This window comes from Plectrocnemia conspersa, unplaced genomic scaffold (genome assembly GCF_051122295.1).
Source record: "Plectrocnemia conspersa isolate PC_06_02 unplaced genomic scaffold, ASM5112229v1 ptg000003l, whole genome shotgun sequence".
Taxonomy (NCBI): Eukaryota; Metazoa; Arthropoda; class Insecta; order Trichoptera; family Polycentropodidae; genus Plectrocnemia; species Plectrocnemia conspersa.
In genome coordinates this window covers 14,602,077-14,869,438 of record NW_028277167.1, presented here as the reverse complement: position 1 = coordinate 14,869,438, position 267,362 = coordinate 14,602,077, and the positions used below count along the sequence as shown (strand labels likewise).

Genomic DNA, 267,362 nt, shown 5'->3' with positions numbered 1-267,362 from the left:
AAATGTCTTTAAGAGTTAACGTTTAGGTTTAGCTTAGATGCAAGAAAATTTAATCCTTGTTTAAGATGCAATTTTTTTTTTAAATTCTATTGAAATTTGGTAAGAATTCTTGGAAGAATGTAGTGAGATACATTTAAGGTTTAACTAGCATTTTTAATTGAATGCAACAAAACGTATAATTTTGACTAGAAATAATATGAAGCAAAATTTACCTTTTAAAAGAGAACCACATTATAATTCCTATATAATGGAATCTAAATTGGTTTAAAAAAAGCAATTAAGATTAATTAATAATTCTTGTGTATTACCCCTAGGCATCAACGTAAAAAATGAGAAGCTTCAAGATGTAAACATTTTGGGAATGAATGGCGTACCAATGAAGATTCGTACTAGGTATTATATGTACATCTGTTCAAGATACCAATATAGATTTCCTGGAAATATGTAAATAAATTATGTGACATAGATAAAAACACTAATATTTGTTATGAATTAATATATATATATATATATATATATATATATATATATATATATATATATATATATATATATATATATATATATATATATATATATATATATATATATATATATATATATATATATATATATATATTATTTTAGTCTTAAATAAAAGCTTGCTACGGTAATTAAAAATATTAAACATGATCAAGTCATATTATCATCTTGGTTTTATTAACTCCAATATAAAAAACATAATCATGTAAGCTAGGTGCAAAAGATTACTTTTTACTACAAAAGTATAGTGAGACATTTCGTAAGTTGAGCAGCAAAGCGAGACATTATAAAATTTCAATGCTAATTATTTCAGTAATTAATTAAAATATTTATAAATATACTTATACAAAACTCATTAAAGAGTTTAAAATAACAAGATAAATTTGCTTTATTATTTACCATTAAGTTTATTTTGTGGGTGACGATAATCTTCGTTTCACGACGTTTATCAGTTAAAAACGGGAGACGAGGTCGAAACTTTTTCCGTTCATCTACGTTCACATGTTGTAAATACTTATTATTTAGATTTGAGTCACTTCAACACAATCAACCGATCTTTTAACTTAAGTAGTTATATAGCAGAGGTGGCCAAATTTCATGCCAGTACGAGCCACATGCAATAATCTTAAAGACTTGAGAGCCGCAATAATTTTTTTCGAGGGAAGCAAAAATAATGATTGTAAAAATTGTTTATTGTAAATTCTATTTACATAAATATATTTTGTATATATGTATCATATTTTTAACAACAAACGAACAAATAATAAATTTGATTGTGAAGGCATTTATTTATTTATTATGGCCAAAACTATTCAGTAGCACAGGCGTGATGGCGGCGGAGAGCAGCGCATTTTTTGGCGGAACGCGATGGGATTTTGACGACCGGCGGCGCCTCATCCGCCGATTCAGAAAAATTGAGAAATCGGAAATTCATAGCTGATCAAGTTTATTTCAAATGGATTAATCAAAAATGAGATAGTATAATCTTAATTCTTCAGATTTTCAAATTTAATTACTGAAATCTGCCAATAATTATTTTAACGTCGCTCGATAGTCATAAAGTTTTTCATTTTTGCTCTCAATCGATCTTCATCGATTAGACTTCAAGTAGTAAATTAACCAATTTTTTTATTTTTATTACTCATGAAAAATATAGTTTATTTTAGATAGGCATAATCAAATAGGACGCGTAAAACTTTATTGAATTCTATAAAGTCAGATAGTATGATATTATAAATAGACTATCATCAATATTTTGTATAAAGCCTTGAAAATATTAAGGGTATGCTTAACTAGGAGTTTTTTTAATTTCAAATTAATGTTTTTTAAACTTTAAAGAGTAGCATAGTAAAGTTGCGATTTCAGATTACATACCTACATACAAAATAGTACATTGAACAAAAATTAAGAAACCATCTCCTATTTCACCACCACTTGAAAACCATATATTGACGTTGACTAGAGCCATGCGTTTGTTCCTAAATATCAAATACTTGAGACTAACTTAAATCTGACTGAAATCGATGCCGCAAATCAGATTTTAAAATCATTAGTAAAATATTTATTTTTCACTCGTAACTAATTTTATGGGTTACACAGATGTATCATTTATATAAATATTAATTTATAAATAAGTGCTTTTTAACATATTTAACATACTAATATGAAATATGAATGCCATTTTTACAGTTTGTTTTTAATAATTTGTGATAAAATATTTTAATTTTAATAATAAATGCAACTATATAAAGGCTTTCTGAACTTTTTTGGATTCATCAATAGCAATAAAGAGAATAAATAAAACACATTTTTTTCAAATTGCAAATACCTAATTTACCGTGTTATTGGGGGGTCTACTGAACACTAAAAATACATCATCTTCCGAATTGATATTGTAGTAAATAAATACGATTTTTAGACATAAATGAACCTAGCTATTTATATATTATAAAAATATAATATAGATACTTTTGCTAAATGTTTATTACTAGAATCACTTTTATAATCTTATTCTTAAAAATTAAGTTAAATAAATAAAAATGTCTAATCACTGCAATTATTTTTACTCAAATTTTCATTATATGTTGTTAATTTGGCTGTTTTTTTATACATATTCATTTTTAACTACAGGTGTGTTGATCATGAAATAAGTACGTGAAAAAATAAATTAAAAATGTAACACTAAAGATCAAATTAAATTTAAATAATAAAAACATATTTATTCTAAAACAAAAAGCAATAAAAATTACTTTTTATGAAATGTCAATAATAAAGAAAAGCTTACTAAATCTCATTAATATATCACACATTAAGCCAAAATCTATATTAAAAAACACATTATGCTTAAAATTTAATTTTTTTAAGCTTTTTTATTTTTATGGTATTACTGCTGAAAAAAGCATTCATTTTACTATCCATAGTACAAGATCAACACAATATATTTTATATAAATCTGATTTTTAATGGAATTAATAAATAAAATAAGCACTTAGCTGTTTTAAATCGGTCCAATCGATTATGACGTATTAATCTAATCATAATTTATAAAAACAGATTTTCATAATATACAAATACTAGTAGAACGATATTTTTTAAATTACATATTCTGTGTTGAATTTTTAATGGGTACGGTAACAGTATGTTTATATAACTACTTCAGTATTCATTAAAATTATTATATGATCATCATAAAATATGCACTTAAATGTGTAATTTTAATGGGATTTAGCATTAAAATACGTATTTTGGGTCACCCTAATTATTGATTTACTTTAAGATATAGTTCAATGGACTCTAAAAAATATATTTTATTTATATTTAGAATACAATTTGTAATCAAAATGAGCCTATTAATAATAAATCATTACATAGTGTTGGTTGTAATATATTTAATAACATAAAATCCTATAACTTTTTAATCGAGTCACATAAATGCATTAACTTTCGAACAACCCGCTTGGTAATTGTTTGTGAAAAGTCAATAATAAGCAGTCGATTGTACATAACATGTGGGAGTGAGTGTTGAACTAATCGAGATTTTGGAAAATTCTTGACCTTCGTCCATCCGAAACCGACTGGAAAAGTTTTGACTCTGTGCGTGATAATGGCAGTGGCCCCGAGGACAATTGAAATTGATTATGAGTGCACACCTACGTGCCACCAGCAGGGGAGACCAATCTGCGTCGCGGCGGGGGGCGCAACACAAAAGGTTACTAAATTAATAAGCCCTGCCGACGTCACACCCACACAACTATAAAACAATGACACGGAATATTAAAAGCAAGATTTACACACCTTTCGTCTAGCACGCCGAAAAGGTTTCGCCAAAGATTTTCGGTGCTTTGTGGGTAGCTGGTAAGCATGAATGGAAGAAATTGTAACGGCAATGGTGTAATGGAGAATGGAGAAAGATCAGAAAATAAGGGGGTGACTGTTTTACAATATAGTCAAATTTGGAGAATGAAAAACAGAGCGTGTCATAAATCATGATTTTGTAATCTAAATTTATCGATTGTATCAATAGAAATGTATGGAATGAATAGATATTTTACATAAAAATGTGTAGAAAAGTAGAAAAATATATAACACAGAAAAACAAAAGCAGTAGTTAATTTTATAACACATACATATACTATAATTTACTTATATCGATCGATTTTCATTAGTAGCAGTGTGTGAATAATTTTTTTATCGAATTAGATGACGAATCATTATGTTTATTGTGTGATGACTTTATGTCTGTACTAAAAGAACACAATATACATTGTCAATACCAGACTAAGCACTCTACACGATATTTTAAAAATTTAGAAAATTTAAGATGGAATTTTTCATTACATCGATTTTTTTCGCGAAAATAAAAAATAAAAATGATCTAAGTTAGATCACGTGTAGCTCATTTACTAATTATTAGAGTAAAGACATTTATCGATATTGAGTTAAATGAGTCATGTTTGATTGTTACAGCCGTAGAAATGTGACTGGGGAAATAGATTTATTTAAATGTTGCTAGAAGGGTCGAGCACACTGTGAGTAACATCAATAGGCAATTGAGTAGTATTTTTTTACTCTCACCTAGTGGTTTCCAAATCATTTTGTCTCTCAGCACCCTTGCAGAAACTAGGTTTTCTTAAGAAGCCCTATATAAAATTTATAACAAGTGCATTTTGCGAAATAGCGAATATTTTGTATACTTTAAGGACTAGGTAGAAACAGTAACAGCAAGTAGCAATTTTTAAAGTCTTCTGCTAACAGTTAGTTACTAAGTGACTTATTGGTTCGAACCATATTATTCGAGGAGTCAATGATATGTTTAAGGTGACTGAAAAACTAGCTTTCATGAATAGTCTGCATGGATAAACTACAAACGAAAATATTTTTAATAAAAATGTGTCTGATGGTGGTAAAAATATACGCGGAATAATTTAAGGCCTAGTTGAAAAAAATATGAGGCTTGTGAAAAGGCAGGTGCTCAAAGCCTCCGATTAATAATTAAAAAATTCACCAGGAGGTACTTTTGTGGGAATCATCTCAATGTATCATGTGTTATTGAACCAGTTATAATGTGTTATTCGCTCTCGTGAACTTAACCGTCGTTAGTTCCATAACTTTTTTTAATCATAAATGAAAGCCAAATATTCTGGGTTGCTCTAGCATACAGCAGTTTGATAGCTTAGTCATGGTATGGTTTTATTGATATTTTTTTAACTCGGAAGAGCGATTAAAATTTTTTTTCAACGAAAACTCGCTCTACAGACCAGATTCATAGTTATTAATGTTGATACAGGGTAACCATGTTTTATATCTATTAAGTATCATTAATTATGATTTTAAATATATTAGCTGGTGCTGATAAAATAATCGACACAGGTCAATAATGTTCTATTATAAATTCGTTTTATTTTTATTTATTTATCTTTCACTTTCGTAATTTTCATATATAATGGGAAATATTGGTTTTCTACGAAAGGTTGAATGTGTGATAATATCTTGCATTTATTTTAGGCATAATAATAATATTAGAAAAGAGATCGAAATTTTTACCAAGAATATCAGGCGTTTGTGACCATAGCGTAACTAGATATTCTAGAAGTCAAAGGCTCTGCCTGTGAAATGTGACAAGCCATTGTGCATGTGAGCTAAGTTATAATTTGCTTTGTAAACCAATGGTTATTGTGTGTGCAATATGATATTAAAAAGAGCATACTTTAAACGTGATAGGTTGAGCCATTAATTGATTAAATAAGAAACCTTTATTTTTCCGATTAGTCCTGTAGCTTTCTAATTTGACTTTAATGAAATTACTTAATGATAAGTGTGAACTTATATAAAATAAGTGTTAAACATAATATTAAATGTATTTTAACATAATTTGGATGTAAGCATATATGTTTTAATTCGTAAATCAGATCAACTTATTACGTAAAATGTATTATATTTGAAGTAACCATCTGTTTCATATGTAGATTTATGGCTAGTGTTAATACTATATATTAGTTAATAATATTTAACAATCAATATTTCTTTTAACATCTGGAATTCACATTTCGATATAAAATATTTACGATTCATTTTTTTTTACTAAATGAACAATTTATACAAAATTATATTTTAGATGAATTTCTTTAAAAAATGCATTCAATTTTGTAATTATTTTAATAAAATATTTTTATTAAAGTGAGCATCATAAATTAGACGTATTAATTTATATTTTATATATTATTAATACAATCTTAATAAAAAAATACACATTCAAGGAATAATTTGGTTTTAAAATGAAATAAGAGAGGTATATACAATAGAACTGATTAGCATCTTTGGTAGTGTGCACCACTATAATAACAATTCCAAAAAATAATTCGCTTAATATTTATTAGCTCAGATATTAACTTTGACACGCATTTTTAAAACGCTGGTGTATGACTAAACTAGAAAAATGTATTTTTTTACAATTTTATATTGAAAAGTTTTCAGAAAAAAAGTCTATTTTGCTATGTAAATAAATTATAAATAGAATTAATTTTGAGATATTTTTATGATTATAAATAGTTTTGTAATATGCTCATATTTTCGTACGTAACTAGTATGCTTATAACATAAGTTAAATTTTAACTATGTACTCTAAACATGCGATGTGATTGCTACTTTAGAAATAAGATCTTGTAAGGAAAAAACATGCATTCCGTTATAAATTGCTAGTTTGCGGATATAAAGCATTTTGACTAACCATAAAAATATCTGACACACATCTGAAACTGGAACGCTCGAATTTTGCAAAAACTACGGTTATTTTGGCTCCGCAGACAAAAATAAAACACTATTCTTATAATATACTCACATCAAATTTTGATGATTAATAAAATATATGTGATTATATAAAATAAAATAAATTATCAGATGTGTGTCAAGATTCGAAAATGTCAAATTTATATAAGAAAATGTCAGACTTGAAACCATTTTGATTAATAACTATGATATAAATGCACACTTATGAAAATGTAATTGTTATTTCATATTTTTCGCAAGTGATGTGATAATATTAAATTTCATTATAGATATAATAATGTTAAAAATAGACTAGCTTAATGGCTTCATTAGGTTAATTAAAATCCTTCGCGTCTGGAAGGTTGTCTGGAGTAAGATTTTGCTATATAGAAGTGTACATACATACATATATATTGTATAAGCAAATGTACAGGCTGTTACAAAAAATATCTCATGAATAGTTAAATTGAAATAATAATTTTAATACAAGTTTATTTTAATCTCTTTCTACATGTAGTAGTAGTTTTAAGGTTATTCTAAAATAAGCACAATTATATTTAATGGTTCTGTCTTAAACATTTTCATAATTTTTTTATATTTTCACCGTGATATTACCAGAACATAAGATATTTTTGGTTGCATCGTACTTATTAAAACAAAATTCAAATCAAAAATAAATCTTAACGTACAAATAATTAAAAAGATCAGTTAACCTATATAGTTTGAGAAACTGGCTCTACCGAAATATGTTTGTATTGAATAATGCATATGTATATGCTCTAGCTCAATATGTATATTATTTAAGTGTTAAGAGTGACATCATTGCGATTCAGTTTTGAAATTAAAGCACCAGTGGCAAATATTGTAACGAATATTTCTTGACGCGATTATCAAATAGTGAAACATGAAACAACTATACACTTGCTATCAAGTGTAATTACATATTTTTTAATGTACTTAATAATACTTTAAATGTTTTATTATACACTATATTATTTTATTTTTATTTTAACATAAAAATTAATACTGTTTGAAAAACTGCTGAATGCGCTTGCTTTGACGCAATGTTTTAATGCACGCCGGTTAAAAATACTAAAAAGCTAATGTGATTTGTTGCTACTAATAAAATATTAAGAAAAAAAAATTAAATCAGCAGATCTGATACGTGTATTCAGGACTACAACTTGCCACCATTTTGCCACATGAAAATAATAATTATAATTATATTTAATTATGAATTGTTTGCTTCAATTAAATAGATCTTGATACTATACTATTAGAAGACAATACATTATGAAATGGTTTGAGTCACAATATATTTTCGAGAAAGCTTAAAAAAGTAAGACTTTCAGGATATATATAATAAACTATGCAAACTTTGATATTCACACACAAATATAGAAAATATGTGTGTGTGTGCACTGTCTGTGCTCGGTCAAAACAAATTTCAGTTTACACAGCTTAGTTAAAGTTAGTGACATAGGATTGGCATACAGTCAGTCGGTAGCCGTCCAGGCGTGTTCCATTAGAAAGTACCAGCTTGTCATTTCGTATAACTTTGGCCTCTCAATTATTCATCGATGTACCCTGCCGGCCGTGATACCATACAAATTGACAAAGAAGACTTTACGTCGATACTCGTGTTGAGGATGACCGCGACGCGACCGAAAACATGTCGTCTGATTTTCACTCTGTACTATTTTCGTTCAATCATCGTGTAAATATTTACGACATATAAGATAAAGGGAACTTTGAACGTTTAGAATGCTAATCGAAGAAGCTGAAACAGAGATGCTATCATTACTTATTCAAAGCCATACTAAGAATTAATTAGTCAGATACACGTTCAATGAAACTTGAAACAATTTATCTGTTAAGTAGTGTTTAATTAAAAAAAGTTGTACTTTTTATATTCCTTTAGACATCACGTTGTTGCGTTAAAGTAGTATCTAGTACAATTTGTATGTAGTAATTTTATAAAATACATTATTATTCAAGGGAACAGATTTTTTGACGCGGCTTGCAAACTATTGTTGACTTTATTGCTTTCTAACCGTTAAAAAATATTAGACATGAGAGAAAATATTCAACGAATGTAAATTAGTAGCAGTAAATTTAGGTATTCGATCTGAAAATTCAGATCGATGCTCACTATATGTATTATATATTTCGCTATACTGATCACCATAGATAAAATAATTTTTCGTCTCAGCGTGAATCATGGACCTAGATTACATAATATACCCATCATGTAATATACCGAATCAAACTCGTTGAATATTAATTTGCATGTTTTCAGTCATCATCGAGCAAGATTTTTTAATGGCGGCGAGTTTACGCGTCATTGGTTCGAGGGGCGAATCGGGTTCAAAATGGCCACCGGGGCTCGAAGTGATTTTTCACATGAAAAGGAAATTTAGCTCGGTGCAACCGCCATTGTTCCGCTGTTACATGTTCCGTTAAAAATAATTAGCGAAAAGGAAACGGGCCGAGCCCATTGTCTTTGTGGGGGTTAATTGAGACCGACGATTGGTAGCCATATTAGACGGCGAGAACAAAAATGGCCGATCGGCCAACTTTAATCGACACTGATTGACGTTTGAATAATTAAATGGAGCAATGTCGGTAAATTGGATCGATGTGTTAATGTTGTATTTATGTAGGACGTGTGTGTTTAATGTGCAAGGTGCGGTGCGGAGTAGAGGCAGTAAATACAATACATGAATCCATATGTAATTAAGAAATTTGTAGGTAATCATTCTTATACAGAATATAATATTTTTTATTTTTTATGTCTACTTATCGAATAATAAAACATTGGGTTTATAAGGGATATATATGTATTGTTTTTTTATAAATATAGAATCATAGAAAGATAATAATTTAATAATATTAAATTTCATAAGAAGCTAGTCCATATCATAAAAAATATATACTCTGTATTGAATTTATGAATATTATATAATACAGGGTGGGCCAATCAGAAAATATATAGTATAATACTATTGCGTGTATTTTTATTTAATAATACATATTTATTTTTGAATTTGTACAGCTAGCTATGATTAAAATATTTTTATTCTCTGTCCATAGCACTTACCATAATTAGATCCTAAGTTTCAAGTTGTCCTTGAGATGTTGGATTGTGATTGACTCGTTCACTTATACTGAATTTTTAATTAACCACCACAAGAAGTCGGGTATTTTTAAATCCGGTAAAAATAAATTATTTCGCTACAGCAAAATTACGCCAGTGTGTTAAGGCAGTATTTTTATTTACTTTCTGAAAAATAAAAAAACAGACATTAAAGTTTTTATGTGAAGGGTAACTTAATTTAATTTCTTATTTCTTAATTTACTTTACTTAATTTCTTTTTTTAATATTTGAAGACGAATCACGAATTATAAGTTTGAAGCTAAAAATATTTATTGTCCTTTTATTATTTTATATCGTATTAACACTTGTGCATAAAACAGAAAAATACAAATAAGAGTCCCTTTTAAACATTTTAAAAATTAAGAATCATTAAAAAACAAAAACATGTTATTATATTTTAAAATTAGAATTTTGTATACAACATTTAACCATTGGTTCAAAATATATGTAACGATTAATAATTACTAAATTTGTATTTATAAAATTGTAACAAAACGATATTAAAGATACACAAAATCTTTTATAGAAGTTAATCTTAGTTAATTTATATATTCAATGTATTATTTTTGGGTAAATAACTTAAATTTTCTTTTAAAAATTCTCGTTAAACTAATTTACAAAATTTTTATTCTATGAATTTAATCATCATTTTATTTTTAAACGCGTAGCACATTAATTCCGCTGTACAATCTTTTGTATTTTTTGCCAAAAAGATAAGATATTTAAATTGACAAATACGCTAACTAAAATAGGGTCAGAATATTATATATCGATTAATAACATTTTTTAATTGTAAATTAAATTTTGATGTACTAAACAATAATGAGTTTATTTAAGGTTTTAAAATTTAGATGTTTTAATTTTTGTATAAAAAATAATTTACAGCATAAAATAACAATAATTTAGTCCCCATTCTTTTCCCAATTAAAATAACTTGATCATAACTATATATTAATACATAAAATAGAAAAAGGTCATTTTTGGTATAAAATGCGATTACCAATAATTAATCGTTATTTCTTCTCAAAATAATTGATTTTATTCACAAAAATATCAAAAATGATTAAAGGTTTTTTTGTAATTAAATATACTTATTGGTATTTTAAGTGTTAAAATAAAGATTTTAGAACAAAAAATTGTGATATATGATTTTTAAAGACTTGTATTTGGTTAGTATCATCTTTTGGGCAGTATATAAAGTTAAATGGTCAACATTAATATAAAATGGTCAGTATTTGTATTACTTGATCGTTACACATCGGTCAGTATTAAAGCTGTGAGTATAAATAATGAATGGTCAGTATTTATAAAGAATATTTATATTAAGTGATTTATATTTTAACATTATGTCAAACATGGGCATTATTAAAGTGTTTTAGGGCCAACATTTAATATAAAATGGTCGGCATTTAATATATGATGATTGATAATAACAACATATGGTTGGTATATAAATTAAATGATGCTCAAAACTACTATTTAAATGTAGTTATATTTGTAAAAAACAGTTGCGAAACGTTCATTTGCTGTTCAAACCCAAACCTAACCAAATTAAAATTATAAAACTAATTATGGTTTTTTTTACTACCATTAAATTTTTTTTTTTTTCTAAATTATAAATGTTTATATTGAGCAAACGCAATATTTATACTAACCAATCTATGTATACGAAACAAAAACATATTTGTACTGATACATTCATTATTTATACTGACCATTTGCCTATTAAAATACTGACCAATAAAATATAAGTATTTTTTAAACTCAATTACAATTATTAATTTATAAAATAAAAAGATGGTTTTCACAGTATGTATAATAAATACATATTACAGCGATAATAAATAAATAAATCCTGATAATTATTTTGCCATGCACCTGATTTATTAAATAATAGATTAATAAATAGCAACTTGTATATTTATGGAAGCGTCTTCTAATTAATTATCAGCAAAGTAGAGAATTATCGAGGAGGGTTTTATTAATTCTATATAGGACAATTAAGACATTACAATGGGTCGAATAATTCGTCACAATCAATCCGTCGCTAGTTTAATACTCCACCATAATACCCCCTGACCAATTGACACGGTTATATATGTATTACAATACAATACCATACACACATATTATACGTGCATAGTTACGCATATGCCATTCGTACCCTCAGGTTTTGTCAACCGTCGGACAATGGTCATTATTGGTACCAAATTGATTTCCGTTGTTCCACTGCTCAAATGCCATATGGCTTGTTAAACGCCATGTTTACAACCATAATTATTATACGACCGTCGGATGGTGGGTGTTTTCCGCAAAAGATTTTCACTTAAACCTTTTCCAGATATAAATGTATATAACATAATGCGTGCGGTAGCGTTAAATGACTATGAGGGTTGCGGTCGTCATTAACGGCATGGTTAGACGAGACGAAAAACAATAATTATGTGTATTACTTATATTAATATGATATATAGAGCGTGCCATAAAAATACGTACAAGCTTTAATAGTTTATTAATATTGCTCGATTGACATAGGTACGCATTTTGTATACAATTAATTTCGATATACTTTGACCTCGTTTGTCATTTTAATAAATATATTTTTTTTATAAAATATAAAGTAATATATAATAAACTGATTATAACGAAACTATACGTTAGTCCAACTCCTATTATAAGCATTTAATTAAAGATGGCGATACGGCGAGTCTATAGTAATATATGTGTGGACGCATGTGTGTTTTATGAAACCGAATTCCACAAGGCAAGAAATGATTTTCTCAAAATAAAATCTAGATAACATCAACGATTCGTTTATACAGAGTGGCGCAAAGTTAACTTAGTAACTGCGATCGCTGTGCGATATTGAATGTTTCTTTCAACAACAAAAATAATGATGTAATGTAATACACCAAATTTGCTTTATTTATTTGTACAAAATTCTTTGATTATTTTTAGAATAAGTTATAAAAACATGTTTTTAAAACGTTACGATGAATGCGTTAATATCATTTACTATATAATTCGATAAATGTGCGAATTATGAATACAAAATTATTTAATGGAGACAAAACATTAATCTGATACATGTAACAAATTGGAACTATGATGTCTGCATTTATAATATCATTTAGTCAACATAAGCAACATAAATTGTAATATTACATTTAAAATAATCGAAAATGTATGTATCTAGCGTAAACTTTTCGATCCTAAATATAGTTCTCAATTCTTACTTCTCGAATTTTGATAAATAAAAAAATATATGAATATAATAATACAGAATATTTTTGTAAAAATCTTTACATTATTGATAAACAGATACTGGATGATCTGTTAAAGATAATAAAAAAATCAATCGGATGATGATTTACTTTAATAGTCACTGTATAAACAATCTACTTCGATTGTTTATAGAGCGCTGAGCTACGAAGGAATTTTGTACTTCACAGAGAAAATTGTCAACATAACAGGTCTTACTTATTTTATACTTAGAAAAAGATAAAGATAAAAACCTGTATGGATTATTGAAACAATGAGATTTAGGTTCGTGCATAACTCTGTAAAAAGCCCCCATACATTTTTGCAATCTGTCAATTCCCACGCAGAGCAGTTTTTTATATTAGACAAAAACACATATTCTGTTTCCTCATTGGTCAGACGATTAAGAACTAAAAGGGACATGGACTCCTAATACTTCTACTCGGAATATAGATACATCCAATTTGGATTCGTACCATGATAAGCTACAAAACAAAACATAGAAACAACGTCCATGAAGACATTGTAAAAATGCGACTATCACGACTACCTTGCAATGTTCGCATTCTGGAAAAAATCACACAAAGATCTAAAGCCACAGAAATTTAAATCTTAGTCTGAAAATGATTGGCATAAAACATATGCTCGAATAATATTTATTAAATCTGATTGATTGATTATAAAACAACGTAATCTAAATTTCAATATTTGTCAAACTTTCTTCGTAATGTAACAGTGTGAAAATTTCAAACAAATTGGCTTGATATTGACCTACAGATATTTTTAGATTCACGAGGGTTTAATATCTAGGATAAGATTTCCGATACTTTCACCTTTCACCTCACATCCAATAAGTACATAAACGTATATTTGTATATATATATATTTATTCTTGTTTGTATTCGTCGTGCGTTAATTTATCATTACTCCAGAAAGCACGGGAGAGCACACTCGTCTGTTAATTCCCGCGAAAAAATATTTCCGCTCATGTCTTTATAATTTGTACGAGATTTGCAGATAGGGTGCGTAACTAGGAGAGCCGGTGCGTGAGTCAGGGGTGGCGCTGTGGGGGCTAGGGGTAGTCTCCGGGGGTGGGTTTCCAACTCATGGGTTGGGTTACCAAGGGGAGGTCATTACACGTTGGAGTGCGGCTCTAGGGCTTAAAGTACACCGTTGCACTGGGGATCGTATTCTTGTTACGGGACACATTTGTGTGTGGGCTCTCTCCTCGTGTCCTGTCAATATTCAATCAATAATTTAAAACACACAAATCGACCACGCCCTTGGCCCTACCAATATAGGTGGCCCACCTGCCCTCGTCTGCCTGTCAACGCGGAACTCGCTCGCGACCGAAGCATTAATTATTAAATTTAATTTATCAAAAAAAATATTTAAGGGCGCATGTGTTTGTTCCGGGGCGGTATGTGATAATTGATTTTGATATCGTTGGTGCTTCTTGGAATGATATGTACATTAATATGTGATTAATTTGTATTGTAATTAATTTGCGCGTTAAGAAGATATGTTATTTCTTGGAAGAAATAAAATCACCTTGAATATGGTTTAAATCGTCTTTGAGAAGATCATATTATCAAAAAAATAATTATTAATAAACGATCCCTCGAACGGTAAAGAAATATTTTAATGTAATTAAAAATATATGTATATATATATATAAAAAAAACAAGAATAATCATAAAAAGAAAACAACACATGCAATGCGAAAGCTCAAGATGTGAGGTGTCTTTTAAGAATCAAAGTTACTAGAACTTGCTGTAACCATAAATCTTGTATCAATTAAATAAATGTTTTAACGAAAGTCTAGGAAGATATCAGGGGATCGCAATAATAAAGAGCCTAGAAGCAAGACTATTTCATACATTCGATATAATTTTAAAGAGTTTTTCTGCACTGATCAATGGAGGGAAAACAACATTAAAATGTAACGTTTTGCGCCTAAATGAATTTTTAGAAATATTTTATTTTTTATTGGACTTTCATATATTTTCTTAATACCAAATTGATTAATTAACGTGAAATTCTGTATAATAATTAAAGTATTGCACGATATACCTGTGTTATAACTCGGTTTCTAATATCTGAACGATCTAATCTCATAGATAAATATTGTAAGGAATAATTAAAATAAAATTGAGATCATATATAATCACATATATTGTTTGTTAGCTGTAGTAATGGTTTTTCATTATTACAATTTATGTCACCGATTTACACAGTTTGATTAACTATTTATTTAGTAGTTGTTGATTGTGTTTACTTCGTTGTAACGCATCGATATAATATATATTTCTGTCAATAAAAAAATATTGATACTTTTTAAAAATAAAATGTTTTATATTATAGATGGTAGTCCTTAAATTAGTTACCAAAAATCAAAATTCCTGACCATAGAAATATAACATAGAACTGAGGATACATTTTATTTACAGAACGTATTTTTTAATAAATTTAAATTATAATAAAATAATAATTCTCATTTTATATTTCAAGTACTTAAGAAAATTACATATATACAAATAAATAACCGTAATTTTATTAGTGGCAATAAAATCACGTCTACTTTAACGCTCTTTAAATTTTGATAACAATTTTTTTTTTTACATGTTTGTAGAGAAAAAGCTGAGCTTTTGTATTTAAAATTACGCTTTTCGCCATTTAGTTGAAAAATAATTTAGTTTCTACGAAATATATAGCTTATGATACTAACACCACATTTTATCATGTTTTATTAATCTAGAAGTGTTATGAACGATGTAATTAATAATATTAAAATTCTCCCGAAACCATTTTAATATTCATAAAACAGATAATTTAGAGAAGCTCACAATTGACGATGTACCAGGAAAAGGATACGTTGAACGACCAAATAAAATATATGAGAGAATATTATTCTCAACACATTTTAGAATCTCGGAATTCGAGATTTTTACATCGAAATCTCAGGTTTAAAGAATTTAATAATTAAAAAAAAGATTCCTAATATTTTTTTACATTATACTAAAAATAAATGCGCTTACCACAATTATTTATCTGATTTGCATTACTATATAATTCCTCTGATATTTTTAATCACACTCTGAAAATTTTTATTTATAGTAAAAAAATCCTATTGCTTAATATTAGCAATTATTTAGAGCATCAGATTTTCTACAATTTCATCAAAGCTACAATTTTTTTTTACAAAGTTACAGATTTTCTAACAATTTCATCAAAGTAAAATTTTATTTGGTTTTTAACTAAGACATACATCAGATATTATAATCTGTATTAATTCCCCCATTATTGTGATTTTATAAATTTCTGAAAACTAGAGCTTATGCTGTTCTTATCGTAATGAGAATAGACACTTCCTATAATATGTTGGCATTTTTGAATTGCTTTTTATCAATATAGTTCCCTTGTGTTAGTTTGATATTTAAAGTGCACAAATATATGATGTTTGAATAGCAGTTATTAAAACAATAAAGTGAAGTGTTTCAATAATTTTGATTTAATCCTCATAAATCGTTGCAAGATCAACGTGTCTATTACATCAAAGTTTGCAAGGATTGCTGCGACGAAAAGAAAAAGCGTTTCATTCGATTCAGCATATGAAGATGATCGTCACATCGCGATTGGAAGCGTTTGTGCAAAAAAATAATGGCCGCAGAGAAATTGTATTATTAATTGAATTAAATTGTAATATTGACCTTATCTCAGCCGCCGCAGACTCCTGAGCTGCGTTGTCTTTGATTCGATCTTGTGTTTTATTATTTTCCGTTTGTTTGTTTGTTACTAAGGAAACAACAAGTGCATTCATTTTCGGATTGGTTTGTTTAAATTAATTTATATATGTATGAATTTATTTCTTCTCTATAATTTTTTAAAATTGAGTTTTTAATTTTCCCTAAAGTTTTAGTTGTATCAAAGTTTAGACGATGATTTTCATTGAAAGTGTGGTTTTACAAAGTTGCTTTTTCATTAAAGCATTTTATCGCGATTCTATGTTTTATCTTTCTTTTTGAAATCTAACGGTTTGTCTGATAAATGTAAATTTTATTACAATCGATAGAAGAAATTTGGTATACTTCTTCTGATTCGTTATCATTTTTGCCTTTTCCATTGGGTAGAATAGTTCCTATTTTATTTTGAGATTTAAAAATTGTCCTAACACCTCCTTTGGAAAGTACTCGTCCTATATTTTCTGAAATACCTGGAACAAATGATAAATGTGAAATATTATTAAATTTTTCATTTCTATCTACTTTATTATTATTATTAATTTTATTTCTATCTCGAATATAATTGCAGCCATTTAATTTTATTGCTTCTTTGACATTTGTAAATTCCTTAATTTTACGTTTACTATCTGAAAGTTTGTCTGGTCTATGAAATAGGCAGGATACTGTAGAGTTTAGTTGTGAAGGCAAGGAAAGCGATTTGTATGTGTTTTTTTTCCTGTAAATCCAAAAGTTGTGTGTCCAAAAGTTTTATCATTTTATCATGTATCAATAAGGCAAAAACTGTTTTGTTTGATTTTCATGCTAAATTTAATTTTCTCACGTTGATTCAGAAAAATTTTCAATTGTTCAAATCCATGTGACCATATGACAAATATACCTTCTACACATCGGAGCCAAATTTTCCATGAAAATGTTTGCAATAATTGGTGATCCCATGGATGCTCCTTAAATTTGTTTGTAAAATTGGTTATTATGAATGAAATAGTTTGACATTAACATCACTCAATATGGGCTAGTTTCACCACCACCCCTTCGGATAGACCAACCACCGCCCCTATCTCCATACAACGCGCATAATTCACCGGCCATCGTCTTGCACCGCGTGAATGTTTCATGCGTGGCAGGACCACTCGCCACACCGTCCCATCTAGCTTCATGGTGACACCGCATACAAACACAGGCACACACCAGGCTAGGGTGTACATACGCGCGCACAAAAGCGGCCGCCTTGAATGGGTCGCTTTCCACCTGATATCGCTTTTGCTTCTCGCACCCCCGCCACTGGCGCATACTCCCGTCTCCCGTGTCATTAACCGTCTCCCGAAGGGGTTCGCGAGGCTTTTACGCATTTTTTTTAGTCACGGTGTGCGTGTGTGCGGTGCGTACGTCCATGGTAGATGCACGGGTTGACATACGTCGAATTGAAATGTTTTAAACGTAATCAGTCTGTAGAAAGTTTGATTCAAGTACGAATCGATAGATGCATTTAAACCAGTCTAGACAAATTTCGTAATAATACTATGGATCGATTTTTTGTAATGTTTATTAGCGCTCTCCCCTAATCGGGAAAAGGCAACTGGGCTACCTATTAAAGACATTCAGGTTGAATGGTGTGAAACCATAATCACATCTTAGAATGTCAGGAGAAAATAAGACAAGCAAAATAAATTAATGGTGACTTTAATTGAGTGATACAAGCGAAGTTATATGTTATTTTACAAAGCCGCAACAAATATATACACTTAAACTTTAATAATAAATTAAGTAGAATAGAACCTTTATTATGAAAATAACACTAAATGTATGTTTATTAATTATATCTATTATAGTTGATAATAAAAATATAAGAATAATTGTAGATAAAAAATTAAATTTTAAGAAACACTCTAATTCTAAAAAAATATGTATATTATCTAGGTATCTAGGATGAGATATTAAACATAAATACAAATAAAATTTACAATAGTATTATATTGCCTCACTTCAATTATTGTGCAACAGTGTTATATATGCTTAATAAATTATATAAAACGATGTTGCAAAAATTAAAGAATAAGGCAAGGAGAGTAGTTTTAAATTAAAAAGATTTACTAGTTGTAAAATTAGGATTGATAGATTGGAATGGCTGGATATTTAAGAAATATTGAAGATTAATGTTTTGGTATTTATATATAAGTTAGTTAAATTATATGTTATCAAAGTATTTAATAAGAAATAATAATGTATATAGATTGAATACTAGATAGATAATTTAAGGATAGTTAGGAATAAGAAAACTAGTAAGACCAGAGGAATATTGTACGGAGGTGTGAATTTGTATGAAAATATTCCTAGGACAATCCGCAAAAGCTAAAATGTATCGGATTTCCTCAAAGGATTAAAGGAACACCTTCGTGCAATAGAAAATACTTTTCTGTTTATATTTTGATTAAATTTGTTTAGAGTATTAAAAATTTGTTATATTAGCTAAATAAATTATTAAATAATATAGTTTCGCCAATTATTTTGGTTATTTTACTAGCATATAGGATTTTTATGAGACATTTGTCTTGGAAAATAATAAGTACTAAATAGTTTATATAATTAAATAAAGACTACTTTTTCATTGAACATCAGAGTGGCTACACAAAATATCTATGCTTCATTTGCAATTTTTTTCTCTTGAATAAGATATTCTCTATGAGCTAAAATAGCTCATTATTCGAGAATTTTCGATACCTAATACGTACGACATAATTTTAAAAAATCATCATGATAATCATCCATGATAATAAGAAAATCTATATTAACCTAATCTATGATGATCGATCGGAATTTTAATTATGTATATATTGTTATATACACAGTTTTAATTCCGATCGATCATTATAGATTAGGTTAACATGGATTTTCCTAATTTTATGGATTAATTAAAATTTCGTCGTAATAATTAATTCCAATCTCAAAATATGATAGAAATTAAAAAAAATAATATGGTCCATATAGAGTCTATGTCTTTCAGGAAATAGTCAGTAACTTATATTACTCATCTATCGTGTAGACTTATTTTTATATCAGAGCTTAACTCGAGAAGAAACAGCAGTGGAAAGAACACCTTTGAGATTGAAAAATCATCCGGCTAACATTACATATTAAATTTGTCCTTAAGTTTTAGTCCCTAGAGGCTTTAAAAAATATATGATTCCTGAGTTAAAAAATAGAGTTTTTAAATTTTATGAACAACATTAAATTATGTGTTTTATTAACATAAAACTTTCATATAACACATTTTAGCTGCAATATGAGTTCATTTAGATCGCACTCCTATTAATATTGGTAATTTAAATAAAGAACAACAAAAAATTTGCCATTAAAAGAGTAAGCAAAAATGAGAGAATATTCATACACTAACAGAATTATTTTAACGTCTTTTGCAAGACTTTTCTATATTAAAAAAAGTTAAAAAATATTTTTTTTTTGTAAATTTTGCATTTTAATTATGCACATATAGTTAAAAAAATGATAAAGACAATTTCCAGTGATTTTTATAAGGGTGGATGTGTAATATCTTAAAAACAATCTTTAAAAGTCATTTAAATCAGCAAATCAAGTTAAGGTCAAACTTTTTAGGCACCAAAAGAGTTAAAATTTTAAATGAATATTTTTAAAATAAATATTATTTTATTTTATATATATTTTTGTAACAACTATTAGGACATAAGTGTGAAATGATACAATTTAGTCATAGAGATTAAGAATAATTGTTTATTAAAACATTTAAAATATAATAAGCAAACCCAAAATTAAGAGTTTAATAACTATAGTTAGTCTTAGAACTTTTATTATGTCAGGTTGGTTTGGTTAGATCGTTTAAGTTATTTTTCAGCTAAATTATATTTTCAATTGTAGAAATATTTATCTACCGGTAAAAATATATTTGAATATGATTTTCATAAACGCCAGTAAAAATGTAACTTCACTGTAATATTACACATTTACTGTAACACATCGATTAATTAAAAAAAAAACTTGAATATAATCGATATCGAAGCAAAATTTGGTCGATACTGATTTTTTTTAATTAATATAAATTTACACATTTTATTATATATAAATATGAATGAAATATAGTTTTGGTAAGACTTTGCAAATCTGTTTGCTTATTTATTTATTGAACAAAAAGGTTTAATCTTCAAATTAGTACTTGTGACTCAAGAATTTTGCTAGTATATCAAAACATGTCAATTAGTGACTTCTTAGAACTTTAAACTATGGCTCTATAACGAACGATACATTAAATTATATCATAATAATATATCACTATGTACGTAAAAGACTTTATTTTATTTTTAAGACGAAAATGGTGAAAATTGAGATTAAAATAGGGTATTATATATCTAAAAAAAAGAGTTCTTAAATATAGAAAGTAGTGTATTATATATAAGAAAAGTATCTGAAAGAGTAGTTACTTTATGGTAAGAAAATATATTTTACGTTATTTAAAAAAAGAGATGTAAAAATCATACTATACTGATAAACATATATTTATATCGTAAGAAAAGGGCTAGGTGAAGCCGCTAAAGTAAAAAAATCCAATATCCGCCTATCATTCTAGCACATGTGTACGTATGTAGCTCAATAAATAAATAAAAAAGTATCAAAGAAAATAAAATTGTATATATTCGACATTTGACTAACATTTTCTATTTTGACACCTTTTTTCTGTACACGCAGTAAATATTTGGCTATAATTTTAGTTTAAAGTAATAAAATATATATGATAACATTTAATTTAGTTATGTGTTTTAACAGTTATTTATTGCTTTATAACATTATAGATTATTATTTATAAATATTTTAATTACTGCATTAGAACAAAAAAATAAATTGTGAGCCACTTGCTATTTTAATTTTTAATTTAAAAAAATACTGCTATTTTTGCAATTGGTATTATCCAATTTTTACAGTATTTTAACAAATTTTGTTAGGTTTCTAGCAAAAGTTTAACTATATGTGTAATATAAATTAATTAACTATACTTATTCACTGTTATGTTTTGAAATTCGTTATCTGCATATTTACTTTGATAAACTATTTCTATCGAATTGACTGCGCAAATTAAAAATAAGGCTATATTTATGTAAGCAAATACTATGATTTAATTGCATATAATAGTTATATTTTATTAAATAATGTTTATTAATTGCATTGATTTAGTTGTGAGTTAAGAAATCGATGCAAATATTATTGATCACTGTTTTAATTATTTTTTTATGAATTTAATTATTTTTTTAATCAATATCAATTAAAGAAATTATCGACATTGCGCAGCAAAGAATCTCGTGATTTTTACAGCCGAGGTAGAAACAATAATATTACAATAATTAGCTGCAAATTTAACTAAATACTCAATAAAGTTATAAAATGGTTGTAAAGACTCTGCCTCATAAAACAATGTAAATTTTAGTCTACAAGTCAAAAAAAATCTCATAAGAATTTCGCTAATATTACTATTAAAACAATAACAAAAATTATTCGCTTTGTTTGGTTATGGTTATTTAGTTTTTCCATTAAAAAAGTTTAAATCAAATAATAAACTAAAAATATATTATATATTAACAGTTTACATCCCGGGTTGTTTTTGCTGAACTTTGCTTGGTGGCCGGGTGATTTTGCAGAATAATGCCAAACAATTATCTTTCTTAGTAAATTCCCTAAAACTTTATTGAAATTTAATATGTAGCTTCCTTATGATTTTTCACATAAATATATCTTTTGAAAATTAATTTATTAGAGTATATGACGCACCTTGAATTCGGTAATTTCACACAGATAAAAAAATGCATTTTATAATCAAAAGAATGCAGTACATTTAGTCTCTTCTGAATTATCGACCGAGACGTATCGCGAAAATTGCTCTTCTCTCAGTGATCTTTAGTGATTGTGATTTTAATTTAAAAAAATATTTTCAATCACCCCAAAATGGACGAAGAAGATGAAACCTTTTTGTAAAAAATTTAAGACAGAATGTCAAAAATATAAAATTAAGGCCCCTACAGATGAAACATGGCAGAAAAGGTAAAAGTCTTATCCAAATTTGGAAAACAAATAAAAAAAGAGGTAACAAAATTATATCTACTTTTCATAACAGCCAGATGAGACACGGGAAAAAGCCAGAACGACCGGCTTACAATATATAAGCTTCAATCTATAATGGACTTTAATAAATATACGAAGTGTTGATCAATACATAGTTACCTAATATTAAAAAAAAAACAACGGAATAAACAAACAAATGTTGTTTTTTCATTTATTACAATGCGCATTGTTTTATTCGTTTAGTGTCTATCAAAAGTTGAATCGTAATAGCAAAATTAAATTCAAAGATTTTATTTTGAGTAAGGCTAAAGGATGGATGCAGAATTCAGTGGAGTCTATCGATTCTGAAGACGTTTCACCAGTTTCTACCACATCCTATCGTACTTGTGCTGTCGATCATTCAGAAAGGCTTTCGGATAAACTGAAAAACCATCTGCCAATAAAAATAAAAAGTGCGGAGATATATGTGAGAAGAAAATCTTGTGTTAATTCTGCACGTGGAATAAAGAAAGATACAGCATACATGTGCAGAAGTTGTGAAATTTCTCTTCATATTGATGAATGTTTTTCTACGTATCAAAAAATGTGAAGTGTAAATAAAAAAAATAATATAAATAGTGATATAGTGTGGTTCATAAGTGTAATGATGAAAATAAATGTGTGTGACAGTTGTAAGCAGAAAAAGGTCGCCGAAAAATTTGGTGAGTGCATTTTATATTATATTATATTACAAACGGATATTTTTTATCAATCGTTTATACGAAAATTTATAGAAGCATTTAAACATACATATAATTAAATTATAAATGACCATTGCAACTATTTTCAATTTACATAAAATATAAGGAATGAAAAATACATATTTATTCATTCATGACTCTTTTAAGTGCAATAATATTTTTCTTAAATTATTTTACAATAAGCAAATACGGCGATTATTTATCCGAATTGTAGCTTTTTCTGCTGATTTTTTAATTTATGAATCATTGCGGTTTTTCAAATGGTGAGGAAATTTCAAAATAACGAACACCGGGAAAAATGTTCGTAAATTAATGAATGATATTTTTTTAAAGTTCTTTGATTATTGTGTTATCCAATTTATCTACATATAGCGTAACGATTTTACTTTTTAATTATACAATAATATACAGAATTATAGATTGAAAAACTTTGTTAATTGATGTACTATTAACTGAGATGTTTCGATTTTATGTTTACCTACCCAGAAATTTTACCCTGAAATTTATTTCTGTTAAAAGTGTATCATAAAATATTATTTTTTATATGAAATAAATAATTATTGTTAATATATAGCATAATTAAATTCACGTGCCTCAAAAAGGCGACGTTTCATTGCATTCCATTGCAATGGGATAAGACAAAAATTGAAGTAAAATATATTTTTTTTGATAGTACGTAGAAATAGTATACTAGCATCTTTGATTATTATATATAGACAAACTTGGTAGTATCCCAGTATTTTTTTAATGAAAAAAAGCGCATGACGCAGGACTCATGCTTGAGTTCAATGTTCTTTCAAGACTCGTATACGAGTCCGCGGACGTTAAGCTGTTAATAAATTAGATAAATCTTTTTATAATTTATAATTTATTTAAAAATTAACTTTATCATACAATACTAAAAATAAACACGAAAAAATAATAAGGAACTAAAACTTTTTAATAGATGATTTTTACTTACACGAAAAAGTCGTGTCACAATTATGTTTTACCCCAAAATTACCCCAAACTTTATGATACTTCGATTAAAAGACCTTGAAATGTACTTTATGTATTTTTTATTGATTTTTCACACATACATATTGTATATTAATAGCATAAACCATAATTGGCAACTTCACAAGAAAGACAAACGACCGAATAGCTTAATTTATATTCACCTTAAAATAATATTTTATTATTCACGTGTATATTATATATACTAGTACTTTATAAATATAATTAACCTTATATGGAGATTGCAAAAAAAAATCTTTAGTTAGTATATTATTCCAGACAAAACTAGGGAGTTAATTTGTTGTATACATTTTATTCCAGTTATTACCAATATTTTTAATAGCTTTATAAGTGTCATACTCTTCACAGAATTGCGTTAACGATTTGACGTTCCGTCTATTAATAGCTCTTACTGACTAGGTAATACTTTTAAAATAAATGTATTACACCTTAATCTATTGGTTTAATAATGGAGGTATATATTTGAAAGAATGTACATTCAGTTTATGTTTGTATAAATTTATGAAGAAACTAGTCTTTAAAAAATCATAAGTAGTTCATGCACTTTGCTTATATTTCCATATAAGAGGTAGCAATGTTTTAGAATTATTATTCATTGCCCATATGTTTTTGCTGTGTTAAATTAAAAATATAAAAGTTAGATTTTGCAATCAGCATTTTAACAAAGAAGTATCAGCTTATCTTTATGTTCGATATTTTTTTCTGTGATTATTTTTTATGAAATCCAAGCTCTTCTATCGTGTTAAGAACTTTTAATATGTACTATTTTATGGATTTTTCGTTTATGATTTCTTAATCGCATAATTAAAAATAAAATAACATTAAAACTCTTCTATGATCTGATTTTTAAGCGTTTTAACACATACGCATATATCTATGTGTGCGTAAATATACACACATATATACTCAGTTCATTATAAATGCATAGGTACCCAAGTGGCACACCATCCTGTATAAACGTAATTTAGTAATGTGTGAGTGTGCTCTCATAGTGCACACCGTAGTACGTTTTTTTACCACCTATGAAGTTTTACGTTTTACGTAGTCATACGCACGTACCGTATACTACACACGAGTACCTGTGCAAACCTGTGTATGGCGAATGTACATACATACATTCATGCATGTACATCCTGTTAAACACTTCTACACCCACGCAATTTTACATCGCGAACTCAACCCTTCATACAACACGATACGCGTTGTGTAAGGTTAGGCTTGTGTGTTTCACGTGCTTATTTTTTCACGTAAAATTTTGCTCTCGACGAGCGATTGCGATATATGGAAAAGTTTTCAAGTGAATGGATGTAATTATCACCATGCCCTTCCATAAATATCGAAAAAGTGAGAGGTAATAAATAACCACGTAGCACTTTTACGTGTATCATATTTAAATATAAGGGTACTTTGAATTTAATGTTTATTTAGACATTGTGTGTTTGTTTTGTCAATGGTCTCATTATTGATAATTCAAAAATAATATATTATTTACTAGTTATATAAGGCTCTCAGTAATACACAAAATGAAGATTAGCAGACTGGTATAATTTTATAATACTCTTAACAACCCAAATATCCAATTTTAATATTGTTATTCGAAGAATAACGACGATGAGGTATTTTAATACATGTTAACTGTCCCTATCTACCAAAATATAATATACAATACAATGAAAACCATTTGAAAAATAATTTTTCTGTCGGAAAACGCTTCTAGATAACTCATGTTGTCAATTCTAAATGATATATTATTTACGCAACAAATTTATCGTTCAGTTTTTTTAACGATAAACGATTAGTAATGTTATTAATGTAGGTCAGTTATGAATTACAAATGGGCAGTAAATAATTAAAAACGGGCAATAATTAAACTTTTCGATTTATGATCAATAAGGAGATTTTAAACAGTCAGCTTAGTATATTAAATCTATATTATTAAATAAAATGTACTTATGTATGTATCAAAATTGAATTATTATATTAAAAATTAAAAAAACACTATTAATAATTATTATAAAAATTATTTCACTTCAACCAGTTGTATGGTTTTAATGTCATTAACAATTACCATCCCTAAAATTTATATCAACTGATGATTAAATTTTCTTGATATCACTTTTTCTCATGTTCAATTCTTTATTATAAATTATAAATTTAAGAGTTCCGCTGCTTATTCAATTTGGCCCTCGAGAAAAGTTTAAATTCTACATTTTTAAGTTCGCGCCATCGTGTTAGAAAGTTTCAAATATGATCGTATGTGGTGCTCCTATTGCTTTGCATTCCACTGTAGTGTTACGCAGTTATAACTTAACAGTGTATTCCGTGTCTATAACAATATTTCGCTCTCATTTTAAAACCAGTGGATATTTATTATGTCAATGTTAAATCTAGTTAAGCAAGAAAAGACAGACTAGTGGACTAAATATGTGGTGATTTTTAAGCAGAGTGGTGTGTGAATTTGCTATCAAATTATATGGCAAATTATGTATATAATAAGTTAAATTACCAGAGTAAGCACTCGACTATATATTCACAATTCGCAGTAAAGCAACGATCAGAAAAGTTAAAAAGTTTCAGACGAAGTTCCGCGAAAATAAAAAAGGAAAATGGGGCTATATTTAAAGTCAGTTCACGTGTAATTTATCAAATTCAGGCCTAAGATTTATAACAAACTAGTAACATTAAATTAATTTATAATAATATATTTTGTGGCATCAAATTTTTTTAGTAAACTTTATTTTATATTACATGTTTAATACATTTAAATATTATTCTTAAAAACACACTTTTATTGTACATAAATATTTTTTTATATAGTAGTGATGTAGATAATCCACTGCTGTTTTTAGAGTTTTTGTTGATAGTGCATCATTGGTTTTTTGAAAGCTACGTGTGATTACAGTTATTATTTTTTTTATAAGAATTCACAAATTTTATGTCACAAAAAATAATATTTTTATATAAATACCGTGCTTAAAAATCTAGATGAAGTTCAATCTTAGTAAAATAATGCATACATCTATTCGAATCCGTAAATATATAAAAAAATATTTAACAAAAATATGCACTATAAACTATTTGCGATAACATATTCAGTTTAAGAGCTATCCATTTCATCATTATTCATAATTGAGAAAGAGATGATATGTATATCGAACGTATAACCGTATCGTGTGCTTTAGAGATAATAAGGGCGTAAGCTCAAACTTGCCATCTCTTTCTCAATTACGAATAATGATGAAATGGATAACTCTCAAGCTGACTGTGTTAACGCAAATAGAGTATAAATGAACTTGGAAATATATCACTACTATTATAAAAATTCTGACCAGTTCATTATTATATTATAATCTTTAGTAATTAATTATCAAAATGAGAAAGTCTTACGAACTTTCAAAAATATAAAAATGATAAATATGCTTAAAAAAAGAACAATATAGAAAAAAATAAGATAGGTTTAAAAGTTTTATATTTTAGTTTGTATTTTTATATACGAAGTCATTTTTATCAAAAGTTAGTTAAATATGAGTAATATCCAAAAAATATTTTTAATTAAGTTTAATTAAGGAAATCAATAATTATTAAAAAATTGACGTCAATGTTCAGTTTTGATGCATTAAAAGTACATATTTTTTGTTTAAATGTCTACATATAGTATATTTGCTCAGTAATTTAATTAAACGATCGGCAGTTCTATTAAATGATAATAACTTCAGTAGTTAAACGATTGTTTTTAAATGGGCAGAAATTATTAATGGGTTAGGTAGAAGTAATTAAGAAATAAACCTATTGTGAAGAGACTTAATTAATTTATGTAAAAATATAACCCTTTTTGTTTAACACACCAACTTCAGTAGTAAGTTATTTGTTTATTAATATCATGTCGACATGAAACTTGTTCTAAAAAATATCTCAGCTATCTTGTTTCAGAATATCAGCTATATAAAAAATTAAACAAAAATGTAGAGAAATAAGTTAAGCGATTTTGTAAAAAATATTATAGTAAAATTAAAATTGAATACCTTTTTTATAAAATACATATACATATATGTGCAAAAATGTATCAAATTCTTGCGCCTTTGCTTAATGGATTTTCTTGAAATTAAATGGTTGATTATATAATAGCTTACCTGAATGTTGCTATTTTTACAGATAATAGTTACATTTGTTGCTAGACATGAAATTAAATGCATTACATAAAATATCGTTATACAGTAATAATATTACTGATAGTTTTATTTACAACTAACTGATAATTAGCTTTGTTGCCTTATTTGAAAGTTTTTCGTGACTTATTAATAATCGTCTAAAATTTTCTATGTATTTTTTTGTATTTTTGTAAGAGTCATCCTAAGTTTTAAGTAATTTAAATTATCATACATATTGAAATTTGTGGTTAAAATATGACACGAAAAAAATATACATCATGTTAAATCGCAGTATCGCGTCGTAATACAATTATAATTCAAGTAAAAAGTTGATATTAAAAAAAATTATTAGTGTTAGTTTGTTGAAAACAAAAATTAAAAAATCAATTTAAAACAAAAACTCAAAAAATAAGGATTTTCCCTTGTGAGACTTAATTTCCATAAAATTTTACTTAGTCTCCCTTAATATTCAGCCGTCCACGTAGCTTATGAAATTTAACATATTTTTATTTATAAGATTGTGTGTATGTTTTTTTTCTTTTATTTGTATGTGAGTGGCTCTCATTTATCGAGTCAATTTATAAGCCTACTCTTAATAATTCAAGAGCTCAAAACGTCGTCTTTGTCAAAGTTCTGTTTCTCCAAGTACAAATTAATTTCGGACAGCGTCACTCTAAATAATATATAATTACACGATTCGATCGATGTGTAATTTTATTCTGTTTTTGGAACAAATAAAAAATCGATCGACACTCATACAGCCTCGTTCCACTTTCTTAGATTTTTTTCCTGGCTCAGCACATAAAAGTGTGTGATGTGCGCATATAAGGGTGGTTGTTGACACTGGGGTGATCCTTACTTACGCAACAGTGTATTAGAATGAGACCGTTTTTAATACATAGACAGAATTTTATATAAAATATATTGTATGGCACTTGATTAACCATGCCATAAATAGGTAGAACTAGTATTTAGTACATTCTATTATGTATTTTATACGATAAAGTTTTTATTTAATCAATCACGTAACAGACTAAAACTTAAAATCCAATATATTAACTTTTTGCGATTTAATTTTATATTTAATAGTATTACATAAAAATTATATAAATTCGCGTCGCAATATTTTTTTTATATATTATATAATGAAAAGCCTTTAAAAATAGTATTTCTGATTTTTTTGTATACAAATATTGATATTGGTTCAGTTTTGTTTATGTAACCATTCATTTAAGTCAATGATGAATGTACATTTTTGACCATTATATATTTTATAAACCATATACGTATTATTATATTATCAATTATTACACAAACTGAATTAAGACTGATAGAAAACTGTGGATTTAATACCCCAGCGCTTAGTGTTGAATTTATAGTCAATATATGTATGTTCCACACAAATAAAGAAAAACGTCGATATCCAATAGTGTTCAAAATCAGGTCAATTTTAATTATAGGCTAAGTACAGGTGTAATAAAAACAGACTATTCAACACATGAAGGCGATAACTGAACTGAATTTACATACTTGATTAGCCAAAATCAAACAACTCTTTTCCTCTCCCTCTGCCTAAAGAATAAAAACACAGCTAAAATTAATATTTATTTCTTAATACATCTGAATTTTCAATAATAATTGTGAATAAAATAAAATTTGATTTATTATACATTATTTGACATTTTCTTATGTCAATATTTTCTTAAATTATATTACGATTTTATAAAAATCTAAAATATACAGTCGCACTCGTTTTGATGTAAAATAGCTTATCTAATCGGTTGCATTATTTAATTTGTGATAATAAAAGGTTCGTATAAATCAAATTTAAGCTGTCGAGGGCAAAGGGTTAATTAGCGAATAATTTCTATTGTGCGCGCGGATTAAATTTCATTTTATTATATGCGAAAAAATGCAAAGTTCATATCGTTAAAGGCTGATGGCACGCAGAAAGGAAGTGTCGGGTCCCTCCATTTGACGTAATAACTCATTAGGTATCCACAGAAATCCGAGTGAAGCTTTACAGGAGCTTTCACGCATATAGAAATGGTGAACAACTCCACAAGAGGACTTGAAGGTATGCTACTGCACGCACTATGTAGGTGAAGTCAAAATTTATCAAAAACATTTTCGAATTGAAAGTTATATAGATTATATAAAACATATTTATAATAATGGGTAAATAATATAGAATTATATTCAAGACTTATCAATAAATATAATTCTAAATAATGTTTTTTTAATGAAATATAATTAAAAATATGACATTATATATATATTATATTTTTCATAGTTTCTAATTAATTTTGTAAATTTTTTTATGTTTTCAATATTCCGTGCCTACATTTTAACTGCACCTCTCTCCCGCCGTGGCCGTGGTGTGATTTTTCACACCCCATATTTTTAATTACAATCCCTTATTTTTCCCTTTACCCATTTGTCTTTATAGGGAACAACAACAAAAGCAGATCTGGCGATATCATGACTGCAGGGGACAAATTGTAAAGATTCAATCCACACATTGCCAGATTGGCACAGAAAAGTGCATATGTGTGTGTGAGAAATGCATATGTGCATCTCGCACACGAATGCAAAAAACGCATATGCAGTTGTGCATTTATAAAATTTAATTATAATTTTACAGAGAAAATTCTCCGTCAAAGAAATTAAAAATAAATAAAAAAATCAAAGCTTCATTCCAATTCCATGTACAAACTCGTACATATATGTAATTATTTTTTATATTGGAAGTTCTTGAAAAGCAATGGTTTTTTTAATTAGAAAATATTAGATACATGGAATTTTATTACATTAAAAAATCTGTGTAAATAAATTAAATACGAAAAAATAATAATATTATGCAATATAAGTGCATATACAATAAAATACAACTAGAGTCATTTAATAGATATATGAAGTATATTATAAAAAATAAATATACAAAATCTTAACAAATATTACTTAAATATTTTATTTTTAAATTGAAAAAAAACATTTATTAAGCACCCTATTATTATTATTTTATTTTATTACCGTGAACTTAATTGAATTTAATGAGCACAGGAACGAGTTTTTTATTACAACGTCATAAAGTTATGGTCCTTCTCTCTTTATTCGGCACCCAACACGCGCATAAATCCCAATAGCTTAATCAAATGTCAAGGGTTATACTGCCTTAGTTATTACACAGTTATTATATATTTGCAAAATAATGTAATTTTTAAGTATTTATTTATTTAATTGAATACATTGTGTATTATTATTTATTATAAAATATCAATATATGTCTCTATAAATGATTTATTCCGATTTTTAATTTTTAATTATTCATCATGATATTCATCCGTGAAATTAGAAAAATTTAAGAAACCCCAATCTGTGATGATCGATCGGAATTAAAAATATATAATAAAAATATTTCTCATCTAATCTCTTAATCACGATTTAAATTTAAAATAGTCTATATTCAGGTATTATTAACCACTGATTTATAATAGCCGTCTATCTTTCTGGTATATAATGATGTTCCTTGTTACAGTTTTTGAAGATATATACATTTATATATTTAAAAACTTGACAGGTTTTTTTAATATATAAATGTATAGAAAAATAAATGATGTTTATTAATAAATGGAGAAAAAAACCTTGTATGTTTAATTTTATTTTGTTCTTTTGAAGATATAATCTTCTCCAACAATTCGATCAATTTTTTGACTTTGATGAAAAATATTCCGATAGCCCCCTTTTCTCATCGATTGAAATAAACGCTAGTTAAAAGGAGAAAGGTTTGTAGAATAATGTGGATGAAATAACATTTTCCAGAAATGTTTCATGATTTTATCGAGAGTCAATTTCGTCAAATGGGGACGCACATTGTCGTGTTGTAGAACTCGTACCTATTGTTATTTATCCAATAAATTATATTACGATGTTAAAAAATTTATAAAGTGCCATTTTTGTCATGGGGCCCGGAATCATTCCTTTCCCAGGGCCCGGGCTCGCTCTTAGCTGCCCTGGGAATAATACAAACGTTTCAAAAAGAGCTTTGAAGACGTTTAAGATGACATGATAGGTTTAATCATCAACTTTCAACATAGTGTTTATTAATCGGTTTCGGATTCAAATGAAATCGAGTGTCTATGCTCAGGTGATAAAGTGCTGACGGAAACAAGTTCCAAATGGAAGTGTTGTTTTATGCGTTACGTTTGATGCGTTTTTTATTGGTTAGAGAACGTCATGAGGCCCAGAATCATTGTTTTTCAAGGGCACGGGTTCGCTTTAGGTGGCCCTGCTCATCGATACAAAAAAGAAAGAGCAATGGACGCAGATTAAATCCCTGGGGTACTCCAAAGCGAGCGAAATACGCGTCGGAGTGACTAGTGCCATAGCTCACATGCTTTTTTTTTTATATTAACGTCACTTATTAACAAAAAAATATATTTAGCATGTAAAAATTGCGATTGAAAATTTTGTAATTGTATTGAAACATTAATTTGCGAAGCATAATTGCAATTTTGTTTTACTGAGACTCAATCAATACTTATTAAAATGACATTTTCATTTTCATAGCATTAACATATTTTAAATTAAATTATGCATATTAATATTTAAAGCAATTTTACTATCGTGATACATACTTATGTTGTACCATTTGAAACATAATTAGTATTTTACATGTATAAATTTAACGAGTCGCTCTGATAAAAATAGAAAATATAAAAAATCGTACATATTAAATAAATATTCACTGTAAAAAATCATAAAGTAAATCATTAATTAATCGTAAGCCCCAACAAAATTATTATTATCATCTCATTAAGGTAAATAATAATAATAAGACACATTAAACATCTTTTGTGACATCTCAGAATTGAAGACAGATTGAAAGCGATACAAAGGGAATAACAGCTATATCCACATTAATATCATAACATAATAAAAAATAATAATACAACATGATATTCACGAAGCAAATCTTTTCCCATTCATCTTCGCAGACTACCGACCGTGTTTGAAATCGAGACTTGGTTGTGTTGGAGAAGAAAGCGAGGGAATTGGGAAGGGTTTTTCGCAGGATGTGGCGTGAAGGATATCATAGCCTTTAAACTCAGTGTAGTATTTGTATTATTATTCTCTCATTGGAACAAAAAAGGATTGACCGCCATTATAGAGTGCGAGTTCTATTTCTCATGGGGGCGCATTGAATGCGAGGCGACAGCGTCTGAACCCCATTCATCGGAGCCGTAAAGCATTGTCTTAACCAAAGACCTTACACCTTCTTATTTCTCTTATATTCCGCCGGTTCGTTAACCTTTAACACTCTTGTGGATTAAAATATTAAATGGTATTTAGTACAGCGCCGTTTCAGTGCATACTACAGCTATCGTATGTCTTTTACACTTATTTTAATATTTTAGTAAATCTTAATTTTTCTATTTATTGTAAAAAAATATCTTACGCTCAATGAGATCGCCAAAATTAAATATAAAAAAATTGTATCGAGAAAGTTATGTCCATGAAAAGACCGGATATGAGGGAGTTTCTTTCAATTCGCAAAACATTTGTGAAATATATTTTTAGGTAAAATATTTAGCTAACTTAGTAACTTTTATTTTTTATCGCCTATATGGACACAAAATAATATTCTTTTATTATATTTTGCTATTTTAGAAGTCGCAGAGAAGCATATCTAGTAAATACGCCATCATGACAGTGTCATTTTTGGCTAAAAAATCACATGAGGTTGTGCATTTTCGTAGTGTAAAATCCAAGAATTGTTTCTTTTAATTGTCGTAATGCAAGGTCTTTATCGACACAGCGACCTGCTGTTAAGAATTTTAAGTAGATCATACCGAGATAATCAAGGAAAACAGTAAAGGGAACCGTGACATTTGATCGAATTCGACATGCTTTTTTTAGTCTCAGTTTTTCTGGGTGCCTTGATTACAACGATAAGACATTTGTTTTAATGTCATAACCATGTATCCACTATTATGTAAAAGTATTTTTTTGTTAAGAAGAAGCACATTAATTTTAAAGTGGCATTATTCACTCGGGTATACTGAGGAAGAATACGTTTACTTGCGTTGCACAACCTAACTAGTTATTTCGGTCTTTAACTAACTGCATTTAAGCTACATAAATATATACAAAACCTGTATAAATATTTTATTAAACGGAAAAGTAGCAAGGAGAGAGAAAACTAAAACCATAATTTATACAACTCTCACATAACCCTTGTCTGTAGCTTTTAAAAGAGTATACATCTGGCTTCAAAACATGAATTTACAAAATATATTGCTTAGCTCTGGTCCATTACGGTTTTAAAAACGATATTTAACAAAAAAAAGCGCATTAACAAATAAAAAATAATATTTTGCACGCAATTATATACGCTTGCTAGGTGTAAGTAACACATGTAGCTAATATTTTCTTTTATTTAAATTATCTTATTATTAAAACTCTTATTTTATTTTTTAAATTTCCCCTTAACAACTAAAAAATATTTTAATATTTTAAAGTATGTATTTTTATGTCTTAATTTTATAACGAGCGTTTATAAAAAATAAATGAAAATTATTTCATATTTATAATTAATAAATCGCTGAGCGTGCCAAATTTCGTAATCAATACTTGACTGTCAAACACAAACTATGCGTCTAATTTGGCTGATAATTGACATAGTTTTTTGTCCATACTGTAAAGTTATTTTAGTAATTGTAGGGAATTATAATTATATATTTTTTAATAAAAACATAAATTTATTGTTACTCAGTAGATGGTAAAAAACTTAATTCAATATAAAAAAATACAAAATTACATTCGTAATAGCAAATTTTTCTTGAATTTATCTATTATACAATTATCCTTCGATTAACGCAGTAATTGTTGTTTTTTTAAAAATATTTTAAATCAAACATATTTGATTTCACACGTGTAAAGCGGTGTAAATACACGACAATACGTTCACGAACATAACGCTCACGACATAATGTATGCGACAGAACGTTCTCAGACAGAATATTCACGCGACAGAACGTTCACGCAACAGAATGTTCACCCACAAAACCTTCAATAAACTATTTTTTTGTACAAAACAACAAATATTTTTTTTATGGATAAACATCGTGTCGCGTGAACGTTCTGTCGTGTGAACGTTTTATTAATGAACTTACTGTAGCGTTGTCCTTCTGTCGTGTACATTATGTTAGTGCGCGTTTTTTCTGTGAATGTTTTGTCGTATGAGTTACTAGCTTACTTCCACTTCTTGCTCTTGACCTACATCTGGAGCATCTCCCACTGCCCATGCAGTGTGTCCTGAGTTCACGCGTGTCGCTGAAGATTTTACTTGTTTACTTTATAATTTTAAGAAACGTTAAAAAGTACATGTACTATTCGATCGTTTTATTACAAATTTCATTTTGTACCTCAATTTACACGATATTTCCTGAAACAATAAAAAAGTTAAACAATGGGAATGTATAGGATCTCAAAAAATAAGCATTGTCATAAATATTGTATATCACGAATTTTTTTTCTTTTAATAAAAAAAATACTACTTTTCCTCTACTTCGAAACACTATAAAACAGAACTTCACAATAAATTAAATACGTGTATTTTGATTTTAATCAAATTTTAAAGTCAGGAGATTGATTTTAAAAATAAATGGCGCTTAAGAAAGATTATTAACCTAATTAATAATATATAATGCAAAATTAAATATCGAAATAAACGTATTATATATTATAAATACATATGTATATTTAAAAATCAATAAATATTACAATGACGTAGAAAAAGTATTTAATTATAAAACATCTTAGTCGTGGAAGATAAATAATTAATTTAATAAATGAAAAGGGAAATTAAGTTTGGCACAATATAAATTACCCTTTACTCTGATACTATTAAATATAAAAATGCCTATTTTTATTTAAAAGCAAATATTGTTTGTATTAAAAATATAATCTGATTTTTTTATATAAAAATATAAATTGCGTGGAATACTTTTATTTTTTTATATTAATTAATAAAATTCATATTATCAAAGCTGTATATTTTAACTAAAAAGTAAAAGTTTCGCTTTAAGGATTATAACTTTTTATTAAAAAAATAATAGAACAAGTATTTGACTTGTATATTTAAAAATCTCATTTAATACAACTTAATTGATATTTTAAACCTTCACAAATATTTTATTATATAATGGTTATTAAAAATACATATAAAGCGATGTAGAAGTTTATTTTATTTTAATATAATTGCTTCGTTGCTATCATTATTAATTTTTAAATTTCAATTGTGAAAATATATTCTCGCTTAATTCTATTTTATACTTAATTTGATGCTCTTCAGAGTTGCCACCCCGATGTCGCCGCACCACTTGCATATACTAGAAACTACCCTATATACACATACATATATATACTCCCATAATTTTAACAAGTTTAGAGGTAGAATATAAAATTTCCTTCATACGACGTTGGATTTTTGACTAAAGTAAACATCTCTAATGGCTTCGAAAAGCTTATTTGTTTGCAGAGCATCGAATGTCGTCCGTTTTATAACCTTGGTGATTTTTTAGCCTAAACCAACATATAATATAGCATATACACATACAATATTATATGGGAATATTTTCATTCAAAGCACAAGGTCGGTTATTTTTTTATTCAATCACCCGGTTCTGTATTTATTTGATTATTGCTGAAATTGTAATTTCTGGCTTATGCCGAAGTCAACGCATGGTTTGGTTTTAATCACCGCTTAACCAGTTTCGCCATCTTATCTTATAATTCAATATCTTACCCCGTCTCTCTCCCAGGAGACGGTGCCTCCAACCCTTGCGTTATGCTTAACTTTGACCTGATCCTATTAGGGCTTTGAACGAGATTACATTTTTTGTATGTACGTGTACGTATAGAAAATACGCCGATCCGTTTTAAAACCCAGCATAGTATATTATATAATACATTAATATTTGCTTTCTGCCATTTCGCTTCTCAGAATATAGCTGAAAGCACTGAATTAGTAATGAGCGTAATTGATATCGTTTTTATTTTTGTTACGGAAGCAACGTAGAGGAATATTACAATGCGCTTATATAATAATTAAGTTACTGCTTCTCCTACCTTCTCTGTCAACTTTAAAACATTTTGATAGGTATATATTTTTAAATATCGACTGCTGCCTTCTGTAATGAATATTTAAAATTAATCTCTCTATATCTATCTGGCACACTCGTAGCAGTAAACGTCAATTTTAATTGTCCATCTCGAGAAGTTGAAAATTACAATAATTCAGAATAATATAGATTATATTAAAATAACATTAACAAATTATTTTGAATGAAAATTTATTTATACCATAAAATGATAAAACAATATAAAAAAATATAAAATAAATAAAGGAAAATAAAAAAGTAATTATATAAACTATTTACTTAACTGAGGACTAAATATTAAATTTATGCGTGTTTAGTTATTTTATGTTTGTGGAAGGGTTGTAAAATCGGAGGCGGAGTCGGAGTCGTAAAAAATCGAGCAACTCCGATTCCTTTTAATTATTTTCTACAATCTTAATAAATGTGTATATATTTTATCAAATATGTATTTTTTTAATGTATATTTTTTAAGTTTATTGCTTAATGCAGTTTTCAAGATAATAAAAACAGATATCCCTATTTTTTGTGTATTGTAATAATCTCAAAATCTTTGGACTAACACAGACACTTATTTTTTTTTTGATACATTTTAACTGGCCTAGTAAAATTATATTCATACTATTTAAAATATAACTTTACTATAACAGTTGCAAAACGTCCATTTGCTGTTCAAATCTAAACCTACGTTTTTTAACGGCATATAATTTAAATTTATCAAAATATGTCTTAATTTTAAATAATAATTTCAATAGCGTTTATTTGTGGCGGTAAATTGCTGCTGATAAATTGCTTGCGGTGCATTGCAGTGCGATAAATTTTCTTGGACCATTATATATATCCCCGTTTTCTTCGGTCTAGTCTTTCGTTGCAACATGACAAGCGTAAACCTCATTATTTTTAATTTTTTATATTAGTATTTTTTTCTCCTGTAGTTATTTGCAAATGTTCGAATTATCTAATTTTTTTGGTAAGGGAATAAATGTTGAACGCAACAAGTCTTGGAGTATTTTTCTAAAAAAGTACATTTTATTGAACAATTTTGTGAAAATTTTCTCGTTCATATTTAAAAAAAACTTTACTGGCTTAGAAACAGGTCCAGTTTATTTTTTAGAATTTTTATGGCATATTCTACCACAGACTTGAAAACAATAATAACCTGTTTCAAGTTGCTTATTATTTGTTATGGCTTTTCTATTGTTTCTAAATAATGATTTTAAATAATATATTTAGTCTATTTAATTTTCACTACAGATATTTAGGTTCCAGCACAAAAGCTCTACTGAATTTTTTATTTGATTGGCTTACTTATGCTTAGTAATTTGCGAAAGTCACTCCTCGTCTTATTAAATAATCATTTTAAATATGTTTTTTGTGGAAAATATGTCATTGGACCAAATGGTGTGACATTTGGTGGAACATTTGTTTCGTGTAGCTTTATCGGCTAGAACTTTTGTCGTGGACGCTTTGTCGTTGAACCATAAGTCCGTGTAGCTTTTGTCGTGAAACGAGCTTTTAATAATATTTTTATTTTGCTGCTATGTTAATTTTCATATATTAAATCTGAGTGATTTAATTATAATTAAAGCTACAATAGATGCATTTGCTCATATAATAAATAAACTATGTATAAATTGCTATATGCTGAAAATAATAAAAAAGAAAGAATTAAAATATCACAGTGAAAAGTTACTGTATTTTTAATACTAAAAGCTACTTCAATCACGCTAAATATCTTTATATTATCTAGCACAATCAATTCTGAACATGTTTTTTATTGTAAATCTACTAATTGACTCGAATATTTCTAACAATATATCTTCGGTAAAAATTTACTTTCTATGTATACCCATATTGTATTAGTATACATATTCTCGTATATATGTGTTTATAGTTAAAACGTTCAATAAAGATGGATGGATGCAATATAAAAATAAATCAAAACAATTTTAAATTGCATTTATATGTTTTTTCTTACATTTTTCTTTCATTCACTGTCATTTTATCGTACGTTCGCATGAAATATTCATTTTCGTACTGCGACATGTTGTCTACGTCGAGACGAACGTCCACTTCGTATATAAATAATTCAGCGGTTTAAAGCCTAATAGCGCTATTATACTATTAAAAAAATTATAGAAAATCGCAACATGCATATTATACTAGGATCATGCGATAATATTGAGAATCATAAATGACTCGATGGCCTATTAAACGGTCATGGATCATACATGATTACAATTATTACTTATTCGTGTGTATAATACTTAGCACATATAATTATTTCTATTTGGTATGTAGGTATACTTTATAAATTATTTTTAATGCGAATATTTATGTCGAATAATAGCCATGCCTATTTTGAAAATTGTGTCACATGTAAAATATTCACAACTAAATTTAAAGTGATTTATTTTAAAGCTAAATGCGACATATAGAGCGTACAAAGTTGAAGCTAGTACGTGCATTTGCGATCGATTCCTCGTCTAGGAAATGCATTAAACATTCATGCAAAAATCACAGATCCACATTTAGATTCGTGTACGTGTATGTATATGTTTTATGTATTAAATCATTTTATAAAATTAGCTATAACTTACCATATGTAAGCACAGTAATTAAAAAAGTATTTAAAATACATACTATAAAAATTTTATTTGATTATACAACGTAGATATAATATAATTCTTTGTAATTAGATAGACCTATAATATTTCCAGTTATTGTAATATGCTCATGATCTAAAAATTAAATTGCTATACTTCATGTTTATGTAATATTAAATAATGTAACATAAGTCGATTTTAGTAAAAGTAAAAACGTTATTTTTTACTCAAGCTAATTACCATTATTAAGATTTCCGAGAAATTGGTCCCATTTGTAATTGCTTTTCTGATGATTTCCATTTAGGGTTAAGAGTAATACAATATATATATATATATATAAGATCTATAAGTAAAGCTAAAATTAACCAACCTATTCAAATATAGCTAGAATTTGAGCGATATTAATGTTATTATTATTTTATATATATTTTATATATATACACATTTGTATGGATTCAGACTTATGTCAAATTGCTACATCATGCAAAAGGATCGATATCAACATTTAAAGAACATTAAATATGTATTACACACGCACAAGTAAGACAAATTTTTATTTATATATCTATTGTAAATCTTCCATTGAAACATAACTGGAGTTAGCCATATTTGTTACTAACCATTAACCACGCCAGCGACTCACCGGTGCGTCATTTGCTTATTATTTTATTTTATAAATTATATTATTTAAACCAGTAAATGAATTATTTACAAATAATATTTTTTTAATTATTAAAGATTATTGTATTAGCTTTATTTATCATTAAGCCAAGTATTTTATATTTATTTTTAGAAAGAGATACTAAAGAAATAACAGGTGACTCACTAAATATTTGCTGGCGTTTAGAGGGTTAAGCGAGTTATTATTCATAATAAACTATTATTACGGCTAAAAATCAATATGTCACTAAGTACGACAAAGTGCAATTTTATTTTAATTATTCATCTGTGATTTTAGGAAAATCTAGGAAAACGTATCTGTGGTGATCGACCGAAATTATAAATATATAATAATCAATTCTTCTGATCTCACATACGATAGCAATCGAAAAATACTATGTCTCATATATTACTTAAACTAGAGACTCCAAATCTAATATTCAAATATTTAAAAACCGAATCTAGTTATTATAATATTTTTCCAACAATTCATATTAATATTATATTATTTTTATTTTTTTATCTCTTAGTTGCAGTTTGATTTAGCTCTAAAAATACAGAGCAACAACGCGAATTATGTAATTTTTCTCCAATGTATCGACAATCAAACAGTGGCATACAAATATTTAACTCCCGAAATTACTTACAATTCCAGGTTAGTTTTATGTCGCTGGGGACTTCCACAATCGTTGTATTAAATCTCTTTAAAGCATTACGAATAATTCATTTTTTTATACGATTGCTTTTAGACTAACCATGTCTGTCATGAAAACTTAAAGATAAGAAATATTTTCACAAAATAAAAAATGCACAAATTTTACAGCAGTACATTGAGGAAAAAAGTTTAAATTTTCAATACAAATTATATTTAATTTTAAGTATGTTTAAAATAATCTAGTATGATAATATTTTTTTGGACATACCTTGTTCTAGTTGCTACAACCTATTTCTAACAATAAATCACACATCAACAGAAATTAAATGAGTCTTTTCAGCAGTAGATATAAATAATTGTAAATATTATTTTTTAAATTTAAATAATGTTATTAATTATTTTTTATTGTTAACATGCCAAAATGTATATATGAATCTGTACTTATGATTCAAACTAGATTTTACGAATACATTTAATATTCGAATAGTTGAAAATAACGAACATTTGGAAACTCTAATTCGAACCTAGAGCTTTCTGGTATTAGTCACCAATCTATACCACTGATATTTCCAGTTGGTAATATATGAAAGAGTTGTGTTTTTTTTAAGCGCTATAATATATTTTAAATTAGGCTGTTATAAAAGCTCTTAACATTAGTTTATTTTATAATGGAGATATATTTCCTTCAGATTTTAAGCCATGGACTTCAAAAGTTCTAAATGTATTGTCTTGAATAGTTGTTACATTATGATGTGACTCTTAGCTTCATTGTGTTTTCAGCGTCTAGAAATTTTAGTAAAAATACGTTTGTTAAATAAAGTATTTTAAAACTAACACACATTTCTTTATGTTAAAATATATAATAATGTAGAAATTTTTGCTGTGAGGCCAAATAAGCTGCGCATTATTCTTAAATTTATTAGTGGTATCATTGAAAGATAAAAATTTAGATAGTGGTGGACATTTCTAATTTTAATGTTGTAGAAAGTGTATAAATAATATTAAAAATAGCACATCTTGCTAAAAATATGTTGTAGAATTTTTTTGCTTACATTTCATATATTCTATGAGTCATCAAATCACAACTGTAATTACACTTTAGACAATTTTAAGATATCGTTGATACATTAATTTCATGATTCATATTATTATAAAATTTATTATTTTTGTGTTTACATGTAGGTACATATTGAGCCGGATTATTTTCGACCTACTTGTACTTAAATGTCCGTATTATACTTATGTATTATATATAGCTCAAATTAGGCACAAGCATTCGGAAGTATGAATCGATTTCTTTAATGTGCAATTTCCTTTCAGAGCCGGGGTTTTTCTCGATGAAGCCGCAAATTTTTCTTCGCCGATTTTAAAAGCTTCCTACGGGGACATTAATGCATTGTTCCGTTTTGCTCCGTTTGTCACCGTCGACAAAGGGCCTAAGAAAATTTTTGCCCATTATCCCATTTTGTTTTCTACCGGAGATATACATGTTATATACTTATGTATACGTACATATTTTTTTTGTTAAACAATCCTAACGATATTGTAAATTTAGCTCGGGTTTTCTGCGATGCGACGGATTATTCGGTCGTCCATCAAACGGGGCAATCTACCCCATGTGCCATTATCGATCAGATCATTGCTTCATAAATCATCTGTTATTGGTGGTAGCCGCGGGGGTGAGAAGCTTTCATGTCAAAGGTACTCGGGTTTTTGTCTCGGGATTTCCTTTTTGACGGTAAAGTATTTTCGAACGAGCTTTCTCTCTCTCTCTCTCTCTCTCTCTTCAATCGACTGTTATATGGCTATGGTGCCGATGGCGCGAACAAAACTCGGTACACATCAATTATGAAATTCGGTTTTAATAAACTCAGCCGAAACAATATACAAAAGTTTCTTGAAATTTCGCAATCGCATTGAACGCCGTTACGCTAATTGCGTCTCAAATGCGAAATATTATTACTCAAATAATTATGACGTCAACGACTAGGCTACGATAAAATCTCAAACAATTATTGTGCTTAATGTACGTATTAAAAATTTATTGCTAATATCATGCAAAAATATTTTATCAAATAGATTATTGTTTTAAATCCTATTTTCATATAAGAGATATGAATGCTTGTTATTAAATATTATATCTTACATACACTTTTATACATTTTCATTGTAATATATAATATCACTATTTACATGAAAATATTAGTACGCAATCTCAATTTTATCTTTGTTTATTTGTACGTATTTTGATACAAATGTAATTGATAAATAAAATCGTAGATAATGAAAAAATGTAATTATGAGTTTAAATACTGCTACATATGTATGAATCAGGTGATTTTTATCTTTGTAGATAAAAATGTTATTAATTTGTCTGCGAGATAATGCATCTACGCGTCATACTTAGGCGTCATATATCAAATGTATGTATAATTAAAAAAAATTGGAAAGGTTGCTGCTAGAATATGTTATTTTATATTGCATACATAAATTATAGATTCAGAGTGAAAACCCTGAGTGGATGGAAAATATTCCAAGACTTTAGACAGGGTGTGATTTTACAATTAGTATACGTATATAATCGTCGGAAGGGTTAGACGTCTGCCACGGTCTAAAAATCCCGAACAGCTGGTCCAAAGCCAAAACGCTTGATGGTAAAAGGTCACTCCTGCATGCCTACGGTCTGCACGCACGGACGTAGTAAATTCCTAGACGGTACGAGGGTCATTCTAATAGCTTATAAAAGTCATTTTTCAACTATACGAAGTATAATCTAATTTAATAAAAATAATTTGTTATCTTAGACGATTATACAACTTACACAAAGATACCATAAGCATGTCGGTTTGGATATATTCGATCACCTGTTCGTATTATATTAACAATGTAAGGAATAACAGAGAAGTGACATAAAAAATATAAACAAGAGTTAGCGCTTAAATTGAATAATCATCAATCAGGATATACTAGACAAAAGTGGGATCATAGAAAGGCCCTCGTTATGACTAGTAATAATTTGAGTTTCCCATAAATAGCACGCAAGGATTCTCCGAAACGGTCACGAGAAACAATATATCACCATTGCACAATTCAACCTCTGAGATGTCCATCAAGCAAATGTTCGTTGATCTAAGAATCGAGTCAAACGATTTGCTGGATGATCATTGCATACTTGTGAATGGTCGGCAAACTTTGCAACCCTGAATACTTGAGGCTCGTCTCCAATGAGGAGAAGGCAGATAATCGAAGAGTTTAGTAGATTTGGCCCGCCCGCGGACAACATACGATCATGGTGGCTCAGATTCTGAATGCGACTCCAGAGGAACCTTTGCTATACTGTCGCTGCCACACCAATCAGAACTCTAAGGATTTTCAACGGACATCATCCCTGCGCCAGCTTCCTTACCACCGCTCGGTGAATAAACATCTCGCCCATTATAGTCTGTCGCAATGTGTAATATAATCTAATCAAATTCTCACTAGTTTCAATTTGCGTCTTACTGGCTGCGAAGTCACTTCCCTAAGGGTTACCTTAAAATTCTAAAAATATTTTTTCTTTGGTACAGTCAACTCACTTGTTTTTAGAGACAAACTAAACATTTGGTTTTAGTTTCAAAATATATGATCAAAACTGAAACGACACAACTGTTATTTATTTATATTAATACACAGTGTCTCGATACGTCACTGGAAACGATTTCTGGGTATTCCAGATTTCTTCTGTCCTGAAACCCGATTTTTTTTATTTTGAGTCTTATGTATTTTATAGTATAATTCATAAATAAATCAAAACTATTTTTTTCTAATTCCAGACATAAGCAGGTATTAAAAAAAACTTATGCTCTCACAATAATGCTAGTAAATGATCATCTGACTATAATACTAGATTACCACAGAAAAGATTTATTTTGAACCTTAACAACATCATTCAAAATCCTTTGAACAATGAATAGATTTTTTCAGTAGATTTCTTTAGAAAAATACATATTTTTACTTATATAGATGATTTAAATTAAATTTTATTCATTATCTAGTTGAAAAAGCATTTGGTTTCAACTTTGGTTAAGTTAACAGTTGTTTATTTAAGTTGACTAAATCAAGGAATATTTTAAAGATAAAAATTTAGCGTATAATATTATGGGGACCACCCGGTCAGTTAGAAAGTCCTTATTGCGAAGACGCATTGATCGTGAGAGAAGGACAAATATGCTATTAATATTTACGATTTGCCGACAAGTGAAATTATTATGGTTATTAGTCCATCGGTATGCATATCCAAATGCATTAACAACGGTCGTTCGGTAACTTTATTACTAACACAAAAGGATGTATGGCATTGACAATTGCTGACTTCCGACGGCTATGGAATTTGCTGCAGTATTCCCGAATCTTTACTTGGCTTGCACTTTTGATTTGTTAATTATTTTCAAAGTCTCTATTAAAACAATAAAAAACTTAATTACATCCACAAATAAAGCAAAAAAACTCTGAACAAATGGCGCGTAACTAACACATAAATTCAGAATTCACTTCCGACAGAAACCTTATTTATGAACTTTCATTATTACTCCCAACATGGTACCCACAAAAATTTACATGAATTTGAGCCAAGTGGAGCATCGCTGACCGAGAAAGCAGCCGCTTCTCTCTTCACGTTAACCTTGATTCAATACGTCCGAAATCCAAAATTACGCCCAATCATCAGAGAATCTAGATACTACAGATGTAGTCAAAGCTACTAGAACATTATATATTTATTGTAATTACACAAAAAATACATGATCCTAAAAATGCTAACCGATTTTATTTATTAAATGTACGGTTTCATTGAAGTTTCTGTTTCGGTTTTGACTGAAACTGCAATACAATATTTTTTAATTAATTGGTTTTGGTTTAGGTATATAAAGAACAGTTTCTGTTGATCTCTAAATATTTTAATTAAACTTATTATTATTATATGTAGATATAAGAGTTATAAAATATTTCTTAAATTTTCAAATCACAACTTGACTAAAATCACTGATGAAAGCAAATTTTCCAGTTGATCGAAGGATGTCATTTAATTTTGTCCCTTTGGTACTTTCAGAGCGTCCCTTGGCAGATGATCGTTTTATTGGCACGTGGAATGTGTACGTGTCCGTGTGCAATTGTGTAGTACATTTTTGCCAGTCGGACAATGCAGCCGTGTATTTCGGTACCTTCCAGACTCTGAACCTGAGGTCGTGTAGCAATTAAACGCTAGCCCAAACGTCTGGGACGCTCCTATTTCTGGATTATGGATTGACTCGTTACTTGTCTGTCACAAGGCAATCTTGTTATTACTATTGTCTCTCAATATAAACTTATTCTTGGCAGAAACGTTGTCGTTCGCTTTCTCTGGGCCAGCAAATATAATACGTATTTTTATATACGATATAAAATGAAAATAATGTATGTTATATTACAAAATTCACGGAAAAATCATTGGTTAAGTATTTTCCAAAGCAATAGTGTACTTTTTTATTTATTTGTTGTTAATAGTAGGATGAATTTTATGCAGCTGTATAAAAAATAAAGCTGTTGTAAAACATTTAAAAATATTCGTACAAATTAATTTTTTAATAAAAAAGGGCATCTAATTTCTCGAGACATGAGATGCCCTTTCGATTTGGCATTGATCTCAAAAAATTCTCGAGAAGAAACACTTCATACATACATACATCCATATCTGATTATTTATAGTTATTATATAATGTAGTGAAATAGAAGATGTTGCAGTTGCTATTAATTATTTCAATACTCTTTTACTATAAATTGGTAAACGTATGTTTCTTAGATTTCCCATTAACCGTGAGCAATATCATGTAGCCGTATCGACGTATCTTAATTATAGACATTAATTATTTTTGCTTAATTTTGTCACAGACCGTATTGAATGTCAAGAGTAAATATTCCCACAGGTAGACAGAGGTAAAATAAAAACTCCTTTATCTTATTATGTGTTATTCGGTCTCTTAGAAATGCCTTCAAAATATAATATTCGCCTGAGCTGATAATTCTTATTATTATTGAATACATAATTATACGAATTAAGAGCGAACGGTTCAATGTATATATATAGCTAAATGTAAAATATAAATTTTGGCAAAAAATATGTATTTAATTAGATATAATCACATAATTTGATATTCGTATTATATTTGATATTCATTCTAAAATTACGATAATGCATATTTCTATAAATCATTAAGATAACTTTGTTATATTAGGGTGACATTATCTATAAGAAGATATTTGACTAATTAATTTGTGACAGATAGAGAAAGAGATACAAAGCAGAAAGTATACTAAAATAAAAAGATATGATCAAATCTCATCAAATTTATTTCAACTAGCTTAGGGATTAATACAATGATAAAATTATTAGTGAATAACATACATTGTTACAAGATGTTTATGTGTCAATAGGTGTATATTAAAATTTTATGCAGAGAACATTAATTATGGTTATTCACAATTAGTTCATAAATAACAACAATCTATATTTTTCTAAAATGGCAATTTAAATATTTTTGTCTTTGGATTTTCTTCTGTATTTAAAAAAATACTAATTAGCTGCAAACTATTAATAATTATAATTAAATAAAAGATGGGTATTTAAGTCGCTGATTTATCGAATTGCTCGTTTCAATGAGATAAATTTATATTATATTGAATTTAAGATAGAGTATAAATATATTTTCTGATACGATAAATTTAAGTGTTTACTCCAGATATGGGTATGTTTTATATACATAATATGTATTGAATATTGATATCTTTTCGGTTCAGGGTTACCACACGTAGTGTGCAATTAATTTGCATGCAAATATGCCCAACACCGAATACCACAGTTTTATTGCTAAATTCTCCGTTTCTTGCTCATTCATATTCACAATTAAACGCAAGGCATTGTCCGAATTGAGTATTGTTTATGACAGCGTCTATTGTAACTATACGTCAATAAAAATTACTCATTTTAGGCGAACGTTGGACAATTCGTATTCGCCTCGGGCGCCTGGGTCATTTCCTAAAAAATTGATGACAATTTATATGTGAGTGCACGGAAAAAGAATAACAACCGATGCATGGTTGTCGGAAATTTTATGAATAAAATTAACAACAAAAAAATATGATGGAAAAAGAAGGAATAGCGTATAGTTTAATTTTGAAGTATGGACTGCGCCAATATCAATACATGAATAATATTAGAATATTTACATTTTTGTTTGAAGCTTTCTCTATTTGTTTTGCATATTGTTTATTTACTTATTTATAAAATAAACTGGTTCATTTTATTTTTATATTTTATTAATAAATTGTTCAAAGCCCCTCTGGGTTTATGTATAAATTGGGTTTATATATATATATATATATATATATATATATATATATATATATATATATATATATATATATATATATTTATATCTTACACTTCTCATCTTATCGTGCTGGTATAGATATAATGTATATATTTATACATGCACCATATATCAGTGGTTTAGATCAATGCCTAGTACCTGAAAGAGCTGCTTTTGAATTCCATATTGACCCTAGCATTTTTTTCAATGTCTATCGCGTCTAGATGATTGGAGATTTATATATTTATTATATAATTATGATTCCGATTGATCATCACAGATTATATTTTTCTATATTTTTTTAAGCTCACCTATAATTACTGTGTTAAATAATTAAAATATAATCGAAAATCGTTCATAGCTTTACATATTAATTGTAAGCTGTAATAATAGTTTATAACTGGTATTGCAGCGTAAGTAGAAATAAAAACAGCACACAATCTTATTTTCGTGCGACGTATACGACTTTCTTCTTGTGATGTGTAAAAAATTGGAAGCCGTGGCGTACGCTGCTGTTGTGTTAACTTCGCTGTAATGCATTGGGGTACTTCCTGTCATGTAGAAATTAAAGACGTATAATAAATATATAAGTAACAATTAGGATTACATATAATATTCGTGTCATTCTAATACTATTAAAAAATTGATTATATTTTTAAAACATAAAATATTTTTATCTAGTAAAAGTGCGAGATTCTTGATCATAAAAATATAATTTGTTACTGTAATTTACGCTAATCATTTAAAGAAAATCTTATGAAATACTTAAAGAATAATCAATATATATTCTATATATTTAAATGTTTTTTAACAGTACGTTTATTCTTGGTAATATAATTAAAAATTGCACCTGCTCGAATTAAAAATTGCTTAATGTACAATCTTTAAGATTACATTTTTTCAATATTTTTTACGACATTAATTTTGGCAAGAATATAGCTGGTATCATATTGTGCTTAACATTCCTTTTAAGCAAGCCACTAAAACGGCGTTTTTATACAAGTAAAAGAGACAAGAGATAAATTAGTTTTGATGATTATTTTAATAGCAAACTAAATATGTCCATAGCAGTATAATTTATACATTAAATTAAAAAAATAAACTAAAATTCAATGTTTAATATGTAAAATATTTTAACAATAAGAGTTACACAAAAGTTATTTAAAATGGTATTTGAGAATATTTGCAAAAAAAAGGAGTTATAAAACTTTTTTTTCGAATTTTAATGTAAAAATTAATTAATTAATATTCATAGCAGTAAAGTACTGTTGTATAATATAAATTTCCACGTTGTTTCATACTAAATATTTTTTTACTCATTATTTTAATATGAATACACTGTTCTAAATATACTACATATTATTATGTTGAACCATTTCTGGTGGTAGCTAAATTTAGAAGTACAATCTTACATATACATATATATATATATGCATGTTGGTAAAAAGTAAATTTATGCCACGTTAATTTATTTTATTTTCATGTTGTATTTATAACTCTAGCACCAGATATAATTAGTCATATATTTATAGAAAGTGTTCAAAACAGCGCAAATGAAAACTTTAGTTTAAAATAAATAAATATTTAATAGGTTAGTATGTAGTAGTTAAATATTTACTGTAGTTACATTATATCTATTTCTGTATTAATTGACAAAATCATTAATTATTAGTCAATTCTAAATTATTTACGACAAATTTAAACTGTTCAATTATAATTTTACTTTACATCATTGTGGGAGTGTCGCAACACGATACAATTGTAACTATCAAATTTTGAATAGATAACATACTTTGATATCTATTGACATTAAGAATTATATACAATTCAAGTAAAAATCGCACGTCATCCACTAAAATAAAGTTTACGTTGACACTTTTATCAAACAATAAACATAATCGTTAAAACATGATTTAACAGGAATATAAATTTTGTGTAATAGATTTTTTTCAGTTCTAATGCCCTGTATAATGGAATAATACAGAAGAAAAATATTCAAGCGAACATTTCCATATTTTTTTCTTTTTCCGCCATTAAAAAACGGATATGGTTAGTTTTTTCGGCACGCCTAGTGTGTATATATAATGCGTAAATTTAACTAATCGAGTGTATTAGCATAAATTATCAAGTCGCGAAAAAATTCCAAAAAGTGGTTATTTAACTAATAACCTGCAAATGTGCACTCGTTTCGCCTTAGTAATTTAGGAAAAGCGCGGAACAGAAGACTAAATTAGCTCAATGTGTAAATTTAAGCCTAAAAAATAGACTAATAGCATGAAAATAATTTATTCTTAGTTTTATTTATATGTTTTTTAATATTTCAAATTATTGCTTAATCGCTTTAAATTTAATATAAATATTTATAAGAGTATTATATATTTTTTAAAATACACATTCTGCTTTTTTGTTAATTAATTTCTATTATAATAAATCATCGTTTTAATTTATTGTATGTTTTTAATTCATGATATTTTATGGTACACAACATAAAGATTTTTCTATTAACCCTAACTCTATATCTTCACAATTACAAAATCTTTTAATTGTGTTCTCTATAAATGCGTGCAAAAATTTTTTCACAAATATTGTTCTTCAGCTTAAGTGATGGACAAACTAACAATCCGTCTATCAACTATCAAAAGCACAGTTCAGTGATTATTGCAGAAATAAAAATTGTTAAAACATTAAAACTATGGGTACGAAAACTGCGAACCAAAAAATTCAAAAAGTGGATATTGATAAAATATATTAATATAAAATAATGCACAATAAAACTAATTATTTTTATTTTAATAAGGTGTATGACAATGTCCTTTTACAATTAGATAATAAATTTACAATTACAATTAGATAATAAATAAGAAAGCATAAAAATGTAATATAAAAAATACTATATGTTAACTTAAAAAATAGATATTTTAATTTTAGTCTTTCATAATTCTTATTTTTCAATTCTAAGTGGTCCGATTCTACATCTGCTAGTGTAAATACGAATTAAAATTAATATGCAGAATTTTTGAGTCCGCAATTATCAATGTGCGGAATTTTCTGGTACGCAGTTTACGTGTCCGCAATTTTGTATTTAAAAAAAATTATCTAATGTTTTTATTACTGTTGCTTTTTACCGTTTATTTTTTTTCCAAACTGGATATAAACTAGCAACTTATACTTTATTTTAATGTATGTATCTTCCTTAAAATCATCGTTGAAATTTAATAAAATTTTATTTCGAAAAATTTGTCTTTTTATCTATATTTATTATCCATTTGCTAAGAATTGGCCGACAAATAGTTTAAAATCGTATATCTAGAAAGCAATAAAAGCGGCAGTCTTTATATTTGCCGAAAGTCACTCCTATTTCCGCTGTAAATTTGCTTTTGACATTCTCGGAAATTCATCCCTGATCAAAAATTATGTAAAATAATAAATTAAGTATTCTTCTATTGACACCCTCACTGATCAGTAATTCGCACAGTATTGTGTTATTCATATTTTATAAAATTCCAAAAATATAACGATTATGAAATTAATTAATTATTAATGCAAATAATTATGATTAACCAAAAATATATTAGTAAAAATAAATTAGTTTATTTTTTGCACTAATTGGTTAAATAAATTAATATCGATAAAAAAACGAATATATTCAAATATTTTAATACTAAATCCATTTATTAATTAATATTAAAAAGTTGAAAATATGTGGCAAAATATGTTGATAAACCTAATCGTGACATATCAGCTAAATTTCAATAAATAAATTTTGCTGATAACACAAGAGGTTTAAAGTACACAGACATCTATCTTCGTCCAGTTAGATGTTCAAGTACTTAAAAAAAATTATGTTTTGAAATTTAGACCACCTTTAGGCATAAATGGATGACCCTATAACTACAGTTAGCTGACTTTTGTAAAATGGTTGTTCCAGATTTATTTTGGTGATCTCATCAAACACACTAATACTTTTCCAGTTGCAGTTTAACTTACATATCGCTTTTAAAACCACTTAATGTCGATCAACTTCACCTCCAATAGCTATGTTTCCACTGAAACCCATCACACATATTAACAGGCATAAGCATGGGGGAAAATCGTTCAAAGTTCATAGCCACGAATCCCTACATTGCCGTCTTCTTCACATCTCGAGTGACACTCTCTTCTGGCGACGCCGATTGTCTGATACGCCATTTTGGTTACTTTATTGCCGTTGCGTGTTCCTTCCGCGAAGCGGCTCGGATGCGTGATAATTCGCCTTGTAACTTAATAAGTTATCCAACAGGGCGGGATAATTTTCACGGAATATTGAATTTTAAAGATGGCGCACGTAAAATCCGCCTTTGATCCGAGACGTGAGAACCAACGGTTGCACAATATGAACAGTTTGCAACGACACGCACATTCGAAAAGGCGAAGCTTGCACCGGCGCCATAAGCCATAAGATGATGGTTCAGCCAAAATGGCCGCCGCGAAAACTCTGTGCGATTTTCCCCAGCGGGAGTTGTATGTGCGGTAGCTTTGGTAACACAAGACGTTCATTATATGGCAGTTTGACGTTTGTGGACCAAAGAAATGAATAAAAGCAAAAAACGATTCTAGTGGAAATATGAGATTTATAAAATTCCCTATGCACGCTCTCGTCGTCAAACCGGCGTAAATTTTATACGTCGTTTATTTACTTTAAGAATTGATGTACCGTTTCCTAATTCATTTGACTCAGAGATGGTTATCGGTTATGTCGCGGTGATATGTAAACGATAAGGATTGACGCAAAGGCGACAAAGACGTCAATGGTGTCAATTTTTGTTCAACGGGTGTAGTAACCAGAATAGACAATCACGTGTTTTCTAAAATAATATTGATAAAATTTAATAACACTACAAAAGTATAACACAAAAAAGTTGTAATATACAACTCTCACATTTTACTACGCTTGATAATTGAACTTTTTCAATGAAACGAAATGTATGCTGATCATATTTTAAGAAGACAGTCATAAAACTTATATAGTCAAGCAGTGTTAAGCCAAAATCCCTGTCCCTTTTTTAACTAATATCAATATAAAAAACTATTATATGTTAATTATATTGTATAAGTTATAAATAAAAATACTTAGGAAAGCAAGAATGTATTTATTGTTTAAGTAGTAAAGTGACATTTGATCCAACTGTACAACGGATGTTCGAAAAGTAAACAACTACAAAGTAAATAATATATTCTTAAAGAATTATATTTTTAGATTATGTATGATTTAGAACACTCCTTTATTTATTTTTCAACTATGTCACTTAGTGTATTTTATGAGCCTGAGAACCTATTCTATTATTTCCGTTTCACAAAAAACTGTTTTGCACAATTTTTGACATTGGTAACAAAGTTTATCGATAGTTAAGCACCCATTGCAATGTTTTTTTTCTATTATTTATTCTTCCTCTAATTTTTAATATCTGCTTTATTTGCTGCACATGATTTTTTGAAGAGTTTATATCTTAATTAGTGACATACATCACTTGGTTGCCAATAAATTTCTGCAGCAATTTATCTTTTCAGATTCACTTACCTATACAAGCATAACTTTGCTTCGAAAAAATATTATTTTATATAGAAATATCCTTTTATTTTATACTTCAAAATTCTTTGAATATCCCAATTTAACGTTATTTTAACTTTAAAATTCTAAACTATGCGTCAAAATTAGTCTTATTTAGTTACAATCGATTTTATGTTTGCGGTACTAAAAATATTTATAGCAAAACATTAAGCCTACAGTATAATCTAAGATAGTTAAACCTTGTATTAACGTTAAAATAGTTCACAATAATTTTCTTTTAACTGCGAACTACTTAATATTTCCTGTTTGCGATTGAATTATATAAAAAATAAAAACGTCAAAGAGAAAATAACAATATTATTATTAGGCTTATTTTAACTTGCACAGTTCAAGTGCTTGTTATATAACTTGTATTTATGTTTTCTACCTTTGTGGTTATTTATATCCATTTAGAATTCATGTTCTTTTCATTTAATAACTTATATAAAATCTACGTGTCCATGTCACGTTGAAATACATATAATTATAAAACAGCCTTTTCTTTTATAAAATAAAATAATAACAAAATGACTACTGTAATAACAAAGAAGGATGAAATGATTTCTTAGATGAATATTTAGATAAGAAGAATAAAAAGGTGAAAAAGGAGAAGAAAAACATATTAATTTTTTTTATATAAATAATATGCAATTAAAATGAAAATAGATGGAAGTTAATATTTTCAGTCTAAGAATTATAAGTAAGTGCCAATTAAATGATTGTATTTTCTGGTAAAACCCAAGATAGAATAAGTACATCAAAATTAGGAAAAATGCTCATATATTTAAATATAATTTGAGAAGACTTGGGGTAAATGTATAATGATTCTTCTCTTTTTTTTTATACGTATATATAAAGCTTATAGTATCTTCTCTCTGTAGCTAAATTAATAAGTTTAATATGATTTACTTTCTAGGAAATTAAGTTTCTATTCTGTTTGCCTGTATTATTTGATTTTGAACCAGCTTTCTCTATTGCTAATTTTTGTATATACCTCTGAATGTGTGTAACAGTTTATCACATCAAAATGTAAGTAGGACTCAAAATTATTCACAGCTTTGGCGCATTATACAAATTATTCAGATAATATTTGATTAACGCATAAATATTTTTTTTAAATATACTAACTGTGATTGATAATTACAGGAAAATAGCATGTATTAAATGTTCTTAAGAAATACATATTTGTATTAACTAAAAGTAGCAGAAAGTAGGTGATATGTTAAGGGTATACGCATACATAAACTTGGCCTGTAAAGATAGTTTTAAAATATCGAACGCTTTCTATGGCATAGTTTTTTATTTATTCAAATACTATTCAATATTAACACTGAAAGCTCTAAGCATTGAGCCTTTGACGTACACACGTCCAACAAAAGGAATACATTAAAATAATTACAGTCCAACACATCATGACCTCCGTATGTATTATTTATAACCATTCGTAGAAAACATACCTGCAAAAAATTAATCGTAAGGTTACTCATACACTTAATTCATAATATATGGATAGTGTATTAGAAAAAAATATGTACATATATTTATTTTACCCGACTCATTTTTTTCTGGATAAATTTAGTTGTGTTTGCCTTGGCCGGTTTCGTGTAAAGTTTGCATGACCGTCCCGGACAGCATCCACTTGGGTGGATAGTAAATGGACCATGTCCTAATATTGCAGCCTCTTATGTGCGAAACAACATTCTTGTATGTCAACTCTTATAAATATAATTTTTATAACAATGTTTTAAAAGGCCGTTTTTAATGTATTTATCCTCTCGGGGCGTTATAACAAAATCAGACCGCGAAAAAAAAATCTCGAGTTTGTAAGTGCCAATAATATTTATCTCACCGCAATAAATCGATACGTAACGTGTGTGCGGTGTTGTCGAAATTATAATTTATGGGTAAGTCTTCATAAAGCATTAAATACAGGATGGGCGAAAAAAATATGGCGTATAAAAAATATATTAATGTAATTGATTAATGCGAAAAACCATATGGAATCGATTATATAATAATATAAAGAGCAAATATAATATATACTATTATTTATTTTACTTAAAAATATATAATCTTTTTATTAACATATAGTGTAAATTTCGTGAATTAAGTGTTAATAGCGATCATTGAACCAGCTGTTGCACTCTCTTCTTAGAACAACAAAATATGTATACGCCTTTAGAAAGTGACATTTGTTTGATGGACATCTCTGAGGCGAATTGTGCAACGGGAATGTTGTGTCCTTATGATGCTTTTTGCCTTCCAGTGATATATTTTTTCCAGTGACGGCTTCATAATAAAGAAATATTCATTCAATGCACCAGAAAATTCTTGCGTGTTATTTATGTGAAACCCTTTTTTTCTAGTTGTAACGAGGGCTTTATGTAGTCCCACTATTGTTTAGTTTATCCTTATTGATGAATGATCATTTATGGTCCCAGATTTTAATGCGAATTTCAAGAATAGAATCCTAACTCACAAATTCTTTCTAATTTCAAGTTACAAAGTTTAATTTTAATGCTCTTTCTTATACTTTTTTATTTAAATTAATAGTCTTTTTCTATTTCGATATTCAAATAGTTGAAAATAAGGATACTTTGAAACTAAATAATTACGTTACTTACAATTTAATTATACTTCTGACCAATTGTTGATTGTTCACTTAAATCAAATAAAATTACTGACTCAATAAAAACAGGTTTTTATTTCAATTAAATCATTAGTTTTATTTTGACTGAATAATATGTTCATACAAAAATTACATTTAATCATTTGACTAGTATTGTAAGTATGTATGTTATAACGGGTTATTAACCGCAATCTTTACATAAAAAAATACTGATCGCTTATAATAAACTTACTGACCATCATTATATTATTAGTGCAATTAATTGCTTAATTTATAGGTTATTAATAACTTATTTTTATAACCTTACTTTTTTCTATCTGTAAAATTGAACATCTATTGATTATCTATTTATCAAAGAGCTTTACTTTATTAAAAAAATATATAAAATACACATAAAATTGATCAATGAATAAAAGTTTTTTTACTAAAGTTTGAAGGCGTCATTTCAGTATAACTACATATTATACAATATATACTTACTTATACGTAATACGTATGTGAGTACCTGCTTATGCTGACTGATGAGGCTTGGTTCGAATTGTTATCGTATTGCATCATACTATCACATCGATGACGTATATTTGGAATTTTTCAACATCCCTAATAAAATATCGTTTAAACATTACACAGTGGAGTGAGATGAATCAAAATTGGTTTAAAGCTATTCGAGTTATTAACTAAATTATATCGCTTTATCTTCTTTGTACACCAATATATTAATATACGTAGAAGATAATATGTAAACCAACCGACCATAAATGTTTCAGAGAAATTAAATAATAAATAAGTTGCTTCACGGCTAATTTCTTAGTAAATATTTAATTTGATTATAGAACCATTTTATCACACAGTAAAATAGTTGCACAGTTAAATGTTACCTTATTATTTTATTTATGTGTCACTGATAAATTCGCAGCATGTTTCATACCGATAATACCGATTTTTTAATAAATAAGAAAATAAATTTAATAATGTTGATAAACAATAATTTTAATAAATAGTTCAGGCTTGCCATTGTAATATTTAATATTACAAATACGTTATATTTTGTATATTTATATCTACAGATTACATGTTTATCAGTCTTTTAATGAAATGCATTTTATCAAAACATATTGCGTCAATCAGCACGTTCACCAGTAACCAAAACTGTGTAAATATAATATATTAATACAATCCTGATGTTTAATTGATTATATAGTGAACAAGATGCAGCACAGTTAATCGAGGTATGCGCCTTAACTATCGACATATTTTTGTCATTTTAACGGTAGCTTGCTTATGCTGGCAGCGAAGAAGCCTGGAGCTGTTTTCAACACCTTATTTAGAATTAAATATCTTTCCTTGCAATAAGTGGTCTTGTAGTTTAGATAGTGTTGTTTGTGTGACATCTGAACGATGTTATACTGCAATATAATTAATATATTTTAAAATTACATTATTTCGTCGAATTTTCTGTAATCGGCTTATCCAACCATTGTGCCAATCGATTGCAATTGTGGAATATAATCCATTTTTTATCAATCGTAAAAATATAATTTATAAATGACACAAAAATTGATGCTTGTTTTAATCATGCGGCACCCATCTATCCAGCTTCTTTGCGTTGACAAATAGGTGCACATTATTTAAATCATACCTTCACGGTTAGTTTGAGCGATATCTGATATCATATTTTCAAGATTAAAATCGCAAGAAAATAACTTCGACGTACTGTGTGTTTACTAGCTTAATTCTCATAAAATATGTCATCGACATTTCAAGCAGCAAGCTTAACAAAATTTGATCTGTAAAAACAATTCGATAGGTAATCAAAAAACCAAAACATATTTGGAGTGAGTAATGATGTATATTAACTATAATAAAAAAACAAGAATTAGTAAAGAAAATTGTCAGAAATTTCGACTCTAAAACTTGAAACTTAAACATAATACTATTAATATAAAAATTACATTTAAAGTATTTCAATAACATGTGTGATACATTGTTTTTTTTATTATAATATATGATTGAGTATAATATATTGATAAAATTATTTATCACTGATAAATTCCCTGTATGGAAAAAATAATTTATAAAAATAATATATAAAGTATATCTAAATGTTCATATGATAATGACATGAGTCAACAATATTACATACTGATAGTGCCTTTAAAATTTTTCAAAACAATTTATAGTTATATCAGCTATTAAATTATTTTTATTTATAATACAAAGTAGCTAAATAATTGATTTAATTAGTCATATATAAAAATGTTTTGTTATTGATATGCTTTAAGATTAAAAATATTGCGTTTTTAATAATATGACATGTTTCATTATAGTGACGTTACAATTATAAACATATTATACATGTTTCATATAAAACTTTATTAACCATTCTCGTGAAAATACATACATCTCGTAATGAATACAAGTGGTTGCAATGATATTTGAAAAGAAATTTCCGCGTATATAATTAACCATCGTCAAAAAAATAAATAAAAGGAGCACGCTTGAAAATTTAGTTGAAAAAAATAATAATAGTACTCACATTGTTCGTGATATGTGAAAAGACTTGATTTTCTTTTGAGTTGTAAGCTATTTTTTTCTATAATTAACCTCGAAAGTCTGTTGTGTCTGTCGAGATCTGTGAATCCGGAACAAACTAAGAGACAAAAGTAAATATGAGCAAAAGAAACAGAGAACTGTTTAAAATTCTCACGAAAATAATATTTTAAGACTAAGATATGTTTACAATAATCAATCTCTTATGAATATTGATACAATATAATCTTAGACCATTGTTTAAGAATTTATAATGAAACAAAAATATTTTCAACACTCTCAAAACAGGTTATTGATAGTATTGATTGTGCGAGATTCGTGCGTCATTAAAGCCAATACTATTCAAGCAGTGTTAAAATTAAAATAAAGCAACATAACTGTTCTTATTCAAAGCCTTAAAAGAAATAGTCTTGTCATGAATGGCGATTCATCAAAGCGTTGATTCTTCGAATGTGTATATACGTGTCAGTTTCAACATAGGATTTTCCTGAATAGGTTAACCGCATTCGAGCTCGAGACTCGCATACACAAATTAAGTAAAACTTGAGCTAATATTGAAGTATGTGATTCATTGCGATGAGCAACCGTTTTTACACTTCATTACTATCAAGAAGACATCATATCAAATTTGCAGATTTAAACGCAAGACTTAACCACCTCAAACATTAGGTTACCGTGCCGGTCAACTACACACATCAGGTGTCATGTCTGCTCAGACACATGTGAATGTCCGTGTGGTAGTAGTACTCGAGTCTGACTGTTAAATCCATAACAATCCATCAAGTGATCCTGCACAAAGGAGATAAACCGGATCGTTACTAAACAACGTATATAATCTCAGCAACAATGCAACAGACTTGATTTAAAATAAAATTCTTCGACCAAGGAGTTGGTATAAAAAACATTAAGCAGTTAATAACCAAAATTATATGTGTATCTGTCATTATATTATAGTAACAGACAATATAGTATTTCCTAATTGATACTCATTCAAATGTAATATTTTCTATATTCATAAAACATTGCATAAAATATAATGTTTTTTATTTCTTAGTTCTTCAGTTATATATGTAAATATATAACTAACTAGGGACCTCAAAACAGTGAAAGATCGATCGCCGTACATGTACGGCGATACCGCTCAAGAGGTTATTGTAGTTCTTAGATCACCGAAGCAAAGACAAGGCCGATTAGAGTAGTTGAGAAAATCTTATTTTTGTATTATTCAAAAACTTCCGACGTCTAATAAAAGCTTATATGATAGCATGCATATTTTGAAACATCTGGCACGAACCCACATTTTTTGGAGATCTTTGGTGTATTTACGAAAACCCTAGTTCAGCTCAATATCAAGAACCCGCTTTAAACTGTCTTCACAATTTTTTTGCACTAACATCAATTATAAACAAAAATAATATCTATTACATAAAATATAATTTAAAATGACTTTCTTTGCATTTTTCATAATAAATATATCTGTTATTATTTTTTACGTTTTTTTTAAATAAAATATGGTCATTAAATCATTAATTCAATATTATTTTAATGTAAACAGCTAGTTGTCCAAAAACATCCATGTCATATTTAGAATGTTATGTGGAATTACCTAATATAATGAAAGTTTTATATTAAAGTATTTTAGAACTAGTTATATAGAATCTCTTAAGATAAAACTATAAACATATTTTTTATAAACATAATAAATTCTTTTTCAATGATTTTTTCATCTTAAAAACACTTACATATAAAATATAAAAATTATTTTATTTTAAAAATGAATAAAATATTTTTTATTACGTTCGAGTCCTGATATTTCCTTTTAGAAAAAATGTATTCGCCGTGTCTATAATTTCGGATGAATAAAAAAATCCGCAATCTGTTTCTCACAGGATTTGCATAATATTTTATTACATAAAAAAAGTTAAAGGATAAAAGACCGTAAATGTAATAAACAGGTAGTCCAAGTAACACAACCTTTTTGGTTTTTAGAATCACAATGATATAAATAAATGATTTTAATATGAAATATCTATTTTTATGTTGCAAATATATAAACTTTAACGAAGATAACAGCGACAACAGGATGTGGATTTAGGTAGTAAGTAAACAGACCGATCTAATTCGTCCCTGCAAACATTAGAATCGAAGACACTCGAAATGCTCAAGTATCCAGAAACCCATCTAGACGATTCCAAAAAAAGTTTCATGCAAGATTCCGAGATATACGATCTTTCCCAAAATCCGAAGGATATTCGTGTCGCCAGGTTGCATCCTCCAGGATGTTTTGCATATGGAATATATGAGGTTTACGGGGCTAGGTCGCGAACGTTTTACGGTTTACGTTTACGACTTTTGTGGTTTCGGGCTCAAAAAAGGCACTCATTAACAGTTTCGGAACGTCAAAAGCGACACACGCTTAATAAAGAGTTGCGCGCCTACGAATCACAAAAGCAAACAAAAGGAAACCGCAAAATGGTGAGAAATACCTCGAGTTTAGCGCTTCTACACTAATTGATGACTAAATTTGACTTTTAACGATTTCGCGAAGACCTCCCGTTCGCGGTCCACGAACTAGATTGACCCCTTGCGCTCGGAGACCAATTTTATTTATTTTTTATTTATTTGATACCCAGTTTAACTGTAGTGTTGAATGATTTTTTTAAAGGCTCATGGGTTGCAATAAGCCTCTAAAAAAACGCTTATATTATAGACCTACTGTATCGCATAATATTTCAACAGTGTCACATATAATAATATTTCCGACGAATTTATATTTAAATCTTTACGAGATAAAAATTATGAAATATAGACGAAGCGAAAAACATCTGTAGCTTTTGTATAAATACATACATTTTTTGATGAACTTTGAACTCTTGTTAAATCATATGTATAGGTGTATAACTCAATTTTATAATAAGCTTCTTGATCCAGAATTATAGCCAGTTTCATATTATTTTGACAATCGTAACTAAATGTAATCAGCTATCTATCTTGAGTTTATGCACTTATAGTTAAAATAAATATTTTTATTTTAAAGCAAGCTTTCAATTTACTTTTCCAGTAAATTACAGACATGTGATAGAACACATTAGTAACTGTACCAATATAATTGCGTATGGGGATGTGCGATAAAAATACATATTCACAAAACTTTTGAAAGCAAATTAGAGCGCATGCGCCAGGGCGAAAGCTGCGTCGGTTATAGCATATGTTTGCTAAAGCATTGATATTGTTAATTGCTGTTAGCAACACGAGACAACTGCGTAGAACTCAATTATCTGACATCGTTCATTGAGTCATCATTTTCATAATAAGCTTCCATTTATGCGATGATTAATCAACGTTATATTATTTTGTAATCTTATCGGAAACACTACAGCGGAGATTATTTAAAAAAGATTGTCCCAGCATCCTCAGGAGTTTTCACATTTTTTTTATAGTACACTTTTTTTTACTTCGCGCAGGGAAGGATTTTTTATTCGCACTATTTTTTTGGTTTTAATGGTAAAAACACGTTTTTTAGTTTGAATATTATTACACCCTCACTGCTCCGCGGATAGGTGCATGCTCCTATCCGCGGAGCAGTGAGTTACTGTTACCGTATGTAGACAGGATGGATATATTTTTTTTAATTTTTGATTTTTTTGTATAATTTATAATAATCTCATCAAAATCTAATAGTTCAATACGTAATCTAATCGTCGATTAGAAAGATAAGGGATGATAAAATGGATAGACAATCTTGCGATTGACTCATTTGTTAGCGAAACGCTGAAACGCGTCATTGCGTCGTAGCCCCAGGATGCTGAGTGACCTGCGGTAGTGCTGACTCTATGTCCTGCTGCCTTTCTCGCTTCGCACCGTTCTTGGTGCTTTTCGCCTTGTTACTGTTGGACGTGATCGTCGCTAAAAATGGAAAGCCCTCTAAACTCTACTGGAACATCTCTAGTAGCATCTTCAACAACAACAACATGGACCGTGTCATTGAAATCAACGAGGGCAACTCCCAGTTCTACTACGATCAGGTCGACATAATATGCCCTGTCTACGCTACCGACACCCACGATGAAAACCAAGAAATGTATATAATCTACCTTGTCTCCAAGAATGAATATGATACGTGCCGCGTCAACAACTCCGACATTCACATCATCGCCATATGCGACAAGCCTCAGAAACCCATATACGTCACCATCACGTTTAGGCTCTTCTCTCCCCAGCCGAATGGGTTGGAGTTCCTCCCTGGCAACGACTACTATTTCATCAGTACGTCGAGCAAAGACGATCTACACCAGCAATTTGGTGGGTGGTGCTCGTCGCACAACATGAAGCTGGTGCTCCGAGTGTGCTGCCTGCCTGAAGAACAGAAGCCTAACATTAATACAGAGCAGACGTATGACAAAGCGCCCGACGAAGTCGTCAAAAGCGTAGAGCTGTCTGCATCAATCAAGAACAGCCTCTCAAGAATCTATTGGTTCATCTACTTTGCTATCGCGCTGCTGTGGTACACTGTTTGTGATATGTAATTTTCCATTGCGATTTTAAATACTATTTTTCCATAATTAACGTAAAACTCGAGATTTGTGATTTTTCAGAGATAAAAATAAATGTTGAATTTTTAATAAGCCATATCAAATGTTCAAATTGAATTGCGTCACTTGAGTTATAGTACCGATCAACAAGCTATACATCAAATAACACATGTCCGTGTGGACGTAGTACTCGAGTTTGCCTGTTGAATCCATAACAATTCATCCCCACCATTTGCAAATCACAAAAATCCATCTGATTAAAAACGCATTAATCTAAAGTTACTATCGTACCGATAAATTATTATCATGCTAAAATATATATTAAAAATATATATCTTATGGTTTTTATGGAAAGAAAAATCAGTAACAAACAGTTTCACAACACATCTGCATCGCATAATTGTGTTGATTTCAATATGAAAAGAATACGGGCCGTTAAAAAATATATGTAAAAAAAGCCTTCGATACAGTGTAAATCCTCGGTTTAATTTACAAATTATACAAATGCGTAAAGGTATCAAAAAACTTGTAGATCAATGATGCTCACTTGCCATTATGTCATTGTTAAGTTTGTCAATCTCTTGAAAATATAATATACGTCTAATTCGACTATTACCTTTTTATTTCGGCATGTGAGGCATTCAGTGCGCAACTCTCCTTATATTCCACAAAATAGCCCCGAATTTATAAATAAACGCGGCTAAAAAAATGACTTAAGTCTCGCATGGGGCAAAGGACTATGCCTTGTATCTGATTACAATTCACTCATCTGAAGTATTTCATCTAGTTTTATATATATGAATATATAAAACTAGATGAAATACTTCAGATACCAAAATTATTAAAGTATCAGATACTACTTACGTTAAAAATAACCTCAGATAAAATAAAAGCACTTTTTAGTTTAGTGCAGATGTAGTCAGACGTCCATTATTATATGTGTGGCTACCACATGTCCGCCACTAGCTTGGTCCTCCACAAAAAAACTACAGCAATGCTGTAGGCTCGCCGCCAGGGCTTCGCCCTTCGGCGATCGGGCAACAACAAAATACTACAACTAAGATACTGCAGCCTCTATAGCTACGTCATCAACCTATCCCCCTCCCTCAGCCGCAATTTGTTGCTAACGTCCCTCAGACACTACGAATAGCTTTATGATACTAATAATGTTTTTCATATGTATTAAAAGATGTAAAGAACTATAATATAATTGTTGAATCTAAAAATTGCGTCTCATTCGGCACACTACACATTAGACTCTAAAATATATATAAATATCAAAAATGTATAAATTTAATAATAATAAATACAAGAAGCAGTATTTTTAAATAAATTAGGTAAATTTAATGAATTGTTTGCATTTGATGTGTAAATTGCAACTTTTTTATTGTTATCAAATTCGTCTTTTAGTTTGAAACTGGATTTTAGTATGTTCTGATTATAAAAATCTACTAATTATAAATTGTTGGTGAGCACCGTTATCAGTTAAAAATGAAGTACATTCTAAATATAAAATGGTTCCTGATTTAGTACTCCAAGCTAGTTGCAAAAAATGGATATCATTAATGGATATGTAATAATTAATATAATGAGCCTATTATAAAAATAATAATATTAATTATTCACAGATTTTATATTGTATAAACGATGTTCTTTTTCTTTATAATTGATATTTGTGCATTCAATTTATTTACGTTCATGCAAATTTTTATAATACGCAAAGTTCTCTTTTCCGTGTCTGTGTCAAAGAGATTCAGTCGTTTGAAAAGCGGATTGAACTCTGGATTCTGGACGTCTGGACGCTAGATTAAGGTTGACGTAAAGAGGGAAGCGGCTGCTTTCTCGATCTTGTCTATTGATGATCGGTGGTTCCTCTTGGTTCCAGTTCGTATAAACCTTCATGTGTCCAAATTGGAGAACTCAATTGGATGTTATCAGTGTGTTGCCGGAATGAGAGTAGTAAAAAAAAGTGAATGAAATGAAACATTTTAATAAAGATGAAAATTGTAAATATATTAAATTTTCTCTGTGCACCAACAAAACCCTCTTGCGGATTATCAGAGTTCCACGGGCCATCGGTTGGAGACCACTTATCTAGTATATATACTTCTCCATTTAAGAAGTCTTAGAACTTGACTGATTTAAAAAAAGTTAATTACTAAAAAGTTTCTTAACTTGAATTTGTTTATAAATTACATTTTTTTTATTTATTAAAAGAAAACAATAATATTTTTAAAATCTTAATGATAACAAAGTCGTCTTTTTTATAAAGCATTATACCATACAGAAATAACAACAAATATAAAGTAAATTCCTCTTACATATATCATCTATTTTCTATTCTAAAAAAAAACTCATCGAACAAAATAATATTAGTTACCACAATAGATCAAATAAATATATAAATTATGTTTTTAAAACAAAACTAAAGCACGGCTAATTATTTGAAAGTATTCTAAATTTAAACTATTTTTCGTATATTTTTTTCAATAATAATTTAAAAATTTTAATTAAAGCAGCACTATACTTGGAATAAACATAAATCGTGAGCCTAAAGTATTTACAAATAAGTGGAACACAAAGAAAGCATGACCAAAAATTTGTGCAATACAAAGCGCATAAAAAGGTATATATACATATGTATGTAATATGTATATACCTAGCTAGAACTGGACTTCAATAACCAATACACCCGGTCAAATGAACAATAGACCTAAAAATATAAAATATATTTTACATTGGTTTAATTTTTTTTTTTTATTTTTTTTTTTATTTTTCGTCCTAGCCAATATATTTTTCATATATTTTTCTACTAATTTTTTTTTTTGATTATGTAATTACAATGTTCCAAAAAATTCAATTTTTATTTAAAATTACTACTAAATATTTATATTTTTAACTATTTCTCTAAAATAATCTATAACTAGATTTTTATAATTACCAAATATATTTTTATAATTCATAATCATACGTTTAGTTTCTTTCTCATTTAAAATAAGTTCATTATTTTTTAACATCTTTCTCTTATTAAGTATAAGAGAAAGATGGTTAAAATTGCATGCAATATTAACTAAAGGTGATCAACTTCAGAGTTCGATATTTTTTTTAAATAAATCACAAATTTAATGATATATTTGGCTTGTTTTATTAATCGACCATTTCTCGGCTATAACTTGGCGGGTGATGGATTTTAAGTGCTCAAACGTTTTGGGCTTGTCGGCGTAGACACGACCCTTAGCGTAACCTAACAAAAAAATACATCGCCGGTAAAGCGCATGATCTTGGCAACCATAGCGTAAAAAATACGATATGTAAACTTTTCAAGCAAAATATTCAACGTTGCACCCGATGTGTGGCAAGTTGGAACCACGTGTCTCACATCAATATCTTCAATTTCATATTAAAAAGTGATCGGTTATCATGCGCCTATAGCGCTCACCATTGACTGTCCGACTTTCATAATTTTCAATAAAGTAAAGCACAATGACGCCACCTGACCATAATGACACCAAACAATCACTTTTTGGGCATGTAACGGTCTCTCGTGAATCACGTCAGGATTTTCCTCGCCCGATATGCTGTAATTTTGCTTATTAACATACCCAGAGAGGTGGAAGTGCGCCTTATTAGAAAAGAAGATTTTCCTTTCCTTTTTCTAAATTAAAAATTAGGTTGTAAATTTCTTCTAAAGATACTGATTCAAATTCTCTAAATTTGACATTAAATGTTTCATTATAGTTAATGCACTGGGGATACGATATCAATTATACAGAAAAGAGTCACAATTTTATTTATGTATATTGCCTGTAGTATCTATCATAACAGCGCATGCGCGTTATATTCATAAGAATATACATAATATTTTGGTCCTAACAATGCGACTTATCGACCATCGTCTGTGTTTTTGCTATACATATATTTTTGTAAATTTCAAATAAATGGTAGATTTGACATTAAAGCTATTTTTATTGGTCTTTGTTGTAGTTGTATTAAACAGCTTTATGCATCATATTTTGCGTATTTTTCGTAACTGCGCATGCGCGTGATATTTTACAATATACAATTTTGGCCTTAGCAGCGCGTCGTAGCGTCCAGTAAGAATCTTAGTGGAATGTTTTTATTTTATTTATTTTTAAATGTTTAATTAAATGGAAAAAGTAATTTTTACTGTTTTATATAATAATTGCATTGATTTTGAGTAATCGTTTCAGTTATCGGAGAGATAAGGAGCGTTACTTTTTTAAAAAACGGCGCGGCGGCCTGCGAACCTGCTCATTCGAGCAGCGGCCATAGTGGCGAGCGGCGAGCGGCGTGCGTTTTGAAAAATCTGGGTTCGCGCACGGACGCGACGCGGACGCGGAATCGAAGCGAGCGAGACGGAGCTAGCGGCGGTGGCGCTGGCATCGCGGATTCTTTCGGTTCGCCGCTCGGCCGCGGCGCTGCGATCGCGCCAGTCGGCTAGTCTCGCAGCCCGGCCGCCAGCACAAAGGGCCGCCGCCCGTCGTTCGCGGTGAGGTGCGACGCGTCGTTGCGCGCGGCGTTGCGACGCAGCCCCCGGAGCGCCGTCGCCCCGGGATGTTGAGCGGCTTGCGAGAGCGCTGACGCCATGTCCGGCCGCCGCGGCCCTCCGCCGTCCGCGCCGCTCCTGGCGCTGCTCGTCTCGCTGCTCCTGGACGTGGCCTTCGCCAACCACGGCAAGACGTTCTACATACACTGGAACACCACCAACAGCATTTTCCGCATCGACAACACGGATCACGTCTTCGACCTCAACAAGGGCAACTCCCAGTTCGACTACGATCAGGTCAACATCGTGTGTCCCGTCTACGCCACCGACGCCTACGACGAGAACCAAGAGAAGTACATCATATACAACGTGTCCAAGGAGGAGTACGACACGTGCCGCATCACCAACCCCAACCCGCGCATCATCGCCATCTGCGACAAGCCTCAGAAACTCATGTTCTTCACCATCACGTTCAGGCCCTTCTCTCCGCAGCCGGGCGGGCTGGAGTTTTTCCCCGGCAAGGACTATTACTTCATTAGCACGTCGAGCAGGGACGACCTGCACCGGAGGATCGGGGGGTGGTGCTCGTCGCACAACATGAAGCTAGTGTTCCGGGTGTGCTGCCGGCCCGAGGAGCCCCCCACGAGCCCGCCGCCGCCGGCGATAACGCCCCCGGCGCCTCCGCCCCCTCCTCCTCCGGCTCCGGCGCCTCCCCGGCCGCCCGCCACGCAGAAACCCACCGTCAAGAAGACGCACAAGTACGACAAGGCGCCCAACGAGGTGGTCAAGAGCGCCGAGCTCTCCGCGTCCGTCAAGAGCGGCCTCTCCGGCGTCTGCTGGGCCGTCTTCTTCCTCGTCGCGCTGCTGCGGTGAACCTATTCCAGTATTACGTGTGTGTAAATACGAACGTGTACATAGTGCGGCGTTAATTTATCATAGGCGAATTCTAGATACGATGATCGATGTGCCGATAGTAGTTTTAAAGACTAATGCGGGGACGCGTCGGTTGCGACTCCTCGCGCGCACTCTTTATCTCTCTTACTATGCTGTGATTTCTGTTTTTATTTATTCGACATTCGGTTCGATCGACGTTCTTATTCCGATGGTTGTGTATTTATGTATTTTGTATAGACGTGTACATATTCAGTATTGCGCATTCGTGGATCTTTCGTCCGATACACTGTACATATTAATTAAGAATTTGTATTTATCGTATGCTTATCGTTTATATCGGAACACAAAACTGCCTAATTTTTATACAAGATCACTCCGACTAAGCAGACTACTTAGCCCTTTATGCATTATGTAATTTAATTTGACATCTTCGCTAGTCGCCGTTACTGTGCAAATAAATTGCCTAATTTTTCCAAAATTTATTTTTATATCAAATTGGCTAATTTACAACAAAAACTTTCAGGTCATCTGGGTTTTTTGCCAGGTTAGTTAATTTTTTTATTTTAAATGTTAATATCTTGCCTCGTACCAAAAAAGTTTCTTACAACACTCATTTAAAAAAAAAAATTAAGTTAATTCCTGTTATCAAAGATCAAATTTATTCTAATAAAATTGTTATTAATTTTATTTATTTATATACAATTATAAATTACATTTTTAAGTAGACTCGTTGCGGAGAGTTATTTATGGAGTATTCACTGTTAAAATTTAAAAAAAAAAACGAGCGGCACTGAATGAGCGTTAATGAGAACAGTGAACACCCCATGAATAGCTCCTCAATGAATATACTTCAAAAATGTCATTTATAATTTTATTTAACACTAGGCTTACGGCACCTGTCAAATTGCCTGGTTTCAAATTTGATTTGTATCAAACTTTTTATGTTTGAACAATGCAAATATATGAACACTGGACACTATATACCTATTTTTGATGGCACCCATCAAATCGACTGGGTTATGCCCATAAACCTAATGTTAAATAAATAAAACGTGTAAACACATGAATAAATATTTATTTTTTTAAATTTAACCCATAACAGGAAAGTACTGTCAAATTACATTTGAGTCCTACAAAAGTAAGTGTTCGGAGAACATTTTTTGCTACTCCCATTATTAAATTATGCTCATTCTAAAATTATAGAGATTTTTTTTTATTGTTTTACCAATAAACTTAAATATTCTTTTAAAAAATAGTGGATATTGCATAATATGAACTCTCAAGTATTTTATATTAGAATATTTTTTATATAACAATAATATATTACCAACTGCACAATATAAATAAAATTTCATTAATAAGCAGTATATCTTAAAACAAATATTCAAATTAAATTAGTTTATTATTGCTAGTGCAATTTGGAGAATATCTAGAACTGATTCTGATATTATTGTTTTGTTTTTATGAGCAATATATAAAACAATTATTCCATAAATCAAATTGTGCATTACTATTGGACAGATTAGCATTGATCAGAATGTGAACACCTTATTACTGAATTAATTTTCGAAGAAAAAATCCGAAGATTTACCTTACATAAATGCACAAACAGCTCGTTTTATGAAACCAAGTATTTTTAATGCATATGTCTCAAAATAATTCCCTGTTTAAATAGCACCTTAAAAAACTGCAACAGTATTTTTTTTTATCAAAATTTATGCAATTTTAGATTTTTTGAAATAAAACGATGGATTAGCCATGATCGAAGTGCAAGAAATGTCTTTTGAAAAAAATAATCAGAATACTATTGTGTGCAATTATGTTAATATGTTCATTGATTTTTTTATGATATTTTACATGCTTAATTCAATTTTAATAAAAAAGGGCAGATAACGAATTTTGCTTTTGAACGACTCGTTTAAAGTTTACACAAATTGTAGAGCAGCGAAGGTTAAGGTGTGTTTTATAGTAGCCACACCTGAGCCCCAAATCTTTAGCCTATTTTCAAACCTTTATTTACATTATGGCCTAATCGTTTCGCCACATCGCATTCCATACGCCCTTTTTTAATATTAAGATTTTGCTCTCGCAGTGCTGATTTCAGATCTTAAAACTGTCACATGTCATCGTTTTACTACAATGACATCGTATACAACCTATTTATAACGTCCAGTCGCACCAGTCTTGTTTGTGTGCCGACGCATCTGTCCACCGGATGCGTGAAAATAAATAAGAGGCGCGTAAATAGCTCCATGTCCATCCATCGGGACATGCCGCGTTTTGATGCCGAGCGTGAATGATTCATTACGGCCGGAGATGTAAAACTTTCGACCCCCAGTAACTAGTCTCGAACCGCACTGTAGTTTTATTTCGATCCTGCGCCGGCTAGGGGTGGATGGTGTGGGTAATGGATTTGCTTTAAACTAATCAACTCAATATCAGACAGACGAAGGACTGTGTTCTCCGTTTTTTTTCTTCATTTTTTTTGTTTGTTTTCCGCGACGTTTCCCCGTTGAGATCAATCGGAGCGACTGATATCAAAAATTGATATGTCCGCCTTTATAAATTATCAGAATAATATTTATAAAAGTCTGTTTTAGTGTGTTTTTAGTACTCAGTTTTTTTATTCACCGTCGTTTTATTGAAACATATAAAAAATGCAACTTATGTGAGATAGAAGCTATTCTACCATCTAGTATCAAAAAGCGTATCTACGATAGAGTCAAAAGTATCTAGGTATTTTGAATCAATACTTTTATAGTTACACTCTTCTGATTCTAAATCCTCGGAAGAGTTAGTTTAGATTTTATAGCATATTTTTGATGGATTAAAAAATGCATTCTCGAGTCTGATACGAATGTACATATTTACTAATATCTCAAATTTAAAATTGTTCCTTTAACATTTAGCGATCCATCGGTGGGTTTTTGGTATCATCGAACTCTCGGAATATGAATCTAATCACTGTAGTGTCTGCACGCAGTCCCCAAAAGGATTTGATCCGCTCGATTTAATTGATACGGGCGTTCTCGGAAACGGCAGGAATTCGAAGCCGAGTGGCATTTTCCTTTTTTACGACTTACGCATAGTTTCGTTCGATTTCGCGTGTGCTCTCCGCCTTTTTTTGCGCCTCCCCTTTCCTTCTTTCTTCTGCGCCGACAGAGCTTTTTCGCCCGTAGCGAAATTCCGCGGAAATTTTTCGAAAATTTTCGGACTCGGTCAGTGTGCGCGGTACGTATTCGCCTCGGTGCGGCGGTCGCGGCAAAAACCAGAGGTCCGCCGTACGTTTTTGCTCGGGGGTCCGAGAGCGTTTTCTTTCTTTGTGCAATCCTCCCTTTCCGGCGCTCCGTTTGTCCGCCGGACTACCGGCCCCCGGTCTTGAATTGTTCCGGTTTAGAACTCGACGGCGAATTAGTCACGAAATCGCGTCAGTTTGGCGACCGCGGCAGCGAAGCGGTTAATCCGAGATATTTTCGGTAAAAGTCTAACGACAACGCGATTAACTCTCGGCCAATTGAGTCTAGAAAGTTTTTTATACGGTACCATCTCAGGGACGCAAAAAATGTCATTGGTACTCTCACAATCAGCCAATATTAATCATATGGTTGCCGAGTCCGCATATCTTCTTCAATTCAAAAAATTCTTAAATTTTCGTAAAATTTAAAAACATATATAAAATTTCGACAAGCAAAGGGTTAAAACTATTTTTTCAAAGGGTTAAAATTATTTTTTATTTTACTCAAACGTTGAATGTAATATATATGCCGTATATCTCCGCTTCGTATACATATGTGAGCTTTCATATTTGAACATTGCTTTATTTCGTCTATTCATAGAAGTTTATTCGCGTCAGACGTGGCTTATGCGACTTTATCACTGAAAACTTTGTCTGTTTACCCTTTTATTTATGTAAATACGTATATGTATGCAAAAGCGTCTAACTTTGATATCATTTTTTATGATTAATATTTACAGCGTTTCATACGTACAAACTTTTATAAAATGCCGCTTAACAGACGAACTGCAGAATATACAGTAAAATCGATGATGATGGAAGAAGATCAGCTATTTTTTTAACATAAATAAATTGAAAGATGCTGGAAATATTAGTTAATCTTGAAACAATTTATAGCACGGGAAATGACGAAAAATAAACTTAGTAGTAAAATTCAGTTAGTTATACTTAATTGCATACTTTTTAATTAATATTTTAACAGGCAATCGCTTTTGATAGATTTGATTTAAACTAAACACTCGTTTCGATTTAACCGAGTTTTACTGTATTATGCGCTTGTTAATCGATTGACCGTTGCCAAATTGTGCAATGCTCGTTTGCGAGTTAAACGCTCGGTTAAGTGCGACTTTTTTATGCATACGTATGTATATGATTTTTTCTCTTTTATTATTCGTTTCAATTCAATTCATAAATTGCAACAGATTTCGATCGCAGCTAGATTGGCCGGCCGGTTTCGCAATTGAAAGTACATTGTGAAGAAGTAGAGAAAAAATATGGCACTACTACCTACATAAGTAGCTAACAATGGACGGTGCATGTGGTCAGGCGAAATTGCACTTCATTTTTCGAGTGTGTCCATTCCGCGATTAAATAATAGATATATGGTGTTCATAAAGATTTGACCCCTGCAGTAGTAGCCCACTCAGACGGCGGTCGGTGGTTATATGGCTCTCTACAATTTATATATGGCGCGTATTCCCCATAAATACGCGACAGACTAAGGGGGGCAGCTCTGCAAATCGACGACCATTGTTGTATTATGTTTGTAGTTTATAAATAGTTTGCGTATGTGTGTAATATTATTTCAGCGTGTACTCTCTTTTTTTTCGGTTTGTTTGTTGTAATCCATTACTTTTTTTCAACTTTGGCGACGTCTTGTTTCGGGGCGAAACCTCCCCATAAATCGACTCGCTCGCTCGTAGTTGTAATCAATACTTGCGGCCGTATTCCGTTTAAAGCCGGTTAATTGGATTTTAGTGAGAGAATTTAATCAATTTCTCTATCGAAAGACAATTTGCTCAATTATGAGCCGATTTCTTGGAGGGGATGGGGCGAAACTGCGGTTTTGGCGTTTGACGATCGCGCCACTCTTGCTCTTTGGCGTTAAAAGTTACTGTAGAAAGTAGTATCTTTACAGTGGGCCTCAATTTAAAAAAAATATTTCAATACTGGTTATGATTTAACAATATCTTAAACTTGTAGAGCTTGCAATTGCATATTTTCCGGCTGCGCGGCTTGGTTAACAATAGCAATTTTACTATTTTTTTTTTAAAGAATATCGTATACATAGGGATTACATTTATAGCTACGTTACTGATATTTAAATTCAACGCAGGGATAACCAACGTTTTGCATTACATGTGTCAATTTCTTCTCGGACTAGTTCAAGTGCGTCTGTTCCCAGTCAAAAAATGTTGTTAACCCTTTAACTGCTATGACGTTTATCAAATTTAAATAGATAAAAAAATGACTTTTACCACTATCGCAGTAACAATTTCTCTACTGGCTCGTAAGAATTTATTTGCAAAATATTCCCCAGTTAACCCTTTAGACGCGTAATCAAAAATAAATATTAAATTGTTTTTTGTAGAATGCAAATTTTACTTTGTTACTATGTTTAAAAGTTCTGATTTTTATTTATTTAAAATTCATTTTTTTTTACTGATTTTTTCCTAAAGAGATAAAAAAATCAATCATTTGACTTTGGTCGATTTACGCGTTCAAAGGGTTAAGCTTTTCGTCAAAGTTGTCGATCATTCGTTGAAATTATGCATAATAAATGTTAGTGTTGGGTATCATCTAAATAATTATAATTTTTCATTTATAAATGTTGTTAATCGCTTTTCGAACGGTGTTTCGAGAGTGGTCAGTCGAAAAAAATATCTATACGTACATCCACATAGTACAACAATGAAAACTAATTAAATGCTAATTTATCTCGGCTCGCGATCTGATGCTGAGATAAATGCGGATTGCTCGCCTAGAAGATGGGCATAAGCCAGTGTATGTGTGTACTCTTTTTTTCTTCTCCAAACACAAGCCCGGCCGCCACCGTTTCGTTTTGATGGATTTGAAGTATTCCCTTTTCCCGGGTCCGCTGCTGCGGTATCCCGGCTTTTCGGGAACGCTTTTGTGTGCGGCTCACCTCCCCACGGTCTCTGATCTCTTGCCATTTTAATTGACGCCGGTTTGTTCTTTGATCTAACCAAAATAGATCTTGTGATCTTCATCGCCGCACACAGCAGCAGCACGCCTTCCGCGTCACCCGGTTATAAATTTTTACATCGAAAACAGCTGTCACCAGTGTGCGTGTGTACGTTGAAATAGACCATGTCTAGAAAATGTCTTTTCGTGAGATTGGAACGGATTGAGACGTCCTCATCGACGCGTTGTTCGCAACCGATCAATCTTTCTTTTTTTTTGCTTTGCTCTCCTCGCCCAAGAACTTAAGGCGCGTTTATTGCCCTCCAGAACGTCCAATCTTGTGCATGTACAATGTAAGCATACAGTCGAACTCTGTTATGGCGTTTTCTAGTTTCGCGTAATCGTTTTTTTTTATGTTTGTCTTGTATGTGCTCAGATTGGACGCATGCTTGGATACTGTTTCTTTTTTATGATAATGATTGCTCACTTTTGCAATTCTTTCAATTGTTTCCCTTACGCAACGCTAAATTATGTTGCGAGTCAGTGATACGTGTGAGCAGCGTTTCAAGTTTCTTATGACGGAATTGATAGAAAAAATATGTATATAAAACGTAAAGCTTGATTTCACTTATTTTACATTGATCCAACGGGCGTTAGTTTTTAACTGTATGCATATGTTACAGGTAAAGTGTTGAATTTCGATAAAATATGCACTTATTATGAGTTTTAGTTAAGCTTACAATGCTACATTTCATGTATGCTTTAACTAGTGAGTGTGTGAACTCTGACGTGACACGTCACCGTACAATATTTGACGGACGAGCGTGTTTGACAAGTTAGATCAAAAAATGAACACCCCATGAATCTATTTATAATTTAAATATATAAATTGGCAAAAAGATTTATCTTACATAAATGGTTTAAAATACCTATTAAATATATAAATTATTTAATTTAGAATACTTTGACAGACACCTAAAAGTGAGAACATATAATAACTAGTTGCATTGTTTATAAATTCTATAAGTTATTTGATTTGCTATGTGATATATTTATTTTCCAAATTCACACTTTACCTGTAACGATTTTCCGGACAAAAAAATATTTCAAATTTAATACTTAAAAAAATTAAGGTAAAACATTTGTATTGTTGAATTTGTGCATTGTTATTCACCGACATTCATTCGCATATTTCCGAATGACTGTCTGTGAATAACAATGCACAAATCAGAGTGAAACAATTCAGCCTGCATTAAATCTGTATACACAGCAATTTTTATTTGTTGATCACAACCTAATTAATCCATTAGTTTTCATAGAAGCAATCGTTAAAGTCCTAATCAATCTTTATTTTACATTTAATTGTCTGTTTTTATAGATGGAAACTAGTTAAAAATGTTAAAAAAAATAATTAGAATACCAACAACAGATATTTTGAAAAACTTAAAAAAATTTCATTCATTGGGTTCTCTTCAAATTGGTTGCTACATTGAACTCGGTAGTTAAATATTCAACAATCCAAATTTTAAACCCTAATTTTCTTTAATTTTATATTGAAAATATTCTTTTGGCCGGAAAAATCCGAGCACTGCCTGTAACATACACTTGCACAGCGAGTTACCGTTTTAGAAAAAGCAACCCTCTAGCATACATTCGGCGTTTAACGGCCGTTAAATTCTTCTTTACGCGACGATGATATCCAACATGTGTTTTAAGCTGTCAGACCATGCTGATGATGATGACGCTTTCGACGCCCTGCGTCTTCTTTTTATTTTATCGTCATCAGGGTTCGTCGTCCCCCGAACTAGAGAGCATACACACATAAATATTTCGGCGCGGATTCGCGAGAATTATCTCCGAGCCGCGTGCCCTCCGACCCGATAACTTAAAATTTCCAAAGTGTACGTCTGCATGGATGTATGTATGTAGGTACGTTACGGTATACGTCTTCGTGACGCGCGCCGGTCGACAACAACTGGTTTTAGAGACAATGCCGACGAGAGCGGTGGAGTGGCGAGGAGAGAAGATATGATGAAACTCCTCTTGGTTCGATTTCTGGAATTTCGTACTGGACATCTTGCATTTTTGTCGGCAGCTCAACTCCTTGATATATCGAGCGCCTTCGTATCTCCCAAGGAACTGCAGAATCATTATCTGTCTATGTATAAAACATTATCGAATTAGTTGCTCGTTAGTTATGTTTCCGATAACCAGCGTCAGTGATTGTCAAAGACGGAGATTATCTCGCGCTTCCGTAACGCGGGTGCCAAAATTTCAAAACCGTGGAATGCTTTTAGCGACGACTCGGGTCGCTCGCGTCTCTGTCCCTCTCTCGCATTTCTTCTTCCTCTTATCTTTACGACTGTTTAATTCGTGACACCTCCGGCTCGGCCCGCGCGGCCATTGTGTGTGCGTACAGGCCGTTTCGAATCCGACGCCCCCGTGCCGCGGGGTCGAAGACGGTTTTGATTCGCACCGTCTGTCTATACGCGCTTTTGGTCATGAGAACTCTTGTCTCAATGTTCCGATTCTCGGTACGGCTCCGTACCCCTGGATATAAATTTATAGTGTTCTTTGAATTTAAAGCACGCGTTTAATTGTTGGATCTAATATGTAATATAAGTCGAAACAACTATGGTTATAATAAACAGACGCCTTATAAAGATAGTGCATTTCATCAGCTAATCGATTCTGACAGCCAGTGTGTCGATACAAGTAGATAAATTTTAAGTTTGTATACCATGTACATGTATATGGAAAGCGATGTTTCGTTCCGTTTTATACTGCACGACTCATATGAACACATTCGTCTGGTTACGCGTGTCACCATTTCTGCCATTACAGTATTAAAGCATTTCACAAACGCCGTCCAATTTAATTTCATATAATCCACTGTCAGAGCTTTTCTATGACACGTTTCCGATTTCAGGACCTCGATAATATAAATAAAACAATAACACACTTTACAGATTCCAAAATCGACGTTTTTGACGCGGGTACATCTGTGGTGGTATTTTTTACCCCCCGTCGAGCGTATTCTCTCCTAAACGCTGATTCATCGACGATCGCAGTGCCGAAATATTCACACGCTCACATCTATAATGCCTTGACCATTCAAAGGAGAGCTCTCTCTCACTTTCGCCAATCCCCGAGCGTATCCATTACCGCCTATTAAACGCGTTTCTTGTTGCTCGCTGGCCGCGGGCCGCGCCCGTAGCGCCCCTGGCCCCCGTAGTGATACCACGGCACCTTTTTTGTTTCCCCGATGAGAAATATCGATTCCATTAACACCTATATATCACTGTCGCGTCTATATTGTTGCGGCCACCAAAATCTTTTTTCGGCCCCGGTGGAACAAAGGCCATCTTTGGGATACTCACAATGATGTTAACACACCTTGAAAATGCTCTTTGGCACCAACCTACGTGTGCGCGTGTATCGATGTGTGTAGTGTATCGCTTTTCCGCGCGACATTTAAGGAACTTCCCTAATCGGCTTATTGTGGAATTATCCCCGATCGGTGATATCGATACCTATTAAGTTTTTTTTTGTTTTTTTTTTCAATAAAATTTTATATCGATTTGAACTTATTTCGTGTCATGCCAAGCACTTTTATAAATCTGTGATATTTTACGGGGAAAACTTACAATTTACAAAACAATAATGGAATCTTCTGAATTCCAGTTGCTTCCTCAGATCCGAGTTGATTAGATGGTTGGCTGACGTTTTCTCCCTTGATTTAGTTATGAGCCTATACCAATTATCTGCATTACTTAGTTTCTAGAGAGTTGAAGCATCTGTCATTTTTAGTGCTCTATTTCAGCGTTGAAGTGTTTATTAACCCTTTTGGTGCCAAGCGAAATTATTCTGTGTATATGCAAAAGACGCCAAGCATTTTTTTTTTGTAAATATATTTTAAAAACATATTTCTGAAAATTTGTCTGAACTACTATTTATTATAGAAACGACATAAAATACAATTTAAACGAGCGAGTACACAAAAAGCATAGAAAAATATTAAATTAGGAGCATACGCCCGCGTCCTAGCAGCACTCATGTCGTCGTTCATTCAATCGGTTAAATAAGTCATAATGATGAATTCCTGCACTCTTTCGAGATGCTGCAGTAGATGCCTGCATAGTCAGTTTTTATTTATTTTCAGTCCATATGTTTGCTTCTTTCATTTGTATTAACGATTCGATAAACTCTCAGCGTTTTATTGAATTACTAAATTACAATTATTATTCAGAGGTCGAGAATTAATTATCAGATCTTGATTTTAGAGATCGTTAACGTTTTTTTGTAGGTTTTGAAAATCGGTCACACCCCCTTTTCCCATGGAGTTTAACCCACGCAGGCATCTCGATCTAGGGATTCTCGTGCGGAATGGCGAGAGGTAAAAATCTGATTATTATTGGGTGGTAATTGACGTTTGGTCCAGTAATGGGTCCATATGCGCCATTGAACGGCCGCAAATTATCGTTTCCTACCCACTGAGCCGAAATGATAAGACGGTGCTTCATTTACCGCATATACACACCTAAGGTATAGGTAGATAGATAGCTAGAGCGAGAGAGAGGGGTCAAGCCGCGCAAGGCTGTGTGGTCCCACTTTCGGCTAGACGCGGGATCTTATCTTAAGAGCTTAGGAATTCGTGAACGAAATTAATTTATAGTAATGCCGATTGCCGGTCCGTTCGTCCTCTTTGCCTCTTTTTTCCTCGTATCCGAGGGTAATGCACTCGCGGTGTTGCGTACCCTTCGGTTCGCACCGCTCGAAAGTCACAGCATCATCCCCAACATCATTATTCATTTACCCACAATTAGTGAAGATCTCTCACTCTCTCGCTCTTTCGACAGAGTCTATCCGGAGATCCCGGGGCAAAAGTCGCCATTTGTATCCGCATCGTACAATGTGTCTGTACAGTACACATCTTTTTTTTTATCTCCTCCAATGCCGACTATATAAGAACCAATTTACCGAACACAATAGGACAATAATAATCGTAATTTTTAAACGGTTCTATTTTTATTTATTATTTCACGTCCAGGCGCGCGCGTCCTACGCGCGTTTTTTTATTATCACTTTATTATTATCTCGCTGACTTTTGTGTGTGGTGTATGGCGGCTATAATAGATAGCGTCGGATGAATCACCTCTCACACTTTGTGCTTAGTTAAAAAAATACACCTAAAAATGTGCACAAAACATCATCGATGCTATCTGACTATTGATCTCTCGAGAGTTTTTAGATTTTATTTTTATTCCATCCATAAGCCCGGTTCACACGATTACATGTTTTTCGATCGCTATAAAAACTTGTGTATATATTATTGATCTGTATTAAACCGATTTTGCGAGATGACATCGAAATTTATTATTATTTTCATGCAATGAGCATAGACTGGGCTTTATTTAAATAATATTTTTATTTAATATAAAATTCATTAAATTATATTACAATCAGTACTTATGGCTTTGTTCCTGAATATGTTTATTTTGCAATATATCAGCTTTGATTTTTTATTATTAATTTATACCCATATTTTAGTCATTGTGATTAGTTGATAAGTAGCTTGATTTCTCTATACGTATGTTATAAGCCTACTGAATGATATTATTTTATGTATATGTGGATAATAACGTCGATCGATTCATGATTCAATTGCTGCCATAACGAATAGTAAATTTTTTTAACTGTTCGTTGATCAAATGTGTATTTATGTTTGCTTGTGATTTTATTGTATTGAATTGTCCTATCGCAAACTATTGATTTATATTATAATTTTTGACATTTTCGAGGCGATTTTTCGCCAGCGTATATTTAATATTAAATAAATTTATTTTAATTTTACATACATGTATCTGTATATATATACTTATTAAACATACATAAAACACAAAATTGTGATAATATAAATGATATTATATGTATATTCGGTCTAATTGAACGAAGCGTCTGCACACTAAATATCAAATTGATTGTAACACTATTTATTGATTTTAATAATGGCCTAATGTCGTCCATAAACGTTAATTTTTCAATATATATGTATATTCTATTTTGTATCGATATTTTTGTATATGTATGAATTGTAAATTATTATTGAACAAAAAAGTGAAAGACAAAAACTACTATTTGTACGCTTGATTATTCGGCGAATGTTAATTGATGGTTGAATTTTGGCAATAATCGTCAATTAACTATTCTCTATCGATTCCTCGTTGATTTACCTCTTTGAATGACATCTTTTGTATTGTATCGTAATTTTTATTTATTATCAATTTTATACGTATTACGGCTTATAATGACAATTGATTAAAAGCGATTAGTTTCGTAGATTTATTTACTAAACGTCATATTATAATTTTGAAATGTGATATTGATGATATTGTTGTCTCGTGACATTTTTTTGTTAGATGCGACAAGTAGCGTTTAAACAGTGGTGTGTTGCGTTGGCAACGAAGAGTGCGTTTCTCCGTCGGTTTTATGTTTAGTCCCATTGATCCGTAACCGGTGTTTATTTGCAACTTTCAAGAGTCACGTACAATATCCGTAATGCGTTGTTTGTATGTGTGCTGACAGATGTTAACTAATCAACTGTAAATTAACTTATTACGGATAGTGTTTCTAATAATTATTACATAACAATTTTAGCATAAATTGTACAATAAGCAATAGCGTCTAATGTAGTATTTGTACTAAAATGTTCATATTTATATATGCGCATTGTTTTTAATTGTAACCAAATGGCACAATTGAATTTTGTAAATTTTGTATATTTTCGTTTCATCTGTCAAAATTGTAGGTGTGTGTCTACGTACTATTCACCAAATTAAATAAATTATAATATAAAAAAAACATTTGTAACATTTGGTTATGGATTATAAATCAATGTTTTGTTCTGCATTTTAGTTACTTTTAAGGAAACTTAAAAATCATGGTCCACAAAGTAATCTCCTTTAAAAGGTGATCATATAAAAAATATATATATATATATATAACTATATATAAACTTATGGGTGTATGTGTGTTTGTAAGGTGCAACGAAAACATTAACATTGAACTTTAGGTGATTGTATTCTGTGTATTGTATGTGACACAAGTATTATTCTTATATAATTTACATTAAATTTTGTTGTGTAAAAACAATGCCATTTAATATATATATGTGAAAGTGTATTTTTTTCTACGTTAATATACAGTGCCGACGATGCTAAATGCCATATAACCGTAATTACACATGTAAATATACGTATCACTTAAATGTGCTGAACACTTACACTTTTGACGGACTTTTTTTGTTGTATAAATTATTTGGAAATGTGTCGAGTCTTTTCACATTGAAAGTCTTTTATGAGCTACACCTATGATTGACTTGAACGCGGTCATATTTATGGAAAACGTGTCACCTTTTGATATAAATTATATGAATAAATAAATATTTTTAATAAATAAATGTTTACATTAACTGTTCAGTGGATATTATGAAGGTGATCTGTTATGATGTAGTTAAAAAAGACAAAATTTATTTTTATTTAACGTCTTGTCCTATTTGCATTTATCCTTTCTTTCACGTATGTACATATGTGCGTGATCGTTTCGAGGAAACCCCGTTTATCTCTACTGATTTTCAATGACAATATTTGTGTCTACAATCACTGTGTCTTATGTAGAATGGAGGCACTAATTTAGGGTAATTTATATGTATGAATGTGTATGTATCTATATTATATACATATATTTATGTACACATGTGTATGTATATAAATGCCATAGAATTATCTCTTATATACTGCAATGTATGTAAAAATATATATTAAAATTTACAATTAAGACATGAACACTACAATGATTATATTATATATAATTTTAATTATAAACGAAAAATGATGAATGAATGATTAATAAAAAAAGATAACAAATTTACTGGTTTATTTTTTATCTCATCCATCCTGTATTTTATGTTATTTTAATGGATATTGTATGTATGTTGTCAACATTATCAATAAGTGAAGCTAAAGTATGCATATTATGTATTATTTTAAAAATTATCTACAAATGCCATTATGTTAATGTATACAACTATTATTTATCTATTATTTAAAAACAATAACGAACGTTGATTGTTTCTACTAAAAATATCATTTTAAATGAAGAATTTCGTTTATGAAAGTACTATACGATAACATTTTATTTTTAGCAACGATTAATTTAACTTTATGATTACTCTTGTGTTGATCTGAAGGCTTGAAATGTGACACTAATCCAACATCGTCTAAGAAAGTATGTTTAAGGAGACACTGAAATATTTATATACACATTCCGCAATCTGAGCACAGGATGTATTCTCAGAATCCGGTGAATAAATTAAGAGAGCTTTTTCAGTGCATTTTGCGAGTGCTTACAAATAGACATGCAATTAACTACAACATTGCGATAGTTTTATTGCAATTCACACTAACCTTTCATGTTGACCATTTTATTTGAGTAAAACTGGGCGTTTAGAGGCATGAAGAGATTTATCTATTGTATAATGAGACATCATTACTTATTCGAATTTATTTTTATTTTCCAGCTAATCAACCTAATGGCGTATTCTTAAAAAGTACAAATTTTGTGATCTGTGGCATCGTGGCTGAGTTGCGTCAGTAGCAGCGTGTTGCCTTACTCTTCCTTCCAGTGCTACTCCGCTGCCGTTCAGATAGCTGTCTTCGCAACCAGCTGATGACAAAGCCAATGAACATTTTTTTTAATCTCGTCACAACTTCATTCATAAAACTCACATAGTATTTACTATCCCATGCTTGCAATTGCTGCTTTTTACCCTTATATACTGCAATAAGTATGACCTCCCAGAAATGATGAGGTCCTCTCAAATATCTAATGATTAGTTGATTGTCAATACAGTTTCGAATTTGATACTTCAAAAAAAGATGAACTAACTTTTAAGTGGCAGTCGAAATAACAGCTCATTTGCTAAACTAGAGCATCTGAACTGAAGCTATCTATTAGCATATATTAGAGAAGAAGAATCCTTCATGGAAGTTTCTCTCTTTTCGATATATCTTGTCAACTTCTAATATGGTTCGCTATATCTCAACCTGACGTCACCTTGTCCAAACATCTTAGTTTCAATATGACTCGTAAATATCAATATTTTGCCATGTTCAAATCCATTCATGTTTATATACAATATATATGTAGTTTATTGCTGTGTCTTGTCCTCCACATATCCCCTTTATTATCACTGTTTTGTTAATGTGTAGGTCTGACACATAAGTGAATTATTCCTGTACGATGTACATTTAATTCGTTTTATCGTGAGTTAAGGCCAAATTAACACTGGATAGTGAACTTGATTCTTCTATTAATCTTGTTGCTCATGTCATCATCTTTCATTACAATTCCAGATAGGTAAAACCATGGATATTCACCGATACAATAGATTGATTAACAGTCAATCAAATAGTGATTTTGATAGTCATATAAAGTGCAAATTTATACCTCAATAAAGAACGGATATAAAGTGTATTAAATTGAGAATATTTGAAATCAATAAAAAATCTACTTACACTTCACTAAAAATAGCTATGGAGCAATGCAGGTTAGTTGATATAATAAAAGTTATCTATTCTTATAAAATACCGTATTTTTATTCGTTATTGTAGTGAAATGTAATGTGTTAATGTGTCGGTAAAACAATAATATAGAGATAGTAGAAAAGTAAATTTCTATAGACTTTTGTGACTTGCAGCCAGTTGGACGCCAGAAGAGCTATTTATTGTACAAAACATATTCAAATGAGGAAGAGTCGTAGAGCCTTGTAGTTGTGAAAATCGTACGGCTCTTCCGTCAGTTGAGTCAAATTGGTGAGTCTTAGAAGTCCGAGAGTGAGCGTCTTCCGTGGTGATTAGCGAAGATTTTAAAAGAACGGTTTCAAAATTTTTTGCTTACAAAAGTCTATGTGGTTATTGTGCAATTCTCAGATGTTCTTAAATGCCGATTTTATTTACCCTTTGAGTAGTATCTCCGTACTTGTATGGTAGTCGATCTTTCACTGTTTTGTAGTACCCCAGATAGTTATATATTTACATATACAAATGAATAAATAAATAAAAAACATTATATTTATGTTTTTTTATTTGATTTAATGTAAATGATTTTTATAGAAAATAATACCAATAAATTAAAGAGTACGAAATAAATGAATTTTATAAAAAATATTGAATCTCTAAATTGATATAAAAAAATTCCACAAAAGCGGGAATAATATATAAAAAATATGTAAAATAAATAAACGAAATTTAATAATAGAAAAATGTTAAAATAAATTATTAAAATATAATAATACAAAAGAGTAAAAGAAATGAAAGCAATAAAACGTTGAGAATCACAGAGTTTTTCTATAATATATTATAAATGCAATTTAAAATAATAATAAATAAATAAGAACAGAAATAATTGTGGAAAAATACATAAAATTAACTCGTTCCCAGGTGTATACTAACAAATTGAGAAATTATAAATTTACTCACTACTCAAAGGGTTAATGTGTTAAGCCAAACTTTTGTAATTTGCTGCTATCTAAATGCTGTTATTAACACTAGGTTTACAGGTATAAACCCGTCAATTTGACGGGTGTCATTAAAAATAGGTACACAGTGACCAGATTTTCAAAAATAAGAAGTTTACGAAGTCGTAAAAAACCCAGACAAAATACTGTTTGATACAAATCAGAAACCTGTCAATTTGACGGGTGCTATAAATAGTGTTAAAAACAAGAAAATCTTTGTTTCATTGAGAATTGGGGCCAGGGCTTCAAACCATTATTCTTTTTTATATCAGTTTTCGTTCCGGAAAAAATAAAGTTTTTTCTGTTTTCGGTTCTCAGTTCAACTCCAAGTGAAGTGATTTTTTTTATTTGTATTAAAAATTTAATTTCTACCATAATTTAGAACATTTTATTCATTATATTTTGTAATAAACATACTACATGAATTGATACAATAATATAAATAATAATAATTAATTAAAGGTATAATAATTAGAACTGTGAGTATATAATATATGATAATAAAATAATTTATTAAACGAAACAAATTCATAGTTATCTCAAATTATTAAAATATCTTCCTATCAGGAGCAGGCGGTGAAATACTTTCCCTTTCGATCGCTCGCGTGCTAAGTGAAGAGAGAATATGAGAGATAAGGGCATGCTGACCACATGCTTTTATCTCTCACTCACTCTCGTCACTTAACACGCGAACGAACGAGAAGGAAAGTATCTCACAGCCCACGCCTTCTTCCGATGTATTTTTATATAAACCATTCTTATTGTCTTGTAGAATTAACTTTATACTTATACCATAGAAGGCCCTTTAAACACTAGCTTGTGTTGCTGGAGCCATCATTGCAATTTTGTATAAATGAGAATATGCATTTTAATTTCTCCCAAAATTCCAAACCGAACTGAAATAAACCAATATTTTTTTAGTTCAGTTCTGGTTTCTGTTCCATCAAACAGTTTTTCCAGTATTCCGTTTCTCCGGTTTGAGGGCCTGCTTAGAGCTAAAAGCATATCATTAAGAATCAATGATATTCTAGGAATAAACATGTATTTGTCTTCATAATAGTCAATCACCTTAATCACATATCTTTGATATCTTTACAATTCGTTCCATCAGACAGTTTTGTTGACTCCATATTCTTCGGCAGCATAATAGGGCTACAATCTTGAGGATTAGTTTGTGTTGTGTATTTCCTGAACTGCCCTTCTAGTAACTTTTTTCATCCATTATTTTTAGTATAATAAACTAACAACTGGCATAATTTCTTAAATAAAAAAAAAACATTTGCTCGATTTTTACATTGTTTGGAACATACATTGCCCGTTTTTGAAGTTGTATATTTTTGGGGACTTCATAATTATTTAAATTATTTTTCTTAACACAATGATCAAAAACAAGAATGTAACAAATTTGTTTTTGAATAGTCCGTTACTTAATATATACTACATTGTATCGGACGGATAAGATATGGATCTAAACACTAACACGATTGTCTCTAAATTAGCCTTTACTCCCATTCATCCAATCTTCCTCGAACTACCACAAAGCTCGCACACCAATCACTTAGTGAACTTACTCTTGGACTCGCCCAACAACTGATTGACTTTTAAGACTCGCTAATTTGAATGTGGAAACATCACTTCTAACATATTTCCTAATTTATTATATAAAAATTTAATAAATATTAGTAAACTAATTTGATTAAGTTAACATAAATATAGAAAATGACTGATTTTTATGTATATTAATTACCAGTTCTCACAGTCAATCTGATTTGCTAGCTAATAATGCGCAAAAATTGTTTTGCCTCATATCTTAGAAGTGGGGCTTGTGGGGTGTAGCTGTCGTTACTCCCATATGTAATAATAACTACCGAATATCACTGTTTTATGTTTCTATGGAATTTCTTTAGGGCTACGATATTTTACAACTCACGCACTACCTTTATAATATTATTTTAAAATTAGTTGCATTGACCTAGAAATTAACAGAAAATTTTCTGTAAAAGTTTCATAACACTAGTGTCCCATTCATTAGTTTTCAGTCAAAGAAACAAAATGACAAACTTTGATAATTATTGCGTAAAGAAATGAAATTTTTAGTGGTATGTATCAAATACAGTTCAAGGGTTAAATTCATTTATATTGTTTTCTAATAAAAGTAAAACATCATATTACATATAAACAATATTTATTTTATAATTTTTAAACTAGAGCACATCAGTGATAACCAAATATATATATATTGTCACATACTGCTTTGAAATAAAAATAAATCTTTAAACATCATGTACATAAGAATCCATTAAGATAAAATGAAAACAAATTTACTAAAAGTAGAAAGGAATGTAAGTTATACTGACATTTTTGTTTTATTAAATTAAATTTAAAAAAATTAAATTGTGAACGTAATCAAATATTTTTTACGAATTTTAAATAAAGAATATTAATAATACATAAAATGTTTATTATCCGATTCACTTATAAAATCACTCTGATCATTTCAACAGCGACCACTTCAGTTGCTCCTTCGCTGACAATATAACCTAGAACGTATCAATTTATCATTAATTGCATATTAATACATTAAGTAGTGAAGGAGATTTCATTATATTTACCTGAGCAACAGTCTGTTCTCCGAGTGGTACATCATCGTTTCTTAACGCTACTCTACTGACGACAGACATTGGATCAGCATCCAGGATTATGCTGCAAATTTCGATAAGACATTTAATAATCGAATATATATAGTATGTAATATTTATAACTCACCCTCCATCGCAGATCTCATCCATCGCCAGCATAACAGTGTCCAAACTGTCCAAAACTGCTCGTTTTTCAACGCCTCTCCGTAAGATCTGACTCACTGATTCGTATAAGGCATTTAATACTGACATTAAGATCAACTGAAATGTTTATAATGTTAATAAGTAGTTGGAATTTAATAAATTGAAATGTCTTGTGTTATAAAAAAATACCTCGTTTTCATGCGAGCTTCCGATAACGTAGAAGAACAAATCTACATTTGTTTTATAAACACACGTGAGACCATCCAACATGATTATTTCAACATTGGCTCTGTAAATAATCAAATTGTATAAAAATTAAAAAAGTTATATGATATATATATATATATATATATATATATATATATATATATATATATATATATATATATATATAAATATATGTATAAACATAAATAAAATTAATATAAAAATGTCACGTTCATTTGTAATCAAGGGCCAAAACATGGTATGGCATCGCAACGACAATACATATGGTACAATGCGTGATGCCTCTTAGTACCTTATAGAAATGTTTAGTTACATACATATTTCAACAGGAGCAGTGAATCATATTCGAGTGCATACAATAACTATTCTGAATTCTCAATTGCCGCATGTAGATAAATAAATAAAGGAGAGAACCTAAATCAATAATAAGTTACAAATCGAGATAGAAAAAAACGAATAAAATTAGAAATGACTTCCTTTACCACTTCATCATAGTTGGAAAAGCACTATGACGCAAAGAGTAATGTCATAGTTATACGGGGGATGCTCTAAGACTTCCCACTTGAATTTTACCAACGTCTCTTTCATTCTAATGGCTGTATGAGGATGCACATTATGCTTGATATTGGTTCTCTATAATAACTAGTTCCGACAATGAAGCTATAGATCTGAAGTAATTTAGAATACTTATTCACTTAAGCATAATCTTAAATTAACTTTATAAGTTTTAATTTGATGTAATATATTGCAATTATATATGTATAATCGAGTTAAAAATATTATTTAAGATTTGTTACACTTTACCGATGCGTTTTTGTAAACAAATTCTTCTCAAACACCTTCTGTTCCTTTGGCGTCGGGAATATAACTTTGTCGTAGTACTTGGCCAATATTCTGTTTCCGTCGTTATCCAATATTCCCATACCCTTCACTGTGTACAACGTCGGCTCCTGCATCAATTAAATCACACATTACTTTAGTGAAAAAGCCAACATTATATTGTTTAACATATGTAAAACACTGCCATTATCACTTTTAACGGTAAGGGTAACGCTAAATATAGTTTATGACGAACTGATAATAAATTTTATGTATAAAATTGAATTGTTGAACAATAACTAAATTTAGGTTATGATCTACGAGCGTTCGATACAAATGTTCTAGATAAATGGATTACGTTATCGCTGTATAAATATTGATAGACTATACGTCATAGATTACATACAAGAAGGCTTCCGTCCATGGTGACAGATGACAGTTCGACGTGTCCGCCGGCCACTTGCGTCAACATTGTCAAAGCAGTTGGTAGCCCTGCGCGTACCATAGACAACTCAACGTTCTCTTTGTTTTAAGAATAGCGATTTAATGCAATGTTTCAAATCAATAAATAAATGCAAATAATAATAGTTTTTACAGTATTTTAAAATAATTTTTTTTTGTAATATAAAATAAATTAATATTTTGAATTTGAGACTCCGAATTTGAGGTATAATACAGGTAAATATTTTATTCATAAATTATTTTTATTAATATATATTTACATATAAATACTTAAACACATATCCTAAAATATCTGTTAAAGTTCAATATCGTTTAAAGACATTAGCGGGTGTACATTAGTAGGTGTACTAGACCAAGGGTCTCCAACAGTTTTGATCGGCGAGCTGGATTAATATTTTTTCGAAGAACGGTGGGCCATAACTCGATATAAATAAAATTTAAAAAACAATTACGTAAATGTAAATTATATAATGCATATATATTTTTTAAATTGTTTTATTAATATCTTTTGCATTTTGTTTTCAAAATGTTGATGCATTGATGAGAAAACTTGGGCGGGCACTCACTAACACATTATTTTTCATGCATGCGATAGCAGAAAATAAAAATAAACAGCGAATGTAGAGCATTTTAAAAACAATGAAGACTTAAATATTTCATGATAGCTGCTGGAAATAAGGCAATCCGTTTAATTTGCAAAGAAACAATAGCTGTCTTCAAAAAATATAACGTGTAACGTCACTACTACGACACGAAACATTCGAAGAATGATTCAATATTTATTGGAACCACTCGGTTAGGAAAATATGAGTCATTGAAACGCGCTGGCTTAACTTCCAGCAACTGATTTGCAATCAATTTAATTCTGGGCAAGAAGTAGCAACTCGAGCTAGTTATCATGTAGGGCATTTAATAGCTAAATCTGTAGAGCCATTCACTGATGGAGAAATAATCAAACAATGCACGATGAGGTAACGGGTGGCAAATAGACGCAAATTGAGCCACTGCAGTAGTGTTTTTATTGAATATTAAAGAGTTACATGTTCGATTATACAATAAACAGAGTGTGGGCCCGCAACGGCGGCGTGCGAGCCCGTCAGCGTCGACAAGAGAAGAGAAAAACCGGTCCTCCAGTGTTACCAGAGTACTGCCAAGTTTTGGCCATGAAGAAATCTAAGTAAATATATATATAAACATAAATATAACCCTTACACCATCCCCTCCCCCTAGCAACTTACAAATGCGAAATTCAACTAGGAGGAAAGAAGGGAGGCCTTGGCGTTGCTGCTTTACACGCGGTGAGGTCGGGGGAACATCGTTTCGGTGGTCCGCCAGCTCGAGTCTGGATTCAGGAAAGCTCCGGCGGGATGGCGGCAAGCGACTCTGCAGCGACTCGGCTTTGTGGTTTTTTCGACTGCAGCGAGGTCTATGTCGGCCATTTTGTACTTACTCCATTGTGTTCGTTATTACGCCGGCGCTCAACAGTTTGGCGACGGGAGGTGACGGGTGGCAATTAGACACAGATTGAGCCGCTGCGGTAGTGTTTTTACTGAATATTGAAGAGTTACATGTTATAATATACAATGAACGGGATCCGGGCCCGCATTGGCGGCGTGCAAGCCCGTCGGCGTCTATAATAGAAGAGAAAACCCGCTACGCCAGTTTTACCAGAGTACCGCCAAGTTTTGTCCTTCAGGAAATTAGTTTTTTTGGGAACTTCTCCTTGGAAGTTCTCCTTACCTTTGGATGAATATGCAGATATTTTCGATATCTCTTAAATGTTGTTATTTATTGAGGAGTTGCTAAAACTATTAAGTTTATAAGTAATTACTTGATGTTCATAGCATGCACGAAACAATTACAAGAGAGGATATTTTTAAATGTGTACAAAAAAATATTCAGCAAAACGACTTGCAAGAGGATAAATTTAACTGTGTCATAACTGATAGAAACACGTGTGGCCAAAAAGAAGGCCTAGTTAATCATTTAATTAAGGCTGTACAAAACTTCAATTGCCCACAACCACTCAATTTATATTGTATCATTCATTAACAAGCTTTATGTGGGAAATATCTGGATTTGTCAATTGTCTTGAAGCCTGTCGTAAGAGAATGGGTTAATTATTCTCAATAAACGCGATTTTTATTAAGCATGTGTATATTTTTGCTAACTAAACAGTTTATTGTCAGTGATAATAACTTATTATTTTAAATTTTTTAAATGTTTTAATAGTGGATTTAAACTGAATGAAATTTAGAAAAATTGTGTTATTATAAGAGAAAATAAATAATAAAGTATATAAAAAAATTGATTGAAATTTTAAAGGTTTTATCAAAGAAAATTGAGAAAATGTATTATATTGTTGGAATATTAAAGGATTAAGAAATGCAGCACGTTGAAACAAAAAAACTTGGTATTTTAGTAGGTTTGCCGAAAAATACAAATTAGTATTTCTAAATTTAAATATAAAATTAATTAAAAGGGCGAAGCCCCGGCGTCAAGCCTAAGAGTATTAGCCTGCTCTAAGTGGTCGAATGTTTCAACAGACAAAATAATGAATAATACACCTAACAATGATGGCAAAGTGTAGAATCTAAAATCTCTGTTTGTCGATGGAATACAAACATATTAAAGAGAGATAAAAAATAATACAATTTTATTAAAAAATTGCCTGGGGATTATTAAACATAACATGGCTATTGAATAGTATATTAAATTTAACATAAATGCAACTGTATTGACATTTTTAAAAATTACACAAATAAGAAAAATCATACTTATACATGATTTTCTATTATTAAAGAAGAATTATGTTTAAAGGTATATACTATTGACTGAATATACTTTGTTACTTATGTTATTATATTTTTTTCATTATGAATAGATAAAGTGATGTAAATTTTAAGTATCAAAGAGTGACGATTATAATGAAAAAAAATGTGGAGTGCTATCTATTGTTACTGATATTCTTATTCAAAAAAGAAGCAAAAGCTTGGTTTGATAAGCATTCACCGTTTTAATGTACATTTTTGAGATGTATTCAAGAACCGTTTTTAATGAAACGTTTATATATATTAATCTATAGGAAACTCTTAGTGCATTAAGTGCAAAAAATAAAAAAAGTCAAGAGAACTTATCACGTTGAAATAAATAAAATCACCAAATGCATTTATGTTAATAGTGAACATTTTGAAAAATGTATAAGACTTGTTATATAAATTGATCGCAATATAAAATATTGTAAAAATATTTTCTGGACTTTGTATATTTAATTTCAGAATTTATTATATATTCTGTATGCTTAGAATTAATAATATTAATACGATATACACACGCTGAATCAACATCAATACCCGTTAATAAAAAACATATTTATATTTTTTTTTTTTAAATAAATTATCAAAATTTAATATAACGTATAAGTCATTAAAAAACCAACGAGGTTAAATGCTCGGCCCAGAACGGTCTCTGTCTCAAATAATTCAGAAATCGATTTTAGTGAATACGATGTTTTCCAAGAAAATCCTTTTATAGTAAGCGTTTATAATATTGGTACATATGTTGTTTTTTTACGAAGCAATTTCAATATATTTTTAGAACAATAATTTTATATTTTAGTTGTTTTATATATTATATTTTAAGAGTATTAACAAAATAATAAATAATACTCCCTCATTAATTTTTAGTTATAAATAATTGTATTATTAAATATTGTTTATTTAATTAAAACCTTTTATATAATACAATGTTTATAATTGATGTGTTATCAACTTCCACGCGTATGAAACGGATGCTGTCGTGGCAATATTGACTACAAATTCTTATCGCTCGTATTAACCCGCTTACGAATAAATTTTATTCACATCGTTTCATTATTGCAAAAAAATATGGAACATAAAATTGATCAATCAGCATATCAAGAAAAATTATTGTTAACTATTTATTAATTACTATTTGACTGTTTTTTAGTTATAATCTGATGACATAAATAAAATGTTCATTATGGCTATTTTTATTTTAACTTGAGTATGAATAATCAATATCATAAACGATGTGGATATTAGAAGGCGATGTTTCTTATTAGATATTAACAAACTCTTTCATTGAGTCTGCTATAAAAAATTATATTTTTATTTATTATAAAAAATGAAAACAAGTTTAGGGTTAAGATAAAAAGCTTATTGGTTGTGAAGTAAACAGGTACATTCTCAATACAACTTTTACGACACGACAGCCGGCGGTAATTCTCACATTTTACCACGATGTAAGTGTATATTAAAATCAATTGATAGTCTAATGGTTGTAGATAGCTATTGATTAAAATTTTAACGATATTTCAGTCAACGCACAATAGTCAGTGTTTGAGCATTTTAGAAATGTCCGGAGACACGGCTGAAGCATTCAATGAAATGGGTAGTGATATTCCAAATCCAAGTGATGGAATGCCCATGGAAGACCAGCCGTTCAAGATGCCTACCAGGGACGAACTCTTAGCTGCGTTGGATTCTATGGGTTTAGGGGACAATGAAAAAGAAGAACTGAGAAAAGCCCTCATGGACGATGGTAGCTCACCAATGCCAATTGCTCAATCGTGGACCTCTCAAGGCGTCATTTTGATCTGTTTCATTGTGCTCATGGCTTCATTTTTCGGTAAGTACTTAATAGTCAATATATAGGGGAGTCAATTGAGTGTTTATAAAACTGAGCCCGCATATGTGATACAATATTACTCTGATTATTTATTATCTTTTTTGTTATCGGAAATAATCTGTGCGGTATGATTTTGATTAGTTAGTGTTTTTATCTGTTAAAATCTGTTCTTTTTTTCAGCATTTCTGTTCCATCGCTTATATAAATCGCAGACCGATAAAGAAAGGAAGAGGGAAGAAAAACGACAATTGAAAATGTCGAAGAAAAAGAAGAAGTGATTTATTTATTATTATTTTTTTAATTTTGTTGTGTTTGTTACATAATTATTGTTAAATAAAAACAAGTTATCGATATATTTTATTTAAATGATATTTTTAAATCATTTTGTTATCCATTTAACGGTGGCTCAAAAACATTAAATAATAATAAACTAAATGGATCTACTTCCATAAATTACAGTAAGACAGACAACCCTAGATATTTAGAATATCTGGTGTTTATATAAATACTCATTTCATACAAAAATAATTTATTTTCTAATATTTTTTTTTCATTTATATGTATATGTATTGCTTCAGACCGTCCCAACTAAATATTATTGCAAATTTACAATCGCGTGAGGTATGATGCTTTGTTTATCAATTTGCGATAATTTGTTCTGCTAATTATTGCTTAACCTGTTTATTTCGTGTCTTGCGAGCAATATTACAATAATATTATTAGAGAAAATTTCTCAGTATTCTTAATTATTCATTTTATATTGTATTAATAATACTGCTTTTTGATAAAAGAGAAAGAAGCAACTTTTTGTTGGTCAGTAATCATTGCTCACTAACAATAAATAATAGTAGAAATAAGAGAATTTTCTATCAGCAAATTAAAGTTTTTTAAAAATTAAATGATCTGTAACCTTTAAATAAAACAGTTAGTAATAATATTTTTACTTAAATGAATGTTATTATTCGAAGAATTATATGTGATTCAAGTATATTACGGCCAGAATAACTACTAGATGGTCAGAATTTATATTAAATGGTTAGAATTTGAATTGGACTGGTCAGAATTTACATTAAATTGTAAGAATTATTTTGATAGCTAGTCAGAATATTATTTTTCAGTTGACAATAGTGTTGAAAATATTAAAAAAATTACCACTGACTGGCCAACTTTTGCTCCCCTACCCCCTGATAAAAGATGAAATGACGTCCCTGATTCTGAAACTCTCGGGTTATTCATTAAAGAAAACCTAAAAAACGGTCTCGAATCTATCCCGAAAATAATTTTTAAAACATGTTATTTCAATGAAATTAAATCGGAATACCATGATTCAAAAAATAGTTTTTTCATATATTTTTCCCTGAGCGTAGTTACTGACTTTAAATCAATTTTCTAATTATACAATTTAATCTTATGCATTGTGAAGGACATGTCATGATATTTTAATTACTGCGAAAATACTGATAATAATAAATAATAATAATGATATAAAAATCATTTTTGCATATAATTACATCTATCAAGTGCTTGGAATCGATTCAGTAGGAAAACAAATATATTATCTGGCCTTGACAACGATAGATAGAACCATTTATTTTAGTAGAAAAGAGTGGTATTGTATATATTATATACACATTACATTTAGCATTAGAAATTCTTGTAAGATACATACATTTATTTGCGGACAATACAAAGATATACTATATGAGTGAGGATATTATTAATTCAACAAATGAAAAATTGAGAAACATTGAAAAGTGTATAAAAGGTAATACATTTCAACAAACGTAATGCATATAAACTATGAATTCGTAATTGATAAAATATTGCAATCTAAATATTGCTAATCAAATAAGTTTTAAATACTTTTGTGAGTATAAAGTATATAATAAATATGGTAACTATTGCTAATTAGTTCCAAGTCTTACTATTTTTAAAATAAAAGGCTGCATTATAAAAACTTTAAAAAAAATAAATCCAACCATTTTTCCATCAGTCCATCTAGTATTTTTAAGATTCTAGTATATTTTTTTCTTCTAATTTTACCATTTGTATGATTTTTACGAAAAAAAGTTAACTACAAATATAATTACTCTTAAAAAAAGACTGCAGCAGCTACAACTTATGAGATTATAAAGTGGAAATCTTTTATTTAAATTCCCTGACTAAATAGCAATAATAGCATTTTCGCTGTTAACGTTTTTTGATCAGTGTTTCAAGATAAATACAATTATTATTCTTAATCTGAGATTGTCACAGTCTTTAAAATGTTGTCACTAATTGTCATAATTTATCAATTGATTTTCATATTGGAGAAGCATGTTTAATTAATTTAAATAAGTAGTGATAATCATTAGAGATGGTAAGTCAGCCATTTTAAAATTCAAGTACGGTTCTTCAATAATATTTACTTCGTTATCAATATCTCTAATAAATGTAGCAAGTTGGATCACGCTTGTAGCATCAATGGTTTCACTTAAAGCAAGGGTGCTAGATTCCGCCCAGATTGAAACGCATTTACTTGAACAACACCAAATATTAAGATATGCAAAGGGTAATTTTTGTTCATTAAAAAAAATAATTTAATTTAAAAAAATTCAAGCTAGATTTTGAACAAATCTTTCCATGACGACCATTTAACCGTGGATGACAACTATACATGCCATAAAAAAAAACAATTTTTTAGCTCTCTGGAAATATTTCCCAAATGCCCTTTGTTTTTTTAGAGTTCGGGCAGTGCAAATTTTTTGGGCTTAACCTGAAAGTACGGGAGATATTGTGTCGATTCAACAATATGTTTTTTTAAATCTATATTAAATAATTATTAACTGTGTTCTACGTTATTAAGTAACTGAGTAGCTAAGCGTAAGTTGAACATTTTGACTAAGCCATGTACGTTGATATTCAAATGATAGCTGTCCCGGTTTAGAGTTTCAAGTCTATATTTAAACATTTTCGCATTTTCATGCTCGTCCACTCAGCAAGTGTAATACTAAATTGCTGGCTTTCCTTCAACTTATTTTTTAATAATTATCAATTAAGTGTTAATTGTTTCATTAACATTATTAATTAAATTCATAATATAGCTTTTATATTTGGGCGGCTTATAATCTAAGTTTGTGAAAATTTCTTAAAAAATGCTAGATTTTGTAATCGCTCTAATCGATATACAATCAAATCCAAAAAATCGACAATATGCGTTGATATGCATACGTTCTTTTTTCGTTTGCTTTTAATTCTTCGAAATAATGTTTTAGAAACTCATATGGATGTTTAAATATTTCGTCGGTTCGTATTAGAAAATTCTTATATGAAAAATAAGACTAAGATCTGTCGAGTTTTTCACCGAGTATTTTTATCCAAAAACGTATTTTTTGCTACTCGGACCTAATAATACCCCACACAGAATGTCCTTTAAAATAAATACGACTTAAACACAACACTTTCTTTTTTGGTTAGCTTTTATTTTGTTAGAGAGCAAAATTAGGCCCTGGCGCTTATTGTTCAAATAAAATTTTCGAAATTTTTCCACTTTTAAAAATGATGTATTTTCATTTTCATTTTAAGGTAATGTAGAAGCTAAAGTAAATAAATAATGATAAATTTTAAATCAATATTAATGATTATAAGAAGTGGGTTGTATGTATATAAATATTAGCAAAATAAATTGACGAGTGCCTAATCATTTAATTACTGAAATGAAATAATTTAGTCTCAAAGTCCAACTTTCTTAAAATCGTAAAAACTGGAATAAAATATTTATTTTGCATATTATATTTGTATTCAGCAAAACTATAAAATATGTATTTTTTATATTGAATGTTTACCAAGATATAATTTATTATTTATTGTAATAGCAAAATAAAAAAATAATTTTATACTTTTTTAATTTAATAATTAAATCTGTTTGATGTCTAATATTAATTGTAACATTTTTAGTATTGTGTCAAAATCGATCGAAAACACATGCATTTTTAATTATCTACTAAACTAATATTAAATCGATCATGGCCGTTACATTCTCTGGTGTCTTTTTAATGTATAATTTCGGTTTAAAAGATAAATTATAGAAGGACCGCCCATTGGCGTACGTTTTCGAACGCTGTGAGACATATTGCGCTATCCGTTGCGTCGAGGCGGCCATGTTGCACGACGTCGAGCGCGCAAACATGGCGTCCGTACGCGTAGGCGAATAGGTTATCCGTCAGTCTGCGTCTGGCGTTCGCGCCTGTCGGAAAGGTGTCGCGCGCGGTAGCTGCACCTGTCTGAGCGTTGTTTGGGGTCGGCGACGCGGCGGAGCGGCTCTCACGCGACAGCCGTCGCTGATTCCCGCCAAGGTCCGTTTTAGCGTCGGAGCCCCTCGACGATGGACTCCGCCCTCTGACGAGGTTCGTCAATAGACCTCCCTTGACGTGTCATCGCGGTTTCGCTCACCAGCGCGAAAAATAAATGTACGCAGAAGCGACGCGTTATCTGCCGCCCTTTTGGCCATAATCGAACGCTTATCGAGCGTCACCCGTACATAACCTCACTTTTTTGACAGATTTGCTACGTCGTTTTTGTCACTTTTTGACTCGCGCGATCGATTGCGTCGCACGTATTGTACTGAATAATCGATCAAGGACAAAGATTTGTTCATTACGTATGAGAAGATGTACCTAAAATGATATTTCTATAAATGCACAGTAATAGTAAGAAAACTCACATATGCCTATATCATGGACACATCGTTATATTTCATGCATAATGTATTGAGTAATGTGTATTGTGTGTTGATATTGAGGCAAACTAAACAGTGGTTAATCAGAATATTTACAATCTGTCTCTTTATACTAGACAGCCTAAACACTTCATATTTAGGATGCTATTATGGAACATCACACCTAATTTTCGTTATTACCAGTAACGGGCCATCCATATATTCCAGAGCGTTATAATCCTTCTAATTTCTATGAAATTGATCCTATAAACTCAGCCTGTACATGAGGGGCAGCTTATTTTCGTTACGAATGCTGTTCAACACAGCATTCACAATTGGTCATAAAAGTTAATTTATTATCATTAACAAATATATAAAACAAAATTATATAAGAAGTTATTTATTAATCATTTTAAAATTACAAATGGGAGCCGAGTTAAAATGTTTTTCGCGTCATATTCAGTATAATAATTTAAATTCAGACAGTTCAATCAGAACATTGTTAATTTTATTATTTTTTAAAAAACTTTGTAGTGTTGGAATTAATTTAATGAGGATATAGAGATTACCTTATAAATATGAATATTTAAGTTAATTCTTTCTACTATTTAGCAAAATAGGGGAATGATTGTTTTTAAAGTGTGCAATTTAACAGAGAATTATATTAAGAGATATGTGCATTTAAATAAATTAAAACGAATGTTTGTGCATTTATGTAAAGTAAATCTACGGATTTTTTTCTTCAGAAAAGGATTCGTTGCAGAGAGTTATTCGTGGGGTGTTCACTGTTTTTCCCAATGCTCGCTTGCACCTAATTTGTCCAATAGTTCGTTATATGAAAAGATAATTTAATTTATTGCTCATGTAAATTGTCTTCGTTTTTAAATACTTTATTTTACACAATGAAAAGGGGAATGTCTGTTAATATTAAAGAGATATTTAATTGAATACAGATATGTTTTAAAAAATAATAATTGCATTTACTTAATATTTAAAAAATAAAAAGTTAATATTCAAGTAATATAAGGTTTATTATCCTTGCTGCCTTTTGAATTAATATTTATTATATATACACTCAAATTTTCATAATTTTATTTTATTTATCAACATTATTTCAATTTAATTTAATTTTTTTAAATTTTAATTTGAATTTTACAATTGCACATAACAATCAAGTTACACATTTTCTACAACAGTTGTTCGATTTTCTCAAATAATATTTTTCTTGGTACTTGTTGGTTAGCACCGTGCCACGCTCAAAAATCGTCAGTTGTTACTTCCCATTACATTCCCAGAACTGTTCAAACCCACAGCTAACCTAAACAAATTTACTATCATACCATTATTATATTTGTTTAGGTCGAATTTGGGTCTAAACAGCGAATGGTCGTTTTGCAACTCTAATTTGAGTGTGGCGCCATCTTAACCAACAAGCATCATTTTCTTTAATAAATATTTAAATTTATATGTTTTCAAAGTTTCAACGGAGAATAATAAGTTGTAAGGATCATTCTTTTTTGAAATCAATTTCAACACAATGAAGCAGCTATATTTTGATAGTAGTTTTCATTGTTTCTCAATTTAATTATTGCAATATACTTGCTCATTAAATGTTTTTTTATTGGTATTTAAGTTTTAATTTGTCACTTGTTTTGATCATAAGAATAATTATTATATTACTAACGTGGTCCACTGCTTTCGGCTATTGCTCAAAGGTAGGCAAATTTTGCACAAATTTATAATTTGCACCGGTGTTTACTTTTTTATTCATATAAATAACACAATTTTTTATTGACGTCTTCAAATAACTAATTAAAATAAAAAAATAAATGTATTAAATGCAATACACTTATAAATTTAGAAGTGAAGCCAATTAATAAACTTCCCACTGGTATTGAGTTAATAATCAAAATTTAATTTGCACAATTGACTACCCGGTGGTGATTTACCTTGCTTTTTGCTTAAAAGCAAATAACAAAATACTGCTACTCCCATTGTAGTAGTAAGGACAAACAAGTATAAATTAAAAAAATCGATTTTTGATTACTAAATCCGTATATCTGCATATTCTTATTGAGTCTCAATATTTGGTTAACAGGATGCTTGTTATATCTTACCCACTAAATATGAGATTTGCCGTAATTTTAATATCAATTTCCGGTGAAAGCGTTTATAGTACTTATGAAAATTTTGTCACAGTCTATTCAATTTTTAAATTTTTTCGTTTTGAAAATAATAAGTGATTAAAACAGTTAATTTATCAAATCACTAAATAAATAATACATAAATATGTAGTAAGAGTTTTGTATTGATAAATCGTTTTATTATTTAATTTGTATTAGATACATATTATTAATCTGCAGTGTATACAAAAGTATTGGGTCAATAACGCAATCATGCTTTAAGATAAACATATAAAAGAAACTTTAGTTTATCTTATACTCAACTATGTTTAATATTGAATGTGTTTACTATTTGCTTTTATTACGCACCTTATCTCAAATTTGTATGTTAGGATTCTGCAGTCTAATCTTTATATTTTTGCATAACTTTTTATTGTTTTTCTGTTGAAGTAAGTTTTAGCCACAACTCACCCATTTAATCACGTTTTAATTAGGAGCCTTTGTACAGTTAAATGGTAAACTTTTGTCAATTGTGTAGGGCGAAGGTCTTCAGCTAACTGACAAAAACTTCTTACTGTTTCTTCGAATTTTTAAGAACTTATGCGCACCATAATAATTTTCAATGCCCCTTTTGTAAAAAAATTGTGGCTTTGAGATAAAATATTGGATAAGGTGACTTTCAACATCGTTCACATTTTGGAATTTTTGCTCCATAGATCGAAAAATATGATAGTCAGTCGAATAAGGCGATTGTGGTATAACTTCCCAGTTCAGCTCTTGGATTTTTTCGCAGGTCATTCTTAGTGTATGAGGGCATGTGTTGTCTTGTTGCAGTACTACTCCTTCGCGCGGCATCCAAATACCCATTCTATTCACTTTTAGGGTGGGTCCGTACAATAAGTTTTTAAGTCATTTTTAAAAACGTACTGTGACCAGGAAGTAGATAAAATTTAAAATTACAATAGTTTTAAATAGTATTTTTGAAACAAAAAATAAATAAAAATCATTTAATTATTGGATACAATTTTTAATGAAGTGGTTGATATGTTAGTCTACTCGATGTGTAGTCGTTTCCATAAGACGTTTAACTGATAATTTTTCAACATCACTCTTTTACTTGGGAGCAAGTTTCTGTTGCCGTAAGCATTCTAATTTCTTTACTTGAAATTACTTTATGCTGATCCCGTTGTTTTGATGTAATTTTAGGACTTTATCACAATTTAGTCCTGAATTCTTAAATATTTGAATAGCTTCCTGCACTGTGGTATTAGAAATATTTAATTTTTAAGCAATATATCGCCGAGTTTTGTTATCCTGGTAAGGAGTGACAATTACAGCTCATTTTTCTGCCATCAAATTATTTTTCTAATGATTTTTATTTTTAACGCCCGCAAAACCAACGCATGTAAATGAAAAAAAACAGTCCAATAAGACGAAACTATGTAAATGAAAAAAGGAACAGGGCGAGTCTAAAAATACATATGCAGTAATATTATTATGGCAAATACAGAAAATAGTCTATTATTTAATTGGGAAATAATATTTTTTTAATAGTTAACGCTTTTAGCAGTGTCGCCATACATGTACGGTAGTCGATTTACAACACTTATTCAATGTGAGGCCATTAGTATTCATTAGATGATCTTATATGAAGCTTTTAATAAAAGGGCTTAAAGATTTTTTGCTTACAAAAGTCTATGTGGCTATTGTGCAATTCTCACATGTTCTTAAATGCAGATTTTATTTACCCTTTGAGTAGTATCTCCATACGTGTACAGTGGTCGATGTTTCACTGTTTTGTGGTACCCCAGATAGCTATATATTTACATATATAATTGAAGAAATAATAAAATACATTATATTTATATGATGTTTTTTTACAAAATAAATGAACACAAAAAATATATTTCATATGATTTTTATAAAAATATTGAGAGCCTCTGAAATGATAAAAAAACCACAAAAACCAAATAATATATAAAAAATATGTAAAATAAATAAACGAAATTTAATAATAGAAAAGTTAAAACATAATCATACAAAGAGATAGTAAAATAAATCAAAGCAATAGAACGTTGAGAATCAGATTTTTTTATAATTTACTATAAATGAAATATAAAATAATAATAAATAAATAACAACAGATATAATTATAGAAAAGTACATCAAATTAATTCACCACTCAAAGGGTTAAAAAATATATGGATGGATTCCTGAATATGAATATGTTGCATGTTTTTGTCTTAAATTTTTGACCACTAATGCATACATATATATAAAAGTATTAAAAAAAAATTTCTACCATGGGTTTAGTGTTTTGGATGTAAATATGAGACATGTGTTGACGTAGCTGTCTTATATTTCGAAATTTGATCTTCGATGAGCAAAATGAGGACGATTTATAATTTATTTATACATACACAATTTTTTATATATGCTGTCTCATGTGTCGAAAAACGTCATCAATTTATATAAGTATGCTTATTCGTTATTTTAATATTTCAGAATCACTTTAAATCACAATGACTCTCATATTGTGTTTGGAGGACAGTGCAGGGAACGATATTAATCTTGAAGTTAAGCCTTCTGATGATTTTTCAGCATTTTTACAAAGGGCCAAGTATGTATACATTCTTATTAATGCACATTATTGCATCGTAATTAAAAATATATTTTTTTAGGGCCAGGTTGGGATATGTGCCTAAATTAACTGATATTACTGAAGGGAAGCAAGTATCTTTAAAAGATAACATATATAAGTTTTTAATAAATGCGGAATTGAATAAAGATGCAGAGGAGAACAGGGATGTGCAGTCAGATGAAGTCGACGAAGATGACGAGTATGGTGAGGTTGAATATCTCACCGAAAATGAGGAAGTTTCGCAGGAACCGATTACTGAGGATGCTTCAGTGGACAACGGAGATGAAGATTTACCCGGCAGCGATATGGAGGAATATTCTCAGATGGAATTCTTAGACGACGATAGCGAAGAGTCCGAAGTTAGGGACATCGAGGTGCTGGACTCTTCGCTCGAAGAAGACTTTGACGAATTGGGATCCGATAATGATTTAGAAAATCATAACAGAAAATTGACCGAGTTCGAAGTAGAACTGGGCGATTTTAAGAATGCTCTATCTGATTTGTTGTGCGGGGATGTTCCCGAGGTTGTCGAAAATGAAAAAAAGCAACTGTATACCAAAGAAGACCTTTTAGATATGTTGATAAGTTCACCAGAACGACCGGATGATGACGGAGAGAAGGAAAAAGATGTCATAGTTCGAGAGACACGACGAAAACGTCGCTTAAGTGAAAAATTTAACCCGAGAAACAAGGAAAAAGATCAGCCTTATAAGAAGCTTAAAACGAACAATCTTAGCGGTAAAATATTGAGTTCGTTTGATATCGCAATGTTGAAGCGGACCGTGAGACAACCTACAGTGTCATTGATGATGATTTCGGATGAAACAATAGAGATGTGCGTTTCATCGCCGGAAGAACTTAGAAAGTTCATGTTAAAACACGACAAAACGAAATCAGGTGTTTCAATGAAGAAAGTATTTTTGGACGATTCCAAATATTTACCTTCCAATTATGAAGATATTGATAATGAAGGTATATATGATTATGGTTTAGATGATGAATTAAATATTCAGATAGATATGAACGATTTGCTCATGGTTCGGAAAGATAAAAAACCAACTAAAAGGGATAATGAAGAAGTAGTAAAAGCCATCGGCGGACTCAATAAAATGATGAGAATCGACAAGAAGTTTACTTCGCCGTTCCCTGGAAAACGGCCTCGGGGAAGACCTCGTAAACATGATAAAGTCGTGCTCGCAGCACCCGTTAAGAAAGAGTCGATTGAGTTAGATAGTCACACCACTTATTTGGATGCCGTTGTTAAAACAGAACCGATAGACGACGATGACGATTACATACCAGGACAAAATATCGATTGGTTGAAAAACAAAAAGAAGAAAAAGTTCATTTGCAGGTATAATTTAGCTATTTAATAGATTATTTTTATTTGTTATTATTTGACTTATTGATTATTTTTATTTTTAGAATGTGCGGTCATGCTTTTCCAAAGCTGGATTTACCACAGACTTTTGCACATGCTCTTACTCATCGAGTTCCAGGAAAACCGGTGTTTCCGTGTATATTTTGCGCTTACGGTTACACTACGTATACTGAATTACAAAAACATATAAAGGAAGAACACAAGAAGGGTTCACCGAAGAAAATTAAGCTCAATACTCCTCTTACGACAATTTCGGGTAGACCGAGAGGTAGGCCCGGTAGGAAACCAAAAAATTCGCTTTATAATGGCTTAAAGATGGAAATGATCGACCATGAGGAAGTGTGCGATATTGAAGTATTGGAGGAATGGTTGGAGGACGATGAAGAGGAATTGCTATTGCAGAATGTAAATAATAATAATGTACCGTCCCAAAAACAAGAGATACTTCAAGAAGAGACATATATTGAAGAAACCCTTGAAGAACTTATCGAAGATGATGATATGAGTACGATCATTAATAATTTAAATACTTTCGTGTTCAATATTTCTGATGTATTGTGTTGTGTTTTCAGAACAGATTAATAAATCAGAGGAGAATGATTTTGACCCATCAGGTGATGAAGAATGGCTATTGGAAGAAAATGAGGAGCAAATTTATTCCGACGACAGCGATACTAAAAAGGAATCGCGCGGTATATTTAAAAAACGACCGCGAGCTTCAAAATTATGGAAGCATAAATGCACAGTTTGCTCGTATGTCTGATTTGATATAAAACATTTGAGTTTATAATTTTAATTATTAATACTTATTTTTATTATGAAGGCATTCCTTTTCAACTGAAGATCTGTTAGTGAATCATAAATGTAGCGGTCCAAAGTCTAAAGTGCGAAGCTCTAAAGGCATACATCGTTGCGCTCTGTGCGGTCAGTCTTTTATGACTCGACGAAGACTAGACTATCATCAGTAAGGATGATTTTTTTTGTTTACATCGTATTTTTAAATCCGTCGTTTAATTCTGTGTATTTTTAGGTCTTTCCATCAGGTTGAGCTTTTGGAAATGAAGCAAGTTTGCAGCAAATGTCCGGATAAAATATTCAATACCGAAGCTGAGCTGTTCGATCATATCAACAATGAACACAATATAGATTTTGTGTGTCAGCACCAAGGATGCAACAAAAAGTTCCACCTCAGATCGGCACTCAGAGCTCACTCTCGAATTCACGGCAATAAGTGCCATCAGTGCAACGTATGCGGCAAGCAGTTTTACGACGTTCATAATCTGAGGGAGCATAACATAACGCATCTATCTGTGGGTTTATATACTATGTGATTAATATCTTTCTGAGCGCATAATGAAAATGTTTGCTTTGTAAATTGTAGATAAAACCATTCCAATGCCATATTTGTCACAAGTTTTTGAACAGAAGATCGCGTCTTCGTATGCATTTACTTTCGCACGAGTCATGTCCAGTGGAAAACAATGTCTTGGGATGTAAGCATTGCAAGATGGCCTTCAAAGATGTTACTGATGCAGAGGTAAAGTATTATAATGAACTAGATCACTTAAAAAAAATATAACCTCATTGAATCAATGCTAAATTATACTTACATAACAATTTTACTGCAAAGATAAAACAATTTCATAGGAATCAAACAAAATTCTCACTTCACTCTCAATCTAGAATAAATTACTGCACTTCCTGGTTGTGGTTGAAAGCATACAAGAATTATTCATTGCTCTTAACTGATGTTCCTCATTCTTAAAGTTCTTCTTTAATCTGTGTAGCATCTGACTATTACTCAAATTTATTGTATCTTTTCAATTGTCCATGATTTTTCAAAAAAAATTTAAGCAAATTCTCAGGTCAAAACTACTCAATACAATCTCAATAGTTTAACTGCGATTAAAGGTTTGTATGTTCAAGCAAGCAAAATAATCACAAAGGCTTTAGTAGGGTTATAGGATTCAATGCTGTGCTAATCTCGATCTCAGGCTACAACTGTTTCTGTTGGATATTTTTTGATCATAATATTTGCTATATATTTATGTTTTTTTTTTCTTCCCTATTTTCAGAAACATGTCTTGGAGTCGGTGGAGTGCAGTAGTAATATCATGTCGAATATTGACGGCACCGAATTACTCGACGTTCTCGAAAAGTTTGATGTCAAAGATGACATAGCAGAAATGCATCCTTTGTCAGAAAACGTCGAACAAAGCAAAGAATCTTCCGTTGACGACATTGTAAATGAGACTCTAGCTAAAACGGGCATCGTAGACGTGCCGCTAAACGTTTTGTCCAATTTGGAAATTGTCAACGGCGATATGATGACTCTGAGCGATGAAGTGGTAGGAGTGAAAATGTTGACCGAAGAAGACGTTAAGGATATGGTCGACGAACAGTTTCAAAGAGACGCCGCCGCACTTTCTAATAAAGATACCACCGATAACATTATCGATAATGCCATATCGTCTAAAAGCAATTGCAAATTGATGCAGGACATCGGGACAGTGAAAGATTTGCTAGATCAAGTCGGCGTAGACATGCAGACGTTAAACGAGAGCGAGCTCTCCAAAAACATGAACCCCGATGAGGGCGCTTGCGTGAACTATTTTATCGATAGCTCCATGACTATCATAGAGGAGCATGATCAAGATCCAGACGTTACCATTGCAGGTGAATTCACTCAACAGGATTCAACCCAAAACGTTACAAATAAGAAGCTTGTGAGTGAGGCAGAACTTTTGGGGCAACTCAAAGATCAGACAAAAGCGTTTATAAGTGTGATTAAAACCAAAATGGTTTTGCGCTGTGAATACTGCGAGAAGTAAGTAATGAATAAAAATTTATAATGAAACTGATTAAGTGTTATTAATTTTTGTGCTTTTATTTTAGAACTTATCATACAAAGGAAGCTCTCAATATTCATAGAAAGTGTCATGATGGACTAAGGAATCCCTTTATTTGTAACATTTGCAATGTTGCATTTTCAACGTACGCTAGGTCAGTTGAATCTATTGTTTGATTATTACAACCTTATTAGATTAAATTAATTTTGATCAATAACTGCTTGTATTTAGATGCACTTCTCATAAGACTACGCACGGATTTTATAAATTCAATATTGACGGAGATAAAGAGAAAGGTTCACAAGATATCGGCGGCTTTGAATCTTTCCCTGTGGTGAAATATTTCCTGTGCCAGGTCAGTTGCTATATTTTAAAAATCTATATTTGTATTTTATTTTGATATTAAAAATGTGTATGAATTATTCTAGCATTGCAACAAGACATTCTTACATTGGACATATCTACAAGTGCACAAGAGGCATAAGCACGGTCACACCACGTATTATTTTAATTGCAAAATTTGTAGTGAAAAGTTCACCGATAGGTATTGATTTTTTATTGTAGTTTTATATGTTTTTATAATTAATTAATGATTAACGATCAATTTTCAGTTGGGCACTAAATTCGCATCGTCGTAAAGCACACGCGGACACAATCAATGTTAAAAAGAACACAAAGTAAGTTTCTAAGTCACTATATAATTATTATGACAGTGGAAGCTCGATTTTTCGTTTATGAACTTGATGTTCGATAAGACGATATTTTGGACCCAAAATGTTTTTACGCACATATCTCATACATGCATAATTTTAGTCATTCATCGGAAAATGCTGCCATCTATGGAGAACAATTCGATTCATTGAATGGTGTAATATATCATGACACATTAGTAATAAGTTTACCAAAACGTTATAAGAATCTAATTCATATTTGTATATAGTATATAGTTTGTTTTACCTCACCATTTCAATGCTATTGTCTTTAAGACTGACACAACTTTGTTAAACCAAAGCACACTTTTACCCTTTTTCGAATATAGAAATGATAAATCGATATTTCACTGTAACAAAATTTGATTATATTGTTATGATGTAAATGTGACTTAGAATATCTTTAATCAAAATTTAACTAAAATACATAAAAATCAAGAAATCTGGGACCAAATTCAAGAAATCGTCAAAAGAAGATCTATATAAAATGTTTTATAGTGTAACAGTGATTATTTATTAAATGGAAATATATTTTGTATATAAATTTTGGCATCACCTAAAATAATTATATTGTAAATAGAATTGTCCATTGTATGAATAAATTGTAGTGAAATATTTGATTATTGATTTTATTAAAACCGTTAATGTGGTGATGGTCGTAGTTTTATTTTAATATTATAATTACGTTATTACATCTATCCGTAATTTTTAGTACCAGTTATCGATGCGCTGATTGTGGGGAAGGATTTAATAAACGGATAATGCTAGCCAAGCATCGGCAGGACCAACACGGAGACTCGTCCATGATCCAGATGAGAAATCGACCCGGTAATGAGTCGGTTCATTTAATGTTGTCAATTATTACGGAATACTTATTTTATTTATAATTGATTTTAAAGGTCCTTTTGCTTGTACGTCGTGCGATAAAATGTATCAAACTAAAGTCGGTCTGGATGGTCATATGAGGTTCGAATTGATCTATTTGCCGTTATATATTTAGTAATGATTGTTATTAATGTGAGATTATTTCAGATCTCATAACGGTGGTGTATATCTTTGCGATCTTTGCGGAAACGGTTTTGCTCATCGAGCTGGTCTTGAGACGCATCACAGGCGAGTGCATTTGCGTGAGATCAAGTATACGTGTCGGGAGTGCGGACAGAATTTCTTCACTCCAGGTGATCTGGGATCTCATAAAAGATGCCACACAGGAGAGAAGCCTTTCCCGTGCGATTACTGCTCGATGTCGTTCAGAACCAAAGGCAGGAGGAACGAGCATCACAGGTTTGATATTCGTACGTTTGTTTATTGTGAACAGTTAGTCATGTTTGTTTTGTTGTTGCAGAACTCATACGGGTGAAAGGCCGTATCCGTGCGATATTTGCGGACTCGCATTCCGAAGATCGAACGCGATGAAGAATCACCGCGTGACGCACACTGGTGAACGTAGATTTGTGTGCTCGTATTGTCCAAAGTTGTTCCATGTGCAGTCCAATTTAAAGTCACATATTAAACTTAAGGTATAATTAAATAATGAATCTGATCAAAGACAAGTTTCTAAATTATATTTTTAATATTTGTAGCATCCTGATCAATACGTTGTATTGGAAGTTAAAGGAGGAGGTACGGACGTTAGAGCTGCTTTGGAAGCTTCGATTAAAATGATAACAGATAACGAACAAGAATCAAAGGATGGACAATCTGAAATCATTTCAACCGGGGACGGAAGTCAGATGTTAGTTTTGGAAGACGTAATTATCGAAGATGAAAGCGGAGGCGCTCTTCGACAAGAGAGCGGTGTCAACATAATGGAGTATGCTTATTCAACTGATGATATCAACACTAGTGTTGGGTAAGTTTAAAAACTTATAAATGTAAATCTTATTTTTGGTTCGTTATCTATGTTTGTGACTTTATTTAGAGCAAGTCTTTTAACCACTTCCCAGTCACAGAATTTTTTTTTAAATGACACAAAAATTTCTAGTACGGATCCATCCTTTATTATGCAACGGTATAAGAATATACAGCCGTTGTAAAACATTTAAAAATATTTGTACAAATTTAATTTTTAACAAAAAAAAGCCATGTTTATTTTCTCGAAAAATTTGCTGATTTTTGAGTAGAGAATTAATTCGGGCATGATGAGGAATGGGTTAATATATTTATAGGAGCGTTATCATTAAATTTTATTTAGGTTAACGTGCAAAAAAGTAATCATGTTTTGTATAATATTAAAATTTGTAGTATCACCAAAGCCTCAACCTATTTATTGCACTCATTTTGACATTTTTTGAATAGAGTCTCAACTGATGATTGATTATAACCGACAGACTATCAGTTATAATATTTGTCTTGTTGATAATTGACGAATATATAATATATCCTATTTTTAGTGATACTAAATTGTGGATATTGTAATTTTTATTAATAATTTCATTATGAAAGCTGGTAATCGATTGGCTAGGTAACCAACCACTCAAAAATAATCAAGACATACCCTTAAATGAGTGACAAAAAATTCTGAAAAATCTAACCAAAGATTACGTGTATATCTTTTAATTCTTATGGTTGCTTTTTTTGCTCTTTATTATATATAAATCAGGGTTGTGGAGTCGGAGTCGGAATTGGAGTCGTGGTGTTTTGGCGGGAGTTGGAGTCGGAGTCGGAGTCGTGAAAAATGAGCGACCCCGAACATTTATTTATATAAAATGCATTTTTTTAAATTATGATATTTATGAAATTTTAATTGCGTAATAATGACTGTGTATAGCGTATGCATATAAAACGTGTAGTAGAACATCAAAAATAGCTGATAAAATTAAACTTTTTTGAGTCGGAGTCGGAGTGAAGTCGTGTTATTGGTAAATATCGGAATCGGAGTCGGAGTCGGAGTCGTGTTTTTTTTTAACGACTCCACAGCCCTGATATAAATAAAAAAAGTATTATTGTACATAAATATTCATAAATTTATATTTAATTTTAGTCATGGAATTAACGAGGACTTCAATCAAGATGAAGACAATAAAGGGGAAGCAAAAATTCAGATCCAGTTAGTGGACGAAGTTGATAATGGACACAGTTTGTTGTATACTGTTGAAGACGGTTCTGTGGTAGATAACGAGATACGTTTAATCGGAGGAGGAGTGCGATACGAGTTAGTCGACGATGTCGGAGAAGATCAGAAGCATCCTCAATTTACAATTATAGATGGAGATCAATTTATCAAAGACGACGATGGACAGAATCAAGTATATTATTCGTAATAGATATCTATAATATGTATAGTATAATTTTAGTTACATGTAAATAGTGTTTATTATTATTTTTTTTAATTTTCTTTTTAGCATGATGTATATGTGATGAATTTTAATCTTGTACCCGAGTATATAATTTAAAAAAATGTTATAATTGTGTAATTATATACTAATGTATAAGAATATTAAAATATTTAAATATAATTTTTGTAAAAAATTATTTCAAAACATTGTAAAATAAAACACATAAGTCAATGTAAAATAAATATATTTTTCTATATTAACATTAAATTAGAGATCACGTGATTTTTGAATCGTCTATTCTAAAGTGTTCGGTTATCTATGCGTTAGATATGAATATAAATAAATAAACACTAAACTACGTTACTATATTATAGGTATATTTGTATTGTTAATATTTTGGCAGCGATAAATGTTAAAAAGTAACTAGTTTTATCTCCATATAATATGTTTTATCCATGGACTTGTAACCAAAACATTGTGGTATATTCCCGGTTGATGATCGATTCCACATCCGAACCCAGCGCTTGTTATTCCCACCAAATAATAACGACTGTCTTTTGATATCACTAAAGGACCACCGGAATCACCTGTAAAAATATATTTATGTGTTTAACTACAAATGTTATAAAATACAATAAAATTTTCGAGCACTTGTGAGTTAAATTATAAATAAAATCATTTTAAGATTACTATAATAGTTTAAATAGTATATTACCTAAACATGCATCTTGATGGCCGTCAGAGTGTCCGGCACATATCATCTCAGAATGTATCTCCACTGATATTTGCTTGCTTCTATGCCACATAATACATTCTTCAGTACCTAAATCACAAACAGAATTACAACTTATTGCAGATATTTAAACTGGGTATTCATTAGTTCTGCATTTTTTACAATTAGATATCAATTTGGATTAGAGAAGTAGTGTTATATATGGTGATATATCTCGATTACTCTAGTAAGTACAAGTGAACTAAAAAGTTCTGAAATAGCGGGAGTTCTGCAGCACTTTTCTTGACTGGGTAAGGCGCATCTCAGTGACACAAGAGTCCATTGTAGCAGTTGAAGGCATCGTGAATCGTTGAGTAATTGTGAAGGAAATAGCTTCACTTCTGGAGATGAACCATGAATTAGCACACTGCATTGTCTATGATGTTCTGTAGTTTCATGATGTGAATATTGATGAAACCTGAGTTCACTACCAATAGCCAGAAACCAAGATGGTTAGTCAGGTAAGAGATTCCACACACAATCTTCTGCGGAAAAGATTATGATGACTTTTGCGATAAATACAAAGAAATTCTGGAGTACTACATGCCCAGAGAGAGCACTGTTATCATTATGACATACACATCTCAAGAATCAGCTTGGACTTGCAATCAAATCACAACGATGTGGACTTGTAAGTACAGGTGTGATTCAATATGACAATTTTCTATTCAACAGCTGCAGCAATCTAAGATATGTACTTCGAATATCGTTAGTATCTGCTGTGATTTTCACATCTTTGGATTGCTTAGAGGTTCAGGTCTGATAAAGATGTGTTGTAGGCACTGCACGAGTGACAAAGGACTCTAAAGCCAATTTTTTTTATAGAGGTACATATCTTAGAGATAAAAAATTGTATTGAACGTCAAAGAAACTAGAAAAATTGTCTTAAATGTATATTTTTCGTTTAATAAATTACGAGATAAAAAATATTTACTGTAGCGGAGTTCTTAAATTCCCCGAATCAAAGTTGATTAACACAACATAAACTAATCCTTATATACTGCCAGGTACAAAAAATAGTTAAAACATTAATTAAATAAGGCTTCTCACTAAGAATAGGAACTATTGCTGATCTCAACCGGTGTGTGCCTCTGGGTGCCGTTCCATGACCGGTGCTTCCCCAGCCTGCCACCAGTGCGGTCCTCCCAGCTAGTGGGCCGTTGAAGCTCCAATCATCAGATTTTTCCTTAAAATTATATATAAATATGTAATATTATAATTTGTTAATGTAGAAATTCATGGGTTGTTTTTATTTAATACCTGTGATTTGTTGTAATCGAAGTTTTTCCATGACGAGTTTGGTAGACACACGGGTAGGACGTGTGTCCCTAAACCAGCTGGTCTAGTGAGTAACAACAAAGCGAGATCATAACGGTCTGGTTGAGTAATTCTGTATCTAAATAGTGGATGGACAATTTTTTGACTGACCCTGTAAATTAAAAAAATAATTTCATAGTAAAATTTATTGTATTATATTTAAATTTATATAGCAACAGAAGCGTTCACCAATGTTTCTCAAATTTTTAGTATCTATAATATTACTTTTAAGTACATGTTTCATAGTGATTAGAATAGTTTTCTGTTGCTTTTTCCGATAGGTAGATATTAACTATAAATAAATTGTTATTTTTATATATTATTTTTTAAGTAATATATAAAAATAATTATTATTATTGTAAAATATGCTGTGCGAATTATTGATCAGTGAGGGCATCAAAAGGAAAATGCTTAATTTATTATTATATACTTTTTGATCAGTGACGTCATTTCAGCTTTTTCAAGTCACTAGAATTAAGATCAGCTGTGTTTGAATTAATTCAGTAAAATTGGTGGAACATTGCTAATACATAATTTTATCAACTTTTTTTGTACAAACAATAACTAAGAATAATTGAAAAGAATTTGATATACATTAAGATGAGATCTGTATTGGCGTTTATTTGTGTAGATTTACATATAAATTAAATATTTAAAATTAATTAACTGCGATCGAATTATTAAATCGTCTGAAATAAAATTTTTGCGTCTTGAAACAACAAATACAAAAATATTACACGAACTTCACAAAAAATTGCGTCGCACACCTGTTTTTGAGATAAGCGTTAAACCATAATAAAGGTGGGTCTTTCTAACATATTGTTTCGTTCATTAACCAATAATTATTTTTTTAATAAATAATATTTCAGGCAATTATTTTTTTTGCACTAATTGGGTAAATAAAAAAATATCGGTAAAAACCGAGAACAAATTACGAATTTATACAAATATTCAAATACTTCATCTATTTTTATTCAATATTCAAATAGTTGAAAACTAAGAATAATTGAGAACCCTAACCAGTGGTATTATCAGTGACTAATACCTTGAACACATGGGTTCGAGTCCCATATAAAATCTAGTGTTTTTCTATCGTGTCTGGGAGATCAGAATTAGTGATTATTATATAAATTAAAATCCGATCGATCATCACAGATTATGTTTTCTAGATTTTTCCAATCTCACGGATGAATATCGTGATAGATAGTAAGGTAATTGAGCTATATAGTGCATAGTTAAATCGTCGCAACCGTTGAACTGGTAATATAGAGCCAATTATTAATAAACTAGCACGAGACTAGTGGTCAGTGACTAATATCCAAAAGACCTGGGTTCGGATCCCACAAGGAACTTAGTTTTTTCAATTTCTATCATGTCTGGAAGGTCGGAATTAGTGACTATAAAGTAACTATAATTCTGACTGATCATTACAGATTAGCTTTTTCTAGATTTTTCTGAATGAATAATTAAAATGTGTCATATATTAATTTTGAGCTGTAATTTAAAAAAAAAACTATATTTTCAACACAAACAAAAAATGTAGTTTTACTTTTTTTATTGTGAAATGTAGACAATTTTTGTAGTAGTATCTAAATAAATTAAATAGCTATATACGTTAGGTAGAAACATGTATGTATTGTTATTATTATTTTAAGAAAACCCGTTACAATTTATTAGTACTTACATTAAATTGCTTTGAGCTCTGAACTTGCGATAGTGAAATTTTATAGATATACCTAAAACTTTTCCTCATTAAGCAAAAAGTTTCATCACCTATAAAACGAACGTTGAATTTAAATTGATAAGATCATTTCAAATTGGGGAAAGTTGGCTTCAAGTATTCAAGCTGCTATTTCAATGTATACTGATTGCATTTAATGAACCTATTGATTTTAGAAAATGTACACAATTCCCTTCAGTGAAGCTGATTATATTGCAACCAGATCTTTGAGAATGATACACACAAGTGCACAGTTTGAAACCGGTCTTGGAATTTCAGTCTTTTACAGAGGCGTACACTTTGGAGATATTTCACTATAAATACATCTATAACACACCTGTGCTTCTCTGCCGGTGGTGCCTGTGCTCTAGTATCCAATGCTCCGAGCCATACTGCAATCTCTTTTGGTCTTGCTCGCTGGACACAATGAGCTGCAGTTGCCACGAACCAGCGAGAAACTGTATCAAGAAACATATCAGATATATACAGTATATATTATATAGAGAAGATTTAATAGAATTCTTAGGTCCAAAACTTTACAGCCTAAGTAGGAGAGAGATATGATATGATTATAAGTCAAGTATATTTCTATATTTCCTATAGTCTAAAATAATAAATTAAAACTTTTGATCAGGCCGTGTTATACATTGGAAGTCTAAGTTTAATACCCAAAACTCCGCCGCACTGGTAGTCGCCAATTCTGATGTGAGCCTGCCATGGAAATTCTGCAAATTGTGCTGCTCTACCGCCGATGATGCGTTTTTGAAGTATATTTTCAGAAAAACCTCCACCCGCTATTCCGCAATCGGTTTCCTAAAAAATCATAGATTAAAGAAATCGCTAAAGATTGTATTGTTCATTGCTTAGTACATCATCGTAATCGTCGTCTATTCTTCTTCTCAAGACGTTGGTTGGTATGTTAGATCGTCTGCGCCACGTCGTACCTTCTTCCAAGGGGTCCCATTTATATGTTGGTACTTGCGGAGGATTACTAAAAAATATAAGTGGTATTTATAGCTTCGTAAAATATTTTTATTTTTGGAAACCTTATTTATGGTTACTGCGACCAGTGAACCATACTTGTTATAAGAGTTTTCTTTCGTATGTCGAGAAGCAAATAGTAATGGATTCTAAAAATAATGGTAAAGGTATATAATATTTTTTTGATACAGATACTTTTAACACTGCACCATAGAATTTTGTCATGATCACGGCTCAGCTATAAAGGTTAAATCGTCGACGTCCTCAAGAAGAGCTACGTGGGATGATCAAGTCTCGCAGGCTTTGCAAAACTTTTCATATAAATATAAATACTCCTTTGTGTCAATTAGATTGACTATGTAAATTGTAAGTCTCAGATGAATATCAAACGTGAAATGTGTATATAAATTATAAACAAAGTTTTTTGATTATTTTATAATATAACTTTTTTTATTTTTGTGAATTTTCAAATGTAATAGATATTTGCACGAAAAGTTTTAATTTTCCAACCCGCCTGAGCCCTGAGGTCAGGATCTGTTAAATACGTCATCTCAAAATACCCAACTCATACAACGTTAAAAAAAAAATATTTTGCTCGGATGGATAAGCTTTATTTAATATATTATTTATTATTAACCAGATAAAGCTTACACGCAATATTTAATTTGATGATTGCATAAATTTAGTTGGTCTAAAGATGGCGATGAACTGGTCATCTCAAGTGGCTGTGGTGGATTTGAGTTGAACTCCAAGTTAATCCGTCTTTGGCCGAGTCTGAATATCGAATACAAATTTTCGTGGTATTAATTTTAGGACTTTGGTAAGCCATATTCGTATTGAGATATGCCACTTTGGCTGTCATCAGTAGCAACTAGGGACGTCATTTCAGTTTTTCAAGGGTAGTCATTTCAATTTTTCAAGGGACGTCATTTCAGCTTTTTAAGGCAAAAGTTTGCTAGCTAGTCGTTTTTTTGATAGTTCGATTCCATTAAGATTCATGGTACTTCATTATATGACTTTTCTGGCCAAATTCAAGTGGGGGCAAATTCTCCCTTATAGCAATAAATCGTGCCGTCACAGTGGAAACGTTTGGTTTTCTATTGCTTATATTAAAACTTTTTATAACAATATTACGACTTACAATAAGTGAGTATCGAATGAAGCACATCTAAACTGAATTTTGACCAATAGGAGAGCGCAAAAAACAATTATTTCTCCTGTAATGAACCTATCTAACTGTAACTGCACACTTCCTCTCTTTCTTCCCATATCGCAACTATCATATTTCCGTCTACAGAACGTTTAGAGATACCAGAGAGCATTAGTTGCTTTGCGACAATCAAGCCGACTGAGGTCACTAGCAACAGCCTAGGTAGGAGGTTGAGAGATGCGATGGCTAAATCAGATAAGGATCGCAGTTGCCCATGGGACAAAACTATTAGCTTAATGTAAATGTAGAGCGAGGGCTGGCTATCCCAGGACAAAGATCCTGTCTGAATTGGAATCTGGAATCAGAGTGAATGTCTTGTCTGAAGAGCAAGCTCTTATCTTGAAATAAACTGTATTTTATCTTGTAATCAACAACAAAAATATTCGACATTTATTCACAAAAAATACTCGTATTCAGATATAGCATTCTTAGACTAATCTACTTCAAAATAGTCTCATTGAGCTGCCACACATTTGTCATAATGGTTCTGCCACTGTTGGAAGCAGCGTTGGAACGCCTCTTTGAGATAGTGCGTAGCTCCATCGAATTCTGCATGATGTCTTTTCTGGATTAAAATTTGGTTCCTTTTAGGGGTATTTTCAGCTCACACAGAGGCATATCGGGAGAGTAGGGAGTCTGTTGAAGCACAGTTTTTTTGAGTTTAGCTAGGAAGCTTCCTATCATATGAGAAGAATGGGCGAATGCATTATCGTGATAGAGCTTCCAATTGCCTGCTGCCTACAGGTACAGCCATTCGCGACAGAATCACGAAGGCATCGCAGAACCTCTTGGTACTACTCCTTGGTGATGTTGTGTCGTGTGGTGCATACTCGTGATGAACCATGCCACTGGAATCAAAGAACATGTGGACCTGCCTTGTTCTTTTTGGCTTTGGGGATGTTGCAGGCTTCCATTGTGAGGACTGCAACTTGGTTTCTGGGTTGAACCCAACCCAGGCCTCGTCCCCAGTGATTACTGTGCTGAGGAAGTTCACAGTTACCAGCATATTTTGTACGATATCCAAACTGAGTTGCTTCTGCTCGATCGTAAGCAGCTTTGGCACTAACTTCGCTGATATTCTCCTAAAACCCAAATCAATGCTCATGCTCGCCTTGTCTGTAAATTCTCTGATCTTGATTAGACGATCCTGCATAATCAGGGCTCACACTTAGTCAACGATGATCTCATTTATAGATGTTAAGAGCCTATCACTACCACTGATATGCGGCCATCTTTGAAGCGGTGCTCATTGCTTTTTCCTCAAAGGCATGTTAAATCTTGCGCATCGTTTCCTTTTTGGGAATCACCAAGCGTTGTATAACATTTAATACAGTAGCATTGTTCAAGTTTTTCTGTCATTTTGTTAAAAACGAAAATCCGACAGTGCTTCCTTACAATTTTACTAACAGCTTCCGCAGGTAGAAACAAAATCAAGCATGCGCATTAGGATCGTCTATATATGTGCAACGCTTGCCTAGCTTCATTAGTGTATGCACCAGTGGTGTAGCTAGGGTATGTGCCTTTAAAATTGATCTTTAAAATTGCCGCCCCCCCCATACATTTTTTGCAGGGTCATAAAATCAGCATTTCTTAAAATAATAAATTGGTTATTATTAAGCTCTTGTTATTCGTGGATTTATATATTTTTTAGTGCATTCAGGGTTAAGAACCACACTAGACGATCCCATCGTGAATATGCCGCCCCCAAGCAAGTGCCGTCCGGGGCGGCCCGCCCCCCATAGCTACGCCATCGGTATGCACGAAAAATTATGGTCGGATATTTTTAAATAAACTGCTCACATACATAGAAGTAACATAAGATTTATAGAATAACTTATGATTATTTGTAAATAATTAAAAAAATCACCGTTCATCCTCGGCTGACCTATGCACGAAGTTGTCCTGTAGGGGCGCGTATTGCTGCTGCTGCTGTTGCTTGTCGTACACGCAGCACGAAAATAGCCAGCCGTCACCGCATCCGGGTGCGTTTGTCCCTCCACGCGCCCAGCACGCAAGCGCCAAAGTGCATTCGCGTGCCGCGCCAGAATGCACGCAAGATTGTGGCAGTCCGAGTGCGCGCTGCACCAACCGGGCACCCAAACCGAAAATACCTAAAAACAAATAACTTTTATTATTTACATTTTGACATTAGAAGGTTGTAGATGCTAACCGAGCATTCCCACTATTCTAGTTGTATTGCTTTTGACGGTAGATCCGGAACTTCCGAGAAGCAATATTTTTTTTTACAATCAATTAATTTAAAATTATAAACATTTAAATAAATAAATATTTATTAAATATACTGTTTTAACTCTTTGATCATACTCTACTTCTTCCTGTTAACTAAAATTAAAATTACGGATCTTTTTATTTGCTCTATTTTTTAATTTAAAAAATATTATTTTTAGTTCAGAAACTTAACAATAATAAATATATAGATAGTATCGTTCTAGTCTTCGTAGTATGTTGCCCGCCTTAACGGCGAGAATCAGGTCAAACGTACAAAAACAACAACAACATTGTCTAAGTGTGAAAGTCAATCGGACCGAGTATTCCGCCTCAATACATGTGTTCCGAAACGGCGTCGAAAGTACAAGTTCATCAATTAGCATTTATGCATATAAATATGTTATGTATAGTATAATATGATTTTTTTTGGTATGGAAAGCTGTGTGTTGATTGACTACGCGCGCGTGAAATTTTATGATTGTGCGTTTGAAAAAGCATGAACGTATTGAAAGAGAAATTTTATACAAATGAATGCATGAGTATAAAAGGGTTGCGAACCACTGAACTGAATACTTTGTACGATAATTTAATTTAAACACAATAGTAAGCGTAATCTATTTAGTAGATTTCCTCATCATTTAAGGTTTGTAATATTAATATTTATTGTGTGATAATACCCAAGAATGATAAAGCTGACATTTAATAGATGGAAAGAACACTGTTTACATGTTAGTATGTATTAGTATACAGTGCTGTAATTAGGAATGTGCGAGCAAAGCAAATTAAAAAAATGTTTTTTTTTTGACATGGTTCAGCGGCTATTATCTTTCTTAGTCGGGTATTTTCTTCTAAGAAAGTTTTTATGATGAGTAGATGGTCGTCCAAAGATTTAACTATTAAACAAATATCTATAATATATTAGGCTTCAACGTTGTCTGTGATGAGACAATGGTTATTTTTTGAAGCGAATTTACCATATTTGTTGCAATATCTGTGGGTCAAATTTCGGATCTCATGATTAATGTACTGAAGCTGCTAAAAAATGTATATTAATCATATTTATCAGATATCGAGATAAAAACGTGTAGGTGCAGTTGACGAAAGTGACCGAATTTTCGCCTCCGATAAGTCTGAAACTGCCTCTCTCTGATTTTTAATTTTTCGCTGGTTCCAATTAACTTAAGTAGAGCTAAGGTAATTTAAAAGTCTATGCTAATTTTAAGTTAAAGTAAAGTTCCTGTAATCGAAAATATCCAATTTCAAAGTTCATGTATTATTAATTCAGTGGAATCTAACTGCTTCGTATTCCAGCATTGAAGTTGCATTATTTATTTTCTTAACTCGACTAGCGAATTAAAAACTATTTACGTGTTTCAATAAGTTAAAATTAACTGCGGTTTTTTACCATGAACAATCAATACATAAATAGCGAAACATAACCACATACGTTGTGTACATTAAACCTGAAATTTGTGCATTCCTGTATTTAAATTTGCACTGAAATCTATAGTTATGGAATTTGTAGCTTGTAGCGCGTTTTGACATAGCTGGCTGACATTTTCATTTATTAATTGAATATGAAAAGCGATAACGCAGTTCGTTACAACGAGGTAAACACAATCAACACCTCCATGTAAATATGAGACAGCAGACTCAAATTATTCTGAAAATGAATGATGTCAATTATTAATACAGCTTACAATCAATAGATTACTGTACACGACCTAACTAATCCGTAAGATTGGGAAAATCTAGGAGAACCCAATCTGTGATGATCGTTCGGAATTAAAATTAAAAAATAATTTTAAATTCTGATCTCCCAGATACAATAGAAATTGAAAAAATATTTAAAACAAGAATTTAATATTTTTTATTATAAAAAAACAAGTCTAATTAGCATTACATTTTTTTGCGTTTTTATTTAAGACTTTTAAGCCAACGAATAATATTTTATATTTATTTTTTATTATTTCATATATTATATTATACTTATGTATGATATTTGATACTTCAGAATTCATCGTAGGATTGTCGAGTAGCGATGAGTAATAATATCATTTCTTTCATACTTTCACCCTTAACTTTTGTCGTAAAGCTTTCTAAAAAGTTCACAAATTCGTGGAAAAACGACTACGTTTGTAAGGTTCGTATTTTATATTATATTTAGCGTGGATTTTTATTTTTCTATTTGAACTATTCCTATTGTATGTCGTATGCTTTTTAATAAATATTTTTTGATAAATGAGATAAATAAATATTTTTTATTCTCCTGAATAATTTATTTTCATACTTCAACATTATTGTTTTTATTGTATACGTATAAAGAATAAGCATGCAATATATTCTATTTAATATTAAAAGTTTGTTCGATAAATATTCAATAAAAAAATCAGTCAACCAAAGCTACAAAAAATGTTATATTAGATAATCCCTAAATGTAAATTTTAGTTTTAAGAATCAGCCGTGCTTTGATCGTGTTTTGTGTTGGTACACATTTGCACTCCAGATTTCTAAATTAAAAAAAAAATTATGCCCTAAAATTTACCAATGCAGAATTTTTACAAAGTGAACAATTTAAGGCTTGGAAAGAAGGTATATATATATACAATAGGTTCCACAAAAATTGAGCAAAGAAAACAAGTCTAAAAAATTTCTAGCTGAGTATCCATTTCTAGATTATATTTATGATTGATAACCGGAGAAATGAGTGTTGTACAATAATTGTCGTAGAAGGCAGTTGCTCCAAAGATTAAGTGACAAAACGGGCTTACTGCAAGAAAAGTTATTTTGTCTGTATAGTTACATTACGAAACTCTTAAACCTGGGCAAACAATAACCGCAAGCTTTTCTTACGATCAGCTGAATTGTTTGCACGAGAAAGTAAAATAAAAGACCTGCATATGTCAACAGAAGTCGAATAGTTCTATAACACTACAATGCGTGTGGCGAAATTGACTCTCAATAAATTCAAGGAACTTGTCTGGAAAGTTGTATCTAATCCATCTTATTATATAGACCTTTCTCTTCCCACTACTATTTATTTTGATCAATGCAACACTTAACGAAAAATAAAATCAACAAGCAGATGAAGTGTAAAAGGGACTATTAGAATATTTCGCATCAAAGCCTCCGACATTTTATGCAATGGAATTAAAAAAACTGAGAAGTCAAATATATATTTAGAAGGTACTTTAAAATAAAAATAAACATTAAATAGTATTTTTTTCTGTTTCATTAAAAAAATGATTTTCATTTCGTCTTACTAATAAAATAAATATAATGAATACATTTTAAAACAAAAAAAAAACACTTTCAATTTCAGTTTAAGAAGATTTATCTTGTATCTAAAATAGTAAATAGTATATATAGTGTTATATTTAATCGATTTTAATAGAAATTATGTATTAAAATTTATATATTAAATATTTCTATGAAATCGGTAATAATACACATATAATGCATAGATTGCTACTAGATTAAATCTTTCCTTGCAATTCAGCATGCAATAAAAATACATGAATGAAAAGGTCAAGCAGCTAGTATCTAGTACGAGCCGTCAATGAAGTAACAGTTCTATGTTTAGCTCTGAAAATTATATATATAGCGCTTAAGTCCCAATCGAAAGCAACAGCAATTTTCCGGTCGTTGGTCTGGCTCGTGTTTTTATCGGTTGCGAAAAGTATTTAAAAAAATAGAACGAACTAGAACACCACAATAAGATCTAAGGCCAAACGAAGCGAGTCCGGGCTGTTTTCACAGTTCAGGGGTTCCGTGTGAAAAAAAGCGTGACGAAGCCTGACCGTGGGAAAACGGACGCGACAATATGGAGCGATGGCCCGAAAAAGAAAATCATCGCCGAGGAAAAGTTTCCGAGCGATTCAATGGCGCCCTCCTTTTGCCGGCTGCCTTTGTCCCGATGAAATTTAGCGACCCTTCGTGCCCCGAGAGGCTGTCCCCATTGTGTTGTGAACTTCGACTATAAATAAGGGACAAAACGCGTGCGCGCGAAATATGAAATTTATTATCGTAGGTCGTTCTTTGTTCGAGGCGCGAAATTTAGGTATGAAGTTGAGTTTCTAGGATAGATAATTTTGTTTGTTTCGAAATGTTTATTACAATAATAAAACATAAATAAAAATTAGCTGCAAATTTAATAAACATATTTCGATCTAGGGGTCATAATGACAGCAAACTCTAAATGGCTTGCTGCCATTGCGACTCTTAAACCAACAGCGTGTTAATTACAAAAAATAATTTTAATACACAAGCCATTATTCAGACTTATTTTATCACTTTTTTTTAATTTAAAGTCATACAAATTAATGCCATAAAAACAATTTACATTTGTATTTAGTATTTTAGTATGAAAAATTAAGCACTGTCAAAATTCTAGTTAAAATTAGGGCAAGTATTACTAGTTTTTAATTAACAGTAATTATAATTCTAATTACTAGTATTTCATTAAATTTAAAAATCACATTTGTTTTATTTTATATTGTAATTTTATTTTGGAACTATGATATAATGTGACGACTTTGTAGTGGATAAGATTGGAGGATGTTTTTCAATCAAAAAATTCTTAATATTCTCTTAGACTTGTTTTTGACAAAAACAATGCTTTGGTCTGAAAATCTGGCAAGAAAAATATATTAGCAAGTTCTTCTTTGGCAAATAATTTATAATTTACAAATTCCAATCATTTATTCGACAGTATACTGTGAGATCTTATGTAAAGTTACATTAAATTTATCCCACTAACCAATTAACTGAAAATTTAATTACGGATCAAATATTGTCAAGCTTATAAAACGATTGCCTAATTACAATAATTAGAGGGTTGATTGAAGTAAAGTTTAAATAAAAATGTACCAAGTATCTTATAAGTCCCTTAAAGAAAAAAATCATCAAATTTAAAAAGATAAAATGTCAATCCATTAATAACATATTGAACGATTTATTAATGGTAGTAAGAAGAGAAACGATATACTTAAATAAAGAAAAAGAGCGATGGAAATATTTACAACTAGCATTTGATTATCTTGCAACAATTCAACCAACTAGTGTAAAATCAGAGAGAACTTTCTATTTAACAGAAGTGAACTAAATTTAGATTAGGTTAAACATGATATGTTTTTGAAGACTGACTGTAATTTTTTTTTAAAATAAGTACGTTGTGTACTTAAAAATATTTTTTAAAGTTTTTGATTTATACTATATTCTCATAATTATCACTCTTAAATATCTACATAAATTATCAGTGAAATAATAGTTTATTGATACTAAATAAAAATTTGCGGCAATTATCTGGTCCTTTTTTAAATTATATATAAATAGATATATATTGAAATAAATACTAGTACGAGTAAATGTTTATGTTTCATAATTAGTTACGCTTTATAAAAAAATGTATAATACATATAAAATAAATATGAATTTACATTATTCATATCACTATCATGATGAACATAACATAAAACATATTAGTAGTACAAAAAAATGTGCTTTTAATATATTATACATAGTATGTATCTGATAAACCGTTGATGTTACATAGAAGTTAAAAAAATATTAATAGAAAGTTCATATCATGTATTTTATATTGATTGATATATTTGTATATTTTTTTTTAATATTTCAATTAATTATTTACCTGTATGTTACTTCAGATATGCAAAATAAGTAAAATATAAGTTTTAAGTGAAATTGCATAAACATGTTTTAAGTAAATCAATAACACATATAATTTAGCTTTTAAGTAATGCTATGTATTTATAAAATTACTAACTTATTGGCGGTATAAGTAAAATTTGGAATACAATTTTTTATGGATGATGCAATAATAAAATCATAAATTGTGTTTAAAAATGGTTTACCAAACAATTTGCTTTTATTAGTTTACCAAAAACTGCAGAGAATAGAAAATTAAAAGAAATATTAAAATGCACAATGGAACCAAGCATTAAAGTGAAATTAAAAGCAATGAAAGAGTTAAAACAAATCCTAAGTGACAAAAAGAATCAGTCAATACAAGATTATATAAAAAAATAGCTGCGACTGAAGCCACAAGTTATTATCTAATTCATATAATACCACAAACGCAAAAAAATAGGCAGGAAAAGCAAAAGCTACCGCAATTTAAGATCATCTGAAAGTTTTCAAACCATTCTAGCGTCCTGTGTAGAAAATGAGGAAAAAAAATACAGTCAATTCTAAAAGCACCACAGAAACTTGACTTCCCTTTTAGAAAAATAAAAATAAGATAAATTAATTCCATAATTTTAAATGATAAATCTCAAAATAGTTTCTGGGCATGATTTGGTTGCAGAAAAAATACTTGGAAAAAATAATAAAAACAATCGCAAACATTTTCAATGCAATAAAAGACAACAATATTTTTGAACACTATGAAAGATGGTACAGGATATCCTTATTCTAAAACCAGGAAGGAACACAGAAGACGTGAAATCTTAAATCAAGCTAATTAGTATTTTATCTATTTTATAAAAAAATGTTTGTATAACTAATTTAATACTACAGAAACAAGAGATAATTCTAAGCCACCAAATCGGCTTTCAGCAAATGAGATTACTAAAAATTTACAAGAAAGAAACTATTTCTAAGCTGCTTTTCTGTATATAAGCCAAGCTTTCTACAAAATGTAGCATTTGGGATTAAGATATAAAATCAAAAAGCACTATCTTGTCATATATATATATATATATATATATATATATATATATATATATATATATATATATATATATATATATATATATATATATATATATATATATATATATATATATATATATATATATATATATATATATATATATATATATATATATATATATATATATATATATATATATATATATATATATATATATATATATATATATATATATATATATATATATATATATATATATATATATATATATATATATATATATATATATATATATATATATATATATATATATATATATATATATATATATATATATATATATATATATATATATATATATATATATATATATATATATATATATATATATATATATATATATATATATATATATATATATATATATATATATATATATATATATATATATATATATATATATATATATATATATATATATATATATATATATATATATATATATATATATATATATATATATATATATATATATATATATATATATATATATATATATATATATATATATATATATATATATATATATATATATATATATATATATATATATATATATATATATATATATATATATATATATATATATATATATATATATATATATATATATATATATATATATATATATATATATATATATATATATATATATATATATATATATATATATATATATATATATATATATATATATATATATATATATATATATATATATATATATATATATATATATATATATATATATATATATATATATATATATATATATATATATATATATATATATATATATATATATATATATATATATATATATATATATATATATATATATATATATATATATATATATATATATATATATATATATATATATATATATATATATATATATATATATATATATATATATATATATAAAATTATAAAGTAATATCTGAGCAAAAGATATTTTATAGTAACACATAAAGATAAAAAATCCTTCATCTGTCCAATAAAATCTGGAATAGCTCAGGGCAGTCTAATAAGGCCAGTACTGTACTCAAGGGAATCCGGATACAGCAAGAAAAGCTAGACAAAATTCAAGAATGGCTGCGTATTTGGACAATAGAGGCAAACGAACTAAAGTCTGTTTGGAACTCAACACTAATGATCAGCAAGAAAATAATTCAGAGGTTCCAAAATAAAATTCACTAAGACGGAAATTGGCTAATAAATTGATTACGGAGAGATCGACTGGAAGACGGAAGATAAAAGTAATTGATTGATAGTTGTCCTGATAAATCGCTGATGGGCGATTCACCCGCGTGAAATTAAATAGTAAAAGTTCTGTTGAATGTCAGGATGGAAAGATAGATTGCAAAAATAAAATAAGAAAAGCATGGTTTAGAACTAAGGCCTGCTTTAAATATATCAATACCATTTCAAGGGCAAATAATATAAATAAAACTTGAATAAACCTTTTAGATAACTTAGGAATGACGTGAATAGTGAAAGTAGTAGTAGTAATAAAAATGTATTTATTACATAGACACACAAAATAGATGGAGAGGTGGACTTAGCCCTTTATCTAATCATATCAACTATTTAAGTTGATATGATTAGGTAAAGGGCTAAATAAATACATTACATTAATTACGTAGTTCAATTATTTTTTCCTTTGAACCTTCTATGGTTTAAGAAATATCTTAAAAGCCTTTGACCTACATCATTACAAGGGAATTAAATTAATATATGTTAATTGATTTTAATTAAAGTAAAATTTTAAAATGCTAAATAATGAGGAAAAATTCTAGATGTTGGATATTTTGGTCCAAATTTAACTTTTCAAATAAAAAGATTTTCAATTTGTGACGAAAAAAAAGATAATGTATTTGCTATATTTATAATAAAATAATATCGGCAATTATTCTGCATAACTTCTATAACTAAATGTGCATCTTTGTTCTTAATTTTTTTACTTATGTACATACACATGTATGTTAATAAACGTGTTTTCGTTTATTGTTGCCGGCGGCAAGGTGAGCTTCATCTTGTGTTCCAATTTTACTGCTTCTTTCCAATTTATAATATGTATATAAAATTTTAATATATTCATTTTTACATTATACACAGATACGCATGAATAGTATAAAAAATAAACTCTCATTTAAAAAAAGAAAGTGGAATTTCATAAAAAAAACAATTTGGGAGATATTAGCATAAAATTGGTGAATAGCGAAAATGCCTATTAGCATATTCTATTTTTTTCGATACTAATTAATTGAAGATACATAAAAGTTAATGTTATTAAAAATTATAAAACATGAGCATATTTTATGCAAAAAATATGTAACAATGAATTTTGATAGTATCATTTGTAAAACATTACAATAATACATGTTTTTTGTGCTACATGTATGATGTATATGTTGTAGAAAAATAAACACAACTTTTAACGGTTCAAGACCTCACTATGTCGGAAAGTGTTAATTGAATCACTAGGGCAGGACGTTGTAGGTCAGTGGGCGATCCTTTATATATTATATACTTAGGTATACATATGCATGTATTGAGTGTCGTTAGTAACGAGGCACACTTCTTCCGCATGACTGCGACAATGTACGATGTCACGCCATGTTTCTATGGCTATTATTTAGTAAAAAGTAACTAAGTGTTACTCTGAAGTCGTTTTTAAAAAGTATTTTAGAATTTACATTTGCTTGTTAAAATATTAGGTATAAAATATTATTCGAAGACACTTTTCTGGCTTTTCTTAACTGGCATGTATAATACAATATGGTTTATATGTAAAATATTATAATATAATACCTTCAGCGGCACAGGTGTGTCGAACAAAAACGAACAGGACTACGAGCACTGGCGATATGATAACATTGAAGTTTCTTCTCCTTTTGCACCTATCTATTTGCATGACTGCTGGATGGCGATAGAAGCTAGAGATGTCATCTCAGGTCGTGGGTAAGGTTGGCACATTACCACGACTTGTTATCACCTTGGCATTGGATTATGGATCTGGAATACAAGACTTTGATATTATATTCAATCTATCTACATCTTTTGCATATTATAGCTACAGCATTGCTAAAATAAATAGACAATTAAATGTGAACATCTCTGTTGTTTTATATTTTTTATATTATTTTTAACATTTCATCTTCCATATTGCAAACCTTGCATCTGATAAAAAGTCGCTTATTGTTAATATAATTAATTTGCGTATTTACTTGGTTATTATTACATGACTTAGATATGTACGACATTTATTGCAAATAAAATATTTTTTTAAAAAACTTTTAGTATGTCATTTATTTAAATTGAGAGCCCTAAACACTTATCAGTTGCGTGAAGATAAAGTATCTATGAGTTTTAAGAGAAAAACGATTTTATTTGATATTAACTGTAAGTTTATATCGTTGCGTATAAATTAGTTATACAATATCTGTTAAAAAGATAGTAAGATTAAATGATTTGTGTAATTAAAATCGGCAATCGACACCTAATTCAAAGTGGGAGCTTCGATCTGGAGATCTGTTGATACGTTGACGCCAATGGACAACTGAACCAACTAAGGAAACTATCGCTTTGGACTGTACACTGTACTAAATCTCAACTGTACTCACTTCATAAATTATTTTTTATCTGCTGACGATTATGCAAATATTTGTTTTCCGAATCCTGATTTGAATGTTAATAAATCACATTTTTCGGATGGATTATCATATGAAGATGAAATAACATCTTAGCGATTTTTAATCAATCAGTGGTTTCTATAGAATATAACTAAGCTAAATCAACTGAGCCGACCCTTAAAAGCTAGGGTCAAACAGTCGCTCTTACTTGGATCGTTAGATTTAGTTCAGCCAAGTAGTCGTCCCGAATCTCCAAGAGTTAAGACCAGATCTCTGGAACGTCTTGGAGAATATGATGACGCAGTATCCGGAGGACAATATAGCATGTATAGAAATACTTATTGTACAAGATGCTTTAGGGACTGTAAATAGACGACAATAGCGTTAAGTACTGTCCATTTATTAAGCGTAATTCATTGTATATTTTATATTACCATTTTAAGATAGATCTAGCGGATTTATTACCATTTATACCAAAAATGCGTTTGCGTCATTTTGTTTGAATTCTGCGTATCTATGACAAACTTCAACAGAAGAATATAAAAAATAAAAGCATTTATATTATGTAAATATTTCAAATTCTATATGAAAATGAATTTATGACTTTATGTCAATTGCATCACATTTTACAAAAAACAGGGCTTTTAAAATTTCATAGAAAAAACAGTATACAATATATCCCAATATAGGACCAAGCTAAAAAATCTAAGAGTTTAAAAGATGTTTTTATAAGATTTATAATAGCTTTACCTTATTTTTTTAATGATTTGCTTGCAAGCTATATTAAATAATTATACTGGCTATATTAAATTTATTTTATAAATTTTACATTTTTACAAATTTTTCATCAAAAATTAAAAATATTTATGTATGTAACGTATAACAAAGTGACTTACTCATGGCATGTGAGTGGTCATCTTGTTTAAAATAAAATATTTTTACCACAATTACGTAATAATAATGTTTAAAATATGGTTGTATAATTTTTAAATAATGATGTCTGTATTTCTGAGAGCATTTTGTAATTATTTGTTTTTGCTATAGTATTTACATTGTTGTTTTAGTCTTCAAATCGTATCTAAGATCAAGTTGAACTCTTTAAGCTTTGGAATAAATGCTTGGTTGGAGCAGATCGGACGGTCTCTTCGGATTGTATCTCTCGTTATTTTATGTCAGAAATCAAGGCAGAGTTCCATGGGTAATTTTTTGTTGGAAGCTCTGATAAAAGTTTGTTGGAAGCTCTAATAAAAGTGGTCCTTACTTTGTCCAAATCTCGATACTTTGACTAATGCAGATGATTCGTGATGGAATCATACTCTTTGTTTTTATGTAATATACATATATCTTGAGCATATGTTAATGCACAACGATAAATATAAAATTGTTTGCATTGGGCAACGAATATCATCTTCTATAATGTGCAATTTCGTATCTAACAGCACTGATTTTTTGTTGTTATTAAAGTAAGGTCCAACGGTTTTCAGTGCAAACTGAAATTAATTTAACGATATCTTAAATGCATATCCATGTTAATATGCATAACTGTTTTATTTGTAAGCCAATAATGTATTATATGAAAATTAATTATAATTACTGTGCACAAAAATACGCATAATACACATTGATACATAAAATGATATTGCAATTTCAAATATAGTGTTTGTTGTTCAGACCGTTGACTCGTGAGCATTTTCACAATTCACAAATAGTCCTTAGGTTAGAAGCAACGCGATTTGTTTCCCTCTTGAATGCCCTTTGAATCCAAATTGGACACTTCAACTCAAGATACAATTTCAATTCAGTTTTATAAAAAGAAATGTATATTCATATTTCTTTATATTGTGACATTCGAGCGTCGCTCTTGGTTTCATTCAAAAAGTATCTGCTCGAAATATGTTCTAAAATTAGTTAAATGAAATTTCGTGAAAAATCTAATCACATAAAAGAAAGTTTACAACTAAATGAAATTGCTCTTTGTGTTTTTTTATTGTTTTCTCGACAATTTCCCATTACATACAAAGTAAGATCTGTATGGAAAATAATGGGATAATTTGCGGGTCGCTAACCGAACGACTTTTCATAATTATCTCGACGATCTCAATGTGCAATCAAGAAATAGGGCGAAAGAGAAAAACCGGAAAATTTAATAGATAACACACTACATATATTACAATGTAAACGGAAAAATATTTTTATCATATATATAAGTATATAAATAACTTTAATTTATTATTATCCGAAATTAAATTTATATGATAGGAATTGATCTAATTAACTTTTCCCCCATAATGATTGCAAAAATAATTATCCAATTATAATTTTTTGGCAATCGAAATGATCTTCAAAGTTACGTTTCAATATTATAATTATACTATTACCACATAATGATATTTTAGTCTAAAACGTATTATTTGTATTTAATTATACATAATGTTGTGTGTCATGATGAGTTAATATTATTTATATACAGAGCTACCATAAAAAAATCTTGCTGATTAAATTAACGCGCAGTTAAAATTATTCGCATCTCTACGACGAGCAGTGGCTCTAAACATTTTCATACACATTTTTAACGGTACAACTGTTTGTTTTTAATTTGCCCACACACAGATTTGGGTCGATCGAACGGCGTTACGCGAAAAGATGTTATAAAAACACATACCAAAGTAATGCTTATAACCATATTTTAGCGAAGCTAAAAAATAATTACAGTTACATATAGTTAATGATATAACCCTGAAGTTTTAATAATATTTAATAATAATGAACACGCATGAGTTAATTGTAATAGTGTTTTTAAATGTGACACTATTAGACGATAACAATCTACAGTTCAGTAATATATACAAAGTGACCAAAAAAATTTCATTAATATTTACTATTTATGGCATGAAAATTTAGAAAAAATTTGAACAAAAAAAAACATAGTCATTAGCCCTTGAAAAACATAACATTTTTACCTTACATTATCTAGGCCTAATCTAATTTTATTTTAAATCACTATGTTAAAGAGAAAGCTCTCTCTGATTTTATACTAGTTGCTCAAATTGTTGCAAGATAATTGTAAATATTTCCTATCATTTTTCTTTTTACTGACTTTCATAAATTGTTCGTTATATTATTAGTGGCTTGACTTTTCATTACTTTTTGCTTAAATTTAGTGGAGATCGTCCTTAATTGATAGTTCAGCAACTGGAAATTTCTCTGAACTAATATTAACACCTCGAACATTTTCAGTTTGACTTAAATCAACTAACTCTTCATTATATTTAAGCAGGTTTTATAAGCTTGAAAATATTTGTTTTGTAATTTAATTTTTACTTTATTAGTTAAATAGGATATAATTTTTTTACAATTGATAAAATTGTAATATTTTTTTTGTGTCTGAACACAAGATCCCAGAGCTTACAACCAAATAACTAATTGAAATACTAAAAATAAGACGGGTAATTTATAAATTACAAATTATTCGCCAAAGTTTATTATATATTTTATTTATAAGGAATAGAGTAGTTAATGCCATTAAACCAAATCTCAACCTTCAATTATTGTTTTCGGATTCTTAAGCATCTGTGTTTATTAAAAGCAAGTCAGAAAAAATTACATGAATTTCTTGGTGAAAAAACATTGTCACATAATATTGTAATTTTTACATAAATTGCGATAAAATGTATGAGAAATATTTTTTTTTATTTATCAAAATATCAGTAATTAGAAATATATTTGTCGCTAATTGGGTAATGATATTTAAGACATATTCATCAAGTTTATTTTAATTTACTAGTGATATTCCTATGTTAGAAATCTCAGTATAGAAATCTCACGGGACCAAAAAAAAAAAATCATTATATTGAAAATTCGTTATATTGAAAGTAAGAATTATGCTATATTTTTATTTTATTTTTAATGAAAATATTACTAGAGCATCAAAATAAAATCTTATAAGATTGACAGATCGTGTTTTGTCTATTTTTAAGGATAACGATAAAATTTGCTTAAAAAATCTTTTTTAAAAAAAGTTTGAGGGTCGGCAAAACACTTTGAATATCGCTCATAGACAGATCCGGCACACGCCAAGTCATAGAAAAACTGAATTTGGAGAAATATTTTGTAAAGTTGTAACGTCATTCTTAAATTTGGATCAAAATATTTCGTTATACTGAGTTTTCGTTACAATAAAAACATTTTGTATAAAAGTTTTTCGGGTACAAATTAGAGATTCGTTATACTGGGTAATTCGTTATAAAGAGATTTCACTATACAAGAGTGCTAAATGTAAATTTTCATGGCTTTAATTTGTAAGAATTGCAGTTTTGAAAAATAGTGTTACTACTGGAAAGCATATGCAAAAATGAGTTATGATTAATCTTTTTAAATTCACCAAGTATTGTTTTTAAATTCACTAAAATACCAGTAGTTATGAAAATATTTACCGGTAATTTTATTTTACCAGTCGATAAATATATTTTTAGAATTTTAGTGAATTTTAACTATTTCTTGAATAGCGTTAACATTTAGCTTTAAAGTATGCAAAATTTAATATAACTTTTTTAGTTTAATTAAATTAAACTAGAAAACAATCGAGATAATTAGCTAAAAAACTTATATAAATTATTATTAGTTTTGTATGTATTAAAAAAATAAAATAAAAATGGACTATGGACGATGAACATTGCTTCTAGAGTCTAGACGACCAAGAATGCTGTGTTCAGGATATTATTATTTAAAGCTTAATTGTCCGTAGTCGTAGAATGTCGTATCATTGCTTTATTGACATTTTCATTAACATTACGTTATAAATATAGGACTTCTTTACCATACGGCCCGTCAGGATACTGATAGTATCAATCTTCCCCCGAGCCACAGCTAACTCATAGTGATAGCAATTATTTTGTATCGTGTCCATAAGTCTATCAATAAACCTTTACAATTTGATAAAAAATACTTCAAAATCTTTCTCGAAACTTTGAACCTAAGAATCATTGCAATCTTTACATCGGCAGGATTCGTCAAAGCTACGTAAAATAATAACTTAAAATGGTCAATTTATAGCACTATTATACATTAATAATATTTATGTATTTGTGTTTTATCTCTGAAAATTGAATAAATTGATGTTGATTATTGAGATATGAGATAGGTACAGTACACAAAGCTCATCCTCATAAAGCTGGTGTCGTTATTACATATAAGTAAACACGCCAGGGTAATTAACCGTTTTCGCCCGAGGACAAAGTTGTCATCGGAAAGGGCAAGGGTCGATGTTTTCACGCTACCCAAATCGACAAATGGGGCAAAAGGGTCAGCGTTTAATAGAACGATTACACTGTTAAAGTACGCCTATAAAACATGGCATTATTCTCGTTTGGTGCTTCGGTTAATGGAGCGCGAAGAGTGACGAGAGATGATCAAGACAACTATCAAATTACAATTTATGAACGCGAGAATGATAAATTATATGGATCTGGTCAACGGAGAAACTAGATAAAATAATTACACGGCATACAACAAAGCGACTACAATATACTATACACGTTATTATACCACATATCCATATCTGTGTAATATATAAGCGCGGTTATATGTGAACGATTTAATTTGTGGCAGAGGTCACAAAGTCGAATTCATAATTATTAAGTTGATAAAACTAAAGCAATACACAAATATTACTGTAAAACACAAAAAATATTTTTATCAAATGAAATTAAGCTACATTTTTATTTATTTATAACAAAAAATTGATTTATGCTCTATTATTAAATTTTATTAATTGCAGAAAATATCTCAGATTTTCAGACTGTACGTTAGTAGAAATTATTATGGTTTTATTATTGCCCTGCTGTAAAGCATTGGGTTAACTCCTGATATGATATAACGGTACATATGGATTGTAATACAATAAGCATGAGCTTATTTATATAGTAACACTATATTTTTTATATAAAAAATTAAAGTGTAAATATATACATAAATGGATCATATTTGTATTTTAAAATAATTTTTTTTACATATTATTTAATCGAATTATTGAAATATTATTAAAATTTATTTAATTTTGTAAATAATAAAAAAGTATATTCACACATTAAATTTTATGAAGACCCATTAAATTTACGTCGTTGGTTTAAAGAGTCAATTAGAAATGATTTACACTTCAATGACATATTTTAACTTATTCATATTTTTGTCAATAAAAATATATTTATTATAGAACACTTTTATGCATTCAATTAATTTATTTTGTATCTATTTTATGCAATATAAATTTAGGAATATGTTACATATATTTTTCACTTATTTTATTTTTAAATACTTCCATATTATTATAGTAAATATAATTGTATTTAATATAAATAATGAAACGTATTCCTTTAATCGATTTTAAAAAACTTTATTTGCTTTTAATAATTTATTATTATGTTAATGACAGGACAAAGGATTTTATTGCTCAATTTCGTATCATTTCATGAGATTAAAATTTATGTAATGTTTCATATGCAGTTTTATTTTAATCGTACCGTACGCTTTTCACTGCGCTCAACACCAAAAAAACTAACTGTTTGATGAATAAAATAATAAAACTCAGCACAAACGTTCACATTTTTATACGTATGATTTTTTATATTATGTATTACGTTAACGGACTCACTATCATATTTTAACATATTTTTAATAAAATTAAACTCACGGTTCGGTCATAATGCGAAAAGAGATATCGACGCGCCGTTATTGTTAGAACTGAAACCCGCCAGCGAGGCGATCGGCCTTACACTGACAAAGAACTTGATTTACCAGTACTTTCTTTCTGACATACAATCCAGGTGCTTCCAATCCACACAAATTAAATACTAAGAGATTTTTTAACAAATTAAATATAATAAGATATTGATTTAATGCCTATACTTATTTTAATCTAAGTTCAAATATAAGATTTAATGTAAAAAAAAGAAACTCTTTAACAAGTGAACATAAATAAAATTTATTATAATAATTTGAGATTGTCTTTTAAATATGTTTATTTTTTATTTTATATAACAAAACAATAAGAAATATTTTTTGTATTTAATATATATTTTTTTTATCCTTATGTATTATATTTATATGTTGAATATGAATTGGACAGTATAACAAAATTGAAACAACTTTAAATTTATAAGCCTGGTCTATCTTGCAGCTATTTCATTCATCATCAATTTAATATCGGGCTATAAGAGAGTCAGTGTCTTATATTTTGTTAACACACTTAATTCCAATGGATATTATTGACGAAAAGGCATAATTGCTATTTGATCCGAAGGCATTAGTAGTACATAACGGAGGCTGGCGTGCTTATTTCAAAATTCAATATAATAATGACAAATTAGCGCTATAGTGCCAATAGTGTTGGGTATCGCTAATGCGTCTTCAAATTCGTCTCACCTGTCTAGGTCGATGGCCAATCAGGTGAGAGGTTCTCTGTGACGTCACCGACCGCGAAGAAAGTACTCCGAAGTAGGCTGAACCGTCCTACAAATACAAGAGTACAATAATACACCACGCATACATACACCTAGGTATATAAGTATACGTTGACCAAAAAACTTGTGCTTTAAATTAAATTATTTTAATGTGCTACGGGTATTTTAGAATAAGTTATTGTTTAAAATACTCGTGTAATTTACAACGAAGTAATCATTTAAAATCAGAAATAGAGTTTCATTGGCATTTTGGGGAAATAAATATCAATCAATTCGAGTCAAATATTATATTATCGTTCTGTTGATTTATTAAGATAAACCTTATTTTTGGGATCGTATTAAATATAGACTTTTAAGAACCATTGATTAGTTAATAATATACATTAATATAACAAGTAAAAATAAGTTTGAAAGCATATGAGATATTTAAATAAGCAACTATCCTTATAGTTCTGTTCCAATCAAATTTCATCACCTTGGAAATAATTATATTTTGTATACAACTCAAGACATGGTATATATTTTAAACTATTTAAATGTTAATTAAAGTATTAAATATAAATAAATAAAATTATGTCAATTATTAAAAAAAATTATAATTCCTTATTGGATTTTAAAACAGGTAATAAAAATTAATTTTTAAATCGTTTATAACCAATAATAAACAGTAATAACAATAAATCTTCAATACTTTTAAAATACAGAATAGCACAAATTTAATCAATGATTCTTTAAGGTTTAGTAACCGTGAGGGGCGTGACTTTGCAGCCAGTAAGATGCAGGTGGAAACTAGTGAGAATTTTATTAAATTATTCAAGAATTGAAAGTTTGGATATCGGTACAATATTTCTTATTAATTATAAATTATTATGTGTTATACAGTTTATAAACAATAGATGTCACTGCAGCTGGGCCGTTTTTTAATATTATTAAAAATTCGAGTGTGCTGCCGGGGCTTGAGCCCGCAACCTTAGAGTTATTAGTCTAAGACGTTGCTGACTATGCTATTTCGTCCATATGTTTAATATGTTTATTGCTCTCGCAAATGACGTGCATGTCTATATATATTATTATTATTTTTTTAATGTGGATCATCTTTATGAAAAGATTTATAAGATTTTTTGTAAATTTTAAAATATTTTTTATTTTATGTTTTATTCTATTATTATACGGAAGTTAATTTATTATTAAATACAGTTAAAACCCAGATTGCGAGTAGCTTGATTTACGAGTGTTTCGCAATACGAGCATTTTTAAACGGCAGTACGTATTGCGTCATTTTCTTCTCAACTGAGCGGATCTTCTTGCATTGAATAAATACATTTTGAATAATAATTAGCCACTTAAGTCTTATTGATTGTGAATAATACTCCTGTTCATCCTGCAGACCTTGATGCCGACCCACTGAAAGAATTCGAGTTCATATGGTTCAAGTTTCTTGCTTCCATCACTATTGTATTATTCCAGCTCATGGATTAGCATGTTATTTTGTACTTCAATAAGCTTTTCACCGAGAGATCTTGTATGAGGATAAGAAAGAAGAAGGAGAAGAAAGAGTCTAAGAAACCCCTTACTTTAAATGAGATTAAGGCAATCTGTAAATCTGAAATCTCTCAAATAAAAATCTGTATCAATGCGAGTAAAATTACATGTTCGCCAAATTCTCAAAAAATTAAATTAAACTTTTAGTAATACTCAGCAGTTATTTGGGTAGAAATAATTAATAAATCTAATTGTTTTATAATAAATTTAAATAATAAAAAATATAGGTGTATTTTATAATAAATATTTTTAGTTTCCATTATTTAAAATGGAGAAATATGTTTTGATATACGAGTGTTTTGAAATACGAGCACTTGTGCTCTTGATTGATTTAAAAATGAGCTAATTTTGATATTTTAATATTTATTTACATAATTTACAGTGATCAAATTCAGAGTTATATACATTATATAAATATATTTTTTAACAATTTTTCTAATACGTTACCTATCATATGTTTGCATGTCAACTAACCATCAGTAAAATGTATCATCTAAGGACGTTATTCGAAATATATTCAATTCACAAATTTACCTGTATTTTTTTTATTTAATTTACTATTTTCCCATCACAATATTTATATATAATTATCGTATTTTCCGCAGTATACTTTTCTATCCATTTACGCGACAATTGGATTGCGAACCCAACCTACCGTGAAAATCGACGGACATCAATATATACAGTAGCAGTAGTGTATATTTATCTGTATAATTGGTGCACTCAGTCCGATTCCGTGCCACTTTCGACGACTGATCTGAGCGAATGAGACGAAATGGCTATATTCGCGTCGTAAATACTTTTTGTTATCGCATTCGCAATCGTCTTGCTCGAACGGGATTTGCATATTTTTCTGCAGCTTAATAAATCTCCGTCGTATGCCCTGACGAGGGTAGAATACCGACCGTCGCTCATACTAACTATTTTATATTAGCGCCGGTGATTTATGAAAGCTATATAATAAAGATCCGCTTTGATTTGTCTTTACCTTTGAACCCGACTCACATTTAATGCATTTGTATACCATAAATAATGGGGTAAATGAAAAGGAATATTTTGTACAACAGTGCTGATTATGCATAGACAGTTTATTCAAGTCACTATTGTATCATACAATTTGCTCTATCGCTATTGTACTAGATTATATTGTTGGTATAATAAATTTAGGCTATAATTTTTATTTTTATTTTTAGTATGAAATTCTAAATCTATATATATATATATATTTAAATCAGTACGTTTTATTTGATGAAAATTATTACTCAATAGCTTAGAACTACAAAAACAAATGTATAATATATATGTAGGAGATTAACCTAAGAAGTTTTATTGGGGCAGTAAGATCAATAATATCCATAGAGGGCCGAAATATACCTATGAAAAAAAAACACATCGGCCAATATTTTCTGCGCAATTAAAAAAAAATATTTATCATGTTCGATATTTTTGTATATGCGTGACGTGTCAGAATAAAATAAATACATTTGCATCATCTCAGGTAAATAAAACAGTACCTAAAAATTCCCAGTAAATATGTTATGTGACAGAGAAATGACCGCGCCTTTTTTAATGATAAGGATGCCTGGCGAAGTAAAAACAAAAGCAGGTATTGCATACATGGTGTTAAATATTAGAAATATCATAGTCTCCTTAATTATATTTAAATAAAAAAGCACATACAAAAAAATTGCGCAAAATGTGTGTATTTAAAGAAAAAGTTTTTTATTGAAAAATAATGCAACGTTATTTTAACAAATAATTTTTAAATGAAAACGATTATTGAAAAACTTATTTTTATTACCAAATATTATGATTATTCTATATTTTTATGATTTTAAATTAGCTTTCAGCTTCATCTGTAATTAAGACTATTGCGATCCACGTACAATATTTCCCAAAAATATTTTCATAAATAATATAATCAGATGCGAAAACTTACCTTATGAATAAAATTAAAGTAAAATAAAAACTATGTTTTTATTTACAAGAAATGCTTCGTAAAAACTATATTGTATAAATGTAAAATATCTTAATGAATTATGTTTTATAAAAAAGGACATCTGATGAATTAATACAGCAATATATTTATTTTACTTATAGAGTTCTTACTTATAATCGTCAAAAAGTCGTGAGGTTTTAAATACATTTTTTATCCTAAATATTATTTAAGTGTTCTAGTTTTAATGGAAAATACTAATAAGTCTAATGGTAATTCAAACATGCATGTGGTATAGTGATTTTATTATAAATCTATTCATATACCGGACTTAACTATGAACTAAACCGTTTCGCTTAAACTTGCCGATCACGTATATTATATGCGTATGCACATGTATGTATATTGTATATTTCAATCAGGTTTTCCCCATTTTTCTAATCTGGTCTAGTAGTTTATATCATACCTTAAGACATCACGAATGAACTATATTATATATTTATCGAATTAATTGCATATTAAAGATTAAGGATTCAAGTAGCTGTTTTTGACATTTTAATATAAATCAATTATTTGTCGCTGATTTTGCAGTTTCATTCAACGCTCTGGTTCAGAAGTTAATCATCTTGTTCCCAACTGTAATCATAATTTGTTATTCAGATTTATATATTCATATTAAGTTAATAATCCGGTTGTATAGGGTCGTATTATACGTTGTGTTATATTTTTTAATCTCAAATAGAGAATTCTAGGTTCTGTCACTTTCCAAGAAATGGTTCTTAGACTCGTTTTTTGCCGCTTCAGTTATGTGCTTCGTCATTATGTTGATTTCGTTTCAAGGTAGCATTAAGGTCGACCGAAACTGGGGCCGACATTATGCTCTCGCTGTGACCAAATGTCCGAATACCGTTCGTTCTTCGTACATTTTTTTTATCATTTGCTCCGTCGAAGTATCACGCGCCGATGATCGTTGATTCATTCCGATTGAAATTAGATGAAACAATTTCGTGACGAATTACGTAGGCACCTCTTAAATATTAGTAAGCAAAAGTAAAACTCACGGAAAGAGGAAAAATTGCCGTATACTCGTACCAGTTGAGTGTTAACTGCATGGTTACCTAGTTGTAACACATTGGGTTAGCGCCAGTCGTATTATAACGGTAGATTTACAATAATAATAAAAAAAACGCATTTCACTCTCAAACTGCAGTAATTAATATTCTATATAGTTTATTTATATTATATATTAATTGTAGAAATTTGAAGCAACTAAACCATTTTTTCTGTATAAAGCATATTTTTATATTTGTGCGTTAAAATGCATATTAAACACAGATATACAAATAAAAACATATCAGAGGCCAGTGTGCCACTACTTTGGTTGTTTCAATGATGTCAATAGTTCTTATCTTTGTTGTTTCAGTTAAACTAGTTTTACTGAAAAAGTAGTCTCAGATATATATGTACAAATAATAATATTTAACAAAGACATCTCTTAAGAATACTAGTTTATGATTTTATGTTAATTTAATTTACATACTGTAATTTTTATACAATATAAAAGTAAAAGTATATAAGTAAACTCGCCATATATGATATTGAACCTCGATATCATTATTATTTATTATAAAGTGGCGGATTATGATAAAGTATTTTACATCTATGAAAGAATTCTTTTGTGAATGTATCTCTTCACAGCTTTCAGATTTAAAGTTTATCATAAGAGGTTTCAAAAAGGGTTTTATTATTTTCTATAGTGAATCCGGCTTTCAGGTTTATTCATAAACTTATATTAAAGACACGACGTCAAATAATATGTAATCTTTACGAGCTTGCTAATTTTGATTTTTAATATTGTGCTATTAAGATGAGTTGAAACAAGGATACCTAATTTAGTTTTAAAATAACCGTATAAATATTACACGATTATGTTTTTAGAATAATGGACACTTCTCTATGAAATTCTGGTGTTAAAATCACTCGTAAAAATATTGACTTGAGAATTTTTTAAGGTTTAGTAACACTAAGGGGTGTGACTTTGCAGCCAGTAAGAAGCAGGTGGAAACTGGTTAATGAACTTATATTACATATATTGCAAGTTACTAAGATGGACGAGAACGTTTTCTCCGAGCTGTGGTGGAAAGGCTGGCGGAGGGATGATGTCGGTGGAAGATCCTCAGAGGTGTCTTGTAGGTGGCAGCGGCAGAGTCTGAAGATCAGTTCCTCTGTGCTACGATGATCGTGTTCGGGAGTCTCAGGCCATATCTTTGCGTCTGCCCTGTCTCCATTGGAGACCAGCCTTACGTAGGGTTGCAAAACTCTCTAACAAATCAGTCATGCAGCTAGGATGACCAGATAATCGCTGCACTCGCTTCTTAAAACAACAAAATATGGGAAATAGAACAATCGAAAAATGGACATCTCCGAGATCAAATCATGTAACGGGAATGTTGTGGCCTTATGGTGATAAATTGTTTTCCGTGACCGTTTTGTAACAAAGAAATATTCATTCAATACACCGGAGAATACTTGTGTTATTTGTGAAACTCTTTTTTCAAGTCGTAAAGAGGGCTTTTGTGTGGTTTTGTGGAGACCACACATGTAGGCACATTTAAAAGGGCGATTGTCTCATTGTTAATGACCTTGACCAAAACGTTCATTCATTAACAATGAGACAAACATCATGGCACAAGAGGGATTTATTTTGACCATACACAACACGGGTCGTTAAGAGAATCCAATCACCACAATGCAAACCCTTTCCGAAGAATTTGAAAATCTGGAGCCAAGCAAAAAACTGGCTTTCGAAAACGAAACATCCGATTTCTCGAATTCTAAGAAGCCGCTGCAGCGATTGGCTAGGAGATCGATGCACAATCGCGATTGGCCAGCTAGTGTGCATCCCCCTAAAGGATATAAGCCCGGACTCCGACGAGGAGAAGGCAGACGGTCCACGGCACTTGAGACAGACGATCGGAGGCACCACACGAGACGGCCGGAGAGAGCAGAGACGGGCACAGACGACCAGAGAGCGAAGTTCTACCAGCAGCCATCCGGAGGAACCAGCCACGCGCCCTCACTAACACACCAGAAGATCACTCCTGGAACTCCCGAACCACAGAGCCCTGAGACATCACCACCTGTACACCTTCATCGCGAGAAACATCACGCCGTAATCGTACATAGTAAAAATGTAATTATAACTTAATAAACAGTCATTAAAGCGAATTTCAAGAATAAGATTCCTCACAATTTATATTTTTGCACACTTCTTATCAATGGTAAAACTTATTTTGATGATAATTATTTTCAATGTCACAGTGAATTGAAAATAAATTACAACATAGTCGATATAGTGTTGAAAAAATATTAATTATTTTTGTTTCAGAAACTATGGTTACCGTACACATATTTAATATCTGATGTAAATAAACATACGGTCGGCGAAAAGCAACGAACCCAGAACTGCACCTGCGGTTCTTGCATCATTTGACGCTTCAAAATAGCGACTGCTGCATCTGGTGAGGTCCCTCGGGGCCCTAACGGGTCCTACATCAAATCGATGACGTCATAAGCTATTAAACTGCGGCGTGGTTCTGCAGTAAAGTTAAAAGTACCGCATGAGAATATTTTAACGCTCTCGCGCGAACCAAGCGATTAAAACTCACTAAATTAACCACTGGATACAATAAAATATTAATGTATACTATTATAGACAATTATTGCGCGAGCCAAACGAACGTTACCGTAAATAAACCGGGATGAAAAAAAGCAGTAAAATAAACTACGCGGTAGTAAATCTTGCGGTCGGATTTTTTCCCCGAGGAAAAAACAAACAAACCGGCCTTTGAACGAGCGAAAATTAGAAGAACGGCGGATAGAACGGGAAAATAGCACACCATCAAACCTTTACGAAGTATCTCGTTTGAGCTGAGTAGAAGTTTAGATTTTGCGCTGATGGAAAGCGTCGAGGGGAGTATGAAGCCGCTTAATTCGGAGACAATATCTCGCTTTTTACGAACACTTTGCGCGAGAGGAGATAATGAGTAAGAAAGGGAATAGACGATGACATGCAAGTGGGTCTTTCGTCTTTTGTGCAGGGAAGGGAACATTAAAAAATTACATTATATAACATGCTTAAGTTCAGCGGCTCTCAACATATTTAAAAGTGAAACCTTAAATAAAATTATCAAATCAGAAAATCAACGAAGCAAACATGTTGCGTTAAGATGAAATATAACAAGTTGCGATACGTAATAAAAACTAATTAGAGAACAACAGACCAGAGAAATGATGCTAAAATTCCTTTTTCAATTAGCGCTTTTAACGTTTTCATAGCGGGATTTACTGTAACTGGTTTATATAATGAAGAAATGCGTTCTTTTAAAATAACAGGAAAAAAAATCCAAAAATCTCTCGAGCAGGTAGCGAAACCTATAATTTTTATAAATCGTATAAGATAAAAGCGAACATTCAACCCTTTGAGTAGTAAGTTAATTTTACGTATATTTAAAAAATCATTTTTATTGTTATTATTTTTTAATATTGCATTTATACTAAATTAAAGCAAAAAATCAGCGATTACCAACGTTTAATTGTTTTGATTTATCTTACTAATTTTTTGTATTAGTATGTTATAATAATTTATTTAAGCGCTTTTTTATTATTAAATTTCGTTTATTTATTTTATATATTTTGATATATTATTCGGCTAATGTGTATTTTTTGTGATTTCAATATCTTTTATAAAATTAATATAAAATATTTTTTGGTAAGTTTATTTATTTCGTACTCTATAATTTACTAGTATTATTATTTATAAAAAATATTTTTATTAAATCAAATTACAAAATATATTTTTTATTTAAATTATTATATCTGGGGTACCTCAAAAAAGTCAAAGCTCAACCGCCGTACATGTACGGCAATCCCGCCCAAAGGGTTAAACATCACTCAAAAAAACCATGGTTATTATGAGTGATATTTACTGACCAAATTCTTCGACAATGTGTGTATGTGTATTCATTTTTTGCGACACCCTTTATATTAGATGTAACGCCACCGTAAGAAAATTGGTTTACCACTTCACTTGCGACTTTGAAATAGTCAAGAGTTTGACCTCAAGCTCGCTATAAGTAAAGATTATGCTAATCGACACAAGACGACCTAGTGCAAGCTTATGTAGTGTTTCGGGTTAAATTTTAGTCCGGAGAAAATCGGTCTTTCTACTTAAATCCTCAGAATCACAAAAAGTTCGAAACAACTTGGAAATTGCACGACGTAGAGCCACATTATAAACGTTCAATCACCTATCTAAATATAAATATCATTTCAATGTACAAATTAAATTAAATTGTATAATCAGAATATAAACGGTTTAATCAACTGTCAGAATAATTAAATAATGTCGTAACCTATGATTTATAACTGATGTATTTTTCTTCACTATTCTTGTAAAATTTAATTTGATTATAAATAATTTGTGGAAAGCATCCAGGCGCGTACGGTGAGATACATTCCCTTTCGCTCGCTCGCGTTTAAAGTGACGAGAGTGAGTGAGATAAAAGGGCGTGCGTTACATGCGTTCTGCATGCCCACTTCATCTCACTCACTCTCGTCACTTAACACGCTAGTGAGCGAAACGGAATGTACATCACATCAATGACGATCTTATCCTAGATTTATTGTTTCCAAAGAAAAAAGATTTAGCACCCGTATCTTAGAAAATATATTTTTTTAGAATTAATAAAAGTGTTTGAATTAAAATAATTTGTAATAAAAATATTTATATAATGTAACAATAAACCGAGAAATTCGAATGCCTTGGTTTTTCTAATCAATAGACATGACGAATCATGCGAGTGGTACTCTGATTATTTTTTCAGGCAATTAATTAAAATAATAATAATACCGGTATTCTGTCTCGGTAATATCGATATTATTTCAATCTCTAGTTTATAGCTCAAAAACTATAATTAATTTGTATTGCGTATGATAAAACATATATAATACACTAAAATTAAATAAAGTGTTTTTATATGCTTTTTATAATAAAATTAACATTACCAATGCAATTAAAAATGTATTTAAAATTAGAATATATATATATATATATATATATATATATGATGCGGAAAAATTCAGTTATGATTTGTTGTATATGTTATTAATAGTTTATGTGTTTTTAAATAATTGTTTTTTGGTCCATCTTGCATAGTATTATATATTTATTAATCTACCGAGCGCTTTAGTAACTTAATCAAGAGATAGATGGGTACACATTGTAATATATATTCATTGATTTTCTGATGTATTTGTTTGTTTCAAATTGAATCAGTCTTGAAGCAAATAAATATATATATATACAATACATAGAACGTACTATGTATGTATAATATAATTTATTAGATACGATATTATAAAGCTGCTTGATGGGTTTTACTGCATATTGAAGCGAATATTTACCGACTCGAACCAAATAAAATATATTTGCCATAATGCCACCGATCTTCTTTGATCCGTTTGTAAACCTGAGCAAATACTTATGTATAAAGTTTATTTTACAACGTCGGTAATAAACTTCAACCGCAATTGATTTTAAAAGAAGAAATAGCTTTTTGGTGAAGCATCGGATATTAAAGAAATGTTTACGTAAATAAAAAATAAACAATCTTATAAAGTTGCATGGTTATGCATGATAGACAGAGCGTGTATCGCTTTTTTCGATTTGTGTAACTATAAGTTACGTATGATAAGAAAAAATGAATAAACATAAATCATGATCGCATGTCTGGTTTGATTTATTTGTCTGACGCTTTCGGCACGAATGCTGTTGGTTTCCGATCACTAACATGCTATATTGATATGGTTAACGTGTCTCGATCAAATGAGAGCAAGATGAAGTAATTACATAATTATTGTAATCATATACGTAATTGTTTTATAATAAGTAAATCAGACTGATTTTGAAATTAATAATTTTACTAAAAAAGTTTTGTGGCAATAAAATAATTAATTTAAATCGTATATTTGAGGAACTTTTATATATTTTTAAGAGCCAATGTTTACTAAAGAATGTACAAGACGAGTAATGTTGGCAAATGATATTTTTATATTTGTTGTATCTAAGATATAATTAATGAAGATTTTTGACAACCAGTTATATAACAAAGCTTATTTTTAATATCTAAAATTTTTATTCGCAGACTTTATCTATTAACCAATTTTAAATGTTATTCTAGAGATATTAAATTGACTTGTAAGTAGCACCACAATAACCAATCGATTATTCAGGTAGTCATTCAAAATTTATTATCTAATGGTACCTGAAAATAAAAATTGTTGATTATGTTGTATAACATATTACATACATTTATATTAACTTTATCTTTTTGTGTGCACTAAAATCTAAGATGTGTTAAACTATCTTATTATTGATTTATCAAGCTATGATTTGAACATGTTTTTCTGTGCTTATAAGAGAAAATAGTTTTGGGTATTAAGTGTCAAGTTATTGTACCTCAGCTAAATATTTTACTTTGTGAATATATTTATTGTGCAGCAAGTTGTGAGCGTTTACCAATAATCAATAAAATGCAGGTACAAGTGTTGAGTAAACAGCATGAGTGTTCGTAATCCGGATTCTGGTCTGAAGAGGCAATGTCCGGGGTCGTAGGTTAAAGTGCAAGCAATCGACTTAATTAAAATTTCGCATCGCCGTCCGTAGTGGAGTGCTAAATGGAGTTCAAGATTGTAATGATGTGGCTCTTCTAAACAGGCCATATAAACGTGTGATCTTCAACAGTTTTGAAAAATCTCGTGCGATATTATTTTGATAATTTAGGCTAAATGAGAAACTTTGGCACGCCCCTGGCGCCAAAAATATTTTTCAGCATTTTTTAAATAAAGCAGAAACAAAGCGATAGCATTTAAAAATGTTATGCATTGATATTGCTATCACTATAGCGTTGCATTTTTTTTAAAGAGAATTAATATAAGAGAGACAGTAAAAAGCAATTACGCTCCAAAAGAGTTGCAATTGGTGCAAAGACGAGAGTAGGCAATGCCTAAGAACCTCTCTTTTCTTTTTCTAAATTACTTAAGTAACGTAAATAATACACTAACATTCATCAATAACTTTCACTAGATACTCTAGAATTGAAAACAGAAGAGTTTATCCAAACTCGCCTCAAGAGGAGCTACGCCTATGAGACTTAAAGACCGAGGAAGCAGCCGCTTCACACTTTACATTGATCCAGCTATGAAGTCTTAAGTTTAGATACAAACACGATCTTTAAAAATGACTGGATTTTATGAGACGCAGACATGACTAAAAATATATTCAGAATTTAATAATTTAAAATATAAATAGAAATATATACCCGACCGTTAAATATATGATTTGCTTGTTATATGACGCATGTGCAAAACGACGAAGCAGTTGTTATAAGATAGCAGCGCTTCTTAATGAGCGTACCAATAAACATACAAACAACTTTATATTCTATAAAAATATAAACGTGTGGCTTTTAAGTCCGCAGATTATTTCGATAATTAAAAATGATAGTTAAAACGATGCTAATTTGATCTAATGAGACTGTAAGTCTTTTTGTATATTTAATATACGTCTCGAAGCTTTAAATAAAAATAATAATTATTCAGTTACCACAAAAAATAGTTTTTGTGGCGACTGAATAATTAAAGTCTGCGTGTCTATTCTACATATTCTGAAATTATAATTTCACTAATGTTTTGTATAGCTAAGTCTTTGATGATTGCAGCTTTTAAAATGCCACTATTCAAACCCCCACATATAGGTTTCCATTAAATCTCAGGATAAGACTAATTTTATTATTCATTAAGTAAAAGTATACAGCATAAGAAATTTTAGTGCATACCTCGTGAAACGATAAGAGCATTGATTTTTTGGGCCACATGCTGCGCATAATATGGATTTTTTGTACATATATTTATTATATGTAAAAAATACAACATTTTTATAGTTTTTTAATAAAGAGAAAAAATAGGGAAATTATGTGAATATGTATATAATAAATATTTACATAAAATCTAATATTAACTATTTAAGCTAATTTTTCAAGTGGTTGTTGAGTCTATGGTGCTGTGATTTTAAACTATTTTAAATGTTTCTCTATCTATTTTTAAATAACAATAATACGTATATTACTTGATTGTTATGTAATTGACGAAAGTGTAGAATAATTTATATTGTTATTTTAAATTAAATAATTCTACGGATGTGTTTAAAAATGACTGATTATGCTATGTTTATATTGAAAATTTATTAACAACATATTTTTAATTGTGTTTAATATCATAAATTATATTTGTAAATAAGTAAATTTGTATTTGTATACTACGAATGTAATAAAGCGTTGTTATCTAAGTTTCTGAATTATCGCTTTGATTCTCGGAAAATTATTATACATAAATCTCAGTACACGTGTGAGAATAAATTTTTCCTTATTGCAAAAGCGAACATCTATACAATTTTCTATGCAATCTGTTATATTTAAAATTATATAAAACTATATCCATATATTTTCCCCCTCAGAACTATAAATTGTCGTTTTCAAATGTCGTTTTTTATTCAAATTGAAAAGAAAATGTATAGTAAGACTGAATTTTATCGTTTCTAATCGTTGAGTTATTTCCGAATAAAAAATATAAACTTAAGGGTTAAAAAAATATTGTCTGAGAAACTTAATCATGATATTTTTATATAAGCGTATCTTTTGTGAAAAAATTACAACATCAACATTAAATAATATTTAACCATACCAGTTTAAATGTTAAATGTGTGCCTTAATAAAGGTAATCTCATAATAACACGAAAACGTTGAATCATTTATGTTTAACATTTCATTGCTGAAACCACAAATGTTCTGCTTGTTTCGTTCATTAAAACTTTCTTTCTCATTTACCCGAATGTGTTTTGAGTATTGTTTGCTGTTTTGTTCCATTATTTGTATAATATGTTTATTTTAACAGTTGTACAGGATGCGTCAGAAATAAAAATAGGTAAACCCATTTGAGATAGTAAAATGTTTACATACAATTTAATTTATTTTACGGAGCAAAAAATAAATTATTTATACATTCGTTATTTGGATCAATATAATAATTGAATAAGTATTCTAAATTGCGTTAATTTAACACGTTGACGTAGCTCACAAAATATTTTAATATGCATTTGACGTAGAAATAGTCAATTTGTCACAAAATTTATTACAGCTTCATTTAATTACGCTATCTATTACGTATATTAAAAAAATACATCAGAAAAGTCTGCCGAAGATTGATGAGCGTTTTAATTGGCATCGTGTATCGAATGAAAATGATCATTTATATATTTAATGTACCAAAACGGCGTTAACATTACATTATAAATTATTGAGTATTAATTTAATTTTAATTTCAAACAAACTTTCTATATGTATTCTAAAAAAAATCTATATATCATTGTCTCACGTGTCAGATGAGTTTAATTTTGATACAAGTTATTAATTGATATAGTGCAAAAATATATTTTAATCATTTCCGAAGCAGACTGAACTCTGAATTCCGCACGCAAAGATGGACCAAAATCGACGTGAAGAGGGAAGCGGATGATTATTTAATATTTTTTGTAAGTCATTGATCAATAGCTTGTACAAACTCAGTGAGTCTAAATCAGAAAGCTCGTGATTTCGCGCTGTGTTTCTGTTTTTATACACATTGCTAGCCCGAGGGAAGCTTAGGGCTCGCCGACTTTTTACTGTCACGATCAAATACGACGATCTAGGGGTGAAATTGGATTTGTGTAACCAGTTTTTGAACAACTAAATATATTATTTTTATTCGGAAAATATATTTAAGTGATGTAATTTGTGCTATGAAAAATGTACCTATCATTACTAGATATATGAAAGATTTATGATTTTAATAGCACGATTGCTGTAAGTCGGTTGTTTTTGACCTCATAGATCTGAGATCAAATGCTATATGGTACTTAATGTTTTTTTTATTATTTCTGTCGTATTTGGGAGATCAGAATTTATGATTATTATATAATTAAAATTCCAATCAATCATCACAGATTAGATTTACCTAGATTTTCCTAAAATCACGGATGACTATCGTGATGTTTAATTATCACATAATAAGTATTGAAAATTCTTTAGTAATGAGATACTTTAGCTCTTAAGAGAATATTTTTTATGTATTTAAAATAAAAAAATACATAAAATATAGCACAGAAACTATTAACTAAAGAATAAACTTAAAAATAAAGTAAGAATTACACCACCTCAAAGCTGAGACAAAAGACTGCATGTGTATGTAGCGTCTTGCGGATCCCTTGAAATTGGATCGTGTCTTTTACACTTTGTAAAATAGATTTGCATTCCAAGGGGAATGTTGAATATAGCAGTATATTCAGATTCATGCGATGGATAAAACCGAAACTATAATATAAAATCCTTATGAATTTATATGGTAGCTACCATTATTATTAATTTATTTATTACAAATCCTATGATTATAAAAAGAAAAGATTAACCTATAAATTGAAATATACTTTCAGATATTTTTTACCGACCTATATAACTGGTATATTTTGTTATATATATTATATATTTTAGATCGATAGTTTTGGTTTAATAGATTTAAGACATAAACGTAACATGTACCTGTTGACGTTTATGTCTTAATAGCGTAATATTAAGATTCTCACGCCGGTGCGTAAACTGGACTAAAAGATGTTTGAACGCTTGAAACCTTAAATCAGCGTTTAATATTTTCATTAAAAATATAGAATACCTATTCTGAGACTTGCTTTTATAATCCTGTCGCTGATATACGTTTATGGATTGCATAATGGTCGAAAGTCCCATTGATAAGCTTAGCACAAACATATTTAATTTTTGCATAATAAATATTTAACATTAAAATGAAAGAAATGGATTTTAACAAAGCCGTCCGACGGAAGAACGATTTTCAGAGATTTGTACAAAAAAATATGGTTTTTGCAGCGTCTGTTGAGCGACGTGTGGCTTAGCGTTGTCGTGATGAAAAATAACGCCTTTTCGATTGGGAATAAAAGTAGTTAAAATGAGAAATTCTTAAGCACTCACCGTATTCATCAGATATTGCTTCTTAAAGTCACATAAAAAGTCTTTCAGCATGAACGACACTGTTCTCGAACCTTATTCAGTGGTTCATATTACATGTCATGATACAACTCGCGTCGTTTTACGTAACAAAACGTTGCACCGTGTCGGTAGTCGCGTGTGCGTAGGTACGTGTGTCTGTTAATCTGGCGAAATCGAGAGCCCCGAGGGTGGATCGATATGGTCCGGCTCTTTAGACGTTTAGGTTGGGCACCCCTGGCGGCGCTTGCTCTGACTCCAGTCGCCGCTCGGACGCCATCTTGGCACCTTGTCACCGTCGCGCGCCAAACTGAAAATGGACGCAGGCGGCGGAAACTCACGAACAACGCGCCGATGTCCGATTTGACAATACGATACAATTGTATATATTTTTTGAGGGCATGTGATTTTTTCCACGTCATACGGACTCAACGTAAACAAACCCTTTTCTGCTGTCAACACTAATTACCGCCGAAAGGTGAGTTGTAACTTTAATTAATTATTTTGGGAATGTTTTTAATGGATGAATAAACGCGAATTAATATGAATGAATACAATTTAATTTAATTAATTATATGGATATATAAAACGAAAAAACATAAGAATGTTAGAAGTTTCACATAAATATTTAAATTAATTGCTTAGAAAATTTATTTTCCTGAACTGATATATGTTATTTGAGTCTACTATATGTATTAAATGTTCGATCATTCTATGCATAAGTAAAATATGCTAAAATATACAATAAAAATAATATTATACAACTAATATCAATGCGATATTGCAAAATATTTTTTGTAGTACTACATTTTCAAAAATCTTAATAAATCATAAATGGTTTATAAAGTTTTTATGTCTTCAAAAATTTAAGTATCAACATTTTAAAAATATGTCTTGACGATTTACATAACTAAAATATATCTAAATAGTAATATTTTTAAACTGCTTGATCATTACAAGTTAAACAGATATCAAGGGCTTAAAATTTTTTTTTAATATTTATTTTTTATATATATTAAATGGTCTGTTAAAATTACTGTATAAGCAATTTGATAATTATTAAGAATATATACTGATTTTAATCAAGCATTTTTATCACTTGCGGTGTGAATTATAAAGATTAGGCTAAATTAATATAAAAACCACAACACGTGTTATGGTGAATTAACTGTATATATAAAGTAATAAAAAATAGGATTTATTGAATTTATATATATATATATATATATAAAAATTAATATATTCTCTTTATTTTATCGTTTTTTATAACGTTAAGAATATGACCTTCAAAATTTTCTCATTATTTTACAAAAGTTTTAGTGAGCTTAAAAAATATATAGATTTAAACAGATTAATTTTATTAATAATCAGTATTAAAAAAATAATGTTTACTATTTATTTAAGTAATATTATGACTCGGGCTTATTAGATCAGTAGTTCTACTTGAGTTTAGCATGCTTTTAAAATTAAAAATTATATAAAAGATTGATTATAAATCATATAAAAAAGTTACTGACTATTTTTATTTTTTAACTGGCAATTTAATAAAAATAAAACTGATATTAATATTAATAAAAACTGATTATATAATGAACTACAAATATATTTAAGACATGCTAATTTTTATGTGTTTTTATAACATTATCACAAATAATAAAATCAATGATGTTTTACTCTTGTTAAAAAAACTATATTCCAATAAATAGAGAATTTTTATTATTTATATATGAATTAAGCTCAATAAAAATAGTGTTAAAAACATAATAAATTTAGTGTTGCTATATTTTCTAGATATTGATACAAAAACAAATAAGACTTACATATTAAAGTGTTTTTCATTAAAAAATAATAAATAATAGTTTTTTATTATTAATATATTTTTATAGGCAACACCAATAATTGAAGTATTCATACAATATATAATTTTTAAATATTATATATTACCTGAAATTTATTCATTAAATCCTATTTTTAGGAGTTTTTATTTCTCAGTATTATAATGTAATATACATATATAAAACTGCATTACTGAAACTAAAAAATTGCACAAGATATATTATATAGATGCATCCAATTCAATTTGTCAATCGGATACGTCGGAAATCTTGTAATTTAGAAATTATTTCCGCGCACTCTAACTTTCCAGTAAATTAATTAGAGTCCCTGCACTAGCTTTGATTTAATTAAAAAACATGATATAGAGTAAAGTATATAGATATATAAGCTCTTAATTTATTTGGCAATCCTAAAAAGTGAGAAAAATAAGTAAAGATCAAGACGTTATTTAGCATGATCTGTTTAGCATCAAATAGAGTATTTTTGGCACGCGATTTACGATTACGATTCCAACGTAGTCTCTTGTGTTCCAAGCCTTTCAATTCTAAAACGGAAAAACTGCCAGGTGGAATAATATGTATTAAGACAATAGATATATTCTACTTAATATATACGATATTATTTACGAGGTAATATATTTTAGTCTATATGCATATGTAATGCAAATTGGCGTACCTAAATGTGTGAAAAATTAGGCTTTGCTTAAAATATTATATTAAATAAAATATTTGGATATTTCAACGTAAATTAACTTTTAAGTGCTTTTGCGTTTCTTAACATTAAATTATAAGGCTCAAAATAATAATTTTGTAAAGCGAAGAGAAAATGTTTTTTTTTTCATTATAGGTTACTGTTTAACATACACAATATTTTTTACCAGGTAATATATTTTTTGGTATGTATGCATAAATAATGCAAATGAGCGTACACAACAATGAGAAGCAAAAGCTGCGCATAATTAAGCTCGCAAAGTCGATAAGACATTTTCTTCCTCCCTCAGCAAAAGCTCATCGAGCGCCTTTTTTGCTACTCGCCTCTCTGACGTTTGCAATATTTTTATATTTTTTTCTAGCGTTGTTACCGCCACGAATCTACATTTCTATGGCACCTATTAGGTGGAATAAATATTATTTTTTCCTACATAATGGCCACTTTGTGGCTCGCGAAGAAAACACGCTTCGATGTGTCGATCCGTTGTTGATATTTCGGTTTTGTTTATTCAGTTTTCTGGATTTGTTTTGTTTTCGGTAACACACTTGGGAAATGCGAAAGGATCACGAGTAGAAATAATAAAAAACAGACATCCTTGACCGGATTCGCGATAATAACGTCCACCTTTTATTCCGCTCGAGACGTTATTTTCTACCTTTGACACAAATTCAACGCTGACTTTTCAAAGCGTTATAATTCTTAATATTTAAAGCACAACCATAAATAAAGCATTACAAGCCGAGATAATAATAATTAATCTCGCAAGAGAAGTCAGAGACGGCAATGAAAATTCTAAGAATTGAACGAATATATATATATGTAAATATTTTCTTTTGTGCAACCATAGAACGTTAAAAGACGCGATAAAATATAATTGTAATATGTTTTTGGTATGCGAGTAATATGTTCTTAGGTTAAAGAAAAAGAAAATCATTATCATGAACACTAAATTTAAAAAAAATAGCTTATGCAAATAAGTTGCTCGCTCTGTGAGCTTTTTACAGCTTTAAGCTTATAGCATTTCATTGAGCTTCGACGCTTTTTATAAATGTGATAGAAAATTTATAATATATATTTGAAATGAGATGAGATTTTACCAAAATTGAATTTATCAGTATTCTATAAAAAACTTTTAACTATAAACCTAATTTTATTGTTCATTTAATGATTTAAAAAAAAATTATTCAAGTCAATTTTAATACAAAAATATTTTAACATTTAATATTTGCTATTAATGTTATAAACCAAAATATATGAACAGGTTTTATTTTCTTAAGTATATAAATATATTTTTGATGTAACAAAAAGTATTTTTAGTTTTTTTCTTTACGTGTATCAAGTTAAAACATATCATTTTAAAGTTACGCACTGTTATTAGCTTTACTGGCACGTGTGGTTTGTTAGTTTATATTTAGTAAAATTTTTTTATTGTATAAAATTTGTTAATAAAAATACATTCCAAAGCTGAGTGTTTTTAAAAAAAATATTCGCGACAGTAAATAAGCGTATTATTTTTATTTAATTATTAAAAATGTTACAGTGTAGTGATATTTTCTTTAATATATATAAATAATTGTACTAACTAGGCCAGTTATATATAAAATATTTTTTGACAATTTGTCGATATGTGTCTCTTTTACAACGTTATGATTTTCATATTAGAATGTTTTTATCTAGCTAAAAAATAATCGTATAAATATATTTTTATTTGACGATAAAAAAAGTTTAATCGAATAATTTTTGTAAAGAATATTGTTAAAGTATGTATGAATAATATTTTTCAGTGAAGTTATATTTTCACTAGTATATTTATAATTGTACAAATTAGATTAGTTAAAATGTATAGAACATTTTTTTGCCCCTTCTTTTGTATAACGTTATATATTTCTCATTATGAGTTTTGTATTAAATATAAAAAACATCATCTACATATATTTTTTTTTTGATAAAAAAGGTTTAATAATATTTTTAATTAAGGTATAATAATAATTTCCTAACTAGATTTAAATGTATAAAAATATTAATTTATCCTATTTTTATCCAATTTATCTATATTTATATATTGAATAACGTTATGTATTTCACATTATGGTTTTTTAAAAAATTAAAAAGTTTAAATATCGTCTAAATATATGTCTTATTTAATGCTACATACCTAGCGTAACTTATAAAACAGTTAAACTGATTTTTTGTAAAGATGATTATTAAAATACATATTTATTATAATTATATTTATTCTGGTAAAAATATAATTTTACAAGCCATGCTATTTTAAACGTATAAAACAATTAATTTTTAATTTCACTGTTAAATATCAGTGAAACTGTATTTATTCATCATGTTTAGAACAACAGAATATGTTTTAAAAATATAATTTACCGTGCTGTAACCAGCACGATAAGTCTGTAACTATTGACTTAAAAGACCTGGGTTCGAATCTCATACGAACCTTAGTGTTTTTGAATTTCTATCGTGTCGGAATTAGTGATTATTATATAGTTATAATTCTGATCGATCATCACAGATTAGGTTTACCTCAATTTCCTAATCTCATTGATTAATTAAAATCGAGCAAGGTCGTACATATCTGGTATTGAAACTTCTTTAATAATGAGCTAATACAGCTCATAGAGAATATCTTATATGTATTAAAAATAAAAAATAAATAAACGCCAGTAAAATCACATGTTGTTAAAAGGCAATTTGATCGTTGCCAAACGTTCATTTGCCGTTCATTAAACTCTTCTAATTGACTATAACTTAAATTAAAAACTTGGAGTCAAATTTGTTTCGCAATTGTAAAAATCGCTTGTAGAAATAATATATATATTAGTTAAAATGTATTTTAATTTGATTTAACTGAAAAGTTTCACCAGTGATACATATTCACTGTAACATATACAATTATTAATTTTTAAATTAAGTTTTTTCATACGGATTTTTTTATATAGAATAAATTAGAAATTTGGCTATTATTTAAGTATCGCTATAAGCTGATTGGTGTGAGATGCTTAAAAGATTTCTGAACTGTCGTTTTTGTTTATTTAATTTCATAATTCATAAATATGGCTTCAGTGTTTGGAGTTTAACTGAAGCTAAATGGAGTATTTTGCTTCGTTATTCGATTTGTTGTTGGAGAGAATTAATAAAAAAAAATCTAAGATATTTTTACAAAAGAGAGTATTTATATTTTAGTGTCTTTATGTTGGACTAAAATTCATTGCTTTATCGGTGTAGCGTACTTTTTAAATTGTAGACTTTCAGTTGCGAGTCTTAAAGAGCTCTATTGAGTCGCGATCGCGTCCCTTATTCTTGACCGTTACGGATAGGACGCCAGCGTTTGCAAATGCTCCTCTTGCACGAGCCATAAAGCTTCTAAACAAGCTTGCCATACGCATGGATGTTTTCGGTAATGGCTATGAGGAGCTGGAAAAACATATGTGCGATTGTGCTCAACTATTTGATGTCTTCACCAAAACTGTTTAATTTTTAATCATTGATTTATAATGGCATCAAGAAAACCTGTCAGATCATAATGATCAAATTTGTAATAAAAATACAATAAGCTTATATAGATTTTTTTAATATTTATCATATATGCGATAATTTATTTTTTACTTGTAAATTTATTATAATCTACTGATTCCAAAACCGCAGCTAAATACTAATGTTTTTTTTCTTTAGCATTAACAGTTTTATGTGTTTGTATTTTACATGATAAGAAATTGCTTAATATTTGCTTTACAAAATGATTGATATGTCATTAATGAAAAACGCTTAAAGTTGTTATTTAATAACTGTATAAATCGATCACCAATAACTGAAAGACCTGAATTTAAATCTAATATGAACAGTATTTTATTTTTATTTGTATCCTGTTTGCTCGATTTTTCACAGTTTTTCAAGATTTCCCAATTTATGGTATAAAAAACTGTAACAATATTCTAACGCATATATGTAGAAAATTTTTAAATATGCATCAAAATGAATATGTAAAGACATAATACCTAACAATGCCTAAGAGTATACGTACTCTGCAGCCGAGGTTGTTTCTACGTTACTGAATTAATTACAGATATTTATACAGTAAATAAATCATTGTCTATCATAATGAAAAAGGTACGTTTTATAAAATTCATCAAGCAAAAAAATAATGGAACGGATTTCCATAATTAAATTTCTGTAGAAATTCTCGCTCCAGTTTCAGCGAAATTGTCCCAACACGTTTTTGGCCCTCTCTTTTTAATTCCACCGCTACTCTGTGTGCGATGAAAGGGCCGGGCCGTACATCACGTTCTCGCTCATCTGAAAAATCTGATCTGACGTAACGAAACGTCCGATTTAACCGATTTAACGACCGAGCAAAAGCAAAAGTCAAAGCTGGCTCCACCGTTAAATCCGTTCTCGCTATGTTTGTAATGTCAGCCGATCAAGTTAAAAACTAATGCATCGCACAAACAGAGACCGAGACGAATGCTCGTCTGTGGACGAATGATGGATTTACTGAGACTCGTAAATGTTTATAATCAAAGTCGATTTCGTAGGAATTACTGCGATATTGTCGTAAACGATAAAGCAGCGACTAAAAGGATGCCCGTGGTTTAGTTAAGTCTTATAATATAGGCTTGGTTGCGTCGCTAATGGGGAAATTTCTGTGGTTGTTATATATGTAGATTTAATACAACAATCGAATATATATATTGAATTGGACATTTCTAAATCTATATCAGTCTTATGCCAGCAATCAATTATAAATGTTACTATTAAAAGCATATATAATATAATCAGCACAAAAATGTTATGATTATACATTATACAGCATTTTTTTATTATTACAGTTAAAACGTACGTATTTAATAATAAAAAATGTAAAAATATTATGAAATCGTTTATTTTTAATCGAATCTTTGTTTGATTAATGTTTGATATTAAAACTTACTTTGTTTGTCTTGTCTTATTTTGATAGCAATCGGTGGCTTTATGGATAAAATCGAACTTTACAAAGTAATGACTGATTACGTAACAAGCTCTGATCATTGATTAATTGTTTTTATTTGTCTGGACTCAATAACATAAATATTTCAACGAGTTAGCTATTATTGATTATCAAATGTGCTATTTTTTGGACAAAATGTCTGACAGCAAAGCAATGCTGCTAATGTATGACAAACAATGATTGTAACTAGCTACGGTACCTCACGATAGTGAGGAAACGACAGTTAGCGCATATAATTTAAAGTAAAATTTCTATAAAAGACGGATAAGAATGATTTGTTTTCTTGAATTGCCTTTTTTTTACGTTTCTACAACATACTGTCCAAAGTGCCCCATATGAATCTTTTTATTCAGAAATATCCGGTCTGTTCTAATTGGACTTCCTGCGCGACATTCTCCTCCAATGGTTCTTTAATGTGCATATACCTACGCTATAACATAAAGAATAGGGATATTGCTGAAATTACGTAAACTGAATCACACGATACTGCTAGTACCCGTCGGCTATAGATTTAAAGAAGCCGTTTCTCGTTGTCACAGCCTTGACTCTTCCGCTTCAGGAACAATTCCCATATATGTAGGTTCGTCCATAACGATTCTCACAGCCAGAATCAATACTATCTATATAAAGGCCAAACAACTCGGCCTCACCATTATCGTGACGTCATGAGCGTTAGGGCAAGTGAAAAGCATTATATTTGTTGTATTAAAAAATAAGCATAGGTGTAATAACGAAAAATCAACAACAATACAATCGAATCTATCCCGAAAATATTTTTTAAAATCATTTCAGTAAAATCATATCGAAATACATTTTCACCAGTAGATATATATTTTTACCAGTAAAATATAAATTATCTGACATTCAACTTTTCTATATATATATTTACATACTGTTCAAACCTAAACCTAACCTAATAAAAGTTCTAAAACTAATTATAGTTTTAGAACTTTCATTAGGTCAAGTCCAAAATACAAACTAAGCCAACTCAACTCACAGAGGAAAATATGCGGAAGAATAAGTACAGACACCGCGTTTCACATATTGCTTCATAGTTTGTCTGCATTTCAGTTTGTCTGCAGTTTTAAAAATATGATTGCTATCCTTATTGATATTACTACTGACTTCTAATATAAGAGGGCTGATCAAAGTATATTCAAACTGAATTTTGGTCAATAGGAGAGCGCAAAAACAATTATCACTTCTCAATTTTATTGCTTTTGACGTGGATTTTTGACTTCTGAGAAGGGATAATTGTTTGTGCGCTCTTCTATTGAGAAAAATTCGGTTTTGATGTACTCTATTTGATTCTCACTCGTAATATTGTTATAAAAGGTCTTAATATATAGGCTTGATAATCCAGTTTTTTCATCGCGATGGCACGATTTTATTGCTTTTGATTTGGACTGGAAATTCACTATATAGCAACACTGAGCAGCATAAAATAAGACCTATTATCAGATAAATATTATGAATAGATATTTTTAATAATTTTTATTGAATAGTAAAAAAATATTTTGTATAAAATAATTTTTTAGAAAAATGTCGCAAAAAATTATATTTCGAATTTAAAAATATATAAAATGTAATTTTTGTCATGTGGCCTGGAAACATTGTTTTCTCTGGGCCCAGGTTCGCTTTTGGGGGCCCTGAGTCAGAAAGATTGCGCGTGACGTCGTCAAGGAGAGCGTTGTAGTCCTCCAACAGATGACGTCACGCACAAGCTATTTGGCCTTGTGTAACGGTATGTTTTGATAACGCCCGAATCGTACTGCAACATATTTTGTCTAAAAGCATGTTGTTAGGGTTTGTGATTTTTGTTGGTAAAATATCCGGCAAAAAAATAAATGCTGCCCGAATTAGGTATGAAATATATGATATCTAAATTACATCTGGAATACTATTTTATTTTATAAAAACGCCTAGTCCTTACTGACTTATCCTCGTACATATATACTTATGTATTAACTATTTATTTTTGGGAAGAAAGGGAGTAAAATAACAATAATTAGTATCTGTGAGTGTTAAAAAAAAAAATTTTTAATGGTTTAATTTTATACATTAAGTTATCAGTATGATTATTTTTTATTGGAATGAGTTTTTTTAATGGCTTACACAATTACTTTTTGTAGTTTATTTTCAAAACTCCAAGCCCATTTCATTGGTGCTACACATTTTAAATTGCACATTTATTTATACAGAGGGTTTGAATCACACTTTATTTTATGTTTTTATTTTATTCTATAGCATTAACGGTTCATGAGATTCAAGAAGTATTTTATTTTACCACTCTCTGTACTTTGCGAGTAAGAGCTAAAACGAAATTGTATTTTTTAAAAAAATGTTTACACTAGGGATGGGTAAATTTTTTATTTTGTCACCCCTCCCCCCTCCCAAAAAATTATTCACCCCTCTACAAAAATTAAAAAATATTATTAATAAATGCCTGCATCAACTTAAAAATAATCGTCCATAAAGAAAATGCTGTATAGTGTAAATTTAGTATTGTATTTAATTTACAAAAAGCTCTGCAAGGCATTTGATTTAAATGACAGTTATTAATAAATACGTATATTTAATAATATGTATGTGTTGCCCATCTTACAAATTGAACTTGTGACCAAAATTACTTATCTACAGTTGAAGCCGTAAGATTCGTATTACTGTGATTCTAAAAGGAGCTTATTCCTTTGAATTCCTAAACCTTGATAGTGGTTAAATCCACTAGAAATTGAAAGCTCAGATTGCAACTCAACCCGAGATTATATTTTAAGTTTTAAACACATTATAACAATACGGCATTGTTAGAGCAATCGACTGGATAAATTTATGGGCCACTATAAATTATATCACGTAAAATAGTAGACTTTTTGCAATGGGCATAAAAATTTATCTGGCATGCGATAAAATTAAAAGTTTATAGCACATTCCCCAGTCGCTGCTACTCAATTATAGATGTGAATTTATGTTTTTTTTTTTAACGTAGAACGTATACGTGTATTGTTTGTTGAGAGTGCATACTGTGAGCGCGTTCTTTGTATATTTACCTTTACTTTTATCAGTCGTTACGCATTCCACTAATGAATCATCTCAACGCAATCCGAAAAAAATCGTTTCGCGTTTACTGCCAGTGCAAAAAATTCATGCATACATTTAGCTTTAATAAAGCGCCACGAGGGAGTGACGTCATTTGAAAGCTCCATCTCGGCTTTCTCGAAACGTAGAACGTTTCGGCGGCTCAATACCAATGTTGAAAAGCTTTTTCTTAAGTTCAATCGCGACTGGAATATCGTATTAGGCATATGGTGCATATGTTAAAACGTGAATATTTATACAACATCACGTTTCAATACAGATTGGAGCAAAATATACGTTTATACTTTTCCGTATATATTTTAAATTATCATATACGTGTTTTAACCATGAACATCTAACCGTTGATTGTCACGTACGCAATCAGAAAGTTGGATAGCGGTCCATAACTTTAACGTGTAAAGTGCATAAGTAACGAAATTATAGATGAGATAAGGAATAGCATAGCACGTACTATATAAATAATATATTCTCCACTGGAGTATAGTACAAGAGATATTCAATACAACGGCCCAGAAAAATTTTCGTTTTTGATTTTTGTAATAATTTTTTTATAATAAGTCACCATGTACTTTCTTATGGTGAGCCAAATATTTAAACGCTAAATAAGTTTCATACCTACTCTCTTTTCTAATATACGAACCTCTCTTTAACCGTTTTATAAATAACACTGTGATAAACGTCCATTAAAACAATATTTTATTTTTTGTATGAGTTAACAAGGGACAATTGATCTATTAATTAAGCAGAATAAATCAATCGTCAATTTGACACGGCATTTTTAAAACGTATTGTAGAGATATTACATAAATTTTATTTAAATTCTCCCAACACTTCATTCTTTGCTTTACTCAGATTCCAGACATATTCGAGGACGCTACGAACGACCGTATAGTACTGAATGCGATTCTCCAATACATAATAAAGTTGAGCATCCTTGACGTATTATTGCAAACTTTGGTTATGTGCATAAAAAATATTCATCTCATGCTCGAACGTCAACGTTTATATTTTATTATTGCTTAATTTTTAATTTTAATATTTCGTACATTACTGTTAGAGTTTATTATTTATTTTTCTATTATGTTTTTCTCATTCGAGTGTATTTTTAGTGAAAAAACTAGCGAAAGTAAGAAGGTGCAAAAAGCGTGGAATACTCGTATACCTACAGATGTTTCGTATTTTAAAGATGATGCTTTTTGTCGGATCATAAAAGCTCTTTGCGTCACGTTTTCTGCTATCTACGCGTGCGAAACTCACGTGTTGTGTTATTTAACTTTTTATATACGATGAAGGGCTTTTATAAAATCTTTAAAAAATATTTGCACTTATGTTTTCGACATTATATATTCGTTTTGTTGTTTCATAATATATTTTCGTTTCATTATTAAACCATGAATTTATATGAGAAAATATCTGAGCACATAAAAATCTTTGAAAAATGAAGTAAATTATTCAATAATTTTATCAAAAATATGAGATAAACATATGTATTGTATTGTACTTTTTTTTACTATATATGCATATATTTGGTAATATATAAATATTATTTTAACACATCTCAGTTAATTTATTGATAATTAAATGTAGATATATAATTGTATTCCTGATTTTGCATAAATATTTAATTTTTTTATTATTGGTTACTTTTTAATATTTAATATAATATCTATTTTAAAAGTTGTGAGTTTAATATAAATGATGTATTATACAAAAAAACTTTTGTGCTTAGTTAAGTTAGAAAAATGTTTTATGAATTTGTATTTTTATTAGATTATATCTACCCTCTTTTCTTCCTTGTCGAAAACAAATTTAATTAACTACAATTAAGTCAGTTTATCAGTAAATATGACGTCTAGAATTTATTATATGTATTTTGAAATTGTACGTTATATTAAATAGATTAAAATCATACAAGAAAAAATCAGGAAATAAAAAGAGGACTGTATTTAGTATATATATATATATATCATAAGTAGGATTACAATATTAGCAAAATTTTTAAACCGGAACTATTGAGAGGAAAAACAGTCAATACCGATATTACCGGTATTGAAATTATTTGTTTTTTTTTATAATTTGCTAATAAAAAAGAGCAAACAATTATTTGAAATTTATATAATATGTAATATATTGTTGAATCTTGATATATATAATACTTGCGAATTTTAAAAACAGGAATTTCTTAAAACTTTATTGGTATCGAATCAAGTTCGGTTGACTAATTGTGATTTTTTTAATTTTTGAGTCCCATTTCAAGTTGGTTCTTATTTGTTATGACTTCTTTTTGGTTTCCAAGTTTATTCTGCACATTTATATAAATAAATAATTTTCATGGTTTAATTGAAACATTAGTCTTATTAATTTATTATGTTAATCCTTTCTACAATTTTTCTTTATAATTTATTATTCATGTCAATTTTTTGTCCCTAATGCTATTTAGCACCATCATGAGTTGACTTTATCGTTCAATGGTTGCTCTGTAAACATTCCTCAACTGTCTGTTTAGAAGTTGGCACAATGCCCTTATTTCTGCGACACTGACACGAGTGCTAGCTTATGACGCCATTTCATTATCACCAATGGTGGTAGCGTAGATAATTATTATTAGAATTTGAATTGACTTTCACGCTATATTCTATTTATACTCCAGTATTACATTTATAATCAAAATTATTTTCGGTTCAACATGAAAATGAAATGAGAATTCTCAGTACAGGTTCCCATTTGCGATGTAGCGATATTAAATAAGGATCAAAAGGTTTTGTCGCACGAAAATTTAATTTTAAAAACTGCTTCGTTCAAATGCAGCGCTAACTCAATTAATTCCAAAATCGTACAAAGCAACGATTTTCTTGAGTAATTTTTCACTGTAGAGCGAAAATTTGCACAGCATCTATTATATATATATAATAAGTTTACGAGGCAATTTAATTCGACAATACAACCTTCACGCGCTGTGCTCTAATTATGTACAGCAGAATTTCCTTTACGGTCCGTGCGCATTTATTAAGCATAGATATTTTTAATTATCATATAGTCGTGTCCGTCCCCTTGCGGTCTCTCGACTTTTAAAGTGAAATTTCAGTAGAGATTTTACGCTTAAAACGCAATTTTGTGCACAGTGGACTAAAATATTGCGATTAAAATAAAATTTAACGAAGGTCACTTTGACATTTTGCGGCCGTAGCGGTGTGACCCTACTTTAGGGTTACAACACACATAACATACTAGAAGCACATATTTTATAAATTTTACATGAAAATATGTCTAACGACGAATTTATACGATCGAATGTACATACATACGGTAAATAAACGCACCCTCTCAAAATTAGCTAGAAGTAACATAAAACGATATGATCGATTGTTTTATCTAGTCCTGGGTAAATTGGTTTAGTTATATTGTAACAGGTCAGTTTAATAAATTCACGTTAAAGTTATAATTATTTTTAAATTGATTATCACAGACAATATTTTTCTATTTCAATACATACATGTTAAATGATCGCTTTGCGACATTGCGACTTAAATTAATCACATGAGAAAAATTCGTCTTTTAAATTATTACTCTCATTACTGTTACATTGAGCGACATTATTTATAACAAATATATTAGCTAGAGATCGAAAATTTTGCTGTATTATATAATAAGAATTTCGATCAATTATCACAGATACGGTTTACCTAAATTTTACTAATCGAGCTAGATCGTTCATAGTGACATATTGATTGTAAGCTATAATATTTAGTTTTAGTAACTGATTTCAGTATTATGTCTGAGTAGTTGTTGATTGAATTTATCCCGTTGTAACGCATTGGACTAACGCTTGTCATATTGCAACGGAAGAGGAAAACCAAATAAATCATATACTTCTGCTTTTATTTCTGTTTTTTATATTTATATATTTAAAAAAAATTGCGACTTTCAGCAGCAAATTTTTAGAGTCTTGACCGTTGCGGCCCAAACATCAGCGCTTTAAAATGCTCCTCTTACACGAGCCATCTAACTTCTTAATGAGTTTTCCAAACACACGGAAAAAATATGTGGGAATATATTTAAGTTGTGCACCATAACTGTTTTTTAAAATATTTCCAAAAATGGTGCATTATAATTTTGGAGAAATCTGTAATTCATGACGATTAGAGTTAAAATAAATATAAAAATGAATGGTCAGTAATTATATTATATTAAAAAGGGTCAGTTTTTTATATTAAATGTTCAGGTAAATTTTAACCGTATGTTAAATTAAACTATTGAACCTGTTAGCTTAATATCATATGCATCAAATAAATTAGGCAAGTTTTTAATGATGATAAGAAATTATTTATGTGCTGGAATTGTCATCAATAAAATTAAATCATTAGTTGCTAGAAATTTTAGGGAGAAAATTGTTTATTCCATTTTCAAGTAAAATAATATTTATTTTAGAATGTTATTTATATATAAGACATAATTTTAAAAAATTTGATATACTAATTTAATAATTACATAATTTTTGTATATTAAATGACTTTTTGTCATATATAAGTAAAAAGGTTACTGACTTTTTATGATTATTAATTGGTCGTACATTAATAATATTACTCACTGATTTATTTTAAAGTAACTGATCGCTTACAGTGACTGTTCAAAATGCTGCAAATAAATAATAGTGCAACTGTTTAGTTATGTTTGTTATATTTTTAAAATGATAGTTTTTGCGTTGATAATTTATTTGTTAGTTATTAGTGGTTAAAAATTAATTAAACTCGTTAATTGATAGTATAGTATATATATAGTTACTTCTCTAATTATTTAATTTTAATGTTTTTAAGCAAATTTTATTACAGTGATCACATTATATCATACATCATAATTTACTGACTATTAAAACCTAACCTTAGTATTATATTTAAACGCTTGTATTAAGACAGACAAACATTTAGAGTTATAGTGTAAATGTAAAAATAATGTTGCTTTAATATAAATAGAGATTAAAATTTAAATATTTGTGTCACGAGCTTTATGATTACAATGATGAAACGTTTTAACTGAATAGCTTAATTTGTTATTATTAAGCTTAAAGACAAAAATTTAGATACTGCTTCTGACAGAAAATTATCTTTTAAAAAAAATATGTTTTATGTAAGAACTACAATAAATGTGGTATAAAACTACTATTTTAACAACATAATAAAAAGCATACAAATTCGTAAAGAGTCCTGAAAAAAATATGACTGAATATTGAATTGATTTTTAATCTGATAAAAACAAAAAGCAAAAAACATATGTTCTTTAATTAAAAATTATGGCATATTTGAAAGCATCAGTTATACTTTAAAATAATAATTGTAGTTATTGGTCAATGAATTTAAGCTTAATTTTTTTAATTAAAATTTTAATATTTCAACTTTTTTATGTTGATATCAATTTAAAACAAATTTTTATGTTTTCCCCCACACCAAAATAAAATTATGATTAATATCATAGTCTGTCTTAAGCATAATCCAAATTACTAAATATTGTAAATAAATAACTGTTCTAGTCTGTCCTCCTCCAAGTTGAATGTGCGACCATATATTGCATAATTAACCATTTAAAAGTAAAATGTCTTGGGCTATAATGAAATATTGTCAGATACACTAAATTTACCATACATCTTGCCAGTAGATTATCACTTGTTGAAGCATGTCGATATTATCAACCAAGAACTCCTGAATTTTACACAACTGGAATAAATACTTGTGCTCGTTTTAATTATTAAAAATATTAGCTAGCTATTTAAAGGCCATATTCTAAAATATATTTGTAAAGGGGAGATTTATTTGGCTATAAGCTAAATGGCACCCTGTAAACACTGACATGATGGTGGCGAGAGTAGCATTTATGGACCACGACGGGAGCACAACGACCGACGAGGCCTCGTCTGCCAGTCTTTATATCATTATACCAACTACAATAAAATACTACTGAAGCGGCCCAATCTGTCACCATCCACCTGCCAAATAATAGGAGGATACTTTGTATCTAAAGGTATTTAAGCGATTGCAGACTGTTTGTAACCTATAACGATTGCTTGTCTAAAGAATATTTCATCTCTTCAGGAGTCCCTCAATGATTCGCATAGGCTTTCTGCTTCTCTCGCTATTAATAACTAACATACAAATGGCAATTTTATTTTGTATGCTAATGATTTAAAATTGTTTAGATATATTCTAATTTAAATTGACTTTAATCAACCGTCTGCCTTTTAGTATCGGAAAGCGTCTTATTATGGCATTTGCACTATTTTATTCACCATCAGAATTTTTCTATAATATCAGTAGGAACGTTTTGGCTAGAAAAATTAAAAATCTCGGAAATCACTTCTAGAGTAAGTGAAGGTTCTTTACACATAAACAACGTTTGTGAAAAAAAATTCTAGTTGCTCAATTTTGTTATAAGCTCAGTTATTCATGTCCTCTATGGCATTTTAGTTAGCAGCATTTTTAAATCGGGATCTATAATTTGGAATCACTGAATTATGAAATACTTCCTCTTAATCAAAATAGTTCTTGAGATACCATTTTTGATATCATCATATTATCTGTTCTTGTAAATATTATATATATTTGCGCCTTTTTTTAGAAGATTTGGGATATTATTCGCTGTGTTTTTTGGGATATTATTGTATGTCGTTAAATATTCCTTCAAATTTTTCTATATACAATTTATTATTTATGGACAAACTTAGCGCATTGGAGTAGTCTGTTAGATCTTGTTTTTTATATTTGGGGATTGAAAAGCGCTTATCTATATTACGCGTATTTTTAGAGAGAAGGCGTTTATGAATATACTGATTATAATTAATTCTGATGAATATATAGACTGACCTAATTTTATCAACAGTGATAGAATTATTTCATAAAATATAAAAGCGGCCCAACCCACATGTGCCAGCAAACGTATTATCGCGACGTTGTTTGCCCAGTAAATTAATTAATGCAGAGCAAATTGCTATATTTTTATTATTATCAATTAGTACACACGCTAAGGTAAATAAACACTGTTGTTATCTGCTCGTGTGTGCATACATATACATATTTTGTAATTTAATGGAATACGTTACGCATGTGACGACGTGAGGTGAGAGGTGGCACAATTTAACATAGCCTGAATGAAATAAATATAAATATTGAGTATAACATTAGGTTTACTAAAGTAAATATTTATGAAATATTCAGGAAAATTAAGCATACATTTCTCGTAGATATTTTTAAATTAGGTCATACATAAAATCAATGTCATGTTTAAATTAGATTATCTTTATAACATAAGTTGTCATGAACGCATATTTATGGGTGTATAAACATGAGTTATTATAATAACATACAAACATGACTGTAAATTGTTAAACTAGATTTATATGAAAATTATTATATTCTGCAATATAGAGTGATTTATTAAGATTTTTAATTACATAAGTTTTATTGCCATAAATATTATTAAAATATCTCACTCCTTAAACTGATGATATAATATTTTAAAACACGTCAATACATATCGCGTGAATTTCTAAATTTAAATGATTTATTGTATTAAATTATAAATTTATTTAGACGAACATTCGCCATTATAAATTGGGGTCCTCGTAAAAACTTGGCTTACATTTTAGCTAGTACCAAATTTTATATTAATAATAATAATACAAATAAAGTTTTGAAATGAAAGATAAAATAAACCGAAATGGGGTCGTTGTGCCAATAAAAAGTTTCACAATCGCTGTAATAAATATTTTATCGGAAGTTGTCATTATTAGTCGAATAGTACACTATTCATTCCAGAGCACATTATTATTTTTATTATTACACACAACCCTTTCTCGTATTTATTTATGAATGGTAAATTCATTTCCAAAACTTTTTCCGGGTGAAGTAAAGGTTTTTCTATTTAATAAATAAAATCAATCCGAAAACTTTTCGGACGAATGTGTATGCTTTTACCGGAAAATAGCAACCAACTTTTACAATTTCCGACAACTAACAACGGTTAAATTAACTTAACTAAACGGGCAACGTTAACGAATCGCGATAAACTGGCGTAATTGCGTTGAAATAAAAAGAAGCTTGTAATTGGATAGATTGGCCAAGAATTTACATTATTACGTGGTTTATTTTATTACGTTCCTGGAAGGTTGACTTATTGATACGAAGTAGGAAATGGCTATTGTATTGTAATTTCCTCTCGCCTTTTATACATGAGCCTTTTTATATCTAGATGTTACCTAACTATAACAATTTAATTATACTATTCAAATACCTTCATAGATTCTTTTATACACGCATATAATATTTTATCACATAAAGTATTTCAGACGTGGATTTTATTTTTCTCAAATATTCAGGTTTACGATAGTACTTTTATTATTGAAATTTGTATAGTGCATTGACCTGGTTTTCAGTAAGAATATTTTTACATTGAATTAAAATGACGGTTGTGCGATTAAATCAATGCAATAAATTGTATATTTATACCTTTTTATGTATGTGAAGTAATTAGTGAAGCTTTAGATAAGATAGAATTTATTATTCTCAGTCAATTATGAAGCTATTTATTGTCATAAAATATGCATCACATATGTATTTATATGGTTATGTTTTATGATATACATAAATAGGTAAAAAGTGATTTTTAAAATATACGAGTTAATACATATTAATATTATACATAGAATCGCTTCTTTATGAATATATAGAAAAGTGTTTGTTTAAGCTAAGCTTATTAAACCATGGATATTTTATAAAAATATTTTTTTTTATATGACACGCTTTTTCCGGTAGTATAATATAAGAGAATTCTAGATTATGTCTATCTGACAATTGACCAACTGTCTATTTGATCTATTTTCAATCGATTATTTACAGTTGCTGAACTTATTGTGGTTCAGACACATATTTTTTGGTAACATACATAAATTAACTTATTTATTTTTTTTGTCATTATATATTGTATTTTTTAATATTAAATTGTTCAGAGATATTAATTCACAAAACACCAATATAAATATATTTGGGTGAGATAATAAATAATTACTTATATGTATATGAGTATGTTTTAGTAATGCATCATAATGACTCACGTATTAAGATAATATTTGATAACATAATTATTATTTTTGCACATAGTTTGTAGTTCAAATAAACAAAAAATGCTCATACTAAAGAGTCTTAGAGAAAAGACAAAAACATAAATTATAGTTTCATCAGTTCAAAAAAAGTGTGGTTCATTGATCTCCTCCTTTTTCCTTAATCACATATAAATACAATGTAAGAAGAAAATTACTTTTAATACTTTTACTAACACTTCTACTGTAACTTTAATTTTACACTTAAATATTAGTTATAGATGAAGGTTCTTTTTTTGCTGATCCACTCTCAACACAACAAACAATTACAAAGTTTTAAGGGTGTAATTAAATTATGATATTTGCGTAACCGCCAGATTTTAAACAGGTGGAGATTTGGCAACACTAAGCCTATTATATTGCTGGCTATTTTTAATTGCGCCGAATGCATATAAGAGCTGTTTTTAACGATTCTAATCCTACGGAATTTCTGGTTGTTATGTACTAGAGCACTTAATGAGCTTTTTTGTTTATTGCAGTTTTGCAAAAATTTTACGAGTCGAGTATAGTCGACAAAAATTTATTGATTTTGCACCACGATAACGCTTTAGTACAAACTTCACTTCTAATTTGTAAATTTTACGATTCACTTGATATACTCTCTGCGACATTTTCCTGTTTCTGAGTTTACTTTATTATTTTTATTTAATTAATGCTGTATATGTAGTATATTAAAACAAATATAAATAAAACACACATGTTAAGTATATCGTATTTAAAAAAAATGTTATTTAATAGTATATCATATTTAGGTATAAATTTACGAAGGTGTGTTTTTATAGGGATAATATTATATTCTATAAATTCACACCTTTATACAATAGTCATTTGACTGTCGTTTTCATATTTCTATTTACCCTAAATTTATCTCTATTTCATATAGTAATATAGTAAATCTTTATTTCTTATCAAATAATTATAAAAATACTCTTGTAACGTATAAGTTTTCAACTTATATATAAATTCCTTTTCAAATATTGATATAAAATTCCTCATATTTAAACATTGAAGAATACTAATTGCGTTAATTGTCTCAGTTAAAGTATATAAAAAATCTCAACACAAAATTATCTCTATTTATCTATATAATGATCGTTCTATGCAATGCTTCAATTTTCTTTAAATGCATTTAATATGTTGCAGACTTTGACAAATTAAATTAAATTCCCCTTAAATTAAATTTAAAGCTATCATTAATTATCGGAAAGTGCAATATCATGTAATTTTCCCATCAGATTATTCTTACGATTTCTTTCGCCATCGGATTATATGTACGTTCCCAGTAAGAACGTTTTGGCTAAATAAGCTTTCATTAAAGATCTTGGAAACACTTTTAAAAGCAAGTAAATATTCTTTATACTTAAACGACATTTGCGATATTTTTTCAAAACGAGAAACGCGTTTCATTTTCACATTTTTAAAAATTTGTAATCTCCAAATAACCAAATACTCTCCTATTATCAAAAAAGGAAAGAAAAGATTCTTGATATATATTTATATAATATGTTTAAAGATATTTTATTATTATCCGTTTCTGTATCCCAGCATCTTTTTTATAAAAGCTTTAAAAATTTATTTAAATATGTTTGATATTTTTGTATTTTTGTATATGCACAAAGTGTCAACTGACAATGCATACATTTGCCTTATCTCAGAGAAATTTAAAGGTATCTAACAGTTACCAGCAATTCTGTTTTATAATAGAAAAATGACCGCTCCCTTTTTATGACAAGGATGGCTGGCGAAGTGAAAACAAAAGCATTGCATACACGAAATATTTTTAATATTTGTATATTTTTATCTGCATTCCGACAATTTTTTACACAGATAGTTCACGGAATAAGCATTAAATATTAGCAATAAGCTAGTTCCAATAATTATATTTAAATAAAAAACGTGAAAATAATCCAACGTTATTTTTTTATTACTAACTAAAAATAGATTTTACAAAACAATATAATTAAAATGTTTTTACTTGATTTATATTTTGTTTTAAGTAAATAAATATTAAAATATTTTTATATTTTTTATTGTAGTAAAAACTAAAAATATTGCTTTTAATTTATTTTATTTTATTTATTTATTTAGCTTAATAGCTAATCTTTACATCTAACAAATTTAGTAAACACATATAAAAATATATAAAAAATACATAACAGAAAGAAAAAATAAAAATATACAATAATAAAGTCTTAATATTATAATTTATTTCTATATGTACGAAGGTGTTTTTTTATTCCATTTATGAAACCCGTTATATTTTTGCTGTTTCGGATTTCTCTTGGAAGACTATTATATAAATCAAAACCTCCGTACATAATTCCCCTAGCCGTACTCGTTTTCTTATACTTAATTATCTTTAAATTTTCTCTATTTCTAGTATTATATTTATGTACATCTTTATTTATTATTAAATACTTATTAAAATATTTTGGTAACATATTATTTTCTAACTTATATATAAATACTAAAACATTCATACTCAATATTTCTTGAACATTCAACCATTCTAATCTATCAATCATACTTTTACAATTAGTTAATCTATTTTTATTTAAAATTACTCTCATTGCCCTATTTTGTAATTTTTGCAACATTTGTTTATCTAATTTATTTAACATATTTAAAAGTGTTGCACAATAATTAAAACGGGGCAATATTATACTATTGTAAATTATTTTTTTTGTATTTATACATAATATATTTCTTAATCTAGATAATAAACCTATTTTTCTACTATTTTTTTTTAATATGTAATTACAATGTTCTTTAAAATTTAATTTTGTATCAATTTAATTACCTCATATCATTGAGAGTACACATTTTTTTTTAATTTTTAAATCACATGTGTATAGCATAATTTATTTTATAATGCGAATAAATAAGTTTTTGAAGCACAAATGCCATATATCAGGTCAATATGTTTAGAGCTGAAAGCAGTATTCATGTATTTTTTATTCTATAATATTTGCATATAGATTTTTAACTTAAATTTAAAAAATGTTACTTTTAACATGAGTAGAAATTAATAAGAATAGGAGAGGTAAATCTATCGAAAATAAATATTATTGTGATATTCTAAAATTAATATTACATTTGCAATACTTAAAATAAAAAATATAAATAATTCGCATCTTAAAATAAATGTCGATTATTTTGATGGAACAATAGCAATATCACTTATTGATAAACTTGAAAAATGTCATTATTTTTAATCACAACTCGTATATATTTTTGTCGTACAGTCCAATTATACGCTGTGACTGATCCTTCCTTATTTCGACTTACCTTTAAACTAGCTTTGCAAATTTCTTTGAAAAGTCTCGAATGGAAACAAAAAGGCATCCTAACTTGTTTTTTTGTTGCTTTATCCCAAAACGTTAGTTTGGCAAACTAGCATGAGATAAACGAGCACCCCGCACACATCTACTACCGCATTCGAAACAAGAAAACAAGCCAAATTGGCGCGCTCCAGTCTCGACAATTCGCTTTCATCCACGCTATTGGAATTGATCGCGAGTTCGAACCGTGTCTATATAAACGCCCACCGATTCTATATTTGTCCAACTCTCACCGAGCATTCTAATAATTCTAATTTGCGGCCCGGATAAACACACTCAAAAGGCTTACGCTCGTGTTTGGATATGTTTGTGTGCGTGAAGATTACAAAGGCGAAATTGCCAGAGAGACGAAAACCGCCATTGCGTCGTTACAACGACGAAATTGCAAAGGAAGAACGCTAGGAACGCGTTTCGCGCGTCGGTGCACGTGTGCCGCATTGGTGCTTTGCACGTGCGCCTAACGTACTACATGGGTATGAGGCGATTTGAGCTCATATTAAAATTTCATAAATTAAAGCATTCGGCGATAAAAACACATAGACGTGCGAATGATGTTGTATCATTAAACAGTGTACTTTTCTTCTACGTTTTCTTGTGCATTACATCGTTAAGTTTATGCTTATAAACGTATTTAAAAAAAGCTGGGTTTGCGTATTATCAGGGCTACCGAGAGAAAATCCGAACCTTGGGAAAACATTGATTCCAGGCCTTATGACAAAAATGTCATTTTATGTATTTTTAACAACATGCTTTTTGAAAATTTGGGCGTTAGCTAAACCTACCATTACACAAGGCCAGACAGCTTGCGCATGACGTCATCTGTTAGAGGGCTACTCACAATACGATTAGTATTCCTCTCCTTCACGACGTCACGCGCAAGCTGTCTGGCTTAGTATATGTATTCTTAGTTTTCGTTACCAATCACTTATTCTCAGAGCCGTCGAGAGCGTACTGGAAAAACAATGATTCCGGACCTCATGACAAAAATGGCATTTTATATTTTTTTAACATCTTTGAATAAATAATAATAGGTACGAGTTAATCCTTTCTATGCTACAAATAAATATAAAAATTAGCCACCGTTGCGAAATATTTTCTGAAATCAAATTTTATGCAATATATTTTAATTAGGTATTAAAAATATTTACTCATAATATTTACCTGATAAATAGTCGTGTTTTCTTTGCTGCTCAGTGAGGCCCGCAAAAAACTACTTTTTGGTAATTGTTTTATTTTTAATAACTGATTTTTTTGCAATTTTTAGCGCTTATTCTAAAAATGACATCTATTTTTTTCTAAAAAAAATATTTAAAAAATACAATTTTAAGTTGTTTGTGTTTTAATGTTGATACTTAATACACAAATATAAAAACTAAAATCATTGAGAAACTTCCCAATAGATACAACTAAAATTTACAAGTACTTATAGCAAAATTTCTTTTGTAAAGTTGCTGATGATTATTCCTTTTCAACATTCAGCAATTGTCCATGATCATGTTCATATTCCATCTTCCTTGGTATCGCTTTTCCATTATCTTTATGTCCTGGTGAAATCTTTCACTTTGCTCCTCGCTTAGTGCACCCTAATTTTCAGGATAGTAGTCCAGATGTGAATGGAGTAAATGTACTTTTAAACTCACGCTACAGCCCAATTATAGAATTTATTTTTTCAACATATCTACAATATACTTGTATTTTTTTTTAATTTCTAAAAAAGCTGATTACAACAAGTATGAATTCTTTCTACGCCTCTTTCTCACTCTTTTCATTTTTGCTTCGAAATTTTCATCCTTCATAGGTTTTTTAATGTCGTGAGCAACAAAAATGCCTTCCTTTAAACTTCCTGGAATTGATCACAGAGATACTTACAAAATCAGGCCCAGTTTAATTTTAAGTGATAGAAGTATAACTTTTTTCATATTAATAAGACATTTTGATTCCGGGCTGTAATGTGTTTCTGATTGGTCATATTTTCTTGATATAATGACACGACTGCCCCATTTACGCAGCAAGCTTGGTAATTTGGTATAACCACTCTGCTGACCAAGTATCACCGATATTACTTTTAAGTCGCCATAAATTATACATTTATGATTTGGATATGAAAGTTTGTTAAGAATCAACTTTTCTTAGCATTCTTTCAAATGAACTGAATGTCCCACAGGCAAAGAAGCATACTTATTACCGTTGTGTAAGAGTACTGCTTTCAAATTTATTTTTGGATAAATCAATAAAAAGCCTTCAATCATCCGATTTGTTTTCAATATTGAAAGCTACCATTAGTCTGGAAACATCTTTGCAAAAAACAAGATCACCTTCTTGAGAAAAAAAAGGAACATACTCTTTTGTCTACTTCGAAATAAATAAAAGGACGTTGCAGGCGTCAATCCTTCAATATGGAACCTAAAAGTTCTGTAGTTTCCTTATAAAGATTTAAAAAGTTTTGGATCATTGCTTCCAGGATCATGTGAATCACTACTATCGTCACCGCTGTATGTTTGGAGCAGTGTTTCAATATCGTCTAAAATATTTTCTATTGTATCTGGAGGGGAAGGTCCATTTGTAACAGGTCGTATTACTGATGGAATGCTGGGATAAGTTTCTCTCTTCCTTTCAGAATTATTTTTAATTAAAGGCCCAAGCCTCTACTTCATATAGGAAAATGTCTAAAATATAACAACGAACCATGTACATTCGTATCTGAAGGCTTAGGTTGGGTCATAGAGAATTCTAAAAAATGTACAATTTCTATTTGAGCTCTTACTTCTTTAGATGACATACATTTATATGTACTTACGTTTTTGTACTTCGTGATTATTCCAATTGGTTTGGTGTAGGATCATCTTCAGACCATGCCTGTTGCTTGCTTCATTTGCTTTTTTACTGTTGTTTGAAGACTGCTAGTATTATCTGAAGTGTTACCGTCTCATCTGAAAATCTAATATTATTTATTTGTTTACATTCAATCTTATCTAGAGCTTATTAAAATAATGTTTCTTGTCGTACACTGCCAATTTATTTGGACATATAACCTGAGTTTATGTAGTCTCGTCTTTATTTTTAGTATTATTAAAGCTTCGAATGTTTAAAAGGTTTTTCATAATTTATAAAGTATATAAACATATAGATCTTTGTACAATAATGTAATACAGCTACTTTTGCTCAAACCATATCTGAAACCAAACTTAGTGTCACTCTTACATTTCTTACACTTAATGCGTATTTTATTCTAAATGATTTTAACGAATATTTAAATCTTATTGTTTTATACAATATTCTTGGCAATACATATTTTTAGGCAGTACATCATCTGGCACAATTGACAACTTTATAGCATATAGAACTTATTTTTTTAGTTATGTATATCTTATTATTATTCTGCAAAACTTCTCTATTATCATCGAAAAGCTCTTATTTATTCGTTTCAGTTTATTTTTCATGTCCAAAATAATTTTGAATATAATGGATGTTTTATTTTTCTTAGATTTTTTTGTGTAATTTGAAGACGTAAATGTTATTAGAATGATCTCATAGACTAAATAGAAATTGAAAAACACTTGAGTTTATATGGAATATGAACTTAAGTCTTTCAGGAATTAGTCATCGGTTTATATAACTGATTTAACATGATGGTAGATTTAATTTTTTTATTAGAGTGTGCTAAAATTTTTTTTTATTAATGTTAATGTTAGTATGTTTAACACATGCAAGTTTTGGTCAGTATATAAGAAAAAAAATAATTCATGTGCTATATATTGGACCATATATTTGACTCTACACTAAAAATAATATTAAAGAAAATACCAAGGAAAATATAAAAAAGCAGGCGCTTAATCGGAAGGAAAATCTGGCCTGGCTTAGGAAACGTAAATAAAGCAATCAAAACGTAGAAAACCAGTTCAGGTTTGCTCACGAGATATTGCAATACAGAAAATTCATCAAATAAGTATTTTGCTACTAGTTAAATAGTGCCCACTCCAGCGAATATATCTGGATTACCTTTTGACCTCACTACTGAACCAGATCATATATAGTAAGAGGCTCCTAAACTTTTTGCATAACACCTTTCCTTAACTTACTTTATCTCTGTTCCTACTTTTAATTAATAGTTTTTGCGCTATTATACTGCTATATGGAGTATAAGCGTATTATTTTCTATAAAATAGTTGAAAGATTAGTTATGGCCCAAGTGGTTTTATTAAAAGGAGTAATAAATAAAAGTATATTATACTGCATTAGTTTAATTATTCTGACAATTAAATAATATTATTTTATTATTTTATATACCTAAATTAAAATGTTTATAAGTAATTAATTTACATTGCTTTTATGTATTGACTTTTTGAATTTTAACTGATAGGATGAGCTTAAACAAATTCTCACTGTCAAGGAGTGGCAGTAAACCCAAGTGTTTTATGCAATAAGACTCAAACATACAATTGTAAATGTTTAATATAAAATACGAGTCTTCGTTTTTTATGCTGTGTATATTATATAACATTTTTTACGACGTGTGTATTTTTTATCCAATATTTTTATCGCCCTCGTTCGGTCGTATTTTTACTCATTCTTCCCCAACCCGAAGATGGTTCGTTCGTTTCGAGATCTCCACACATCCACTCGACTGCTTCGTCGAAAATTCCTCGTTTCAGTATTCAGCCATATATATAGTATAAGGAGTATATATAAAGAGCTGAAAGCAAACATATAATATTGACCCAAAGTGTTCCGACTGCATTCGGACCGACCGTTTTTCTTTTGCAAAGTGTGCAATTTTCATTTTTATCCAAGAGCCGAACGTCGTGAATTATAAAAATGCTTCCCGAGTGCTTTTCACGACTGCCATTCAAATATTGACGTGCTCGGAGCGAATTTTTGAAACACAACTGAAGATATGCTGCGTTGCACGATGGAGATTTTTCATCGTTAGTACGGTGCTCTCTTTATACGTAGTGCTATGCACAAGACGAAGCTCAACTGAAATATTGCATCAATAACGAGAAAGAACGTTGTATTTCATTTTAAAATTGATGTAAAATAATTTTAGAACATTTTATTTATATTTTAACATCAATCACCTTTCAAGTCAATAAGACTCGCAGCTGTTCTCTTTTTCGGCATCCATCGAACGCAAAATTTATGATAGCCTAATATTTTAGTTATCTAACTGTGGGTATATATGATTTTATTTTATAAGTTATTATGTATGCCAATAAACAGATATTACTAATTTGTTATTGATTGAGAATATTTAATATTCATCCCAATACGTTGATCACGCCAAAAAAAACTAGACAATACATTATGCCTTGCGCATAATATTATTGTTATTCTACCCTTAGGTTACCGATCGACAGATAAGCCAATTGCACTGTTTTTATTTTAAGGCGTAAAAACATTTAATGGGTGTGTTGAAGGAGCGATGCAATTGGCTCGCAAACACCTTCATCTGCCATTCGCCAGAGTTGTTTTGAACTAGCATTGTAAAATATATAATATTTGCTCACATATGACGTAGTGAGAGATGTAAAATATAGATGAGAAGAGCCGCTATTAAATCACAGCAGTGATTTAATTCCGATTCTGACTTCTAAGATCTGCCATGTAAACTCTACAACCTGATAGCAACATCCTATATTTTCTAAATATAATATAGAAATTTATGTATGCTTATTAAGTTAATTATTACCATATTTTCTGGCGTCTATTTGGCAAACATCCCTTTGACTTTAAAACCCGAAAAAAGTGGCACAGAGTACATTATTGTTTTCCAAACATTTTTATTGAATCATTAAGAATTGCTCTTAATTTCATGCACTCTAGATTCATTAGATGATGCTAGCATAATTTTTATCCCAAAAAATACTTTTAATTGAATAAAGTTTCAACCCAGTTTTTTCACAAATTTGGGAAAAAGCAATATGTTTGCATTATGTTATAGTTCCAAAGATATGATTTTCCTAAATTTTTTTCAATAAAATCGAGTTTGTTAGCTGTAATAATAATTTATAATAAATAGAATAGTGACTGATTTCAGTCTGGTGTCTCACCGTTTACTTAGTGGTCGTTGATTGTGACGCAACACGATGAACTTACGCTTGTCATATTGCAGTGAAAGATTAATTATTACTAAAATTAAATAATTTTACAAATAGTTGTTCCATTAAAATGAATTAAATTAAATGTGTATCAAAATGAATTCCTTCTTCAATTTTTTTAAGAGCTTACTAGTGACAACTTATAGAATTTTATTTATTTATCATGAACATCAATTCTACTTATTTGTGATTCACGAAAATATTTTTTTACAGCAGTTATTCTTTCGCACAAAATAAATTTATTAAACACTGAACAAATATGCACTTTGTGGGATTAGGAATTGAAAAGGAAATTTTATATTTTGCTAGTCTTATATCCTTTAGAATATCCTTGGTACGTTTTATTATACGTATATAAAAATATGCTTTGAAGTATATTCTAAAAATAAATAAATAAAACCATACTTATTTGGTATCACTACTAATATAAATATTGGCATTCGAGATGTGTTGAAAATCTGCTTTTTTTTACATAAACTGTTTTTTGAGTTTACTGTTTCATGTGGCGCAGTATTTTTGAAATCCACATGAATGTAGCAATATATTAATACAATAAACAACAACATTAAAGTTGGACTAAAATAAAAAAATAAACTGCATTTTATATTACATATTATTACATGATCATAATAATATGTTATATGATAGTTAACTTTGTGTTTTTAATCATAATTATATATGTAGTTATTGTTATTACAAATAAGCAGAAATATATTAGTGATTTAATTAATTAATAAATAAGACATAAATAATATATTTATTAAATTTGCTTTTTTAATCTGAAATGATTTATTAAATTAAAAAAACAATTTCTCAACTAGTAGCTTATTTTATATATATAGATATATAAATATATATATATATATATATATATATATATAATATAATAGCTTGATAAATAGTAGACGATCAATAAATAATACAAAAAATATATTACAAGATTCTAATCATTAAATAAATATAGTAAAACTCAGCCAGGAAAAGTCAATGAAAAAGATAATAAGTAAAAACGAGACGGGTTAAACGTTGATTTACGAAAAAGGGTTTCTGGAACGCGTTATCCTGTCACGGAAGTCGGATATGTTTTGTATTTTATTTCAAACATTACTTAGCTTAGCTGACATGTAATCGATAAGATTCTAGATATGATTAAAATCAGAAATGAAGCTTTTTTTTCTCTTATAATATATGTGCATTTTGATAAATATCTTTGAAGTCAAAATGTATGTATAATCTTATATATTAGTCTTTGAAGCTAACAGAAAACCGTTTTTTGGAGGGTTCGTTTGTTTTGATACGGAAACACTGATAAAGAAATATTATTATGCCCCTGTACCCTTGGTGAAAGGGTCTACGTCTTAAAGAGAAAATTATTTCCGCTTGAAAAAAACTTGCGAAAGCCATTTATTTTTTATTCACTGAGATTACAGAGTGGAGTTGATAATAATTATGAAAGTATACTTTGCTGAATGAAAATTTTTATTTGGATTATTTTAATAAAAAAAATCATTGCTACATTTTTAGGACTATATTAGTTATGTAATAAAATACCAAGACATATATTTAAATAAACTATTCTGATTTACTTTAATTAAACACCTTAATAGAAACTTATCCTATTAGTATAACTTATGATTAAAAACATATAAAATATATCTTACTTTTAAACAAATACATTGTTGTATAATAGATACATGACCCCCATTAGTTTACACAAATAAACTTGAATGTTTGACGTGGAATTTTTCAACGAAAGTTTTTAACGATTGACTAGTTAATTAGACTTTCAGCTTTATCAGGGTTTTTTGTTTAGTTGTCGTAAACTTTAGCCAGATGTCTCTCCAAATGGCGAAAAATGGAAGTATCTTAATACTAATTGTTTTTTGATGTGTATTTAATTATATTACGTTGGGAGGATTTAATATCGCAATTAATCAAAATAGTTTAGTCTTTTATGATTTGTGTAGGATATTATAAATTAAGATAGATTTAATACATTATATATTGTACGAATTCAATTCGCGTGGAATTAAGAGCAGCGTTCGATAAGTAAAAAAAGCTTAGCTTTTTTGCTTGAGATTTTTTACTATTGTGCTCTCGTGCACAAAAGATTTTATTATGGATAAGAACCAATTGAGAAAATGATTTATTATCTTTGTTTTGTATCTATTTTATAAAAGTAATTTTTAACACCTAATATATTACTACAATATAATGGAATTCATATACATAATAGTTGCTTTTTAGTATTTTACAACACATAATTAGATTTCTTCTACAATCAAGAAAAAAATGATTAATTTTTAATTTATATTTAATTCTTATATGATATTGTTCTTTTTATGTATTATCGATATTTTTTAATTTTCGCCAGAATCTATCGTTTTTCAAAACTTTGATACACCATTCAAAAATTATTTTAAATCGCAAGTGGTAGAATCAAGTGGTCGATTCGAGAGTCTTCCTTATGGTCGTTGATGATTCGATTGGTGATAAGATTACCAGATTTTTGTAATATGACTGAGTGGTAAATTTTATACATATTTGTCCTTTAAAAAAATTTGGACAAATTATAAAATAAGAAAAGTTATAATTTTAATCATAATAGGGTCTATTTTCAATTTAAAAATCACACCTTTTTAGTACAAACTGATTACGAGGTCTATTAATTCAAAGTCATTGATGTTGTTTTCAATAAGTTTCAAGTTTAAGAAGCTTTTGTGCCAATTTATGGCTTTCGAAAGTCTGCGTGGTGCTCTACTAATCTATAATGTTTATGTTGTAAGCCAAACTATTGTCATTTTTTAAATTTATTTAATAATATTTAAACCTTTATATTGATATTTAAATATATATTATTTGTGATATAAAATCACTTAAGAATTTCTCAGCAGTATAGTAGAGATTATATAATATTTACTTGTACATTTTTTTGACATACATTGTACTTATTTATCTTTTATTAATAATATAAAATTCAAACTATCTTTATTCGATCTTTATATGATATTAAAGAACGGGATTTTTGTTATCAATAATGGCATTTGTATGTTTGCATGGCTATTGTGCAATTCTGGGTGTTCGTCTGATTAATAATGTTTATTGTTGTAATCCGAACTATAGTTGTTTCGATTATTTGTTATATTTGTGGTAAAAAATCGCATCAAAAACTTGCTTAGATTATATATTGCATACTTATACATTTTTTACTAGTACATATTATTCATTTTATTTTTAATAATTACCAAAAAAATCAAACAATGTATATTTAACACGATGTTTTAACGTGTTTTTGCCGTTATTAAAGTCTGCGTGGTTATTGTGCAATTCTGGGTGTTCTGCTTAATCATAATTTTTTTTGCTGTAATCTGAACTATTGTTGTTTTGATGATTTTAAATGCCACATAAACTAAATAAAATTGATTTATTTATAATATAAAATCACTTATTGCTACATTTATTCATATAATATGATTTTACATGTGTCATATGCAATATTTTGGTTAAAACAATTTTATAAATAATTTAAATTGGCGTATAATTTGCAGACGTATTCAATGTATTGCTTTAGAAAAAAACAATAACTTAACAATTTAAATTTAATAAACAATTAAATTAAATAAATCTGAAGCAAATGTATATCACCGATTTAATTTTAATTATTTTTCACTTTCATGCAATATAAAATAATATTGTTTTTTTCAATATTATTTTATTACATTTATTTATTTTTATTAATTTGTGAGAAAACTGTTGAATTTTTAATAAAAATAGTATATTATCTACACTAAATAACTTAATATTGTTAAATCAAATCATTAACGATCCAGAATTGATTTAACCTGAATCACTCAAATCTTTTCTTTCTCTATTTTTATTTTATTAAATTATAAAAATAAAGCTTACTACAATTTTATCCAGCAGGTCATATTCTCTATATAGTGTATTATCTCATAGTCTTACGTATTTGAAAGTTCCTAAGTAAACGACCATTGTTGTGAGCCATCTACTCTTTAAATTTGGTTAACACTACTAAATGGGCTAAATGCCTACTTTTTCTTGTTTCGTAAGTAAAGAGGACATGGAAAAGACAACTTTTTGTGATCATAAAAAATCTAATGGCAATAATTGAGCTGAAAACAATATAGTGTATTCGAATTAAAATAAATTAAGGCATCAGAATATATTATATTGGATGGTTCAAGGAGAGAACATTAACATTATAGAAAATTTATAAATATCGAAAGCTTTAAAAACTGGTTATAATTTATTTACATAGAAGATATATCTGTATTCTTAGAGAAAAATTATATGATTTAATATGTACACATGATTGTCAAGGTACAAAAATTAAAATTTTTTTGACATTAGTGAATATAAGAAAGCATTTTTTTTATTAGGTTTTTGATCTCCTGTAAAGTCGTGACCTTTGATTAATGCTATTTTAGTTTTTTTGTGTCACACGTTTGTTCTATTCATAGAACACAAAAATAAAAATAGGTTCCACCAAACTTTTTCTCGAATAAAATAGTTCCAAAAATTACACCAGAGACACGCGATTAATTCGCCGTAACGAATAGACCTATGTAAGCTATTTGTAGAACTTTTCCGTTTGGGCTTCCGCCCCAGGGCCCCCCGGGGGCGACGTCCCGGTGCCGCACGGGGGCCTTCACAGGGAGGACAGAAAGCGTTAATCGAGCCGGCTCGGGTATCCAAAGTCGAAAAACAAAAGCCCCCGACGCGACAGTAACCGGATCGGATCGATACTATAGAATAGCAAAGATAGAGATACATAGTATATATAATAATCTGCAGAGATCCGGGGGCGCAGTACATACCATTACAGCATATCCGAGCTGGCGTTATCGCCGTGATTGCGTGATAACGAGCGACCCATTAAATTACTGACAAAAGATACGCCGTGTATTATTTTTATGACTTCATAAGCCGGCAACTTAATGCTGACAGATTAACGCGGTTAGATAAGGAAAACTGTCGTGGGAGGTGTGAATTCCTGTATAAATATGTATTTATTTATTGCTGTAAACCAGTGAATGTGACATTAGTGTTAATTTCAATACAATAAATAAGCAAATATATAATATATATTTAAATGAAAAACATATATTTTTAAAAAATTGTAAATTCATGGAAAATTGAGAATCGATTAATCAAGCAGTAGATTGTACATATCATTTAAAGTAAAGGTAATTTAAAACTAACAAAGTTATCATTTTGTTAAAAATGATAATCACAAACAGGTTTTCTTAAGAAAGTTTCATGTACATTAAAATGATTTTTTTAAGTAGTTCTAGCACTGTCACGTGGAATTTCTAATTTAGTACCTGATAAAGCACATTTCACTGACTTTTCCGGCATTTGTATTGGTATAGTATATGTTACAGTGAAAGTATATTTTCCAGTGAAGGTTCATTTTTACCAGTATAAATACTATTTTACTATTTTTTTTAGTTAAATCATATCCGACTATATTTTCAACTGTAGATATATATTTATCCTGGCAATAATAATAGGTGTTAATAAAAATATATGTTGTTCTAAGATGTCGTTTTTCGTTAAGTTTGAAGAGCAATTGTCAAATTAAGTTTCAATGAGTGCATTAGTTATATTATATTTTTTGCAATTATAAATGTATATTTATCAGAGGAAATATTGTAAGATATTATTTCACTGAAACGTAAATTCACCGTATAATATAAAGGAGCATTTGCAAATTATATTTTTAAAATTCTTACTATATCCACAATATTATTTAAATATAATACAAATCATAATGGACTCAGTTTTTTTGAAGAACTTCATGAGGTACCATATTTAATTTCAATCATATTTTTTATTATTATATTGCGATTTTAATTATTAAAATAGTCTTAAAGACATTTTATTGCTTAACCATTTAATCCATATATATATTTATATCTAAACTTTTAATTCTCATTTTAAAATCTAGAAATCTCTAACCAATAATTTTATTGCTTATTACTTCTGAATAATTTTAAACCACAAATTGTAAGGCTGTCTTTGTTGTGTAATTCTCTCAGAATCCTAACTAAACTGTTGGTAGTAAAAAATTGTTATAATCAAGTCTCTTCAAAAATAACTGCTATTGATTTTCTTTCTTCAAATTTTCTTGTATCTTTTACCCTTATATCAGTGACAAATTTAAAAGAACTTGCTCTTTAAAAGCTATTAAATATTTCGTAAAAAGCATTTCGCTTAAGTTTGAAATGCCTTATTTCATAACTACACAAGTTACTTGTATTTTTATTTCTCAAAAATAACTTTGTAATCGGATTTATTTCTTCATTCTGTTTACTGTTTTTTTTTCTTCAAGAAATTAATGAATTTTGTAGGGTCTAATTCTTAAAACTCGCGTTAATTTACTGTGACCAAAATTATCATCCATCAACAAGGAAACAAGACAACACAAAAGTCATCGTTATGACCAGAAAGAATCACATAAATAACACGCAAGTGTTCTTACTGTAAATATTCTCCGTCATTGAAAGAATATTTTTTTGTTGCGAAACGGTCTGGACACAATAAAAAACTGGACAAATATTGACGTAAAGAGGGAAGCAGCTGCTTTATCGATTTTCTGCGACATCATTGTTGGCGTTACTCTATTTGGTTTCAAATTTGGAGAAACTGTAAGTTTTGATTAAGTGTAGTTAAAAGTGTCGATAAAAGTGCTATGTATCCGCCTATATATTTGGGGGTGTAATTAGATTCATCTGTAATATTTTGTGTTACGTGACAGCTAAAGTTTGAGCAGGTTGACAATCTAGCATAGCTTTTGCAAATTCCTCGATTGTAACGTACGATATGCCTAAAAATGTTCTGACACTTTGTCGCTGCGTCGTAAATATTATTGCGCTTTTAACGCGGAATCAGTTTTTAGGTGCCAACAGTCACCGATACACAAAAATATATTTTAAACGTTGAAAATGGCAAAAATTATCTTAGAAGTTTAAATCTGAAAATTTTGATCTTGAAAATGTGTATTAATGCGTTTTAACTGTCGAAGTAAATTATATAAAAATGTACTCAAAATATAGAACACTTCATCAAGTATGCAGGAACACGTAAAAAAAAAATGAAAACAAGTAAAATGTAAACTAGGTCGACCGCGTAAAAACGTGCGAACATTTTTTGAAATTAAAGTCGAAGGGCTATTTTTAAATCATTTAATCACTGGGGAAAAAAAGTTTATGTTGAATTTGAACCAGGGACGTAAAACACAATGGGTTTCAAAATTCAGCTAAAAGAACCAATTCATAAAGCAGCCCTTATATAAAAAGGTATCATTGTCTCTATGGTGAAACTGCAAGGGTATAATTAATTTTGAAACATTCAAGAAAAAAACAATGAAAAAAAATTTGTAGATAAAATTAAGAGTTTGGGTTTGACCTAAATTCGCCAACCGGTCCACTCTATGAATTTTGCAATATTAATGTAATATTTACATATAAATGTGATGTTTTTAGAATAAAAGTTTGGGTGATTAAAACAGGACTTGCTGAGAATTTTAATTATGTCTTTTAAATTTAAATAATAAATAACATATTATATGCTTAAATTTTTTTGATGCGCAATCTGCTTTTATAAAATACGACAATATTATTTTCACATGTCATAATCGATTAAATGTATTTTAATGAAAAACTCGTATAGCGATACGAGTAAAATACTTTTTTATTTATAGCACAAATTTACAACGATAAAATTTGATTTATATTAGCTGCGTGATAATTGTCTTTTGTGTTAATATTTACACTATATTGTATTACAGCAACTTTATAAAGCCTTTCTTGGAGAAAAGGTTTTAGGTTCGAAATCTAAAATACGCGAGCAATATCTGATACAATAAGCTCGTTAAGGCAAACATATTAAGATGACATAGTTATCGTTATACAACGTACTATGTAAATAGTAGTAACGAATGTATATGTATACAGTACTTTATAAAATTGTATACCAACTTCAAGGATATGCGAGCAATATACATATATCTACTTTTGATCCGCTTTTTAAATTTTCCAACGTTCTTTCCTTGTGAAATTTCAAGGAAAGTGCAAAACATACTCGTGGTCGTATATAGAAAAGCTCTTTTAGTACGTGCTACTTTCCATAGAAAATACTACCATATAAATCATTTATACGTACTTATATTACACATTCATAACATTCTCGTGGATATTTTAAGGTTAGAATATTCATTAACTGATTATATGAAAACCAATGTCGCGTTTAAATTAAATAGTCATTGTCACATAAACTTATTTATAAACGCATATTTTTATTTATTTATTCACTAATTTACATAAATTAGGTGTAAACATTATATAATTTAACAAAAAAACGCGCTGTAATGAATCGTATTGAATTATTCGTAAAATGTCTGAGGTGTAACCTTTTTTTTAGTACCCACCAGCATCCGTAAATGAAAATTTCTGAGGCGACCTTTTTTGCTCGGGGCGCTAAATATCCTCGAGATAGGAATGACTTTGGTCCGCAAAAAAGTTTATTGTAGGCGGCACGTGAGTTTGACAGCCCTTCTCTGATGGGTTACAACGGGGTAAACATAATCAACAACTACTGAGTAGTAAATCTGAAATCAAAGTGAATCAGTAACATCTATTTTATTAATTATAAACTACTATCACAGCTTACAGTCATTAAGCACAACCGAAAATCCCTGCCCTTTTTTTCACTACCTACTTTGAATAAATATTGCAGATCTTAACCACTACTTGTTTTTAAAAATGTACCGCTTATAAAATATTTTAATTTATTTATATAAATTCAATTTTGAATAAAAATAAACATTTTTTGGATTTAAATCGTTAAATTTTTTTATGCTCAGAAAGAAACACTACTAAATAAATATTGAAACATAAAACTAAAATCAAAGTCTGTAAATCAGTAACATATATAACTGTAATAATCGATCATAATTATAACTGTATAATAGTCAATCATTTAGATTTCTTTGACACGATAGAAATTTAAAAACAGAAATGTATGATTTGTACCCATTCAATACCATTTATTTTAAGTATAGTGCAGATTTTTGTAACCTTGTAGATTAAATTAATTTTTATATTATGGCGACTAAACAAAGATGCCCACGTTCTTATTCTTAAAACTTGCGTTTTTTTACTGTGACCAAAATAATTATCCATCAACAAGAAAAGAAGACAATAGTGTAAATAATGTACCACGCAAAAGTCCTCGTTACGACCAGAAAAAATAACACACACGTTCTTACTAAAAATATTCTCAGTCAATGAGAGAATATTTATATATTGCGAAACGGTCACGGATGTAATAAATCATTGGATCTACAAGATTTCCGTTGCAATGCAATATGATCTTAGACAATACCCATCAAGCGAGCGTCGCTTTCTAAAGACGTATACATATTTTGCATCTAAGAAACAAGTACATCTATTGGCTGGATGATCGCTGCATGATTGTGATTGGTCAGCAAGCATTGCAGGAGAAGGTAGTCACAAGCAGCCACTCGCTGACTCCGGCGGACACCGCACATCCCGCCATATCTGAGGATCGTCCACTGACATCATCCCTCCGCCAGTTTTTCCACCAACGCTCGGAGAAAACTTCTCACAATATATGTAAATATAATGTAATAAAACACTAACTATATTTAACTGCGTCTCACTGGCTACGATGTTTTCACCCCTAGGGTTAACAAACCCTAAAATATGTATTTCATAATGTAGTGATTATCATCAATATATTTTAATTTCCTGACATTTATTGCGCACTTAAATTTAATCTGACAATTTTATTTTTATTATGCTGTTTTTGCTATAAATTTTGATTTTAAAATAGCTCTTAATTTAACATATCTTAAATAAAACAAATATGATTAAAGCAATATTTTTTATACGTCGCTACTAAGATTATATTTTTGCAATATTTTTACTTAGAATTTCACTGTTTTATATAATAAATCTATAATTTTTAATTACATGCAATTAAAATTACTTTCGAGTATTTCTGTTTAAAAATACAATTTAAGATATCTAGATATAAAAAGTACTTTACAAATTAATATTACTGCTAAAAATTTTAATATATATTTTATATAATATTTTATTAATTACAGAAATATTAGGAATTTCATATTATTCTGTCGTTGAGTTCGTATTACCACTTAAGCCCTCAAATTGAAGTGCGTCTTTTACTACATCAATTTAATTAATTGATATTCGCTGTTGTTGTTATCAGAAAAGTATACCAAAGCCTTATTATGCTAATTAATATAATCTCTGCCCTCTAAATTGTTTTCTGCGTATAAATAAAACGTGGGTGTCCTGAGTAATAAACAGGGATTTCGCGCAAACGCTTTAAATAATTGGCAATTGAAAGTACTTATGTAAGGATCGAAAGGATTTTTCTAAAAATATACATTAATTCTTTCCATTGAAACGGTATTTAATCAAAAATCATTAAATTCGATTTTAGTCACGTAACAAACGAATAATAATAAATAAAAAAATTTGAATACAAATAAAAATTTAATAATTTGTTACTACATGTACGCTTGTGTATGTTTTGATATAAACGATAACCGACATAACATTTGTGGTTGCCGTTAAACAATAGTTCCCTCTTAATCAATCCAATCAGTCTGAGCAGGATGCGAGTAATACTTGAATTTGACGTTCATACACACGCGCTCAGTTACTATAGATACATATATTACAAATATTTAGCATACCGTAAATAAATCCATATATAGTTGAACGCAATATATTCGACATTACGACCCCGCTGGCTATGTATCTCGTCTAACCTTTAAACGTCTCATTAAAATGTACAATACGATCCCAAATGGATGACTTCGGGCGCGTTCCTTCTTACGAAAGATCACCAGTGCTTCTCAAATTAGCTTTTGGCGTACGTACTTATACGTCGTCGTCGTTGTCGTCCTTTTCTTGGTTTTGTAATTATTGCCGGTTCGCGGAGCGCAATTATGCAAAGGACGTCTCTCTCTCTCTCTATCTCTACTAAGGCCCGAAGAAACACAATTAGACATGTATTGGACGTAGTTTGTCTTCATTTGCCGTCGGAAGCCATTAAGTCTTGTACGAGTCCTGAATTTGAGACCAAGACACCAGGACGCTTAACGGGCTTAGGGCGATGGCGTAAAAAAGTCGTTTTGCTAGCACTGCCTTGTAATGATTCTGGCCTTTTTTAATTGTTCAATAAAAACTCACGAAAAGGTATGTATTTTTTAAGATGTTTTACCACTTTGACGGGTTTTTATCGGGCGGATAATGGGAAAATCTGACGTATCCATCGTATAATCCTTCACCCACCATTTTACGGTTTTAATAAAAAAATATATTTTTACGTAGAATGTGGGTAATGTGTTAAATACAGACTGTAAGTTAATATTAAAAAAAATGTATTTTTATTGCGGGAATATATGTGCTTAGGAACGGGTTCCGCACATGTGCGTAGTTTGCAATTTTCAAATATGAAACTATGTAATAAAAATCAATATTTAAATTGTATTATTATTATATTTAAAAAAAGTGTTTTTTCGAATAAATTCTCCAAAAATATCTTATTTGAATTAAATATCACGATATTCATATGTGAGATGAGGAAAATTTAGGAAAACTTTATATGTGTTCATCGATTGGAATTATAATGATTATTTTTATCATTAATTCCGATCTCCCAGAAACAATAAAAATTTAAAGCCCAGGCTTTTTATACTATAAGTATATCGTGTTGTTTATTTATAATGGCAAACATTAATAAATGGAACTCGTTTTAAAATATAAACTTGATATAAAAACGATTTTTCAAATATAAACTTGTTAATGGATCGCCCTCTGGTTTGTAATTTATTGCCATCGATTTGGAATCTGAAAATTATATTTTAAAATAGAATTTTTCCCCACAACATCATACATCATCAGGGAAATATTGAAAAACGATGAAACGCTCCACCTCCTGAGTAAAAATGTCAATTTTCTCTCGCTTATAACGCAAAGTTCAAAGTGATTTTGCTCTTATTACCATTTATTTGCAACCCACAATTTCTGCGGTCGCTTACTTTGATTTTCCAATAAATGCCGATGACGTCAGATAACTGGAAAAACGACCAGGAAGAAAATCAATGGACCATAACGTGCAGGTCGTTTAACTCGGATTATTATTATTTTTCGATGACGTTCATTCTGTGTGGAGCCGAACGAAAAATAACCCTGATGCCACGTGACCCCATAGCCAATTAGCGGTTCTATTTCTGAGCAAAATCTTTCTATCGCTTTGTTATGATTCATATTTATTGCCGAAATGTACGTGATATATCACAGGCGCAGATTTGTGCTATAAATCACAAATGTTCTGTCTTAAGATGAGCACTAGAAGAAGGTATCAAATAAATCGTTGAAAAGGGTTGATAAAACCCCTTTTGGGGATGACTCAATTTCAGGTTTGATTGTCGCACCTTCTTGGAAACTGGAAAAGATTGTTTGGGTTTAACCTTAAATAACTGATCGTGAAATCGCTTTTAATTAAATTTAAGTAAAATTGTCTTCTATTTGTGTTGATTTGCTTTACTAATATATTTATTTAAATTTAGCAATGCATCATTGAAATTAAGCATATATTTATTAATGTTAAATTGGTTGCCAATATTGCTGTTCTAGTAAAAGTTAATTATGTTGCTAAACATTTATTTTGATGTGAATAACTTAATTAATAATGTGTCGATATTACCATATAAAAAAATAATACTAATAAATCCCAATTAATTAATGCCTTAAGTAAAATCTATAAGGAAAAAACAGTGGCTATTTGTGAAGGTATTTCAAATAACGAGAGATAGCGAGTCATCATAATAAAATGCTATGGTTTAAATCCTGTACAAATAATTTATTTTTGCAAATTTGATATACGCAGTGCGACAATTTATATTTATAAACAATGTTTATATAGGCACTTGACTTGAACGTTAACGTGAACATTTCACGGTCAAGCAATGAGATTTTCATCATCGCATGCTGTTCTGTTGTTTCATGACCGCAGTTGTGCCCTTAAACGGCCCTTATAAATTACTCTCGGGAGTTGTGCATGAAAATTGTGTATGTACATAATATAAAGAAACACTCAAATAATAATACTTCATTGTATATCTAATCCACTTTATTAAACGAACACGAACGGGCGCGTGCTTCACTCTCTTGTATTATCAACATTCGTAAGTTTTAAACGAGCAACTTAAAGTTTTCGCTTTGGTATATCGTCTAGTCACGTAATGGAATATAATTATGTACAGAACAACGAGTTTTTGATAGTTGCGCGAGAGTTTCCAAAATTTAACCATCCGTTAGTAATTATGGTATAATGATGCTGTGTGCCAAATTCGTGATTAAATTACTGCCTTAATCGCTAATTGATTTCGGTGCTATCGATATCGTCTCTCGGTGACTTTTCTGCTGATAGGACGTTTGTGATTTATGACGCGAATCTGATGCCCAGATATATATTATGCATTCATATATCGGAGCGATAAATTTGAATCGCAATGGAACGATAGAGAGGTTCTGAATAAAAAAAGAACAATTTCGAACCAAAGCTTGGCTCAAAGTTTTACTGGGTTGAAACCATATCAAGTTTTTATTGAAAAGATGAAATAAATTAATTTAATCGAACGGCTTACTATGAAGCTTTAAAATGTCTTTTCAAAGTTATTAATTTATATTAGGTAATAGCTAAATTTAACATTTTTATTTATCAATACATACTTCTTCAGTTTGATATGAAAACATTCATTTTTAATACTTCTATGAGAGATCCAATCCTTTTTTTTATTTTATACATAGTTAATTTACATTATTTTATTAGTAGTTGCTCTATAAGCTGTTATTTAAGAATGTTGTTTTATTTTATCTGCTGTAATTTTTTACATTTTTTGTTAAAAAAAGTCGATATAAGAACTCAAGAAGATTGAAAAAGCTTTTGATTAAGTTCATCACGCTTAAATAAATGGATTTGGGTTTTCATCTAAAATTTTTTTATGTCATCCATATGTTCCATATGACAAACAAAAGTCGTTTAAATATATTGCCACATCAGGAATTCCCCAAGGTTATTATCTCGACACATTGATTTTCTTCTGGTAAATTTATTTGTAAATCTAAATTGTTACTTTTCGCCTATGACAATTTTTTTTTTAAATATTCCATTGAGGGTTTCAAACAACTTTAATTCAATGTGTGTGATTATCAGATAATGTATTACAACTATTCAATTCTAGAGCAAGAACATTTTTATTTGATTATGAAATAGAAAATATAGCAAAAAAATATTTCAGAATCACTCTTATTTCATCTTTTGTCCGCGAGGGTGGGATCATTTTAATATATAAATTTGCTTATCGTAAAAACACATGAAACGGCTCACTCGTCCCAATATATTGTTAACAGCAAAAATGCGTTTCTATTGTGAGTTGAAGGACTAACAGAACCATTATGAAGTGCTTACCATTGCCAACTCTCGCGGATTATAAATTTGAAAGCATCATAAAATTTTGAAGGAGAAGTATTTATTTATCAGCAGAATTTTCATATTTGCAAAAGTAAAAAATAAATAATTTTTTTACTTCTAAATTGCCAATATTTATTAATTATCCAATCAAATTATTTGTTCTGTATAATTAATATAAAAATTGCATTGGAATATTAAAAAATCTGCTTACACTTCTTGCCAACCAGCAACCGATGGATAGCGAGCAAGACTAATGATCATAAATCACTGACGGTAGATAATAACAAAATACTTGAATTCCGTTTTTTTGTGTACAACCGTCCCCCGAGTATGTTGTGTGTATTTTTGGTAAAAACTTTTTTTTTTGTTAAACGTTTGAGAATGCCGAAAGAAAATGCGTCATAAAAATTGCATTGGAATATTAAAAAAAATCTGTTTACACTTCTCGCCAACCAGCAACCGATGGATAGCGAGCAACACTAACGATCATAAGTCACTGACGGTAAATAATAACAAAATACTTAAATTCCGTTTTTTTGTATACAACCGTCCCCCGAGTATGACGTGTGTATTTTTTGAAAAAACTTTTTAAAGGAAATGCAATTGCAATGCAAAATGCAATACATTGCGGAACAATACTTTCGAACTGTTAAATATAGATTTTTAGTCTCTTATCAAAACGCCGCTCTCACTACTCACTTAATCTGTAAATGGGTTTTGCGAAATAGAAGAATAGCCGGAAAATTTTTCATCTTGAAAATTGTATGAGATATATATTTCATACGGAGAAGTGTGTTATTATTTTGTAAATATTTGTGATTTATTTTTGGTTCGAATTGAACTTTTTTTATTACATTAATTTAACTGTTCTGTATTTGTATAATTAATAACAAAAAAAAGATAAGTTTTAATGTATATTAATTTTTTAATTGCGAGAAGAAAGCTATAGTACAATTTAAAACTGCATCTAAGTTATTATAAAATTTATAACATTAAGCAGACCAAGTTTTTATTAAGCATATATATTTCTCTATAGTCTAGATTTTTGTCTAAACTATCTGTTTAAATTGTAGTTTTTATGAATTTTACAACTTAGTAAAATGAGTATTTATATACTTATTATTATTATTTCGAAATGTCACAACATTTCTAATAAATTACATTACCCACTTATTTATATTGAAGTAATTGAGAGTATTCTAAATATACTACTTGGTTTTAATTTATTCTATCTGAGAAGTTTTATATGGATACTAAATTTGTATCCAAGTATATAAAGTGGAAGGGTAAATGTGCAAATCTTGAGTGATTGCGGATTTTCAGACGCCCGAAGCGCGAAAATTCATTTGCTCTCGTCATGGGCAGCTCGCGGTGAGGGTAAACAAATTATACATATCCCAGTGGCGGTTTGCTTTTCAACAATTCCAAAAGTTCCCTCACCTAAACAACCAAACAGATAAGAGACTCGGGCTGCGCTCCGAGATAATCCTTTGAGGCAATATGCAAATAATGCTCTTATTATTTCTAGGTTAGATGCGAGAAATGGCTCTGAGATGGGACAAATTGTCGCCGGAGGAATTTCAGCAGCTGCAGGATTTAGCCGAGTGTAAGTATTACACATGCATATACATACCTAATATCAATTATAACTTTTGTGGGTTTAGTCAACTTTGCCAACGGAGAATAAACGCAATTATTAACCGTACTGGAAGTCGTCCAAGTTGCCAACGCGTTTATTATATTTTTCTTTGCTTATCGTTTGCGTGGATTGAATAAATTTACTCTCTTTCTATTGCAGATTCGAATCGTCAACTTCAACAAGTGCTACAAGAGTTTTGCGCGGCGAGAGGACAAAGTCCCGACGGGGTATGTCTTTGTAATATTCATAAGTTATTTCTGTATATTCATATTTACTTTGAACTTTGAACTAAAGAGTACATACATATAATAAAAGCTTTCGAGTGAATTTTCGCGAAGGGTCGTACATTTTGCTTTTTTGGTAAATGCAAAATTACATTAGATGATTGACTTGACATAATTCATATTAAAAGTTAAAATATAAACATGATATATCATTCTTTACAATAACCATATAGAAAATAATATTTTTCCTACAATTTGAATTATATTAAAATATTATTAAAATATTCATTTATTTTTATTAAAAAAAAACAGTTGAATAGATATTCATATAAACTAATTTAATTCATTGATTTGTAAAAAGCATTAAAGCTGATGTAACATGTTTTGATTCAATATACTTTGTTTTGCTACAATTCTCAGGTTTTATCTATTAGTATTTTATTGTATCATATATTATATAGTCTCTATATTTATGTGAAATATTAATATAAACCTTTCTGAATTGATTGATCTCGATTATAATTTAAATAATTTAAATTAATTCATTTTAACCCTTGAGTTTTAGTTGCTAGGCAGTGTCACCGCTTAATATTTTACATTAAAAATACCTATAAAAATTTTTTTTGGCAGCAAAATCGTTAGAATCCAGTTCATAAAAATGGGTATTAGATTATATCGGTGTATATCCACCTGTTGATTCCGAACTCGCGTATGACGGACAGCCCCGAACAATCAATCAAAGCGAACCGGAAAAAATATCTATACACCCAGGACATTTATTATTAAAAGGCAAAGGGGAGGGCTGTTTGTCAACGGCGACATCCATTGGCGACGAGTGATGTGGCATTAATGAGCGGGCAAAAAAATCGCCAGTGCGTTTGCACCACTCAAAGGTCGAGGCTGACGTCACCCCCAAAAACCCCATTGAGCGAGAGGTCACCCTCCTCAGACTCCCGCCTCCTACTCCGTAATCTCTCCCCCTGGTATTCCATAACATAAACATCCCAAAAGGGCAAAGGGCACGGACATTAGGGCAGATTACTAAACATCACATAATATCGTGGAAGAACAGTTTTGATTATAGAGGAATTCTCGCGTGCATACACGACACGCCGTTGGTTAAAATAACTCATTAGAAGTTAATCGTGTGGATTAATTCGATCCAACCATATCAACAAACGTTTGTGTAGAAGTGAAATGGCGGAATAAACTGCATAAATTTGAACCACGTATTGCGCAAGTTAATAGTAAAGCATTTGCATAATACGTTATTTATTTATTCACTAATGTATCCTAAAAAATCTCATTTCAATAGTAAATATTGAATGTTTTGAGAAAATGACATGTTTATTATTTTCGTGGGATCATATTAAATCAAAATTATAAAGATAAACCATTTTTTTTAAATAAAATTATGTTTAAAGTTTACAATATTATACTTATAATATAATTTGTCATTCAATTTTAGTGTTATGTTAAATAATATGACTCTAATATGTGTCGTCGGAAAGTTAATTTGAACCCTGGTCCCTCATTATAACTACGTACGGTGAAAACTTAAACCCGAGTCAGGGCACAACACTATTTGTATGTACATATGTACTGAATTAAAACAATAATTTACCTTCTATTCTTAAGCGTTGAAAGGTGTTTTACCATATTTTTCATTGGAATGGAATATTTTTTATTACTGTGTATATTTTATTTTGTTTTTAAATTTGTCATATCGACTAAATGTCACGATCAGGTGTTGATTCTCATATTAAATTAAAACCATCATCTTAAAAATAATATAACCGGTAACAATGATAAGTATATAAGATAAATAAAAACGACTTGTTCCTATCACCGCGTAAGATATAAACAAAGCAATTTTAAAAATAACTTGGAAAAATAGAATATATCCGCATAAGCAACAAATTAATTTGACATTTTCACTTTACTCAAGACTCAATTACACAGTTGATAACCTTTATTCATATAGCTAGCGAATGGTAGTAGCAATTAATTTGCAAATTAAAAGAGTTCTATCTGTGTTTGACGTCTGAAAAAGACAGTTTTTCTTTGCTTTAAAAAAAAGCAATGCGTGTTTCAATATATAAACAAAGTTGAATTTAATTTAAGACTATTTTGGCATATTCAAATTTTCACAATTAAATTAATTTACAACTTAACTGACAGCTTTTGAATTAAAATCTAAATTATTTTTATTATGTTCCATAAAAGTTGCTGTAATTTTCTTACAGATTAGCCTTATTTGTCATGACATTCTAAATACATATTGTAACATTTAAATATAGTGACTTGTACATAAACACGAAAGACATGACACACGAGCATCCAAAGTCCCACGAGTAGTGCCTGCGGACCTAGCAGCCGTCGAGAAGTACGCCTACATTTTACGATTCATTCTAACCTATGTGGTGGAGATACGGCGATCTATCACAACGGTATATATATAACGGGACACAAATACGTATTAGTCTGGTTTAGAAAAAAAAATAAATGTAAAAAATAAAATAGATAAAAATGATAAATTCAAGTATGTTTTTTACTTAAAACAAAAAAAAAACACTTTTTTGTAGATTATTGTAATTAAATAATACATTATTATATATTTGTTTAATTTGTACATATATTTTTGAGTTTCAGTTTTTCATATAAAAACTTTCTCTTATATAATATTATAAAATAATTCTGCCTCGATTCGTTCCGGGGATAAATTACTACGAATTTTCAACTTTTTCGTAATTTATCTCGAGTTTCAAGTTGCAAAATATACAACATTGAAAAAAAACGCTATTTTGTTATTAAATTAAATAATAAAAAAACACATTTATAAATAATCTTGTACTAACTTTTACAAACTATTTTTGTAGGTAGAACCCCGCACCTGATTCTTGCCTCGTAACATGCACTGCTAGAATCTAGTTGGGGTAGCTAGTGTTTCTTCTCGAGAAAAATGGCAAAACAAAAATTCTCATTTCTCTAGAACTTTTATTAAGCATTTTTTATTATATAAAATTAAATTTGTACGAATATTTTTAAAAGGTGTGCAACCCCTGCCCTTTTTATAACGCTGCACAAAGGCGAGTTCATGCCTTTAGGAGGCCATGAGGTTTTAATAGGGGTCTGGGAATGAGAAAAAAATGTTTATAAATTGTTGACACTCGTACTAGCCTTATTTTTGCTATTAATAAAAGAAGAAACATTTACGAAGGTGTTCGTGCCAGATGTTTAAAAATATACATACTTTCTCGGAAGTAAGAAATTATTTAAATAAGCACAATTTTTTTCGATTTTCTATCACTTTAACCGGCCGGCGGATTTATCTTTGCTTTGGTGATCTAAAAACCCGCTCCGAAAAGAATAAGTTACGCATGGTTACCGGCAGTATGCAAATCGATTTACGGCTATTTTTTAGATAATTCGAACGGTTTTTGTGTATTGTTTTTAGCAACAGCTGTTATTGACAATTTTCTCACGATTGTTAATGAGAGCCGAAGGGACCTTAAATTTTTTATTCAAACAATTGGAAAATATCAATTCTGAGCTAAGATCGAAAATTCAACGGGCAATTAAAGAGAAATTATATAATCGGAGAAACGAAACATGAATGTCATTAATTTTTTAACAAAATTTATTTAACAAAAAAATGACTATATTTGATTCTATTTAATATGGCATGTGTTTTTTAAAGGGTTTTTTAAGAATATAATAATATGTTATAATATATTTGCAATACTTTACTGTTTACCATACATTTTTCATTCATAAAAATTCCTCGAGAATTCTAGAGAAATTTGAGAAGTGAAGTCATGAATTCTCATTTCTCAAGAAGTTCATCAAGAAATCAAAATGCCAGAGTGCAACCTACCTAGATCATATTGTTAGCTCTGACGACGGTTGGCCTATATATTCAAACTGCTCAAAAGAGTGATAGGAAGTAAGAGGCTTAAAAAGAGGTTCAAATACAATGAAAAAGTGCAGCAGGCGGTGTATAAATGGAGAATTATTAAATTTAAGCTTTTCAATAAAATAAATCAAGCTGTGTTGTTTTAAGTTATATTTATATCGATAAGAATCGTGTTGATGTAAATAAAATTTCGTAAATTGATGCGAAGATCCGCGTAAATTTAGGCGATAAATTTAATCTTTTACCTATGCAAAATAACTTTTTGCATGTCTTATGGTTATCAGCTTTCTGAATTATGGAACAGAACAGCAACAGCAGTAAAATCGTAAATATAACGACCTTATTGTAAAGGTAATAAAACTCGATAGGCACGTGCCTGACTTTCCATTTTAAAGGCCAATGTCGCCAAGTGCACGGTTATGTCCTAAAAGGCAAATTTTGGCAAGCGCCCAGAAGCATCACTGTGATTCTTCCCGTTACTCAAACTCGATAACTAAATTAACGTCTCGGTGCTTATTACCATCTTTGATATCTTCGATCCTTTTTATCGAATTATCTACAGTTATTGAATTTTCATATTTTTGTACATCCGTGCTATTTTAGGCGAGAGTTTTTCTTTTGAAACAATAAATTGTAATTTAGTCATAGTAAAAAACATTACAGAAATTAGTACAAAATACATTTTATGAATGTATTCTTAGCATTATCAGCAATTAACTAAAAAGTTTTCCGCATATTTCCTTCCGTTAAATAATCAAGTTATTTAAATAAATATTTTTAGTAATTTAATTGATTTAAAGTTGGGTTGTTATTTGATCTAGTTTATAATTATTTATATTATCAAAGATAAAGACAAAGCACATACAAACGCGTAGGACTTTAATATTATATACAATAGCTTTATTTATACCAAAAACAATTAAGCAGAAGCAACAAGGTCTCTCATATTGTATTTTAAGAAAATCTCACAATTAATATGTTTACTAATGTTTAATTTCTCAGAAAATGTTTATTATTTAAAACAAATACACGTCATACCTTATATATTAAATGTCATGTAGTGCCCGCCTGTCTGTCATTTATCAAGAGATTTTCTCAAAGTCTCTAATAAGATTCAAAACTTGAAACACACTGATTACCTAAGTAGCTTATTTATAGCCAACAATTTAATAAATATCAATATTTTAAATTTTAGTTCATATTTTATTAAACGTGTAAGCAAATGTTTATTTTACCAATATCAGTCGAATATTAAATATATATGGGTTGCCTTTTTCTATCAATGTCACATTGGGGATTGTGGAATTCAAATCATAGGAGAAACTAGGTCAATCTCGTAGATAAAAGCTAGGATAGACGGCACTATATTTTTGTTAATCCAAAGGACGTGTAGAATCAACATAAATAAACAAGTAGAATAAATTGGTTTTGATATACAATTAGTTTTAGTTTGAAATAAATAAATTTCAATGGACGTATAATATACAACAATATATTATATTATCTTTGTTAGTTACCCAAAAAGATTATTTATTTATTTACAGTAATTATTCCGTTGCAACATGAGTTACAACATGGTAAACGAGTCACTATGATTAAAAAAATTCATCTGTGAGATTAAGATAAGCTAGGAAAACATAATTTGTGTTAATTGAATATACCTATCTATAATTTAAATTTTTCAAACACAATAAAAATATAAATTTCAAGCCCATATCTATTGTTATAGCTGATAATCATAGTACAAAATAAGAAAATTAGTACAATCAATTAAAAGTTTTACGACTTTCAGCTGCAAGTTTCGGAGAGAGTCCTAGAGAGTCGCGATCGCGTCCCTTATTCTTATCTCAGCGCTTAAGAACACTCTTCTAGCATGAGCTATTCAGCTTCTCAACGAGCTTACCAAACACACGGATGTTTACGGCAATAGCTATGAGGAGCAAAAAAATATCTGGTTAAAATGCTTAAATATATTAAGTGCGCACCAAATTAAAAAAAAAATATGCTATACTTATTGTTTGTAAAATATTATCATCATGACGCATTGGATTAACCTGTCAAATTTGTATAAAAAAAATAAATTAAAATATAGAATTCAAAAGCTAGTGGACTTTTTGTTGTATACAATAAAATTTTAAGCACGCATAGTTCATAAAAATGCATGTTCCAAAAAATTGAATTACGTCTGTTTCCAAAACACATATTGTTTCAAAAACATAGTATATTATTCAATATTTATTTATTGTTTTTAATGTAATTTTCTATTTTTTGTTGTTGTTTATGTATGTGTTGATATAGGTATAGGCTTAATTTAAAGATGCATTAATGGGGCGGACCGGGCAAGGACGAAAATTTGACTACTGTCAACCCGCTGTGGTGCTGCTCTGTTATGAAGCATACAATAATTTTCCTACAAGCCAAGGGTTCTAATAAACTCTGGCGTTATACTTTTTGAGCTGATAGCTGCTGATATTGCCTGAAAAATATAATTTTTCTAAAGCGATTAGAAACGTGTAATAATACAATAATTAATATATACCTTAAAAAGTTTTTATCGCGTTTTCTCATATTAAAATGGTTCCAAGAAACATTGTTATTATCTATGGGTGGCAAAAGTTAGACCAAGCGCTTCAGAACTTTTTGCTTTTATTACAAAAAAATATTAACAATATTAGATAATAATTAAATATTCTCAATGATAAAATAGACAATGAACGTTGTTAGTTTTTGTTGATAACAATTATCGTATTATTGATGTAAAATATTAATTATAATAGAGATTGATATTAAAAAAAATTGTTTTAACCCAATTTAATTAATTTTGACATTAATAATATGATACTTTGCGGTTTTGTGTATTTGTATATTTAATGAACACGTTTTTGTGATAAAATCAGTATTCGTTTTAAGATTTCATATTTTACATTATGTTTCATAATATAATGTTTTATTTTATTATATTATACATTTGCGTGCTACACGTAAAAATATAAATCACGCAAATTTATTGCTTTCGTATTAATATAAAGATATATTACACGCTATTTTGTGTCTTATTGAGATTAATATATTATTTTATTCAACTAAATTATTACGTAATATTTTTGTGTTTTATAATAATGTAACAAATTAGACCGTTGTCTTTCATTCATGATTCAGCGCCAAAGAAGAAAAAAAATCTTTGGACGAAATCTTACACACAAAAAATCCATATATAATTTTTCGCACAGTGCTATCTAAAAGATTTACGCGCAAATATAAATCAAGCCATGGAAACGGCGATGGGAACGAAAATAGATGATTTTATTATTAAATTTATGCTTTGAATTTATTATTTACGACATATGAAAAATCTATGAGTTGTCGGCGAAAGATATTTATATAATTAACGCGGGAATATTTTGTATTTTTGTTTGGCTTCTAATTCCAAATATATCCCTATCTATATGAACATGTAAACACGTATATCTATTTATATTCCAGAACACATGGCATCTACTCCGGTTTATGAGTAACATTATATTATTATTCTTTCAGCAGCTTGTATTTATTTAATACATAATGTAGACGTGATAATAATTTCAATAATTAAAAATGTTTTTTTTTTTAATAAAATAACAATAATAAATTGTTTGGAATGTAAATGAAATATTTTTGATATAATCCATTCCACTATAAAAAACAGAGATTGTGTACAAATTAAACAATTGGAATCAGATTTATACATTTAAGCCTTGTTTATACAGCATTGTGAAATAGCGGATTTATTACGGCTTTAAAAGAAAACAGATCGTTAATCCGTTATTGTTTTGCTTCGGAAAAACGAGCACATTCGGTCGTCTAAATTTAGCATTCCAAAATCAAACATTTGAACCAAAAGATCAATGTTTTCTGCCAGCATTGACATACAGCAAATATAGTTGGCACATGGTTTCAGAAAATTGTGGATAAATTAAAGATATATCAAAGACTTTCATTGAAAAACGACTATGTCCTAAAATATTATTTACCTGAAGAGAAATAACTGCTACATCAAAAACAACTAGTTTTAAACTGAAAAAAATATTAAGAAAAATTGGAATGTCGATACATTTTTTCTTTAAGACAGTTCAGATTAATTTTATTAGTATAGTAGATAAACATATATTGATTTATGATCGATAATATTTTTTATTAGTGACATCTAGAATCAATATCGAAATTTATTGTTTTTTCAAATTTCTTTTACATACATATGTAAAACGTTTTATATTACACTGCATTAAAAAAAAATATTGTATTAATACTTAAATAGTCTAAACATTGTTGTATAAAAATACCAGAAGTTAATATACATACAGTGGTGTCTTGACCCTCGGTTTCATATCCTAATGATCAATTAAAATAAAATTAAGTAAGGTCGTACTTAATGGTCTTTCTTTGTTGTAAGTTGTCACTGATTTTTAGTCTGGTGTCTTACTAATTATTTAATAGTTATTGATTGAGTTAACGTATTACGTTAGCCTCGATCATATTGCAATGGAAAGATTCACATTATATAAATGTATGTGGGGGTTGATTTAGTTAGTTAGCCTGAAACTACACGATACATTGGCAACTCACTTTTTTTGGCGACTGTTGGCGCTCGCTGATCTTCTTCTTTATAACAAACTTTTATAACCATGCCAAACTATAAGCAGCTGTTTACCTGCATCCATAACAACTCTTTATTACACTATTTAAAAATAAATAAATAAATACTTTTTTTTAATTAAAATAGGTAAATATTTACATATGTATGTATATAAATATTTACGATTTTCTCGAGCGAGAACAGTAAAAAATGACTTACTATAAAAAGATAAATGTTTTTTTTTCATATTAGCAATATTTTTCTACCTCTTTAATACAATAATATGATGAAACCAGTCTATGAAAATTTCTTTAGTCGACTAGGTTTTCATATAACAGGTAATCTTAAAATATTTTTTGAGTTTTAATTGTTGTAAACAAATTAATTTTAATTTGATTTTTTAATTCCAAACAGCATTTACAGCAAGTAAAAGTGTAACTAGATCTCTAAATACCCTGAAACGAGATTAGTTATATATGTAATTAATTAGTAGTTCAATTTTTTTTTTCAATTTAATCGACAAGAAACATTTTGTCAAAAGTTTTTTCGTGTGAGATTTTCATATTATATATGTGCAATGTCAGTGTGTGCAGTGTGCAATGTCAATCAGCTTTTTTTGTCCCGTTAAACATTGTCATTCATGATGAATTTAGACCTCATACAAATGACATTACAAAAGAGAGACGTGCCATACTACAAAAGAGTAGCGTTAACAATGCAAATAAAATTCGTGCAGGACACGCAATATTGCACAATAGCCACTAATAATCACCTTATTTCGCAGCGATAAAAACTCAATCTCTTGTATGGAAAAAAACACATGCCATCAATTTCCTTTGTTTTTTTGACCCATTGAAATATAAATTTAAAAAATGACAATACATTGTCGTTCATGATGAATTTAGACCTCATACAAATGACAATAAATGGCTTTAAATAAAAAAAAATATACATGCCATACTACAAACGAGTAGCGTTAACAATGTATATAAAATCGTGCAGGACACGCAATATTGCACAATAGCCATTAATAACCACATAATTCCGCAACGATCCCTTATAAGAAAAAAGCCATGAATTTATTTTGTTTTTTTACCCCTTGGTTAACGATTCTCATAATAGTCACATATGAAGCCGCTTTCTTTGATAGACATCAACATTTTAAGGGTGTGTTTCTGGAGAGACTCCTATTTGTACTTAATTATCTTTGTTAGCGATTTATCACAGCTTCTTTGAACTATGAATATAAAATATGTGTCACATCGAGCAAAGTATTACAGACAGAGCATCAAGAGAGCACTAGAAGAGCATTGACAGAGCACATAGAGACATAATCACACCATTCAGAAGAATGTTTTCCTTAGTTAAGACAAATAAAACGCGCGAGTCGTGCTTTCACAAATTACCCCACAACCGACACGTATAGTTGTTAATAAGTGGACTATCAGCATTTTTCATACGTTTCCCATATCGGTCATAAATATGCATAATGGTGGTCATAAAGCGGAAGGATCATCATTATTTCTCGCATTTCCCATTGTCGGCGGCCGTTTCTCGGAACGCAAAGCCCATTTGTCCGGAGCCTTCCTCTTCGGCCCTTTTTCGTCATTATGTGTTATACAGATTATATAATAATATACGTAAGGACCGACGATAAGATAATAGCGGCGTTATTATCGCAAAAATTATTACATCACAATGACGCGGCGTAAATAATTTGATAAAATTTTGACACCCCTAACCCGGCGCCGCCCTTCAGCCTCTCTCTCTCTCTTCTACTTTTACTTTTGATTTTTTTAAGACAAGGTTCAGCAACCTTTTGGGGCAACTTTCGACTTTTAGTTTTTTTGTCAGTGAGCTCAAACAAATTGCTGAATATTTTTATATTTTACAATATAATATCATACATATATAGTATTAAATATATTATTTTAGGCTTTTTAAAATAATTTGTATCGATTATGTATTTAAAATTCATATCACCATTTCATATAAACAACAATTAAAACCCATAAAATAGACTACGCAAAATATCAATAATATGCCATTGCAAATAACATGCAATGGATCAAAGCTTTTCAAAAAAGTTTATAGGCAAAAAGGCTAGTTTAAATTTAAGAAAATAAGTAAAAAAATATTCTGTTAGAAGCAATAGTAATTTTTTTAAATATTATAATGACACCAAAGCTAGTAATAATGTTATTTATTTATGTATTTTTTTAAAAAATATTTCCTTGCAATAATGCGTTTCAACCATGTAAACACAATCAACAACCACTAAGTATGTAATGAGGTCATAATTTTAATCAGATACAAATATTTTATTATTCATATAATGACAATTAATATACTTCACTATGTATTATTTTAATTATTTAGCAATGAAATTAGAAAAAATAAGAGAACATATCCTGTGGTAATCGATTATAATTATAATATGTAATAATCACAGACACATTAGAGGATAGGATTTCAATCCAGATTTTTTATGTATTGGTGCTGATATGGTATAGATATTGATACATACATTAATTGTTTATTGCATAGTTCTACTTTGTAGAATCTTCAGGTCATCTTGGAGTGGCTCAAAATCAGCTAGGCTGTACCAAATCTGAGGATTGAAATGAAAGGAGTGATTAGCTTCCTTTATCCGGTATTTTTAGTGCAATTTTTTAAATAAATATTTGATCATGGTATTTATCCGTAAGTTTGGGAAAAACTAAAAAAACTTAATCTCTGATTCCGTTCTCTAAGACACGATATAAATCATAAAAACACAAAGGTTCATATGAAATTGGAACTCTTTTAGATCTTAGTTAGCAACTTATACCACTGTTTGATATTGTTATTTTTATGCAGTGTAGTTGGGATAATCTTGAGAATATTAATGTGTTACTAACTGCAGTTGATTTATCTGTTATTAATAACCAATCATACTCTTTTTTAAATACCAAAAAAAATAATTAGTAAGGCAGGAAAATATCTAAATTTAAGTTTTACTTTAAAGGCGCATGATTTTTTTATTATTAAATAAATGAGCTTATAGAAATATGGATAAGAGTTAAACCACCTAAGAAATAACGTATTTACTTTAACTAAATTAATCTAAAAATGTCAAACTTTTTTGATTAACCCATTATGTTCAAGAGACAGCTAGAATAAAAAAAATAAGCTCTACGTGATATATGATTTGAGTTGAGTTTTCCAAATTAAATGAATATCGAATAAGATTAATCATTTAATTCTAGCTGTCTAAGTTTTATTATTAAGGAAGATAAATAATAAAGAAAAATGTTAAAGTAAAGATAAATAATCTTACGAGTTTCCTAAACTAACTTATTTAACTAATTTTTATTAATAAATATTTCAACTTCATAATAATATGTATATGTATTAGCAAACATGCAAGTGCAAAGTTCGATTTTTTTTTTAATTAATAATATCAAAGATGACTGTTTTATAAAATACAATTACGTTATCTCATGCATCATAATCAATTGTGAAGATTTGCAACTGTTTGCTTAAATTAAACATTGAAGCAGTTCATAAATATATAAGGTACATTTACATTTAATTATGTTTACCATGGTTGATAAATATTGAAGTCTTTCGGTTATTTTATTCTGTTAATTTCTTAAAGGGTACGATGCTTAAATATATAACATTGTAAAATAAGTAAATTAAATTACATATTAAATCATAATTATCTTTTTAAATTAAAAATATTAATGTGACTACTAAATGATTATATGAAACAGTGTTGATTTTATTTTATTCAACCCTTTGTTTAAAAGATTAAAATATGTGTTTATCAACCAATAGAATATAATTTTGATCCAAATATTTAACATATACCTAAATATGTATAGTTTACAATAATGTAAAAAATATACTTGAAATCTGACGATGTGCAGAAATAATTTAGACCACTAGAACTATTATAGATACCTAATATTATTGTTTGCCCTACATATCGGTCAATATTTTTATGTTCAGTCTAGATATATAAATTATTATATTTATTTTATGATCTCATTAAGCGTGCTTTCTCGAGGGAGCTTTTCCGCGTGATTCGGTATTTTCTTACGGCTAGTTAAGCACTCAGATTATCCAATTTGTCGGTCGTTTTCTTCAGCCATCGATGATTTAACTACGGCAATTTTTACGCCGGGACGCCGTTATTAAAAATTCCGCCTGTGTCCCTCTATTTAAGGGCGCGGCATAAAAATTCCCTTACGCTTTGGAATGTTTAATATCAAAACAAAAACGCGGACCTCAGTGGACTTTTAAACTATTGTATTGTTAACCTTGCTTTAGAAATATTTTTCAGTAATTTTAAAACCTACATATGCTTTCATGCATCTATTTTAATAGAAAAAATGTATGTCACTAATATGAAAAAAATATGTCACTACACAAATGTAAACAGAAAAACACAGTGATGCATATAGCACGAAATTTTATTATTTTTACACAGATCTTATACTTTATATTGTTGGTTGATAATGGAACACATTGTTATTATGATATATTTACGAATTCCTATCTATTAGCAAATATATGTTGGATGAGCAAAAAAAAAAGCAGCAGCGCTAGCTAAAATGCATTATTAAAAATCTACGCTAATAATTAATTTCAATGTTAGGATTACTATCGATTTTATAATAAAAAAATGTAATAATTACTCCAAAAACATATATGTTTAAACAGATATTACCCTGTTAAATTAAAAAATATGGTTTAATATAATTATTACATTTAACTTGGGCAGATTTTTCAAAACAATGCTGTTTTAAATCAGTATCCAACTTTCGATGTGACACCATCAAAACAATATTAAAAAAAATATTTTTGTATAATATATACAATTTATAATGTATTTTTATGTTAAATGACACATAACTAAAATTATAATCAAAACTATAATTTTAATTATGAAAAATATAACATATAAAATCTTTTATTTGTTTGCTTAGTATATTTAACTTTTCGTATCTTTCTAAGACAATTTTAAATTAAATAAAACTTATTTAAAAATGGATCAATAAATAGAGTTTCTATAGATACAATTTATGCATATTTTAAAGGTTCTATTGTAGATATACCATATGAAATTTATAATACAACGAGGCCTTCCAAGAGGACAAATTCTCGGCGCCCGACTCTGGATTCTGAACTAAACTACAGTATTTTAGCCCTTTTTACACATATTTTTTTTAAAAAAAAGCAGAACATTGCTTTTAAAAGCAGCAATTTTATAGGTAGTACTTTCATAATAAAGATTATTACTCAAAGGGACAGATTGTAGTTTTTTGACCTGGCTCATTAAAATTTGTTTGCAAATTATTGTTGACTTTATCGCTTTTTGAACGTATAAAAACTATTAGACATGAGAGGAAATATTCAATGAATGTAAATTAGTAGCAGTAAATTTAGGTATTCGATCTGAATTTTCAGATTGAATACCTAAGGAAAAAGCAAAGAAAGAACCAATAATCATTAACAACACCAGCTGAATAATATAAATTTAATGTTTTTATGGATTGTATTATCAGTAATTTGACAACTTAATGAAGCAAAATAAATAAATAATTCATTCAGTTTCATGTTGTTATTCCTAAAAGAAAATCTATAAAAAACAGTGTCAAAGATGTCCCAAAATTTTTTTTTTAAATATGTCATTTCAGTTAAATTATATCGGAATACATTTTCACCAGTAGATATATATTTTTACTAGTGAAAATATAAATTATCTGGCAGATGGTATCAAAATTATATGATTTGAACTTTTCTACATATAGTAATATGTATATATTTAAATACTTATATTCATTAGTAAAGTACAAACACATTTTTACCAGTAGGGACATATTTCTACAGGCGAAAATAAAATTTAGCTTATATGCTCCTTTAAAATGCCTATGAAGCGCAATTTGTCAGTTGATGTTCTAATTCAAACCTAACCTAATGAAAGCTCTAAAACTATTTAGAGTCTTAGAACTTTTATGAGGTCAAGTTCAAGATACAAACTAAGCCAATTATTCTCTCAGGGGAAAATAAACGAAAGAATAAGTACATACAGATATCGTGTCCCACATATTGCTCCATAGTTTGTCTGCATTTCTGTTTTAAAAATATGATGGATATCCTTACCGATATAATTAACGATTACTAATTAATATAAGAAGGCTGATTAAAGTATATTCAAACCAAATTTTGGTCAATAGGAGAGCGCAAAAACAATTATCACTTCTCAGAAGGCAAAAATTCACGTCAAAAGCAATAAAATCGTGTCGGCGACGTCGCAGTGGGAACGCTCGGTAACGAGCGTTCCCACTGTGACGGCGACGGCACGATTTTATTGCTTTTGACGTGGATTTTTGACTTCTGAGAAGTGATAATTGTTTTTTGCGCTCTCATATTGGGCAAAATTCGGTTTATATATACTTTATACAATTCTCACTCGTAATATTGTTATAAAAGGTTTTAAAATAAAGGCTTGATTATAAAGCATTGGCAAAATTTTATTGCTTTTGATCTGGACTAAAAGTTCACTATATGGCAACACTGAGCAGCAAAGAAAACACGACTAATTATCAGGTAAATATTAAGAGTAGATATTTTTAATAATAAAAAATGCCTAATTAAAATATTTTGCATAAAATATGATTTCAGAAAATATGTCGCAACGGTGGCTATTTTTTATATTTATTTGTAGCAATGAAAGGGTTAACTCGTACTCATTATTATTTATTCAAAAAATTATATTACAATGTTAAAAAATAAATAAAATGCCATTTTTGTCATGAGGGCTGGAATCATGTTTTTTAAATGCTATTCCATATTTTTTTCAATAAGATGTTAAATGCTATTCCATATTTTTTTCAACTAAGCTTATGTTATAGCAAAATAAATACTTGAAAGGATAAGATAGAAGTCACACAATATGAAATCACTACGATATTAGGGTAACTGAATACTTGACACCAAATCTAACATCAAATCATAAACTAAGCAAAACTGTTCGAAACAAAAATGTAATTAGATTCACAGTTATTATTTTAAGCATAATCACAATTTTCTTATCTGAGAATTTTTAATATTATATAATGTCATTTATGATTTGGTTTTTACGTCAAATTTTAAGGTATGAAGTACTCTTAATACTGATACACAAATATATCTAAGTTCATTTTTAAAATGTTAAGTAATCGTCTTTTTATATTATATATGTATATATACATTATATAATAAAGGTTGCCTGTAGAGGGTTGTGAAATTTACAATATTTATATTTCAAATTGTAAAATTTAAATGTTTGATTTGCATAAAAAAAGCTTTTATTTGCTGTAACTCTTATATTTAAGAGTTCATTATTCTCTTTAACGTCTAATTATAATTGTCGTTATATTTTTCTTTGTCGTTTTTTTGATGCCGCTACATCATGTTTATTTATGTTGTACTTTTACGCGAGCTTTTCAAAAACACAAGCTTTATGAATCTTATAAATAAAATTTTATAAATATGCACGGCATAATCACCATTAAAACGCGAAAAGGGACTCCCTTTGTCAGTTGAATGTTTTACAGCACTGAGTATCCGGTTAAAATCAGCACTCGGTTTTATATTTTACAGTTTAATATATAACAGAAAGGGGGAGAACATCAACAAGACCATCGTTAATCTTATTTTTATTCTTCGCGAAAAAGCCCACTTATTTTTTGTGTCAAGGCGTCTTTTAATCATAATAAAATTTGAATTGAAAATATAACTTGATTAAAACGCAAAAGCTCTATTCTATTAGATAAGAAAACCTTAAAATATAATTTAATTTTCTGATAAGTATTCATAATCAAACTTTTAAAAGCAGATTTTAATTTAAAATACACATGTAATAGTATCTAATAAATTAAATTATATAATCATACTAATTTGAATATCGCTGCTACTTTACTTTTAAGACAATATAATGTTTAACACAATTAAAAAATGATACGTATATTTTAATACCAGTATTTAATTATTAAAAAATACGACATTAAAAATAAATACGTACAATACAAAGCGAATTGCCTTTTTTCCCCAAAGATACATAAGGACCCTTTCTAATTCAGGGACATTATTACATTTTTTTCTTGACTCAACAACGTCTCGGTCAAAATTAATTTTTCCTCCCCATTCAACGATAAAGTAAAAACAGACGACTATGGACGAATTCTATGAACAAATACCCCGTTTCTTTTGGGTAGTAATTATGTTCGTTTCGGGGTCGCGAGCAATTGCACCCCTGATTTCGCCGAGGCGTCGTAATCTCGAAGAGGCGTAATTTTTAGAGAGAACCCACACCAACCTATGAAACCACCCCCATCGAGGGCTACTTTGCGCTATCCCAAAGTCGTCGTCGCTCAAGGGTCAAATTTGCATTTCAAAAACGCCACCCCACAATTCCGGACGCCCAGCGCCGTGAATCGTGACGCAACCAAATAGAGGCCCTTTGAAAACTTCAGTAAAAACACGAGAAGCTGGTGCCACTTGCTTATCATGCATTTTGCCCTCATAAATAAAAGGCGAGGATTCAATTATTATTTTCTCTTATAATTTTATATAAATAGAATGATTTGTAGTATTTCAGTTACAATTTTTTTACGATTATGTATATAGCTTTATATATTAAATGAACATGAAATTTTTATTCTAACTTACTGATACAATTTAGTAAGAAATAATAATAATTCTAGACTATGATTATATAATATAAAAGTATTTAATGAAATATAATTATGTGTATTATTCAGCTTAGTATTTTAGTTGAATCAAAATCAGCTATAAAATTAATTTTGCTTCAGATTTGTATATCAAGGTACATCATATAAGAAAGGTAACACATAATAAAATAGTCTGTTTCTGCCCCAAAGTACAGCATTAGCCAGACGTCTAAAAGTATGACATAGCGTAGTACCTCCTCTGACTTCAAAATCGTTTAAAATTTGGAACATAGACTAAACTGAAATACTTTTACATCAGAACTTGACTTAAATACTTTGCTTCTGATTTGGAACAGACGACATTTTAGTCAAACTTGTATCAGGTTGAGCTATCCCAAGGAGAACTATAAAAAAATTGAGAATGAAGTTGCTTTTCACTTTATGTCAAACCAAAAATTCAAGAGTGAAACCTTTTCTTCAAAAACGAGTTAAAAACTACACGACATTGAACAACTAATCTATACTAATTTTATAAATCGTACATGATTTTAAAACTGTTGCAAATAAATAATAATAATTTTGTATCATATAATGTTAAGCGTTTAACCACAAAGTTTTATATGAAGATATCTTCAACACCAAAATATTAGTAGTGCATTTATCTAAAATTAATAATGAACTATAATATATACAATATATTTACAATTATTTTATATAAGTTATGTTTATGAAATTATTAAATGTGCTTATCGTTAAGTATGCACAATATGAATACAAAAAAAGTTTTTATTTTGTATTAATTTTTTAATCATGTAATACATGTTTTAAAAAATCTCAATAATCAGTAAATAACATTAACTATCAATGCATCACACTAAACTAGGCAAAACAATTTTTATATTGTATTTTGCAGATCTCTTATCAACTCAAGGATGCCTTAATTATTCAACCCAGAAATAACAGTTCAATATTTTACTATTTTTTTTGATATAGATTTTCTAATAACTTTCTGAAAAAATACAGCTCATTGCCACTAAATAAAATTCTATTGTACAAATAGCGTAGCGGCTTACTTTTTGTATGTTTTCTGTATCGGCTACTGATAATTTGCTAATATACTAAATTATAATAAAATGATGTACGAGGAGTCTATTTAATGAAACATTTTAAGTGTCTGAAGGGCGGCGTTGACAACTTGTCAATAATTGGCGATTTTCGGCTGCAAGCTTTAAAATGTTTTCAGCCGAAAGTCGCGATCGCGTACCTTTTTCTTGCCCATTGCGGCCAAGACGTCAGCGCTTGAAATAACTCCTCTTGCACGAACCATCCAGCTTCTCAGCAAGCTTGCCAAATACACGGATGTTCACGGCAATAGTTATGAGGAACTAGAAACTTTTATTTGGTATTGTACTCATTTATTTTAGGTGTGCACGATAATGATTGTATTAATGACCATTATGATGCATTAAGAAAATGGTTTAATTTGTATTAAAAAATAGTACTATTAATAAAATAAAAACTATAAATTTGCTTACCAATATTTATCTTTATTTGCTGCGCATGCAGTCTGCGCTTAAAACAGTTGTGGCAATTCCTAATTCTGTGTGCAAGTGCGAATTTGATTGTTTCTGTTAATGTTAATGATGTTATAAAACAATAAAAATAGTATTAAATCTTAAAGCTAGTATATAGAATAATTACATAATCATCCGATTTAACTGACCAATTCACCTACAAAAATCACTTTATACAGCGTTTAATAATAAAATAATTAGGAAGATTTATGGTTTAATTATAAAAAATATGAGGTAGGTATTTATTAAGATACTATGGTTTATAATAAAAAAACATTTGAATGTTAAAAAATACACTGTGGCTATAGTTACTATATTAATAAATAAGTAGTGTTGCTATGTTGTATAAAGCAATCCAAACGTAAATTGCTTTATAAATATTCTTGACGTCTCCAAAATCCTTGTTTATACGTAGGTATTTATCTAATTTAAGTAATATGCCTATTATCTTATTTTATAATACCTAAAAAATAGAAAATTCATACTTTTTAAAATGAGATTTCTATTTACGAGAAAAGTGAAAATAATAAATAAAAAACAAAGAATGTATGAGTTTATTATTTAAATTATAAAATTATCAAGCTCATTATTTTCTTATTTTATAAATGTATTTTATTTTTATTTTCAGGACATCGACTATGAAGGCTTCAGAAAATTTTTGGACACTTTTCTTGACGTCAAGACGCCAGATGAACTATCAAGGTATTGTTCTATTTTAACTTATAAACGTATATAGTATACTTGGAATCACACACGATCCTCAGAAATCCGCCACCAAAGTTATACAACGTGCCCTGTGTCGGGATTAAACTTTAGCAAAGAGCCATATACCTCCACGAATCCCACCTAGACGCTTGTTTTCAAGGATAATTAAGAAAGAGTTTTAAAACATAAATGTTAAAAAGCAATCAACAATATTACACTTGCTAAAATTAGTAAGAAATGTTGTTACATATGTTATACTTTGCCTTTATTATTTTGTGTTATATTCAAAATAAGCATTAGTTACCCAAATTATCCAACATTTATATTTCATTCATATTGTATAGATATCCGTTTAATATAAGCGTATAAACTTACGTCGGAAATAGTAAACGCCCGCGGCGTAAACCCGAAATGTTACGTTTAAAAGCCATCGTATAATTCATTCATGTATGAAAGAGAAACCTTCAAAACAAATATAGAACGTGAATGGACTTAAATATATAACGAATAAAGGTCTATTTTAGTTTTAGGTTTGTTATAAAAATATTTTTACACTCATTTTGGACGAATACGTGCACGATGACGGTGAACTTCGTGACGTAACTAAATATACGTCATAGGACATAAAATCGTAACTATGTTACATTTTTATGAAAAAAGTCAGCGATTTTGATTTTGGAGATTATGAAAAAACACAGTCCCTGGATTTTTTTAAATATAGTTAAACGCAAATAATGTTAAAGGTTAAAAAACCTTTCATCTTTAACCCGTATCTATATCTTATTCTTATCCGATCCGTTTCAGCTAATAATATTTTATCTATGCAATAAATCTTTTTAGAAATATTTTTTGCTCTTTAATATTACTGATAATATATTTAATTCCAAAATATCGATATCGGCAAGTAAAACATTAATATTTATCTCATGCAAGCCATAAAATTCATATATTTTCGTATGTATTTGATGAAAGGCAAGGTTTCATTTTACACGAAAGATAATCGTAAATAAGCTTGAATCTGTAGGCAAGTGGAAGGGTAGACGGTATAGATGTTTATCGCAATATTTTATGACTTCTACTCGAAACATTAGGTTTGAATGTGTGTATCTGTCGTAAAGCCATCAGATTTTCGTCTTTCTTCGTTCTATAAAGGGCTTTAAGCTTCAAATCTTAAACCTCATTGAATCTATTACCAATAAATAAAATATGTAATAATATACGTATTATAAGGCAAATAAGATTTTCGTTGTATTTATCTTAATGTACAATTTTAAAAGTTTATTATAACTGCAATCCCTGTTATCAACATTAACTCGGTGATGGGCGGAAGCAATTTTCTCTACCACAGACACAAATCCTTTATTAGATTTAGGTCTGGTGTCTTTACAAGCTAATCCAAATCTGTCGACTCCGTTGACGCACAGCATCGGTCAAGCGCTGATTTTGCATTGTTAGAATTGTCAGGATATTTAAGCATCTAGTAATAAATTATAATATATATTTAATTATATGTATTCTTTTTAAAAAAATATTTTTCATTATAAAAAAAATCAGATACATACATATATTAATGCCCACAGAAAAAATACACATATTCTTGAAATAGGAACAAAGTTTTGTTTTAACAATTACTGCTGTTGAAGAAACTCTTTCCGTTGCAGTTTTATGTTGTATATAAAACGAATCTTATTATTTTAATAAATTTTATTAAAATAATTGGTAATTATTGTTAGCCTGTGTCTATTAGTTCCTGATTAAAAATAAAATATATATTTAGTCCTAAAGATGTAGCTGTTTTTTGCAATTATTTATAGCTTATAAATAAATTATTAACGTAAATATTTTTTAATTTCTGTGTTCAGTTCACAAATTTTATCATCAAAAATACAGTCTGTTCCTTTGATTAATAATGCTTATTGTGAAAGTACTTCCTAGAAAGTGGGTGCTTTTGAAGGCAATGTTCCACTCCTTTTATTTATTTTATTATGTATAAAAAAAAGTAAAATAAACTTATACATCGCAAACAACGTTCGTTAATTGATTTCAGTTTTTATTTATTTTTTATAAATATATATTCTTGATAAGATTTTTTTCTGAGTCGGGCCTCTCAAGGAGAGTGGGCACCAGGATTTTTTCCCGTTTCTCCCCCCGTCCCTCAGCATACCTGGCTATAGATAATCTTTAATCCTGTCCCCTTTTTGTTTTGCAAAATTTATCTTTTATTTTTGTGTTATTTTTAACAGCCATGGTATTAACAACTAACATCAGACAATCAGAAAAATACCCTTTGTAATTGCTGAAATTCCAGAAATTCCTCATATTTATGGGTTAATATTATGCAGCTGTGGACTTTCTCAATGGTTGATACTAATATTTTTTATCTCTTTTAAATCAATACGAATTATATGGCGGTCCATCATGGAAAATAATGGGTTAACCACCTGTGTTGCTGTAATACACAAAGCCAATGAAATAATACAGAAATATGTTTTTATAGTTTTTATTATGAGAAATTTTCTAAATATTTTACAACAAATATAAAAACATACCTAATAACGTATAGTTAAATAACAGCCACATATAAAAATGCAAATTTAGCATTCGAAAAATAGGATTTTGGGGCTCAAGTTTTTAATCTAAATACCACGGGAAAAGTAAAATAATAACAACTGCGTACCGCACGAACTGACTAAATGGCAAAAACAGCAACGTCTTCATTATTGAAAGTAGTATTATTATTTATTGTATGTTTCTCGAACCAAGCAAACTATCACAGCGGATAAACATAAATAAAACATCAGGCGCTAGTAATCAGACATGGATTGATTTTTTTTTGTGGATAATAACTAATACTTTACTAAATTAAAAATTAATTAAATTAAGCCTCATATCCTATATTCCACTAAAATTTTTCTTATAGATTGAAATTTTAAAATATTTACACTTAAAAAATTAAATAATCAGAAGCCTTTAACTACTTCACAATCTTTAAATTGTTTATTTTTTATAAACATGTTCAACGCTATTCTTATCTGTCCCTTAATATAGAATTATATAAAAACAGATTCAACGTATTGATTTTGGAGTAATCAAAAACACAGTCTTTGTCATATTGCCTTTATATTTTTCACTGAAAACTTAGAGCTTTAAAACGTATGAGTTTACTTCCTTGACACTTCTGTTTATAGTATATGCTGAATTAAACCATTTTCTTGCACTTAATTAGCTAAAGAAGTCTTTTCGTATTTCTGGGTAGTTGACAACTACTAGTTGTCATTAGTTGTCTTCTAGAGTCATATCATATTCGATGAGCTGTTTTAACATATTTTATGTTTTACTATTAAATAATAACAAATAAATATACAAAACACGCAACCAATCAATTTATATCTGTATTATATCATAGTCAGATTATGAACATGTATATGCGCAATGCTGTCTATATGTCAAATAATTTCTAGCATATGTTTGGATCATGTTTATACATACATTTACTTCTGCATTAAAATTTAATTTAATGTGTTAATTTAACTTTATTCTAGGCACAAATATTATCAAAACAACTGCCAACACATAGCAGTGTAACTAAATGTACTTTGAAAAGTTTTCAGTTTCATTACCCTAAGGACGTCTCTTTCCATATAAGCCGCGATTTGGTAAAAAATAATCTGAATCGCGTGTAGTAATTGGCACCATTCCAAGCACCGGCACCAACCGCTAAACACATTATCCGAGAGCCATGCCGAAACCCTCACGATACGCAGCGACAGTCGAACGGGACGTGGGCCTATTTCGGGAAGCTCCTCACGCCGAAGGTCACCACCGCGTCGGACTATATCAGCCCTTCCTCCTACCACTTCTGGGGACTGTACTCCTCCTATGACGTCACCAATCGATACATATCCGGCCTACGATCGCAAATAGTTAAGACGTGGCAAAAACTAATTTTACCCAACGGGCCAATATAGGCACTCTTTCGTTCTCCAGAGGCCAAACCAATTTCTGCAACCAACTTCAACACCATGGAAAACGATAGTGTTAGATAGATTGTGTTTAAGTAAAAGATGACAACAAACATTTCTGATGCTGCCTTGCAGTATTTTTTTAATCAAACAAGCTGTGTGATCCATTTACGAATGTTTAAAAAATATATTTTTCTATTTTACCTACCACCAGAAGCTGCAGGATCAATACATTTAGATTTTGCTTACTGATTTAAAAAGCTTGTAATTTAGTATTCGTTGTTTAGTTTTTGCGGTAATAGATAATGGTTTTTAAAAATAAATGGTTATTGTGCAATACTGGTGTCCTGCACGATTACTATATCTATTGATTTTCTTTGTTAATCCATATAATATAATTTGTGTATGGGTTTCGCTATCTATCGGTGAAAATGCATTTGATTTTAATGATACTAATGAAAATTTAACTTTACTAAAAATACACATTCACTGTAACATACACATATAATGTCGTTGATGCTGCGTCACCGTCGTATCAATTCACTGTCAGCTCGAAAATGAGCGATTAAAGTCACAGATGAGATCAAAATCAGCTGATTCTCGAGGTCGGTCGACGAGAAGATCGTTTTTTATTTGCCCTTTCAGTTGTTGTACAAAATAGTAGTGTATCCAAGATCATATGTATCTTTGTGCTTATTAGTGAGCTCAAAAATAAGTATATTATAAAAAAGTTCCACCTTAGTATTTTTTGCATATGTAAAATTCTATATATCAAGATTTGTGTTATCATAAATTACCAGCAATGGCATTCAAAGTCATTTCAGCACTCAAAATTCTTTCTTAATTTTAATTTATTTTTCGTCAATGGAAATTTTATTTTAAATAAATATACTTTGAAAGACGTTCATTTTTAATCGCCCTGTCCTCTCTAAGTCACGCGTGATTAACAGGTGCGTGCGGAAATACAATAACGTTTTCATATGCTCATTTTAATTTATTAGAGCGTTTGTGGTTTTTATACATTTTTATTATCTTTTATAACCACTTCGATTTTTGGTAAATTCGAGACGAATACATTTTTTTGTGAATATTTTACCTGAGCTTGTACAACTAATTTCAACGCGAAGGTGATCCAAAAAAAAATTTTATTTAAAAAAATATCGCAAAAGAAAGGTATTATAAAACAAAGATAATTAATACGTATATAATAAGTAAAATTAATTAATAAAATAAAAAAATATAATATTTTTTATTATTTATTAAAACATTTTATAATGTGTTCCTGATAAAAATACATATCGTGTGTTTTTTTATTTCTTTTAGCTCTGATATTAATTATTTAATTCCTGATATTTGTAAAGTACAGTTTATTGAATGTAAAATTTACTGATAAAGCTAAACAAAATCATAAAATATAACGTTTCAGTAAACGACCTTTGAGATTTTGTTGATAGCAAAGATATAGAGCATAAATTGCCTCCAAATAGTATTTTGAGTGTTGAAATAACTTTGAATGTCATTGCTGGTAATTGCAACAAAGCTAAAAAGGGATTAAATGTGAGTAATATGAACATTAATGTTCATAAAATTCTGTCCTAATAGAGACAACAAATCATTAAATCGCCATTAATTTAATGGGATAATATATAAAATATTTATACGCTAATCTTTATAAATATCTCTTTTACTTTGCCAAAACCAAAGTATGATACATAACTTGCTAAAAATGTTCTTTAATAATAATCATTTTGGATGAATGTCTTTTACTCGTTCTTTACTCTTTATTAATAAAAGTCAAATGTTATATTATTAAGAGCATAAGTTGATTTTTAAAAATCAAGTAAATATTATATAAATACTAATTTGATTGACAATTAGGATTGCTTTAAAATGGTATAGTCACAGATTGATTTAGAAATTCAATACGCTGAACCTTTAACAAAATTGTATAATACATGGGGTAAAAGTTTTGATTTTTATTTAATCTTTTAATATTAGAGCTCAGAATAAATTACGCTTATCTTATACGTTTATTTTTGTAGCAACTCTTTAGTTTTAGCATATACTTTTTTTAATAAATTAGAACCATTAATATGATCACGTGGCAGGAATTTAGATTGCGTCTGTTATTGTGTTAAACCTGCCAGATTTCACATTGTGTCTGATACGTCTCAATTTACCCCTCAGGGTTTAGGAGGTATTTTATTTTGGGACAGCTTTCGGGAGGCTGTTTTTTATATTCGCTTCTTGTCGAAATTGATTAATAACAGCTTTCCGGTTGGTTTAATCAAAGTGTATACAGTTGGTGAAATAGGCGTTAAAAGAAGAATATTGATGAGCGATAAGATGGATGGCGTCCGGTTAATTGTCGGATTTAACGGCAAAGAAGACAGATGGACAATTCGCAATTGTTTCCCGGGACAATATAGGGATAAAGTGGGTAATGAAAATGCGATAAAGCGGTCGAGCTGGTAGGGAAATATACGTTGCCAGCGGAACGGGGAAAACACTTCATTTCTAATGTTTACTTTAGATAGGCAGATTAAATTTCTTTCATTAACTTTCTGACTGACAATCAATTTCGTTCTTCTTCTTCCCATCGTTTTTAATATGATTATGGAAGGCTGTACAAATACAAATTAAACAAGTATTTTTTTAATTATGATTTATTTAATATGCTGATCCATATAATTATAAATTGCACTGTAAAAAAATATTTGTGAATGTCTTTATTTAATTCAGAACAGCGTTATATGATAGCATAGCGAGTTGCAAAATATTCACACTATTAGTTTAAAATAAAATAATGTTACGCTGCGGGTTTATATTCATACTGTATGTGACCTATATAGGATGTTATATAGGTTCCATCTACTTTGTTACATTTTTCACTAGTTCAGTTGGAGCCACTTATCAAGCCTCGAGGGTGCCGGATCAGGGGAACGTAACTTGTATTGCAATTGCGTTTCATTTTCTCTATCGCACTTTTGTAAAAGAAAAATATCTTTGTGAGAAATAATGTGTCGACGGGAAAAGCGACGAAATTGAACTAGGATCATTATTGGAAAACGATGTATAGTAAAGCGGCGTTAGTTTTACAACTATGAAAACAGACACAACAATGAAATTGACAATAAAATAGGACACACTTATAAATAACCACATTTTATCATAGAGCAATTTTTACTTCTAACTTTTCTTATCACGGATCTAAAAAAGTAAGATTTGATAATTTTACTTACTTGTACATTTTTTTATTAGGTTATGTATTTTTCAATCACTCTTAGTTGTACAGTATTCCTGTTAAAGTTTTTTTAAGGATAACTTCATCGCATCAAAATTATCATACGTAACTGTTCCAGAAAATTTCTATAATTTGTGAGACTATAGAAATTACATTAAAATAAGTTCTACCTTATATATTGTTTTTTATTATTATACATTGCTTCATATGGTGGTCTATTCATAGCTTTTCATGCTTTTACAGGCATATTTACTAAACTTTTTTGTGTATTTCAATTTATGAATCAATTCTCAAAATTGAATACAATGGTTGGGAGATATTCCATATAAATCAGTCCTTTGTTCATTTCTCCCGCGGGAACGTTCCCTCCCTTAACCTTCCTATTTAATTGATCAATTCTGATTTAATATATACATATACAATTTTTTTAATAAAAACATTCCAGATAACAGCTTTTACTGTAGTTTAAACGGTAGTTATTAAATCCAATAAATCGTTAAAGTTATGTTCCAGAAATTCATTTCCTTACTTAAAATACTATTGATTTGTCACATTGACATTTTTATCGCATTTACCCAAATCATACTTAAATCATATATTATTACTCCAAATCATATTTTCACACCCACCGGCAAGTTGTATATGTATACGTATGTTACGTATAATACAATATACAATAAGCAAAAATATAAATTCGCGTGTATTTATTTTTAGGAACGGCAGATATAGATTTCGCTGTATTTACAAATTAAACAAGACAAAAATAAACTTGACATATTTTCTTCTCGGAGAGTACTACACACCGTAATCGCTTTCACAATATTACGTATTATCAATAAGCTCAGGAATAGTTTTCATTTCTTCAGCGAGCAATACAGATACGTATACTTTGAAAATTTTGCGCTAAATGTCGTGGGGTCGACTATGCACCAACTAGCAGCTGGACTCGTAAACATTTAAGAAATGTTGGACTTTAAAATAATATTGGATCGAGTATATGTATGTATGTTTAAAGTGTGGTTTCTCAAAGTTTCGAGCTATACAAAACTACACAAGGGATTAAGTTGTTTAAATTGTATATATTGATTAAATTATGTTCATCCGCATTGGCTGCCTATTAAAAATAAATTAAGCTATTGTTATGTTTGGTTTCTTGTGGGGGTTGGAGAAAATATTTTTATAATCAAGGCATAAATATAAAAAAAATGTTGGTATAAGAAAATATCACACAATATGTTTTGGTTTATATATCGAATTTTAAACCATAATATAGAGCAATTTTTCGATCTTAAAAAAATATAATACGATACAGTTAGCTAAGTCAATATTTTTTTTAGTCGATAGTTTAGATCAGGGGTGGCCAACCCGCGGCGAGATTCATCACACTTTTACAAAATATATTTATTTTATAATGGCCAATACACTATAGACAATTTTTCACTCCAAAAAAATGTCTCTAGTGTATTTAATTAATATAATTAATATAATTTTATACGTGGCACGCAAGATCATTTGGGTTGACCACCCCTGGTTTAGATGTAAAGTACTTAGAAATATTATTTGAATTATGCCATTATGCATATATGTTACTAAAGGGAAACGAAAGCTCTTAAAAGTTCCATGATATTGGAAATGATAATTACAAGTGCTCTGGATATCAAAAGAATGTTTGAGAGCTCGAGATTCTTGAACGGTGTAGGTGTTGCGGTATATATGTATGTATTATACATAGGTATGCTTTGCCCCCGTTGCATTGTGATATTTTACAGATAGAGTATTCTGACCTTTTCTCCTTTACTTTACAACCGACACGTTCACTTAACGCCCTATCGCGCCCTCCTCGTCCACTCCGCCACTATTTTATTCGAATCGAACTCGAAGAGTAAGCTCCTTTTCAAGGAGTAAATTAGCATCGAAAAAATCCCTTTGAAACAAAGTTGTCACTTTCATCTCTTCACCCAAACATCGTCGATCCTCTGCATATGTTTGCTCTAAAAAAATAATAATAACCAAAATAAATATGTAAATGCAGTACTAAAAAATAATTGACACATTTGACTTATAAACACACCCTTGTGTTTTTAAATGTAGTATTTTTTAGATAAAGTTGCAATTTGGTCTTATTCAATGATAAACATTTGACATATTTTACAATGTCTGTTAATTTATTTGCTTAAGAAATGTAAATTAAGAATCTCCAATCAAAAAATATTTTATTTTAAAATGTCAGATTTATCAATTAAATCACCCTTTTATTCAATAATTTGACCACCAACTGTATTAATTAAATTAACAGATCTAGAAATGGTGAGAAAGCTTTAGAAAATTACAGGCGTGATGATCTAAATATTATACTATTAAATCATAAGCCCCAGTAAGCATGTGATAAACAAAGACGGATTTTAAACGTCCAAGATAAAATGGGGCTTATTTGTAAAATAGGACACCACCGTGAGAAAACTTTGAACAGATTAAGTCAAAGTACCCGACACGAATCAGAAAAATCAAAAGTATCCGAAAAACGAAATCTTAAAAAAATTCGGAAACAGATTCAGACACTTTCTTTAACGCTTCTACTAACATTTACGCTTACAAATCTTAAAGAAAGTCTGAATGTTCATATCTGTTCTTTACGGTCGAGCATATGCTCCTACTCACCGGCATGTTAGCAACTAATAGTTTTAACATCCTTTACGCCAACAATGTACTCCACCTCTGTTCACGACCTAAGTCGTCAGAGTCTCCCAGCATCGCTACTTTTGTTGAAGACAAGAAACTTAAAAAACTCTTTATCTTCCACCCTCTAAGCTCGTACTTCAGGCTATCAAAGATAGCAGAAACCGACGCTTCTCTCTTCGCATCCCTTGGTCCAGCTCGACATCCATAATCTAGTATTCAAACCAATCACGGAAAGCTTCACGCATAACTTACATATACAAAATGTACGTGACGATTTCAATTGCTGCACAAAAATTAAATATTAACAAGCTTTGCTCAAAAACAAAAATAAACACCACTGACTTTGTCGGATGTGTTTATAAGTATATGATTTACATTACTATATTTCAAACTCCAACTTTCAAATGCAACTTGAGTTTGCCGGCGAGCAAAGTATTTTTCCGTCGGCTGTACTGCTGAACTTTTGACCTGTCGCCAGAGACATCTAGCGATTTTTTAACTAGTTTGAATATTTTGTTTTAGTAATACGTCCAATAGCAAAATAAATAAAATATCAGTTTTAAGTTGAAAATAGACCTTGCTTTTTCCTTTATAAAAAACTTAACTTAAACTCTGTCTATGAATATGATTTTTTTATTTGTATGTATTATTGAAGTATGTCTTCCAAGGACAAAGATAATAATTATCAATTTTTTTTATAAAATTCAACATATTTCTTCACTTTTTAAATGTAATATTCATAACGTAACACCCTATATAATTCATGACACAAGCTTGTAAATTAACGGTGCTAATTGTCTGTGTTGTATTTTAATTAATGGATTTAGTAGTATAGTGGTGAAATTAATGCTTCATTATTATGGTAACTAATAGTGTTTCTCTTTACAGAAATGATATTAATAGGGTATAATAAGCAAGCATATTAGCTCTTACGTGTTTCTAATCGGTATCTATCTACATTAAAATTATTCATATAAGTATCCAAAATATAATTATTTTAATTAAATTAGCAAATATGTTATAATATTTATAAATCATATGTGTGAGTTTATTAGCAGTAGAATTTTAAACAGTTTGAAAACCTCTGATTTTCATATCAACATTTTTAAGTGTATATTTGTGTCTAATATATAAATACATTTTTATCTTTGACCTCGAGATGGTTCTTCCGGGTTGCAGAACGTCCGAGGAAAAAATAGAGATTTGGTTTATTTTCATATAACAACGCTCTTTAATTTCGGACAGTTGTTTTGGAGCAAAACTTAAGTTTCTCTTACATTTTGTTTGATGTTACATTCTTACAAACAAAATCGCATATGTTTCAATATTTAGATATCGCAAGATGAGTTAAATGTGTGCTTTTATTCCATACAAAATGTGTATTACAAGGAAAAAAATAGGAATATCGTATCAATCATTAAATTACTAATAATTTATACTGTTGTAATTAATAAAAAAAATCATAATAAAGCACAGTATTTAAATAATTTATTTTACTTTAAAAACTATATTTATAGAAGCTGTTAACTCGTTCTTATTTTCTGGTTTAGATTTATATACATCTTGCTTATAATATTCCCATAAATAAAAGTCAGGAGCAGTGAGGTCTGGTAGCTTTGAGGGCCAAATACGCACCATGTTTCATGAGACAATTTTTCACCTTTTTTAATAGAAGACATTTTTTTATTGACTATTACAATTTTTTCGGTAACGCAAGTTATATTTAAGTAATAACTTTAAATAAGGGCCATGTCACAAAAAAATAATTTAAGGGATACCTTTAATTTTAATTTGTATAAATAAGTAATAATACAAAAGTGCACGACTTTGATTACCCTACCAGAATTATTTTATCTGAAACCCATTTATCTCAAGAAGTTGCTTGTTAATATATTTTTTAAAACTGATACACACCACGATGGAAAAACTTTTTTTGGTCATCTTTGACAAAAAAATCGCTGAAAATTATCATTCGTATTCAAAATCGATTCTGCTTGAGAATCAAACCGGTGTTCTCAAGTTATTAGATCGGTATTCTATACGATGTGAATGATACGCTAACCACGTCGTTTTATTTATGACAAGCGACATTCGAGCCATGTAATAATTTGTTACGCGATACGTTTGAGCTAAATTATTATGGATGGGCGGACTGGAGTAGTAGTACGGAGCGTGTCATGAAAATTGCACGCTTTTGACAAAGGCCATTTCGGAGGCCATTAGTGTGTACCGGTTGTGTTTGCACGGCATACTTCACCAGGTATCGCGTTTCCCGTCATATTTGAATGCTTCCAAAAATACACGCCGTAAACAACGCCTCTTTGATGGAAATATGACAGCAGACTTCCCCCTAAGCGACGTAGCTGCAATTGACGGCTATCACCGAGACGAATTCAGAAGCGTTCGGCCCAAATATGTGTCAATCGTGTATTTTTATTTGTGGATGTATCAAATGTTCCAGACGTATCTGGGTCGATATATTTAAATGCGTGTGAACAACAAAAACAATCGTTGCCCAAACTTAAAGCGACAATATTTTATCATTATCCTTAAAAAGCATGTTTTCAATTTCTTCATGTGCAGTTTACTAATCCTGACTAAGAAGCTTAAAACATAACTTCATCTGAACGCAGGTGGATGAAACCCGGGTATTTTTATGAAAAGTTTCACTAAGTAAATGAGTTTCGAAGGGCTCAGTCCTCTTCAGCCATCTATTTGATTTTTCTTCATTGAGGAGTTTGTTGCCTTGATGTTGACGTGCTGTTAGAGCCTCGTTTCATATTTAGCAGCAAGACTCTTTAAAGCAGTGGCGATGCTTCGACACCTAGATCACGATTTATGTTTTTATCGGGAATATACCATGGAGCATTTACAATGTTTCGTTACTGTTTGGCACATCCCCAGAGTTGTATGCCTTAGTCCCATACTGGTTTCAGAATTTTATTGTATATCTTGATTTTGTTAAATATAGATTGTTTGGAGTTTTTTTCCTATGAGCCAATATAGCTTTCTTTATTTTATTTCAAGTTCTTATTTTTTTGTATACATATATGTACTTTCCACCGCAGTTTAATGTCCAAAGTCATATCAAGGTATTTCAACGTATTTCTAAATGGAATAGTGTTTATGAAAATTTGCAATTGATTAGTTATATATTTTTATTGGTTAAGTTGATATGTATCGATTTATTAAATCTTTCGTTGTAACCTGACAGGCGTAAGCCTAGTGCGTTCCAACGGGCAAATCTGTACCAACTGAGTAAGTCAATCAGACACAATAAATACCTACAAGTAAGTGTTAACCACCAGACTGAAGTCTGAGAATTAGTGACATCTATATTATTAATTATAAATTATTATATGCTATACAATTTATAATCAATAGATGTCACTGCAGCTGGGCCGGTTTTTTTTAATAATAGCGCATTTTTATAAATAAAAATTCGAGTGACGTTACCGAGGCTCGAACTCGCCACCTTATAGCTACTAGTCTGAGACGTTACGGTCTACGCTATTCCGTCCTTAATTCACTTATTATTTCTTCACTCATACAATTTTATTTTCCATTTTTTGCTTCAATTGGTGATCTTATCAGCGGCTTGGTGAAGTTTTTCGGTGGTATTCGCTATTTTTTCCCCACTCCCAGGATTTCTGAATCATCCGTGAATATTGCAATTGTGACATTTGCTATTTGTGTACAACAAAGAAGTAGTCTGACACTTCCTTGTGGGACTTGAGCTCTTATTTTTTTTAGTTCAGAATATTCGATATTTTGTTTAATTCTGAATAATCTGTTGGAAATGTACTATTCAAGTATTTCTACAAATTGCTACTGTAGTATACTGGGTAGTTTTTTTTTATTATACCTTATCAAAAGCTTGAGTAACATCTAAGAAAATACCCGAATAAATATATTTTTCTTCTAGCGCTTTTTATATTAAAATGCGATGCACAATGTGAATTTCAGAACCCAAACTAATAGTCAGGAATTGAATTTTTATTCTCTATTATGGGTTTCAGTGTTTACAACAGAAGTTTTTCAAGTAAAGATATTATTGGTAACAATGATAAAGGCTTATACGATTTTACTTCGTTTAATGGTTTTCGTGGCTTGGAATCATAATAAATAGAATTTCACTCTTAATTGATACTGATATTTTATACGATTTCGATGTTTTTGTAAAATTTGATTTATGGTACAGAATTCAGTCTCAAAAATGTAAATTAAGGGTTATGATTGAGTTTTAAGTGTAATTTCATATACGTCTATAAATTACATTAACGATTTAAATTAAGAAAACAACTTAAAACATTTTTTTATATATATATATATATATATATATATATATATATATATATATATATATATATATATATATATATATATATATATATATATATATATATATATATATATATATATATATATATATATATATATATATATATATATATATATATATATATATATATATATATATATATATATATATATATATATATATATTTTAATTTATTAGAAATTAATTTTTGACGAAATCAAACTGAAAAATATTGGCTAGGCATTATGAAAGTAAATAAATAACTGTTTTCAAGATGATAAGGCAAATTCAAATCCTGAATAATTCATTCAACGAAAAAAGTACGAAACTGCATTAAGCTTTTCAGTGCTTATAAAGTGCATGCATACCTCTAGAAAAAAACTTTATGCTGAGTATGCAGCCACTTCTGCACCGCATATTGCACCTTTTTGTAGACTTACCCTCTTTTCACTTATTGCTTTCTTGAACAGTTTAAAGATGTATAAATCACTGCATAATTCATGCAGAACTTGCATTATGATCTTATAAAAAAACATCAATACTCAGTCCAGGTCATTTTTAATTTATTAAAGAACTAACAAACGTGAAAGAAACATTTATTAAAATTAGTAATGGTATTAATAAAGCTACTCATAATTCTAAATTCATACTTTTTTCCGACGACCCTAAAGTATTCATTTGAATATATTTTTTTGGGGATTGTAAAAATACTTAAATTTAATGTTGAAAGCTTTTAGATCCCATTTAGCATAAAAAATGTCAACACTTAATTTTGATTTTGATATAGACGACAATGTGCGTTATCGCACATAAGTGGTAAACGATCTGTATATCCTATTTCAAGAGAACTACAGATTTTATCAGCATATAGAAAATATATTAAATCTAAGATGTTGGGATTTGTTATGCAATACGCGTATCAATTCTGGAGTGCGTGTCTTATATAATAATTTAATTTGCAGTATCTTAAGAATACTTCTCTGGTCTGGTTGCCAAATTATGCAACCGATTTACTTTTAATCGAAAAAATCTAGAAAAAAAGTTTTCCACATGAAGGAATATGAATATTATTAATTTTTATTTTCCACAAAATTCCTACAAGGTATGCTGGCATATGATTACCTTGAGTCGCGTCGACGAGTGTACTTGTGAAAGTACTTATTAAAGTGGTTAAAATATTTCATTCCTTCTTTAAACACATTCGTATGTTCTACAGAAATCCTATCATAAACATAAACATAAAGTACTCGCAGTTTGTGGATGCATTGTATTATAGATATTACTACAAATAATTTTATATTTTTTTCTTCGCAAGAGGCAATGGCGTTGTTATGCTCTTCACATGAATGTAAATAAATAAATAAATAAATATTTTCGCTAAATAGCATCGTTTAAAATTCTTAGCAAACGTAATGTTTTTCATATGTCGTAATGTATTTATATTTATAGGCAGTTTTCTATATATATAAAAAATATAAATATATCTTTCATTTTTTCATGTTACGATGCTCATGTTATCAATATAGTTTATTTAATATTACCTAACACATTACACATACATTTATACATGTTCAATCTTTTCCATTGGATAAACAGCCTCGCTCTTGAAAACGTCACATTATATTTTTCGTCGTTAATTTTATATATTTTCGGTGAAAGCTATCTCCCACCCGCGAGAGCAATAAAGAGCTACACTTGTACCATGATTGATGACGAAAAAAGTTGCTGCGCGAGAAAAATAAAGAATAAAGAAAGAAAATGACACCGTCGTCGGTTATAATGTATATCGTTTTGCACATTTAATATGGCGCAATGTTACAACGCCCGACTCGAGGGAAAGGACGAAGTTTCAGCGAGAAGTATTCAAATAACCCGAGAGCGGCAACCATTTGTATTCGACCCGGGGAGTATGAATATTTTCCCCTTTGGCTTTCGGTATTGGAAAATAATACCGATTACGCATATTAAAGTGTAGGAAAAAATACAACTCTCTCGCATGCTGCGAGAAAATCTCCGATTTGTGGGGAAATGCGAGGGTAATGACACCCCGTGCGTCGGTAAATGTCTAGGTTAATATATTTTATTCATAAAATTGTATCTTATTTCTATCAAAATGTATACAGCGTATATTTGCTGAAATATACCGGTTGGTTCAAAATAACAAGTAAAGCAGAAAAATATAAATTACATTGTTTTTTTATTATATATTTTTTCTAACGGTGTGTTTTTTTTAATAGATAATGTATATATATTTATAATTTGCTTCTAATACATTTTTTTACATCGACATAAAACTAAAAAGTTTTTTAATTATATCTGTCAGTACTTAGTTTAAATAATAATATGATGAAATATTTATTACATAATTCAAGAGAAATATTTCATTTCTTCTTAATAGTAAAAAAAAGTATAATTTAATTGAGCAATGTATATAATTAAATGCGCATTTATTATAAGCATTTTACAAAGTATGTGAGCATTAAAATAAATAAGCTGTGCATTAGCGTTGGTGTGGTTTATATATCAAAATATATCGCAATCATCCGCGCAATGAATAAATACAATTTCACTAATATTGACCAATGGAATTATAAATCAATTATTTTAACTGGCCTAGTTAATAAAATTATATTCATACTATTGAAAATTTAAAGTTGCAAAACATTCAAACCCAAACTTAACATAATAAAAGTTCAAAAACTAATTATATTGTTGAACTTCCATTAGATTCATTGGCTTTGGTCAGGATTGGGTTTAAACATATAATATATATTTATTTAATGCTTATTTTTTATTATTTAAAAGCACTAATCATTTGTTTTAGTGCACACTACAAATAAAATTTTGCTCAATCTCATGTTTTTTTATTAGATATTTACATATATATTTATTTATTACATATTTTTTTATTATTGTAATGCATAAATAATTCGTTTAATGGAACAAAGTCTTTATTTAAATACATACACATATCTCTTGACATTATTTCCTGTTAAATCGAACCCATAATTAAATAATAAATTTTAAGATATGGGAATAGTCAATTGAACTGTAAATGTTACGCAAATAACTTAAATAATAAACAATTGGAGATCTTAAAAAAACAAGTTTAAAAATAAGTTTGAAAAAGTAAGACTGATACTAAGTTACATATTTTTATTTAATGCTCATTTTTTATTATTTTAATGTACACCACAAATAAAATGTTGCTCAATATAATATTTTTTATTTAATAAATATATATTTATTTAATGCTCATTTTTTTAATATCTTATTGCACAAATCATTTGTTTTAGTGCACACTACAAATAAAATTTTGCTCAATTTAATATTTTTAGTAAACATTTAAATGTATATTTATTTATTATATATTTGTTTATTCAAGGCAAATGATTAGGTATATTGAAATTCTCCAACGTATTGTAAAATAACGAAAAGTGCTGTAGAACATCAAGATAAGTAAGCTTCAATACTTTGGCCATATTATAAGAGCACTGAAATAATAACTAAACCAACTTTCATGCAAGGGAAAATAAGCGGAAGGAGTATTAGCAAACACCGCATCTCATGGCTACACAATTTGATTTGGGTGCAATTCTACTGAAATATTCGGTGCATAAGTCAACGATATAATATGGTACAAAAAATCATATGATTGTTTTAAATTGAGTTAGGTCATGCATATATAGTATAGAATCCTAACATTGAGTTATTTTACATCATTACATTTAGTTTAATGAAAAATTAATTTGACAAATAAAATATGTAAATTTTGATATCTGGATTGTGTTTATATATTACATAGGTCCATTGATATATTGCGGATATGTAAATGTATTGTCTGGAGTAACGAAAAATGTGTCACGCATTTCATCTCATGGTTGGGTTTTACTTTAGTGTTTCCTTTATATTTTCAGGCACTTGTTTATGTCGTTCGTCCGAAAACCTCCCGGAGGAGCAAATGGACCCAACTCGGGAGGTCCGGATGGCGATAAACCGACAGCTGCACCCGCGCCCACAGGGTTCGTGGGTCGACTGCAGGGACTCACCGAACGACTCCATTTATCCCATCACCATCGGAGTGATTCTTCCGAAGCTGCTTCCAGATCCCGAACCGGTAATATACATTTACACACATACATTCGTAAAAAACGTATTTATTCTAGTCGCGCGTGAGAAAATTCGTCTGCTTTCTATTGTATCAAAATTGATCTTCTTGGGAATTGTGTCGTTATACTTAGATTTTCTAATTTGAATGCTTTGTTGTATAGATATTTACTTCTCGTATGTAGATCGTTGATTGATATTATGAGAAAATAGATAGATACAACACATATTTTTCTTATCATACAATCTACTCTTAATTTTCTATTCTTCAGTAAGATCTTAAGCATTTCTCTGATTTGGACTAGTCAAATATATTATCACTTTTACATTTTTTTGAATAATCGTATGATTTCTTCTTCCTGCTGTTAAACTTTCCAACTTCTTTTATGCAAAATACATTGCTATTGTTTATCTTCTATAACATTCTTCAGAATTTGGATCACAGTTCGTAGTATAAATAGTCGTTATTGAATGTTGATATCATACGAATCGTTAATGCTCCAAAATAAAAATAAAAAAACTAACGTACAATAAATTAAAACTCTCATTTTTTAGAAAAAAATGAACCATTTATTTTAGAAAAAAAAAATTATTGTTATTTAAATCTCTAAAAATATCAAAAGTATATGTTAAATGGCCCCTATGCCTGTTTATTTCTATAGCATTATTAGGTCATGAGATATCAGCATTTAAAAAGTATTCCAATTCTAAAATTTTGAGAAAAACATAAACAACAGTGTTACATATATATAATTTATGTAGCCGTCAGCAGTAGCCTAAAATATTCGCCACACTTAAACTTGCCTTTCACTCTACACATCTACAGTCATTAATAAATTAAATGGTCACATCAGAATCAATAAATTAAATGGTCACAGTTGGGATTAGAGAGGATTAGCCCACATATTCGTCTGAAAAGTAGGTGTCACATAGTTGACTTAATAATATAATGAACGACGAGTTTAAGCCTGCCTTTTAAACACTTATAATAAAACTTAGTTCTTCAACAAAACTAAAAAATTTCGAGGCATAAACAGCACCGGAAAAAATTATGAAAACTCTCTTTTGCGATAAAATGTACTTTAAAAACACTACATATGTTTTGTTTCAATATATATATTCACTGTAAATCTTCCGTTGAAATATAAAAGGCGTTATATTAATACGTTACAATAAGATAAACACAATCAACAACTACTAAGTAAGTAGTGGCACACCTAACTGAAATCAGTGACATATATTTTATTAATTATGAATTATTTTTACAGTATACAGTACATATATACATATATTTATAATTATGTATGACTTAGCTCGGTTTTATTTTTAATTATTTATTCTTGGGATTTTGAAAATTTAGTGAAACCTAATCTGTAATGATCGATAAAATTATAATTATATTATAATCACAGATACAATAAAAATTAAGAAACAATAAGATATGGGATTTTTCAGGTATTAGTACAGACTTTTATCGTGCTACACATTCAACGGTTGCAGTGATATAAAAAATACTTCAAGTGTCTTGAACATCTCTTAAGCAGTTAAGTGTTGAGAGGAAAGAGGTTCAGATGTAATAAAGAGCTGCAGTAGGCTTTCCACGATTGGCTGTGAATTCTGACTAATTTGCATAAAAACTACGTAAATAAATTATCTAAAATGACGACGAGAAAAATCATATATAAGGTCTTTATCTGACTCATCTCCGTATATTACCTATTTTAGGAACTATTAATTTTGAATCAATATAGATAGAACATATATTTAGACTCAGATATATTATTTCATATTCATAATCACTTATATCAAACATCTGTATTAAATATTTATTTATCTTTAATAGATACATGAGCAACTTTGTCACTCGATTTTAAAGTAAAATATCCAGAAAAACTAATTTGCTCATTTTTTCTTAAACATCTAGATTTTCTTTTATTGCGTTTTAGGTAGCGTTCATCCGGTTCTGACCGTCATGCACACCAGCTACTCATCACAAGACGTCGAGAGGAAACCCATCGAGAACAGTCCGAATCACAGTCAAATGTCGAGAAACTCGTCGAGAAAATCGAACAATTCCCTATTAGTCAATAATGGAAAGATAGAAAGTAGAGGTAATGACGATATTTTAATGTCAATCAAAAGTATTCAGTTTATGTACAATAAAAAAATATGATCGTATCTCAGCGTGATTTATTATTGTGTTTTAAGATATTAAAAATCTAGTCAGGAAGTCGTCGGCACTAGACGTGTACACCGTAAAAGTTTCGCTCAAGGATATAGTGTGCTATTTATCACTCTTAGAAGCCGGAAGGCCTGAAGATAAGTTGGAATGTGAGTGTATATGTTTTTTTTTTATTTATATTTAAATCATAGTTTTACTTTAAATTTATATTTTTTCTTTAGTTATGTTCAGACTGTACGATACTGATGGAAACGGCGTATTGGACACGAACGAAACAGACTGCATAGTCAATCAGATGATGACAGTAGCTGAATACTTAGGATGGGATGTTTCAGAACTCAGACCTGTTCGTATATATTATATGTATTAGTGATCAAGTTCAGACATTTCTCTAACTAAAAATATGTTTATAGATTTTAAAAGAAATGATGGTGGAGATTGACTTCGATGCTGATGGAACTGTGTCTTTAGAAGAATGGAAGAGAGGAGGGTAAGTTACTTTAGCTCCCGAAATCATCAAAATTGATCTCTCTCGATGGTCTTTCTTTAAGTCTTTTGTTTAATTGTCGCTTTTTAATATAGTATGTAGAATTCCCTACAGCACCATTCATAAAGCGAATTAGCTGTTTTCCTACTTATAAAGGACTAAATTTCTATTTATTGTGGATGTTTAATAATGTACTGTATGCAGGGCCGCCGAGAGCGATCCCGGCCCCTGGGAGTACCATGATTCCGGACCTCATGACAAAAATGGCATTTTATATATTTTTTAACATCGTAATATAATTTCTTAAATAAATAATAATAGGTACGAGTTAACCCTTTCTATGCTACAAATAAATATAAAAATTAGCCACCGTTGCGACATATTTTCTAAAATCATATTTAATGCAAAATATTTTAATTAGTTATTAAAAATTATTAAAAATTATCGTGAATTAAGCAAATTATCTGCAAAAGGTATGCATTAAGCCAATGAGATACTAGCTCACCGGCAGTTTTTTTTTTGGAACTAAGCCAAATGTAATCTTTGACAGTTGCAAAACGTCGCGTTTATTGAAAGGTCCAAATTTGTTGCTCCTGTAAAGTATATAAATAGTATTTCCGTCAAAAACAGTGGTCCATGTACTTTTACTTTATCTGGTCGTATAATTGATGTCGGAAGATTTTCAGTTAAATGGTAATTTAACGGAATAAAAAAATATTAATTATAACACATTACTCAGCCAGCGTTGGTCAGAACAGTGACAGTTTTTTGCAACGAATCATGGGGTGCTCACTGTTTTGACCAACGCTTACTCGCTGCCACTCACTCGCACCTAATCTGTCCAAAATACTTAATAATAAAATTTGTACATCATTATATTTATAGTTCTAGACTTTTTTGGCATTCTGAATTAAGACAAATAGCACTGTAGTTAAAGTTTGATTTATTTTTATAGTCCAATGACATTTAGTCTAGGTAAAAAAACACCACTGGAGCGCTACTATATACTTTGCTGAATTTACAATATAATAAAAAAAAATGCTCATTTCACGCATTCGGCAAATAAGTTGCCTAATTCATGAATAAAGCAATGCACTTTTTATGAATTTGGGCATTTGTTGGCTCATTTCACGAAATTAGCAATTTCATGGATTCGGTGTAACACATACACAAAAAAGCCCTGGATTAAGAAGACTCGCTTACATGTACTTAAGGTGTAAATATAAAAAAAATATGTAGAAAAGATTTGTAACTAAATGGCTTTTTCTAAACAAGTATTTTATGCGATATTGACACAAAAAATCATTCTTAACTCCCCTTATTGCCATCTGACGACTTTTTAAGCCACCGCAGCTATTTTTAAGAGACTTTTCGAGATCTTTTAAATATATTGTTAGTTTATAAAGACTAATTTTTGAAATAAAAGATCAACCTTAGTAAAAGACAAATCATTCTGAACATTTCTTTTCTATCGTGTGAAAATGCTTCAAGGTTGTAAAGCTTTGTAAAGCGCTGGCTACCATATAATGCCATTCTTTATAAAGATAATTTCCCGCCCCATCTGAGTATGTATGAAGGATTTCCTAGAAGCTTAAATACCTTGGAAGTTGCTCTAAACATCAAGGTTTATAGTGATATAATTAAGTGAACATGCATATACAAAGAATAATGTGGATTAAAAAGACCCGTTCACCTGTACTTGAGATATGAATAGAAAAAATATTAAGAAAAGACTACTAATTGAAATTCTAATTAAAATTATACATATATTTAATGATTTCTTTAAAGACCTAACCCATGACCATAATCATAGATATTATTCAATGCTAGAATCAATAATTAAGCAATAGCATAGTGAAAGACCTTAGACGAGATCGAACGGTCTAAGGCCCTTCGTCCACCGCTGCAACCCAACTGCATCCTGACTACGGCATACAACTGTCATGGGACATTTTTTTAAGTCGGATCGCAGCTACGTTGCGCTGGTAGACGAAGGGCCCTAGTGAGAGCTGCTATTTTTCTCAAACTTTAAAAAGCTTCTCGGTGTGAGTTCGGCTGAAGCAAAGAGATAGTTCTGTGATCAACTTCGAAGTGGTAAATTATGGCAGCATTTTGTCATATATTTAATGGTCTCTTTAAAGACCATAACCATAGATATTATTTACTGATAGTAGCAATAATTAATCAATAGCACAGTGGATACATGCTTAAGTATGATGCGATAGTGTATGTCCAATAGAATAATTGCCTATTTATAACCACGCCTGGTTAGCTACGAGGTGAGTCGTTAATAATGAATTGTCTACGTGCAGAGATTGCGCAGAAGCATATGTGCATAACTTTATAGAATCTTTCCCACAAATCAATTATCATCTTTATTATTATATAAATGGTTTCAGATTGACCACAATTCCACTACTGGTCTTACTAGGCCTGGATACGAGCGTAGCAGGAGACGGAGAGCACGCGTGGAGATTAAAGCACTTTAGCAGACCCGCTTATTGTAACTTCTGCCTGAACCGCCTGGTCGGCCTTGGAAAAAAGGGCTTGTGTTGTATCTTCTGCAAATACACAGTACACGAAAGGTGTGTCCAGCGAGCTCCGTCTAATTGCATACAGACCCACGCCGGTGTGAGGAGTGGAGGCGGTGGTGTTGGGGGAACTGGTGCCCGGCATCATTGGGTCGAAGGAAATTGCCGAGGAAGGTGCGCTAGGTGTAGGGCACCAGTCAAAGGCATAAACGGAATATCGGGAATGAGGTGTAGATGGTGCCAGATATTGGTGAGTAGAAAATATACTTTATTATACATTCCTCTGACGGCACTCCGTCATGACACCTTGTATATTTCATATTTAGTTAACATATGTACTAAAAAGAGAGCAGTGTATTCAAGACTAGTAACAATACTGATTATTTTTAGGTTCATAACCGTTGTTGTGGCGGTATAAAAAATGAATGCACTCTAGGTCCACACGCGATGCACATATTGCCACCGAGCGCTCTCTGTCCTCGTGTGCTCGATCGACAACGCTCTCTACCACCCCCGACTCCTTCAGAAGTATATGAAAAATTTTAATTTTATACCATTTACAATGTTTTATAACATAATCTGTCAACAACCAGGTATCCTGTAGTATGGTTTCATCAAATTCTATGCCGTTGACCCCCGCGGCGACGTCTCTCCGACCGTCACCCTCGACTTTTCAAGTCTGTACAATGCCAGAAGGATGCTGTCCACTCTTAGTGTTCCTTAATCCCAAGAGTGGAGGTAGACAAGGCGCTCGTCTGATGAGAAAATTTCAGTACATTTTAAATCCACGTCAAGTGCACGATTTGAGCAAGGGTGGACCGACTCAAGGTATGCTACAATTTTTTTTTATTAAATTGAAATTATTACTTACTTATTATATAATATGTAATCTTTATTGATTTAGGTCTGACTATGTTCAAAGATGTGCAAAATTTTAGAGTTGTATGTTGCGGTGGTGACGGCACCGTCGGTTGGGTTTTGGAAACGATGGGTATATTTCATTGTTTTAAATCGATGTAAAATATATTTATGTTTATTTTATTTAATAAAAATATATTTATAATGACAGATAAGGTTCTGTTCGAGGTACAGCCGGCCGTGGGAGTAATTCCTTTGGGTACTGGGAACGATCTGGCTCGTTGCTTGAGATGGGGAGGCGGGTAAGAATATAAATATATATTTTTGTGATTGTAAACCCTGTTTTAACAAGCAATATATTGGTAAATGTTTGCTGTGTTTTAATTGATAGGTACGAAGGAGAGTCGTTACACAAAATTTTGGATAAAATAACTAATTCGAGCACAATAATGTTGGATAGATGGCAAATAGAAGTTACGCCGTCTATTTCAGTAAGTATCGTTCATATTTTAATAAAATAAGGCTATTTTAATCAAATTAATCTTCTTACTCTTATCTAGTCTTGCTACATATGCAAGGGTGTGATAAATGAAAACCTTGAATGTTTTCATTTTATTATTTTAAACGAAATAGATACATAATGCTGGCTCTATAAAAAGAGTCTGCTACAGATTTCACAACTTTACAAAATATTCTAGTTCAACCAAACTTGCAATTCGCCGGAACGTCGTTATGGTACATTTTTTCACAACCGGAACGCGTTCCAGTACTTTTTTAAAAGCTTATTAATAAAATTCCTTGTGTTTCTGTGTCGGTTCTTTTTACAAGTAGTAGTGTTTAACTTATTGGTGGCTTATTCATATTATTCGTGCAAACTTAACTTACGTAGGATGGCTGTCTTATTAGGTCTCGAATGACCTACGAAACACTTAAGATGGTTAAATTTATATATTTTTCTTCTACGTAAATTATACGTAGGCTCACGTCCTCGTCCACATCAGCGCAGTACGAAAGTCAGCAGTATAAGGACGATCAGACGAGAATTTTACGCTTAGCTTGGGCAAAATATCTTTTGGTCATAAAGATATTTGTGACATACTTATTCCAAATAAATAAAATCAAGGTAAAGCAAGCAAAATACCTTGGATTTTTTTCATAATGAGTCAGCAGTTAAATTTCACTAGAAATATATTTTTAAGGTCTATTATGTCTAACCCGAATGAGCTAATATTAAAATATTTAGCATTCAATTTAGTTGGGAAGTTGATTTCTCATCTACTACTTAGTTTTTTTTTGTTTTGTGTGTTTTTATGTTTCGTCTTATACATTTTAACTAAGTTTTTGGACGACTGAGAAGTCGGTGACTTTTTGTTATGGTTTTTGCACTGATTTTTGTTTAAAATTCTAGTGTATTTATTATGAACAAAGAAACAGAAAAAATGAGAAAAATAACACAAACAAAGAGAAAATATCACTTACGCCTCCTTGTTCAAATTGCATTCAAAGCATTTAAAACATATCAAATTTTAAATATCTCTGAATATGTAGTACGATTTCAAATACTAATCATGAATATATAAGTCCAGCACAATTAATGTCATTGAGAAAAAATACTTATATTTTATTTATACGCATCGTGTTTAATAAAAAAGTCACTGAACTTAGAACAGAAAATTACACATCTACAATGCAACAAACAAAATAAATAGGATAATCATCTCAAACTAAAATATCATCGTTAATGTTTAGGAGGAAAGCGTTCGATACTTATTTTTATCACTATACAACTAGTCCACTCGTATACTAGACGGAGGTACAAACATGCATCGCCATATGCAGGACCGGTCTGAGAAAATTCAGCGTCCCTGACTTAAAAAAAAAGGTCATCTAGGAAATGTTTGTTTGTTTAGGGATTCTAGCAGGAATTTATAAACTTCCGACACTGTTAAATAAAAGTAAATGGCGCCCCCATTCAGAGTAAATGACGCTCCCTTCGGTGTAATTGACACCCCCTTCGGAGCTAGCGCCTGGGCGATCGTCTGTACAGCCCGCCCCTAGCTATATGTACTGAAAACCGTCTATGAATTTTTATGGGTCTTACACATTACCTTCTTCACTCTGGTGTAGTAATTTTAAAATAATACTATGCCTTCGTGCTATGTATTAACCATAAATAGCATTTAGAGTTTTAATAATTAGTATTAGTTTTTGAATTATAAGGACTATACGGATTGTAAGAATTAGAAAGTAGCAATAAATGTTTCTTAGCTCAAATTTCAAGAGAGGAGCGTAGGGGAGAGCAGGTGCGTAATTTAGAGACCCAAATTGTAATGTATTTTAAAAGTTTAAGTTTTAATGGGCTTAGAAGTATTTGCTTTCTTAAGCTTTCTATTTTCTCTTAAATATTTAAAATATATAAATAGATTAAATTAAAAATAGTTTGATTTACGAGTGTGAAAATACAAGACTTTTGCTATATTTTTAATTTTTTTATAAAAGTAACTAGTAATGGCTATTTTTAAAATATATTTTTTGAATAGTGTTAAATTTATTAGTAAAACTTAGCAAAATTAAAAATGCGTTAATATATTTAAAATATTATTTTGTCCAATATAAATCATGGTCAGTTTTTAATGTGTTATGGCCACAACTGTCATATGGGCAACTGTCAAACTCGAGAATAATGTTTTCTATGGAAAAATATAATATTCAGCACGGCCAAATAAATAGGTTTAAAATATGTTGATTTTATACATATTTTTAAAACAAACAAAAACTTGTCTGATACTTTATTATAATCATATTTTTGTATACAAGTTAATACTAATGAAAAGTTTTACCCAACGTTTGAAGATACTCTCTACGATTGAAAATAAATACATTTAGCTAGATTTTAATAAACAGGAAAAAAATGTTACATAACTTCTATTAATTTTTTTGAAATACAATATATTAAGGTGATCAGATTTTGAAAATATCCAAGGACACTAAAAAAAAGGTTGTCTTAAAAATTGGTGTTTATTTATAAATACCGCAAGAGCTAAAAAAATGACATTTTTATTCAAAGAAGATTAAAACAAGGACGTCTGGTCATCGTATATCAATATATGGAAAATAGCTGGTTACCCCTAATACCAATTATAGGCATGATATTTATTTTTCCTGTGCATGATTACGCCATTTCAGTAAATTTCTCTCATATCACAAGTCATTATGGTGAGGTTTACCAGGCGTTAGTGTGCGGCTAGTAATACATTCTTAGAACAACTAAATTGTATAATACATAGATATATTATGCAGAATTTGACACAACACTGAACCCAAAAGTGAACAATAAGCAATTTTTTTGTTCCTCTTTGTTTATATTTCATCTTATGTCGGAAATGTATTTCTAATGCTATTAATATATTTGAAAATTTTTATATATTTTTTTTAATAAATGTATATATATTTATGGACATAGCTCTCACTGTATTTAACTAAACAGATCACTTACTATGGGCTCATTATGCTTTATATCATTATAGAATGAAGTGCCTACAACTCCATCGGAGTCATGCTCAATCGCACCTTCAGCCGTACCATATACTATCATAAACAATTACTTTTCAATAGGAGTGGTATAGTTTTAACTATTTTATACACATATTCAACATAAACACAAGTTTATCATATGAATATAATATTTTAGGATGCTGCCATATGCGTAAAGTTTCACGTCGAACGGGAGAAAAATCCCGACAAGTTCAGCTCTCGAATGAAAAACAAACTCTGGTACTTTGAGTATGCTACGACTGAACAGTTTGCAGCGTCTTGTAAAAATTTACAAGAACACATTGATATTGTTGTATGTCTAAATATTTATTTAAATACATATAATGTTTTCCTTTAAACCATATTAATAAATTAAATATGTTTAGTGCGACGGAGTACGATTGGATCTATCTAAAGGATCTAGATTGCAAGGAATAGCTTTATTAAACATTCCATATGCTCACGGTGGATCAAATTTATGGGGCGATCCACCACCTAGAAGACCTCGTGCTCGATCAAGATCAAGAGGCAATGCGAATCAAGAGGTTTGCCTTTCGCAAGCAGTTCAAGGTATGTTCATTTTATATGATATACGCAGTATCTATTAAAGGTAATGCTTTTCTTTGCTTATGAATAGATATTGGAGATAAATTGATAGAAGTGATCGGATTGGAGAACTGTCTTCATATGGGTCAAGTCAGAACTGGTATGATTTATATTGTTTTTTGCTTTTTTTTAAATGATTTTTATAAATATTTTTATTTATTAAAGGATTGAGAGCTTCTGGGCAAAGATTGGCACAATGCAAGTCAGTTACTATCATCACAAGAAAAATGCTTCCAATGCAAATTGACGGAGAGCCATGGATGCAGCAACCAAGTCAAGTGTGTATAAGTTTCATATTAATCCTTTCAACGCCAAGCGCATGATATCATGCGCAACTAAATCTACTGTCTAACGCCAAGCGCATGATATGATGCGCTCGTTAAAACCTTCATTTTTTAAAGAAACGGAAAGGTAAAAGTTGGCAATATATGTTTTAAAAATCAGTTTGAGTTCCTAGTAAACGATTTCAGTGATTTTATTTATAGAATTTGCGATGAAACAGTGGTATATATAATTATAAAGTCACGCCTTAATTTTAGTCGTTTGTATTTCGCGCGTGGTTTCGATCGTGCTTATTTAGACCACTTTTAGGGTTAGCACAAACGCATCGCGGAAATTCGTTTTTTTATACTTTAATTTATGAATCGAAATTAAATTATGTCATCAATATTTCAATGATAATTGTGATTTGTAAATACTTGTGAATATATTTCGACTGTTTTAATATTGTCAACTGTTTTTGTGATTGGTTTTTATTGTTTGTAATAATTAAATAATAATAATAATAATTACTATTAAATTCTTATTAATAAATATAAATAAGATATAATTAATAAAATATCAATAATAACTCTTAGTAAATATTAAATAATAATAATAATAATAACAAAAACGATTCCTTGTCGTAGAATCATTTTATTTTACTTGTTCTATTTATTTACATTAAATTAATACCATCGTGACCTAACAGGTTACCCCAATGCGTCACGATGGTCGAAAAGTTTATTATTTATTGTATATATATGTGTGTGTGTGTGTAATATATATTACATATTCCGCCTGGAGTGTAGATATGTTGCACTCTTGCCGGTCCCAAGCCCGGATAAAGGAGGAGGGTTTCTATCATGGAGCAAACCAACCAACGTGGATAAATCCAAATAGTTATGAAAAAATTACAAAGAAATAATAAATCCGCCCCGATTCATAATGACCTAGACCAGTGGTCGGCAAACTTATTGGCCGAAGAGCCAAATATGTACATTACAATGATTTAAAAAAGTTATGAGAGCCAAATCTGTTTTTTAATTTAGTAAACCTTTATTATAATTTTAGTTGATAAACAATAATATGAAAGTAAGGTATCCATAAATTTAAATCATGACAATGACTGACAAACACTTAATGCGAACAAGGTCCTTGGATCTCCTTGGAAAGTTTCAGTATGTCAGGTTTATATGTTGTTGTTTTTAATTTTAGGCATGATTCCAGGTTTTCGTCAGTAAGAAGACTTCTCAGTTTACTCTTGATGAAGTTCATGCTTGAAAAGGATTGTTCGCATGAATATGTAGAACCAAAAAGGGAAAGAACAGCAAACGCAAGTTTTTTCAGCTGATCGTAAGAGTCAGGAATACTATTCCAGACGTTGAAAATGATCATGTTTTCATTCTCCAGGTCTTTCAAAGCAGACCACTTGTGTTGTGAACTAAGATCACATTCGTTCTTCTCCAATATTTCCAAATCAATACAAAGACGTTGAAATTTAGAGCTCCATATTTCCTTGCTTTTTAAATCCTGCGATTATATTTCAAAGTTACCAATGTCAATGCCAAAAGGAGAAAATTTCAACTCAGTTATTGTAACATTAAGAGGATTTTTGACGAATGCTAAGGTCGCTTTGCTGTTTTTAAACATCTGAAACCTGCTGAGAAATGCTTCCCTCGTATTTAAAATTGTTGTTTTGAAATGGTGTTTGTCAATAGAGGAATTATTTTCTTGGCGATGCTTCAGCAGGCTCGGAAAGTGAAACAATGTTTCCCTTTCAAAATCTTGACCAAAAAGGGATAATTTGTTTTCGAATGAAATGACTTCTTTTAGCATCCAAAAAATTGTGTTTCCTTTCCCCTGTAGTTTACGGTTAAGCTGATTTAGATGAGACGTAACGTCTACCATGAAATGAAAGTTATGGATCCTGATTGTCTGTAAGTTCTGGATAGTGAACACCCTTCTCAAGGAGAAATGCTTCAATTTCTGGCAATAGCAGAATGATATGAAGCAGAAGATCGGGACATAAGGACACTCGACCAGAATTAGCGCCCGGGCCCGTGGATATTTGTGCCAGAGCCGCACTCAAGGAGCCAAAGAGCCGCATGCGGCTCCAGAGCCGCACTTTGCCGACCCCTGACCTAGACGATCGAAATCTAGATAAACGATTGGACTTCAATTTTGGAAGCTGGAATGTGCAATATTACTACCAGGAAAAATACAAACAATATCGGAAGAAATACTAAAACTCAAGATATATCTAGAAGCCCTACAAGAAATTAGGTGGAAATGCCAAAACCGATCACCGGTTGTAGTGCCGTGGAAGAAGAAGAAGAAGAATATGTATATATTATAAATTATACATATAATTATATATAGTTAAATGTAACATCGTATCTTGCTATCAAGTTTTATTATTTATTATTTTTATATATAAAGAAATATGACAACCTTCAACAACAACCAATTGCAAACACCATTGATCAAAAACAAACGGTTAGGTTATTAGGGTTATTTTTGTGTACGATATATGTGATTTTGTATGCATCAAAGAAATCTTGTCGATTTGTAAATTTTTATAACAGGATGTAGTTCAGACGAAGAAAAAATGCGTTGCAGATTTATATATTAAAATTGTCTCAGTGTGAGCATGACCCTGCTTGTCGTTCGCTTGTATAGTGCCGCGCGCGTTCATGTGTGTGTAGGTGTGCGTACGCGAGCCAGCTCGCGGACCGACGAATAGATTTTTTTTTGTTCACTCCATATATCCAACAATACGACTAAAAATGTTTGTTTATTGATATAATTAGAATGTTTAAACCATGTTAATCATACATATATAATTTTAAAATATAAAAATTGAGTATTTTGCCTGTAATGATGTGTTAAACAGAGTAAGTAGCCAAAAAATTATATCGCTAAAAACGCATGGCGTACAGCGAGTAATTAACAATTTACCGGTCGGCGGTCTAAGGGTTAAATAAATATTTATTTGGGAATTTGAGGTGACTACTTGGATAGACCAGGTTGAACAGTCTACGTGAAAGTTTTAAAACTAGTTTTAAAACTTTCATCAGATCAAGCCCAAAATATAAACTAAGTCAACTCGACTCTCGGGGGGAAATAAACAGAAGAAGTTCAGACAGATTTCTCCATTGTTTACTCAATATTAGACTATATTTTAAAAATATGACAGCTATCCTTACCGAATTTTGTTCAATAGGAGAGCTCAAAAACAATTACCACTTCTCAGAAGGCAAAAATTCACGTCAAAAGCAATAAAATCGTGTCGGCGCCATTGCAGTGGGAACGCTCGGTACTGAGCGTTCCTACTGCAATGACGTCGGCACAATTTTATTGCTTTTCACTTGAATTTTTGGCTTCTGAGAAGAGATAATTGTGTTTTGCGCTCTCCTATTGTTCAAAATTCGGTTTAGCTATGCTTCATTTGCTTCGCACTTATTGTAAGTCGTAATATTGTTATAAAAAGTCTTAATATTAATGCAAATATGAGAGTTTTCACTGCAACGGCACGATTTTATTGCTTTTGACATGAATTCTGAACAGACGTTATTGGGAGGGGGGGAGGGCAGGTAGGGACATCTGCCCCTCTTGTATTTGGCCAGAAAAATGCAATGATTAACATGTAGAAGAAGAATTTCCCATTACGCTATGATAAAAGCAAAGTATGCTATGGAAATTTATGGAGTAAATATTTATTTTTTAAAGCATACTAGTTGTTAAATATTTTTAATATCATTGCATTTTTTAATATATTATATTATATTTATATGTTCTATAATTTCAGATTACAATTACTCACAAAAACCAAGTGCCAATGCTGATGGCGCCACCTTCGGAGAGGAGTAAAAGTTTTCTTAGATTCTTCCCAAAGTGTTAGTGAATCTGCAATGTTTTTATCGGGCGACTAGTGCCAAATTAAAAAAGATGTTTTTTTTTGTTAGATAGAAACATTTTATATACGTGTATAGAAAAGCTTTGTATTGTATGAAATATATTTATTCATATGGACATTTAGACATATAATGTGCGATTGAAAATTATCAGCTTTAAATTTTGTATGTGAGGTTTTAAGTTAAAACTACATTTTTTATATATAACTATTCAATTTAAATTATATTAATGTAACTTTTAACTACATGTGGTTCACGGTTCTAAATTTACTGTGTAGATTTATATTTAATATATACAAATAGAAGCAAATTATATATTAGTGTATTTTTCATATATAATATACAGCAACGAATGTATTGTGTATCTGTAACAAGAACTGCATTTATAATTTAAATATTGAATTACCTCATATAATTTTTCTTCTAGTCTTATTTAGAAAATAATGAAGTATGCTAATTCATAATTAAATGATTATTATTATTTCATAAGTTTATTAATGATTCCTTTATTTAATATGAAATTGATAATATTATGTAAATTATTTATTTTTAATTATAATAATAGATAGTATTAAAATGTCCACATAAATGTCCAAAGTTAATTCGTCCGCTGTTAATAGCTAATGCTCCATACAAACCAAACGCTTAGATATTGTGTCTTAGAACTTTAGGAAATAGAATTGTACAAGATGAGCTAGTGATGACAAATTTTCGGTCTAAAACTTATATATATACATATATAAATATATTTTAAACGATTACGTAATATATTGTGGTTGATCATACATTCTAGATGTATAGAGTATAAATGTTCATATATTGGAAATATATATTTAAAAAAATGAAATACAAACGAAAGATTGCCACAGACTTATGTAAATCTGACGCATATCAAATCATACGGTTATCTTAAACATATTTGAAATTTGTATTGGATTTAAATAAAAATAAAAAAAAAACTCAAAAGTCTAAATTTACCAATGTTTATATAACGAGTTAAAGTTTCTATTGATTATAATGAATAATGTTAATGTTCTTAATAATTGTATGTATAATATATATTTTATGTAATTAGATCTATTTATCTCACGGTCAAGTTAGATTTTGCATTAGCTTCCGTCCAAAGTCTACAATTTCAAAAAGAATTAGTCATTTATGGTATTGTATTATTTAAATGCTTTTTAAAAATCTTTTATGAACATTATTAATAATAATAAAGTATATATATATTATATATATATATTGTAATGGCATACGAAATGACAATATAACACATATTAACAGCCATAATAATGTATTATATATTATATCAACCAAATATAATAATTATATAAAATTAGGAATTTATAATTGTTTGTAGCCAATATTTGGCTTATATATATATATGTACAATTGTGCGTGGAATGCTTCGATTTGTAGCTTTATTTGTATGTTATATATTGTTGTAGAATTGGAAAGCTAACTGTGATTATGGTGAATAAAAAATCATTAATACAACATATCATGTGCTATTATTTATTCAAAAAATAGATAATAAGTTAGTGATAAAAATAGCTTATAAAATACTGTTAGATTTATGTATAAAAAAAGTAAAATATATTATAAATTTATAGTAAAAATCTGCAATGATTATCTTGAAATATAATATTAAAACAGAACCAAAAGATCATCTATAGTTTCTTGTACGTTATCGTATATAAATTGTCTTATATCACGCTTTAATCCTTGATTAGGTGTTATTTCATTGCTGTATAACAGTTGATTTGTCATTGGTGAAACGTGTTTACCTGAAATAATAGTTTGATTATCATAAAATTCGTATAAATAAAACTATCAAATCAAATCCTAACCTCCAGAAAGAAACCATTCGTTTATAGCTTTACGTTCATATGTGAAACCATCGGCGCACTTCACAGGATCCCTCATTATATCGTGAGTGATTGGACATAGAAACTCATGTGGAATGTTGCAAGAATTTGACAAGTTGAATATTTGCATCGGGCGTTTCAACCAATGAAGTTCTTCAACAATGTATTTTACTATATCATTATCGCTTAACGGATCTGTAACAGTTGAGCATAATTATTTATAAATTGTTCTATCAACATAAAGAAACAATAATAAACATATTATGGGTATAAACAAGATATGGGTAATTTATTTAAGATTTTGAAACAATGGAAACACCTGGACTGTCCTCCACCAAAATAGTAAGCAATCGAGACAAAACACCGTTCATACATGAATATTAATTAAACAATAATATAATCTATCATTTAGAATAATGACATTGATTATTCTATGATGAACTTAATTTATTGAAGTTAATTTATAAGACTCAAATATCTTAACAAAAAAATACTGAATGGTTACATATGTATGTATAAATATACATATACTATATAAACCTACACTCCATTCCAGTCAACATAACTTATATAAATCTTAGATTATTAAATTAACTCACCTATATCTAACATTTCAAATATATGTTCCTCCGACGAACTCATCAAATGTTTTCCAGTTATATTATTAGTGTGAACTCGTACTATAATCTTTTGCAGTGTCGTTTTATCGTCAGTTTGACAAGTCTCTTTCAACCATCGGCTTATATCTTCAGAGTTCCAATCCGATATATTTTTATTGTTTGATTTAATCAACGTCACCACACTCGAATCGTACACCAGTTCAAGAGGCAGCTTCCAAATTGACATTTGGCCTTCTAAGCAACCAGTAGCCAAGAACTCACAGCTTTTGCTGAACGAACAACAAGTGACCAAACTATTGTGTTCCAACACATGTAAACATTGTGCGGAATAAACAGACCAAATCCTATTACATAATAAATCAATAATTAATATAACAAATTATAATGATACGTATATATTTGATTTAATATAACCTTGCTTGCATATCAGTTGAGGTAGTACAAACAAAATCAGCTCTCATCATTGGAAATCTAATACTTGTAAGACTACTTCCATGACCACATAAAACTTTCCATTCTACACACGTTATATTATTGCTTATGTCTCCTCTCTAATAATACAAGATATAATCATAAAATTGATTTGATTTCATATATACAATATTAAAGGCATACCTTTGGAATGAGTATTTTCCATATTCTTGCATAAGTATCGTTTCCACATGTTCCCAACAAATGGCATGACATATCTTCCGGATGCTGTAATGGTAAGCCATCGTTGTTTGTAGCAAAATCAATACATTGAATTCCTATTATTAAAGATAAGTATTAGATATGTATCATTAACTGAGTTCATATATGTTTCGTACCCAAATCATGAGCATGCTCTTGTGAATGTACTGCTTCGTTAGAGAAAACTTTACGATCGTCAGGAATTTGAAACAATCTAAAATCACCATTATGCGAAGCCGAGCATACTAATCTACCATCGGAGGAACACGCACAACTAGTAGCTGCTTCTGCATGTTCTGGATATACTCTAAAAAACGATTGAGAAATGAATATTTTATATAATCATCATATGTAACGTACACAAAAAAATTACACAATAGGCTCTGCTGATAGTGTTTCAAGAGACCATAGAGCTGCTGTTCCATCATCATAAGCCGACATTAAAAAACCAAAGTTACTTCCTCTGATGCATTTAACACCGGCAGACGATCTTGTCCAAATATGTACCGGACGAGTATCTGGCTAAAATTATTGTAAGTATTTATTATATAATATATATTATTTGCTGCTGTATTAAAAAACAGTTGGAGTTTTTTATCTAATGACCAGAGTCACTGGAAACTTTCTGCCATTTCGCCTTTTGGGCGTTTTAGTCGCTTATAAAAACCATACAAGTCTATAGAAAGAGATTATATCGATTTTTATTTAAAGCTGGATAAATAATAATCTACCTGATTAATTCTCCATAATGATATGTTTCCATCTAATGAGCAAGAAGCTATCCACGATGGTTCGATGAATGTAATACAATTCACTTGATAGCGATGAGTCCCAATTGGAGAAGTTTGAAGTTCAGAATACATTCCTCTGATGTCTGATTCAAGCAAACATATGTTCTTATCTCTGTATAATATAATATTAATATTAATTAAAATGTATTTGTTAATATAAAAAATACAATGCTCAATTAGCAATACACATTTGATAAAAACATTTTATTGATTAGCTTTAACAGAAAATATTTTCATAGATATAAATAGAATGTTTTCATTCCAATTTGACAATACAATGAATTATTAACAAAAAAAAATGAGTTTTTATGATATATAAGAAATCTGATAATGATTTGAAAGAAGTAACCAAAATACCATATTATTCTTACTAATAAATATTAATTTAAGAGATGACAGAATATATAATATATTACCCGCTTCCAGTTGTGATCAAACCGTCACTGTTGAACTCTAATGAGTTGATAACAGCGGAGTGTATATTTATGGTCTGATGCAAGACAACTTCATTTTCGATAGATTCTCCTTTTAACAATAATATGCTCTCTTCATTAATAGTTGATATACCCTGAAAACAATATTATTAGTAAATCTTCAAATACAATGTGACAGGCATTAGCCTAATACGTTATAAAGGGGTAGACATAATCAAGAACTATTGAGTAAATAATGAGATAACGAGTTAAAATTAGTATTAATCAGTGATATATATTTTATTAATTATAAAACAATATGATTAGAATGAATATATTTTTCTATGCACAACCTATTCTATTTTATGTTAATTATTTATCCGTTAGATTTGGAATATCTAGGAAAACCGAATCTTTAATAATCAATCAGTATTGTAATTATATTATAATCAATAATAAAAATAATAATTTAACAGGTTTTTTATTTGTTATTTAATTTACATAATTTTTAGGTGTAATACATTATTATAATATTTAGTACCTAACTAAAGTTATCACCTTAAACTTAAAAATTTACAGTTTCTTGCAATTATTTATCATAGTCCTGATTATTAGGCTAATTATTTTTAGAGGAAAAATTGGCAAAAACCTTTTGCATTATAATCACTAATTCTGATCCTTCAGATAAGACAGAAATTGAGGAACACTTGGATTGATATGGAATTCGATGATTCGAACACAGGTCTTTCAAGTATTAATCACTACCTTATACCACAAGTCTATCATGCTGCTTAAAATGATTATATTCATCGGAAAGTTACTAGTATTAATTTATTATACATACTTTTAAGTCCCCTGATCCGAAATGACTGAGGAGTGTACATGGTTTAGTGATTTGTGAATTCAAATTAATTGATTCCCCAGTGAGATCCCAGATTATTGTGGATTTATCATTAGAACCTATGAATATAAAACGTGACATTATATATTTATCCTAAATGTATCTCACGTTTCCTTTTTTTTAATAAAATAATGCTTTTTACATACCCGAAGACAAAAATGAACCGTCTCTTGAAAAACTCACGCAGTTCACATATCTACCATGTCCGTCTAATACGTGAAGACATTTTCCTTCATTATCCCAAATTTTTGCAGATTTATCCATAGACGATGTGCACAATCGATTACCTGGTTGATTGTACCTGTTTTTAAAATATAATATTATTTGTAACATCTAAAAACAATATCATTTTTTTTCTTTAAAAAATATTTTTTAAGTAATTCACTTCAAGTGCAAAAAATCAGAGGTTAGCATTTGCTCATGTAATCAAGCATTAGATAGTTCGATTATAATATGATGATTTATATGATTTTTATAAAATTCATTCTCTGACTAAATGCTTGATTAGCTTTCTTATATAATAAATTAATATTATACCTGACACATGTAATTGCACTAGCGTGAGCTTCTTTAACAATAAATGAAACGTTTATCTCGGCCTGAAATCTATTCTTCTTAACATCTCTGCTGCATTTCAGAATCCATTGTATTAAAGTATGATCGTTGCCGCTAGTGGCCAATAGATAATAGGAACTCATTGATGCTTCTATAATACACAAATAATGAGAATCACACTTGGTATTGGTAATATTAACTATGTATTTACTGTATGCTTACCATTTGATTGAATTATATTTGAAAAATCACAGCTTAGCACTCCTAAGTCATGAGCGTCGTCAATCGATAGCAAAGCTGCCGTATCACTGATCGTCGTATCGCAAATATCTGATGAAACAATTTATATAAACTTAATAATATTAACAAAAACGAATGGTAGAACAGAGTATAAGAACTTTTATATGTCATAGAAGAATCGTTGACGAAACATTATAGAAGAGGGCATAGAAACTTGTGCATCAACATCATACTCTACGACGATGAAGAGTGCTTTATATATGAAAAGAAGACCTAAGCATGATATACAAAACAAAGCTTACAATTTATTTTTAAATTATCTACTAAGAAATTAGCATAAAGAAAAACGAAAAAACTGTGATATAACTTATTTTTAATTAAAAATTATCACAATATTAAAATTTACATAAAATAAAGATTTCAGTAAAAAGCTTTAAATAAAGTCTCAATATTCATTATTTAGGAAATATAAAAAAAAACGATCTAAGAATTCACTGATTTAAAAAACATAAATTAAAATAAAATACTAATTTTTAGAAATACATAATTGAAGATAAAAGATGAATTAAATAAATATATGTAAAGCTGCCACAATAAAAGTGTTTCACTCAATTCAGTGTTTCACTATGACACTTAAGGTATTGCAAGAGTTGTGTATGGAAAATACATGCGAAATACATAACTACAACGAGCAAATAAGAAAGTGTAGCTAATTATACAATAGTATACACAATGATGTACATACATATGTATATATTATTTGACTATTCATTTTAGTTATACTTAGCTTCTAAGCATAACTAGTTATATATAATAAAAAATGAAACAAACCAGCCACTGAGTACAGTTTCATAACACCTTGTGTGCAAGTGGTTAATAGAAATGAAGAATCTGCGGTGTAAGATAAACCTTGAACGGAATCTTCATGATGTTGAATTGTCCTTTAATAAAATTTAAATTCTATAAATATAGAAAGTGCTAATTTAACATACATATCTTAATAACAATAAGTACCTCAATAGAGTCCGATGAATTAAATCCCAAATGCAAACTATTCCATTATCACCGCCCGTTGCTAAATTGCAACTATCTGGTAAGAATCTATAAAGTAATATTATTATTTTGCATGATATTAATTAAGTTCTGATTACAACTAATTCATTTATAAATATATAGAATAATCTAATAACCTGCAAACTCTCACAGTATCACCGTTGACTTGTGGAAACTTGTGAATCTTTGATCCGTTTCTAACGTTCCACAAAATAGTGCTTCCGTCTCTGCTACATGAAGCCAACATTGTACCCTTAATGATAATACAAAATTTATTATTACACATTAACAATTAAGAGATAATGATGAAGCTCACCTGGGGTGAAAAACTGATGTAAGTGATCCCATATTTGTGCTCCTTAAACGGTGAAAAAGAAACCTCAACATAACCTAAGCCGGATTTCCATTCCCAAATTCTAATAGTTTTATCCCTGTAATTCAATACATAAAATGTATCTTACATGCTTATGTTATTATATCACTTTCAAATATTTACGTACGAAGATGCTGTGGCCAGCATGTAATCGGCACCAAAATCACATCCAGTAACATCGCTGGTGTGAGAGCTTAACGTTTGAAGCTCAACAGCTTGGATACCCATTTTTATTTTATTCTTAAATTTAACGTAAGTATATATTGATAAAAATGTAGATGTTTATTTTCACAAGTAGCATGGTATGCAATGTGCCAGTTTAGTACGAGTGCTAGTTTCATATTGAAGGGAAAATTGTAGAGTGTGCCTTTAAATGTGTGTGTAAAAATGAATAGTGTGCTTATGAAGTATCTTACCATTTTCAATTTGAATTAGTAACTTTTCAGTGAATGTTGCACTAACCTGAAAAATCATAAACATATATGTATTTCACTCAATGTTGAAATGGAAATAACAATTTTATGTTCTATTACAGTAACTTGCCAGATTTAAACCCTGTACCAAAATTGTATCTATTATATAATAATATAAAACAAATATGTTTTTAATCAATTGTAGCAAATGCATTTGTAAAAGTTTGTTAGCCTGCCTGATATTGTTAAACAATAAATAATCGTTACTCCGTTAAAAAAAGTCTATGAGAAAAATATAATTACCTCACTTTACCCTTCATAAGACCTCACAAAACTGTAATTACATTAAGGAAGAAGTAAAAATAGTCATCTAAAAAAAAATTGGGGAGGAGAAATTGCTACGGGAGCTCAAAAAAGGTATTTATTAAAATTTTTGTTTAAGGAGGATAAAGAAGGGCAACAATTTTTGAGTAGGACAATCCTCCTCAAAGGAGTACGTCTAGTCATCTTAAATATACCAAGAATGGCTCTTACAAACTTAATCTCAGGGAATCCCTGATGTTGTTATAAAATGTTTGTCCTGAATAATGAATTGGTATGAAACGTTAGTAAGAAAGAGATGACACATTTTGGGGAACTCCCTGGGATAATTTTTTATGTCATTAGATGAAAACATGCTTGATATTAACATATTTTTTTAATTTTAATATAAATAATTAATATTTTTATCATATATTGAAGTATATGTTAAGTTTTCATTAATATTGCATTTATATATTTGTTTTGCTACAGTATTTTTTTTATTTATAGTTATTACTTTATGATACTTTCAGATAACTTTTGTATTATTTCTATTCGTTTATTTTTCCGATTATCATGACCTGATTTGGGTTATACTAATGTATTTTTTATGTACTAAATGGTATATGGATATACTTTTTTTTATGACAAATCGATTAAATTCTATCATAAGTAAAATTATGAAATTGTAATCAAATCTAGTCAGTTATTTTGACTGCATTAAAGTGTATATTTGCAGAAGAGGAAAAAATCCAATTTTACTTTATTATTCAGAGCCTTGGATAACTATATTGTTCGACTGGTCTACGAATATTTCGTTTTTCGCATGACGTCATTGCAGTCAGTTGACCACTCATTAGTCACAAGTCAGATGTTATATTGATACAATTTCAAACTTAATTTTTATTTATTTATTTTTAATATCATGTATTGTAACTACCCTGTGGCATGACAAAACAATTCAACGTAGAAAACGTAGCACATTATATTATTTGACCTCGACGAAGGGAAATATCCCATATGGTTGAAGAACTACATCGTTATAGTCTACAAATGAAGCATATATTATAAAACTGTGCTATTATTATTGCGGGAAACACAAAGAAGCGTGTGACAATCGATTGCACTTTAATATTTTAATACCAAGAACTTTACGCCCTTCATGGTGACCCACGTTTATTTTTAAGCAGTAGTTTACTTTACTTAAAGGCTTATTGATCGAGCGTGACATTATAAACAATCATGTACATATGTACATGCGTTACAATCAATTTGCATATGATATAAAATTAAATAATCGACTTTTTTATGTAATATTATATTTTATATATCTATAAAATGCATGCATTATAATCGATTTGTTTTGTGAAGAATATACTCCAATTTTACTACTAAAACAAAACTTCTAAAATCAGTCATTAAGAACACTACAATGCAAACTTGAATGTCATAAATATGCCATTCAGTTACAATCTTTGTATATTTTCGTAGTGTATTTTATTGGTGCTGCTTTAAGCAATCGTTTATAGTGTAATTTGATTTTCACTACATCCTAAATCCAGCGAACGATTATGATATTAATTGCAAGTTTGCAATAATTGCAAGGTTAGAAAATAATGTCATCAGAGTATTTTTAATAAGTATTTAATAATAAATAAAGATGTACATAGATTTTTTACTTGAAATAGAGACAATTTAAGTACAGTTAAGTATAAGAAAACGAATTACGAAAACGTATAAGTGTGAATTTGTATAATATTTTTTCTAAGACAATCCTAATAATATAAAGCCGGTTTCATCAATGGAATAAAGAAACACCTTTGTGAATTAAGAAATAAATTATAATATTAAGGTTTTTTACATTCTGTTTATATTTATACTATGTTTTGATTAAATTTGTTTAGTGTATATATATTAGCTAAATAAGTAATAATTAAATCTTTCAGGCGCAGACAAGCTTCGAGAACTTCACGTATACATAACAATAATTATATAAACTGTACGTGGACTGACTCAAAATTATTACACAATAATCATATAAACTAAATAACATTGTAAATAAAAACCCTGACACTTTATATATTCGTTGGGTTTGATAGGTTGTTCTTAAATATGATTTTAAGTAGATATTGATTTCTAAACATATTGTGATTTATGGTTTAAATCCAACCTTGAAAAATGGTTTTCATTGTAGTAGTGTAACAAATCCGATTGAAATATTACCATTATCCTGTTCTAAAAATAGAATATTCTCACTTTTTCATGCGAAGATTTTATCGTGTGAGCGTCTGTCCGTTTTGTGAGCTTTTTTCAATTGGACAATTATGAATAGGCTTTTCTGCGGGGAATTTTCTGTGAGGAGTTATATTTTTTCACCGAACCATAATAAGCTAACGCGTAATAAGTGTGTGATTTTGTAACGTGAAAGAAGCTTGTTTGTATCTTATAAAAAGATAATTTTGCTTTTATATATATAATTTGATAATGTTACTAATATTCCATGTAAAAATAAAATTGAAAAAATAATGTCCTTAAATAATTTTTTTTATCCTACTAGGAAAAGGTATTTATAGTATTTTTATTATATGTATAATAATATGCTTAGTTACCAGTTAATTTAAATAAAGGTTAAATGTTATTGATTTTATCCTTGAAGCAACAACAAGCCTTGATTGTAGCACTTTTTTGTTTTTTTAGACGTTATTTTTGTTTTTTCATCAGATGAAAACAATAAACTTGACTTTATTTTTTTAAATGCCTAAAAGAAAATTATACAGTAAAGATATTAAAATAAAATTTGCATCAATAAATATATAAATATATTTTAGAAACAAACCAATATGAAGGCTGCTGTTAATCTTAAATAAAAATATTAAACTCTAGCATGGAATTTAAAATTGAACGTTTTATAGATTATGAGATTCTGTTTTCATTGTAACAAGTGTTATTACGAATATAGTTAAAACTTCCTTTAATAAGACAAGCTTAAGCTACTTTCTAAAATACCAGAAATATCCAAGAATTTTTGCCCTAAAATTTCATTGTAGTAAGTTTTTTTTTTGATTTTGTGTCATGTCAGGAAATCATAATGATAATAGTTTATATTCATAAACGTTTATAAATCACCACAATACAGAAAAATGAAGATGCGACTATCACGCTGTGAAGTTTAAATGGCAAGCCTTAAAAGTCGGAAAGTTGGCATTTCGAGTTGTATTATTGTCGGCTGTGATGTCTATGGAGCTGCTGGAATTCATCGTGATGTTTTTTGAACGATCCGCTAATATATCTACTGTCGATGAAGTCTCCTGATTCGTATCTACTGCTGAGATTCCCTGACATCTTTTTCTGCGTTTCTCGCTGCATCTCTTCTCTGTGTTACTTTACTTTGGCGATTCGCAGATGATGAAATTTGCGATCAAATTGCATTGCTTCTTGAACTCACACATAAAATGTGGGACGGTCCAGAGGGCCGTCCCGACGATTGGTATCCAAAGAGTAAAATAAGCGCACATCCTTTCCAAACAAAGAGTAGTTTTCGGCGGTACTTATGGGTGACTAACGTTTTGGGGCGGTCCGTGTAAATATTTTCAATTAATACGGCAATTTTTTGGTCATCCGATCTCTTTTTCACTGTGTGGGCCTTACTTTTAAGACGTGTTTTTATTTGTTCAAAATGGTCGTTGGAATGCAAAAAAATAGTAAAAAATATATGCCATTAAGTTTTTTTTTCTTAACTTGAATTTTAACAAGAGCTTTAAGACTCTTGAAAATTACTAAACTCCTTATTTAAGAAGCACTTCATATTTTACACCTATTTCCTGACAATTATTTTTATAAAACTGCTTTTATTGCTCTAAGTTTGTTTAATCCTATAAGATTTTATTAGTGTCTAATAATTATCAGTTTATTTAATAATAAAAAAATGGATAAAATAGTATAAACGTACAATATATATTTGTAAGTAGTATATAAGTTATCATATTCTACTATAGGCATTTATATAAAATATTAAAAGTTATCCACCATTTGCGAAATGATCAATATTAAAATTTCATTATGCATTACAAATCAATATATTGAAAGTCACCTTTTCTACGCTTTCGTATTACGTTAATAATGATATGTGATAATACACATTGATATCAATGTCAATATGTTATATTATGTACATACAATGTATGTACAATTATATGAAATATAAAGGAATTATATACTATTGACTGTTTATTAATAATATTTTAAGAATGTAAATCGTCAAAATATGTACACTTATACAATTGATAGAATGCTGAAGCATCTAGATCTTAATCAAAAAAGTATCAGCATAAATAAAAAATATATCAAGATAATGAATAAATAAGAAAAAACCTGGTAAATGCGCTAGCTTTGACGCAATTTGTTTTGATACAACGAATACGTGTCAGTTTTTAACACGCCATAAAAATGAACTTGTGAATATTACAGAATATAAATTTTAATATTTTATATTTATTATCATATATATTTTTATATATAAAATTATTTAATATATATATATAAAAAATACAGAACACAAATATATTTAACACAAAGATCTTTGTATTCTGGATTAATTATTACTTGATAATATGATATACATATTATTAGTATTTTTGTACCTTGAATGATGTTATAACAAAATACACATACACACGGAAATCAAAAATAATGCTTACCCAAGAGGAAAAATAATATAATGCTTCCTATTGTTCTGTTTTGTGTTTATCTACTTATACATGTCGAAGAGATAAGATATGACAGATAATAAAATAGGAGTCGTCCAATATATACCGTAAACGAAATATTATACTTGTGTAATATTGAAATTGAAAACAATAATAAATATAATATTACAAAAAATAAAATACACATACTACGTGTGTTGAATGAAAGATAACTTTTAATTGGATCATTAGAAGCTCATTGCAGTTAACTTTAGCTATAAATTAGGTAAACTTTTGACTGTAATTTAAAAAAAGTTTATAATGTACATAGATGATTAAGGCTACAATGGGTTTATAAATTGAACTGGATTTTTAAAAATGGTTAGTCCAAAATTGATAACAATGTGGATAAAAGACAGCGGTGAATTATTCGACATGAATATCAAAATTTTATTGATCTTTGGTCTTTGGGATTTGGAGGGAGAGTCTAAGCTTAAAAAGAACTTGTACAATATTTATAAGACACTAATAAATTTAACAATGATCATTTTTAATGTTACCACTATTGCTTTTGCGTACCTCTATAGAAATGAAGCTTTAAGAACTATGGAAAATTTAAGCAAAACTATTACACTTTACAATGCAAGTTTAAAGATTGTGTTATTTTTATATCATAAAAATAACATTAAGAAGCTTATTAATGATATCAAAATGTCCGGTGATGTGATTTCGAATGAAACTAGAAAAAAAATGAGCTTGATGACTTTTGGACTTTTGATAAGCGTTAGCGCTCTCATGTTTATATTTTCTTGTTATTCTATAAGCGAAGGGGAGTTGTTATATGAAATGTGGTTGCCATTTGAACTTGGAAAGCCATATACTAGAAAATGGATGATGGTCATACAGATAGAATTTATTATCGCATCGCCTGGATTGTGGAGACTGTTGATAATAGAGGCATTTATAGCAGGACTCCTCTTATATTTATCTGAGCAGTTGGATTATCTGTGTAAGTATTTGAGAAGCATCAGAACTCGAAAATATATTGGGAATGAATTAAAATATTGCGTTGAGAAACATATCAGAATTATAAGGTTTGAAACATTGTTTATATTATACATATATGTACAATACATAATATATATATATATATATATATATATATATATATATATATATATATATATATATATATATATATATATATATATATATATATATATATATATATATATATATATATATATATATATATATATATATATATATATATATATATATATATATATATATATATATATATATATATATATAGTTATATATATATATATATATATATATATATAACTAATTTTACATTTCTAGATATGCGACTATAATGCGAAAGTTATTCAGTGAAATATTATTGGTGCAGAATTTAGCAGTGACCATTGAATTGTGTCTCTCAGCGGTTATTGTAACAACGGTAAATATTTAGAGGCTAGTTGCATATTCTTATAAATTAA

The 267,362-nt window shown here is 29.5% G+C and overlaps 9 protein-coding genes and 1 long non-coding RNA gene across 16 annotated transcripts in view; 7 read left to right on the top strand and 3 right to left on the bottom strand.

The window, feature by feature from the left end:
- Positions 1-63,937: 63,937 nt before the first annotated feature.
- LOC148236721 (ephrin-B2-like) lies at positions 63,938-65,875 on the top strand. The gene has a single exon (XM_088182482.1). It carries the CDS (start codon positions 63,994-63,996, stop codon positions 64,684-64,686), a length of 693 nt encoding a protein of 230 aa, XP_088038608.1. The 5' UTR covers positions 63,938-63,993; the 3' UTR covers positions 64,687-65,875.
- A 3,094-nt stretch (positions 65,876-68,969) lies between these two features.
- LOC148236720 (ephrin-B2a-like) lies at positions 68,970-85,898 on the top strand. The gene has a single exon (XM_088182519.1). It carries the CDS (start codon positions 69,299-69,301, stop codon positions 70,070-70,072), a length of 774 nt encoding a protein of 257 aa, XP_088038645.1. The 5' UTR covers positions 68,970-69,298; the 3' UTR covers positions 70,073-85,898.
- A 3,102-nt stretch (positions 85,899-89,000) lies between these two features.
- zetaCOP (COPI coat complex subunit zeta) lies at positions 89,001-91,196 on the bottom strand. Of its 3 annotated transcripts, none has more exons than XM_088182805.1 (6): positions 91,066-91,196; positions 90,645-90,790; positions 89,802-89,901; positions 89,596-89,729; positions 89,442-89,532; positions 89,001-89,369 (listed from the first exon to the last, which is right to left on the bottom strand). In XM_088182805.1, the coding sequence occupies exons 1-6, from the start codon at positions 91,162-91,164 to the stop codon at positions 89,322-89,324; spliced, it is 618 nt and encodes a 205-aa protein (XP_088038931.1). In that variant the 5' UTR covers positions 91,165-91,196; the 3' UTR covers positions 89,001-89,321. The 3 variants fall into 3 exon arrangements, with proteins under 3 accessions (XP_088038931.1, XP_088038933.1, XP_088038932.1); XM_088182807.1 differs by lacking the exon at positions 91,066-91,196 and adding an exon at positions 90,874-91,045; XM_088182806.1 differs by lacking the exon at positions 91,066-91,196 and adding an exon at positions 90,862-91,003 and having other exon boundaries at positions 90,645-90,787.
- A 4,081-nt stretch (positions 91,197-95,277) lies between these two features.
- Positions 95,278-96,124, top strand: LOC148236718 (uncharacterized). The gene is made up of 3 exons (XM_088182766.1): positions 95,278-95,385; positions 95,462-95,771; positions 95,952-96,124. Exons 2-3 carry the CDS (start codon positions 95,498-95,500, stop codon positions 96,047-96,049), a joined length of 372 nt encoding a protein of 123 aa, XP_088038892.1. The 5' UTR covers positions 95,278-95,385; positions 95,462-95,497; the 3' UTR covers positions 96,050-96,124.
- Positions 96,125-100,027: 3,903 nt separating this feature from the next.
- On the top strand, positions 100,028-114,138 carry LOC148236717 (uncharacterized). Of its 2 annotated transcripts, none has more exons than XM_088183387.1 (19): positions 100,028-100,105; positions 105,096-105,210; positions 105,272-106,585; positions 106,657-107,117; positions 107,185-107,365; positions 107,436-107,576; positions 107,643-107,922; positions 107,994-108,149; positions 108,688-109,439; positions 109,508-109,615; positions 109,693-109,816; positions 109,890-110,005; positions 110,073-110,138; positions 110,884-110,999; positions 111,071-111,137; positions 111,204-111,455; positions 111,517-111,691; positions 111,755-112,023; positions 113,155-114,138. In XM_088183387.1, exons 2-19 carry the CDS (start codon positions 105,113-105,115, stop codon positions 113,432-113,434), a joined length of 4,956 nt encoding a protein of 1,651 aa, XP_088039513.1. In that variant the 5' UTR covers positions 100,028-100,105; positions 105,096-105,112; the 3' UTR covers positions 113,435-114,138. The 2 variants fall into 2 exon arrangements, with proteins under 2 accessions (XP_088039513.1, XP_088039512.1); XM_088183386.1 differs by having other exon boundaries at positions 100,028-100,156.
- Positions 113,677-138,843, bottom strand: LOC148236716 (serine protease 33). Its single transcript, XM_088183388.1, has 10 exons — positions 138,738-138,843; positions 131,229-131,432; positions 121,317-121,560; positions 118,129-118,249; positions 117,927-118,071; positions 117,596-117,716; positions 115,482-115,650; positions 115,272-115,407; positions 114,165-114,272; positions 113,677-114,036 (listed from the first exon to the last, which is right to left on the bottom strand). Exons 2-10 carry the CDS (start codon positions 131,329-131,331, stop codon positions 113,879-113,881), a joined length of 1,305 nt encoding a protein of 434 aa, XP_088039514.1. The 5' UTR covers positions 131,332-131,432; positions 138,738-138,843; the 3' UTR covers positions 113,677-113,878.
- Positions 138,844-145,914: 7,071 nt separating this feature from the next.
- LOC148236715 (uncharacterized) lies at positions 145,915-147,312 on the top strand. The gene is made up of 2 exons (XR_015809025.1): positions 145,915-146,177; positions 146,373-147,312. It is a non-coding gene; the product is annotated as an uncharacterized LOC148236715 (long non-coding RNA).
- An 8,081-nt stretch (positions 147,313-155,393) lies between these two features.
- Dgk (diacyl glycerol kinase 1) lies at positions 155,394-253,104 on the top strand. 2 transcript variants are annotated; one of them, XM_088183097.1, is made up of 21 exons: positions 155,394-155,611; positions 200,441-200,518; positions 200,711-200,778; positions 220,211-220,284; positions 238,411-238,610; positions 240,547-240,711; positions 240,809-240,931; positions 241,004-241,128; positions 241,196-241,272; positions 243,669-244,050; positions 244,191-244,328; positions 244,394-244,628; positions 244,705-244,791; positions 244,870-244,960; positions 245,050-245,149; positions 248,186-248,278; positions 248,350-248,505; positions 248,579-248,762; positions 248,830-248,898; positions 248,964-249,076; positions 252,868-253,104. In XM_088183097.1, exons 2-21 carry the CDS (start codon positions 200,446-200,448, stop codon positions 252,958-252,960), a joined length of 2,646 nt encoding a protein of 881 aa, XP_088039223.1. In that variant the 5' UTR covers positions 155,394-155,611; positions 200,441-200,445; the 3' UTR covers positions 252,961-253,104. The 2 variants fall into 2 exon arrangements, with proteins under 2 accessions (XP_088039223.1, XP_088039225.1); XM_088183099.1 differs by lacking the exon at positions 240,547-240,711.
- Positions 253,105-254,474: 1,370 nt separating this feature from the next.
- Positions 254,475-267,362, bottom strand: part of LOC148236711 (WD repeat, SAM and U-box domain-containing protein 1-like) — a 17,026-nt gene continuing 4,138 nt past the window's right edge. Inside the window, exons 1-20 of one of the 3 annotated variants that reach the window (XM_088183096.1) lie at positions 265,870-265,886; positions 260,876-260,921; positions 260,587-260,699; positions 260,403-260,517; positions 260,224-260,339; positions 260,048-260,134; positions 259,865-259,974; positions 259,016-259,123; positions 258,776-258,944; positions 258,385-258,539; positions 258,182-258,297; positions 257,341-257,492; positions 256,865-257,036; positions 256,507-256,655; positions 256,271-256,440; positions 256,077-256,210; positions 255,876-256,012; positions 255,441-255,805; positions 254,824-255,036; positions 254,475-254,760 (exon numbers count right to left, since the gene is read on the bottom strand). In XM_088183096.1, coding sequence (XP_088039222.1) covers positions 254,621-254,760; positions 254,824-255,036; positions 255,441-255,805; positions 255,876-256,012; positions 256,077-256,210; positions 256,271-256,440; positions 256,507-256,655; positions 256,865-257,036; positions 257,341-257,492; positions 258,182-258,297; positions 258,385-258,539; positions 258,776-258,944; positions 259,016-259,123; positions 259,865-259,974; positions 260,048-260,134; positions 260,224-260,339; positions 260,403-260,517; positions 260,587-260,699; positions 260,876-260,878 — 2,724 coding nt within the window. In that variant the 5' untranslated portion in view covers positions 260,879-260,921; positions 265,870-265,886 and the 3' untranslated portion in view covers positions 254,475-254,620. Of the gene's footprint in view, positions 254,761-254,823; positions 255,037-255,440; positions 255,806-255,875; positions 256,013-256,076; positions 256,211-256,270; positions 256,441-256,506; positions 256,656-256,864; positions 257,037-257,340; positions 257,493-258,181; positions 258,298-258,384; positions 258,540-258,775; positions 258,945-259,015; positions 259,124-259,864; positions 259,975-260,047; positions 260,135-260,223; positions 260,340-260,402; positions 260,518-260,586; positions 260,700-260,875; positions 262,052-265,869; positions 265,887-267,362 lie in introns of those variants that run through there. The other 2 variants (XM_088183095.1, XM_088183094.1) reach the window with 2 other exon arrangements.
- LOC148236713 (odorant receptor 4-like) overlaps positions 266,704-267,362 on the top strand; it is a 1,956-nt gene continuing 1,297 nt past the window's right edge. Inside the window, exons 1-2 of the mRNA XM_088182832.1 lie at positions 266,704-266,951; positions 267,223-267,322. Coding sequence (XP_088038958.1) covers positions 266,704-266,951; positions 267,223-267,322 — 348 coding nt within the window. The remainder of the gene's footprint in view (positions 266,952-267,222; positions 267,323-267,362) is intronic.

Excerpts from the sequence above, each read along its gene's own strand:
- LOC148236717 (XM_088183387.1), top strand. The coding sequence starts at position 105,113 with ATGACTCTCATATTGTGTTTGGAGGACAGTGCAGGGAACGATATTAAT. Across the intron at positions 109,440-109,507 it reads CGCTGTGAATACTGCGAGAA|AACTTATCATACAAAGGAAG; the intron begins GTAAGTAATGAA and ends CTTTTATTTTAG. Across the intron at positions 109,616-109,692 it reads GCATTTTCAACGTACGCTAG|ATGCACTTCTCATAAGACTA; the intron begins GTCAGTTGAATC and ends GCTTGTATTTAG.
- LOC148236718 (XM_088182766.1), top strand. The coding sequence starts at position 95,498 with ATGTCCGGAGACACGGCTGAAGCATTCAATGAAATGGGTAGTGATATT. Across the intron at positions 95,772-95,951 it reads GCTCATGGCTTCATTTTTCG|CATTTCTGTTCCATCGCTTA; the intron begins GTAAGTACTTAA and ends TCTTTTTTTCAG.
- LOC148236721 (XM_088182482.1), top strand. The coding sequence starts at position 63,994 with ATGTCCTGCTGCCTTTCTCGCTTCGCACCGTTCTTGGTGCTTTTCGCC.
- Dgk (XM_088183097.1), top strand. The coding sequence starts at position 200,446 with ATGCGAGAAATGGCTCTGAGATGGGACAAATTGTCGCCGGAGGAATTT. Across the intron at positions 244,961-245,049 it reads TGCTTGAGATGGGGAGGCGG|GTACGAAGGAGAGTCGTTAC; the intron begins GTAAGAATATAA and ends TTTAATTGATAG. Across the intron at positions 248,763-248,829 it reads CCTTTCGCAAGCAGTTCAAG|ATATTGGAGATAAATTGATA; the intron begins GTATGTTCATTT and ends GCTTATGAATAG.
- LOC148236716 (XM_088183388.1), bottom strand. The coding sequence starts at position 131,331 with ATGCAAATAGATAGGTGCAAAAGGAGAAGAAACTTCAATGTTATCATA. Across the intron at positions 118,250-121,316 it reads AGGTCAGCCGAGGATGAACG|TAATCCTCCGCAAGTACCAA; the intron begins GTGATTTTTTTA and ends TATATTTTTTAG. Across the intron at positions 118,072-118,128 it reads TAGACGACGATTACGATGAT|GAAACCGATTGCGGAATAGC; the intron begins GTACTAAGCAAT and ends ATGATTTTTTAG.
- LOC148236720 (XM_088182519.1), top strand. The coding sequence starts at position 69,299 with ATGTCCGGCCGCCGCGGCCCTCCGCCGTCCGCGCCGCTCCTGGCGCTG.
- zetaCOP (XM_088182805.1), bottom strand. The coding sequence starts at position 91,164 with ATGGTACGCGCAGGGCTACCAACTGCTTTGACAATGTTGACGCAAGTG. Across the intron at positions 89,902-90,644 it reads TTGTTTACAAAAACGCATCG|AGCCAATGTTGAAATAATCA; the intron begins GTAAAGTGTAAC and ends GATTATTTACAG. Across the intron at positions 89,370-89,441 it reads GAGAACAGACTGTTGCTCAG|GTTATATTGTCAGCGAAGGA; the intron begins GTAAATATAATG and ends GATACGTTCTAG.